Source organism: Aptenodytes patagonicus, chromosome 11 (genome assembly GCF_965638725.1).
Source record: "Aptenodytes patagonicus chromosome 11, bAptPat1.pri.cur, whole genome shotgun sequence".
Lineage (NCBI taxonomy): Eukaryota > Metazoa > Chordata > Aves > Sphenisciformes > Spheniscidae > Aptenodytes > Aptenodytes patagonicus.
In genome coordinates this window covers 14,503,367-14,791,724 of record NC_134959.1, presented here as the reverse complement: position 1 = coordinate 14,791,724, position 288,358 = coordinate 14,503,367, and positions in this window count along the sequence as shown.

The following is a 288,358-nucleotide window of genomic DNA, read 5'->3' as shown; positions in this document are numbered from 1 at the left end:
GTTGAAAAGCTAAAACATCATGTTCCAAAGGTATCCCCCAGTGCTCATGGGCAGCTGACTTTCTGGGGACTACATCTGAACGGGTTGTAGATCTTGAACATAATGAGTAACAGGCTTATAACCACCATAGTATTTGAGATGGGAATGCCTTTTATGAGACAACTTCAAAATGAGGGCGACAAATGAACAAGGAAATTAGTTTTACTTTTCATCTCTTGACGTGAAATCTTACCAAGAGCAGATCTGACTTTTGTTTGGTCGAAGTAAACTGCTAACATTTTACATCTATGTAAAAGGCTTTTCACTTCAATCTTCCCACCTGATTTACTATGAAAGTTATAGTGCTGCAGAGAGTTAAAATTGTAAAACTCTACCCTGCAGAAGTCCAGACAGGAAATTCTTGTTTCAGTAACATTTGTTTCAATATAATAGCTTACTTTTTTGAGACAGAACATTCTGGCTTGTTGCTGATCATCCTTTTCTGGTAATGATTTAGCAAAGGGCTTAATGGAATGAGAGAGCTGGTAGGACACAACTGGCATTTGAAATAAAGTACACTTCAGTTTGGAGCAATTTCAGTTTCCCAGATAGGCAAAGGGCAAAAAGCTAGTCTTGTTTCCATATATTGTGTATGCTTGAATGCTTGCAACAGGAGGCAGAATAAGCTGAAACAGTAGAGAAAGCTGTTTGTATTTTTGTGTTGGTTTAGCTGGAATAAGAAGATGTTGGAGATGTATCTCGGTGACAGAGCCCATATATGCTGGAATAGGAATTCTGGCAACTAGGAGAGAAATCCCCAAGTGAACTCTGACAATTTAAACTATGCTAACCACCCCGAGGGGGTGTTATTTTTTCACAGTTAGCAGACTGTGCCTTTAAGCAAGCTCAAAAAAAAAAGGCACCCAGTCAATGTAGTGCTCCCTTCCTTGTCTTTTCTTGGCTTAGAACTTGCCATAGAACTATTTACTAATATGCTGTTAATGGCTGCCAAAGTAGTAGAGGTATTATAACCTGATGGGTATAAGGTTTGCAAGAAGACATGATATCTTTTATTAGGTATGCTGAGAACTGGGAAAAACTGACACCCAATCGTCTTGATCTGTGGTTGCTTCCAAGGATGACAGCACCACAGGATTCTGTGAAGGGAACAAAATGTCTCATAAAATCAGAACACTTCAGTAAAGGAATGGTAGTGACAGTGAAGAAGTCTGATTACAGTCCTTCTAGTCTTCGACAAAAATAGTGGGAACAATTAAGGGCGCCATTTAAAAATGGAGAGGGAGTAAAAATTGCTCAGGAAATCCAGTGGGGCGGAACTTAGGTATTTCTTCCAATTTATGTAGGAACAATCATTATTGCTTAACCTCAGTGTACAGGTTTATAAGAATAATCATTGATGGTCATATGATCAAACTATTTCTAGGCTGTTAGGTGTCTTTTACCATGTCTCAGTGGGTTTCTCTTTTAAACAATAGACTTTGGTATAGCTCTGGTAGTGCACAGAAGTATAGTACAGCTGGTTGGTAAGCAGAATGTGCATCTCAGTTCTATAAGAACGTGCAAGAAAAAGACCTTTGAGATTTAACCTCCTCCCCAAATCTATTAAATAAAACCCCTAAGAATTAAAATAGAATTAAGCAATTCTGGAATAAAATCCTTTCTGTTGTCCTGATGCCTAGTTCCTTACTTTGTGGTCTCTAAAAGTTTATGTATTTTTCCCCCTGAAGTGCTACAGTGGGAGCTTTTGCTTAAGATAACAAACATTGGTATTGTGTAAAATGCCACTGAATGCAGCTGTTAGCATGCCAATCATTTGCTGTATTATTTTCTCTTTCTGCAATAATTCATACACCTTTCTTCTAAGGTTTTGATTATTTCCATTACAGCTTGATCCCTAACTTGTGTATTTTAAATAGACAAGATTGACAAAGGGGAATAGAGAGGGTAAACGACAAGTCATAAACAGAGAGGTAAAATGCCTTTCCCAAGGTCACACAAAAGGATTGTAGAAGAATTGGGAGCAGATGCAATCACCCTTGATTAAGTTCCCACTTGCTGGACAAGAGCGTTTTGGTAAGATGACATGAGTGTTTTTTTCTGTGAACATTTGATTATCCATAAAGAATTAACACCTTAATGAAAGAATTTTGGTAAATTTAGTGGTACATTTACTTGTCTCTTTAAGCTGAATACAGATTTGTCAGCAAAAGTGTATGGATTTCTCAGTACTGGTTTAAATGGATGAATTTAATGTGAATGTGAAGCTCAAGAGCAGCCTGGGCTGCAGTGACCATGAAATGGTGGAGTTCAAGATCCTTAGGGCACCGAGGAGGGCGCACAGCAAGCTCACTACCCTGGACTTCAGGAGAGCAGACTTTGGCCTCTTCAGGGTACCTACCTCTGCTTGGTGGAGTGCCATGGGACAAAGCCCTGGAGGGAAGAGGGGCCCAAGAAAACCGGGTAATATTCAAGGATCACCTCCTCCAAGCTCAGGAGCGATGCATCCCAACAAAGAGGAAGTCAGGCAAAAACGCCAGGAGGCCTGCATGGATGGACAAGGAGCTCCTGGACAAACTCAAACACAAAAAGGAAGCCTACAGAGGGTGGAAGCAAGGACAGGTAGCCTGGGAGGAATACAGAGAAATTGTCTGAGCAGCCAGGGATCAGGTTAGGAAAGCTAAAGCCCTGATAGAATTAAATCTGGCCAGGGACGTCAAGGGCAACAAGAAAAGATTCTATAGGTACATTGGGGATAAAAGGAAGATGAGGGAAAATGTGGGCCCTCTCCGGAACGAAACGGGAGACCTGGTTACTCAGGACACAGAGAAGGTGGAGGTACTCAATGACTTTTTTGCCTCGGTCTTCACTGGCAAGTGCTCGAGCCTCACCGCCCAAGCCGCAGAAGGCAAAGGCGGGGACTGGGAGAATGACGAGCCGCCCACTGTGGGAGAACATCAGGATCAAGACCATCTAAGGCACCTGAAGGTGCACAAGTCCATGGGACCTGATGAGATCCATCTGCGGGTCCTGAGGGAACTGGTGGATGAAGTTGCTAAGCCGCTATCCATTGTATTTGAGAAGTTGTGGCAGTCCGGTGAAGTTCCCACTGACTGGAAAAGGGGAAACATAACCCCCATTTTTAAAAAGGGAAATAAAGGAAGACCCCGGGAACTACAGGCCGGTCAGTCTCATGTCTGTGCCTGGGCAGATCATGGAACAGATCCTCCTGGAAGCTATGCTAAGGCACATGGAGGACAGGGAGGTGATTCGAGACAGCCAGCATGGCTTCACCAAGGGCAAGTCCTGCCTGACCAACCTAGTGGCCTTCATTGATGGAGTGACTACAGCAGTGGACATGGGAAGAGCTACAGATGTGGTCTGTCTGGACCTCTGTAAGGCCTTTGACACGGTCCCCCACAACACCCTTCTCTCTAAACTGGAGAGCTATGGATTTGATGGGTGGACTGTCCGGTGGGTGAGGAATTGGTTGGATGGTCGCATCCAGAGGGTAGTGGTCAACGGCTCGATGTCCAGATGGAGGTTGGTGATGAGTGGCGTCCCGCAGGGGTCCGTATTGGGACCAATACTGTTTAATGTCTTCATCAATGACATAGTGGGATCGAGTGCACCCTCAGCCAGTTTGCAGATGACACCAAGCTGAGTGGTGCGGTCGACACGCCAGAGGGACAGGATGCCATCCAGAGGGACCTGGACAAGGTCGAGAAGTGGGCCTGTGTGAACCTCATGAGGTTCAACAAGGCCAAGTGCAAGGTCCTGCACCTGGGTTGGGGCAACCCCCAGTATCAATACAGGCTGGGGGATGAAGGGATTGAGAGCAGCCCTGCCGAGAAGGACTTGGGGGTACTGGTGGATGAGAAGCTGGACATGGGCCAGCAATGTGCGCTCGCAGCCCAGAAGGCCAACCGTATCCTGGGCTGCATCAAAAGAAGCGTGGCCAGCAGGGCGAGGGAGGTGATTCTGCCCCTCTGCTCCGCTCTGGTGAGACCCCACCTGGAGAGTATTGCGTCCAGCTCTGGAGCCCTCAGCATAGGAAAGACATGGACCTGTTGGAGTGGGTCCAGAGGAGGGCCACAAAAATGATGAGGGGGATGGAACACCTCTCCTATGAAGAAAGGCTGAGAGAGTTGGGGTTGTTCAGCCTGGAGAAGAGAAGGCTTCAGGGAGACCTTATTGCAGCCTGTCAGTACTTAAAGGGGGCTTACAAGAAAGATGGGGGCAAACTTTTTAGCAGGGCCTGTTGCGACAGGACAAGGGGGAATGGCTTTAAACTAAAGGGGGGTAGATGTAGACTAGATATAAGGAAGAAATTTTTTACGCTGAGGGTGGTGGAGCACTGGCACAGGTTGCCTCGAGAGGTGGTGGATGCCCCATCCCTGGAAACATTCGAGGTCAGGTTGGACGGGGCTCTGAGCAACCTGATCTAGTTGAAGATGTCCCTGCCCACAGCAGGGGGGTTGGACTAGATGGCCTTTAAAGGTCCCTTCCAACCCAAACTATTCTATGATTCTATAATTATCTGAAGCATTTGCCTGTATCAAATCCACAATGTCTACCAATTACACTACCTTAAATAACCTGTTCTTTCAGTGCTCTAAATTTTGGCTTCAGGCCTCTTAATCCCATTCTAGCATATGAAGATAACTTGTAAACTGGCCCTTTGTTTATTTCCCAAATGGAAGTTTTAAGCCTTCATCCAGAAAACAGAAACAAAAAAGTCATACATGCATTTTCAGTGGTGTTGAAAACTTCTCTTTTCCAAATAACATTACTATCAAGCTTCTGCTTTAATGCCTGTTAAACTTGCTTCAACTGGAATATATTGGATAGATTTTGAACTTCTATCACATGCTTACTGCTTTGTCAGTAAAAATACTGCAATATCTCATGCCATCTGTCACAATCCCTTCTCTCAGCAGGGACTCTTTGCCAGTTATAATGTTATAAAGTCTAAACCGTTAGCATGAAGAGTATTATTGCTGGGCATTTTGTTGCTCAACCAGAAGATTATGTTAAGGAAAAAGGAATATGATGTAAGATTTTTTTTGGGGGGGGCGAGGGGGTTATGATTTTAGATTTAAATAAAAATATTTCTAAAAATACCAGATGGTATAATAATCTCTGATGTATTCTTGGTTTCTCAACTGCTGTTGTGGTTTGCCATAATAAAATTTGTATGTTCTGAAGAACAGTTGCTGGCTTGCTTGTTCTTGCTTCTCAGAACTCTTTGCCACATGCAAACACTTTTTGAAAATGATACTCGTGCAATGCGTGGGAGCTAAATTACAATACCAAGTGTACAGTGTGTGGCATGTGTGCTGCACAGTAATAGATACAGTGTAGTGACTGCTAGAAAGACTGGCATCCTTACAAGTCACTGGGTACTGCAGTTGCATTTCAGTGTGCTACAGTACTTTCTTGTAGGAGGCAGGCTGCTGTCAAAATGCTTTGACAAATAACTTAGGAGGATGTCTAAGTCTTCACCCAAAAATCTTTACAACTGGTGTAATATAATTTCTACTGGCACAGGATAGTTAACCTAATACTCCTGGCCAAATTCCAGCTGAGATAAAACGTCATCAGACCTAAATCTTCCATGTACAACCAGTGTGAAAAAGTGTTTCCTTCCAGTTCAACATGAGCATGTACTGTATTGCTGATGTAATGGCTGTCATGGTTGCTTTCTTATATTGTTATGAGTCCAACTAAGTTTAGCCATGGCATTTATTTCAATGCATTCTTAACATCCCTCTGTCCCTAAAAGGCAGTGGAGTTTCAAGTATATATCAGTCAAATTAAATACCTATGTTTCTGCAGAATTATTCATCAAAGATACTTTTTCTTAAGAAAATAGTGGTTGCAAAACATTTTTTTTTAAGACATAATTTTGTGTAGTTTTAAAAGCTAATAGACTTCTTTACATACTGAAATATATAAAGAATGAAATTATTTGGGAGTGAGCATCTTTCCCAAAACTGGGCCAAATCTTCATCTAGAAGTTGGATTACAGTTAAGCAAGTGCATTTCTTACGGAAGCATTGACAAACATTCCGCGCGTAATTTCACTTGAATAACCCTTCTGTGATGTTTCAGTAATTCTCGAGTATTCATGTCTTAGGAACATTAAGAATCAAAACAAGCTCGTTTTCCCCTACCATTGGCTTCATTCATGCCTTTCATGCTTGTATCCAGGAATATCTTTGGAGGGCTTAAATACCTGTAGTCTAAGCTCTGTGAGTCACTGGAGGAGAAATGGGGGCGAGTAAATGAATATTTAAAAAAACTTGTAGCGGTGTGTATTTGTAAATTGTGTAAATTCCACAGGCATTTATTGTTGTGCCTTCAACAGCTAGTGAGATACTCATCGATCTATTCTGTAAGGACTAATCACAATGAAGCAGGAGTTACTGTTTATTTCACTCAAAGTATCCTATGAATCAGTCCTTTATATCCATCTGCTTCTTATGTAAACAGTTTGTCTTGTACAAACGTTGGTGTTTTTTATATAGTAAGTTGTACAAATTCTATTCATTTGCTTACTTATGCTGGAAGTGATTTCCTTGACCATAAGTTTTTCATCAAAGCAGAATAAACACCTTGTTCAAAATTAAGAAATGTATTTTTGAAAGTCCTGTGGTTTAATAATTAATTTATGCATGCTCATGCTTTGGGGTTTTTTAATGTCTTGGAATGTAGTTGTGAAAAATGTCATGCTCTACTATGAGAGTTTGTCATGTCTCAATAGTCATTCTAATATTCCGCATCTCTTTCATTTTATGTATTTGGATATGTTTAGAAAAAAATTAAGATTGAAAAGGAGTTAAATTTCATATTTATGGCTCTGTGGACAGCCTAATTTTTCAGTATATACAACTGTGTTCATTCTCAGACAGAAGGACACCCAAGGACTACTTCTTGTTGCAGTTTGAACTGCCATTCAATGAGACAGCACATATGAAATGCAAGTGAGAGAGTTAAAACTTAGGTCATTTTGCACAGAAGTATATTTTTAGTTGCTCATTTTTATGATATTGTCAAACAGCACAACACATTAAACGATGATGGTGACACATGGTGATACCACTGCTAACGTTTAAGATGAGATTCCTCTTGCGCTGGATACTTCAAGCCTCTTTCTATGGATAGTTAATCTGCATTAGTTCTACTTAAGAAAAGAGGATCAGTCAAAGAACCGTCTATTTTAATTGTAATCAATTTAGTAAAGCTTAGAGCACCATATGGGGGCAGGGCTCCACCATAATCTGTGCTGCACACATACAAAGGAAAGACAAGCTAACACCAAAAAATCAGAGAGAAATGACCTTTTCTGCAGAAGAATATAATGTAAACATGATTTAGAAAGAACAATCTTGGGTTAAACCTCTGATACCCAGCCAGGCTTAGTGCATGACCGACAGATTTATTGGAGGACTAACACTGCCCAGTGTCTTTTGCATATTTTGGTCATTTGGTACAGTGACAGTGGCAAACATTCCCACCTCTTACCCTGGAACTCTTGCAGTGTTGCTGCAGTCATTGAGACTACCTGCATACCTTTCTGAATTGGCACCGTAATGTGCCAAAGATGGTACAGGAGGAATTTATACCATTACCACCGTAACGTACCAAAGAGAGTACATTACGGTGGTAATGGTACAAATTCCTTCTCAGTCTCCTACTGCCTTGGATTCTTGGAAGATCTTTTCCCTTTCCTTGACAGAGAAACACGTATGCATCACTATCATCCTAATTTATGCCAAGAAGTGGATCTGTGTTCCTTCAAGACGTGGTGTGTGAAAGAAAGAAAAGATTAGTTCCTCTCTCCTCTGTGACAAAGTGCTGATTCCTAGGTTCCATTGCACCACCAGTTCCTGGCTCAGCATCAGCAACTCTCACAGTTACAAACATTTTGGTAGCTGCCACTTCCAGCTGAGAGCTGTAAGAAAGTTGGCTAAGCTAGCAAACCAGCGCCAGGAATGTCTGGGCTGAAATGACTCTGCACACATTCTTTTTTGTTCTTTGTAAAACAACTCCAATCCTGGCAAACTGGACATATTAATCTGGTTGAATTAATGCAGTCTCATCTTATTTTTCCAGCGTATTCTACATATTCAGTTACGCTGAGACCATGAAAAAGAAGTGAAGTATAATTGCATCATACGTGTTGTTGGGTGTAGAAGAAATCTGGGATGTTAAATAGCTGTGTTCACAGTCTGCTGAAGCTTTACATGGTTTGGAAGGCAGCATTGTTGCTGAGAGATTATTTTGCAGATGCCAAAGTAGTAAAATCATAAAATATCTAATGCGGATCTTAAACTGGTTAGTTCTAGGCTAAGGAAATTAAGGGATAACTTCTACTCCTATGTACAAGGGTTTTAAATTTCTCATAGGCACAAGCAGTGAAAAACTGCAGTGGCTTAAGATTAATTTTCAAAGGCAAACGTGGACATTTAAGGCACATTTCTAAGGGAGTGAAGATACTGTGGAAAATTCTTCAGGTCTAGGCTTAGTATAGTTGGTAATCCTGGATTTGTTTATTTTAAGCTAAGGTTGGATCTAGATTAAAGGAATACTGGAAAACTTGTCTAATGGAAACTCACCTCAAACTAACAAGGTGAGTTTTTCAGTTGAGACGGATTTCACTGTAGAAAGTGCTCTTGCTGGCTATGGCTATAAGGGGTAGGTTCTGTAAGGTTATTAATACGCCTTACATGATTATGCTGACAAAAACTTTTAACTGTAGATCAGGCCTCTGTGTGCAATAGAAGGACTTCTAAAGAAGTTAGAATACTTTTTAATCAATTCACTATTGTAAGTAGTTATGAAAAATATTTGCACAGGCATTGAGCCATGCTGATTGTTTATTTTTATATGGTTAATATGTTTAGGCTCTGTGCTGGTTTTGGCTGGGGTAGAGTTAATTTTCTCCACAGTAGCTAGCATGGGGCTCTGTTTTGGATTTGTGCTGGAAACAGTGTTGGTAATAGAGGGATGTTTCAGTTACTGCTGAGCAGTGCTTACACAGAGTCGAGGCCTTTTCTGCCTCTCACCCCACCAGCGAGGAGGCTGAGGGTGCACAAGAAGGTGGGAGGGCGCACAGCCGGGACAGCCGACCCCAACTGACCAAAGGGATATCCCACACCATATGACGTCATGCTCAGCATATAAAGCTGGGGGAAGAAGGAGGAAGGGGGGGATGTTCGGAGTGATGGCGTTTGTCTTCCCAAGTCACCGTTATGTGTGATGGAGCCCTGCTTTCCTGGAGATGGCTGAACACCCGCCTGCCCATGGGAAGGAGTGAATGGATTCCTTGTTTTGCTTTGCTTGTGTGTGCGGCTTTTGCTTTCCCTGTTAAACTGTCTTGATCTCAACCCACGAGTTTTCTCACTTTCACCTTCCAATTCTCTCCCCCATCCCGCTGTGGGGGAAGTGAGTGGCTGTGTGGGGCTTAGTCGCCAGCTGGGGTTAAACCATGACAGGCTCCCTGCCCAGTTTAGGAAAAGGATAAGGAATCCTGAAGCTTGCAAATGCAGACTGCCTGTTCTCTGGTTGTGGGATTTTGCCTTTTGCTCAGTTTCAGGTTCAAATAAACTTGAAGTAGTAAAATAATTGCTAAGATAAACTTCCTGAAATCTGTGGAATTACATCAGGAATACTTCTGAGATCTTTTAAAATATGGTTCATTATACTTATCAAAATCATACTCAGGTTTCTCTTGCAGGAAATTGGTGGTCCTTAGGTTGCTAAGTAGCTAGGGACAGTAAGAGTTGTTCAGATTTCATGCAGAGAATTTTGATGCTGAGTCTCTAGTTCTATTTTAAAACATCTATACATTTAAGGCAACTTAAAATATCAGTTTAAGGTTTTGTGGCCATCACAAAGGTGATACCATCTGAGTCTTAAAGTGCTTACAGTTGTGTAGTGGCTGTCCAATGTAGCTCTACCGCATACTTTCAGTGAATTGTTCCTGGAGATGTACTAAAGAGGAAGCAATAAGCAAGCCAGGTAGATTTAATTCCAGAAAAACTCCTAAGTGAAACTATATGGGATGACCTTGTTACTTGGCTTCTGGAAGGTGCACATAAGCATGCCTCAAGTGAAGATTTCAATTGCTTGGATTTCATTACCTTTGTTTTATATTTAACATTTTGGGTTGTAGAGGGAATAATGTCTTAAGATCACTGGACGAAACATCTAAGGGTAACATCTGGTGTCTGCCAATTGTTTTATGGCCTTTTTGATACAGTGATTATTGATCCTCAGAGTCTTCCTGCTCTGGAAGAAACGTGTGAAGTCTTGTAAAATATCCTGTTCACTTTATATGGTATCAATACTTATTTCATCTTGATTTTAAAAACAAACAGAACAAGATTTTTACCTCAAGTTCTAGATGCCCTGCAAGTTAAAAACGTAACTCTGTCATGCATGCCTGATCTCACAGCTTGAACACTTAATAAAAGGCAAGTTAGTATCAATGCAACTGCAAAGTTTTGATGCAGAGCACTAGGACTTAAAATTTTAGCTTGTATACTGTATGCCTTTTGAGTGCTCATGTGCCAGAGAAAAAGAGATGAGGCTCAACAAGGCAGACCTAGAAATCAACACATTTTCGGAACCAGCCGGTGTTGGAGTGTATTGTGAAGTCACTGATGGAGAGAGCCCTATTTAGTAGTATTCACTTTGAACAGATTCTAAGACCTCAAAAGCTCTATGACTCCCCTGAGGTTTGTCTCATTTGTAAGTGAACAGTAGGGTTAAGGAATCCTATGTATTCCTCTGCCTTAGAGAACCCATGCCTTGTTCCTAGTTATCAGCTGTATTTGGCCAATATTAATTTATAAATGCTGAGACAGTGCCCTGCAGAGCAAGAGCTATTGAACACTTAGTTATACCAGATTGTAACAGCGTTTGTGTTCTGCATGCATGGAGTTTATCCACTGTGGTTCTGTCCAGGGTGTGTAAGGACACAGGAAGGTTGATTTCCACTCAATATTCTTGTGCATTAGTTGAGGGAAGTCCCTTTTAAAGACCCTTTCTGCTTTGGAAGGGTTTTCTTGGGGAAGCACTGGTGCTTTCTTTTAGAAAGAAAACCCCACGCAGTTGACCATCTTTCACAATAGTCTGTTCATTCTCAGTATAGGTTTTCAACATACGTAGTAAAATGTGCACAATCACAGCATATTTGCAGCACGGTCTGTTTAAGAGAGAAATACCCATTATTCCCATATTAGAACAGTGGGTGTTTTTTATTGAACCTGGAGATGGAGATAAATATAACGTATTCCTAACTAAATAACCTTGCCAGCTTAAAATCTGGAACTGTGTGTCTACCATTTGAGAGAGCAAAAATAAATCAGTGAACCATATTTCCTCTGTGGAAATAGGAATATCTCTGATGTACTCTGCATTGCTTACCTCAGGGACAACCCAAGTAGAGAAGGCTGCCGGACATCTTGTTTGGCAAGGCTCCCTGTTTTTATGCATCATCATCACGGCTGGGTCTTTGTTATGTGACTAAGTTTGTGGAATAATGTGTAATGTGTAAGGTGGGAGTCAGTTGCACTCTGCTGAGAAACTGCTTTCCCCTTTGGTAATGTGACGTTAATTACTGAAGACATAGATGAATGCTTTGTATGTGCAGAGGACTGTGAAAGCATGAATAAATAACATCTCTAGTGACCAACTGACAGAATGGCAAATACGTTGGTGTTACACTGAACAGATGAATTCTCTGCCAGTTGTGATGACTTCTGCAGTAAAAGGGTCAGATGTGTTTTATACTATTTTCTTATCCAGGAATGTCTTCCTGCTTCCCTCAAATAGTGAACAAAGAGCAAAGCGATTCTGACAGTGTCTTTTCTTTCTTCATTCCTGGGCTTTGGGAGCTGAACATTTTATTACTTTTAGGGGTTGCTGAAAGGTTAAAGATTGTGAAATCTCATCAAGAAAAAAAAAATCCCCCCACTTCCCAAAGAAAAACAGAAAAGCTCTATGCATAGAGATCTCATAACCTGAAAATCTATTTGAAGGGCAATTATTTGCTTTACATGAAATGTGCCAAGCCATAGTGTCCTTAGGAGTTCTGTGTTCCTTCTGAAAACAGCAATAACTGAAAACTTGAAGGGATTAGAAAAATCTTTCTGTGCCAGTTGTTTGTTTTGGAGTTTGTTTGCCTTGTTTTTTACTTCTGTTATGTTTGATAAATAGCTGCAGTGATAAAATTCAAAGAGGCTTTTCTGGAACAGTCTAGCTGCAGGAGTGCCCGATGATGTGGAATTCTATACAGCTTGTTGCTGGTTTTCACTTTCTCTTTTCAAGGGGCATGAACAGCTGACTGTATCTAATTGTATTTGTTTCCTGTCACTACAAAATTTTCCCACGTGAGCTAGGGCTGTGGTAAGCTCTCTGACGTATGGGTCAGTGGAGATAAACTGCAATCAGGAATTCATAATTAAAGATACCGTACTTCAGCTCTGTTGCTGATTATCCTGCGTTCCTCTATGTCAATCTGTCACACAGTGTCCAGCATTCTCTAGGGACCCACTCCACACAGCCTTGAATAAGGAAACTTTGAGCTATGTTTGTTATGGAAAGAAGAGGAAACCATACTGTAGAATAATGGATGCCAAATAGGTCTAGCAGAAATGTGGCCTCTTGTGCTCCCACAGATAAATGGTTTAGACCTATTGTGGGAAAGGACTGTTTGCATGATTCAGTCATGGAAAATGGACATAGAATGAGCTCTGCGGAGTAACAGGGTTTCCAAGATGATGTGAGGGTGTTAGAACATTCTCTGGGCCCATATCATCAACTATAGATTATTCATAAGAGGATGGACCAAGTAATGGGCTCAAGCATAACATACTCCCCGATCTCTAATCCACACACCTAAATGACACTCAGAAGCCACCTGTATTTTAATTGTGTGAAGTCTTAACAAAGAATTATGGGAGACGAGAATTTGGACTTATCCAGGGCTTTCCCTGGCTTGTTCACACTGCTGAAAGGGGTTGCATGGGACTTTGTCCTACAATACCCCACAGTTTGCCCCTGTTTGAATATTAGGTGAGTTTGGGGAGTGTAGGGTTGAGCCACTACTTGCACAACACAGATGCACTCTAAAGCCATCCAGGTTACAGCAGTTGTGGTACTTGGCCACTTATGTGTAAAGCTATTTTTCCCCCCTTTCCCACTTTCTCCAGTATAGGACAGACATTCATGGATCTCTGACTCCATTTGGATATTTTTGTTAAAAGCCAGTACTGACAACATTCATTCTTGCCCGTGAGGGCATCTCTCTCCAAGGTCAAAAGCAAATATGAGCAAACAATAAGGAACATTAACAAAATAGGAATTTGCTTCCCAGCTAATTTCCTTCAATGTTTAAGTGCGTATGTTCTTGTGGTTTGGATGTGTGATAAGTATCTGTAGAAAGAAAGATATTTTCTGATTTTTAAACCTTTGGAAAATGAGGCTTTGCAAGTCCTGCCCAACATCTGCTCCAGATGCAAATCTAAACATTTAGGCCATTAATATGTAGGCAGAATTATAAAACTGTTACATAATGTATGTTCCCAAACCAAGGATATATATATTTCTCTTTGTAAGTAGAATTTCCTCCTGCCTTGCCTCACATCACAATTTTGCACTCTGCCTCACGGCTACTTATCTGCTGATAATGTTGATTTTGGTTTTTTTGAGTAGGATAATGTATACTATTACTTAAAATAAAAACTTGAATATTCACGAGAGAGTTTTTTTATGGATATTGTATCTGCTTTCATTTTCTGTGTCACTAGTGCTCTGTAATATAAATTAGTGTATCACTTCCCATAGGCCAAATTCTAATCTTACATATGCCAAAACCCTGCTGAAGCAAGACTGTGAGTCTGTTCCTACAAAATCTCCTACTTACGTGAGTAGTAATTTGCAGATGATAGACTTATATGAACTTCTATTTTAATATCTGAAGGAAAGGAGAGTATCTTAAAAGTTTTCGTAATGTTGACTATGTTACTCCGTAAAATCTTTGCTAAGGCTGAAAACTTCTATTCCTGACAATTATATATGATTGCATATTCTGGCATTGTCAAATACTGTTCACAAAATAATGGTGCAAAAGCTTGTGTGAATGCATTAGGAAAAATTCTGCAGGAGTGAAATGCTTTGGGTTTTGTTTTACTTTCCAATTGTGTTTGGCTTTTAAAGTAGAATGAGACTTTCTTGTAGCTGGTTGCTTTCAGATTTCACCATAAATAACAGAATTTTGAAGGGATAAGAGAATCATGAAGGGTATCTGACACTACAGAAAGAATTCCATTGCCTTTACATCTCCCTTTCGAGTACATGTAATTTTTTAAAAAAGAGAAGAAAATAGACATTTGAGGGAAAACTATGCAGAGGTTATTTATCCTTTTGTTTTCGAAAAGAAGTTTCAGAGTCTTCTCTCCACCTGTACTGGAAAAACAAACAGATAAAAAAAATCCGTTGTATTGGAGGGCAATTTCCAGTTTTCAGTGGTGGAAATCACAGCTGCAGAAACTCCACTGTAAACTTCTTAACCTAGACCTCTGTGAGCATGTTAGCCAACATATATACCGCAGCACTAATTCAGGCTTGTTTTAGATCGGGTGCTCATTTGATTCACATGCCCCTGGGCTTTTCTCATAGAACCAGGGAAAAAATTGGCAGTAAAAGATTAGGTGACTATATTTGGATCCCTGTCTTGTTCCGTTATCAGTGGCCTCTATCCAAACTTAACTGGGGCATGCATTTTGAAGGGGTACGGGAAGCCATTCTGAAAGGCTTTTGGAAGAGGTTGTGTTACAGAAAGCTACTACACTGGCAAAAGGACATTATGGAGCCAAATAATCAATGAATATCCAAAGACAAGAAAACACATCAGGCTAAATTAAATTCTAGTTTAAATCCATCAAGTGCCAGAAATTCATGGTAGCAAATTTGGCCTACTATCACAAAATGTTTTTGAAGGTGCCTTGTCATGAATTATACTTAGTGGTTTGTGAAGTACCTTTTTAAAATAAACATACACTTAGAGTAATTGGATATTAACAGAGATCAAGACATTAATATGAATATGTCCCAGTAAAATGAAACCTCTTGGTGTATGCAATTAGTGTGAAACTAGCATCACTACTTTGAAAAACATGAACTTCTTTTCTCTATAGTTCCATACTACATACATAAATCTGTACGGCATTTAATTGTTTCCTTATTTGCTGATAGCATCTCAGTTTGTGTGATTTTTCAACCAATATTCTTAATAATTTGACAGTGAAATACTGTATATTTTTTGAAACTAAAACCCTACCCTTACTCCACAATTGCAGGTATAATTGGTCAGACATTTGTGGCTTCTTTAAAGCCTTTCTAATCCAGAATATGACTAAAACCAACTCATTTCAACAGTAAGGTCCAAGACCTTTGTAAAACGCAAGAATTGAAGACATTTAAATTGCTTTCTGTTTAAATTTTCAGAGATTTCAGAGGTGGATATTACAGGTGGTAGAAACTCAGGGGAAAAAAAAGTAAACAGTTTTCTGAGCCCTCTTAATAGATTTTGTTGGGAACTTCCCAACAAAAGTTTTCATTGGGATATTTTGAGTCCTAAAAAATCTTACTGACACTCGAGTGGCAAAACTGTCACTTAACATGCAGACAGCACATGAATCAAATTAGAAAGATGCCTACAAATCCCATCTGATCTGGTTAAAGAAGCACAGAGGCATAACAGTATCACAAAGTACAAGATGAAACATCCTGTGAGACTGGGATCCTATTATGTAGCATTGTATGTTATAGCCTTGATGCCTGTTGAGAATCTGGCCTTTACTAATGTCATGTTTCTCTATGGGCTGATATGTCATAAAAGCTTAGATTGGCTTAACCCTCTTTCAGTTTGAAAAATGAACTGAAATTTAATTCTAAATAACACTAATTTTGCCCTGGACCTAGTGTTTGTTGGAAATCCTCTCTGTTATAAAAAGAATGATGAAAATTAAAGTGAGAATACAGAAACCAACATTATTATGGCTACTATGTAGCAAAGGGTACTTTTAAGATGTTACTCCTTCCTGAAACATTCAGTCTGACCCACTGTTTCAAGTTTGAGCTAGAGGAACAATTTTTTTTTTTTTTTTTTAATATAACACACTCCCATTCAGTAGGTAATTTGTATTTGTCTTATTTATTTTTGTGTCCAGGCTACTCTGTTATTATCTTTTACTAATACTATTTATCTTACTGCTGAACATAACCATGAACATGTTAAAGGTACTACAATAATTTTCTTCAGTTTAAATTTAACAAAGGATGTAATTGTCTCCAGTAAGATTTAAGCTTGCTCTTTAAAGCTTAAGTGTTCTACTAAACTGCTGTCTACCTGATAGCAATCAGAAATGGATATTCATTTCATCAATTCACTAGCTGCAGTAGTATGAGCTTTTGCTCATTTCAGAGGCAGTAAGACTATTTATGAAGCAATTCAATAAAAGATGTTGATAAAGAGCAAAACCATAAAGCTAGGATTTCATCAGTTACTTTAGTAAAGCAGGCCAACATCACATTCTTTCCATTTTAACTGACCTAAAACATTTCCTTCTGTATTGATGTAAGAAATGGACATACCGCCCAGTCCAGAATCTTTGGAGAGTTCATTCAGCTGTAGCAGTGCTGTTCCTCTTCACTGAAGCTCTGAAAAGACAGAATTTATTTGTGCTAGCAAAGTGTTTGTCAAATCCATGCACTGTCTAGTTGAAACTTTCCCACCTGGTTAAATACTGTTTATATTTCCATAATTATAGATAGTTCTGCATTTTTTATGAGTTTTTTTTTTTTAGTGTGGTATACTGTTTGATTACTTCCTTCAGTAAAAACAAACTCAGTCTCTTCTTGTCTTTGACGGGAGTTGTCTCATTAATCACAACATGCAGCTAGAAGTACTATCCAAACATGCGGGGCATACGAAAAACTTTGTTAGAATTTGTCAGTAATTTTTTTACAGAACCACTGTCAGGAAATTCTGTTAAATTAGAAACATTTTGCATGAATGTACTAATCTCAAAAAACACTTATGAATACAAGCTATCTGGAAATTAGAAGAAAATTAAAACACTTGGGTAAAATGGAATGAAAATAGCATTTTGGCAATGATTTCCCCTTGCTTGCTGTGTTCTTGTAGTATGGACCCTTTCCATCCTTAGTTAACACCTTTTTTCTCATTTAAAAAAAAAAAAAAATTGATGCATATTTTGGGTGGCTAAGAAAGGGCTTTTTTTCCCCTGCCACTTCAATGCTCTGCCTGTGTACCCATGCCCTGCGTTTACCAGGATTCTCCCAGCCTACCCTTGTGCTGCAGGCTCCCTCCTTGCTGCCCTGCTGTTTCCTGCTCACCTACGTGTGGACTGTTGAAGACTCTTCCAGCCAACTGTACTTGTTGTTCTTAGGGAGGGTGTGTTCCTTCCTTCTCCTTCCTGGCAATTTCTCATCACTCCCAGGACAGCAAGGCAAACTATCAATCTGCATGACCTCTTTTTTAGAATATAACATAATTTGCATTGACTGTGAGCAAGCAACAGGAAAGGATGCTGTCGTTCACATCTCTAAAGTATCAGAACCAAGAAACCAAAAGAACCATAATGCACCATTTTAAAAAGCATTGATGTCTGAAAGTCAATCTCTTGATTTCCAAGTGCTTAAGATTTCAGTTGCCTGTGGCTGCATTGTCTCTGTACTAACAGATACCGATTAGCTCTGAACAGCTGCTTTTACTAGTTGTTTTCTGCCCTTTTGGCATTTGAACCCTCCAGCAGCAGTACAGAGTATAATGATGATGCAGCAAAAGTTCTGTATGGGTTTGAAACAAATCAGAAAACAAACATGTTCATCAAACATGTTTGGATTTGAAATGAAATGTTCCCAAAATACTACTACACTCTTCAAGCTCTCTAATTGCTGCTAGAGTGCCATCTGTCACAATACTGCCTTGTTCTTGCACGTTTTACCATTACACTTACCTGCTGTAAGTATGAAATATAAAAACAAGGTGACAAATAGAAGTGAATCTCAAGAATATGCTGTCGGCATATCTATTAAAATTAACAACTCCCACCCTCAGGACTTGATATCAGTAAAAAGGTGTCTTTATTGATATGAAATGCATCAATGAAAAAGACTGAATTTATGAAAGGGGGCAAAAATGTCTCTTGATGATCCATGTACAGCATATATTATCAAGGAATTAGCATTTCTACAAAATAGCTGATCCACATGCAGTTTGTAGAATGGAGTGGATACACTACAATTGTTTCTAGATTAAAGAGTAGGAGCTCACAAGAGGATTAGAAAGGTTATAGAAGACAAACTTCTGAATCTAGCAAAGAACCTCCCGGAAAAGCTAAAAGTCATAACCAGCACATAGAAGGAGAAATTTCTAGTAAAGCTGAAGGCAGGGAAAGGAGAAAAAAAATTTAATAACCCTGTTTTAACTTTAAAATATTTTGAAAACATCAATAATCTGTTCTCCTCACTAATCTGCTAAATGTGGTAAATTCTGTCTTACAAATGGGAACTCGGTACAAACAGCTCATGTGTCTCGTTGAACTATATGGCACCAGCAAAGAGGTGGGAATACAGGAGTTCCTAACTGCCAGTTTTATGAAGGGCACCTCCTGCCCATCCCTCTTTCACCAGGAAGCTTTAAGAAATCTGTCTTAGAAATTGTGTTCTATACAACCATTCAAGCTCACTGATTAAGAACTGCTTTTACATCTGTGACTAAGCTTGACTACTGTTCCTTGACATAAGACATACATGTTACAATATATATTACAAATATATTGAGAGAAAGAGGAGAAACTGAAACAGGATTAGAGAATTGTTCTGTTACTCAAGTGTTGGCTCAAGTGTTGGTATGGAAAACTCATCTTGGTATGATTCCTCTACCTAGAAGGAATATATAACCACCAGTACATAGATCACTGTGGGGGACTTAAAAGGTAATTCTCCTGATGAACAGAGTGGACTGGAGAGAATGGAATTGCAGGTGTCATCATATATTAGAAATTTCCCCTGGCTTTGTATACTAATCAAAGCTAACCTGAAATTATTAAGTATTTTCATATACACAGAACTACATATGTCAGGAAGGGATGCAGGAACGTTTGTGCACTGAAGACCTCTTGCATTTATGAATTCACTAGAAAGTGCTTTTTGAGGAGAGAGGACTAGTTGTGGAGAAGGAACGAAGTGATAAAAACAGTCCAGCTCCTGTAAGAAGATGTTGCTGAGGTCCAGGCCTATCCACACAGCTATTGCCGAAGTAGAAGACGGTAGAAGACCTGACCTGGCCGAGCTAGTCTGCAACTGTGATAATTTCTTTAAAGAAGAAGACTGCACTTGGTTTCTGATGCTTCATTTGGGATATTGCATTCTGTCATCTTTGTAGTCCTGAAAAGTAGACTATAGGCAGGTCCCACAAGGCTTATTTTGCCGTGGGGTAGGCTACCTGTTCCATTACTGATGCTGAGCTGATGGGAGAGCATTTATCTTTGGCACTTTAAGTTGCCTGACAGCTATTATGAAGCTATGTATGCAGTTAACTAGTTTATGTGACTTCTTTGGTTGAAAGTCTTCATTCTCAGTGAAATTAGTAAGATGCTAAGCATATTGTTTACATAAGATTCCACTTTCCATAGTGTTTAATTTTCTATGTATGAATTAGCCTCATTGGTGTAAATTGAATTATTCTTCTGTGACTATGCAGGTGACTGAAGGCAGCGACTCCTTACAGAGGGAGCCTGTACAAAGGCTGCATTGTGCTGTTTGAATGTTGTGCAACAAAGCACGCAAGTGATTTATTACAGCTTTACGGGCTGCGGTGGGGTGATGTGGCCTCTCCACTGTCAGGCTACAAGCACAGTTTCGTATACATGGGGAGCTGGAGGTAAATCCCACAGCCACCCTCGCTGTCTGTGGTTCATCAGCTACCGAGTCCTGCTGACAACAGAGATTTGAACAGCGTCAGCAACCCCACAGAGAATAAACAGAGTTAGCAGAGCTCCCGTATCCCAAACGTCAGGGCACACCCAGTGCGGTTTCAACAGCAATCCAGGGCAGTGGAGCTGCGTACCACAAACGCTGCCAGCTGCCCCCGAGCCTTTAAGAGGCCCGGGCTGGGGGGCGGCGGTCGCCGCGGCGGCGGCGGCGGCGACTGCCGCCTCACGCCGGGCTCAGCGGCGGGTGCCCGGGGAAGAGCTGCAATGCCAGGAGCAGTGCCGGTACGAGCCCCGGCTCGGGCTGAGGGAGGCTCACCGAGCGCCACGCCGGGGAGCCGGCAGGCAGTCGTGTGGCGGCCCGTTAGTCGCGAGCAGCGAGGCATTCGAAGCGGCGGCGGGGGCGCGGGCGCGTGCCGGGGCCAACCGCCGACCAACGGCTCCCCGGCTCCCGCCCTGGGAACCGTGAGGGCAGCCGCGCGGAGCCCACCGCTTCCAGAGGGTTCCCGGCCGCCGGCTGGAGCGGGCTCCGTGGCTGGGAACTCGTCCTCCAGCTTGGGGCTGCGTGCTGCGGCCGTGGGATGCCGTGAGATAACCGTCTGAAGGCACCTTTCTGTTCTGAGGGGTGATCGGCCCTCGTCAGGCGTCCTCGTGAGGGGAAGTGCTGAGGCGCAGTCCGTAGCGGAGGCCCCAGGAGAAAAAGAAAAAACTAATTTTCTGTCTACTAGGTGGTTTGCTTACAGATCATCCGAGAGCACTCTAGTAGGACTAATACTTCAGTTGATGTTTATAATTATCAGTTTTTATCTACATGCACAATTCTCTAAATTACCAGAGGTTTTTGTCATGGCTTTCAACAAATGTAAATAAGTTAATCAGAATTAATGTGAGAGAAATAAATTCTCTGGTATAAAGCTGTCCTAATTGAGAAGTTTTCACTGGGGATTATGGGAGCAGCAGCATTTACTTTTGGACTTAAATAAGCTAATTATCAGTAATGTGTGTATGATAACTTGGTTGCTAGTCACAGAAGTGATTTTGGAAAGTATGGATTGTTAATCTGTTGGCTATAGAAATTAATTTGCAGTTGGCTTTGAGTCTTTCTTAACTTTAAATAATGTAACCTGAATTTGAATGAAGCCCCATCCCTACATTTTCTGTAACCATTAAGTATCTCTTCTGAAGTGCATATGAAGCTTTCAAATAAATTTAGCATCAGTTTGGTGTATAACCTCTTTTGATTTTCCTTGGATATGGCACAGTTTCCCAGTAGCTTCTGTACACTGGTCTGTTACGCTTCCAGAAAAGAAAAAGGTATTTGGAGAAGTGACTTCAATGCAGTATAGTGCTGGTGAGCTAGCCCAGAGGCTAGGTGAAGATGCACAAATCTCTTTGAACAGACCGTTCCCTTCCCTCCCTCATCCTTTCCCTCACCAGTAGCTTGCATTTCTTCCTGTAACATTTCAAGGTGGAGGGTTGTTCTAAAGCCTGCTGCTATTAGTGAAAGCATATTAAACACAGCAGGCAGGGATCTACACCTGCAGTTTATACAAACTTAATGCAAAGTCTCTGCAAAACACTTTACAGATAAGGTTGATAGGCTGAGAAAAATGCAATGATCCCTGAACAATCTGACCATTTCTTTTCCACCTGTTCAGACAGTTTTATATTTCAGGGAATTTGCAGTTGTGACTGGGTTGTTTGTTTGTAATACTTACTTTTGTAAACTCCTAAGGACTGATTATGAGGTTAATAGTGCTTGATAAGCCTGAGGAAGTTGTTACAAAAGTACTTTTTGGGCCTTTTTTCCTGTTCTGGTCTGACTCTCAATCTTGTTCTGTAGTCTGATCAAAGTATTACAGCCTGGACTTGGTTACAAACCACAGCATCAGACGCTGGTCTATGGTTATTCCCTTTCCAGTGATCAGCTCCCCTACACTGGGTTTCTGAATAGGCGCCAACAGTATCCATTTACTACTTCATGCTTCCTTTTCCTAGGAAAGACCTAAACAAACAGGAGTTTAGATGGATATTTAGATAATATGAACGGGCTATTATTATATGTGTAACTCACCACTGAGATTTTATTTCCTGATCTAAAAAAGAAAATTGTGTGGTTGGGCTCAATGCAGTGTTGGTCTATTAGATGTTGAGCTACTGTAGTGACAGGTGGCTGGCTGAAAGCTGTTAAGCAGATCCAAGTATAAACTTCTGTGTCGTCTTTTTTTTTTTAATGGTTCAATATTACATAAACTTTTGACGTGTGACTGGTACGGTTAAAAAATCATTCTGATAATACTGCCAATAGAATTATTCAATGAAATTAACTCATGATATTGCTAATTTTTACCAGCTGGCATAAACCTGCAATCCAGGTCAAGTATATTCCCAAAGCTGAACAGTGTATTTATTATCTGTTGTTTTCTCACTTATTTGTTTGGTAAATAATATCTTTTCATTCCTAAATTATGTTTCTATTTTTATAAAACAGCATTACCATAGAAAACTGTGGTTCTGCCATGCAACAAATATTTCCAATAAGACATCTATAAATATATTTTTTTTGTGTTGATTCATTTACTGAATAATTATTTGGTAAATGTTAGGATTTCTATTTCAAGCTGAGGATTGTAGTTCCTTAACCACTAGAAGGCACTCTGGTATAAAATTTCCTCTTTAACAGCTTATAAAACCTGCATCTAAGTAAGGACAAAACAGAAACAAACAAACATGACTAGCTTTAAGCAATTTCCTTCTAAAGATAGCTATGTTCACTCTTATGTGAGATGATAACCTTCAAATTACTGTTTGTCCAGCTACACCAGAACGTATGCTCAAATGCACACATACCCAAGCATGTGTATGCATAGTAATCAGTGTGCTGATTATTATTGCTGTTTCATCAGGTAGCACTTAGAAACCAGAAAGAGGTTAAGTTGTCTCGTGTTCTGTGGTCTGTACATGTCTATACCAGATACGTTGCTGATGTGCTAGCAGGTGGAATTTTTCACCCGCCAAACTCTGCTTTCAGTACTGAATCACTCTGTTGGCTTCTGTGAGAGTGATGTTACTCCACTGCTGTGTATTTGTGTGAATAAACATAGAAGTCTAGAAATGTGACTATGTTGCTATAGTAACACTAAATTGTTTTGTATGCTGAGTGGTTGCACTTGGAAATTGCTTCTGTTTTGTGAGGTTATGAGATGTTTCCAGTTTAGTGAGTAGTTTGGAAAACAATAGGTTTCAAGTTAAAACACTACTAAAAATAACTAATATAATATATAACGTGTTCTTTTTTCTTTTCTTCATATGTAGTTGACTAATTTTCTGTTTCTATACATAGCAGTGTTGTATATTGGGTTAAAAAACCCCAGACCTCTGGAATTCAATATAGGATCACTTTGAGTCTCAACATTTTTGAAAGGTGTTCTGTGAAATTATTTATAGTGCATTTGGTACTTGCCAATATTTACTGAAAAGATATGCAGGACTATATATCCTGATCAGAAAAGGCAGTCATATTGGAAGAAATCACCTGACTAGTGAAATTCAGTATATGTCAGCATTAAACTTGATAATCAAGTGTCGAATGTCAAAATCTGAAACTTCAGAAATGTTTTTCTTCTTACTTAAATATTATATGATTTTGAATAAGAATGTACTTGTTCCCCCTTCTTGTTTTAGTAAAAAGTTTGCATTTTGGCAAAGAAAATACATAATTAGGAAAATTTAAAGAATTTACTAGATTATAGCAAAAAAGTCAGGAGATCTTGAACGTGAGCCATTTGTGACTTTCATTAATCCTGACTTTCTTCTTTTTCCTCATACTTGATGTTTTATGAAGATTATCTTTTTCCTTGTTTTCCTTCCTGAGACTCACTAAAACAAGATATATCTTGTATAATAGAAGTCTGAAAGAAATGGCTCAAACTCTGTCTGGGAGGACAGAGGGAAAAATCTCTTCCAAGAGACTTACTACTTATTCTTATATTACTTATTCTTACAACTTCTAATAAGCATCTGAATCCTGATTAGTTGTTGGGACTGGAACATCAGTCCCTCTGAGGTTCTCCATCACTAGTACCATGTCAAGAGACAAACCTGACTGCTGTCAATTTCAGTAAAATAATTTTGCATATTAGGAGTCCTTAAAAAATGTTAATCCTATGCTCATTTTTTTTACTTCATGCCGTTTAGTTTCAGAGAAAGTTAATATCTCTGCTCTGGAGGAATATGTCATATTTCATTGCTTTTAGGCATAAATTTTTCCCAGTTGTAGGAAAACAGATTTGCAAAGATGTGCCATAAGGCGCTCTTTCTGTAACTGAATCTAGAAAGGCAGATATCTCTGGATGTCTATTAATTACACATAATACTAGTTTATGTAATCTGGTTCCAAATACATTATCTACAACCAATTCTGATGCTGTCACTTCCATTTAAGTCCTAGGGAATACTTAGTGAGATAGGATAAAGTTGAAATCGATGCTTTTGTGGAAGTCCAGGACTGTTTAGAATGTACTGACATTTAAAATTAAAATCTCACAGAATCTGCTTTTTTGCAAAAATCTCAAGTGCAAAGGAAACCAAGGAATCCAAAATCCAAGGAATAAAATAGTATACTATATGACAAGAAATAAAAAAACCCGCTTTTATGCCACCTTGAAGAACCAAAGTGATGAAATGCTTGTAAAACTCCTTACTAGCTTTTATTTATATTCAAGGATTCAAGGCTTGATCCTGCAGGATACTGATCACTCTTGTTGCAGTCTGGCACTTGGGCATCTGATTGTTCTCAAGCATAAGAACAGTTAGACATACACAAGTTAATCTTGCCACGTCAGCTTGCTGAAATAGAGGGCCTTGTCTTTGCAAGATTGAACTTTGTTAAAGCAGTTACGTTGTTATCTTAAGAACAAGTGAATTCTCCCTGGGAGGGGTAAAGACAAAATAAACCCATACAACTTTCCTCCCTTTTCCAAAGGAAATGTTCAATGTAAGTGGGTAAAAAAAAAAACCTGCAGAAAGCAAGGGTAACCTAACTTTGTAGAATAGAACTGTTTTTTCCATGGAATAGCTGCACAACAAGGAAGGTTCCTCATAGCTTTACGCTTGAACACAAGTAAGAAGTTAATGAGGCAATCCGTCCCCATCCAGAGCATTGCAGAGAAGAAGGTTCAATCCACCTGCCGACCAGTGAGTGTGTGAAGGCTGGCACATGGGAGGCATCTGTTTGTGTAACACAAATGCTTGTGCCTGTTTACATCAAGTAGAAAGTTTGTGAGAATCCCCCGCCCCTTTTTTTTTTTGTTCACAGATGAAAGTTTTTATGCAGAAAGAATATGCTTGAAACTGCAGCAGAGATGAATTTGATTTCCTTCGCTGAGCCAATCCTGAAGCATAAAGTAAATCTCCCAGAAAAAAATGTGGGTTAAGTAGTAGCAGTACCAATAATGTATGTTTTGATGAGACAGTTTGGCTATAAGAGTTTCTACTGAATTAGAGGCCGGTGGAAAGTAGTGGTATAGTTTAAACTGCATGTCATGAAAACAGAAGCAGAAGGGTTCCTATCGCGTCTTAGTTCCGTGCATCCCAGTTTATAATTGATGTTAGTGTCCTGCGTCAAACCATCTCCAGCTAAGTAGTCATTCGCATAAGCAGCTTATAAAAGTCCTGTGGTGTGTCCATGGGAGAGACTGTATTTGCTTTAGTTTTCTGGAAAAAACCAGTCTCACTGGAATTGTAATCAATCAGGAGAATAAAAAAGTCAAGACAGACATTGTTGTGTGTCTTAGAGAAGTAGGGAAGCATGTGGGCATCTTTTCAGTTTTTAGCAATGAAGTTCCCCAAATATCTTTGGTCAGGAATGGCCCTTGCAAGAGTTAGTGTTAGAATAAAAATAGGTTATATCTATATTGCTTATTTTACTGATCTGTGAAACAGTTTCTGGAGAGAGGGAAAACAGACAACTTTATCATGCATTGTTAGAGCTGTCCTTGTATGCTTGTGCTTCCCTCAAAAAAATCCTTCCACTTCTCTGTAATCACTATTCCCAAAAGATAAGTCTCATAACACTCACTGAGGAGCTAACTCTCCTCCAGAAGAATTAAAGCATCCGTTACTGTAACTGCTGTTTCTGAGCACTTCTTAAGGGCCAGTGGTTGTTCTGTTGGATAGCTGCTCCCTCTTTCACCAGGTGTGTATTTGTCAGAATGAAGTGAGGCGGTCCCACTGAGGATAATCGTTCTGCTATTTAGTGCAGAGAGGTCAGAATTTCATTGTAAATCTTCATGATAACATGATCATTTGTGACTAAATCATTATCTGGATGTACGCTACCATAACACACAGTGCTTTTTTATCACAAAAGCCTATTGGTTCCCAGGAATTTGCACATCAGCTGAGACCGTCATCAGCTGAAGACTGTTCATGTTTTTGCAAAACGATCAGGATTCTAGCAGTACTTCAGGAGTGTTCAGCCAAGCAGAAGTGAAGATGTTTTGCTTGCCCCAAACCTCTGGAAAAGGTTTTATATAAACTTTTGTATATGCTTATTTATATAAACTTTTTATATACAGCAAAACTAACAATTGCTGAAAATTGTCAAAGCTTCCTTGACATTCATTCTTTTGTTTTGGGTAAACTACTAAATATTATATCATTAAAACTGTTAAATGTGGCTTAATTTGGTCATGATAAAACCCCTAATTATTGTGGATTTGCCAAAGATGACAAGAATGCAAGTCCTTCCCCTGAAATGCTGTAATTCTGGACCCAGGTTTGTAAGCCTAAGAAGCCATAAAAACTCTAGGGGTTGTGACTTTCAAAGTCATGACCACCCAGTGTTAGATTTCACTCATAACTCAGGTTTCTAATTAAGTTTGTTCAAACCTGTATGTTTAGCAACACTTAGGCATTGTATTCAGGGCACTCTGTAGGAAAAAAATGTTGTGCAGCAGCCCAGGAGGTAAAGCGAGAACATGTTTGCATAGTAGGACCCAGACAAAGTCTCATAACTTCTCAATTCTGAACTGCAGAGATTTTCTCCAGCTGAATATGCTCATGTGTGTACGTGTGCCCACGCCTTTGTTGGAAATTGTATATGTATTGAGAGTATAAATGTGCTTGATTTAAGAAAAAAATCTGAGTTAGGCATTGCATGGCTCAGTGCTCTTTTTGATGGGTATTGTGGTTTAACCTCAGTCGGCAACCGAGTACCACACAGCCACTCACTCACTCCTCCCCCCCGCCCCCAGTGTGATGGGGGAGAGAATTGGAAGAGTAGAAGTGAGAAAAACTCATGGGTTGAGATAAAAACAGTTTAATAATTGAAATAAAATAATAATAACAATAATAATAATAATAATGTACTACTACTACTACTACACAAAGCAAGTGATGCACAGTGCAATTGCTCACCACCTGCCGACCGATGCCCAGCCAGTCCCCGGAGCAGTGGCCCCCCCGCCAGCTTTCCCCCAGTTTCTGTACTGAGCATGACGTCCCATGGTATGGAATGTCCCTTTGGCCAGTTGGGGTCAGCTGTCCTGGCTGTGCCCCCTCCCAGCTCCTTGTGCACCTCCAGCCTTCTCAGTCCGTAGAGCATGGGAAGCTGAAAAGTCCTTGACTAGTGTAAGCACTACTTACCAAAAACTAAAACATCGGTGTGTTATCAACGTTGTTCTCATACTAAATCCAATACACAGCACTGTGCCAGCTACTAGGAAGGAAATTAACTCTATCCCTGCTGAAACCAGGACAATGGGATAGATGGATGGAAGAAGAACTACCAATAGTTCTTCCCATATGGAGAACAACCTTTTAGGTGAAATTTGCAGCTGGATTTGCCTTAACTCCTGCTCTAATATTTTTGCACTGGAGTATGGCACAGACAAGAAAAAGCAGTGAAATACAGGCTACAGAAGACTGGGCCTCTCCCTCACTATGAAAGACAGAAATGCTGACTTTATTAGGTTAAATTATTTTTAAACCGGAAAAAAAAAAAAGAATTCTTATTTTGAATATGTGTGGTGTTTGTTTACATTTAATGGCTACTAGCAACTAAGACTTTTCAAGTAGTGCGCACTTATTTTAAAATAGTACATATGAAATAGTACATAGATATAATCACAAAACTGTTTTGTGAACCTTAAGAAATTTTCTTCTGAAATTGTTTTAAGACAATTTCTTCACTTCAATAGTTTAGACCAAGTTTATTTTTAAAATAACAGATAAAAAGAGCTGCTTCTCTTGCTTTCTAAATATTAATACATAAAAAAATAATAAATAATAAAATGTTCCTTTGCTTCCAGATTCAGTTTTGCACTGCCACTGATGTCTTGCAAAATTATCTCCCTTTTCTCTACAATGCACATCAATATAAGAACGAAACTTGCTTGACAGAAGTCAATGTTGAAGGAGCAAGGAATTCTATTGAGGTAATACTGTGCAAACCTCTCTGAAACCAGCCCTAATCTAGCACAGTAGAAAGTTACCATATTTCTGTGTTGGTTGAAGATTACTGTGTGTTGTGGTTTAACCCCAGTCAGCAACCGAGCACCACACAGCCGCTCGCTCACTCCTCCCCCCACCCCTGCCCCGGTGGGATGGGGGAGAGAATCGGAAAAGCAGAAGTGAGAATGCAGGATGAATGCAGAAATTGCTTTTGCAAATGTGTTCAAGTAGTAGCTGTGTTTATAACTAAAAGGAACATAAGGGTCTGTATAGCTCCATGGTGTGTTATTACTTTTACTGAACAAATGTGGTTGAGGTACATCTCATCCTTCCTTAGGTAGCACTATCACCCTATGGATGTAATGACAGCTATAAATATATTTGTATACCGGCTCTCGGCATTCTTCTCTATTTCCACTGGTGCTAGATTGTGAAGATAACTTTGTATCAAGGCTTGAGGTTTTTCTTATTCTCATTTATATATGAGTTACAGTGGAGTAAAATCTATGTATAGACCAGGCTTTATCTTGTATGAAGGAATTTCCTTTCTGTCCAATAGTAAGGTATTGTTTATTAATCATAAGGGTGACAGTACTGCCTTGTGGTGAAGAAGAGAGGAGGAGGTCAACTGACCAGTTTTTGTAAGAGAGCTGTTGGCTGGGGGCTGTGGGAGAGAAAGTTTACCTGTTGCCATAACTGCTCTATTTTCATGCTCTGACAGCTTTTAAAGGGCATCAAAGAAAATACACAGGGAGAAGTAGTGACTCCTAAACAGAGAATAGTCAACCTTTAAGGATGCAAGTGACAGAGACATTAGTTTACAGGAAAGCACTACTGTTAGTATGAGGAGCAAGATTAATGTGGAAGAGAAATACTGTAATGCAAACGAATAATCATAGTAAAATTTTGTGAAGAGTCTAACTAGCAATAATGATAGAGCTTCATTAGGTTTTTAAATGATACAGAGTGCTCTGGCATATTGCTATAGCAATGAATAAATATCAGAAGGGGTGCTGTTACAGTCTTGAATGCTACATGGATGAAGTCAAATGGGAAAAAAAAATCAGAATTAAGGCAGAATGTCATGCAACTACTGATCATTGTTCACTTTCATGTACAGCCTCTGGAAGACTGAACTTACTGAAGTAAAAGTTGAACAATTTTATTTAGCTTTTGTAGTTTTAAATGCTGTTAAGCTAAATTGACATATTTTGATTTGCAAGCCAGTTGGCCTCTTGGCCAACGTGGGTTTGGTGTGTGTGTGTGCACGCGCACTTGTAGGACTGTAACAGACTCCTGCTCTCAGTGGACTAAACACAGAATGGGTTTCTGTATCACATGACAGCTGGTCAGGGACCGTGGAAAATAAGCGCAGCAAACCTAGCAGAAATGTGGGCTGATGAGAATCAAAACTTTTCAGTAGCATATAGTGATTTCTTTAATGTAACTTGCATCAGTAAATGGCTTTAGAAGAGAATTTCCTGTATACAAATGCCCCCACTCCCCCAAATAAACACAAAGGCAGAAGAATTGTCACCTTCTGCTACCAGTAGCAAATGACGGTGATATCCCCAGATTAAAGGGAAACAGTTTGAGGCCCATACATTGCATTTTCTTTTTTTCTTTTTCATTTCTGCCCCCCCTCCCCTTTTTCTTTCATGTATTCCACATAGACAGCAAGTTCTAAGTTACCTTAGGAACATGATATTCTTTTTTTGTTTAGTATTTTTTCCCCCAGATTTAAGCAAACAAAACATTCTTTTCTTCCAATTGTTTTAATTCCTGAATTACTTCTTTCTATAGAGAACTTTGTCAGCCATTCAAAATAATGCATGATTTTGAGACTGAATCATTTTGAGCGATGCTTATTTCTGATCAATAACTTGAAACAGCAAAGAATCTTTCTACTGCCTCCCACGTGTTGTATTTGTGTGCTCTACCAACTAAGAAAGCAAATTAAGAAAAATAAATTCTATTGATGTAAACTGTGATAAATCTAGAATGTTGCTTGCTAGCCAGAGAACTTAAATGTTGAATGGAAATCTTCATTAACTGGTTAGAAAATGAAGCGGTAGCTTGAACATCAGGTTATGTTCTTATTAATCAACATGATGAATGAACAGCATACAAATGATGTCTATCTGCTGCCTCGTAAACGTACAGTGTTCCATGCCATTCGCCTCCTCGGGGAGCCACAGGGAGTGTGTTACTCTTGCGTTTGTCAGTATCAGGAAAGAGCTTCTATCATGTTTGCTGCAGGTAATGCCAGCCAAAATCTACTTATTTTAAGTCAAGGTGCTTTCAACTAAGTGCTCAAAACTGGACCATGTCATAGTTCAATCAGTGGGCGAGTTTGTGAATCTCCACGTGTTTTTAAACTCTCAGAGGTTCCAGTCAGACTCTGGTCTCTTTAAGCACTGTCCTAGGAACAGATTATTTGTTAAGACTTTCTGGGCAGTAAGAGCTGCAGTTCCGTTAAGCCTCAAAGCCAAACCATACAATCTACTTGCATGTGCAATTATTCAAGCATGCCATTCTGCTGCTCTGTCCAGTTTATACTCCAGCTCTTGAGAGATGCATAATGGCTGATACCTCAAAATCCATGTAACAGATTTCTCAGAATCTGTACTGTAAGTGCAGCTGGCATTAGTGAAAATGCCTGGGCTTTCAACTTTCAGAAAACTGGATCCTTTTTATATATATATGAATATTTTTTAAAATTGTGCCTGAATTCCTTCACCTCTCTGGCCTGTAGTTACAGGGATGCTGAAGACTGGATTTAAGTGATGGTTTTTATGGAATGTTCATAGTCTGTAAATTTAGTAATGTTTTGACTTTAAGGAACAAGGTCTGCTCCCTGCTGTAACTATATGAAATAATTTATAAAGGACCATCATTGTCATGTAATAATTTGCCTAAGTATCCTTTGCATCTTCCTGTATCTAATTTTGTGTGGAAAGTTCCAGCTAAAGGTTCTGGTACAACACTTGGGCTTATCCTGAGTACAAAATTAACCCAAATCCTGGCTTTTACTATGGTTTTGCACAATTCTCTGATATCTTTAGGAAAACCTCATCTTTCCCATCTCCTGTAAGTACTATACAACAGGTATTTGTGTATTTGCTGTTGTTTGTAACTGTTTTTCAGACCCCAGGAAAAAAACTTACAAAATCAAATTTTTGTTGGAATTATAATCTTGGGAAGGAGTATAAGAATCCTTCAATTTTGAAGACAAACCTTGAGCTAATATGATTAAGCTTAAAGACACAATCTATGTATAAATCAGCGTGGTTTTTTTAAATTGTGTAATAGATGTTGATGTATTGTGAGTCACTGGAGGTAGGAATGCACACTTGCTTCTATTCATTGTTTCTGTGAATTAATGATCATACAGTTTTTTCTACTTTTCATTCGTTTAGGCCAGAGATTTTTTTTCAAAACCTTTTGTCTTTACAGGGGTGTTTCATGATCTTCAGCATAACACAGTGATAACAGGGACTTATTTTTTATATATCTAGTAATTCTTATTCAGACCTACTGACAAAGTGAAGTATAACTATTGGCTCTTGACAAGTGTATCTGAATTCAAATTTTTCACTCAAAAAGGGGAAGGATTTTATATATATGCGTGTGTAATAATACATGCATAAAATTGTAAATGAAAATTTGAATATATGCATAAACACACACACATATACTCTGATGTCACAGTAACTGAGTGTGAATATATGAAATTGCCTTTTGTTTCAAGGCTTGGCAATAATGTAGTAAAAGCTTTTATGAGACAATTTACTAGAAGTAATTTGTCCTCTTTCTTCACTAAGAAATATACTGTATGGTGGTATTGCTATAGCTGTCTGGACCTTTCGGACAATCTGAAATATGAATGCATAGTAAAAAAGTGATAGTTGGTTCTGTCACAGTAGAGCAGCTATTCTATACCCACTTGGGCACCGTTCTCTGTATACTTCAAATGATCGTTAGTAGTTAGTATGCAGGGTTGCATTGCTCTTTCTCTTGAATCAGTTAATCTTTATGTACATGTTTTTATTTAGAAATATATTTAATGTACTCATACTACAGTAAACATATTAGAATTGCTTAGGGAGACATTTAAAACTATTAGCATACTGGTAATCACAAAGACTTTTCCTTGACTAAGTGGTAACTATAATGAGTACTTAGGAACTGTAGCATGTGTTAGACTACAGAGAACAGACACATTAAATGTCAGCTTGCACATGTAAAGCTGCCAGTATAGCTCACTCTTGAATTGTAGCATATTGCCATGGTCTTTAGTTTTTGGCCTTTTCTAAGCACAGACTACCAATTGTGCCAGACTTCATGGTGACTAAACAATCATGGTGACTAAGGGCAAGCATGTCTAAGTGACCATGTTCAGATAATATCAGAATTATTTGCCTATTTAAACTACATCTAAGTTCTGCTTTCCTAAGAAAGAAAGAATCCGTCTAACTCAAGTCTGTTGACTACATGTGTGAAAATAGCTAGCTAGGTACATGTGAGCCCTGTTTCTTTTTCTTGTCATGGCTCTTATTTTTTAACTTAATGATTGTTTTATTTTTAAAAGCTGCCTTAACAGCAGGATAACCACATTCTCTTCTTCTTTGTCCACACTTTTTTTTCCTGCTAAGAGGTCAAGCCTTGCAGAAGAAAAATTGCCATGTGAAGCATCCCATTGACCTCTACACCAAACTGAACTCCCTCGTACAGTTAATCTGTTATTTTGATGGACAGTCATGGTTGCAAGTAGAAGATGCCCATCATCTCGTGTTTCCTGGCAGAGAGAATGAATCATATTATTGGGATAATGAACCATTTAATGACTTGTGTGTTGATTTATCAGATCATGCTGGAGAGGCCAATTTAAAAATATAAAGCCATAAGTCACAGTGTTGCTGCGTATAGCCCATTGAAGCTGCTTGGCTCCCTTACCATCAATGCTGTGTTAATCAAGGTGTCATTAGGGTTTGCAAGCAGTGAAGTGCTTATATGCAACACCTTTTCATTCTGCTGTGACATTTATTCAAAATAAGAATGCATTATTTTTTTCAGGTTTAAAAATAATTTAACCTAATAAAGTCAGCATTTCTGTCTTTCATAGTGAGGGAGTTTCATCCTGAGCTAAAGAAATGTATTAATAGTGGGCACAGGGGTAGACTGTACAACATAATAATTGGTCTGGTAAACTGGCACTATGTTGAGTTGGCTCCTCACTGCAAGAACAGTAATGCTTTCTGCCCTGGCTTCTGTACTTTATTAATACATACATACATTTTAGCTAGTAAAAACGATAGCAATGCCCACTATAAGTAAGAAATGATTGCAGGAAATTCTTCACTAAGATGTGCTTTTCGATCATTTTTCTCTTAACAGAGGTATATATTTTATTTCTTCATTTTAAAAATAGTTTTGAACTGACCTCCGGCAGAAGCTGAGAGAAACGTAGCCTGGAGTAATGCTTTTGCTTATTAACTGTTGCAATGTGGGATAAACTGCCTTAACCTCTTTCAATAGAATGGAGACCAGTTTCTTGAATCTTTCCAGTTAGTCCACGTTTCTTTAAGTGTGGCACCTAAATGTCATGCTAGAGTTCTCCAGTTGAGACTTCATTAGTCTGTATAGAATGGAAAGGTTCTCCTGGCTTCTCTTCACACATTGTGGTATGATACTTGCTTTTCATGCAACAGCATTACTCTGTAAACTATGTTCAGCTTGTGATAGACTTACAGTCTAAGTCTTACAGCAAGACTTACAGTCTTGCTGCTTAGACTTGCTGCTTAACCACTTTCTCCTCTTTCTGTATTAGTGGCTGTTGGTTATTCCTGTCTTTACATCATTCCTTGAGCTTAGCAATATTTATATCCTATAGAGACCGCTTTTAACATTTCATACTCTCATTCTGAATTCTAAACCTGTTTTACAGCACAACTGTAGTCCCTAGCTTCGTATCAGGTGCTTTTACTTTGGTAAAAGTAGTCCTTATTCCCTCATCCAGGTGATTCACAAAATTACTGAACAGACCTTGGTGAAACCTTCCTGATGTGTTCTTGGCAGGTAATCATTAATAACTGTTCTCTGAGTGGGATTGTTTAACCATTTTCTCTCTTACTGTGCAATAGTTTTATCTTAATCTGATTTCCAAGCTTGCTTAGGTCTGTCACATGAAATGCTATTAAAAAACCTCCTATAGACAAGTTACAGGAAACCTGATATTTACCCAATATCTAGAAGCTCTTGTGCCCTGTGATAAAGGAAAATTAAGTTAGCTTGACTTGGTCTGTTTTTGAAAAAATCAGTGTTGCCTGCTATATAATTGCTTTTTATCTTCAGTAGTTTGTTGATTGTGGTGGGTTTTTTTGTTTGTTTTGCTGTTGTTGTTGGTGGTGATTTTTTGGTTTGGTTTGAGTTTTTATAGAGCTGAAATTAAGCTGTTTAATGACTTCCCCAAGTTCCCTTTTGGAAGATCAGCTCATTTCCCATTTTTTCAGTTTTCTGGCACTTCCTTTGTCTTCAAGGGTTCTCAGAGCTTACAACAACTAGATTTCTTGGCAGCTGAAGTATTTTAGGATGAAATCCATTGGGCCTAGCCAATTTAAAAATATGAAATCTGTCTATGTACTCTAACCTTGTCTTTTCTTGCCATCTAACCTTTTTCTCTGAAGAAGGCTTCCATTAAATAAATGCTAAAACTGAGTTCTTGAAAATGCTGATCAGATTCTCTTCAGACTTAGAATTTCTGTATCACAGCTGCTTCACTCTGAAAAACATTTGCCAAAACAGGTTAACTCTTGGCCTCCCTGTAAAACTCTTTAGCACTTCTGAATAAACTCTTTTCCTTGCCGGGGGAAGTAATTCCATGTATTTGCTTTTGTCCTAGCACTGTTTGCCTGTTTGTCAGTGTGCCATGGGGTTCAAAGCCCCTCTACTGTCCTAAGGCATTTTCCTGAGTTTTGTCAGCTGGCAGGCCATATCTTTCCCAGACTTTTGTCCAAGTCTCTCACTGATTTGAAAACATGATGCTTAGGAAGTGGTATTAGTCATGACCAGACCCCTTTATCTAAAAAGCAAGGAGAGCTACAGGCTCCAAAGTGAGGTGCAGTTTGCTATCAGGCTATATTACTTACGCTCTTCGTGTGGTGTTAACATATGCTTCATGGGCATACTGTACCTTAAGTACAGGTTTTTTGAGATCTGAGCTGCCCTGTATCTGTCTCTCCTACCACTTAAAAGGAAATTATTTTTTTCTTTTGGTTTAAATTGAGTGACTTTTTTTTTTTTTGAGCTAAAAGAATTTGAATAGTCATTGCTGTGGTCCAGTTAGTTTACTGGCATACATTCAGTATTTCTCAGAAGGTATTTCTATATTACAGATCACAGTGAACTTGGGGAAAACCAAGTAACCTCAGAGGGCCTAAACATAGAATATGTTCATGCTTTGATAGTCACTAGTCTTTTGCTAAATATTAGCTTTGGTGATCAAAAAATTTTCCATAAGTGCATACAGCTCCATTTCAGCAATTCTGTACATTTGAACTGACTTAAAAATACACCAGAAAATGATACAAGTTCCATAATACGAAAAATTCTGAAGGTGAGGATGCTCTTTCATAAGTGAAAACCTGCTGTTAGCTGACAAGAAGTTAAACACCAATGTGCTAAGTTTGCAAGGAAAGTTTTAATTGAAACAATATTCAGTAAAAATGAGTCGTATGGACATTTTTCACTGGTTTGCTTTTACTTTAATAGAAATTTACAGATTTGCTGACTGAATTTTTGTCAAGTAATCCTTCCAGCATGTTTCATGAATTGTTGTCTATTTTTCATCTTTATGAAATACAATTTGTCCTGAAATACATGATAAATTTGATTCGTATGGGTTCATGCTGTAGAAGTGATCATAAGCCTGGTAGTTCAGAAACTGATGAAAGAAATTCAGTCTTATATGCAACATTAAAAAAAAAAAGGTTCCTGATTTTTCATAATGAGCACCTTTGTTCTGTACAGATCAAGTAAAAGTAGTAGGGTAGATGCAGGAATTAACTGCAGGATCTATGGTCTGAAGCATGCATGCAGTTGAATTAAATTATCATGAATCAGATCTGGAAATCTATTACTTTTCTGCTGTGCAGTGTGTAATTATTGGTTCCATTAGCATGGTGTACACAGTATTCACAGCTGTATGTATTTTTAAGACTTATTTACATGCATATTAGATTATTAGTTTTCTTCCTCTCTCCCAACATGTTCTGTTCTTTCTAGTGCTAGCTTTTAATGCCTTTTTCTCCTTGCAAAATGCTGTAATAGCCACTAGAGTTAGATAAAACAGCAAGAAGAACCACATAAAAGCCTGTTGTTAAATAAATGGAAATGGCAAGAGTAAAAGAGCAATTCTTTTTCCATCCTGACTTGGTGGCCTCTAGAGATCAGTATAAGTGAACATTTCAGATGCAGCTAAACACACAGACCCATGCTTAAGTGGTAGAACAAAATCAATAGACAGCAGATGAAAATTATTGTGTTTGTTTCCAAAAAAATAACTAATAGACGTTTCAGAGTGTCAGTGATGACAGTTATTATCTGGCAGGTAAAACTGCTTCAGAAAAGGGGCTTTCAAAGACATTTTGCAAGAGTGAGACGTTTACTTGCATTAATCTCAGGGTGTGGATATGTTCATTATCAATAATAATTTCCTGCACCCTACCAACGTGATTGACCCATTCCAGTCTGTTCTGCGACTGATTAAATCTAGTTACTCACTCACCAAATGCAGTCAGGGTAATACACAATACTGCCAGATCTGTGCAGTGAAATTCCTCAGCCTGATGTTGATCTTTGGTACTCAAGCTAGTCCTGCACTGTGTAATCTCATGCTTTGTTTAATAACTGATGGTTTATTTGTTTTCTTTGTGCTACTTCATTGATTCATTTTTCTTTCCCTATCCGGTTCTTTCAACTAAGAGTTCTGATTAGAGGGTGGGCACGGCTAGTCTCCTAAGTCAGCAACCTTTATTCACATATTATGTAGCTATAAATTAAATTTCTTAGTCTCTAGCAAGAGTTTCTCCAAGTAGAAGCTGAAAAATAATTTGGCAAAAATAACAAGTAATAGTGATTCAGAGTAAGCCAAAACTGGTAAGGTCTAATCGCATGAAGTTACTGCTTTGTAAACATCTGTGGCTGTTCAGTTGACTCCTAGTTTTCACTCATCACCAATATTTCCTGGATTTTGAGGAAGTAGTCTAAGTAATCTAAGGTGTGTTTGTTCAAAGTGAATCTCAGGTGGTTTTTTGTTACTCTTGTCAACATTTCAGTTCAATGTGCTGTATTATTTTCAGCAGATTGACATTGTTTGAAAAGTCCATGCTGTGAAATTTCATTTAACTTCTACTGACAAAGTTTGTTGGTTTTGAGGTTTTTTTTCCTGTGTGTGTGTGTGTGTGGGGTGTATGTGCTAAATTTGTGCTGTTTACCAGAGCAGATGAGTTCTTTGAACTACCAGAACCTCAGTGATGTGCTTCTTTGCGCACAAAGGAAAGGCATTTTGTAGACGCTGTGGGCCCAAGAGACTAGACTAGAGTGTATACATAGAAGATTGCCTTTGCCTATACATTAAAAGACAGAAAAGGGAGGAACAGCTGTCAATGAATTCCATGGAAGGAAAATTCACTTAAATCAGTAGTACAGTACTGGCTTCTAGTTACACAGGTCTCAGAATTACAACTGTAATGGCAGCTTAAATTGAAGGGATCTTAACTTGAAGGGATGAACAGCAGTGAAGTGATGAGTGACATTTTCCAGAAGGAGAATAGAAATTGTTACTCGTTTTTCATAAGATCTAGGAAGCCCCTGGACTTTCAGTTAAATACACAAAAGAAAACAATATATATAACAGTGCTCAGAATTACTATTTACTGCATAGTATATGCAAATTGTAGCATGTTTTATGTTTAACTGATGAAAGCTGTATTTCATTTCATTAGAGGGGCAGTATGTCCCTTTTCCCCAAAATGCTATTTCTTTTCAACCGATCTTGATGCAAAGAACATAATGGTGAGAATACAAATGGACTCAACTCCAGTGCCTGCATGCACAGTAACACACAGGCATGAGCATATGCATGTTTTTGTGTTCCTTGCTCACCATAAATATTGTACGAAGAACATAATCCATCAGATATGGTTGCTGATTACTGTTCAGTCTGGCAAAATCACACTGCACTAGATTTCCTGTCTGAGGTCAGATTAAAGGTATTAATAACAAGCACAACCTGATTGCAGAGGATTTGTAGCAAGCAGCTTTGAAATCAAATGATATCAAGGGTACTGCCTATGACAAACTGTAGATGTGCTGTGAATCCTAACATGCAGCTCTGACAAAAATTGTTGAAATTCTAAAGTGGGCACACTCCCACACAGGCTCAGGCTTGCAGCATCCAATCAATTTAAGAGGTAGTGCACAAATATACTATTCTTCAGCTTGAAAGGTTTGCTATATTACAAACAGTAAAGGTTTTCAGATGCAGTGTTTTATGAGTTTTCAGTTACAAAATAGCTCATTTTAATCTTAATTGTAGTACAGCCTTTATAACAATGTAGTATTAAAGTGTTCTTTAAAAGTGCTTGATAATCTAATGAGAATAGCTGCTATTTGGGCAGTGCTGATATTGATATGCTAACGTTCCAAGGAATATTCATAATGTCTTGATTATAAAACTCAAACTTTCAAAGCTACAAGTGATAAATGTGACTCAGTTGCCTCTCTTACATTCTATAATTACATCTGATTCTGTAGCAGGTTAAACATTTTGAGGATTAAATGGTTATGGAGAATCACTGGTATGGGCTAAAAGGTTTTTGGAAACATGTCAGTTAGCTGTTTGAAATAAATGTGATACATGGTTTATCAGAAAGAATGACAACAGGTTTTGATTTGAGCACAGTAACGTAAGATGGCTGCTACTTTGAGACTTGTTTTATTTCAACGTGGTACCTCAGAACTTAAAATATTTTGGGGGAATTAGATCAAGTTTAGTATTTCAATCAGGTCAAAATCTTAGCCCTTTTAACCTTATTCTGTGCACGTCACTTTCATAAATTAAACTCAAACTTAAGATGTACCTATGAAGATGCTTGTTATAACTGCTATAAATACAAGGAAAACACCCTATTATTTAACTGAACCTTGTTCTGTCCTGTGTTTGTCTAAGTAGTGAGTACTGCTTTTTTTCAGGTCATCAAAATATATTGCTTCTGTCAGTGTTGGGACGTATGCTCTGCATAGCTACTGTGGGTTTTTTGGCTTTTCTTTTTTTTTTTTTTTCTTTTTTCTCCCCTCCTACCTCAGTTCATCTCAGGATGATAGAGCACACAATTCACTAAATCAGCATGATTGTTTGAAAAGAGCATGTTTACAAAGGCATCAGCAGGCCTGCGAGACTCAGGAGTTGAACAAAAGCTCAATTCAATAGCCTGTTGGCACCAGTGTAATCCCAGTCTCAAAAAGGATAATGATGGATGAAGAATTATTTGTTTGTGTCAAATTTTAGCAATAGATGCCATCATTTTATTTCTTCTGATCTTTAGTTTTCTGTGGCATATCCAATATGTAGAACTTTCACTAAAGCCAATGGGACTTGTGCATATGGAGTAAATATTCATTATTTAAGTGACATATCATATGTCAGATAATTTCACCTCATTAATGTTATAAATTTGTAAGGGAGCCTTCACAAAAACCAAAATAACCTCCCCAAAACAGTGCATCAGAAAATCCCCTCAAAGTGTTATTTGTTCACGGATACCATAATTAGCTTGTTGAAAGCTGAGACATCAATGACACAGATTTCTGATTAGAAATCCTTACGTGAATTCAGCCCTCATGTAACACATGGGTGATGAAAGAATCTTGGGTCGTACACAAGGCCAGAGCTTGGCCCATTGTGAATTATGTGGAAATCAATTGTCAATGATTGTAGAAAGTACCCTGGTTATGGATCACTGAACTGACTCTTAATTAATTTAGGAGACTGACAGGTTCTGCCTCACTCAGCTAGCAGCAGAAAGTAAAATGCAATTCTGTAGCTGATGTTTGGAAATTTAGAAGACAGTTTTAGGTGTTTAAGGAATACCTGTTGTTATTTTTGTTCATCTACATTGTCTTTGGTCTGCACAAATTTCAAATCGTTTTCAATTTCAAACTATTTCCGGCATTAAAGGCTGTGCAATTATAGCTAGGAAGATGTGAAATGGGTTACTCTACCCTTGACTTAGTTCCAAGCAGGAAGGCCAATATCAGATTAAATACTTTGCTGTAAGTCAAGTGAAAGAATAGCCCAAATGTACTTTGCTGTCTATAAATTAGTGCATATGCAGAAAATAGGACTGTGGAGTGGGTCCATGTGATCTGGGCCTGTGGCATGCCTAGCCACTCAGCATCTTGCCATAAGGATAGTCAGGACTTTTCGAGTGTTTCTGGAAATTTGCATGAGTAATACTGGTTTGTTGACATCAGTAGACTGCAAGTTCCCTCAGGATTTATTGAAATCTAGTATGCTTGAGCCAAAAGTCATGTATAAGATTTAGAAAAACTTTAATAACTATATCCTGTTTCTACAAAATGGCAAACCTCACATTGATTTTTAAGTGTGATCAGAAGTCTGATGCTTCGTATACTCAGCATCATCTTCCATTTTTAAGTTTTGGAAGTTAGGAATAGTCGTTCCCTTCAGGCAATTGCTTCTTTTTTTATGCAGCCAGCTGACCTGAAGTTCCAGGGGTTTGTGTTTTCTGTGTCATAAAAAAAAAATTCAGTTCCTTCCATTTCTACCTCCGCCTGTAGGAGGAGCATTGTATCCAGTAGTTTGCATCCATTCTCCTTCCCTCTTACCACCAGTCCTCTAAATTATGATGAGTCCCAAGCGGCATTCTGCAAAATGAAAATTATGCATTTCCAGTGTTGTTACATAAAGCAAATAGTGAGAGTTCTCCTGGTGGTGTCCAAAGATGGCAGCTGCAGTGAAAAAAAGTGAGAAACAGGAACCTCATAGCAGGATTAAACCTCTTAAATCACAAACCTGTAAATTCTGTAAGAAAAATGATTCCCTGATTGTGTGTTACAACTTGGAGTTTCAAACTGTTCTTGCAGAAATTGGTTTCTGCTCAGGAAAAGATAATGTCAGTGAAGATGCTAGTTGTTCTGATGAGTTCTGTGCTCCCTCCGAAGGGAAAAACCATTCTGTTTGGAAAACAATGCTTGCTGGAAAGCTGAATGTTAAAATACAATTCCACTTCCTTGTTTGAAATTTTATAAGTACTTCAAAAGGAAGAACCTGCAAAATGAAAATATATTTTCAAATAATTTTCCAGTTTTGCTGCAATCTAGATATAGCATTATTCTGTTCACAGGAAAAGATTGGTCGATTCTGATCAAATACAGTAGTATAAAAAGTGCCAAAATCGAAATCTTTAGCAGAATTATCTGTTATGATGACAAATTCATGAAATAAACATTTTACTTTGAAGGTAGAAAGATTTGTGAAAGAAGTTGCCTCACTGGAATGTTAGGAAATGCTTTAATTTCAAAATTAAAACTTCCAAAATGTTCCTAACAAATCATGACATACAGACTTCTTTTGGAATTAAAAGTGCTGACCTAGTATAAGAGGACCAAACTGGTTTATGTTTTGCTTTTTAATGCAGAGGTGTTAACCTTGGTCTTTCATTCTTTCATGTCCTGTGGATCTCTGAACCATTAGAATACAGGTGGCTTCTCCGTATCCCTCAAAATGGTGTTGTGGGAACTGTTTTGACTTGAATAAACAAGTATAATATTCATTGGATGAGAGGGAGAGGGGCTGACTTCATAACCTGATTCTCCTCCCTCCCCCCCTTTTTAATTTTAATTTTAATGAATTATTTTTGTACCAGGGCTCACTAAGTTGACTCTACTCACTGGGTGATGATGATCAGTAGTTTAAACATGGGCCAGGCATCTGAAAAACAGAGGACTTTTGTGATATTCCTTTGTGTTAGTTACCTGTTAACTATTTAACTATTGGTAGTTGATAAAGTGCAGATCAGCAGTAGATACCAGATTTAATGTAAGTATATAATCCCGATTCAGCAGAACTCTAAGAAATGTGGAAAGCTTTAAAAAAAAAAAAAGGCATTGCAAGGTTTAGCATATGCTGCCTGTGACACTTGTGAGAGAGAAATTCTACTTGCTGTGAAGTTTCAGAAGCAATTGCTTTGATTTGGATCCTACCTGACTGTATCAATGCAGGCTTGGGCTGGGAAGGAATGACTGTATTCCATCAAATTATACTTAGATGTGTCGGGCCTGAAAGCAAATTAAAAAGTGTTGAAGTGGTGATGAATAAAATCACAATCTTAATGTATTTGGCCTTGTGAACAAGTACGATCTAAAGTACTGTTTGAAATACATAATGAAATATTGGTTATGTGCACAGTTTAGAAGTACTTACAAATATTTTAAAAAAATGGAAATAAATATTTCAAACCCAAAAACCAAATGAGAACAGATATTAAAAAAAAAGCATCAAACTGGATTTTTGGTGGCAAATAAACATTATTCAGTTTACCGTTCTTAAACAGACAAAGCTTTCTTAATTGTTCATCTACCTTTTGAACACTTAGTTGATGGGTATATGGGAATGTAACTTTCATGTCCTTCAATTCTTTAAATGACTGTTACTTGAAAATGCCCAACGTAACTGTAGCTTAAGGTGAAGCTTATAAATCTTTTAACCTTTCCAGATGTCAAAGGATTTTTAAATCTTCTGAAACATTAACATCGCCACTGGATAAATGGGCTAGGTGTTCCTTTTTTGTTAAGTAAAAAGAACAGCACTATAATGGACAGACAAATGGTGGAAAATGTGCTTAATCCTCATTTCAGTATGTTTAATTGGTATTGTTGCCTCAGCACAAATACTGGCACTAAATTAAATGCATGCGGGAATATTATGCTATTCAGCAGTCTGATGTGACATGGTAATTGAGCTATATTTTTGGTAAATGTGAATTAGTGATGGCTGTATGCTTCATTTTATACTAGTGAGCAAATAACTTCCTTTTTTATAATTGGTCCGCTTCTGCCCTTGAAAATATTTGAGCCTTAAGGACTGAAAACTAACAACAGAGAGGGATGAATACCCAGGGAGCTAAGGGTAACATAGCAATCTGATATAAAAATTTAATGAGCTTTCTTTTGACACTGTAATTTGTCTTAGCAAATTTTTCTAGTGAACAAGGCCAGAAGCCGTATGTAAATGAGCTTTTCTTGTGACTTGTGCTTGCCAGACTGCTGCAGCTGCAGGGTGTGTTGGGGTGATGAAATGATACTGCACATAATGGGGTTAATGAAGATCACAAGTTACTTCCTTCAGGGAAGTGTACTCTGTTCATTTTTTTGTTTTGTTTTAAGCAAGCTTATACTGAAAGTCAGAAGTTCAAGCCTGTGTTTAAAATATTGTAAAATCTAAGTGGGGTTTGAGGCAACATATCAGAAATTGCAGGTGGCTAATTAGCTATTGTGATCTTTTGTGATTGCTTGTACTCCTTTGCATGTGTAGTTTTCACTTCAGAAACTAACACCTTCTGTGCAGGCCGGCAGTCTCCTTTATAAATGTTTCTGGTAACTGGCAGCTGATGAAAATGATTGAAGAAGAAACTATTGGGCTTGTCCCTAGGCCTATGCATACCTTTACAGTACAATATTTAGAAAAGACAATACCAAAAATCTGAGAGCTGATATGCAGAAAAAATTCTGAAAATACTGTGATTTGAGTCTTTAGATTAATGAGTGGCTGTAGAAAAACCTGTGATGTGCTTATTTACTCAGGAAAGGAGTAAACAGACTTGAGAAAAGCCTGTTTTTGTCTAAATGTAAGTTGCTAGGAGACAGTACGCTTCATGTACTGTCTATGAGAGAAGACTTAAAAATCTAAGTTGTTACCTCATGAAAATTAAATATTCTAGATACCTCTCTGTCATTCAATACAGTTAGATTTTGAGAAAAACCAAAGGAAAAATAGGAGGCAGTGGTGTATGTTTTTTTTGTCATCCTGGGAGAATTGTGTTCTGGATTTTCAGTTATCCAAGTGCCCGAGTCCAGATTGTTTTTCATTTTATTTAATGTATCAGGGAAGGGAAAGAGTTGCTTGTTTACTTTGCAGAAAAATGTATCCCTGTTGTCATTGAGTCCTGTGCTTCACTGGCTTCAGAGATACACTATAAAGAACTGTTCCTGTTTTCCTTTTCACTTGTATTAAATCACTTTGATTTTAAACTATCCTTAGTCCCACCTTTTCTTGTTTTATTTACTTGTTAGGCAAAAAAAGTTTTTTAATGCTGATAACTCATATTTTAGTTCCTATATTAGGAGATTTTTAAGAAGATACTTGTTCTATTTTTTGTGAGTTTTTCAGTGTTTACATTTTTCTTCACAAATCAGTTTTGAATCAAGTTTGGTAAGTGATAAAAACTCTTTGATAAAAATTCCCCATGTTAAAAAAATCCTTGTGTGTATGTGGAGATTTGTAACTTTTGGTAAGGTAGTTTAAGATTTCTTATCTTTCACACTGCTGCAACCAGGGTGAGGAGAGAGGTTCAATGCAGCGGTTTGCACAAGTCAGTGCCTATTTTAACCCATTTTTAGAAGCCTGGCTAATCAGTGGTTTAAACTGCTTCAGATAAAGTAGATGATGTACTGCAATTTAAGAAATGTCATCAATGAAGTCTACATAATATATAAATGTTGGAACAGGTGCTCTACTTTTCATGATTACTTAGGGCCCTTTTCTGAGCAAAGTAACTGGCCTAAAATACATACATTTGAAGTATTTTCAGTAGAAATGTTTTCAGAGCTATGGGACTTCCATATAAATGCATACAAGATATAAAATCTTACAAAAGTTGACTTACTGAACTGATTTGCTGTTGTCATGTTACTTTTAATCTCTTTAATGTTGTATTTACCTAATACTGAGGTAAAGAGGAGAAGCAGAGGTACTCTGTCTCAAAGTGCTAGTGTAAATCAAAATTGAAAAGTTGATAAAGATGATGTATAGTGCCATTTACTTATTCATTGGATCCAAAAAGATATAAAGAGAATGTAAATTACTTTACTATTAGGATATATACTCTCAAAATATAAGCAATGTAGCTGTCGTGAAATAAGATGTCATAGTGTAAAATTGGTTAATCTGCAAGGGGTAAGTTAGTAAGAAAAAATATATAATTTACCTTTCAGAAATACATAGTGTGTCCATAAATCTAAATTTATATTTTAGTTTAAAGCTATTCAAGGAGTTAGTATTCTCCTCTTGTATAACATCTGTCCAGGCCTACAAAACTGTGATCAAACATGTTGAATGTGGAGTGTTGTGTCTTAATGATTATAAGAAATGGAGCACATGAGAGAGTAAAAAAGCAAATGTGTCAAACACATCCCTTTTGCAAATAGATATTTTTGTAACTGGCTGTGTGTCTGAAAATATTTCATACCAGAGAAAAAAGTGAATGACTCTTGACGTGATTTTTTAATCTTTTCAGTGGCTAGTGCAATGTTTTCTTCCTGAGTACCATAATTAGAAATGTTGCCCTGGTAAGTGGGTGTGCCAGATAACAGTTAGCTTAGGCAACCAGAGCTTAGCTGGTGATCAGACCAACTGAATTCAACTCTTAAAAACATGCAGGTGCTTAAATAGGGAGTCCCATACGTGTATTCATAAAGACTCTCAAAAAGCAGTGTACCTCTTGATTATAAATAATTCCACTGCTATTTTTTAACATGCCCAGAAGTATTTAGATCTTCAGCTCCAAAACGCTTTTGGAAAAACTTTGCCCTGTATCTTCTGCTGGCTGGCTTTTCCTGGGAAAGCAGCAGCACTACAGCACTGATGCTTTCTCAATGATCTGTTTGATTTGGTTAAAAAAATTAAAATCTCCTAATGGTCTTCCTTTCCATTTAGGAAGATTACAGGAATTTACAGGATCAACATAATTAATATAGATTATTCAAAACATAGTTTTGAATGTTTAAAAATATCTAGAAATGTTTAAGCAGTAAGTATCCAGATGAATTATTATTGATGTGTGTTTATGTAGGGCCATTTTTCCTAATGGGTTCTAAAAAGAGTTTTGCAAACAAGCACAGCTCTAGTTTTCAGTTTGGTAACTGAGGCAAAAAAATAAACCACCCCAAAAAATTGGTTTAATGTAAACTCAAGATAAATTAATTTTGTTCATTTTGCATTTTCTTTTGCAGGTGGTTATGGTCAGGTTTTTAATAACTTCAATTTACATGAAATTCATTTTTCCCTTAAAAATATTTTGGATTTGTTAGTTTTAGTATTTTTTTTTAAGGACAGCATTGGAAATTTTCACTTAGACTTTCAAAGGTTTCAGTGTTGCTTAGGGAATAAGGTAGCAGAAAATGGTGCAGCTTTCTATCCCAGTGCTTGTGGTGCTCTAATTAGTTATGATAATCCTGGTTCAGATCCCATTTCTGCTCTAAATCAAAGCAAACATCACGTGGAGCGTCCTGTCTCCTGCAAGTTCTCCTTTAGCCATTTACTTCTTGTCTATGCGGGGTTGATTTCTTTAAATTTCTTCTTTCTAATTCACGTGCTACTGTTCTATTTTAGCATATTTCAGTTAATAGGAATGGGGCTAGAACTCTACTTCCCTGTTCCCCTGCCACCACCCATGGCAAGTGCTCTAAGCAACGTGTTACAGTCATTTTCTTTCCCTTTTGTGGACTGTGCCAATGAGTTTTCCATTCTGTTTAGTGAAGATATGGGGCAGTATTATTGGGGGTGTGTCAGCATCATCGAAGAAGCTCTGTGGCTGCCTTACCATTTAGGCTGTACTGTGAACCACAACAGGGGAAAAACCCTGCTGAAACCAACTTTTTGAGCAGGATTTTATTTAAGCTGAGCCCATTCCCTGATCTAGGTCACAGCAGAGCCCCACAGATAATTGTTAGCACAACTTAATGGGGCAGCAGGGGACCCTCCCATGCAGATTAACAGCTGGGGTGTGATCTTCAGGAACGCCTCCACTGACATCCCTGTATGTCAAACTGAGCAGTAGAGGAGTGGGAATCTCTACCAGGTTTCTGGGTTTATTTCATCTTTGCCTGAACCAAAAGGATTTGGTGTATTCAAGTTTCACAGATACTTCCTGTGATGTACAGAATGTGTGTTGAATATGGGTTTTACTGGAAAAACAAGCAAACAGCTATGTCCAGTTTGAATGCAATTCCAGTTCCAATGTGGTATAATTCAACGGTTATGCCATTGACTTCAGTGAAATTGAATTGGATGAAGAGTATTATATCCTGAACATACACATAAAACTCATCTGCAACTGAATGATATTAAGCATTTTGGGATTCTGTATTTTCATGTGCAGGCACACAAGTGAGTTTTAAACCCCCACATATGCTGTAGTTCATTTTCTTCACTGCAAAAATGGAAATATTTTTGCTCCTGCATTAAGTAGGCTACCTCCTATACTTTTCTGTATTTTTATGCTGAGGCAGAAAGAATCAAGACTATTTTGTGAAAATGTCTGAGTCTTCTCTTGATAAACAAACACATTTGAAGCCAATTATCTAAGTTGTAATGTTGGTGACCTTGTCTGCTCCAGGTTAAAGAAGGAAGGTTAGAACAACACTTGGAATAATAATCTTTAAGTTAACAAACTCATTTTTGTCTCTGGTAAGCACTTTAACAAAATGGGTTTATCTTTATTAAGCAACAATTCCAGCAGATGCTCCAAAGAGGAGGCAGCTTCTACCAACTGTGTAGGACAGCTTTGAGGCTTTTGTTCATTTGGGTTTTTTTATGCTTCATGTACTGCAGTATTTGAAAAGATGGTGCCTACAGGAGCAAGTTTTTTTTTTTAATGTTATTTTTTAATGTTATTTATAGACATGTTTATTGGGTGGAAAAGATTGTACTAAAATGTCTACTTAAAGCAAATCAAACATGACTGCATATGTGTGCCAATTGCTGCTTGTTTTTCATTTTCTTAAATTACTAATCCCATAGTGCTGTGCTCATGTAGGTTGTTTAGGGAAACAGATGACATATGTTATAGTACTTAAAAAGCTGAAGTAGAGCCAGGATAAAGACAGAAGGTGTTTGTTTAGTTTTAAATGAAGCACAGTCTATGAAATGACTTACAACAGTGATAACGGATAGACAAACATGACATGCTTCGTAGTCAGTGGCCTAAGAACTAAAGCCATTCATTTAGCAATGCCCAAATGAAACAAAAGAATTATTTGACTCAACCTTTGTTGTTCAAGATAAAGAATACTTCTAATCACTCCTGACAAAGGCTAGCAAAATGGTTTACTTCTAAAACAAAGACATGTTGTGAGGCACTCAGTGCATAATCTTGCAAGCTATATCACAAAAGAAAGGAGAAAAACTTCAAGGACATAAACAATGGCTTTCAGCTGTTGCCCAAGCTGTGTTTACTGGAAGGGTACATTCCCCTCTGGATAAAGTCTTGAGATCAAGTCTCAGATACAATCAAAAGACAGAAGAAGTAAGAGGTGAATAACCAATTAATTCCAGGAACAAAGTAAGTTACTTCAGGAATGCAAAGGTATTTTCCTCCTACTCTTAAGTAGCCAACAAAAACCTCATTCTCTTGTTGTGGCTCTCTGCTGAGGTCTTGCTGGTAAAAGTTTATCCAATCTACTTTGCAGTGGATTTACACTGGGCTTTACCATAGTCTTTGGTGTGGTCACTCACAGTAAATGTATTCACAGTGTTACTACAGTGTTGTAACTGACCTCAAAAGATTGCGGGAAAGGACTGACAGTAACCTCATGAAGTTCAACAAAGGGAAGTGCAAAGTCCTGCGTATGGGGAGGAATAATGCCATTTATTGGTATAGCCTGGGGGCTGACTAGCTGGAAAGCAGCTCTGCCACAAAAACCCTGGAAGTCCTGGTGGACAAAATGTTGAACGTGAGCCAGCAATGCACCCTTGCAGCAAAAAAAGGCCAACAGTATCCTGGGCTGCATTTGGAAGATGGTTGTCAGCAGGTCGAGGGAGATAATAATTTGGATGGCTGAACAAGGTTTTATTCTTAAGATTCCTTAGTTTCAATCTATCTTTTATTATGGCATATTTCATTTGCAAATCTGTGCTTTTCTGCTGCCTTGAGCCACATTTTCTTGTTCTGCCCTCTCAGCCTATGTTTTTAATGGCATTCTTCCCTTACTGATCTGCTTTTCTGCTCCATTTCATAATTTACCTTGTTTATCCTTATCATAACTTCAATTTAGTTACTGCCAGTAAAAACATTCTGACCCTTTCTTTCAACTGGGTTGCCCGATGGATTGTTGTTACTGTTTCTGTTAAAGGAAGAAAGAGTATTTCTAATACAGTTCAGTTTATTTACAAAGACTGTACAAGAGCAGGTTTCTTGGAGCACAGGAGGAATCAAACATGATGTTCATTATAACACCAAGTCCTCACTCGGGGAAAAAATGTGCCTTTTTCTTGGGTGATAACAGTGCTTGTTCAAGTTGCTCCTTTTTCTTCTTTGCAACTTCTTTGTCTGCCTTACTGGACTTCTCTTATGCAGAAAGGCACACTTTTACAAATATTATCCAGTGAAACCCCACTATTAGCTGTGCAGATATCTTTGTGTGGTAATCTATGCCTGTGTTGCTAGTGTAGTGTTACTGTTCCATTAAAAAAAAAAGTATATTTTAAATTATAATTTCTAGAAGTTGGAATAATTGTAGGGAATAGTCTATGATGTTTTCATTAAATATCTAGCCATTCTCAAAGCCATGCTTGATATCTTCCTGTGAGTGTGAGGGGGGGAAATTTCTAACTTGCACATACAACTTTTTCACAATGTCAGTTGACTATTATTACCCCAGTATAGGCAGAAAAGATAGGAAATATAGTTTACTGGGACCATTACCTCTTAGTATATTTGTACAAAGATGATATGTTTTGTATTATGAAATGTAAGATTTAGGCACATGAAATATTCTTGTTTTATCAAATTGAAGTTTATCGCTGTCTTCTAGTTTGACAGAATGTGATAATCTGTTTTATTATATGTACCTGTAATCCTTTTATTGAAATAAACCTTTATTCCAAATTTACAATTTTTTTTACTGTTGTGTGAAGATGATTTGGTTAGAGTACGTTAGTGTTTTGAGCTGTTGGCATTTCTGTCTATTCATAGAATCATATCGTCATAGAATGGTTTGGATTGGAAGGGACCTCTAAAGGCCATCTAGTCCAACCCCCCTGCCATGGGCAGGGACATCTTCAACTAGAGCAGGTTGCTCAGAGCCCCGTCCAACCTGACCTGGAATGTTTCCAGGGATGGGGCATCCACCACCTCTCGGGGCAACCTGTGCCAGGGCTTCACCACCCTCAGCGTAAAAAATTTCTTCCTTATAGCTAGTCTGTATTGTTTTCCTATTGCATTGAAGACTGTTTTGTGATAATTATCCTTGACGGTTACCATGATTGTTTGAGAGGGCGGTTCAAATGAGGGACCTAAGGCATTTTTGAAGACATACAGAATAATAACAAATTCAACACTCATGCTTTTTATCTAATCTAGCTGCATTATTCAAATGAGTGAATTTGGAAAGGATTCTGTGGTAGTAATCGGAGAATATTACCTTATCAGAGAATATTACCTTACAGCATTACCTTATCTTCCACAAGGGTTATGCTAGTGCATTTAACATTGCGTTTGCCAAAGAATAATATCACACATAAACCTGTTAAATACTGTGAGGACCAGCTTTGTAATTTGTGATGAATTTGTTGTGCTTCTGAATCTTCTTTCTAGCAGTAACGTACACTTCCACTTTTGTGTGGAAAAGATTAATCTTTTTTTATAAATGAGAAACTGAGGAATGTGGATGTGGTGCTGTGCACTGTTTATAGTCATATAGAAAGTCTACTGCAGATGGAATTTGAAACGTTAATCACAGCCCTGTGCCTTGGTGGCTGTATTATCCTTTCTCTGACTTTGCTGGCGGGGGAAGTTTACTTAACTGCTTCTAGTATGTCTGTCTTGGACTCTATTTCTTGATATAATTTTAGAGTTGTGCATAATTTAATGTGCTTCCCTTTGCACTTATGTAATGTGTGCTATCGTAGAATTTATGCCATCAGTAAATACTAAGTTTTCACTTAGATAATCTGTTTCTGCACTTTACAAAAGTGAGACAGGTAATTGTAGATGAGTCCAGACAATCTGATTAGGTGTTTGAGATCATATATACCTTGTGGGGCTGTCTTCTGTTCCTAAACATTGTGACTGGCAAGAGTTGTAAGTCAATAAATGTCGCACTGTAAGACACACCTCTCCCCCTGCCTGTCCTAAAGAACTGCAGTTGCACTCTATGTGGGCTTTATTCAGTTTTCATTCCTACCAGTTGATCCTAGAAACTATAAAGATTAACTAGTAAAGGTTAACTATTTTGTCTTGTATAGAAATTTTGTTTTTAGACTGTACACTGTGTAATGTTAAGGAAGAAAACCATAGATTCTTTGATAAATAAGAGGAAGAGACTATAAATATTATCATACATAGTTTAATTTAAAATTACACGATAAATGTAATACGTCTTTAATTTTGTTTCTAATTCACTTAACCATTCATTCCATATTTACAAAAAACCACTTCTCATTTAGGTTACCATTTAAAAATTACAATATTCTGTAGAGCATATCTAGGAAGTGACCTTTCCTCACTTGAAATGCTCTAAAATTAGCTTTTCATAGACTGTAAGCAGCACTTCAGGGACAGGTTCTTTAATGTACTGGATATTACTTTCAAAGTATTCTTAATTGCCTAAATTAATAATGGCTTTTTTTTTTCCTTTGGTTCTTATAAGGGACAAATGAATTTGAATCACTCTCTAAAGAACTGAATCACTGGCCATCTTTTTCTGATTACTTTTTGCATTCATTACGAAATTAAAAAAAAAATAAAGAACAGCAAGGTCACCTTCAGTGTGTTTTTTGTTTGTGAGAAAAGCAAAGTGACACTAACTCCACTTACCGGTTCTTAGGAAAGAACAGAGACTGCAAAAACTGGGGGGACTTGTGTCAGCTCTAGATGGCATATGTATATATAAAGACAATGTGATAACTTCTGGATTGTATAATGAAAGATATTTTTTTAGTCACCTTAAAATATTGACGTAATAGTACTGTTGTGTAAACAAAGGCCAATACAAACAGATTTCTGACCTAATCTGAAAACTAGAGGAAAGGATAAGTCTTATTTATATTTTTTAGGAATGTGAAAGTAAAGCAGATGTAAAATCTTCTCTAGCTAGCAGCTGTAAGCGTTATTCATTAATGTGAAAATCTGCATTATGGGATGTAGATGAGTTTTCTGTACTCCATCTGGCAGCTCAGAAGAGACAGAAAATTAGTCAGGAACTTTATTAATCACTTGGGGATCAGCTGAGTATGTAATTAGCCCAGAAGAGCTTTTTAAAACCTTGCATATAAGGTATGGTAAATCAATTCCAGCTCAATAAATCAGGCTTGTTTGCAAGCTTGAACTTCCAAAAGTAGTACATTCTGAATGCTGATCTACCAGCAATTTGATAGAAAGCTCTTTACTGCTGGGTGTCAGTGTCTTGGGTCCTTAGTGGTAGCACTCAAATTAAATAGGGAAATGTGGGAAATAAAAAAACTGAGAAATTGCAGTTTAGATAGCCTCAAGTGCTAGTGACAGACTTTGAGGAAAGAAGTGTATGGGCATTCAGGTTTGTGCTTATGACTTGGGCTCTCATGGTACAGTGATGTGCCTTTTCAGGCTGTATCTGCTAATGATAGAAAAAGTATGAAAATATCTCATGTCCTGTGTTAATTGTGACTACTGGAGTATTAACATAGTGAAATGGAGCAGGTGGAAGCAAAATAAATACCTATGGTAATTTAATGTAATGGTATCTTTAAGAATTTTTTTTTCCTCTACTGTATTATGGCTGCTATTTTAATATTAAAGTTAAATATTATTCTTAAACAAACCAGATGCATCCTTTAATTATTAATTCAAGGAAAATTAACTAAGGGGGCAGGAAGACTGTGAGTAGAATTTGGTGGCCTGTTTCAGTTCTTAAAATTTCCTGTGTAAAGAAGCTTAAAATGGGTGTAAGTTCTTTTTAATATAAATGTATAATATATTGTAAAGGTGACAGCTGCAGTCTGAATCCTTTGTTTAGAGGGGAATTCAACTTCATTTTATGTGGAGTTTTCCCTAGAAGAAGGCAAGACTTGACATTTTAATGCTAACATTCTTTGAATGATATCTTCTCTATTTTTTTGAAAGCCTGGCTGGCAGTTTCAGTAGTCCCAACGCAGTGTATTTTCATGAGACAGGGATGCAGTGGTTTGTTCTGTAGACTCATATTTTGCTGTTAGAGGCCATTTACTAGCTCTGCTTTCAACTGAACCATAGCAGGAGGTACTACAAACAATTATGGCAAACACCTGCTGTGGGAATGCTCAAGGTAGTCCAGCTTTGCAGCTAAGAGAAGCTTACATTATGCAAAGGCTTACTGAATTTATTAGTCAGCAAAAGTAATATTACAAAATTGTTTTGTATAAAGTAGAGAGATACTTTTTAGTTGCTTAAATTTTAACGTGATGGATTTCAGGCTATTTTGAAACGCCTATATAACTGGAAGTGAAAATTCTCCCCTAGCATGGCAGGGTATGTATCACATATCCCCATACTCCTTCTCTTAATGTTTTCGATTTCTACAAGTAGAAGACAAATCTTATTCTTAACGATGATACAAATGTTTAGATATGGGTGGGTCTTCAGTGGGCTTTCGGTAGCATATATGATTTTGCATGCTTTTAATCTGTATGTGTATGCTGATGCATTAACAAAGGTGTATGCTTTGCACTAACACCTTAGTGTACATTGTAATACACTAATATCTGCATACATACAGGTGAAACTGTTAGGTCCGGCATGTAAAGCTGTCATCACCTGCACATACAGTTAACATTCATCAGCCCTTCATAGTGGTTATTAGTACATCTGACTATATGTATCCAGAATTGTGTGTGCAGTCCTGGACATGTGCGAGTGAAAATCGGGCTCTTTCTATGCAAGTGATGAGCTGATGAAAGAGAAGAAAAAAAAAAGGTGTATAAGAACAATTCTAGAGAATAACAACTGAATTTTCTTGTGTCACTGTCATATAAAACCGAGGAGATTCACAAATACTGCATATTGCAATACTGGGCACAACACTAGGTCAAAGATAATTTTAGTTCTGTGCCTCTTGTTTTTTCTATTATTTGGTCTCATTGGGTCATAGTTTAAGTGGCTGGCTGCAATTGGAAAATGTAGAGCCTAAAGTGGCACTTTGTTTCTACAATCATTACCAAAACCAGAATTCATTTTAATAAGAGGGGAGAAATTTCCCAAAGATTTTTGATATGCTTTAGAAGATTAATCTCACTTTCATATATAGAAAATATATCTGTTATCTTAAAGTAAGAAACATGCTGCCACAGCTGGGACTCTTAATAATCCCTCAGTTTGCTTAATTGCTTAGTGTTGCTTTTATAATTAAGACCCATTAACTTGTCACATATTGACAGTGGGGATGGACCCTGAAAAAGGCTGGTAGTCTCCTATAGTTCTGAATGTTCATAGGAGTGCATTCATCTTCTATTGTTACTGCAAAAGCAATAGAGAGAAGTAGAAAACGGATTCTTATGAAGTGCTGGAGTCTTGACGAGTAGAACACGTGTAGTTCTATATTGTTCAGTAGGCAGCTGATAGTTAAGATAGCTTTATTCCTTTTGATGGCACTTGTTAATCTTTCATAAAGAAGATCAGATATTCACCAGCAATTATAACATGGTGTGTTAGAAATCCCTTTATATAAAAGTTAGCTTATTCAACAATTAAACTGGGAACCTTTGGGTCCAAAAGGTATTCACAGTCTGAAGAACACACCAAAGAGATCTCCAGATGTTGTGATCATGTACTTCTGGGTTAACTTTTTAATTTCCTGAATGTCTGTCAAAAGGTACCACCAGCTGAAATGAGCAAGATCATCTCAGGAAGGAAAAAACAATACTATGTAAAATAGCTTTTGAAGATCTGTAAAGGCTGTTCTCTGTACTGCTGTAGTCTGTATAAAGATAGTACAGTTTACAGTAACTGTTTTAATGTACTTTCTGTGCATCTCATGTACATAAATGACAATTTACCAGGAGCTCTGGAACTGATTTCAGTCAATAACAGTTTGGGATCAAGACCTGAACTGGAACATATTGCATCTTTTCTTTTTTTTACGCAATAAAAGTGATAGAAGGAAAAAATGCCATCTTTTCTTTTTTTGTATTACATTTAAAAAACGTCAGCATACAGGTAACATCAGCAAAGCCACTACTTGGGGATTTTTCCTTTTTAACAAGCTTTCTTCAAAAATACAGTAATTGACGCAGCCACTGATTTTACTAGTCTTCTCAGCATTCTACAATATTGCACAGATATCAAAAGCATACTGAAAAGATTCATCTAGGAACATTGTTTTAACCAACTGTATGTTTGAAAGAACTGGTTTCCCGCATACACATTTCTCCCTGTTTTGCTGCAGTTACTCTGGACAATGTGAACTTGTGGCATAGCTGAAAAGGAGATTACAGCTGAATGTGAAGAAACCCTTCTGGCACAGCATCTGTGGCACACTATATCCTTTACTCATATATGCAACTTTGAGGAATTTAGCAAGCAGCTGATCTGCCCCAAGGTTTTTCCCACAGGTTAGTGGGTCAAAACTGGAAAAAATTTATGTAGGACAATAATTTTCTGATATGTGTGGGTTTTTTTTACATGCCACCATCTTTTTGGTTGTTTGTGTGTTTTTTTTTTTTCTTATGACATTGTCCTATGATGTGTGTTTAGTCTTGGACATATTGTTATAAATCTAGTAAAATTAGCTTTCATTATTATCTTGTAAGACATAAAAACAAAGCACCGTATCAGAAGGAAACATTGGGCTTGCTGGAAAAGGACCCTTCTAGGTCTATTGAGCACATAGCAGAGCTTAGCAAATGGCATCCGTACAATAGTTGCTGCTTGTGGAAGGTACACAATAATCATAAGCCATTTTTGTGGTTCATTAGCATTAGAGACTATTTTTGAAGTGATGCGTGCAATATAAAATATTTTCTCAGAAGCGTATCAAACAAAAAGAAAGAAATCTGATTAAAACAGTATCAGAGAAAGCATTGGGATGTGCTGTTATAACTTGAAATCTCATTAGACTATAACGAGTTAAAGGCAGGGCAAATTTTATGCTTCAGCAAGTTATGAGGGTCTCTGACATTTTCAGCCAGAAATAATTAGTTTGTGGTGATGATACTTCAGTTAGTTCCTTCTCTTGCAGCACAGTATATTGAAGCAGAGCAATCTGTTGGATGCAGATAAGCATTTACTGAAAGTCATTATAAGGTAATAGCAAATTGTTCAGAGACCTCCACTAAAGCTGAAGCTGAATAACCACAGGAGCAAAAACTACATACTAATGGTCCAATTACACTCACAACAACTTACACTTAATTATTATTTAATAATTTTTAACTAAGAAAGATTATATGATGGCATGTTTCACTGCTGGATTACAGATTTGGAGTAAACTCTGTATAAATTGAGTATATTCTTTTTCCTAGTGTAGTCTCAAACAGGCATGGCAAATGGTGTTATCTTCTGCTCAGTTTGGAAGCATGTTTATTTAGGTTTATTTACGTTAGTGATGAATACAGTAAATGTTACTAATATTTTTATTTCTGTTGACACAAGACAAGAAATTACCTTGCTTCCTTGAAATGTTGATAAGGTTATTTGTGCAGGTATTGGGTTGTTTGCTAGTTAAACACCAGTATTGTTTTTCTTATTTTAAAACTGAAATGGAATGAAATAGTTGTGGTCATAGATTGGGGCAGAGCCTGGAACAGATCTGTTCTGCGTATTTTGAACTGGAGTGCAGAGTTGTTAACTCCAATAAGCTGTTTTCTTCTGGGTTTACTAACAGGGAATTTGGAATATTTTTGCAAGTGCGTTAAAGGTAAGCAGTGTGAGCATATTTTAAAGTGTACATATATGTCTTGGGTTTGGTTTTATTTTTTTTTGAAGAAAAGCATTAACAAATCTCTGCAGAGGCAAAATACAAACATTTGTTGAAACCTACCCAATATTAAGTTGCTTCTTTTACACAGCAATCTAGTGCTGAGAAAGGTTCATTAGGTTTTTGCACCTTACTAGGTACTGTATATTACACTCCTCAAAAATAAATGAAATAGTTTTAACAGAATTTCAGAGTTACTTACTGGCAGAAAACTTGGAAGAAATTAACCTCTGAGGTCACAGAAGGCTACCATATGCACGTGAAGGTGAGTGCACTAATGTAGTCTGTCCTCCCTTTAAAATGAAGGAACCAGGATGTTTTCCACAAAAGACCGTCTCCTTGGTGGCAGCCTTTTCACTAGCTGTCTGTTCTGATTTCTATATTGAGTCTGCTCGTTGGTCAAAAGTCAAGATGAGACAAGGCCGGGAAAGAGGCTTAATGAAACAGCGTGATGTTTAAGGGAGGTGCTGATTCCTAAGGGGTTATGATAGCTAGAGGGAATAGTTTAGATGGGAACATTTGTCTCACTACTGTTCTCTGGAAGAAAATCTCCTTCTCTGCTGGGTCTAGACTGTCTTCAACAACTTAATGACATTGAATATTTAAAAAAAACCCCAAAATAAATGAATAAAAAAACCCTAAACTGGGGCAAAACAGTGATAATTTATGAAGTCTGAGTACAAAGACTTTTCTTTCTGTTTTTATAGATCTTTTTCAATACAAAGATACTGTAAGTGACTTGCGCTTTGCTGGTATCAGTCAGTGGAATGTTAGAAACAAACATACTTTTCAGATAATCCTTTTCACATTGTATTAGCCATATGCAGAGCTGTACTTCTGCAGGTTTACACAGCAACTGAATGTTGTCCTTGTATGGCACCTCCATTTTAGCTGAGCAAGATGAGAGACTATTTATTTGTTTATTTTTAAATTGCTGTTCAAACTTACTATTTGCTTATTTTATATTTTGGAGAATTTTCAAACCTAAGATTGATTCAGTATCAGTAAAGCTCATGAAGGAAATTTAGAAGCTTTCTGATGCTGTACCAAGATTTTCAGTAATGCTAAACTCCTTAATTCCCCCTTCTCCTTCTTTCCTGGAAAGCATTCTATGATTATTTTTCTTTTTTCTCTGTGGACTCTTCAGTGATATACACATTTCCCTTTTTCTGTGTAGAAGAATAAGTCCTTCAAGCTGAAAGTATATAGTCTAGTCCTATCTTTCATTGTCTCTTCAAAACCATAAAATAAAAGCAATTAAAAAAAAAAAAAAGGATTTCTAAGCAGCTGTATGTCTTTAAACAGCATTGTTTTGCCAATATGACTGGGTCCCCGGTAGACATTAGAACTAGACTGGAAGAAACTAGTTACCTGTTGCTTTGGAGTCTTTGAGAATAAACAATTATATAAGACTGGTGAGCTGAATGAGAATACACTATATGCTGTACAAATAGGCTTAAAATCTGACTCTCATGCTGGACCTGTCTTATATTACTGAAGGCTTGTAGAGGCCAGGTTATTGTCACACAATAGAGGATGGGTGGGTTCAGAAAGCTGCAGGGCCTGCTCTGACCGTAGTACAATAGTTATAAATAAGCTCTGCACATAACATTATCTGCTGAACAGCATGGATTCATTTGCACTGCAGTGAGTGACACAAAAGGAAAAGAACTTCCCAAGAACTGATAAGTGATGTTAAATCAGAAAGCTTTTCTGGTAAAGAGTGGGTGATATGACAAGAAAAAAAGATAAAAAGCTTTATCTGTTGCTTAGGAGAAAATGGTGCCTTCTGAAAGGAGGGGAGACATGAAATGAAGTTAATACTAGACATAAAAATACATAGAAAATAAGTGAGATCTGGAAAAATATTCAGAAACACAAATCTGAAGAAAAAGGCATTATTACATCTGTGTGCGTAATGTAAAATGCACGTTTTACTATAAATAGTTGACAGAGCTAAAGTTCAAATTAAAAAAATCTTATGTTAAAAAATACAGAAGAAAATCCTTAGAGAAATGTCTGTTTTTCCCCCCATGTAGAATTATGGCTGATTTAAAAGAAATACTTGTAAAATAGGAAAATGACTGTATGTTGAAGACAAGTATTTCTAATATTTCAGTTTAGAAATTCTGCTTATTTGCTAATATCATATACTCTCTTTCAGTCTGTCCATACCCAGTAGAAGTTAGTGGGCATTTATAGGATGATTCGGATAATCCAAACAACATTGAAGAATTTGGCTTTATGTTGAAATAGGTCAAGTGATGCTTTTAAAAATGTTAACAGCTAAGGATCTGTTATGAGCGTAATTTGTTATGAGCAATAGGTTTGATACCAGCATTTAATTAATGTGAGCTGAATTCTAAGATTTTCCTTACGGCTGTATTTGACAATTATCAGGTAAAAATTTATTATAAGATTAATGTTATTTTTAAGATGATACATTTACAGGCATTATTACAAAACATGAAGGTCAGCTGAGATATAAGTTTGTAGGATTCATTTGAAGAGAAATTATTTGTTATCATTCCTGAATTGATTAGTCATAATTTTTCTTTCCTCCCCATAGCTTTTCTTATTAAAAAGCCAAGGTTAAATTTTAATGACCAGTTTTGTTTGACCTAACAATGTATAAATGCAAAAGACAACATAATAATACTCAATATTACTCCATTAACCTTCAAGAGTTTGTATTCACAACTAGACCCAAGATTATATTAGCAAACAAAGTTCATTACAAGCTAATGCCATTGTACGTAATACCCCCTCTAACATATCCTTAAATTATGGCATTAATCATCAATGACAAAATTTTAACCTTTTATGGTCTCCTTTAAATTAATGAAAATTAAGCCTCACAGGATGTCAAATTACTTAGATTACTGCTATTGATGGCCAGTCTGCCAAACAAATGAATGTGACTTTCTGTTATGGTTCCTTTTGTGAGATAAGTTCTGTGAGAATTGGGAAACTAATATATTTCCTACCTTAATCTAGAGTAAATTCTTCAAATGGAATTTTCCATGGGAACTAAATGCTGGAATTTTCAATCAGATTTCTGAAATAAAACCTTGTTCATCATCTTTTGCTCTCCAAAGAGGTGCTGTTAAATAGTGTGTTCTCAAAATTTAATTACTTAATTTACTTAAATTACTTACATTACTTTAAAGGACAAAAGGAAATAGATATAGCAAAATCAAGAAATAGTTTTCATTTTTGTTTTCCACTAGATTTATTAGTAGGCTTTTTGGATGTGAGTATGAGTATAATTATTCCAACATGAAGGATGGTAGAGTAGACCTTTCTCTCAAAATTGTTAAATGGGCAATCTAAAAATGACTTAAAATTTTAAATTGCCCCAATCCCATAGAGATAATATTAGAAAGCTTCTTGGTAAGAAAAGCCCCGTGCTGTATAATTGTTTTTTCACTTCATTTTTTACTAAGTACACCTGCAGCATGCAACACTGGCTTTTTATATTGTAAGAGTTAGTCCACTCCTGCTGTTTTTTTCCCTGAAGTTATTATCTTCTCTTCATGAAGAAATAATGTAATTGGTTGTGGTAGAAGTCATTTAGGGGTCAAAAATAAAGGATTAGGATGACTCCAGGTAGGGAATAGGCATTAGGAACTAATATAATCTCTTAAGAAACAGAAGTCCTGTAAGTCTAATGAGCCTTTGGCTCACAAAGGGAAAATAACATATAAGCTATTTGAACTGCTTCTCTTCCTAAGCAAAGTATACCTTCCCCTCCCTACCTCCTCCCAACAATTCCTTTTGATACAAATATGCTTCTAATTGTATAATGAGATTTTTGTGTCTTATATGAAGGCAGAGGAATGCTGCTCAGGCTTAGGCTGCCTGCAACAATGGGCAGAATTAGGTTTTATAATAAACATTGTAAAACAAGAAAGAATGATCAAAAAGTGATAGAAGGATTATAGATAACAGTTTATAGATAACTACATACATATTTTGTATGTAGTCGGCAAATACTGATCATTATTGGAGTGAGTTAGAAAACAGAAATGTGGTTTCTATAAAAAAAGTAGAATTTTGATTTTTTTTTTGTTTCAGACTGTTAATGGCTGCTTTTTGGATGAAATACCAATGTCGTAAATATTTTGTTGCAGTTTCTGTAATGCTTTTATTAAAAACCTTACCAAAAAAAGTTCACTCCTTTTAAATAAAAGTGGTGTATCTTTCACTGAGTGAGAAATTTCAGAAACCATTTGAATATTTACAATAAGAAAAATCGAGAGAAGTGTGTGTGTGTAGGGGGTGGATGAGATGATCCAGTATATACTAGAAATAAACAGCTAAAAATATGAGTGCTCCTAGAGGGGCACTGTGAAAGCGAGGGGCAAAACTATTTAAAAGACAGGTGTGATGGAAAAACTCTTTGTTTGTGACACTTTTGAGCAGCCATAATTAGTATGTTTGCAACTGCCTAGTTTTTCATTTTGCTGCTTTGTTTGGTAATTAAAATAGTTTAATTCTGCGCTCTCTGGAGAGCAGAATGAACAATGAATTTGTGACATTCTGACGAGTCAATTCTTTTTACGTGTCTCTCTGCCTTTTATTTACTTACTTATTTACGTGTACTTTGACAGTATTTTTGGCAGAATTTGCATGCTACATGTCTGGCTGAAAAGTGGTGGCCTCCTAACTCTTGCTGCCTGATTATTTGTAAAGAAATGTCCTATTGCTGCCTTCATTCTACTTACAATAAAAACATGGGCCAGGATAAAGCAGGAGTCTATAGATACGGTGTTCCTATGGCTTGAGTGAGTAACCAGAGCATGCACCTAACATCTCAAGAGGGGAAGACTGGTTGCTAGCAGACGTTAAAGCCCATGCCACTGCTTCTTTGTTCACAGGTTAAACTGACACTGGAATGTGCTGTAATCAGATGTAGCTTTCCCAGGTAGGCGTACTGAGAGCCAATGTAGGTGTACTGAGAAAAGGCTGTCAGTTTTATTCTGATTTTAATATCTTGAGAAGAGTATCGAGACTGAAGGCTGTGTTGGGTAATAGCCTAACTAAAAATAGTTGGCTTGCAGGAGAAAACTTTCTTTCACTGATGGTTTGTGAGACTTCCTGTGGAGCATTTCACTGTCCCCTAATTTGAAACGAGATACTGGAATAGAATTCGCAATCCAGTCTGTGTGAACAGGGCAGGATTAGCAGGAACCTGGGTCATACCCAAGAGACTTTATGCTAGAGGTTTCACAAATGATGAATGTGCTTGTCTTGAAAATTACTTAGTTGATGCTCCCTGGTTCAGTCATTGTTTGTGGGTGTTGGGCCTTTCTGACTAGCATGTGGAAATAGTCTGTGTCCTGTAAGTTAAAAGATTAGCATGTCTGCTTTTCTGTGAATTCAGATGAAATAGATGAATATGGGACTTGAAACTGATACTGCCTCACTTTGAAAGTTATATGTAGATTTAGCTTCGGTTGACAGCTCTAATGAAAGTACTTTTTAGAATGTTATTTTCTGACGAAAGCATGTAATGTGTACTCATGTAGTTCGGTATATAAGCCTTGCACTAATCATAATTTCAGTATGTGTCCCTTTTTGGAGTTGCTAGCTGTAAACTTGTGGGGGATCCTGAGAAGGACCGATATCTTGGTAGCTAACACAGCGTACTGAGCATATTCCATGGGGCAAGTCTCTGTGGGATTACCTGGAAATGACTGAACAATTGTCCTTAGGTCTGTGAGTGAAATTTAGTCTCTGTGAAATTCACTTCTGTGATTCAACAGCATTAAACCTTTATACACTAAAATTGTGTGTAGATTGAGTGGGAAAGGCTTGAAGGAAGCTTTAATGCTGAATGTGTCTGCCACGAGTGGACACATGGAAAAGAATTTAGCCTGTTGAAACAAGTAGAACTATTTGCAGTGGAAAGGACTATGGAATCTAGCACTTGAAAGGAGAGAAGACAGACAACGAATACCATACTTAGTTGATTTTTTTTTTTCATCAAATGTTGGTCTACCTATCCTTGCTTTAGCACAATTTAGCTTTGTCATAGAATCATAGAATCATTAAGGTTAGAAAAGACCTCTAAGATCATTGAGTCCAACCGTCGACCCAACACCACCATGCCCACTAAACCATGTCCCTAAGTGCCTCATCTACACGTCTTTTAAATACCTCCAGGGATGGTGACTCAACCACTTCCCTGGGCAGCCTGTTCCAGTGTTTAACCACTCTTTCAGTAAAGACATTTTTCCTTACATCCAATCTAAACCTCCCCTGGCACAACTTGAGGCTGTTTCCTCTCGTCCTATCGCTTGTTACTTGGGAGAAGAGACCGACCCCCACCTCGCTACAACCTCCTTTCAGGGAGTTGTAGAGAGCGATGAGGTCTCCCCTCAGCCTCCTTTTCTGCAGGCTAAACAGCCCCAGTTCCCTCAGCCGCTCCTCATAAGACTTGTTCTCCAGACCCCTCACCGGCCTCGTTGCCCTTCTCTGGACACGCTCCAGCACCTCAACGTCCTTCTTGGAGTGAGGGGCCCAAAACTGAACACAGTATTCGAGGTGCGGCCTCACCAGTGCCGAGTACAGGGGCACGATCACTTCCCGTGTCATTGCATTTGCACTATTCATCTTGCTTACAAATGTGGTGATGGGGATCTGTTTAACTAACGTGTTTATAGTGCTTCAGGATTAATGCTTTGGGACCCAACTCATGTCATCCTTTGTAACAAAGCAGTGCATGGCTGTATCTAACCTTTTATACCTAAGTAGTAAGCCAAAACTTTTGGGTTTCTCTATTTAGGAGGGAGAAGACCATCCGCTCTGGATTATGTAAGAGATGGCAGTTGTCTTTGAGGTGGAGCAGACTGTTGACTCAAAATCAGCAAAAAATGTGGAGTGCATGCTACTTTTTCTCCAGCACGACTTGGCTATACTTCTTCCTCTTCCTGTCCCTTATGGGGCTTATAGCCTCTCTCACTTGGAAGTACTGTTTGACTGGAGAAGCAGGTAAGGAAACTCCATGTGCTCCTCAGAAAAACTGTAGGTTTTGTCTGATGCATGTATGAAAGGAGTGCAATTGAGCTCTACACCTGTTCGTGAAGTTTTGTTGTCCCTCAGCTGCGGAGGACAATAATCACTGAATAATTTAAATACAATATGCAACAAATATTTTGTAAGTCTGAAATAGGTGGTGCTATATGGTTTTGGGCTTCAGTTCATCAGAAGCCTAAGGGGGAGTTACATTCCCCACTCTCACGTGAGAGGATGAGCTCCATGGTCCCTTTCCTGAAATGGGAACTGTTAGAGGAGGGGACTAGGGACCCCTCTCCTGAAAGCACCTAGCAGTATGAGTGAATCCTATTAGAAAAAGCAGTTATCTCCTGACTGTATTTAAGGAGTGCTTTCAGGATAGGGGTTTGTGGTCATCTGTCTTACAGCACAACAGAAGCCTGTTCAGGGCACATAGGCAGTCTTTTAACTCTTTTAACTTCTGTAAGTCATTAACTGACTGGAAATAGTTTGAATCTGTAAAAATAAAAAAGTTGATTCATGTTTGTGTGTGATGTACTTCCCACTTTCTGCATATTTATATCCTTATGCACCACTGTGTTGAAAGAAAATCCTATAACGCTGTTAAGCTCCATATAGACCATGTAGTTATATTATCAGAGGCCTAATGGTACAAAACCTTCATGATGTCCAGAATCTTCAAATACATGAAGATTCAAATATAAATATGAATTTAATGCTTTAGGATTTACAACTGTGGCATTGTTATCCCATACTTCTGAAATGGGGAAAAAAATGCTTCTGCTTTTGCTGCTAATATTATGAGTTCCTATAGTGGTTTTGGAAGATGTGCTATTTAGTTAAATTCAGATTCAAAGGATTCTTTTCATGTGTGAAACAGGTAGATACTTTCTATCATAAGAATGAGAATAAGGAAAGGAGATGGATATGGTAGATTTTTGTGAGCTTACAGTATATACAACATTTCATAAAAGACAATCTGGAAATACGGTTTTACCTTTTAAGCCTATGCTTTTAAGCATAGCTAGCTAGGGATCAGAAAACTGCAACAGGTAGGCTTACTAGTCTAAATGTAGTCATCATAAAAATTGATTTGCTACTGGGAATCTTTGGATTTTAGTGATTACAATAGAATAGGGCAACGTGATCTGAATCTGGTTAAATTTCCAGGAAATAAACTGGTTTATCACTGTGTCTGATTTGGAATTTTTTGGTATGCTGTTATCTTCTAGGGAGCGAAGGCTGAGGTAATGAAAAAGAAAAATATTTGAATTGTGATTTCTGAAGAGCTATATCATGGGGATTTAGTAAAAGATACTTTCTCTCTAGAAACCTTGGTTTGCCCACATTTTTCACCTGAGGTGTGTATTACAAGATTTCTAGCATCCAGACCTTTCAGTAGACCGCATGCTGTTTGCTTAGATTTATAGATGTTAATCCTTAAAGAAACCGGTTTTGTTATCAAATTATAGTCTCTGCAGAACACGTGCCAGAACAATAGTCACTGTTGCATCAAGAGTCTAGTACTAACCAAGTAAGTGGGGAAAAATCCCATAAAGAGAACAGAATGAAGTGCCTGGAGGGGCGTGTTTTGTGCCAACCTTCCCTGCACAGTACATCATAAGCATTTAGCTGAGGCTGAGAGATATTTGCTTAACTGCTTTCTGTACAGGAATGCGTGCAGCTCACAGAGCTTGGTATGCAGAAGTCAGTTACCTTAAAAAGAATTATCCAAGATGAGTCATAGAAAGATTAAAACCTTGACATGTAGTGAAGGTGATGAGCTGTTAGGAATACATGACAGCAGTGAAATGAAACACTTCCATGCAATGATTTAAGGGAATCCACAAATTGTAACATGACAAAGCAGATACCTATATTTATCTGTGTAGCTAATGACAAATGATGATAATAGTTTCTGAAATACTGAAGAAACAAACCCTTAGGAGAAAGAGGAAATTATTTTCTTTGAAAAAATGAAAGCTATCTTTAGCTAAATGTTAGCTATACCACAACAGAAGAACCATAGTGACACTTGAAACATCCCAGAAAATACTTGATTTCAGACTAAAAGTTAAATAGAAACCTACCGTGGTCTTAAATATTTCAACAGCTTCTGTGATTATTTTTATTAGAGAATTCTCGGTTCCATTACTGTAGTTCCAGAAGACTTAATCAGAAATTTATTTCTTTTTCCTCTTTCACATGCTGTGAGGGAAGTACTCTGTTTCTGAAGTAATAGATGAAGCACGGTGAGGTGTCAGAGAAAATGCAGAAAGTTTTAGTGGAGATAACTGCAGACAGTATTTAATGTTTGCATTGCTGTAGCCCCGGTGAGTATCAGGTTGTCAGTGATTGATTAGGCTCTGTCCAAACCTGAAGACTTAGTCTTTGCTGTAATGCAGCCACTCAAGTTTGTTGTGTGGGAGACAGCTAACTTCTAGGGACTGAGGGAGGGTGGCTAATGCCAACCCTTCCTTTTCCACAGCCCTTTCACCCGTAGCGAACCAGTGAGAGAAGAGAGATGACTGGCCCCCTGCACTCTCACTCTGATTTACACCTTCGTTCAGAACTCTCAGTCTTTTGCTCTGTTCACTACCTTATGCATTTTGAGCACCTGCGTTGTTGCAATTTGAAAGATGAATGTTTTTTTTTCCCTGAATTTAGCAAATCTGCCCAACGCTATGTTTCATAGGCTAGGAAAGAGTCTGAAATGAAGCTGAGTAGAAGGATATGAAAAGAATAACTACTAAGACTAGGACTTTGCAGCCAGAGAAAGTAGTAATGCCACCTTCACAGTCCCTTTCAACATAAGGGCTGGAGGACATCAGACAGAATTATGTTCAAAAGAAAAAGAGATTTTTTCAGAAAACCTGGTAGCAGCTGAAGAACTAGAAGTGCCTAGAAGCTGTGGATAAATGGCTTCAGAAAATGATTGGATAAACTGACGGGAAAGTTTGTTCTCAAAATTAAGTATAAGGACATCAACTCTTGCTCAGGAATCCTCTGAGCTGCAGTTAGTTAGAAGAATATTTGGGGGAAGCATGGGGGAAGCATCATTATATGCCAACCCTGTTCTTGCTACTGAGAAGGGATCCTGGACTGTAGATGTGCCTTTTTTCTGACCTGGTAACCCTTCCTATATTCTTATTCAGAGGAAAGTCTGTCTTAACTTATGGTTGTAACCCTGTAAGCAAGCCCTGCTTTGAGTGTGTTCAAATCCTTGATATATTGAGTTAAAGTTGTGGCCTGCTGTTTAAATCTTCCTGTGCTGTCTTTCCTTCACTTGTATGTCCCGACTGATATTTTTACTTCAAAACAGGTATCTTCATTTACTTTGTATAACAAAATATGGCTGTATATATCACCTGAAATTTCATCCACATTTAAATCTGTTTCATGTTAAGCTGCTCTTTTTGTTCAGCAAAGAGAGGAGGTAAAGCTTGTTTATTCTTAGCTTCTTAAGCGGTTACAGTGCAAGCCCATGTGCTAATGGACACAAAAAAGTCACTATTTAGGTTTTCTTTAGTAACAGTTGCAGTCAGGGTTATAGAGAATCTATAGAGAATCCATTCATGTGGCAAAATTACTGCAGAAGTCTTCATTTTCATCTAATTTTTTTTGTCAGTGTATGAGACCGGGGGCGAATGGTTTGACCTGTAACCCATGTGAATATTTCTCAGCAGGCTCTGATGAAAACCTTCAGCAGTTTGTTCTTTATTTAAAAAATAATGTTTTTTATGAAATACAAATCTCTTAAAAGTAAGAGCTGAGGAAAAAATTCTGTGCTGCCTGTAACAAAAGAAAATGCTCAGGGTCCATTTTATGTGATCATGAGTTAAACATTGGTTTCACAGCACAGTGACCCATGCTTGCTTCTCTGACTTTTCACTGTTTCACACTGAGATGTTGATTAATCTAGAAACGAGTTTTCAGCTGCTTCAAGTTGCAAAAGAAAAGCAAGGAAATAACTTAGATTTTCCAGTTAAAGCAGGAAATAAAAAGGTAAGTAACTGAATAATGAACATAATAACTGAAATGAATTAATGGTAGATAGCTAAAATATTCTGACTTAGTGGTGTCAAACTACTGCAGGTCTGATGTTCTCATTAGACAGTGCAAATGCAGCTCCTTAATTGCCATGATCTTCCTTCATTTTCCCTTTCCTTTTCTTTTTTTTTGGTCCAAGTGAGCCATTGAAACAATATCGCATTATAGTATTCTAACAAGACAAAGCATAAAACCAGTGCAATGATCAGAAGTCCAGTATGTCTGACCCTTGCAGGCAACATTTTAGTTGAAGTATCAAAGTTAGCAGTATGCCATTTTCCTTTATATGCTGGTAAAGATGACAGAAGAGTGCTGAGAATCCTTGCAGCCTGTTGATCTTCAACAGGTTATCTTTTGGTGGCATAAGAAGCCACATGTGAATTGGAGTTGCATTATAAAGTTAAAGTGAACCAAGAAAAACAAACAGAAACCTTCTTTAACTCAGTCAGGAAGTCAACTCAGATTGGCCCTGAGGTCTCTCCATAGTGTGGAGCTGGCTGTTCTCCCTAGTTGTCTTTGCCTTACACACATTAGTTGCAACAGTGAAGTGTGTTGCCTTATTCAAAGAAACAGATGTCAATCAGAAGATAAAAGGCACTCAGACAAGGTAGCTAGAGAAAGGCAACCTTTTAGGTGGCAAGAAAACTATAAAGCTTTCCTAAATATTAATGTATTTCTCCTTCTTCCATCAACTTGCAGGCCTCTAACACCGGGAATTAACAATTCATTGAACTCAGCTGTGATTGCTCTGGATTCAAGTAAAATTTAATAACCCATAAACCAAAGGAAGTTTTATTTTTAACCAGATGAAGTGCATAATTTTCCTCTCTCAAGCATTGAATTCTATTGATAGTAATGAGATTAAAAATTATTCACAGTTAATCTAAAATAAAATATTTACCGTTAAAAATCAATTTGAATGCAAATTGGAGTGACCATTAAAATGAAAATGCATACAAGCCTACAAATTTCACTTGCACTTATTGACTATGGAAAACAGGTATTGAAACAAAACTTTTCATCATAGAAACAATAATGGTGGGTAAAAAGGCTTTTAACAGTAACAGCACTAGCCATACCATCCTTTGGGGCGTCACTGGGAATGTCTCTTTCTGTAAGGACATCTGCAGCTTTGAAAGCTTTGCTTGTGACACTTCGGAGGTTTTGTGCAAAGCCTGTGAGAAGGGTCATTCCTTTTTCCTCTTCCCTCCAAATATGCACCTCAATGAAAAGGTATGAACCCTGTATGAAGGAGCATCAGAGAAACTGCTTACATTTCATTTTATGACTATGCTGTTCTAAGACTGTCTTCTTGATGTGGCACATCTATATGTTACCAAGACCTGTCACAAGAGCAGGGAGAATTTACAGTCACAAGTGCAAAGCAGGAAGGAAATAAAATTAGTGAACCAGATCATGGGTTGAAACTTCCATTGTGTTGTCAGCTCCAGTACAAATTCGGGAAACACAATGCTAATAATGTATTTATGTTACGAAGAGGTGGGCTTATTATCTTCATAGAGACAAACTAAAAGTCTGTGTTTCTGGGAAGTACTAGTTTTGTAGTTGAATATCTGTTGAACAGATACTAAGTAGTCTTTATGAATGTGTAGCAAATAAATGTTGAGCTTCTGTAGACAGAATTGAGTTACGTAGCTGAGGGAGAGACAGTCTTTTACTTTAAACTCCTCATAGATTATTGAAGGAAATCCTTTGCTGCTAAACTCACAGAGCATCTTGAGCGGTCTTTGAACTGAGGAATTGGGCATTTTGAGTTTCAGGTGAGGCATGATACAACTAATGGGATTTCTGTGATATGCACAAAGTAATTAAGAAATGGTTGAACAAGAAGTGGAAGTGCATTTTATCTTTTTCTTTTGGTGATTGGATGGTGCCCCAGATCAACAGGTCTGAGTGTGAAAAATCAGTGTTCTATTTTTGTACCACTCTGATTTGTTCATGGCATTTGAGGTTCTGTAAAATAGCAACAGCAATATTCTTTTTAAAGAGGATTAATGTCCTTGAAATTTAGTGCTGTACTAATTACAATGTAATCTTTATTTTTTAGGTTTTTAATATATAATATAAATTCTGTTGCTTTGTAAACATGTGGGTGTTTTTTTGGGGGGTAGGTGGGGGTTCCCCCCCCCCCCCCCCCCCCTTGGACTGATGAGGGGCAAAAGGAGAGCAGGTAAAAATAATCTCTTTATTCTGAAGTTGGAATTGGCAGATTTTCTGGTAGGAAATATCTCAGAGCAGAAGGGATTTCTGATCAAGGACTTGCATTATCCTACCCAAGAAGTAAGAAAAGAATCAGAGAAAGTGATCAATAAAGCAAACAGAATAATTCAGAAATAAAAACAATGAAAGGGAACTGCTGTGGTCATCCTGTATAAGGTAAGTCATGGGACTTCACACTCTAGTTGAACTCTAAAGAGCTGAAAACTCCATGTAGTCGGGGAACCTTGGTCTGACAAGTTGGTCATAGGATGTTTTAGGAGTTGAACATGGCACATGGGCACATGGGCATCTCCAACTCCCAAATGTAATGTAGCTTTTTGTGCAAAAGATGGAGATGGCAGGAATATGCTATTTCCTGTGTTCCTGCCTAACTTCTCTCTCCCTTGGAAGACAGGAAAACAAAGTGTGGGAACTTTTTTTTCCGTAATAAATTTACCATCAGTGGAAATGTTCTCTCTTTCACTGTAGTTGAGTCAGCCAATTAACTGTGTATAAAGGTCATTCCTACCAAATGCTGAATGTACTAAGTACGTTCTTTGACAGAAGCAAGGTCACCTGCTCCATATGTTTGCTTTCATTGTTAATAACGTGCACATTTTTCCTGAATGTTAAGCTAAATTAATGTAATTATGTGTGACAGCTAATTTTCTGAGTGATAGGGAAGTGTTTAGGGAGTAGATTTTTAATATTGTGAAGGATCATCTATAAGTTGAAAATTGCAGCCTGGTAGATAAATTTGTACTGGTGAGGAGAGCTCACCGAACAGATCAGCTGAGGGAACAAATTAATAATTAAGGTATTGAGATGTGAGGATATATAAAAAAATTAGTTTAGGGCCCTGGAGGAAGTAAGAACTTCTATTTTGGGTTTGTCTTGTTTTTCTAAAGAGAGAATAATTTACAAGCAGAGGTCAACTACTATTAGAGAAAATGCACAACAAACCTGGTTAGCTTTTTAACTTTTCAGTGTCAGCCCCTAAGGACATGGGATGGGATTTTAGTGTTTCTTTAATGCATCTCTTACTGAAATTATTGGAGTTATATCACTGAAAGTGTCTGAAAAAGCATCTTATTCTAGGACATGTTAACAAGCAGTGGTGTCAGATCTGACTGTAAAGAATGTTTATGCATCTCAAGTAACAAAATTGAAAACTTAAATACAGTTCTTTTCCAAAGGCTGGTAATTCATCCAGATATATTAGTTTTGAAATAATTATTGTTCAACTATTTATAGTCACTTCTTTTCATGTTGTATGGCTTTCTTAAGAATTTCTGCTTGGCATATGAATTTTAACTGCTGATTTGACCTTTCAGCTGCTATAATCCAAATCCCTCCATCAAATGGAATACAACATGGCAGTAATCACACCATGCCTTATCTTAAATAGCTTCAGTGATGGTGCCATAAGTTGGCAATATATTCTTGTGTTTTTAATCCTCATGGGAAAAAGAAAATATTTTCTAATTCTCACATTTGTTGTAGCTCCCGATAAGAGGATAGGAGGTCTCATGGTTTTTTGTTCATCTCCCATAAACTTTTGCAAGGGAAGGCATGATTGCTATATGTTTATTCATCAGAAATCAGTTCATATTTGTAGTATTAATCAACAATTTCCCATTTAGGATTTTACAGTGTTTAGTGAAGGTGACCTCATTGTTGGCTCAAAAAAACCCCATAAAATATGCTGGATTTCTCACTACCTACCCATATGACCAAAAATTGCCAAGTTGGAATTTATGGAACAAACAGATACTGTATCACTGAAGACCAAAGGACACAACACCATCCTGAAAGAGTATTCTTTAAATGTTGATTCATAATCACTGTTAACCACCTTTGGTTAATGTTTATTAAATAGAAAAAACACTTTTTTCTTTTTTATTTTTCTTTATACAAATAGTATGCAAATAAGATTGAATATCAAATAATAATATTTTATCTTTTTCCATGGACAACTTTATGTGTGATGCCAAAAATTAGGAGAGAACTCTAATATTAATTTCTGTTTACAAGAGTATTTATTAGGAGTGTATGGAATTTGTTGTGTTGTGCAGGTGACATGACTTGTTCTCTGATGTATTCTGGAATCCTTTATAAAGTTATTGAGTATTCAGTTGTTGCCATACTGTTGGGAGGTCATAAGAGGTGCTCATTGGACATTAAGTTGCTGCTTCTTTGTGTGCATGTGATACCTTGTTGACATACCTACTGCTATGGTAGGAAGGGTCATATGAAGTCTAAAAGTGTCATGAGGTCCAATTCCAGTAAATGGGAATTATAAAGTAAGCCAAAATAATATTGAATGTGTAAAATGTGGATGAAATAATAAAAAAGTCTGTGATGAGAATTGGACCAAATTTTAAAGAATTGGAAACTGGATTAACATTCTGGCATTCAAGATGATGAATGATAAATCAGAAGCTATTTTTTGTATAAAATCAGGTTGTGAATCCTTGAGTCTCGGGTACCTTAGTGTGAAGTTCAGCTTTTCACCTATGTGTTTGGGATATTAACAGCATAACTACAGACAAAATTCGGGGCTTTTTATCCTGAGTCAGATAGTTGGGTGTGCATGTTTGCTGCTTGTATGCTACGTGAATGCCTGCTTGGGAGAATTCCATGGGGTATGGCCCTGAAGAGGGGTCCAGGAAAACTGGTTGATTTTCAAGGATCACCTCCTCCAAGTGAAAGAATAGTCCATCATGATGAGCAGGATGTCAAGCAAAGGTGTTAGGATGCCCTGTTCATATTGGATGAACAGGGAGCTCCTGACAAAACTAAAACATATAAAGGATGCGTACCAGAGGTGGAAGCAGGACCAGGTGATCCAGGAGGAATACAGAGACATGATTTGAGCTATGTGGTGACAGGCATAGAAAAGTCAAAGCCTACTTGGAGTCTGGAGATGTTAAGGGAAACCAGAAAGGCTTCTACAGGCATATCAGCAGAAAGGAAGACTAGGGAAAATGTGAGTCTGCTGCTGAAAGGGGCAGGGGATCTGATGACAAAGGACATGGAGAAGGCAGAGATGCTGAATGCCTTCTTTGTCTTAGTCTGTACCGGTAAGACTGGCCTTCAGGAAACCCAAGTCCTTTAGACGATTGGAAAAATCCAGAGCAAGGAAGTCATACCCTTAGTGTAAGGGGATCACGTTAGGAGACTTTTAAATAATAAACTGGACATGGGACCTGATGGGTTGTATCCGTGAATGCTGAGGGAGCTGGCCAAGGTCATTGCAAGTCAGTTAGGAGAAGTTTCCGAGAACTGGAAGAAAGGAAGTGTCCCTCATACCTTCAAGAACAACAAGAAGGAAGATCGAGGGAACTACAGGCCAGTCAGCCTTACCTCAGTCCCTCAGAAGGTGGTGGAGCAAATTTTCCAGAAACCACTTCCTAACATGTGGAGGACAAAAGGTTTGATCAGGAGCAGTCAGCCTGGATTTCTGAAGGGGAAATCATGCTTAGCCAACCTGACTGCCTTCTATGATGAGATGTCTAGCTTGGTGGATGAAGGGAGAGCGTTTGTGGTTTTTATCTTTACAAGGCTTTTGACACTGTCTCCCGTATCATCCTTATAGATGAACTTATGACTTATAGATTAGTTAAGAAGACAGTGAGGTGTATTGAAAACTGGCTGAACAGGGCTCAAATGATTGTGATCAGTGTCACAAAGTCCAGCTGGAGGGCACTCACTGGATGTTAATATCCGTCAGTATCCATGTATTACAGTGTGGAATAAATTAGAAAATGACCAAGTAAATCCAAATTCAGTATTTTAAAGTAATGCATGTTAACTGCAAAAATGAGTAGTATTTTTATTAGGGAAGAAAAGCCTCAGCATGAAAAATGGAAGCAACCACTTTGTATATCTTAGAGAAGCCCTTAGAAAGATGTAAGAACACATTAAAATAGGTTTGCGCCAAATCAAATTACAAATACCACTTTAAAGAACTTGTTCTGGAATACTAGTGAAGGAAGGTGAGTGATGTGGAAAAAATTGTATTTGCTGAAATCCCCAAAGTACATCACTGGGAAGAAAAAAATTACTGACTGTTCTATACGTTTAAGGATGTGTCTTGTCAATGCCTGCCTGAAGGAGTGATTGTGTTACATGGTCATTGAGATGTTTGCTGTATTGCATGTAAATGAGCATGACATCTTTCGTAAATATTTCAACATATTTGACAAAGAAATCCTAGTTAAATGTAACAATTACACAGAAAGGCTGGTACTTTTCATTTGACAATTTGGAGGCTACTTCATGATAATTCAGGAATAAAAAAAATTCATGCATAGATTACATCAGCTCAGGTATGAAGGAGAAAACTGCTGGTTTCTTTCAAATATCTCTCTAATTTAGATGTTGGCCACTTCTTTTCTGAGAGAGAGGAGGCTTACAGTGATAATTTAATTTTGTTTTCAATCTACCGTTCTGATTTAGCGGTATAACCTAGAGTTTGAGGGAAAAAGAAAATTGCTGGCTCTGGTTTAGCTGCGGGAATGGAGAAGTTTCAGCATCTGATACAAGTCAGGCTGTCTTCAGTTTTGTTTAAAGTTTCAGTGACTTGAAAGGGCTCTTTACAAGAATGTTGATTTTTATGGGTTCTACATCATAGAACAACCCCTGATGTGTCCCACTCTACCTCTGTCCTGCTTCTTCGCCAGCCTTCACCTCGTTTTGCATCTCCATCTCACCTCTCACTGCTGATCAGCAATCCTTCACGCAAAATTCCTGTAGATGGAAATACGACAACATGCACATTTGAAGGGAGAAGTTCAGCAGATTTAAGGGAGTTGTTCATTCTACTTTGTTTTTCCAAGTAAAATACATTTCAGAAGTGATGCACTCTCTTAATAAATACGGAGTAAGGTTGCTATTGTGCTTTTAAGTGTTTTAATTAAACGCTTGTTTTTCTAAGGCTTGGAATATCAATGGTATATCTCATAGTCATGCAGTGATGACAGCACATTTTGTTTTTATAGCATGGGCAGATATTTTATTTATGTTTTATGCAAAATAATGTAGCCAACATAATTAGACAGTAATTTGTGACTTCCAATGTAAACATTTTAGGAGCTGTGTAGTCAGAAGCAAGTGCTAATTAGAGAGCTGTTAGCTAAACATGTATAATTGGGAACAGACTGACAGGCTATTCCGAACAGCAGGCTATTTATAACTCCATGCTGTTTTTAAATTATATTTTGTTTAATAGGCTTTGGACAATGCATAAGAGGAGAGTTTCGTGACTTGATCTGCACTTTAATTTCTTTAAATAAAATGAAACCTTGCAAATGGGAATGCCACACAGGCTAGCTGTGATAATTAAAAAGTATTATTAACTAGATGGCTTTCTGGCTGTGCCATTTTCTAATTTCTTTAGGAGTGTGGACTCCCTGAAGAGAGTTATAAATTCAAGTATTACTTAATTACGCTTTTAACAATAAAGGGCACTTTAATCAGCAACCTCTCAAAAGCCCTTGTCTTGTAGTCATTTATTCAAACAGTGAAAAAGTCAAGAGATACTTACAAAGTCTTCTGAAAGTACAATGTACCTATTCACAGCCCCTGATTTATGTTGTAGCTGTTCCTATGGACACTTACCCTTCAATATAAATATAAAAGTATTATTTTAACTGTTTTCAGCTAACTGAGGTGTGATTTACTACAAGGATTTTTTCCTTTTTAAAGGAAAACTTAGAAGATATCTGGGCATTGTGATCATGCTTATGGATAGGGGTGAATATGTGAGTTCTGATAATTGTCCATTAAAGAATGTGTTATGTTTCAGAAGGTAGGAAAACTAAATGTACCCTGGAGACAATTTTAAAGTTGAATGGGAGTTTTTATCTGGATTTTTGAGGGAGAAGCATGTTAGTTTCTTTTTAGGATAGCTTCTCTTTGGAAGCTGAGAGAGGAGTTGATTAGGGTGCTGGAAGGGGTCCTGTGAGACTGGTAGAATGCTGGTGAGTGTTGGGAAGTTCATGCTACATGAGCAGGCTCAGCTCAGGCCCCAGCAGGGGCTACTGAGGATGAGGTAGCCTGTTACGGTTTTTAAAATTTGCATGAAACTCTCCGTGTATAGAGAAGACCCGTTTGTACAGCGAAGAGTACTTTCCAAGACCCAAAGGAAGAGAGCATTCCTACATCGTGGCATATACAGGAGTAAAACCAAAGTATTGTTGACAGAATATTCCAGATGTATTTTAGGGTATACTTTAAACAAAATATTGTCTTAAGGGGTTGATACAATGCCTGTTTTTGAAAACTCGTATTTTACCTTCTCTGGTTTATTACAACTTGTAACAGCCTGTGCTACTGTCTTGTGCTGCACTTAATGTCTTCATTTTCAATCAGCTGCTTGATGTCTATCAGATTAGTCAATCCATATTTAAAACATGCTTTGGATATAGAAAAATTAATAATAAATATATATATATCCTTGAATGGAGCTGTGACTGTGGGGAGGGGTAGATTTGGTGAAGTTCTGTGCTTTGTGTAAATAGTGCTATCAAGTAATTTATTCATGACTATTTGCAGAATTAAGCAGGTTAAAATGTTGAAGATCAAGTCTGCTTTTATTTCTACTCTTTAGACACATTGACTCATCTTTAAACTCATTTTAACACTAACTGGGTATGATAAGGACTGTTTTTGTGATAGCATTTGCCTCCTGTTCTAAAAAGAAATCAAATGAGATGGAGGGACAAGAATATTATCTTCAGTTTGCACGTTTTTCACTTTAATGAATAAATGTACTCTGCAAACATAGAAAATAAAAATAATATAAAATTAAGACTTAATGATGAAACAGGACAGGTTCTGTTGCAATTAAAATTGCTTTCTATTTGAGTTAGTTTCTTTCAAAATTCAAATAAATAATGGTAAAAGCTTCTTTTTTCTTATATTCATCATAATTGTTGCTTACATTGCATATAAAATACAGCTGTGTTAGTGTGCACAGGAAGAAATGAACCATCCTGACGTAGAAGCCAAAGGCAGAAACAGCAGATTTAAACCAAAGTGTTCTCAGATTTCTCACACTGTTGCTGTGAAGTGATCACACGTCAAGAAGATTGTGCAGGTACAATGTGAAGAGCATGACACAGTTCTTGTGGCAATGTCACCTCTGCTAGGAGCTGCCAAGACTATTTATATGTGAACTGGAATTGTAGTTGAACAGCAGCACTCCCTTAGTTTTAGCTTTTCTGATGAGAGCTAGTTCCAATAAAATCTAAACCCCAGAGAGTTTTGTTTGCATTTAAGTGTGGTTTGACTAAACTTGAAGACTGAAGCTATCGAATAATTTTTGTTTTAAGCATTCTAAAACTAAAGATAAACTTCTATCACATACTCAGAAAACGTGTACAAATAGATGTAAAGCCTTATTCAATTCCCGCTAAAGCTAGTGGGAAGTTGATCAAACTATAGGATGACATGAGAGACCTCACAAAACACAGTAGCATTTCAGAAGGAGGTAACTCTTTAAAGCCCCTATGTGGTGAGATGTCTGACTCTAAAACTGCACATAGCATAAACATGATTCATTGAAAACATGTAATTTGAGTGGTATATTGAGAGATGTCACGCAAGAATGGTTTGGTAGTTCTGGGTCCTACATCATTGGACAGCACTGTGCAGTCTTGCCACTGTAACTGTACAGTATAAAAAACTGTAGATGGTGTACAAAGAGTTTCTCTTAATCTGAAAGATTCTTTTAATTCATGATTGCTGAAAAACAAAATTAATGGTAAATTAATGAGACTGCTTATATCAAACTGCATACTGATGGTCATTTTCAATCTATGGTGCACAAGTTGGAAATGGGAGAAGGCTGAGATTTCAAAAAAATTTATTTTAAAAATTTTTGTTGCATTCGTAAGTCACTTTCTGCCCCTTGGATATCTTAAATGGTTTTGACTGGACTGTAGCTTTCCTCATTGAAATTACACATACTTTTGAAAGTAATGTTTGAATACAGAACATTCAATATTGAAAAGTGGCTTCCAATTAGAAATTCAGAAAATTAGAGGGAAAGTTGACTATCTTTCTTGGCTGTTTTGACTGTTTATTTTTTCCTTGATGCTCTCAATTTTCTCATTAAGGGCCTCTGGATTATCTGAGTTTTGCTTATTTCTATTACTTATCCAAAGGTTTAGTGATTAATTTTAAACTATGTTGGTTTTTTTAATGATTAAAAGCCACCTTGGACATGAATAGTTTCTAATTTACCATTTCTAGTAAAGGACACTTAAATGTGCTAACAATAAACACTATGGCTAAATCATCAGCAGAATTGTTTGTAAAAGGCAATTTCCATTTCTTAGACTATGTTAGTGTTCTGACATTTCTGTGCTACATTAAAAAAGTAAACCTTATTAACTTTTTCACAAGCAATTAGTTATGAAAGCAGCGGGATTAATAAAACTTGTTTTCCAATTCACGGTTGGATTCTATTATCTAAAAAGGCAAATCAGCAGATGCTGATTAAAGTTTTTCCTATAGTTGGGATGTTCATAATCCTTTCTCTGGTGTATAATATGAGTGGGGTTCATATTGCAGCCTTTAATAAAACTTCTAAGAATGTAACTACCTTTGAGATGCTGATCCAGTTATCTTTGATTGAAATTGGCAGGTACGTTCAGAGATGTCAGGAGCACAGGTGAACATATGTGCATACATGCAGAAATGCACATGCTCTCAGAATATGCTGATTTGCCTAGTTAATCTCAGGCTAAAAACAGAGACAGACACAAGGCAACAAGCAATAATCTCACTGGGCAGTTGTCTGACGTATGAAATACTGAAATTCATATTCTAAATGAGGCAATACACAAGTTTTAAAGTGGGCTTCTCCCATAAGTTCCTGAAAGAGGGCTCTTCTGGGGTCAGCGCGTATGTCTACTACTCTGAGAAACTTTCCACAGAACTTCCTGCAAAAGCTTCAGTTTCAATAACTTGGGTTTGTGATGAAAAAAATGTTCTCCATAGTCTTTAAAAATGGATCCACATGGATCCATTTGGACTAGGCAGGCACTTTTGACCATCTGAATGATGACTGGGTTATTTAAAAAAAAAAAAAAAAAAAACCCCACAAATCCAGTTCTTCATCTGAATAAGCATATGATAAAGGAAAGGGCTGTAATTACTAATGAAAGGGCAGCTTTGCCATATGAGTCAGGGGTCAGTTGGCAACATCTGTTCTCTCTTCAGATACTTATTTCTTTTTTTGAATCACCTGTCTTCATTCTTGATTTTTGACACATGGTTTGTCTTCATCTCTCCATTAACATTTCCCTCTTCACACGTTACACATAATTTTGTGGATGTATTCTTGGAATTCTACTGGAGATTAAGCATTGTAATTAGTCATGACATCATTAATAAGTTTGAACAAGCCAATTATGATGCATCTGTGAACAGTAATTCGTTCTAGAAATGCAGATATTATAAACAAAATATATTAAACGTTTTACAGAGTCATTCCTTTCTATGGGGGACAAGGGAAGGAAGATTTTGTTTTACAGTTTGGAATTTGGTTTACTCTGGATTTCTTCTTCCCCAACAGACTCTGAGAAGATTCTGATGAATTCCATGGCCAAGTGTTGAGAAAAATCAAGGAACTTAAATCTAAAGATTCTTCATCTCTTTTAAAGAGGAATTCTCTAAATGAAATTTGTAATAACTAATACTAATTAAGATGTAATGCAAATAGGACTCTCTATTGTGTTAGTTCTTCAAGAGTGTATATTCTTTTTTTTTTTCTATGCAGTTATTTCTATTATTGGAAAAGTTTATAGCTTATTTTAAGTTGCTGTCTGCTTATTATTTTGATCCAGCTGGACTCATGAGAATTTCTCTCAAATATCTTTATTGCTTATTATTATATTTCTACATGCTACATGCTAGTAAGAGCACACTGAAGTGACCAGTTGGTACTGAAGTCTTAGCTGATGACAGCTATTACGAAATTCAGATCACTTTTTCTTATTCTGAAAGCTTTTTTAAAATAGAGCATATTTATTTTCAACTAATAGAAATTACTCAATTATTGTCAGTCCCGTTTTGTAGATAGCTACAAGGTAGCTTTTTTGAGTGTGATTTTTCAGATATGGTTGTGGTAGGTTTTTGGTTACACAAATTGGAAACACAATATAGAGATCTGATTTCTGCGAGAGAAGCACTTGGCTGGGCTGAGCGACTGCGCAAAGATGCAGTGTTATGTCAATGAGAAGTATTCATGAATTCAGTTGGAACTAGGTGAAGATTTACTGTTAGGAAAAGTAAAACCAGAAATAGTCCACTCCCCTATCCTCCTCAAAGAATAACTTTCTGTTAGGGCTGCACCTTTTGATTCAAACTTCTCAAAATAAAATAAAATGTTTGGCTGCTTATTGGAAGACACTATTTTAATTAGAAATTGAGCTGAATTCAGTTACAGATAATAGGTGGCTCAAATATGAAAAGTAAGGTGACCTGAATGAAAGCTTTTCACCTCACTGAAAATAGACTTTTTTTCAGGTCAGTTAGCTTGAAATGAATTTTTCATAGTCTTTGTTTCATTTTTTACTTTAAGCTGAAAAATAAATGATTTGTACAGTTCTTGCACCTGTTTCTGCTAAACTCCATGTCTCAGTAAGGTGTGTAAAGCTGGGTAGTCTTAAACATAATCGTAACCCTCCCACTCCCCACCCTATTCCGTTTTTAAGGTATTAACTTAAATATCCATGAACCTAGAACCTAATGCAAGCTTTAGCATTTGGAGTGAGAGATTTGGTACGTAATATATTAACAGAACTGGCTGTTAGAACTTGTGCTAACAATTTTTCTAATGGTCCTCAGATTTCACCATAAAACTTCAACTGAAGAAAAAAAAGACTGCCTGTCCATATCAAACTTTTTTCCAGCTGTTGGGGAAAGTGAAGTGTTTGCAGGTGCTTCAAATTAGATTTTGGCACATATTGCAAACAAGTATGTGTAAATATATATTCTGGTAAACAGGAATTTGCTTCAACACATTTCTAATCCCTGTGTGCTATTTCATCAAATTTCATTCAAGAATCGTTTTTAGTCAAGAAACTATCCTCTCTATTTGCAATGGGATTAATGTGTGTTAAGATTTCCTAGATTTGGCTTTAGAACCATTAGAAATAAGCAAAAAAATCTAGGATAATTTTATTCTCCTCAAACATCAAGCAATCAAAGGCTCATCTAAGGAGCTTCTTGAGTTATTAAGGGACCTGTGTTTATAGTTAAGGGATCTGTGTGTGTAGTTTGATGCCAGAAGTGCTTGATGTTGATAGACCTTAAATTAGTTCCATACTTTATGATCTTCTGTTACTTTCATGAATTGTAGTCTGGAGAGAGATGTATATTTTCTTTTGGGAAGATGATGCGATTGATTCCTGTACAGGGTAGATAAACTTTTAGAGAGGCAGAAGTCACAGACTCACCATAGCTCTTAGAGTACAAAATACCAGTAGGTGCCCCCAAAAATCTACACAGTAAAATTTTTCAATATGGAAATCTCCAAATCGTTGAATAGCCTGGTATTCAAGAGCTGGGTTTTTATACTTTTACTATTATTAATACTTTCAAATTGCTATTGAGATTTGACCGTCTATGCTAAATAATGATTCTAGGTTGTTGCATGTGAGATTTCTACCAGATTACTGGAGCTGGAAATGGAAAGGGTGGTGGTGGTGGTGATTACTGAAATCAAATCTAAAGACAGCTGAATAAAAAAGGCAATTATGCAAAATAAGATGATATCCAATATAATTTATATTTATATTTATAATAGATGAGGTACTGTTCAGTCAGGGATGCAAGGAAATTCTGGAACAACAATTCACTTAAAATATGTTGTTAGACCCTTACACTATTTCATTCTGTCTAGTATAAAACATGCTGTAGGGACATTGCAAGATGACTGTATTTCCTAATAATTGTAGTAATTAAGTTTAGAAGCTGGGTATTACGTGTTTTTTGCAAGGAAAAAGTGCTTTTTAATTTTTTTTTAAAAAAAGAAAAAAAAAGGATCAGAGGTGAAAATGGGCAATGAGAGGCACTTAAAACCACCCTTTCTATTTTTTTTTTTTTTTTAAACTCCTCTGCATCTCATAGTTTTTTTGGTATGTGGGAGAGAAGAAATCAAACTAAAAAATAACATTAATTGTAATAGTATTAAATGACTTTAATTTAACATAATTAAAACATTTTGATTGACCAGAATGGAAATTTCACAGAGAAGGTAAAGATTATAGGTTTTTAAAATGTTTTTTAATCCTCAAAATATTCATTGAACATGAAAACAATTTCCACTGACTTCAATAACCAAGTAATTAATTTTAAAAGAATCATGTCTCTCTTCTTCCTCAGTCTAGAAAGGTTTATATGCCTAGCTATTTCTCTTTATTAGAAGATACATATAGTTTTGGACTTTGTTCAGTTTTTAATGGAAGCTATTTGTAAAGGTGGGGATATAACTCTAATGTGACCTACTGTAAACTGTAGTTTGATTCAAGCAAGTAGATCCGTGGTGTAATTGCTTTCATAATTAACTTATGATTTCAATTCAAATAATACAGCAGAGTAACTCATGGGATTTTGCTGTCTCTTGTGGCCCCTCTTTTATAGCTTCAGCTGAATTTGCTCCTGGAGTTTGTCTTGCTACATGTTTTCAAGTTTGGCATTAAATAGTGCCTTAGAAACTTTTTGGAGCAACCTGCCGTGCCTTTCATTTTAACAGGCCTAACTAATTGGAATGTTTATACAAAAGGGCACAGTTAGCCCATACTTAAAAATTCTTGACATTAAGCTGTGCCTCCTTGAAAATGAAGCGTGCTTTGGATTCTTTTACCACCTGCTGGTGTGAGGATTTATTTGAATAACTAAGCTGTCCAGATTTTTAGTAGGATTTTTGGTGTCCTAAATTTTGCAATATACATCAAGAATAATTTACTAAATCCACAAAAATCTTTTGGATGCCTTCACATAACTCAAGCTTCATTTAGAATTTCTAGTTTCTCTCTTGAATCTTAATATACTTGCAGTCCAGTATACAGTGCTGAATATTCTGTGAAACCGAATGTTACTCCTTTACTTTACTTTAAAGGAATGATGACCTTGCTTTAAGGCGCACTCAGATGGGGTGAATCACATTGATTGTGTGATTGCCTAGTGCAGTGGTCTCCAAACCTTTTGATCGTGCACACCATCAGCAAAAACGTTTGTGAGCATGCACCCCCAATATATATAGTTTTATTTATAAATTATATATTTGTGTCACTGGACTATTACGCACATTATAAAACATACACAAAAATAGAAATTAAAAAAGGATGAGATAAAGATGAAATAAACAATATTTTAAAATAACTTTATTGTTTTATTATATTTTAATACAATTATTTTTATTAAGTAATATTTTTAATGGGAGTGAAAAAAGTAAATGCCATTAATAAAAATTATTATGAACAAAGTAAAATTGTTATAAATAACATTTTTAGCAAAAGCAATGTGATTGAATATGCTTCATTATTTTTGAAAATCTTGATTTAACACTTTGTGATGCAGTTATTCAAAGGTCTGGTTCTAAGTTCAGTTTATTTTGATACTTGGTTTTAATGGCTGTGGTAGCTGAGAAAGATACCTCACAAAGATGCATAGAGCTAAATGGAAGAAGTGCATCTTCGGCCACGCTTACTAAATCATAATACTAATTTTTTGAATCCCATCCACTGATTATGCAAAGGTTTTTGTTGAAGTTTGGCTAGTAAATTTCCAGCTTCCCTGATGTGACTCAGTTGTTCTCACAAACCAATTGGAAGGTGTTGCATTTTTATATTTTTAACCAATGGGTTAAAAACCCACTGAAACTTTTCACTTGGAAGATTTTGAGCGGGCTAGAAAATTCTGTTTCCAAGTTTTAAGTGTACAGATAAGAGAGTTTTTATAGGTGACACACTTTATGTGATTTTGTTGTCGAAAATGATGTAATGATTGAAACACTTCCAAACATCCATTTTCAAAGTGCTCTCTCCGTAGCACGAGTTTCTTTTGAAAAACAGTTACTTTCTCACTAATTCTTAAAATGTCACCTTTACCTTGAAAGGACAGATTGTGTTTATTTTTTCAAAAATATCTTCTAGGTAGCATACCACTGACAGCCACTTCTCGTCACAGAAAAGGTCAGCAAATTTGGAACACTTGTCTTTCTGTAAAAGAAAAATGTGTAACTCCTTTGAGTTTGACAACTCTCTTAAGCACTTTGCCACAAGATAACCAGCAAACATCCGTGTGGTACAAAAGATTTTCATGGCCACTCTCCATCACATTACACTGTGTAATTGTATTGTTAAGATTGTACTATTTAAAGGTCTTGTTTTTATACAATTAACCATGACATACTGTAGCACTTTCTGCACTTCTGGCCCCAATTTCTTTACTGCAGTATCTTTCCTATGAAGAATGCAGTGAATAAATTTCACGTGTGATGCTATCTCTGTAACCTTACCACAAAATCCATTTTTTATTCCAGTCAAAGCAGCCGCTCCATCAGTGGTTACACGTGCACAATATTTCCATAAAACATTGTTTTTATTGAAGTCATTTCTTGTTGAGAATATATCTTCTCTGGTACATTTTTCCTTTAGTGGCTCAAAAAAAGGTAGTTCTTCATGTATTTCATTATTGAAACAGAATCTAGCAGATACCGTAAGCTGAGACATGTTTATATCATCTGTACTTTCATCCAGTTGTATAACAAATGTCCCACATTGTGTAACTTGTTCTAATTCTTTTTTCTTCAAATCTTCAGCAATGTTTTCTCTGTGTCTTACAACAGTATTTCCTGGCAAAAGATTGCATTTTAGTTTGTCACCATATTGTTTGTGTGTATTACTTCAGTCATTTTTACTGTGGCAGGAAAAACAGGTTGTTTCACCAGTGGTATGTGGCTTTCTGGTTTTTTTTGCTATTGGGTAACGAACCTCGAAAGAGGCTTCTAAACATTTATCGTTAAGTTTAGTGAAATTCTGAAAGTACTGGGTGAAGTATCGCATGACTTTAAACATCACAAAAAATTATAGAGGCTTGTCTTCATGTTCTGGATGCCTAAATGTCTTGCTAATTGTGATGGCTTCATACTATCATTGGCTAATATCTCAAGTCATGATATAAATTTAGAGCAAGGTTCATTGTTAATGACAGTGGAAGTAAATCTGTATTTCAAACAGTCGTCTTGACAATTTTGAATTTTTTCGGCCAACTTCTTGTCAGATCTGATTAGCTCATCATTGGTTTTTACCTCATAACATGGCTGATGAAGAGCTCATACAGGAGTAAGAGAACTGTTAGCTCTGCCATTTTCTTGTTCTTGGCTTGTACTTGCACATTAGCATTATCTTCTATCCACGGTTTCTTCGCAGGAATCTTTTTAAGCCACTTGTCCATCTTGTGAGGATTCGTTTAGTTAAAACTAGATAATATAAACTCTAAATCCATACATAAACTGCAATACATTGCAATACGCTGAAAGCGAGTGAACAAGTGTGGATACCACTGTCAAGCCCTCCATGTTGTGGAATACCCACTCTTCCCTCAGGACACCTCGCGTACTGTAAGTGACATGTGACTGTCTGACATACGGATTGAGTGAGGGTGCCAGTGTTAAGCCGTATATTAAGTATTAGTAAAACTTAATTTCATTCTCATTTTTTGAGGTAAAATATAAATAGAACTTCTAATATTTTCTTCTCCCACCTCAGTGGATCCTCTTGCACAGCCTCTGGGGTGTGTGCACCCCACTTTGGAGACCACTGGCTTAGTGAAAGCTGTTTCAGAACAGCTTAAACTCTGATAATACAAGATGCAGCATTATAGTCTGGATATGTGTGTCTGTCATGAATTAAGAAAGCTTTTTTGAGGAACCAGTAAAAATGTTTGAGCTATTGCTCAAAATGTCAACTTTTGTCTTATCCTGTTAGCCAAGGAGGTATAAATTTCACTTTTCTATTAGTCTTTTTGGAGTTGTAATAGAAAATACAGTTTGGAAGGGACTGTCATCTGTTTGGAAGGATGTCATCTGGTCCAACCCCCTGCTCAGAGCAGGGACAGCTTTGTTGCATCAAGTTGCTCAGGAACTTTTTAAACTGAATTTTGAGTGTCTCCAGGAATGGAGATTCCACAACCCCTCTGGGCCTCTGTTGCAGGGTTTGATTGCTCTTACGGTGAAGAATTTTTTCCGCCTATCTAATCAGAATTTTGTTTGTTTGAAAATTGTGACTGTTGCCTCTTGCTGTGTACCACTGAGACTGACTGTGACTTCTTTATAAACCCTCATGCCTTTAGGTAATTGAAGACTGTATTTAGATACCCTTAGCCTTCCCTTCTTCAGTCTGTACAAACCTGGGTCCTTCAGCCTCTCCAGTACCTCAATCGCTCCAGGCCCCGAACAGTCTTGGTGGCCCTCTGCTAGATTCACCCCAGTTTGTCAGTGTCTTTCCTCCAATGGGGAACCCCAAAATAGACCCACTACTCAAGATATGGTCTTAGAGGTGCTGAATATGGGGGAATAATTAGTGTCGCAACCTGCTGGCTGCGCTCATGTGAGTGTGAAGTTAGTTTCTACTTTGTTTCTGTTGTGTTTGAAGGTGCTCCAAGTAGGGAAGGACTGCATTGTTGGAGCACTTCCCGTTCATATAAAACCTGTGCTTGACTGAGCGCTTAAATAAGCTGCTAACTGTAAACCTCTGAGCTCTTAAATATTTTCACACCTCTACAGATTAATCCACTGCTTGTTAACGTGAAGCTTGTCAATGCCTTATTCATGCAAACTGCAGTTCTTCCTTTTTTAGTGTGATAGCAATTTAATTGAGCAACAGGTTTAATATTTTAAAATCCTATGATCTGTATTGATTTGTATTACACATTTTACACTAGGAGTACACTGATTAAAAATATGAACTAGATAAAACACTTAGCACTTTGACTTTTACGATATTTCATTTGGCCTCTTGGTAGGAAAGCAAACGAATGTTGATCTGGCATATTCAATATCAACATCATTGTACAAAAAAAAAGTAAAAATCCCATGTCAGACCAAAAGGGTAAAGGCTTTTTGTATTTGACGTGAACATTAGATGGTATAAGATGCTGGGTGAATAAAATAGGAAGACAGCATGTTCTGAAGAACAAATGGGTGGAAAGAGAAAATATGATTCCAGGGAAGCAATTCCATACTGCTTCAGTATGATCATGCAGAAATAAAGTATTAGTCTTCCTTGTTTCCATAGAAGTGAGGTTGGAGCATGTTAAAATAAGGACAGATGATTACCGTCCTTGAATTTAATATAGTCAATTTAATTTAGTATAGCCAATCAGCATAGACTCACTCTTACATATACTCTTAGTTTTTCAGGGTATTTATAGGAAATAATAAAACTATGATTGCAGTAAGAAAACAGCTTCCAGTCAGGTAAAAATGAAAAGTTTTGAGCAATCATTGTTAATACTTATTGTGCAAATAAGTACGAGAAGATTCGTGATACGCACATGAAATAAATATTTCCTTCGCTGCTCTTCTGCCAGCAGTTCATTGCGCATATCTTTGTCAAATAATGTCCTGCTTCCTGTTACTGTATTACAGTTAGTGGAAATTGCAGCTGAAGGAATTAGAGAGGTCCTGGCATAATTCACTGAGAAACCTGAGATTAGTAAATTAAATGTTTTTGGTTGAAATTAAGATACCACATGTGAGGAGGAGGAAGGAATAAGCATGCTAGTCCATTTTTCTAATTATAGCAACCCTGACCAAGTGATTGATATATGAATTCTGCAGTGTGAATATTCTTCCACATTCAGATGACACATAGCTCTCGGTGAACCTTGCCACTTGCCCATCCACTGCTATCCTTTTGTGTTAGGTATCATGTTCAGATTTCTTGCGCTTATTGCTGGCACTAATATGGCACTATTTTCAGTGTGCTCTAAAATTCTGCTTTAATTTTCATTGGCAGTTCTCACCAGGAACAACAATCCCTTTATCCACCTGTTCAGTTCTTACCTTCCCTTCTTTTAGTGCTGGTCCCTGGCATTCCATAGTCCGCTGTCCCCATGTGCGGCTCTGAAGTCATTCAGGTCTTACGTGCAGATCAAAATCCCTTTAAAATTGTTGCATTTTGCTAAAAAATGAGGGAATAGGGAAAAAGCTGAGGCATTTCTAACTAGGCTTTAATAAATGGCAGGTTTATACTGTAACATACTATGGCTGAGAAATTAGAAAACAGAGGAAGGTAACTGATAAAATCAAACAAGATAGCAACAGAAATTGTAGCTAGGAAGAATATTTTAATTATACTTTCGTACTGCTCTAACTTTATTTTTAAATATTACATTTTAACTTCTATTTCTTGCATGATTAATCCTATTCCTGATTAATTTGAAACACTATGTCTGTGCTACTCCCATGTATTACTCCTGGAGGGATAATGTGCTTCAGGGACAAACGTTAACTGAATGTGCTGCATTATCTTTTCTTGGCACAGCAAACAAAGAGGAAAAATCATTTATTTCCAGCTTCAGAAAGCAGTCTTAGGGGATCACATTGGCAGTGCTTTGAATTCAACTAAATGATTGTGGTAGCTTTTCCGTATTTTTACCAGCAGACGGGAGTGATGACACTCTTACTCCATTTCCATGACTTGGAAACTTCTTTGGAATCCATTCAAGCTGAAACAGCAATCCTCTTTATCATCTTTGCAACACAAAGTCTCGTTCTCCCCCCTTTCTACTTCTCATTCCAGAAAATGAATATATTGATGGACCAACTGAATAATTATAGATAGTTCTAGACTTTGATGGCCTAAGTCTAATCTGACATTAGAGATGCAATGATATATTTGAATGAGATTTTTAGTGAGCTGAGCACTGCTACAGGAACACCATATAGATCAAAGGCATTAAATTATTCTGCTGCTTTATGTTCCTGGGAGTGTGTCTGATGAGTGATAGCAGAGATGGGTATAACGGTCCTGTGCGAGAGAAGAGGAAAAATGTGCAAGGCAGTTGGCTTTTTAAAAAGATCAGGAGACAAGTGAAATGCTATTAGAATCCAATTATTACTGCATGTTAATATGTGCTTCGCTGTGTGCATTATATATATATCTAAAAATATGATCACTGTGAGTTGACATGGGTGTATTTTTCAGTAACATTTTACAGAGGAGTGCCTTAAAAAGGTCTACATGCAGCAGAACAGATACAACAATGGTTTCTATCTAGATGGGATATCTTGTTATAAAAAAGATTAATTCTTTTTTTGTAATTGCTGTGTGAATAACTGGGTTTTTTTGCTGCCTGGTCTTTCTGTGTTTCCATGCAAACCTGTAGATAAAGTGTTTATTTGAATATTTAAAGACAAGAAATGAATCTGTTGTATCATATATACTGTATAGTAGCTACTGTCTATAGTCAAGTTGGTCTTGGGCTTAAGTACAATTCTGATAAATGCTTTATAACTGCTTAGCGCTGTATCTTGCTGGGCTATCTAATTTGTATGCTACATGGTTATCTTACTTGGAATGCCTATTAATGACAAAACAGAATTATCTTTCCCTCCTATCCTCTTTAAATTTACCATTTAATTCAGAGAAATAATGTCTGGTTCTAGTTTAGGGAAAAAATCTTCTTTATCCTTACCTGAGAGTATTTCCCCCTGTATACATATACAAGTACATGTCCTTGATTATTGGCTGTGTACCCAGCTGACTTTCAGTTGTATGAATGCTGTCACAATTAAGATGAGTTGTTAGGTCCTTTTCATGAGAGGTATATTTTGAATGAATGAAACTAGTCTGGAAACAGAGTTTGGAAACTTTAGGCAAATAAAGATTACAGTTGTGCAAACAAATTGGGTTATGTGCACAAATGAAATTAACATATGCGCAACTGGCCAGTGCGCACATGGAGCTGTGGTCATCATAATTGTAAATCAGACACTCAATTGAACACATAATAATATAATATGTAGGTACAGTATATAATTTTTATCTGTGGATTTTAAAGATACTAAAAGGGAAGGTGAAGAGGTTTTAAAAAAATGGTAGAATCCCCCCTTTTACATAAATGAAACTCTGAAACTTCAAAAATTAAAATTCCTGTTGAAAATCGCATTGCGGCTAAGAGAATGTCTTGGTCTTGGGTAGATCCTTTGTCTTGGATGGTATATAAGTGCATTCATTCATTATGCCAGTTCCTACACAAATATAAAGTAAACTCTTTTTGCTGTACTGCATCTCATACTGTGAGCCTTCTGTTGCTGTAAATTTGCTTTCTGATCTTTATGACACAATTTTATTGTTGACATTTTGAAACTGTGCAGTCTTTCTGGACTTCGCCAGACTCATCCATCATTTGCATTCTTTGAAGAAAGAATTTTCTTTGGCACTGGTAATTCCTGGTGCCGTTTACTGAAATTGTATGTGGTAGTGTCAGGGAGCTTTGGTTCTGTAAGCATGTAAGAACTGATATCGCTCTTGTAATTACATTCTGAGTATTATAGACTGAGCCCCCCTTTTGCTTCGCTACAGTTCCCTCTTGTAGGCAGAAGCTAAGAAAAGCTCTATGTCTTCCCAAACTTTCTACATCTACTTCCTCCTGTGACCCTCAAGTACCTTCTCTGATCAAGTGTGCTTTATGTTTTTGTATAATTTTGTGTGATGTAGACATGGGCATGATTGAAGGCAGACACAGGACACGTTTTGAGGGTTAGAAAAGTTAATGTACTCTTGGAATAAAGAAGATTTACTTTTGTCATCATTAGATGTAAGGTACAAGAAATTAAACATTCTGAAGAACTACGGAATATTTAAAACATTTACATCTCCATACTGTTGGAGGCAGAAAGGTACAATGGGGCCATTTTTTTTTCCAGTGGTGTCATTAGCAATTTTGATTTGTTAGGAGCAGGCTGGACTTCTGATGTGTATAAGAGTACCTGCCTTAGAATCTTCTCCTTGATATGCCAACACAGCCTTCCCTTCATTTGCTACTGAACTATGCATAATGCACAACAGAATTAATTTGAAATGATGCATGAAAGGAACCTGTGCATGAAAATCATACATGCATTAAAAGAACAGATTCAAGACAGCTAATAATTTCTAATGTGAAAAAATCCAGATCAGTAAGCTCTTGTTGTGCCACAAACCTGGGACTAAATCACAATCTTTTTCAAGAGGCATTATAAATTATGTCCATATGAATTAAACAAATGGATAAGACCACACTGGTTTAATGGTCAGCAATTCCGAGTCATACTACTACCGACAATTTTTAGTCTTTCAGTTGCTGTTCACATACAGCCATGAAAACTAGGATGGTTTAAAAGATGCTGGCTTACTGATTTAACTAAATGCAACAACCCAGGTTATAATTTCCACAAGCCCATTAAAGAACTCCAAAAAAGAAGATATTTGCAAGATTTTACAAAATGGAAGAGCTGGAGTAGAATGAATTTTGCCAGGGAGATGAATTTGCCAAAGTAACACATTTTGAGTCTTTTTCCATCATCCATTGGTCATTCAATATTAGAGTGAAAGGTTCATATGATTTTTCACTATAGTTGAAGATTTTAAGCATTGCCAGCCTGCCTTGAAGAGAGGTGGCTCTTGCCCATTTTAACTGAACAGCAGATGGCATTTTTAGGGGTGTAACTAATACACAATAAGACAATTTGTTTTGCCTGTTTTTACCTTGTTGGTAGCCATGCTTTCTTTTGCGGTGTTTCAGATCAGTACAAACTATGTTCTGTCCTGTCCATATTCCTTTTTACTAAGAGATTTGTTTCCACTCTGGGTATGTACTCATTTTTTATTATCAGTGCATGTTGGGGCTTTTAATAGTGCAAACTAAAACTAAGATGTTTGCCCTGCATCAGTAGTGAACATTTGGTACACAGCAATACATTATGTCCATGAAGACAGCTAATTTCACTTCATTATATCACTGCTGTGAGGTTACTTCAGTGTTATGTTGGTTAACTAAGCAAAAAAATTAAGTTTCAGCTGGCTTAAATATAAAGGTATATTACTGTGCAAATAAGACATTTGCTGTCTGAAAAAGAGTTCGTTCTTATTGATCTTGTCTTAAAATATAGAAGCAATGTGTAAGGGATGTGACCTGTGAATTCATTCATATACAAAAGCTATTGTTTGTTATTGGTTGTGGTTAGTAGTTGATGCTTCTGTTATTTGCTTTATTATTTTTCTTTGCATTTGTTTCTTTTTTCCCTCAAATGCTATATTTAACATTCAAATGTAAATGCCGTTCAAATTGGAGAGACGCTTCTGATGGTTGCATCCTATTTTGTTCAGTTAAGTTTACAAGTTTACACCCTTGGACTGTTGACTGTTGCTATGAGAGAGAATTCACACAGGGTAGGTGTGAGTTTTTTCTTTGTGCCTCAGTTTAGAATGAGATATCTTATTTATTTTCCTAGAAGAGAAATCTGCAGCTTCTTCAGGTATATAGTCAAATTGATCACATCCAGTAATCGAAGAGAGCTATTGACTTACGCTGCAGTCCTTGTTCCAGTCTAAATAACAGATGGCACATTTTCTAGCTGAATTCTGATCTTATTAAAAAAAAAAAAAGATTAAGAACACTTGTGCTCAGAGCCCTTTCAGTTAGCTTTGACAAATGGTTCAATTGGTCATTTTCAATGACAGTATGCATGAAAAAGTAAAGTATTTTAAGATCAATTATGGTGAATTATATAAGTAATGGCTATTGAGCTATTAATCAAGTTGGAATTGTTAGAAGTCACTGAAGCAGCATCTCCAGGATGGTCTTCTGTCTCCTACTATTTTTCTGTGTTGTGAAAAATGGGATTTTTGCAACAATGATTGATTGAACTAGCTCAATTTTGGTTATGAGAGTCATGTTTTTTCCCCCCCTTACATTCAGGTAAGAAATCTAAGTCAGTTTCCCCAGCAGAGGACACTGTGCTTCTGCAGTTGGCTTTGTAGTTTTTTATTTTGCCAAAGACCCATGGAAATAAATCAAGTAAGATATGATTTTGTACTTGGTATTCTGTATGGACACCATGACTGACATTGCAATTATAGGTTTTTGCATTGTTTATGCTTCTCCAAAAGCGTATCTGAGTGCTCTGAACCACAGGCTGAAAAGATCTGTGCTAGGTTTTATTACACTATACACTATATAATTGTATTTATCCGTTAAGGCCTCCAAGGGTATTTGTGCTTTTCATAGCTCTAACACTGTTTGTTTTATTTGTAATTAAATAACTGATTAAATGAAAAAGCTCCAAATAATTTTTGTAAAGAATGTGATTTAGCATAGTTTTTGAGCATCTACATGAAAGTATCCCATGCTTTACTTCTTTATATTTCTTTACTTGGTGTTCAAGGGCATGGCTTGATATCCCCCTTCCCTCATTATTTAAATAAAACACATTTCTTCCAAGGCAAAAATGGTACCAGTGATGTAATAATATGTACCTACCTATTATTACTAGCTTCCTTGATACTGGCCTCCTTGATCTATAAAATCATATAGAGATGCATATATTCCACCAGTATATTTTATCGGAGGACACTTGGATTACAGAGTACCAGGAGCAGGAGACTGTTTTGAAACAACGTAGGCTATATCTTTTCAGTGATGTGAATTAATCTTGCTCCGTTGATTTCATGGGAGATTAGATATTTTACATCAGCTGAGTATCTCTATATTAACTTAAAGCTTTCATAAAGGAAGTGCTAGTAGTATTATTTTAAGAACATACTAGTAAGGCATAGGAGGGTCTATTGAGTTGAATTGTTAAAACATAACAGATGGGATGGGGAGAAATAATTCATCTAAAAATGCTGCTTGTCAATTTTGTCTTTCTTTGCAATGTTTCTGTAACATTTACAAAGAGGCAATCACAAATGTTTGGAACTGCTTGTTGCAGTCACAGGACAATTTAAAATAACCAATTAGAAGTATAACAAAGGAATGTATGGTAAGCTGTTCATCTGCAAGACAAATATAAAACTGCAAATTGTGTCCATGGAGTATCTTGAAATATTTCCACAAATTAGATCCATATAACTGTAGATTTCTAAGAAAAAAATGATCACAAGAAAAACCTTAGGCATTCATTTATGTAGTTTGTGGCTGGCTATTATTTATAAATCCTGTTTGGTCATTCAGTGTATACTTCGTGGATTTCAAAATGATTTAGTAGTGAAGACAAACGTCATTTATGCCCCCCACTAAATACATGGAGAAACAGAGTTCTGAAATGAATTGTCCAAGGAAGTTTCTACAGCAGGCTGATAGCAGAATGAGAGAACTTCAGATTCCACTATTTAAAATAAAGGGAGAATTGAAGTATTCTTCCTTTAAGTTTTCAAAGGTTTTTTATTTTTATTTGTTATTTTTCCCCCCAAATAAAGCCAGACTATCAAACTCTGTATAAAAACTTTAGGTAGCCTTGTTCAAATGAGCCAGCTATGAACATACAATTCTGAAAAAAATGGAATCATCAATAAGGACATCAAAACAGCAGGCCAGTTGTGGGATCAGATATTAAAAGTTATCTAAAGGCAAACTTAATTTTATGCCCCAAAATTGTCATGTGATTTCTTTTTGTTAAGAGAAAGAAATGCTCAGATGAAAAAACAGGATCTTCAAAAATCTGTCCCAAATCCAAATACAGGTGCACATTTTATTAAGTTTTACTTCAAATCGTAGAGCTTTATCTATTAGCCTCTTAGGCTGTATTATGTAATCCTGATTACAAGTATAATTCTGGGCGGTTTAAAACCTTAAATTTAACTTTAACATAGGGGGAGAAAAAAGCCTAAACATGCATGTTTGGAAAATAACAGTTGGGATTTGTGAAAGTTTTAATTATGTATAAATCTCTATATCCCTGCCTGGATTCTGCACCCCTCAAATCACTGGATTCCATATTCTTTCAGGACTTGTGATACACTGTCTGGGTGCCCAGACTAGTGAAAGGATCAGTTTTTCCATGCTCATAATACAGTATTTTTCAAAACAAAACTTTTATTACCTGTTGACTGAACAACCTTATGTACAAGAGACAGAAGTTTTCCCAGCCCAGCAATCTCATAGGCTTTCATGGATGATTTACTAAGAGAAGATGATTCAGGTGACAGAATGGAGAGTCTTGATACATTACGTAGTTTATTCTTATCATAGAATCATAGAATAGTTTGGGTTGGAAGGGACCTCTAAAGGCCATCTAGTCCAACCCCCCTGCCGTGGGCAGGGACATCTTCAACTAGATCAGGTTGCTCAGAGCCCCGTCCAACCTGACCTTGAATGTTTCCAGGGATGGGGCATCCACCACCTCTCTGGGCAACCTGTGCCAGTGCTTCACCATCCTCAGCGTAAAAAATTTCTTCCTTATAGCTAGTCTACATCTACCCCCCTTTAGTTTAAAGTCATTCCCCCTTTTGACTGGACAGGTAACCATTAAATGCTGTGAAGCAGAGGGTCAAGGTCTGATACTCCCAGTGAACTATGGTACTTAATTAGTCTCCAGGGTTGACTATCCAGAATTTGGGAGACAATGCCATATTTTTTTTCTTTTTTCAGACACTAGAATTACTTGTGGCTAAATAGTTCCTTTTGTTACCCTTTCTGTGGCTGGATTTTGAGCTTCCAGGTACTGTGCATTGAAAAGAAATAAAAAACCAAAATGGTCTGCTTAGATACTGAATTGGCTCTCATCACAGTGAGTGATGTGTTTTAAACAGCTTAGAGTGCTTTAAAGAAACTTTATAAGAAGCTTCTGTTTGCAATGCCTAGATATGGTGGTTTTATTAGAATTTTGGATAGTTCTCGTATGGGAAAAACAAAGATAGAAACCTTTCATGGAGTACACTTTCTAAATTGTTTGCTCTTCAAATGGCCACCTAGGAGTAGGTATCTTATTAAAAGCCAGTGCAACACAGAAAATTTTTCCAAGGTATTTAGAGATGACTGAAGGTGCTAATAAAAACTTTTACAATAGTGTCTAGGCACTTTGGTGGAATGATATAAATAAGTGGTTTTAAAAATCTACATGCCTTTGTGACCCTTAGGCACCTGTGTTAATTTCTTTCCTTTCCTTTTCCTTTCCCTAGTTCTTAGACAGTCTGGTACTGTTTTTCTGATGTCCTAACTTTCAATTTCTGAATGTTGTCATAATTTTAGTCTCCTTGGACAGCTAGAGGGTTTGCTAAGTAGTGCACTGCTAGGGTTCAGACTAGGAACTGAGAACAAGGGAACTAGAAGAATCTTTGTACATGCTGCAGACAAGCCAAATGTGTTCTGCTTATTTAAAAGCAAAACAACAACAAAACCCCCCACCACTTCTCCCCCACCCCCAAATTGTGGTTCATATTTAGATCCCCAGTAGACTGTAAGACAATTAATTTTCTCAAGTTATGTGGCTTTGTACTTGTGTACAAAGGAATGCACAACTATACTAACTTTCAGCTGGTTTACCAGTTTAACTTACTGGAAAAATGTCAGGGGGCAGAAGGACACACTTTATAATGGAAAGAAACAGTCAATGGGGAGTATTAGGGAGGGTGGCAGTTAAGATTGCTTTAATTTATCCCTTCTGATAAATGATCCTGCATGCTAAGGAGACAGTAAGGGAAGGATGGACGTTGTCTTTTCTTCCAGGGACCAGGACCTTTTGTGTCAAAGCTATACAACATCACTCTTGTCACTGCTTGTGCTGTCTCTGAATTTGCCGTGTAGCCTGCAAATATCAGCCAAGCAAAGGGAATTCTTGCGTATGAGCTACTTGTTTTAAGCCGGAGGTTTGCTGGAACTTATGAGTGGGTATGATTTATGCACATTTTAGTGCACATGCTAGGTAGATGTATTATATTGGATCTAAGGAAGGAACAGTTCAAATAGGTACCAAGGAATAGAGCAAGTAGATATAATACTTAAAATAATGATTGTCTGGTCAAATTTGGTGTGTAAGATAATGTACGTGTTTTGTGTTCAACCAGTTTCTAAGGATTACTATACCATTTATTTGCAGATATGTACTATACTAGGAATTAGGTAAACATAAAATTTGTCTTCAGACAATATCCCCCAAAGTAGAAATAGTTTTCATTATTCAATATTGACATTTATTTTTAACTGTCTATTTATTCTAGTATTGTTAGAAATTTGTTAAATGCCTATAGATTGTTGCTTACATAATATTGTTGTTGAAATTCCTAAGTATATTAATCATTTACCTGGGTAATTGATTGTAATAATCTGATGCTACTAAGGAAAATACTTGATTTTTCCAGCTATTATTATTTGTAGTAAATTATTGTTGAAGGGTGGTCCCTCATATCTGAGATATAACTGTGATTTACTTTAATTTGAGTTTCACTTTGGGAGTAAAACATTTGTATTCTGTGCAGTTATTCTATGTGTTTTGGTTGATTGGTTTTAGATTAGTCATTTAATGAGAATGGAGTGTGTTTGGAGAGCTGTAATGCTGCTGTCAGTTTATAAAGGCTGTGCAGTTGTAGAATGAAACCGGTTTGTGAGTTCTTTTAACAGGAATTGTATTGCTACAAGCACAATTTCTTCAGATTAAAAAAAAAAAGGAGAGTTGAACATCAAATAAAAATATGCTATTATGCCCACCTAGCTATTGGTGCATGGTTCTTCATCTAAACGTATTAGTTGCTTTAAAAAAAAAAAAACCCAGCCAAACAACAAAACCCTTAAAGAACCCCTAGATAACTTGAAAAAATTTGACTGGTGCTTGTGAGGAAGTTACCAGGCTGATGTAACAAACCTGTGGTGAAGCGAAAGTACTTTTGTTTCTTTTTTCCTCGAGTCAAGAGCTGACTTATGGTCTAAGACTGTCATGAAAGGGTGTATGTGTGGAGATCTTTTCCATGCTTTTTTGTTTGTTTCTTTTTGTTAAATGTAAGTTATATTTAATCATGGTAGAAGGAAAGTTGTATGAATGCTGTGGCTGTCTAAATTAGCACACATAGATATTTAAATAATCAGGTTTTGACACTTCGTTTTCTGGAGAAATAATTGCTGTTTTAAGTTTTCTGTCTGTAACTAGTGGCATTATTTATGTGAGGATTTAAGATCATAATGACAGCTACTTGGACACGTTATGTATAAAACCGGATTCGTGGCCTACATGTGGCTCAGCTGTTGGTCTGAATGCTTTACTCCCCCATCAGAAGGGGCAGATAGAATGGTGGTTGCCAGTCGATCATAGAATCTGCTCAGCCATGGCATTTCATTAGCCAAGGCAGACATGCATAGTCAAGGGAAGTCAGAAAGACAGAAAACATACGAAGATAATTTAGCAACATCCTTTGTTACAGGTGTGGAAAGTTTGGCTGAATAATGGAAAGGTTCCCACATAAGAGCGACCTTTTTTTTGTGGAATCTCCATTGTCACCGGTATGGCTCTCCTTCACTGAAATGAAGTATTTAGAGATGGATTCTTTTGCACTTGTATTTCTCCATTGGGAAGCAATATGTATGCTTTTTCCATATGTTATCTGCAATGTAACTACCAAACAGGTGCAATTTTACAATAAAGGGAGTGGGTTTAGAATTGTCGATATGACCACGAAGTTTTCATGTAAAATAAAAAATAGTGAACTTTCCTATTTTCAGAGGACTTAAGCATTTTAAATACTACAGGATAAATATTGGAGAAGGAAATGGATTTACAATAGCTTTATAATGGAGCGAGACACAATTCAGGCATGTTTCTTTTCTGCACGCTAATAGTGGTGCACTTTAGTTTGCCTCTGGAGAGGAAATTTCTGTAGTGGAAAGAATGATTCAGCTTCTGTGTCTATTCAGTTTTGGTATTTGTGTCAGCTGTGAACTTAACTGGTCCCTGAGAGTTGGTATTCTGTTTAAAACTTGCAACTTTTCTATGAAGAAGAAGAAGAGAAAAAATAACAATAAGGCCTGTGCCTCTTCACGACCCTGACCAATGATACCACTTAAATAGCTAGGTCTTTGAAGTTATCAATGTGTGGACATTATGTTGGCAATAATGGGAAAATTCACTATTAGCTTAACCACCTGCTGAAATCTAATCATGTCAGAAAGTCTTTGTTAAGTGAAAGAGAAGTTAAACATACAGATCACAGAGGATTGTGTATTTAAGTCTTGTGGTAGGTTGAACTCAGTGGGACAACTTATGCATGGAAGAGCTTGTGTAATGATTGCAGGACCAGGTCATTATTTTGTGAGAGCTATGAATCATACAATCTTGTATTCTTTATTTCCCTTAAATTTCATTTTCCATTTGTAGCTCTATTTGCACCCAAAATTCAAAGGCAAAGGCAGAATTTTGAATAAGAAAAATGCCCCAGGTAATAACATGCAAGACTAAAATGTGAAATATTTGTGGATACGAAATGCTCACTTAACACTTTCAGTATATGGTAGTAAAGCTGCTTAAAATGTCTGAATTAAACTTAACCATGATAACTTGTGTTGAAGAATTGTATTTTTTTCTTACATTTTTCCAAGAAACTATACCTGAGGAAATGATATTCTTCTGATTTACTTTGCCCTCACAATTATACAGTTGAAGAATCTGTTATTTTAGAAATCAAATGAATGAGTTGCAAACCTGTGAACTAGATCAACTATACAGAATGTATTTCATACACAGAATTAGGCAAATTGTAAATGAAATCTTAGACTACTATTAATATGTGTGGCAGACTAATAGTTAATATCTGTAAAGAATGAAATGTTTTCTTGTAATATTGAAACAATCAGAATGTTACAGCAGTTTAAATACCTCCATAAGCTTTAGTTTTTCATGCTTCTTTTAATTATTAAGAAGGACGTGCAAAATTACTTGAGAGCTATGTATATGTTTACTAAGTTATTTGTGACTGATCAAGCAGTAAAATAAAATCTGGTAAGGAGGCAGCATAAATAACTTTGTCTTGAAAAAATATTCATAGGGATTGTTTGCCATTGCCTGGTTGTGATTTCATTCTTCTTGGCAGTAACACTTTAAAATATATTTGTCAACAAATACATGGTGTGGCCTTCATTTGCATCCATAATACAAACTCTGGGTGTAGTTTTGAGGAGATTTGAATGTTTTTTCACCTCCTTTTAAGTAGTTATATTTATTCAATGATGTGTCCATGCTGATTTTGGATTTTCAAATATAAAAAAGCAGGGGTACATTTCCTTTGCAAAATGTAATTGTCAGATCTATAGACTTATTTAGTAGTGTTCTTTTTTGAGCTGAAAACTTCAATAGAATTGTGAATCTTAGAATTAGTTGGCTTTCCAGTAAATAAGTTTTTTCTGACTATTTCTTTAAAAGTTTGGCATTCTTAGCGTATTTAGAAATCTGAACCAGCCATTTCACTGTTGTTACCTTGGAACTACAGAAGATGGGAGAGATGGATCTTTTGGATGGTTTCAGGCTTCATAGTGTCTCTTGCTCCTGTTATTTTTACACCAGTAGAATTCCTGCAAATGGACTTGAAATCCTCACTAGCTGAGGAACTCAGATTTAAGTGTCCAGGCTTACATATTTGCATGTATTTTCCAATGCAGACAACATAATTAGTTTACCTACAGTAGGTTCAACAATTCAGGTTCAACTGAATCCAACAGTCATAGAGATCATTTTAGTTGCAGGACAGTGGGGTGATGTTACAGAAACGTAAAATTACCAGTGTTGTTTATTAATTATTATAGCTGTTATCTATATGTTTGTCTGTACATTGTCAAGTGGGCATGCATATACCGATGATCAAATACCAAGAGCTGGATACTGATCACAGTCCAGAATTTGGGAGTGGGAACAAGCTGTATAGTGTTGCTGAAGTAATAGGTGAAACTACAGCAGGATTTTATGTGAGTAAGTGTCCACTGGTTGTTTTGGTATTCTCTGCACTGGGAAAAAATAGCTTTCAGCCAAACTTTTGTGGGTTGCGACGCACTGATGCATGGCTTACTGCTTGTTAGGGAGCGACATACGTGTTCAATATTGGTCACCACAGTGAGCAAGCCAACTACCAAGCTTTCATTCAGATTGTGTTTTATGATATACTGAAACACCATGGCTGTTACCCTCAGTCTTGAGTTGTCATTTCCATTTTCTAACTCATTAGTAAGAACGATTTAGTCCCAAAGAGAAGACTGTTGCATCATGTCATACTGTGTAGATTTTCCCTGATCTAAACATATAAGTTCTGTGTAGCTCATACTTTATTTTCACTTTTTCTTAAAACTCACAAATTCTGATCATTACTTATACACAAGATTATATTTGTTCTACAGGAATGCTAAATAAATAGATAAAGCTATCCTGATGACAAAACTAAGTTTAAAAGTATTTTGTGAATTAAATGAATTGCATCAAGTAAATAAAATGCATTCTGCCCATTTAGTATAGATGTTCTGTCACCAAGATAAATGGACTAGCTGTTATAAGTATCTGTGTGGCTGAAATGCATAACAACATAATTACTTTGCCAGCAAAATGCTAACCTGCGTTAATCACTCTGTTCACAGAATAATGTAAAGTGATTTAGCGGGTAAACGGAATGCACTTACAAATTGTTTTATGGTCATAATGCAGTCCCTTTGTAGAATGTAAATTGATGATGATAATTTTATGGGCAAATGATTTTTCAATTAAAATGTCTTTTCACAGACAAAATGGGAATGTTACAAACTGTTCCAAATAACAGTATGTCAGGGTGAAGGCGTACAGGGCTGTCAAATGTATCAACCAGAGCCTCAGCTTGAAAGAACTGCTATGTTAAAAATGTGATTTATTTTAGTCAAGTTTGTAATTTCCTTCCATTACACGTGCAAAGTGCCTTTATTTGGTCCCATTGACACAATAACCAGAATTTACAATATAAACAGTAGTAATTAACATTTCTCTTGTCCCGTTTAACTAGCTCTTTTATCTATTAATAACTTACATTTTAGTCATTATTTTCAGCTAACTATACCCTGTTACCTTTATTACAATAATTACAATGTCTATGAGGATCAGAATAAATCACTGCAGTACAGTCATCTTTAATTTTAAAATTGTGATATGGAAAGAAACTATATTGCCCAGCCTAACTAGAGTAACAACTTCTCAGCATAGGAGGGTACTCTGATTATTGCTATATTGTTATTATATTCTAAGCTCTTTATATAGCACCTGTGTCATTTTACAAAGTAAAAATTACTTCAGCCTTTGATAGCTTCTGCTACTGCACATAAATGCTTTTTTCCTTCTTAGTGGTAGGTCAGCCTAAGAAATACTTATGTGGTAACTCTTTTAAAGAGCTATTAAGTGGAAGATCATTAAAACATTATCAAACGGCTCTAAATGCCGTAGATAATATCTTATTTGTAAGACTGACTGTTACCTGGAGATCAATTTTTTTTCCCCTTTTATGTATCCAAAAATGTTATCTCATCCCTGATGAGAATAAATTTTATTCTTTTTTATTTACAAAACTGGAATAAGTGGAGTGGCTTCCTCATTGCACGAAGGAAGATGACATTTATAACTTTATTGAAGTCATACTAAAGACCCCCCCACCCCAAAGTATTTGTCTACTTCAGCTTGCTACTGCTACTCTAGTTTCAGTCTATTTTTCCTGTTCTTTTATTATTCATTTTTGCATTCATAAAACATGTATTTTGAGGAAGATACACTTTTTAACAAGCTGTATAAGACCTGTATCTTGTTCTCCTTTATGAAAGTGTAATCATAATTCATACAGAAATTTACCTGAAATGCAGAACTTTACTTTCAGTTTTCTTGCATTGGGCTAAGAATTCTGTATGCACAGTAAACATTTTTTACTCATTTGTTCTAACACAATGACATCTTTGGGGACACATTAGGAAAAATGTTTACAAAATGGCCCATTGTAAACTAAATGTGTTTTTAGTACTGATTTTACTCTGGTTCAGAGTTGTGCAGAAAGAGAAAACTGATTTTGAAGTTGCCATTTTGAAGTTATTTTTATGAAGGTTTACTAGTTCCTCCCTGCCCAAGGTTTTATGGATTAAAATAAAGGTTAAGATTATTATTGTGTCACTTCTGAGCGTGTCTTAAGACACACCTCTTTTCACATGGTTGTCGTATTTTAATAAAAAATTCCGTAAGAAGGAATGTCCATTAAAAATGGAAATGTTTTGTCAGCTCTTATTTCCAATGTGTACTAAAAGTAATTTCAGAATTTTTCTCCAAAGTTTTTCCATTCAGCATGGCAGCGTAATTAGACATTCCACATTTTTTTAGAGGTGATACTGAATCTCCTGCATGAAAGCTCCAAGAATGTAAAGAACAGATCTTATAAATTGCTACTCTGAGAAGTAAAGCTGAAGAATGACAAAGAAAATGTCCACTGAAATCACTGGCGTATTAAAAAAGATTCAGAAGTTTAGGTTTTCTTGACCTGCCCTGATGTATTATTCACATGGCAGCTTCAAGGAAAAACACGGAGCATCTGTTTTCTTTATTATCATCCCCTTTTATTTTTTTACATTCCAGATGATAGAATCTTAAAGGTCTCCCATTTGCTGTCTGAATATTGAGGTTAGACAAAATGTAATTGGGTGATACAGCAGTGAATAATGATGGTCATTTGATGGTTTGAGAGATTTTTGGCCAAAATTAAGGCCTGGGCTTAAACTGACTTGTGTACATGCTTCAAATCAAGAAGCTAACCAACCTTACAAAATTAATTAAAAAAGATATCCACACTAAAATAGAATTAGAAAACTGATCCATGGGAAGTGATCCCCTGTGACCTCATGACCCTGGTGGGTTGGAATGATTGCGTGATTGACATCGGTATTTTGCAGTCACAAATAAACAGGGAGTGTCATCTGCATTAGAAAGAGTGATAGCTGCAAGGTGCTAGAAAGCAGAGTATAGTTCAGTTGTTTAAACTCTCACAGTTCAAAAGGGTCTAAGATTCTTGTATTAGAAGATCAGTACTGAGCATTGCATTCACAGTGTTGTTTGTTCTCACTGAAGGACTCCTGAGATTTGAGACTGAAAAGTCTTGTTTCTAGCTTGTTTGTTTTTTTCCCTTTTGTTTATGACTACAGATTGCTTTTTATGTTAAAGGTATTTTTCTAGTCTCTTGCCTTTGAATTAGTATTTTACAGTTGTTTCTTCATTTTAGCTTTCAAACCTTTCATAAAGTTTAATGAGATAACTGTTACAGTGGGATTAGGCAATGATGCAACTACGCTTGCCATACGTGTACATTAATGTTTCTGCTTTTATCAGGTCTCTCTTGATAGTCCCCCTTTACTGAATTTTAGATTGCACCATGAAGTGGTCTTAGGGAACACAAACTGAACTCTTTTTCTTTTTAGATAAATCTAAGCCAGAATATTTGTTCTGAGAGCATACCTAATATACTCTCTCCACTAAGGGAATTTCAATCCAAAGCATCAGACAATAGCTGGTTTGAAGGAAGATCCTACACTTAAGTGGTTGTGTGCTACACCTATAGTGTGGAAATATCAGTTGCTTCACTCTACAGCCCACTCATTTAAAAGATATTATATGCTAGTGTACGCATAGCCATATACCTGCTCTGTGGGTTTTACTCTAAGATGGAAGCAGGAATTATTTGCATTAGTAACTACTGCTTTTATGGGAAAAAGCGATAATATTGGATAAGCCTGAAATCATGGTTCTGTTCATCTCAGTTGGAGTTAATTTTCTTGACCTTTAAATCTCTGATTGCATTTAACTTTTTCCATCTGCACTGTTTTCCACCTCTTACAAATACCCATCTCATACATCCACTTGATAGAACAGAGCTTCAAAACTTGAAATTTGGTATCATGCTACCTCTTTAAACGGCTCAGAAGAGCTTTATATAGAGACATTATTAGGTCATTTAGAGAAAAGAGTAGGAAATTAAATGATCTGAACTAGAAATTATTCCAACCCCAAATCTCCTGGCTACCCCTACATAATTTTTACATTTTTATGTGGCAAGTTATTTCTAAATATGGTCAGAGATCATATCCTGACTCCTTCACTTGTCTTTGTTTTAAAGTCAAGTAAAGTAAATTAAAATAAGGCAAACTGAAAAGAAAATTAGTAGGAGAGGAGAAATAATTAAAGCAGTTTTGTTTTAAGTTGTTTAAAGAATTCCAGTAGACCTTATTTACCCCTCATGCCCAATTTAGTTGTACATTTTTGTACAGCCTTAAATGTTATCGATCAGGTTCGTCTTATCCCTATCCCATTAATTTCTGTTAAATGGCTAGATTTGGTTTCATGTTGTCCTACCTCAAAAGACTTGGCTCAGACTTTGAATGCTGGTGGGAAAATTGAAACTGAAGTTATATGGGTTTGTCCTGTTTCATAGCAGAGTGTTTTGTGGAAAATGTTTTGCAGTCTTCTAAGAATTATATGAGTTCAAAGTAATTTTTTACTAGGCTGCTCTGAAGCATTCACTACACCCTGTTAATGACTATAAATTTTGCAGTTTCCTGAGCAAACTAATACAGTAGGTTGCCCTTGATACTAATGTCAAGCAGGGAAGCTCAAATATCACTGTAAGAGGCAATGCACAGTAGTGCTACATATATAAATAGCACCAAACAGTTCTGTTGATTGCAGTTCAGAAATTTTTGATGAGAAGCATAAATATTTAGTGGTCGCAGAGACAAATATCTGTTACCAGAATTCTACCTTGCAAGTTCAGTATAATGAAGGATAAAAATACAGATAGATGTGTGATGTTGTGTTCAGTCTAAAATGGCGTCTTTGAATGAAGGTTTTAAATTTTGAAAGCTATGGTAAAGGAGGTACCAGAAAAAGGGAGCGGGTGAAGTGATGTGGGTGTGTGTAATGGACCAGATCTATATAGTAAAATCTGCCCAAGGTTTACCAGTCTCTTCATTTGTATTTTCTGCTTGGACTTTTCTTTTTTCTTGCAGGCTTTTCTCACCCCATTTCTCCTCTGCATGAGCTTTGAGGTAGCTGTAACCACCCTTTCTGCATCTCAGTTCAGCCTTCTGTTTCAGGCTCCAGCTGTAGTGTTTAAGCTTTCCAAACTCTCATCTATAACCTGATTGTTTCTACACTTAACAACAGTAATCTCCTCTCAGACCATTTTTTTTCCTGTCCTTTTTCTGTCTTCAGTTCCTTATAAAACACTGCTGTTAACAGTATCTTCCTGACTCACTGCTCTGATTGTCACATTCTCATTTAAGTCCCTTATTAAAAACAAACTTCTTGCCCTTGCTTTTCATGATTGCTGCTGCTCTTTTTCTAATCTGATCTGTAATGCAAGATTCTCTCTTCCATTTTCATTTTAAAGGTATTAGGATAGATTGCTTAATTCCTTAATTCTGTCACTAGTCCTTTCACACTCTACAATATTCCTTCCAAGAAAAGGCGGCTGCCATCTACAGAGCCAGCATGTGCTTTCCATGCATTCTGGCTACAATGAAGCATGTGACAAGCTACATTTTTATTACTGATGGGCTAAAAACTATACTTATTTATTACCTGATCTCTGCCACCCATTATCTTGGCGAGCTTTTGATTCATATGCCTGTTCTATCCTCATATTGAAATATTACACTTCTGTGGCAGTGATCAATCTTATTCTGTACGTGATGGAGGCCTGAACTGTGGTTGGATATGCTTACAGTAAGAAATGTAGAAGCAAATAACATAAATTCTTTTAACAGTAAACTTACTAATGATTCTTTCCCCTCTAGTTTCTTTTTGCTTTTCCTCACAGAATTCTAGAAGGTGAGGATGATTTAAAAATGATAGATTAATTCTACAGACAAATCCTTGTGCTGGACTTCATGCCATAGTGGAGTCTCTCGCTGAGTTCCAGTAGGGTAATTAGTAGGACAGGTTCTGTTTGCTGTGGAAACAAGTTATGGTATAAACCAGTGTGGGGGCTGATATGCAACAAATACAGTCTCTGATGAGCATCTTCTGGTGAGGAAACAAATATTTTTTCAAGGATTTTGTCTGGCTAACAAATTGTTCATTTTCATGTTGAGAAAATAGCATGGGGAGAAAAACTGATTCAGGGAAAAAAAGAAAAATCTGTTCAATTGAATAGCAGAGTTGGATAGACGTAGAGGTAAAGACACAGAAAAGTAATTGGAGAAATGATGAGGTCAGAGGCAGGGAACCCCTTGTAAGTGTCCAGCAGTCTTGGTTTTGCGTAGTGCCTCTCTTAAATCCTTCAGAAATTCATCTGACTGATGACTACAACCCTGCTGCTCTCGGTTTTAAATGAGAAAAGAGAATAAGGCTATTGAACTCTTAAATTTCACTTTGTTAATTGTGAAAGGAGTTAGAGGAAGGAAATGATTTCCTCGTGATTCTGGAGGCCAGCTTTACTAGGCTGAAAGTATCAGATTTCACAGCATATGTCTGTTGTAACTGGCACACCAGCAATGGATATATTTTGTTCTTTTTGACCTTAAGTGTTGAGCCTTATTGTCGACTCCAAAGACATAAAAACTGGTGAACTCTACAGAGAGAATGCGTTGGGGTTTCTTGTTGTTGTTGTTGTATTTCATCATCAGAAGCTCTGATTGGGGCCAGTGAGTCTCAGTTAACTCAACTGAGTCTCACTAAACAGATCTTTTGGTATCTTGCACAAAGGGAAAACCCCCAAACCTCTGTTACTCACACCAATTATTCATCAGATGCCAAAAATTTGAAAATTCTGAGCATGTCCATGTCAGAGCAGATTTTCAGGCTTTTCACACTTTACTGATCTCTTGATTTTAGCAAACAGCATCTCCTATTGTTAAAACCAGACGTCACTTTTATATGATTTGTAAGAGTGAAAAAAGAATTTGGTTGTTTTTCAGTGAAAACATTAAAAAAAAAAAAATTTGACAAAGGGAAAACAATCCTCTCTTTTTCTTAATATTTCACAGACAGAAGTAAGTTATTAATTTCCTAACTGGCAGAAATTTCTGTTGTCCTTCGTTAGAGCATCTAAATGTGGACTGTATGGCTGTGTCCTGGTCATGTATCTTCCTGATATATGGAGGTTCATCGATGCTTCTGGCTTATAAAGAACTTAATAGTACAGTCTGTTATATTAAAAACAAAAAAGAGAGCAAGCTTGGGATGCTAAATCATCTTAGTTTATAAAGTTTATCTTATGATTCCATGTGACCTGATTTCTGGAGAAAAAAGCTGAATATTGCTTACGAGGTGATCCCAGATGTGTATTTTTAATGAATAAGTAGTGATTCTTAACCGCAGTATTAAACTAAGGATTTACAGACCTTCAAAACCTTTAAACGCTGTTATGTGTTTGTAATTAATTTTCTTTCTTTCTTTCTGATAAATGACTGTAACTTAATAAATTCCCTCACTCTACTACTATTTCTGCCCTTTTTGATTTTAACTAAAAATGACTTGTCTTCGTTTCTGCATCAGCAGCCAGGGATCACTTTAATAGTATCTCTCTCATAACATTTTTCCAATGGGGACTGTAGCTGGAACCCTAACAAGAATAGCAATTTGTTACAGTTTGAGAAATGTCTATAAAACCTTAAGGCCTTGTCGTATTAGAAGGAATTTAGCTGTATGATACGGGCAGGAAAGATGCAGAATCAATGATAAAAAATAAATAAGAACCAGTGGGTGGTCTAAATTGATATTGATAAGCCAACAATAAAAGCTATTTCTACCTGATTACATTGACTATAACTCTGTGAAGACTTTGATGCAAACTAACGGTTTTGTCATGTTCTGATAGTTTTGAAGTGTATCATCTCTGGATATCTTGTGTATTAGTTTCTTTTGTGAATGTCGGGTGGGGACTTTATGTCCCAGGAGCTATAATTCATGTTTTACCTGCAGATCTTTTCAAGATACAGAGATTCTTTTGTCCAAAAACCAGAAGCAAAGACTGTAGATAAAATCATGCTATAATTTTAATGTACTTAATGTCAATCATAAAAAAACCCAAACCAAAAAACAGCAACATGTGATTCGAAACATAACAAGTAGATTTTTTTTCTTCTTCTTTTTTTTTTTTTTTTTTTTTTTTTTTCCAAGAGAAAAGGCTACAAAGGAGGGAGTCCAAGGGAGGAACACAGAAGGAAAAATAGTATAATGACATTGTAATACAATGGGAATATATGTATAAACCTATTAAAATAAATTGTTAGGTACCTCTATGATTTCATTAAAGCTGGTTAATACTAGCATAACTTTGTGAGCTTTGGCTTGTTACTTCCATGGTGGTAGGCACAGGACTAATCCAGTGGGAACTAGATTTTGTTAATAAGCAAGTTCTTACAGCTTTGCATACTTAATTTGGAATACATCTGCCACAGAAGCGATGGGATATACATTATTCATTGAGAATTTGGAAATTATATTCTTTATTCTTATCAGTGCTCTTTGCTGATGCTATTTGATCCTAATGGACAAAATCTCCATAGGTAACTTCTCAGGGCCTTAGATAACTTCAAGTCCTAGCTGTAGTTGTTTAAATTTTTTCAGAAAAATGAAGGAGGTTGGGTTTTATAGCATTCTTAAACCACTTGAAAAATTTGCTCTGAATTTAAATTAGAATTAAATGATCATGGAAAATGCTATCAAGCTTGTCTAAATTGAATTTTTGTGCAAAGCAATACAGTCACATAAACTTCCAGTGGGATTTCAGGGAATAGGCAGTGAATACGCATCTGCAGCCTTCTTTATGACATCATGGTGGAAGGGTGATTTCATATTTCTGACACATTTTGTTCTTGCAAGCATTTCTCTCAGGGCTGTTTCTACTGAATCACATATCTCGTAGTTCTTAGTAAAGATAAGCAGAAAAGTAAAACAGAACTCATCTCTGTAACAACTGTGCAATAACCATAGTAAATCATGGCTTTATACAAATGTGGTGACAGTCCTTTTGACATTTACTTGTAGTAAAAGATTCTCTGTTGTTCTTTGTTTTGCAATAAAAAATAGAAAAGTCATTTTGTGAGCTAAGAACAACATAAATCACACCATCTTTAAGGAAGCAGTGTCACTATAGGTCCTCTGTTAACATCTCACATTGGGGGATTCAATAATGGTATGAAGTCTTTTCTTGGTAGAAGAGATGCTCTCCTCCTCACATTCTCTTGTACCTTATCACCAAGACAAGATACTCAATAGAAGCAAGATATTCCCGCATTTACCTGCTGTCTTTATTCAGATTGTTGGCCATTTGCTTATAGAATTTAGATTTGTTTATTCTGTACAGAGTCAGGACAATTGCTTTTTCCCTTTCTGTGGTCAGTACACGTTCATCAGATCAGGACTGTCTTGATTACCTCCAGACAGATGACAACCCCAATTTACAGCTCAGTATGTAACTGAGAAGGTGATGTTTCTCCTCTATTCCAGTAAATAGAGTAAACTGATTGCATGTGGTGATAATGCTATTGTTTCTGGCATTAAATACCTTATACTGATTAAAAAGCTGTATCATAACACAGTTTTTATGAATTACTACTGGTTTTTTTGCAAGATAGATGTTTCCAAGTAGGTGTTTCCATCTAAAAAGATCAGATTCACAAAGAACTTACTGGAAGAAGTGGTAGAAAAGAGTTGCCTGACCTAAAGCAGCTTCTCTGCATCTCATTTAGATGCACCAAAGATGTCCAGCTAGGCTAAGACCTGTTAAAAGGTGTAGCTATGGCAGCACAAAATGTAGTCAGCATGAGCTCTTACAGTCTTCTCAAGTGAGCTAGATTTGGGTGTAATGCTGTCCATGCATGAGCCTGTACTTATTCTTCAATGTCCCTTAACTCCCTTAAGCCTGAGTCTTGGCTTGAACAAAAGAACATTCCTGTCAAAAGAGAAAGATTCTGCAATGAGCAGCTACTTGAAGTAGTGTGGACGAGGGAAGGGGAAAAAAAGGTAAGTGGTCTTAGAATGTATCTGGCTGAGTTCAGTTCAGGAAAAAAGTTACATGATGTGGTTGTCTGTGATAGGGAACTAGAATTAGTGACTTGTTCCTTTCCTTCTCAGTGTTCATTAAGGAAATTGAATATTCTCCACTAAGCATAAGAAATTACAGTGTCAAAAAGATCTGGGACTATTAGAGTAGTATGATGGGCTCAGCTTTGTGGACAGCTACCTAGAAATTAATTACCGGCACTTACTTTCATGCAGAACATCTGTTGTGTGTCCCTTAAGCAGTCTGTATTTTAAATAATTCCTCCAAACATACTGAGATTGCTTTAATAGAATATCTTCGTTCCTCCAGGTGAAGTATGTGTGATGATTAAATTCTTGGTCCTTTGTGTGGCATGAGAAAAAGATATGTTAAAGGATGTGTTTTTACAAGTATAGTATAAATGTTGATCCATGTATTAGTCAATAGTGTTGCCCAAAGGGATTGATGGTTTTAAAGACGGTAGAACCAGACTCTTCTTAGAGGAGCACAGCGAAAGGATGTGGGGCAACAGACACACGATGCAACAGTGGAAGTTCGGATTGGATAGAATGAAAAATGTGTTCACACAGAGACTAGGTAAGCACTGGAAAGGGATATTATTGTACTCCAAGAAGTGTGCTTTGTACTCCAGGTACCTCCATAATTTCCTTTCAGCTGTGCCAGAGTAATTTCCATGGGGGCAATACAAGCAGGTAAATAGTTGGCTATTTGGGCCCAAAGGCTGTATCACGGGCTTTACACAACAGCATTCATGCAAGCTCTGAAATGGCTCTCAGTCACATTCTTCACTGTTGTAGCTCAGAGCTGGAACAGCTCAGTGATGGTTTTCATTACGATTCTGTTCAGATGGCTCACCTCAAAGAGCTTTACTGGCTAAAATAGTGCCCTAGTCCACCACTGATGTATCCATGCCATTGGTGGAAGTAAGTTAACTGGCAGCTAATTGACATAGATGAAATTCAGAGTTGAAGAATATGAAATAATTCATGGGGAAAAATAATTCTAAATTTACAAACTCAATAACAAGCTTTAGACAAGCTGTTACCATTCAGAAAAGAGATCTTGGAGCTTATAATACAAGTTTGGGGTTTTTTTAATATGTCTGGTCAGTACTAAGTAGTGGCCTGAACTCAAATATAACATTAGGAACTATTAGGAAAGGAGTAGAGAACAAAACAGAAAATGTTTTTGTGATGTTATAAATCCATGTTGAGCTTTCTTTTTTAATTGTGTGCTTCTTGTCCTCGTTTGAAAAATATTTAATAAAATTAGCAACGTATAGAGGAAAGCAACAAGAATGCGCAAGGGAATAGAATGGCTTGCATATGAGAAACAGTTAAATAGACTAGAACTGTTCATTTTGGAAAAGAAATGGCAGAGAGGGATATGAAAAAGGTCAGTGATATCATGAGTAATATAGGGAAGGTGGAAAGAGAATGGTTGTTCCCCATCTCTTATGACAACTGATGGCACCAAAATGAAATTATCAGGAGTGCATTCACAACAAATAAAAGGGGTACTTCACACAGCATGTAACTAAGTTTTAGAACTAACTGCAACAGGATATTATGGCTCCATGAAGGACAGTTAAACACAAAGATATACTTTCTGGCTCAGCCTGGAAGCTTTTGAACTATGAATTGTTGGAGAATGGCAAGAGTGTGTATAAGACAGATGGTACAGAGTAGAAGGGATGAAGGAAGATCATGGGGTCATCATATATTAGGATGTGGCAGAATAGCTGTAAACACAACTGTGGATGTTCTTTGATATTAAGCCAGACTCACTGACCAGAATCTCTGGCTGATTTTCTTCTGTACAATTTCTTTTCCCAAATGGTGGGAAGTGCTGAAAAATGGAGAAGAAAGTATCGTCTAATTGATGGCCTCTTTATGTGCTATTTAGGGTGTGGTCAGTCCAGAACAGGTCAGGGAAAGGGTGAGATCCAGTTGGTTTCCATTGTAGTTTATCCCACCCAAATGCAGTAGTGCATATTTTGGGATCTTGCATATGCTGCAGTAACTAGAATGTCTAGATAATTCCACATAGTTTTTCCCTAACAAGTGCCAATGTAGCAAGCACTGGCTGTGAGTGTTACTTGATTTTACAGTATTTGCTTATAATTTAAAACATGAATATCTTTTCCTGTGGTTTCACAATTACCCATTTCAGTGCATTCTATGTTTCTGCCTTAATTTTTTGGGAAAAAAAAAAAAGATGAGGAAGTATCATTGTCGTGGAATCTTTTATTAGTTATTTTCAAGAATGACTTTAGTGCATTTGTTACGTTGTACATACAAAAATTTGCTGTAAAAGCAGTAATAATAATAATAATTTTTGAAAATTTCCCTGTAATAATATCAGCATTCAATCCAAATACAAGTATGTATCTTGGCCTAAGACAAGATAAAGCAACAGGCAGTGCATGTGTGGCCAGAGGGTTTAATTCTCTTGCATTGCGAAGGGTGTCTCAGTTCATGCGTCTGTGTCAGTGTGTGGGTTCTGATCAGGAACTCTCAGTCATCTCCAGGTACTGTATGCTTTGGTTCACACCATGGAGCAAGCAGTCTTGGAGCACGTGAACTGGATTCCTTTTTGGACTGAAAATGGCAAAATTAGATGTGCTTCAAGAGCACGTGGATGGGATCAGTGTTTCATAAATGGGGGGAACCAGTGACGAACGGGACCAGACTAGAAATAGTCCAAAATAAAACAAACAAATGCAGACAGCGTGTATTTAGGTCCACTATACAGATCTGCTCTTACTGATCCTCGCTGCTTGCTTATACAGGCGTAGCTTATGTCTCTCTGTAAAACAGAAGCAGAAAAGAAAGAGGGAAGAAAACAAGCACAACCTGAAAAAAATAATGGGCTTGTAGCTGTAAGAAAAAGTTGAAAACACTTTTGTGAGAAGTGCTGACCTGAGAGAATTGGAATTTCTGGGGAAATGCACCATCTCTTTGTTTGACACCCCCCCTTTTTGGGAAAAATGGTGGTTTGGTTCTTCCAGTAAATAAGCCGATCTTTATTGAACAAACATCTGATAAAACACCATGATAAAATGATGGTGTTCCTGGCAACAATTAAATAAAAATAATGCTTTCTGTGTTAGAACACATTTCCACAGATATTCATAAAAATCTGTGTTTGGAGATGTATTGAATAATTTATTATGTAATTTGATAAATCCTAAAGTTTCACTATGGCAAATGCTATTTTTATTTCAAGTGTAGATAAAGATAGCTGGACTGATCTTTTGATATTTCAATTTATAAGGCTCAGCTGAGATGATGTAGTTTTGCATCTTATAAATGATTATGGAGTGTATGCAGTGATTGTTTAATTTCTTCCCAAATGGTGTTAAAAACTTCTTAGGGGAAGGTTTTACTAAGATGTCTGCTTCAGTTTAGGTGTGGAAATTAGAGTGCAGAACACCCAGTGTTTAAAAAAATAAAAAGTAACAAAAATAGAAAAAAATTGAACTGACAAGGTAAAGACTATGTTTCACTATCTTAACAAAAAACCATAACCATTGTGATTTCAATTTTAGCTTTTTCATATAAAATCAAACAGACTTCTGGGGGAGAATCTTTGCAAGGAATTAATTTATGTACATTAATGTAAACATCAGATTATTTGTTCATAAGAAAAGTGCTGTCCATTTTAATGTCATTGTCCAAAATGCCATTATGTGTATTAACTTCTTAAGTATTTAGCTGAAATAACATTTCTGATGAAACCTAAGGGTTACTTAGATAATCTTATTTGAGGATAATCTTGCAGGTAGCTGTACTGCTGAAGAATGGGTGAAATCTAAGAGTTGCTGATATTAATGAAAGAAAAGATGGGTAATTGCTGTTGTTTTAATACATGGGAGTTTTTGTTTGTTTGTTTGTTTACATATGTTTTAGATGTATTAAATGATTTTTCCCAGGGCAGCAGTCAATAATGTATCTTAAAAAGAAAGGTATTTAAGCCCTGTAAATGAATTAGTTTGCATTTCAGAACAGTATCTGCTACCTCATTCAGTTTTGTATTCTGATTATTCTGTTGCATAGTGGTTGTCCTCAGTACTGAATTTTTTGAAATTATTTCCTCACTATTTATTATTATTTTATAGCCTCAGATAAAAAAATCTCCATGAAGTGCCAGGATCCATTTCTGGCATAGCAACACACTATGAATTTGGGTTAGGATTCGAAATAGAATGACTGGCTTTCAACTCAACAGGAGGAAGATTATAGTGTCTAGTAAGCTAACAGCTTTTAATGGAGAGGATTTTTGCTGAGTTCCTATTCTGAAAGGATTCCCAAGACCTTGCTGGCTTTTATATACCCTTTTTTCTGAGTAAATTGTTTATATGTTTTTAGATTAGTAATAGAGCATTTTTAATTGTAATAGAAAATGAATTAGAAATGTTTTGAGATGGAGAGCATTTGATGTGTTTAATAACCTGAAGGAAAAAAAAAGGCATCTTGTGTAATAAGCTATGTAGTGTTCCCTTAAAAACTGTCGTTGGCTTTGCAAGTGGAAGAGCAAGCTAGTGAATCAGTGCCGGGGGAATCATTGGAGGGGATCAGGATAACCTTTCCTTGTAATGACACCTTTCAGTGTGCCAGATAGCGTATCTGGTTCAATCTGAACGGTATGTGGACCTTCAAAACACTAAGAGTGTGTTCTTTGTGTACGTTTCCTTCCTTACACTGCTTCCAGGAGGGTGCACTGTTTGTTACTACATGTGCAGGTCATTTGAGAAAGCAACAATCTAGCCCAAAAGTGTGGGGCTTATCTACACTGAAACAAAAGCAGGATGGTGCTAGTTTAAGAATTACTGTATAGACATTAGAAAGACACACGTGTCACTGATATTAATTCTGGTTATGGTTTTTACAGATTCTGCCGGTGCTTAATAACATCACACATCTTGTTAGTGTCAGGTTTTCTAATCCTCTATTTTTGGTGCACTGAAAGTTACAGATAAAACTGAGCAGTAGCAAGCGGGACAGAAACAGCAGCAACTCAAATAGAAAGAATGAAGGGATTAGTCAGTGTCTGACTAGTCCATGCTTGTAGAGGGAGAGTAATCAACTCAAATGTCAACATTTATTAACGCTGTTCACATCAAAGGCTGTCAGATGAGCACTACATAAGAAACCCTGGCTTCAAAAAAGAAATATTGATTGAAATAAACTGCAGTTTGAGTTTCAGCATCCTCGCTCAATACATATATAGCTTCATATTCTGTAACAAAGCCACTAAAAGCTGGCAAACTCGGTAAAGTACTTACAGAGATGTCAAATCATGATCTTCACTTGGTGAACGCTCGTCTGTCTGATTCCTTCTATTTAGTGTTAGACTTAAGGGAATAATAACTGCAAATGGAAAAGCTACTAAAATCCCAAGCTCACACTCATGCACATGTACAAACTACTTCACATGCTGCTGCGAATCTATGTGTGCCTACAATGCATGTATTATCATATATAAGTTTTAGTGAAACTATATGATATGGTAGAAATATGAAATTGCTATAAACCAGTGTGATAATAAAAAGCAAATTTTTAAAATCTGGAAAAAGCTTAAATGTGTAGTTTCTAAAATAAAGTGATAAAAGACATTTTAAAATAGAATAGTAGACTGCAGGTTGATTACGTGATTGCATCTTTGGCAGGGCTTTAGTGATCACGTTATATGGTCAACTGAGAGAGACCAGTGCCTTAGGAAACACATATTTGGGTGTGAGTGTATAGAAGTTCCATAAAAGCAGAAGGCTTTTAGACCTGTGGCCAGAACACTTGCATTGCTTACGTTGCATCAGCCAGTACATCACTCGGCCCTTCCTCTTTTCTTTCTCTATCATTTCTTGTTTACCCCTTCTGGTCAGGCTGTCTTAACATGTCTGCTTTGCCAACCAGAAGGGGCCTTTGATCTTTACAAGAGCCTCAAATGTAGTGAAGATAAATTTAAGTATTACCATTGCAAAGAGTGGTAACTGCTTGAAGAACATTATTGCCAGCATCAAAACATTACGAAATTCAATCCTCGTTCATTTTCTTCACGCCAAGTTAAACTTATTAGACAGTTTTATCCCTTTTTCTCTGGCTCCATTACTGTAAAAACTAAGCATCTCACATCTTTCCTGTGTGATTAAGAAAAGCAGTTCTCTCCAATATACAGATGCGACAGTGGATCAGTTACTTGCCAGAGGCAAAGGTCTGTGTGGCAGAACAAGAACTTGGATTTATGTATCTGGCATTTGTTCCTCTTTGCAGTAGGTTGGTTAAGGTTCCTTAATTTCTCTGACAGCTTGCACAAGGTAGGATACCTTGAGCAATCTTTGGGAGAGAATTGTCAGCAGCCATTCTTAACGTGCTTTACAAAGCCAAGCCAGCTACTTCCAAGCAGTGACAGGATGGCACAGGACAAATGGGTTGCATAACTATTCCTTGAGTGAACCAAAGCATCCGCCTTTCTCTTTTGCAGCTGGGAAGTACTGTAAAGCAAATTACTCAAGGGTATAATTTAACATGTAGTGGAGGTCTTCAGCACTATTTTTTCTCAGCCTCCTAGTGAGTACATGGGGGGATTGTCTGCCCTCCTCTTCTGTCTTTAGTATCCCATAGTACAGTCTCACAATACAAGACAGAATTTAGTTGCTAAAATTGAAAGTCTCATGTTACTATTTACATTTAACTTTTCATTCTTTTGCTGTAACATACACAACTTTGTAATGAAGTGTTGAGGTTTGTGGTTTTAATTAATATCTCCAGCTGCTTAGCTATTTGCCTATTTCCATAGCAGGAAGGCATCTGTGTAAGTTTTATTATGACCAGAAATATCTGAAGCACCAGTTTTATACCTTGCAGTTGAAAAGATGAAAGGAAAAGCTCCGAAGAGTTGCCATTAAACCATTGCTGAATTTTATTGCCAGCATTTCCCAATAAGTATTGATTAGAACTAAGTGACTATGTTGTTTTGTTTTGTTTTGTTTGTTTGTTCTTACCGCTGCCGATCCTGTCCAATATTGTAGAAACCATATAGCATCTACACTGGAAAATAAGGCAAATGGTAAAAAGAATTTTTTGCTTTTTTGACAAACATTGCAGAAATTGTTAGCCTTAAGTTTAGGCCTCGTCTGGTGAGGGATGAGGGTTCGTAATGGCTTTTGGAAAGCTTTTCTAAATGAAAAATTTCTTAAGTTTAAGTCAGTTGCCATTTATAAGTTACTGTCTGTTTGAGATTCTGCCACAAATTATGTCTGAATTGAGAAAATGGTAGTGGCTGCCAGACTACTCTATCATTCATGTTTCAGCTTGAGCAGAATTATGGTCTGGGTCAGTGGCATATACAACTCACTTTTAACATTAGGCCTAGTCCTGAGTAAGTTGGGCAAGTGAATTGCCTCAGATGATGTCATGATTCAGGCATCCTTTTCAATTCTAAAAGTTTCTCTACTATTTTCTTGTTCTGGTAAAGTGGGACAGGATAGTGCAGCAGCTGAAATAGCGGACAGGGAAATTGCACCATCTATTAAAAACATCAATTTATCTGTGTCTGCCAAGCTTCATGTAGCACCACTGGGACATTTAAGGCAAATTAGGTAGTTACTAATTTACATACTTACGATGTTTTGCATAGTGTTTTAAACATCTCTTTTAAGACATTGTGTAGAGTTAGTGCCTGTGAATTTTCCTTTAAAAGGTTCCTTTGGTGGAAGAAACAGAGGTAGGAGATGCAGAGTCATTGTCCCACCCAGCAGAGTTGAGGGGGCAATGCCCTGGTGAGCCAGAGCAAGTTGATTGCATCTAAAGGTAGATGGCAGATTGTATGGGGGACGCAATTTCTGGAGGGGAGAATGCTACAGCATTGGCTTTTGTCCTTTCTGCTAGTGTCTCCTGTGTAAATTTGGTTTTGTATTTTCCCATGCTTCACGAAACCAAGTTAGCCTTTAGCCATAATTTCCTTTCTCACAAACTCTTTTCTTTACTTTTCTTGTGTTCAGTAGCTCTTGTCTTTGTTTCATCTCCAAACAATTCCTTTTAGATTTTTTTTTTTTAGCTGCAATTAAATTTCAGTCTTATCTGAAGCTGTCTTCTGAAGGAACATTTTAACTCTTCACAAAAAGGTATGGCAGGGAAATCTGGCCCCCCAAAATTGCAGCAGGAGACTGCTTTGTCATGGTTTGTGAAGAGTTTCCTTATTTGTTGACTTGGAGAATATGGAGTTCTTGGATATGAATATATATTGATCTATCTGTATATGAATCTATCTGTACCTCCCCTCCTCTTTGTGGTTTTTTTTTTTTTATCTAGAGCCTCCATGGCTGTTAGGCTAGGGCCTGTGTCACTTCATAAAAAGAATAGCATCCTTCTATGAAGATAGTTCTTTTGATAAGCAACTAAACATAATGGAAAATTAAAGTTTCACTGAAAATCTGGCTGAAATTGTTTTGTTGCTTTAGGCTGTCATGGTAACTGATGCATCAGATACAGTAAATAAGCAGAAATTTTGGGCTGAGGTAACTAGGAGTTGTTCTTGTGAGAATCAAAAAGAAGAAAACAGCAGGTAAACTTTTGAAAATGATACTGTTTCAAGAAGTATTAATATAGCAGACAGGTATTACAGGTCTTTCTCTCACTAGCTTCTTTACTTCAGTTCTGTCTGATAGTTCTTGTCCTCATTATTCCCCAAATAATAGATTTTAGAGTAGCTGTATTACAGATAAATAGTGTTAAAGCACTTGTGTAGTAATGATGTTTCTTATAGTGACCTTTTCAGAGTAGGGCTGGTTAGAGATACCTGTAGTTTAGATAGAGTTTTAGGAGTGGACAGCAAAAACTTTTGAAACTATGATCATGAATCAAAAGCATGCGATATTAGTTTAGTAGGTAAGTCATGGCTATTTAGGGCAGACTTACAGGGGATGCATCAAGGTTAAACTCTGAAGTTTGATTTAACAAAGTTGTGATTTTACATTTTAACACAGAAATGTGGTAGAGGTTAGAATTGAATTTCTGTTTGCCTGGAACTGCCTTCAGAGGAACGAGGGAACCCAGGGCAGTTGCGGGAGCATTTATCGCACGTTAGTTTCCAGGGCAGAATCCTTAGGGCTTTGTTTGACTTTTCCTTTTTTACATAAAAGCTATGCTAGGAAATGAAGTAATGACAAGGGTATGATGGGTGTGTATCCATAAAACTGTATATCAAACAGGAGGTATCTACATAATGAAGCCATTAGCCCACTGAATTCTTCTCTTACCTGTGGGGGGTTTCTTGTTTGTTTGGTTTTTTAACTCTTTGAGGAACCTTAGCAACCAGGATAACATTATAATTCAGCAAATTGAGCAATCTATGTGCTACATAGCTGGGAAAATTCTTAGGTAATAAGCCTTTACAAATTGGCAAATAAAGTGTAAAATATGCAGACATTAAATTCTGATGTGTTCATCTAATTACAGCTCAGATGGTTGTCTCTAAAACAGCTGCGCTCGAGGCAAGATCTGGAGGCATCAGATATGTAATATGAAACTGCCACCTAGAAAAATCTGAGGCCAGATTCTCATTACCTTATTTTGTAGTACTAAAATTTTGATTGTGAAAGGCTAAATATCTTTCTAATCTTGTTGAAGTTATGTCATCCATTACTTAGTGGTTGATTTACAATTGTACATTTTGGCAATGGAGCTATACAGATTTGTAATCTAACGGACTGACCAGGCTGTGGTATTTTCTGGTGTCTTGCATTTTTATAATCATGCTCATGGATCTTCTCAATGTTTAACCTGCTGCATGTGTCTGAGGAGTGTTACTGTGGAATTTTCAGTAACTTCTGGTTACAAGTCTGTATTTTACCTTTCTCTACTGTATTTCTGAAAGCGGGACAGAAGTTACCGTGTTGCTATATGCTTTTAAAATCTGTTGCTAGCTGTGGATTTTGAGGATTTCATGGGGTCGGGGAGAATATTTGGGAACATACTTTTCCAGAAATAGGTCAAAAGCCACGTCATCTGTATTTCAAATCTTTTATTTCTTTGTGACTGAGAGTACAAGAAAGACAAAGATTGTGTCGTGTTGCCTCAGACAGAGGAAGTTGGTGCTGGGGTCTCACCAATATATTTGTGCAAGTAAAATTTCTGTTGCAACAAGAACTGAAGTAATTGGATTTTGTGGTACAAACTTCTGGGTGGCTCTGTGTGTGTATATCTATCTATCTATCTATCTATCTATCTATCTATCTATCTATCTACCTACCTGCCTATAAAAGGAGCTATGCCTGATATATCCTTTCACAAGGGTTACCTTGGGGTTGGGTTGCAGCTTTATATTCTGCCCAGAGAAGCAGAAATGCAGTGGGATATGTATTTAATTCCACTCCGTCTTACTGGCTTTCTCCCAGAAGATTTTGCGTAACAGAAATTTAATAAAAGCAAGTACGTTTTGTAACAGTATATGCATAAAAAATTCAGAGAAAAAAAGTAATTAAAATGGATGTTCTTCACCACAAAAGACATTGAATAAGTTCTGATGCAAATGCCTCCTTCTGTTCTGAATGATTAAGCAAAAAAGAACTTGCTAGCGTCTTTCTTATTACAAACTTTACATGTGAAAAAGATTCTTAAAGCAAAAATGCAAAATATTCAGGTTATTTCCAAATTTCTCTTTGTTAACAAGTATGATAGAAGATTAATTTCAAGGTTTATTTTTCAGGGAAAAATGTCCAAGTAATAAATATCACTGCTGTCTCTTTTAATATATATTCATAACAATCAAGTCTTTCAGGTCTGATTTTTTTTGTTTATGTCACTGATAGCTAATACTTGCTGTGGCATCTTATCATTCCTTCTGTCTCTCACTGTTGCTGTACCCAAGCAGAAGAGTGTTGGGGGACAGTGAGTATGTTTGGGATAGCTAGGTCCATCTCCAAGGTCAAATGGTTCATTTTCTACGATAAAAATATTTTATTTAGCATCTAAATGTAAATAAGATTTGGAACAAAAATGTATTAATTATCTTCAGTCTGGGTTATGCCATATTTAAAATGGACATAATAAAATAATTTAAATAGTGTACATTTCAGAGTTTTGGTCTGTCAAGAAGTCAGGGAAAAGCGATGGCTAGAGCAATGAAAGGTGAGAGAATCCTTTTTGAAGAGTGTGCAGTAAATTTGAAAACCATTGAATTACTATTAGTATAATCTTCATTGTGCAATCTTAAATATATCTGTACCACTCACTCCTGACATTTTCTAATCCTAGAACTATATTATAGAATATATCCAACTCATACAGAACTGAACTGGAAGCTCACATACTTCTGTGTAAGAGCATGAACCAAGCCCAACTGGACAGTTTACTGTTAGGCAGTCACCGAAATGGAGATTGTGTTCCTGATCCTGGGACAGCAAATCTAATGTACAGGCAATACATTCAAATCCAGTAATGCCTTCAGTAGTTACTGTATGCACCAAAAGTGCTAGTGCAGTGACTCTTGGAAAACTGATATAATATTTTAGAGATGAACTGCACTATCAGAAAGCAATTTGGATTCTAGTGGCAAAGAATATTCACTTAATTGTGAATAAGAGCCAAAGTGCATACTGTGTGAACAGGCATGCAGTTTTAGTACATATGGATGAACGTGTACATGTGAGAGCTGCGTACTGGCTGTAAACATAGGGGCATCACTGCATTCATGCATCATCTTGTTCCCTTCATCTTAACTTTTTGCTAAAGGTGTAGATCTGCTTCCTCTCCCCGATAGGAATTTTAGCTTGAGCAAGAAAAGCAGAATCCTATATTTTGAAACAGACCGTCTCCTGGTTTCCATTTACTTATGTTGATTTGCTTCAGTGAAGCCACGTCAATTCATGCTAGCTAAGGGTGGAAGAATTGATTTTTGTATTACATGATCACTATACCTCATTGGAAACTCATGTTTAAGTAAAATACAATCTCCCACAACAGGGTCAGATATGACTAAAAACCAGTCATGTGAAATCCATGATAGTGACCACCAATAAGGTTTCTGCTTTAAGCTTAAACACTATCTTAGAGCCATATTTTTAGATCTGTCTTAAAATGCCAATTGCCCAAGAGAGATTGAAAGTATTTTTTGCAGTGATAGTCCTCGCTTTGTGTAAATTCAGGAAATACATTTGGTGGAATAAAGGCAGCCATCTCAGTGGGTCTTCTGGGTTTATGAACTAAGAAAGCAAATCTGGAATTGTTTTTCACCAGGACTTTATATTCTAGTATTGTTACAGAATTGTTGGGATTTTCTCCTTTTTGCATCAATATGCAAGAATTATGACGCTATCAAACTGGTTATATTCTTGGATGTGGCATCACATCCAATAGTAAAGAACATTTTTTGAGTGACAGAAAAGATTAGCTTATATGTGGATTTGACATCACATCCACTTGTTACAAAGTTTCCTTCTGACAAGCTGTAAATGAGATAGTTTTCTCACTAATTTATGTTAGGAAATAAGATTACTTGTATGTATTTGTCATATTTTTTTCGCATTTTATTGGCTTGTGAAAGAAGGGACTGTTTTGTTAATAAAGATATAGTATGAGTTACTGAGTTTCTGGTTTAGTACCATGCCAAGCTGGACCTCTATTGCAATTGGTTACATTCATATAAAAAGTAAGTAATAACAATACCTGCACTAATCACGGTCCTCTGTAGTGTCAGAGAAAGCAGCAAGTGCAAACTGTGTTAAACTATCAATGGTTTCAGAGTTTGAACAGAGTAATTTTAACCCTGATGATAGTTTGGGTTTTTGTGTATAATTCACAAATAGTAAAGTTTGAATAGTGTCAAAAGTTAAAGGACGTGGACTTTGGTTTTCATCTTTATCCCATTAGGTAGGTAGATTACATAGTTTACTGCTTTTTTTTATTAGTACGTAAGGACATTAATTCCAGTATCTTAGTGAAGTTAGGAAAGAGCATGGCATACACAATGCAACCCAGCCTCAGTGGTGCCACACTAAGCACTTCTTTAGCATTGATAAGGCATTTAAAGACGGCACAGTCATTTCCGTCCCCTGCTGTTTGTATACTTTGCGACTGATTCTGGCAGAGGCCAAGCATATATTTATTATTATCTGAGTTGTTTGAATACATTACTTCCTTGTCCTGGAGCAGGGTAACAATTTGAAACAACAAACAATGGATGTAACAATGCACTGTTGATTTCTGTACATGATCGCAAGCTTTAAATTCAGAAGAGTGGAATTAGTTTTGAAACTGCACTCTTGAAACTATACCTGTTAGTAAGTAATAATGCATCCTGTAACTTGTTCTTTGATCAAGACCCAGATTGCTTTAGCAAAGCCATGTTATTTTATACATTCTGGACCAAAATAGATCTGCCTGAGCAATATGGGAGCATAGGCAAACTGAAAAGTGTGGAAGTATGAAAGAGAGACTTTTGATGGAGCAGCTAGCAGTAAAAAGAAAATCTGAACCAGGTTGCTGGATTCTGAAATGGAGCTTGATCATAGGCATTTCAGAGATGGTTAGATCCTGTCAGTGGTTTCCTGTACTTTTCTTCACTAGCTGGACATAAAATATCTATTTGTATGTAAATAGTAAAAATCTGACAACTTATACTTTTTCCATTGAATGGTTGAAACATGTATGTAATGCAATAGCTAGCTACGTGGAAAAGGCAAGCTGTGTATGTTTCTCATAATCTCTTGGAAAGGGGCAAGGAGTTTTTTATCATTCTGAAAACAAACCTGATACCTATTGTAGGAAAAGAAATAATATTTATTTCTCTCTCACCGCAATTTTCAGTTGACAGTAGCAGTTGCATTCCCAGATTCTGCCAAATGTATTTATTTGGTCTTTTTATCAGGCAAAACTCCATTGATTTCAGGAGGATTTTTTATCTGGAATAAAACTGCAGGACCAAGTACCGTATCTGTGATTCAGGTTTTAGAACTGCAGCTGAAGGCAGGGGTTAGGTACATTCTGTTAGAGGTATAATGCAGCTCACTGCCAAATATTTACAATGATAAACTGTATGGGCTAAATTACATGTTTGTGATTGTGGTCCAGATTGTGGTTGTTGGGTGATAGTAACATAATTTGGTTTTAGTATTTCAGTGCACTTTACCCCACTGATCTCAAAACTTAATGGAAGTGCAGATGTATTTGATATTTACTATTTGGGAGAGGATATGTTGTTCAAATTGGAGGTGTTAGGAAAAAACACTTTATTAAAACCGTAAGTCCTGTGGCTGTGAGGGGCCAACATAACAACTGCAGGGCACTGGGTCTCTATCTGACGCTGATCATACCAGACTGGGGAGTAAGCATAGAGTTTTAAGGTACCTTCGCACAGAGCTTTCCAGAACTTTATATTCTCTATTTTGGTGATTCAGAGATTATAGTAACATCCTTCATTATTAAAACTGTGGTACTTGTGATACATTTTTTAAAAGCCAAGTTAATAACTTTAAAGAGGCCTTTTTATCTCCTGCCAATTCTCCACGTCTGCAAATGCAAGATTGTTCCCAAATAGTCGTGTATTTTCTAGTTATTTTTCCAGTGTAGTTCTTATTCTATCATGGTTTTGAGCACCTACTTTTGAATCTATTAATATGGCTGAATGGGGGGTTAATTTGAGACATGTTTAAGATTCAAGCTCTGATAGGTGGTGATAATGATGATGGGGGAGTAGAGAAAATATTGACTTTTCCCTGTGATTACAGTTTCTGAATGAAAGTCAAATGAATCAATTTATATTAAATTAATCACAGGGAAGAAATTACTGCCTGACCTGTTTGTAATAGTGCTGCTATAAGGTCCTCACTATGGAGCTTGGTGATTTCAAAGATTATAAAGCAATCATTCATCCCATTAGAATGGAGGGACCTATTGTAGCACAGTGAAATTAGAGGGAAGGATATTGGTGGTTCAGGTAGACAAATATACCTTGAGGGGAAGTAGTGATCAAGTAACCTGTCCTAGTACTGCAATTATTTATCATTTTTCCTTGTGCAGAACAGATGCAGATCAACGGTCTTCTCGGTGATTCCATGGTAGGAAGATGAGATGGTGGATAGACTTCTTCGCAGGATCAGAATGCAAGAATTGAAATTACTAGTAGTCTTGACCAAGGATCAGACTTAACGATTTTATTCAGAAAAATCCTAACTGATAGTAGGGGTTTGTCTTTTTTGTTTAAGAATTACTCCAAGATTTCATAATATGCTCCTGACCAAAAAACTCAGTGGCTAAAAAATGCTAGAGGCTGAAGCTTCCCCCACAGGTTCTAAAACTGTGAGCAACTCCTTCTGGTAAACAAAGAGAGATGACTGTGGCCATTTCTCAGTGGCAGAGATATTTTACAAGGTTTGAAGTTCATAGGCTGAGGCACTGCTTTAAAACCTACAGACTTAAGAGCTGTTTAAACTGACCTAGAAGGGAAGCAAATTTCATGCCGTCATCTTATGCGATTTTACTTCAAGGTGTGGTTCACCTGTTGAAATACATGTGCCTAGCTTGAAATTAAATATATCAACTAAAATGTTCTAACTGCTGCCACCAGCAGCACGTCCTTTGCATCCAACCACAGGCAAACAGAACAAAGCCTCCTGTTGTCCACGTCGGGTCCACCTCTTCTCAGTGGACTAAGGCATAATGTGCATTATGTCTGTGTCCAGACATAATGAGCAGGGGTCACTCAAGCCTTTCCAGACTGTCGCTCCATTTCTTTGTAACTTGTTGCCACATCTCATTTTTTTATAAAAAATTTCAGACAGGAGTAGCATTCTGGTATTACCAGACTCATTTGAGCATCATTCCCTTAACTACAGTTCACAGCTTTTCTCTGAAGATACATTAGTCTTCCGCACTATGATGTAAGTATTTTAATGAGGTGCGTCACAGCCATCCTTAGTAATTACTTTACTGAATACTCAAGTGCTCTCTGTTAACTTTTATAAGGAATTAAATTTTGTCTCTTCTTTGAACACATTGATTCTTAATTATGCCAAAGGAAGTGATGCAAGATCATATTCTTCAGTCATAGAAGTTGATTTTTTCTTACAGATACGCGAAGTGCTTTTGTCAGTGAGAGGTTCCTGAAATCCTGACCTCACTACGGCAGTACAAAGCAACTATAAAGTCAGCTTAATTCACCAGTGGAAGGTTTTTCTATTATTAGGAAGGTCTAAAGACGTAGCAGTACTACAGTCAAGGGCAGGGGAAATATAACACATTAAAACAAACAGAAAAATTGCAGAGTGTAATGGGTTTACCATCACACTCTGTACTTCTTTTTTGTTTCTTTTAAATATAACCTCATACCATCACTGCATGTCTTAATAATCAATTTAATCTAAAAAAATGCCCCAAACCCCAAACACATATTTCTCTATATAAATATTATGGGAGCTTATTTTCTTTCTTCTATTCATGTTTATCTTCTCAGAAAATATAGAAAGGAGATTTTTGTTCAAGCAACAATTTTTTAATAGTGTTGGAAAGTTAGTGAAATATAATTCAACTTCCAGGAGCCATTTTTAATGCATGACTTGGCAAACCAAGCTAGAGCAAATGCTAATGCAAACACTAATTTCAGTAAGGGATGGATAAAAATTAAAGACTGTGGCAAGACTGATCTGCTTTCACATTGTGACTGACTATGAGTGTCAGCAAATTATCTGCTTCTTCTGGGTAAATCTACTTCATTTATCATCTGCACAAAAATGAGAATGCGCATTCACCACACAAGTTACAGTGGTTTAATACTTGACAAATAATGGTGTTTGTTGTCAGCAAGAAAACAGGAATGAAGGGGAGGGGAAAACTGATGTTCTTTAAGAGAACAACTATCAAGAATGTTACTATTCAAAGTAGAAGCAAGTTCTTAAGTCATCAAATTAAATTTGAAAAGAAAGCATATAAAAAGTCTGTTAGTGTAGCTTAACAAGCTCTCAAATGAAGAGCATGTCTACAGGTGAATTACAGGTTCCATGGTTAGAAAAAAATTATTGAACTCCACTTAGCTTTTTCCATGGGAGAGCAGGGAGACCAAAAGTATGGGGAAGAGTGACAAGGATCAAAATAGAATGGAAGGTCCTCAGCCCCAGAAGAAACTGCTTTCAAAATAAAAGATTCAGTATGTTCAGACAGGACTGCCCTTATCATATTTTCTTTCTAGTGAAATTCTTTCAGAAAGTTCTCTTTAACTGACCGTGTAAAATCTTTGTTGCTATGGCACTTTGCATGGTTATGAAATTTTATGAATTTCCTTATTTTTAATTCTAAAATTTTTAAACCCTCTAGTTCCACTATTTCTTTAGCAAGATCTTTTAATGTGTATAACTATGCTGATTATGGCTGTAGGGTAGGTCAGGATGGAGGCGGAAATATTTGTCCCCCAAATATTCCCTACATTTGTCTCACTGAATTGTTAGGCTGGTGTGGATAATATATCACTTTCTCTGTTTATATTCTGTTTTGCCTTGAGCAAATGATACTGCTTCAAAGACAGCAGCACAGCGGTGTCTTTAGCAGGAAGACTAGCAATCACAACTGATTACAAGTGTGATTTTCGGGAGTGGTTCTCTGAGATATTGATGTACAGTGCTGGAGGCCCTGCTCTTACGAAAATCTTATGAACAATTATAGCAAACTGTTTTCTGTAATAACACATTTGGTAGTAGTGTCTACTCATCGTTTAATACTTAGATCCAAATATCATATAATCTGTTGAACTGGGCAAAAATCAGAGTGTCTGTTTTATGGAAAACTTTGGTATTTTTTTTCAGTAGGAGTAGGGATGTAAAATGGAAATGCTGAGGTTTTTTTTACAGGAACTTGAAAATGGCTTCAATTAGCAAATGTCAAAACATTTGTTTCAGATTTGTCATTGTGCGCAGCTGTTAAATTGCCACAGTGGAGATGTTATCAAAGTGCCTCTGCTCCTATTTTTCATTTCAAACAGAATTGGAGAGAAAGATACCTGTTTGTAACACACAGTTCTGTCAGAGGCAACAGAACTCACTCTTCTCCCTGTAAGGCTGTATATGGGCTTCTATTCTTCTGTGTGATGGTGTGGTCTGATTACTGGGAATGCCAAACATGGCACAAAACACAGCTGGGACCTTGCACGCTGTCTTCCATGCAGGATGAGTGAATGCTTTACTCCTTGCCAGGAAAAGTGGTGAAGCACAGGACTGGCGGTGTCAGTCAGACTCAAGAGGAGAGGAGAGAACTGGTAAGGCAGGGAGAATGCCTGTCAAGCATTGTCTGAAAGATAATAGAGGTTTGATTTGCAGTGTCTCTTCTACACAGTGTCCCTGGTAGGTGTTGAAAGGCTATCTTTTTTGGGTTCAGGGGAGTAGCTTATGTGTTGATGAATTCGGCTTCACCTGATTAATAAGCTGCTGAATACATATAGCAGTGAGTTCAAAAGATATGGAACACTGCAACTTCAGAGTACCTTGCAGTTAGAATTCATCACAACGTTAAATATACCAGTTCCTTCAAGGGTAGGTGGGTTTAGGCCATGCCTATTTCAGCACTAAAGAGATGTTATCACCTGCAGTATTTTAATGTTATGTTGATTTTGTTGGTGGTTTTTTTTTTTTAATTGATACTGTTCATATCACAATTACATGAACTGTTATCTAAACTACTGCTCTTATGATAATTCTTTTTCCATTCCATGTTTTAAAGTTTGCCATGTTTTTAGAAAACAGTGTTCCTAAAGTATTTATTTTTTTACCTGTTAAATAGCTATGAGGAGTCTCACAAAATGTTATTGATGTTGTTTGCTTTCCCTAATCAAAACCAATCTGGTTTTAATTTTTCATTGTGTCTTGGTTCTTGATTAAATTACCATCGTACCTTTTTGTAGAACTAACTGGTATCTTAATGCATGGGTAACAAATACATTTTCTAAGTCTTTTTTCCCCCAAGTTAAAAGTGGTGGAAGAGATAGGCAAAATCCTATGTTAAAAGTAAAATGCATAATTCCTTCTTGAAATTCTTGAAAATCATAGAATCGTTTAGGTTGGAAAAGACCTTTAAGGTCATCGAGTCCAACCGTTAACCTAGCACTGCCAAGTCCACCATTCAACCATGTCCCTAAGTGCCACATCTACCTGTCTTTTAAATACCTCCAGGGATGGGGACTCCACCACTTCCCTGGGCAGCCTGTTCCAGTGCTTGACAACCCTTTCGGTGAAGAAATTTTTCCTAATATCCAATCCTGAAAATCTTCAACTCAACTTCCAGATCTAGAATCATTCTGAGAAGTCATACACCTACCAATCTCTCTTGATTTTGGAGTACAGCATTTTTTGAGAATATTTTTTTTTTTAAAAAGATCAGGGTTTTTTTCGTGTTCACTAATTTTGTAATTATATTCTCTATAGTATTATTTTAATATTCACAAACCTATAGTCAGATTAACAAGAAACTTTTTACATCAATTTAATGTATGGTTATGGTGATTTTTTAATTTTTTTGTCAGTCTTGTTTTGGAAGGGACAAAGTCATTGGAAAACTGCATAACTGGAATTATTTTGGATTTGGGTTGAATTACACTTGGGTTTTTTTCCAAGGAAAGAAGTTGTTCTTCAGCAACAGAGGGTTAATGGAAATTATACTTTCAGATTAAGTTTGGCTACTTTTTATTGAAAATGATTGAAAGAAACATTTAGGTTTTGGTTGAAACGTCTTTTCTGCCTGAACAAAAACCTATTGTGTTTAGATTTTTAAACTTTTTTTTTTTTCATTTCAAACTTATCTAAATATTTTCCTGATTTTACTTGGCAACCCAAACTGATTTTTCATACAAGCCAAATTCAATGTAGCTGTTACTTACCACCATTCTATTTTGTTAGCATCTCCACCTCTTTGTGCTGATTCAAAAGCCTGATAACTGTTCAAGACAAACCATTATCTGGTTCATAGTAATTCTTTTGCCATGTGCCTGATTTATTTCAGTTAAATGAAGACATATCTTTAAGTTGGTTTTTTTCTGCCAAACACATTGTTTTTGAGCACTGATGCAGTGGTGTTGTGTTTTGTAATCCACTAGGGAGGGGCTATTTTCCATACATTGCCTATTTTCCCACTCTGTATTTAGTACTGTTATGTCTTTTCAGTTTTTTTTCTGAAGCTTTGATTTACATTTTCTTATTCACTTTTAATGCAGTGGGAGCATAGCACTTGATGCAGTTGTAATGCATTGATTAGTTCTGATACATGAGACAAGGCTATATGTATATTGTGTTAAAACATAGTATGTTGTATTGCTACAGCAAGTCCCAGTTATGTCTAGGAAACATTTACTAATGAGCTTTTGCCTGATTTACTGTTGAAGGTACGCTGATCTTGAGTGTGTGCATGGTAACTGCTCCTTCCTGAAGAACATTCCTCTTGAAAGGATGCTGATAGCCTCCATTGACCTACTTGATAACATTGGTGAGTCTGAATATTTACTTTCTGTATTAGTTATGCATACTCTGAGCATAATGGTCTTAAGCTCTTTACCACTCATTTTCTTCTGCTCTGTGACACAAGTAGTTCAAGATCACACACAGACTCTGCCTTTAGAACCAACTCTTTAATTCAGCACAGATAGCAACTGGCAAAATCACATAAAGGACTCCCAAGTCCTGTTGAGATTCATCATTGCAACTCTTCTTCGCTGGGCTGCACTGATACCTTTGTCAAAGGAAATGCACACGTTATTTTCAGATCTTACCGAATGAAATGTCAATTCAAAACTTTCAGCTTTAATCCTGTCCCATGAGACAGTTCGGTGTCATATCTGTGTGCCCCAGATGTTTCAGGAAAGCAGTTGAGTAAATCAATAGGTCATCAAAGCAAGCTAGCAAAATAGAAAAAGTATTATTCTTACTGTGTTGTAAAAATCAGTCCAGTGTGGTGGAACGTTTTTCAGATCAGAAGATGTGCTCAAATAATAAATCATGCAGAATTTTGTCAACGTTCTTCTGCAGCAGTCTTCTGATGGTTATCTATCCAGATAGATTTCTCAGTGCTGAACACTAACTTTTTTTGTGGGGAAAAGACGAAGAGAGCTTTCTCTGTGTGTTTCTATATGATGAGATATTAAAGTCATGCTGGGGCCTCTTCTGAGCCAGGAGATTTTGGGACTGTGAGCCGTGAATTGATGTTCTCAGGTGTGAATTGGTGTTCTCAGCTGTATCTATTTCTTCATGTTCACATACTGGGTTTAAGTTAACAAAATTATGTGTCCATTTTTGTTGTAATAAGAGGAACAGGAAGAATCACCAAACAGGAAGCAAAGACTGAGCATAAATTAAGGCAGGTGGAGTGAGAGACTTCCCTGAGAGGAGACTCCAAAGGCAAGGGTTGGAGCATTTGCTGATTATGGTAACACAGGTCAAAGGCAGATGATGAGCTGGAAGCCAGGGAGAGCAGGGAGAAATATAGCTGTCAACAGAGCAAATGAGGTGTGTAGTTGATTCAGCCAAAAAGAAAATAAAATTATAGTAACCAAAAAAGTATGTCTGAAGGAAGGCCAAATGTAATAAATACTTTTGACTCAGAAAGTAGGAATAAAGGCTTCCTGACTTCCAGATAGGAACTGGAAAGGAAGATGTTGAGAGGAAATAGTCCTAAAGAATGGGAGAATCTGGGGTGTTAAAAATCATGTCGAAAAAGATGGTACTTAGCCTTTATCCTGAGTGAGCTGATGAATTCCAACCCTTATCTCTTCAAAATAATTATTTTGGGTCAAATGAATTAATCAGTTTGATCAAAAATTTAATTCTCAAGTTTTTTGTTTGTGGGAGAAGTGACACTTTTTATTATCGTTAGCTACTTTTATACTTCAGTTTGGCCATCATAAAAAATTACTAACCAGTTTTTGAAAAACTTCAACTGGTAATTCCACCTGTGAGACAGAAGGAGACAGGCAAATTTGAAAAATGCCAGTAAGGGAAATAGATTCTGCTACTTTTCCCTCAGGGAAATAGGATGTCTTTTCATCTCTTTTCTGGAATGAGTAAAACTGGACAAAAGAAATGTCAGACTCATTGACAAATCCTCCTCTCTCCCCAGGGAAATTATGCAGCATGGCTCTAAGCATCAGGTAACTTTTCAGGCCAAAAGACAAGTACAACAATCCAGTAATGAACAGCATTAGCTTTTTTTTTCTGTTTTGCTCTGTTGTCCTATGTCTAGCTATAACTTCACCAAAATACTTTTGTAACTGGCAACTTATTTGCAGTCCAAAAGCCATATCGTGAGGCTATTTCTCTAAGTCTCCCTAGGTAGGTCAGCATACAGGTAATGCTACTTCAGTGTGTCACCTGCTGCCATGGTGAAGACAACACCTGGATGTCATAATGTCAGAGCAATATTCCCTTCAGTTGATAACTCTTCCTGTTTCAAATTTATTAGTATGGAAATATACTCCATTTAAGAATTTGTTATCAAAAATAAAGCTAAACTGTCAGAACTGATTTGATTGCATCTGTTTATTTCTGACGGGAAGCTCTTTGAACAATTAGAGTAGTCATATTCTTTCATATTAGAAGTGATTAGACAAAACCTAAAGAGCTGAGAATAGGGAAGTCTTAATTATTGTCTGTGATTACAAGGACAGACTTTGGGAGCATGTAGTTCTCCTGTTTCCTGTCCTTTGGAAAGGAGGAACGTTCAAGAAAGAAAGAAAATATTGCCATTAAAATAGTGTATTTTGCTGTGTAGCTTTTCCAAATACCTGTGTAAAGTTTGTTTCCTTGTAAAAAACAATCAGCAGCACCAATAGTTGCACTGCCACCACTGATTAAGTATCTGGTTATTCGTGTTCCTTGCTTAGAAAAAAATGTCTAAATCAGATATTTTAGCAATTAGCAATAATTGCTAACAGTGTGGACACTTCATATACCTACTGCTGTTATTAAGGAAAAAAGCCATAATCTCAATGTCAGACTAACGATACTAAAGATATTTATAGAATAAGGCTTCGCTTTTGTTTGTTATGCTATTACTTTTTATTTTAAGCTAACCACAATACTAATCCTTGTTACTGTTATTCCTGGCAGTTGGTGGGAGTGGCAGTTCATCTGATGCAGAGAATAATTCATACGATGGCATGCAGGGAGTACGAAATATCCAGTTCTCTAGCAACAAAAATTCCACTTTGGTATGCAGCATTGTAGTTAGGCTCCTAATAATGGTAATGGAATACCAGCAAATTCAACTTTATTACCTTATACAGAAGTGACCAAGAAACTTTTTTACCCCTTTCAAGCAAAAAAATCCTAAAATTTGAACTGAAATTTTGATTCAGAAGTCAGGTGAAACATTGTAATCTTCTTCTGAACAAAGAGAATTAATTCATGTAGGATTAAGACTTATTTTCAGCTTTAATACAGCAACTGAGATTGAATTGGCCACAAATGAAAAGGTGTTTTCCATTTTTGCAGATTTAATGGATGCCTAAGAGTTTATATAGTCCGACTGAAAGTTTCCTGACTTTTTTAGTAGATTAACAGTGTTCCTCTGCATTTCATTTAGTCTTTAAGTAAATGCCATAATAGATTGAATTTATAACCAATATTCTTTATTTTCTTGATGCTATGCAGAAATTATAACAAATGAAATTGAGTTGCATATTGGAAATGGGAAAAATTTGTCTAGGTAAATTGCATGAATGAGATTGGAGCCTGTTTTATTATGTATCACCTAAATCTATACTGTTTCTGACCTTGTCATGGTTTAAAAGAAGTGCAAAGGGGTGCCTTCTTGTTCATCTCCTTGTTCATCTCTGCAGCTGTCAGTACTAATTAATCAAAATAAAGTTTTAAAAAGGATCCTTCATGTAATAAATGTAAAATATGTTGATGTATAAGCTTGTTAAGAGTATCTTGCTCCTCCTCTTAAAACCTCATTTTTCTGTTTGTGTAGTCTGACATGTAAATTAATCACAGAGATTCAGCAGCATTTTTTCCATTAAAATAGAACCATGTCACCAAACCATCCAGATTCCATTTTTATTTTGTGAACTGCTGAAAGCATGAATAGTAAGGTTCAAATTATGATCTGTTCCTTCCTTCCTATATCCTTCTTTTCCTACTTTCTGTCTTTGCCTTTGAAATCCTCCTATCTGGATTTACAACTAAGAATGGCAGATGACAGATATTTTCAGCACACTGCGATGCCCTGTCTCTGACAGAGGCATGCATCCCACTTTCAGTGATACAGTCTTATTTACATAGTCTTGTCTTCAATGTTTTTTATAATTATTTGACTCAAAATTGAGATCCTGCTTCAAGACAGGACAGCCTCTATTGATAAATGCAGGTGAAATTTTGGAGGAATTCTAAAAAGATGAAGTTTTTTTTATAGTCACTATCAAAATGCAGAAGGATTTTAAGAATAAACAGTAATTGCTTTTCTGTAAGAGTATTATATATTCCCAAGGCTTCCTTATCTTCATCAGAGCTGCAATTTGAAAATGGATCTGTTCTATAAAATTAAATGAAATTTACAACCCTGAGGAGATTGAAAATAGTCTGGTTTTTAGGATACTGTTTTTATTGTTTGTCACTGTACTATGGAACGCACCAAATTAAAGACCTCAGTATCTTAAGATGTATTGGAAGTTCAGTGTACTCAATCTGTTTGAGTACAAGCTCATACCTGCTCGGGGATGAGTTATCTTGCGTGTCTCGGCAGTGCAGATAAATAGCGTATCAAAAATCAGCCACTGTGCATTAAATAAGTAATATAAGGCCTATGGTTTGGAGGGGGGGGGCATGGGGAAGAAATTTATGAAAATAAAATGACATCTATAGAAAATAATGAAAACGTTTAACTACATAAATACTGGTTTTCAATCATGGGATGTTTTGTTTTTAAATATTGAACTTAATAATCAGACATTGCTAATGTACAAACTAATGGGAAGTTAAAAAGTATTTAGGTAATTTTAAAAGGCTATGCGCTGCTTATACAAGTGACTTCAGTCTTTAGTGATAAAATTCTGCATGTCCACATTATTTTTTTGAAAATTTTGCACAAAGTGGGTAACATATATGTGTATTTAGAAAATATATCCATATGCGTTTCACAGTTGTGTATCTTAGTCCCATATTAAAAACTAGAATATATGGAACGTACAAAGAAAATTAAGGAAACGGATTACTCTGTCATAAGGATCAGTTGCATTAGTGATTATCACCTTTTAACTGTAACTTCATATCTTACTACACTGTATTCTCCTGTCCTTAGCAAACAGAAAATCTTCGAAAAAAATAAAGAATGTGTATCTTTGTATTATTTACATACTCTATAGCAGCTTGCTTTATTACAATAGTGTTGTATAGGGAAAAAGTGATTTTTTCTTCAAACTAGCTTATAAATGAGCACTGAAGGATATGCGCTTAGTGTCCCAAATGGTTAAAGTTAGACCCTGTTATTACAATCCTATGTGTTTCGGTAGATGTCCATGTTGCCTTAAAGGATAAGAAGACTATGGATGGATGCTCACTTCTGTGTATCATTTGGATTCCTTCAGCTTTCTGTTCTGAGGAAAATGCTTCTTTAGCATTATTGTAAATCTTTTGTAAAGTTATTCTGGGCTGTATGGAAAGAAAAATTGTGGACTCTAAGTCAGTTGAATGATAGGGGAAAAAAAAAGGTCAGTAAGGTGTTTTCTTTGAAAACTAGTCAAGGTAGTCTTTGTGGCCTGAGTTACAAAACTTTTAACTGAAGTAGGTAATGCTGGGAAAAATTCACCTCTGCGGCTTCCTATATGATTGTGTGCTGATTTTATTGATTTTGCTTAATAAGATTATTTGTGTTATTAAAGTAGAGTTTCTAATTTACTTAAAATCATTGGTTTTATTTATCCTAATTTCTCCAAATTAAAAAAAGTGCCAGTTGAGGGCTTTTTTCCCTGATAGTATTAACTTCAAGACTTGATCTTTTACATATTATGAATTAGAAAATAAACAAACTACAAAGTTGTCCAAAACTGAGTTATTTTACATTTTATATATTCATTTTCAGTAAATCTTGTTTGTCCCGTGTCAATTGGATTTTGGAAGTAGATAAATAATAATTTAAAAAATTATGATAGAGTGTACAGTTTTATAATTTTCTAATTGTTTAATATTCTGTAGTAGTCCATTTTTAATAAGATTTGTTAAAAACAACCTTCTCACCAGAGCACAACATCTAAGTAAAAAAACAAGCTAAGGCTAGTTTAAGAAAAGATACTATTAATATTTGCAGCATTGCTAAAAGTAACAGAATCTGACAATAGAAATAGCCAGTGTTTGTGATGAGCTGGGCAGTTAAATCCCTCCCATGACTGGATGGTTGCCATGACATGAAACTAAAAACCAAACCAGGTCTGGGCTTGTAATTCATTTCAGGTGGTTGCAATGTGCAGTCACGATTCTCCTGTTGTTCCATCAGATGTAGTTACAGTCAGGTATGTCTTTGCTAGTCTTGCAACTCTCTACTTGTGAAAGGGTTTCTATGTAGTAACAGGAAAATAAGAAATTGCTGCTAGTGATGCTGGCTAAAATGATCATGATTTTCATTTTTTATTATTTGGACTATTTCATTGTGTTGAAGAAATTAATTATAAAGATTCTATTTTTCCAGCTCTTCTGATGATTGACAATAGGCCTATATGGAGGGGTAGCTAATATTTTGTGGTTGTCCCACAATGACTACACAGTGTTTATACCTCAGAAACAAACAACTGTACGCAGATACAAATAATGGTATTGTATACACATTCATGAAGCAACCAAAAGGTGAATATTGCCATTCTAATGGGGATAGCTAGATAAAAATTACTGATTTTTTTTTCAATTATTGGAGTGATAAATATATCTACAATGTTTAGAATCTTGTTTGTATTAAAATTTGTCTACACTATATATTGCTTTAAAGAATTTTAAAATGTCCCTTACACTATTGTTCATTCTCCTGTCTCTCACACACTCTGCTGCTCATACCACTTTGTCTGATGTTCCGTTTCCACTTCAGTGATATAGTAGATCAAAATTGAAGTCCCTAAATACCTGAAATCCCTTCCTTTTCTGGCACTTGCTTGACGTAGAGTTCAGCAGCTTAGAAGTTATTTTAGGGTCAATATGAAATAAGAAAATTGATTCATTGTGATACTGCTTTTGCTGAGTTACTGGCCTTCCATACCAATAATTTCCTAGGCCTACTTGACAGTCCTTAAGAGTATACTTTTATCCTAAGGTCCTTTGTAGACTTTTGAATGCCCCTTACCTATGGGTACAGCTTTTTCTTTGATAAACACAACCCCTGGGGATTTGTTGCTCCTGGATGTGAATGTTTACATTCAGAAGAAATGAATTTAGGTATGATGTTAGTGATCAGATCATAAGGTGGTATAAAAGGCATAGTTAGATAAAAAATAATAGCAAATGCACTGAGCTAAATTAGTTACGGATCTCGTTTGTCAAATGTACCTTCTGCATAAAACACAGTTCTCACTTGCAATTTATTTTACAGTCCAGGCACAGAGAGTGTCAATGGTAGGGCTTTTTTCTGTGGTGACTTAACAAAATCTGATAGGATTGGAGCTGGGACTCGTGAAGTAACCAACACTGCTGATCCAATCTGGGTTTACATCCAAGCCTTTTAAAATGAAATATAACAAGGAAATTCTCAGAGCGTACTTGCAATGTAACAAAATAGAATCAGGCCCTTTGCATATTCCCTGCTTGTGTGTTCAACAAAATGCTTTCAACTAAGTTTTTCTCACTGAAAAATTCAGATTCATTATTCATCTTTTTAATTTAAAAAAAAACCCCTTTTAATATGTAATTCTAAAAGAATTAATTTCTTTCTTACCTTTTTCTTCATTTTTCCCCATTTCTTTCATCTTTTCTTCTGTCTTTTGGCTGGAAGAAGTTGTTGGGAAAGGTAGAAATTGAAAAAAAAACTTGAGGAAATGTCATTTTCCTCCCACTGTAAAAAAGTGAAAATAGTTTTTTAAATCAGGGAAAGATGTAGTTTTTATTTTTAATTTTCCTTTGTTTTAGTTTGCTCAGACAATTCTTTGTCTTTATAGGGAGTAAAATCTCTTCTAATGAAGATGAAGAAAGGTAGTTCCTGGGTTGTTTTGCGCATGGAAATTGTTCGGCGTCAGAGAGTGTGAGATACTGTGCTTTAAAATTTAAGAACTAGAAAGTAATTGTGAAGAAAATGATAGTTATAGGTGAAAATAATGTTTTCATGTATTCAGCAATTTATTGTATTCTGTGTAAAGTTTGAAAACAAACTGAAAATGTTAAGCTCAGCACTGTTTGGATAGGTAATACTTTTTCTTACAGAACTTCAGTACAGTCAATAGACTTATGACAAGGATGATTTTGGCCTGCTTGTGCTTCTATTGATGCATTAGTGACTATGCTAATGGCAAGTCTGGAAAAGATTTCAGTTCTCCTAAATGGATTGCAGATATTAAATAATTAATGTCTTTTCTACCTGCTTCAATCTACTGGTGAAAGCTATTAAAAGTTAAAATTTATTCTTGGCATAAAACATAGCTACAGTCTTCTTCCACAGTAAGGAAACATATGCTTGTTTTAAAAGCTTGCAGTTTACCACCTTAACTTTAGGGCACTACCTGTAGTAAAAAACAAAAATTAAAGTAATGAAGCATAAACATCAATGCATACAAAAGTCAGTAAAAAAGCTGTAATAGGCCTTTTAAATTTTTATTGCAAAAATATGTCCCATTTTCCCTTGTACTGTAGTAAGCATTTATTTAAGTAAAGTTGTGTAAGAACATGTGTAAGAGCTGACTGAATAGCAGGTATGCTTAGTTCCAAACACTTGCCATTGGCTCCAAGGTCATCTGTTTTGAGTAGGTCTGTTGATGTTGGCTGTTTTTGTATTCTACTGTAGGATTCTACTTTTCAAAAGAGACATAACTAGAATGACTTCAATACAATAATTTTGTGTGCTGTTTTTCCTTATCTTAGTCTCCGGTATTTTTACTTATGATTGTCTTTTCCTTCAGAATTCACTCTCATATCTGTTATTTATTTCCTGCTTTAGACACATTGTACAAAATACTCTGAAGCCAACAGAGCGTAATCAGCTACCTCTGTTTCTTACCATTTTGTGTCTTTGGTTGCAAAATGGTACAACTGTGAAGAAACTTGCTCGTTTGCTTTATTGTCTGTCTGGAGATTCAGAGAAAAAATTCTAGCAAAAAACTGCTGGTAATCCTTTTTATTTATTAATTTTTTTAGCATTATCTTAGGAGGTTTCTACTTTATTGAAAAATGAAATGGTTTGGAAAAAAATTTTTAAAAATAAACCAGATTTATCTGAAAATAGTCTTAGAGTCCTAGAACAACTTAGGTTGAAATGAACCTCTTGAGGTCTTCTAATCCAAACCCCTTTTCAAAGATGGGTTAACTAGGTCAAGTTGCTCAGGGCCTTGTCCAGTCAGGTTTGAGTTTCTTCAAGGACAGATATTCCACAGCATCGCTGGGTCCCTGTTTCAATGTTTAACTACCTTCAGATCCCCAACCAGACCTTCTTTCTTTGTAAATATCAGGTCCAGCAGAGCACCTGCGCTTGCTGGCTCCTCAGTCGTCTGTGTTAGGAAGTTATCATCAATGCATCCCACAAACCAGGGCACCTCCTGGCTCGCTGGTGCCCTGCTGTGTTGCCCTTCCAGCAGATACAAGGATGGATTAAGTACCTCGTGAGGACCAGAGGCTGCAAATGTGAGGCTTTTTCCAGTTGTCTGAAGAGGGCTTCATCTATTACGTCTTCCTGACGAGGCAGTGCATAGCAGACAACCACGACAATGTCACCGATATTGGTCTGCCCCATAACCCTGACCCATAAGCTCTCAGCTGGCTCATCACCTTCCTCAGACAGGGCTCCATGCACTCCAGCTGCTCTCCCACATATAGGACAATTCCTCTCCTCACCTTCCTGGACTGTCCTTCCTAAATAAGCTGTATCCATCCATCACAACGCTCCAGTCGTGTGAGCTGCCCCACCATATCTCTGTGGACACTTCTTGTGTTTTTTTTTTTAAGCAGATAAATAACAATAAACAGAATTTCCTTGGAGGATGTAGATTTCTTGACTTCAGAGTATCTGCCAGGAACTAAAGGTGCTCCTAATCTCAGAAATCAACAGATCAAAATGCTCGCCAGTTCATATTATTCTTATTACAAGGGCAGACAAAATCCAACCCATTTATGCAAAACAGTAATAGAACTCTTGTAAAGGGATCCATGTGGATTTGTCTGTCTCTGTAGGACCAATTAATTAACTTTTTTCTTCTAGATTCCTCTGTATTTTCCACTGTCTGTTTCTGTCTAAAGCACCTGTCATTCTGTTTTTTAGTTTTCCCACTTTTGCTGTTATTTAATACTGCTGTGAAGATTAACAATATGTATGCTAATGAGGTCCTGCATTAGATCATTTGTTTTCACTTTTGATAGTGGAGCAGATGGTTTGGACTAACAGTTTTACTCTTGGGCTTGCAGTACAGTAAAGGGGAAATGTGTATTGAAGTTATGCATCTTCAAAGTTGAAGTAACGTTTTAGATTATTAACCTTTGCCTTTTAGATTATTCACCTTTTAGAGAATGAGAGAGGGGAAAAAAACCTATTGAGCTAAAATAAAAAGAGAAGGGTCATATCTGGGATGTGTTCAGATCTGGTAGAAGCAAATGGCTTCTGGTGAAGGAGGCTGCCCACACATGGCAGAAAGTAGAAAAAATGAGGGATTTGGCTTACTTCTCAGTATGTAGGAAGGTATTTAAGGATTAGGTAATTAATCTGGCAATAAAGAAACAATCTAAACTGCATGCACTCGAGGTTGCCAAAAGGAAGGCCTATTCTTTGTGAATTTATTTTTCCTGGATGAGTTTAGATGAGGAGCCCTTGAGTTTAAGGGCCAGCCGATACAGCAAAGCATAGTAAATTCTGTTTATGAATCATGAGGTGAGGGGTGAAGCAAAGATACTCTTGTGACTGTGTCTTTGGTGTCATAGATTTTTCATTTTATTAGCATAAAACTACACAAACAGGTCTCACATTGTCCGAGACCCGAGCTGCAGTGGGAGGGAATCTTTTATCTACTCCATATACAGTAGCAGTAACACTAATGAAAACAGTGGTATCATAGCTATTGCTTTTGATTCTAGCCAGATTTTGTAAGTTCTTCACACAATGAAGACACAAGCAAAACCACTGTCTCAAGCATCTTTTACTTGGGAGGCTAGGAAAGTAGAAAAATCAAAGGTTTTGTTATATTTTAAAACAATTATTAAGTTCTAATATTTGTCATCTATTCTATATATGGAGAAGATTCATCTACTGAGTGAGTGGGTATATATATAACGTACAAAATATATCAAGGTGATGGTTTCCACAAAGCGCAAATCTCTTTTACAGTCTGTGCCTGTCTTTATGGAAATTAATGTTGCAACAACCGCTAAACTTCGTAGTGTAAACCATAAAGTGTAGGCCCATTACTATTCTTTATTGGAAGTGATTGCTGTTGATTGATTTATATTGTAAGCTACTTAAGGTGTATCTAGCAGGATTCGATTTGAGAGAGTGTGGCCACTTGGCTCTCAAGAATCAGAATGCTTAGTTTTTTCTATGTTTTGAACTTTACATTGAGAGGAATCAACCTGTGGAGTTGGTTAGTCAACAAAGTGTTTTTCAAGCATGCATCATACATGTTGTGTAACTACTTATATTCATGTAATTTAGTTGTGGCATACCATCCTTGTGATTATATACTTGGTATGTTTTGCATGCAGCTCTCTGATCCCCATAGTTTTCTCCACCTTTCTGATGCCTGTGTTCTTCTCTTACACCATTCCGATATTCAGTGACTCCTGTGTTAAAAAAATATTTTACTTGGTATCCTTTAAGGGAGCAGAAACATTTAATTCTTCACATATTTTAGTCCATACCTGGAACCTGAGTGCCTACGAGCAATAAAGACTTGACTTCGATACCAGATGTGCCTAAATCTATTATCCAGTCTTATATAAAGAGGTGTCTGGAAAGCGTACTGACCAGAAACCGTTTTTCTTCCTTTTGGCTTAGCCTCACAATGGATTTGCTTCCTACTAAATCAAAACTTTTATTGACTTAAAATGTCAAAACCTACATTAAGTTTTTTTAGCAGATCACCACTATTCTGTATACTTACATTTGCAGTTTATTACACAAATTAAGGAAATGTATTAAAACATTTTCAAATTAATGAATTTCTAGCACACTTTGAATCTTTTCCGTAGTATTGTGATGATCCTCCATCAGATGGTGCTATTAGGATTTAAGATGAATGCTTAGTCTGGTTTGCGCTTATGAAAACTGTCAGCTCTTCATCCTGTGTGTCATTTTCTATTTTAATTTAATTAGTGGAGCTTTATGGGAAGTTTTTATACTGTTCATACAGTGAAGAAAGCTGTGTGTGAACATATGGTAAATGTCAAATTCACTACTGGTTTGAAAATCTGCCTCTAAACAACTTTTATTAAATATTGTGGAAGATGCAATAAGTTTTTATCTTAAGTCTCATCAGTTCTATGAAATCACACACTGTCCTCCTCCAAGTCAAGGAGTCACACAAGCACTCTGGAAAGCTACTTCTGCTATTCACAGCTGCATGACATTCAGGTAACAGTTCAAATAAGAGGGCATTGTTTAGAATCCAACAGGTACAAAATGATACTATTTGCCTTCCCCATTCGGCAGTGGTTTCCAGTTTGCTTCCAGGTGTACTATGAGCACATAAATGATTTGATCTCTGACCATAGTACCTCACAAGGAACTTCTTCCCCATGTACCCTTATGATAACTGGAAGAGTAAGAATGGTTGGTGGGTTTCCCTAGCAAGCCCCTGTATTTGTATCTGGATGCTGAGACTTCAAAAATGAAAGTATGTTTCTGAAATGTGCTTTTAAAACTTGCAAAGTTTGGGGGTTTTGTGACTTTCGTAGTACAGTGCAAGACCTGCTTGTTTGGGGTTTTTTTGACAGTGATGCTAGAACAACACTAAATGATCTTGTCTTGTTTGCATTGGTAAAATTGTTGTTATATTCTGTGTGTCTTGTATTCTAACAATGACATAAATCTTGATGGGAATTTTTTTATAAATTGTGACCAAAAAGAGTTACCAATGTGCAAAATAGTATCCTGCTTCCAGTGGAGTTAATGTGAAGCTTCTCTCTAATCCTAGTAGGAAAAAGATCACACCTTAAGAAAAGCTGAGCTATAAGATCTTCCATCTCAATAACTTTTTAAGAACAACTTTTTTAGAAAGTTTTGCAGTTGTCTAGTTTATTTTCTAGGCATAAGAGCTGAACAAATTGTATTACACCAAAAGCAAACTGCATTTGCCATTTACTGCGTTCGGACTGGTTTTCATCAGAGTAATGTAAAATGATGTTTATCATGATCAATAACATTAGTAATTTTACAGCATTTTCTGAGAGTAGTGGTCTCGTGAATATTCTACAGTGAGGTTTTGGACTGAAATATAACATTGTTCCTGCTGGACAATTTTAGTATATTTTTTAATTCCAGTGTTTGTTCTTCAGTAAGCAGAACATTATTCATATAAAAATGATTTCATTTCATTAGTGTAGAAAGTTATCTTGAAGTGATCTTTACCTAGTTCACAAAGTCGTCATATAATTTAACTTGCTAATGCTTTTAAATACTTTGGGATTCTATGGTATAATATAAAAATGTTATTATTACCTTGTGGCATATAGTAAATGAGGTACCCACGTGAATGTCTATAACCGCTATGTATGTTTTGATTATAATGTATGATGCAAACATTTTTAAGGATGTAATAAAAACACTGCTGTGCATTAGGGCCCTAAAACAATACACACAATCAAAAAGTCATCCCAGTGCTTATGCGGACAGAAATGAGTGGAATAAAGTAGTTCATTTTCTCTTTTGAGAAATACATCTTTAGCAGACTCAAATAGATTTTACCTGTTCTTATTCAAAATAATAAGATGCACAGAGCACTAGAAAGAAGTTTTCTTTTAAGAATGCTGGAATTAGAAAAGTCTAAGTAATTTATTGTAATTCAGTAGAAAACTTACCTTGAATGCCACAGCAGTCTTAAAAGATGCACTACGATAAATTTTTGTGTGTGCGTGTATGGATATTTCAAGTATTTCATTACCTTGGATGAGAAATAAAAGGTCATTTCTAAGCACAAAATATTATGAATAGAGAAGTAGTGCTTCAATTGTTTCCATCAAATAACTTCAAAGAACGGGAATAGTTTGCACTGCAACTGTCAGCAGCTGCATCTCTTTTTTATCATGGAATTGTTCAGTCATTTGAAAGCCCTGTATAACATGGGGGTTTTGCACTCTAAAAAACAAATAGAACATTTTTCCTTCTTCCATAATAGAGAAAAATGAGTGAGGTATCCCACTGTGCAGTCATATGGAATGAATTTAAATACTGTTCTGGAGACACATTCAGATGAAATGCTGAATTTTAGTTAACTAAAGGCTTGTGCCTCTGTGATTTTCTCTCTAATAGGTACCTACCAAAATATAATGGGGTATTATGCGTCAAAGCTTTGGTACTGGGCAATATGGGAAAACGTTAACAGAACAGTCTGTTACTTCTAAGGTGCTGATTCAAATCAATCCCTGATACAGGTGAGAAAATGCATGTGGAGGTAAGTCTATTTTCTAGTGATCTGCCTAGCACAATTTCATATCATACATGATTTCTCTGACCAAGTTCACTGTCTTTGTGTGACCACATACTGATGACTGACATTTGCTACTTTGAGCTTTATCTGATGTTCCCATCCAGAGGGCAGAAACTTGATATTTTTGGCTGCCCACTGGGGAAACATAGAAGACAGAGTGATTCTTAAGTCATATAGAAATCAGACCTATTGACAGATCTGATGAAGAAGTTTAGTTCTCTGATTTGGATCCTTATCACCTCTAAATCCTTTTTTTTATTGGCCTGTCAGCTGCTTTTTGGGATGGCTTTTTTCCCCCAAAGAACCAAATTTTAAGGGCACTGTAGTATTTCTAAAAATATGGTCCTAAAATTTTTAATAGTGTAATCAAATTTATATAGTTCCTTCTTTTATTTTCTTCAAGGTGATATATGATAAAAGTTTGGCTGGGATGTGAACGTAAGCCCTCACCCTGGAAAGGCAGTGAGAAATAACTCTGTTTGAAAGAGATTTCCCAAATGTCTGTAAATAAATATTGGTAGGAGTAGGGATGCTGTTGACAAATTTGGCTTCTTACTCTGGGTAAATTCTAAATATTTTTACTTTTAACAATCCATTGCTCAAATTTATCCAGTGTAAACAGATAAATCTCAAGTAAACATAATTCAGTCTGTGACTTATTTATGCAGTTCCACCACAGCTATCGCTCTGAATATTGCTGCTGTTGTGCGACTCGTAATCCTGGAAAGCTAGTAGTATTTCTTTTTCCTTTCTTATTAAATGGCTTTTAACGCCAGCAAATGCTTTTATATTAATTGTAATTAGGGGTCTTGATGCACATATCTGTTCAAACAAGGCCATGCAATACTTCCATTTCAGCCATCTCTGATATTAAAAAAGAGCAGGGAGTGGTTACTGTAAGGTACTTTGAAATGCTGATAGTGATTCTTTAAACTAGTTCTAGCTAGCTTTGCATTGCATGTAAGTGATACATATCTAACATATAGTACGTTGCTAAACAAAAAACAATTTGGGCTAGCTATTGGTAACTAGACCTTGCTCAAAAAAGTTAATCTTGAAATGATAAAAGGCAAGGAAAAAGGGATTAATCTTGCATATTTCAAAGTTTCTGATTTATACAGCTTTGTAATTATTTGCTTTTACTCTGGTACTTTTTGTCACAGAAGTATTTTTCTTCTTTCCTACTCTAGCATAAAGACGCAAAAGAAATGACTTTACATGATGTGAATGTTTATAAGCACATTTTTATTGCATTTGGTATTGCTTGAGATACTAATCACTGTTACAGCCAGATATCAAATAGCGTTGCAGCTTTTGACTGATTTTGCAGTGTTTAAAGGGAAAAATTCAAAACGTTTCTCATGGTTTAATCTTGTTTTGGGAAAGAAATTTTGCAGAATAGTTCAAAAATATATAATTTCAATAGTTCTTCTTAAAAGGCTGAAAATTTCACATATGGAGAACAGAAGAAGGTAGCTCTAGTATAGGTGTTAAGTTGCATTTCTTTCTTGGATCTCCAGTTGAGAAATATTGATGGAGTAATCATCAAAATCTAAAAACAGTAAGGCCAGAAAAATTATACTACATTTTATTTTTTATTATTTTCTTTCTGTTGTTTTTTTTTTAAAGTTTAAGGGTCATGCTTCCACTTAAACCCATGTTTTGTTTTTCCTGATCTATGTTTTTTTGAGTGCTTGGGCAATATTGCAACTGATACAAAAAGTGCTAACCTGCGTGGTTAATGCAAAGGAGAACTGTGTAAAGCTTGGCTTAATCTTGTCAAGGATGAGTCAAACCCTGAAGTTTCTTTCATGGGATTTTGAATGTTGATGCATATGTAAAATATCTTGCATTAAAATATTTCACTTTGCAGCTAAATATACAGAAAACAGATAGTATTTTCAATATATGGTTCAATTTAATTACATTCCTAAAAGATGTAGGGGTGACCTGAGCCTCATTTCCAGAAATTATTGTGGAAATCAAGAGAGCCTGTGTATTGCTAAATCATGAATTATCATGTCTGTACAGAGGAGCTGTGGAAGAAGTGAAAGTGAAACATCCTTCCCAAAGTCATGCTTCAAATAGGCCAATACTGTGTGTTTCCTCCATTGTATTGGGGGTGTTTGTCATCATTTCCTTGCAGAGGGTGTTAAAATAAGTTATTTCAAGAACAACAGTACAGGAAAAAGGGAAAACAAGCTGAAACCCAGCAATTTATTTATCACATCAATTTGGTCAAGTGATGTGAGTCACGAAAAGTATGGTGATGCTAATAAGCAGCTTTCAGGTATCAGTGTCAGACATAGTTGTGTGGAGGTGATTTTTGGTAGCATCCGCTTTTATGGCATATTATGGTGTAGTGAATATCTTTAGACCCTGGTTACGCTGCATGGGCACACTAATCTGCTGTAAACAGTAAGATTTAAATGGTTCATTAAAAGGCTTTCTGTGATTTTGTACCACTATCAAAAGAAAATATTTTGATGGTGTTCAATGTTATCCTTGCTGGGCAAATTAAAGTTCTTGTGTAGGGATCAAGAGGTGTAGCTTAGATTAATATCTTAGAGAAGGAAGAACATATTATCATCTTCCACAGTCTAATGCCTTTATCTGAGCCAGCAGTTCATGATGCTGTGAACTGCTGGATTCAAGTGACCTTTCCCAGTGATATTCACAGCAAGTGGTAAGAATAACAAGTACACACACAAAGCTGCTCTGAAACTGCCCCCCCTCCCGCCCCTTTATATTATTACTTCATTATATTTAAAGACTTCTTGCAACAATGGCTGCCACCAATATTCCCGCAGTAACAGTCTGATGACTGGTATCTCACCACTGGATGCAATTTCACTGTAGCTAAAAAGACAGGAAAAAGGCTGTCTCTGCCCTATTATAGGAAGATGCTGCTTTTTATATTCTTCTGGGATAAATTCATATTGTATTGCCACAGTGGGCATACTCCATTAATACTTTATAAAGTCATTCTCTGGGAGGATACTGTGTCAGAATTTCATTCTGTAACTGCTGCTTCAGTTTCACTCGGATTAGTTCATTTCTCTGAGTTCTGGTCCACGTGCTTCTTGTTGGATCCATAATAATCAGAGATAATCCTGAAAACAAGTGCCACTGAATCAGCAGGTCTGCTCTTAGATAAAATCATATAGATTCTCAAAACCCCTTGTCCTGGGCTGAAATGGATTTATATGAATTAGGGGTATAACATGCATGTTTTATGTACAGTGAATCTTACTTTATATATAGCTTTGCTGCTTATTTAGATGTAAAGGTGAATTACCAGTGTGATTTTTTTTTTTTTAAATGGGATTAGGTATTCCAGTTTGGTGAATGCTGATTATGTGTTTCATCCACCCTCCAATTATGTTCTTTACAGGATGAAGCAACTCAGAAATGCTTTATTAATATGGCACTGCTTCTGTGCAAGCGTTTGACAATATCATCAGTGATTACTTGGTCTGTCTGGTTTTTATAGGAATTTACATAAACCAGAAAACTTTATTGTTACACTACCCTGAGTAAAGTCAATTATCTTGATATTTGTAATGTTGTTTGTGTGCAGGCTTTCTGAACAAAAAGAAGTCTGATATGCTAATGGTTTTAGAGCTAACATATCTAGTGAAAATTAAAACCTTGCTAGATGACTTCTATAATAAATTTATAAAGACTGTTACTAAAACAATTTCTGCAAGTGATAAACCAGCAGTAATACAGAACAATTGCCAATTGTTAAAGTCAAGCCTTATGAATTGCATAGTTACTCTAGTGGTGTCTGAAGGAAGAGTGTTTACCACAATAATGTGTTTTCTTTGAAGCATTCTGCCACGTTGTCTGTGGGTTTGATTATTGCATCTCATTAGTGTTCTTTCCATGGGAAATCCTGACAGTTGGACACAGTAACCTGATGTAATCTATGGAGTCACAAATCTGTGATCTGATAAGGCACCAAGAAGTGTGTGAAATAAACCCCAAAGACAAGTTCTGCCCTTGGCGCATGACTGACTGTGTCTTTTTAAAAGCCCTAAGTAGCTAATACATAATTTTCCCACTGGGCCTAAGAGATGGTTTTATAATCCAAGTTTTGAATTGGCAGTCTGGCATTCAGGCCCAGAGGGAAAAGTCATCTTCATTGGTTTCTCCTCCTGGTTTGCTAACACCTGTATTAAAGTAAGAGTATGCTCCTAAAGCCCTGTTGATACTACTGCAGTAATCTGTTATTGTGGGATGTTATAATAAAGTGATCTTTACTCAAAGACATAAAGTAGTGGTAAAGACTGAAAGAACCTGTTTTCCGTTCTAGGGCCCAGTCTCATCTCCGTCTGACCTTCCGACCATTGGTGACCTCTAAGAATCAAAAATTTGGAATACCTTCCCAGTTCTCATTCTGTTTTTCATTCCTATAACTATACTGGAAAAAATGCTGGCATTTCGAAGTCTGAACCTGGGGAGAAAGATTGCCACAAGAAGATAGTGTTTTCTTTTAGGAATACAAAAAAAGCCCGTTGAGCTTCAATAGAATTTTACCTCTTTCAATGGATCGTCGATTAGGGTGTATTCTTACCTCCTCTCTCCATTTCTGAACTAAAATATAGGGGTAAGTGAACTAAAAGAGGGGGTCAGTGCTAACTCTGAATTTAGACTTTTAAAATTCCATAACGTTGTATGTGTTGGATTTAATATAATTTTCATATTGAGTATTGTAATCTTTTGGAAAAAAAAATGTACAGACTAATATTTGTTTCACTAAGCTGTATTTTCAGTCCTTTAAAAAAAGAAATTACCTGCAATTATTGAAAAATTGAATGTTGCCCATCTACAGTAAGCTACAAACTACTTCAGAAAATGCAACAAACCCTTATAAAAAACATTTTCTTGTGCTTAACCAAGGGGTTAAAATAATGGCTACAACTGAAAGCACAGTTCACATATTTATATGATACTTTGGTATAATCCTGAGGTATGTACCAGACTGTATAACCACATAAAATGTAACGCTCTTAATTTTTTTTCTCCTGAAATGCCCATGAAACTTTTCAGTATTGTTAATGAAGAAGATATCTTATACTTCAGTATGTCCCAGACAGAAAGTATTCTCTAGGGTTGCTTAATTTGAAAGAAATCTTCTCTACTCGCTGCTGACCGACTTTTCTATTTATGAACACAGTCTGACAGGGGTGACCTGTAAGGACAAGAACTGGTCACATTCACTTTTTGCTGTGTATCTCAAAGAGTGTCATTTCAGTCAAGCTGTGACAATTCCCTTAAGAAATAAAAACAGCTATTGTAAAAATCTGCATGGAAACAAATTTTTATTTTGATACCTATGTGGTTCTGAGATCATCTGACCGTTTTGTTTCAGAATTTGTCACTCGTTTAAGAAGTGTCATATTGTTAATCCTCTTGTGCTGAAGCGGTGGCAACACTGGAAGTCCAAGAGTCCTGCTCAGCCAGCCTTTTGGCAATATTTTAAACTGCAGATAGTAGTATTGGTAGTGACTGGAGAGTGTGTTGGGGTGGTCAATATAAGTAGTGTCCCAGCTTGGTCAAAGAGCTCTGGGCAGGCTGAATTCAGAATTCATTGAGGAGAAGGAAACGTGGAATTTTAAAACGGGGGTGATTTTTAGAGAAACTGTTTGATAATGTTGAGGTTTCAAATAGCGAAATACGATGATTCTCAAGTGTATATTGCTTTTCGGTTTGCTTCCTCCATTCTGGTACCAGCTGTTTCTTTTAATTTTCGTTTTTTCTTTGGTCTGTTGACCTTGTTAAAACTAAATAAAGTCTTTCTAACTTTTTTGAAATTTCTGAAAGAATATTCAAAGGAAATGAGACTGGAGCCAAAGAACCTTTGTTTTTCCCCTTAAAAAGACAAACACCTTTGTATGCTGTCATTGATCTAGTAAGAAGTCATTAAGCTTTCAAGTATTCCTTATCTGCATAACGAGTTTTAGAAATAAAAGCCTTGTTGGCAAATTGCTATTAGACTTTGTAGCTATTTTTAAATTGACTGACAGAAACTTGCTCTGTATTAAAGGTGAAGATAAACGAAAGCAAATAGACTGGATTAATGGCAGTCCAGGGTTCTGCGTGAGGTGTTTTTTCTGTGAAAAAAATCCATCGGGCTATGAGCAAGATCCACAGATGTTGTCAGTGGCACTCGACTGTGGTGGGGTTTTGTTAACTTAATCCACCTGACGTGGCTGTGTCTGGCCCTAGGGTGGAATACAGGACACTGGATAAGAAGCCAAGCCTGTCCAGAGTTGCTGCCGTCTGTGTCCTGCTGAGCGCTAATGTGGCGTGGGGTTGTCCAATGCAAATTTGAAGCAGCTGGGGAAGTACATCAAACGCAGCAGTTGTTCTGCACTGGCTGAAGGGGCATGGGGTGAGGAGAGGGAGAGACACGGTGCAGGGTTCTGTCTGGATGTCGGAAAGAGAGACCCGACAACAAATGGCTTAATAAGACAGCTGCTTTAATAAGACTGAATAAAAAGGGGAAAACGGTTAGCGAGTAAATCTTAACATCCCTTTAGATGTTGGGCACCCTGCGTTCATGCAGCATTGGGTGGAGGCCGGGTGAATTTTCCTGCAGTTGCATGAGGCTGTCTTACTGCGTTCCTAGGTAAAGGCAAGGCCAGGGAGGTAGCGTAGTCGCGGTACCAAATGGCGCTGCCTGCAGGCTCCTCCGTTACCGTGAGCCAGCTGAGGTGACCCTGCAGCCGAGCTATGTGCGTGGCCCAGCGCAGGGCTGAGGGCCACGCTGGATGGGCAGCATGGCACAGTCCGGCGCCTGCTCAGCTGAACTGTTAGGTGAATCACTGACTCCTAAACGTGCAACGGTTTCTCAGTCGGGGTCAATGCAGCTGTTTTATACAGAAGTGCAGCAGCTCCATCTAAAATATATTTGCTTCATTTATTTATAAATCCAGTAATTTTTATGTCTGAATTCATTTCTGTGTCAAAACCATGGGTGTACATCAACAAAATTTGTAGATGTTTGCAACTAGGATACTTCAGTTGATATATCACACCAGCATTATTTTTGTACAGATTTTTTAATAATGTATATAGATGGCGTATGTTCAAATCATAGTGAAATACATCAGGGTGTTTTCTTCTAGGAAATGTTCCTGCTTCTCAGACTAATAGTGCAACCATGATACGTGGTTATAATTTACTTTTGGAAAGAAAAGGTTTTTAGAACCGTCCATTCATGTTCTGACAGGGGGATATTGCTCCAAATGATATTTAAAGTAGAAACATTCTGAAAAAACAGCAGCACTCCAGGTTATCTGTAGCCAAAATAATTGGAGAGGGATGAAGGCAGAGAAGGTCTAGCACAATGATAAAACTGATATTGAAAGTGTCCATCTACCTCAATAAAGACACAAAACAGCAAGTGTATCTTTTCTGGACGGATCAGATATTATAAAGAATTTAATAAAAGTTCATAGCATAAGCAGAAATTTGAGCTGAATCTAATATAAGATGAATGATCAGTTGAAATTGTTTTCATGTTGAATGATAGGGAAATGCTAACTGCATGATTTAGCTTTATGTTCACACAGAGTGCCTAGCTGTACCCCAGAGAGGTACAAACCTGGCATGAATTTCAAGGTAATAGACCACTGAATGGTGGTAAGTAAGCCTGCAAGATGTGAGTTGGAAAGAAGGTGGCCCATGTGGTGGTTTTTTAAATAACTACATGAATATTTAGTTTAGTTTGAATCTCTTTCTTGATTTGAAACTCGCAGGACACGTACTCAGAAACTTAGTGTCATGATTAGGATAGCAACTTTCTCCTGGAAATAGTTATATTAGCACAGTTGTTCCCAGGCTATGGTAGGGTATTTATCCTCACAGAGTTTCAGTTTGGTTTGGGAATTTTAATATGAACTGAGAGTAAGGTGGCAAATGCAGGAAGCATTTCTGGGAGTCTGTTAAAATGTAGCTAACAGATTAAGAAAAGGTTTGGTGAGTTTTGCTATGGTGGAATCAACCTTTTTGCTCTGGTGCCTAGTTGGGTAGTTAAAGGACAAATGGGAGTCCGCATGCTGCATGCTTTTGAGAATCTAACACTATGAAATCACGTGAAATGAAATCATGCCATAGTACATCACCCTAACTAGTCTGTTAAGGTCTCAGAGACCTGTACAGTTCTGAAATGGAAACCAATCGGGTTGGGGGGAGAGGGAACGAGAGAGAGAGAAACAATTAAGTAATACAAATTCAATTACATTGACTTTTCCTCATAAGCTGAGATCAAAAGTAGACCACACCTCTGAATCTCCTTCAAACAGTATGCTTACTGGTCTCCAGTTATCCTTAATTAGCAAATACTCTAATTCTTTTTATTGCCAAGAAATTCTATACTGTCAGAATAATTTTTTCTGTGTGAAAATAACATTGAGAAGTACGCTTTGGAAGTGGGGAACTTTCTGCACTTTCATACCAATTAAATGTCCTGTTTCATCCCACATATCCTAAATTATTTAGATAGTTTACATATTAAGGTATCTTTAGTTTTAGATATTTAGTACTCATGTACTAATTTGTGAGGAACTTCCTTTTTCATAAATTGCTTGTAAATTGCAGTATATGTATATATGTGTGAATATATATATATTTAAATAAGGCTGGCACAGTTATCTTCATGTAGCAATAAGAGCTATTGCATTCCATATTCTGTTCTGTACCATGGGATTGATTCATTCATACCATTTTCTATGCTCACTAATATCTCTGCCACAAAATGAGTTATCAGATTAATTATCTGTAATATTGTGTGAGTTACGAAAGATGCTTCTCAGCATATAGAACCATTTCAATGCTCAATAATCTGGTGATTTCTATCCTATTCTTCTCATCATGGGAAGGTGCATAGTGATCTGCTAAACAAAGACTGAACAGTGTCTCGCAAAGGCATGTGACCATACTTTATTGAATACTGTGCAGGTTAAAATTCTAATAATTCATTAGCCTGACAAACTATATAATGAGAGCAGAATATTGTATACAGAATATCCCTTTGTATTATAAATTATGCTGAAAATGGGATACGGTGATGCATTAAGACGTGCTTTCTAGAATTTCACAATTATGACAACTTTCAAGCACTATAATATAGAATTTTCGTTCCACTTGCCCATATATAACCTCTCAAATTTCTCATTCATATGCTTGAGATAAATTTAAGATTATGTAAGTGCAGTTATGCCTGACTGTTTACCACAGTTGTGCTTGAAATGAGTAACCTAAGTGAACAAATACTTACACGTGATTTGTAAGTTGCTTGTACATTTTTACTAACAGTTGCTTTAGATTCTGGTGGCCATTGACTTTTTTTTTAATGTGATCAAGATTAAAAGAACAACAAAAGCACATGCGAAAAATTCAGTTGCTTATTATTCAGTTCAAAGAGTGAGGATAGTAGATTAGACCAACTTGACAGGTTTAGTGTAGGTTAAATTTGTCTAGGATTGACAGTGAAAACACTATTATATGTCAACATGTGTCCCTAAAAATCCTGTGAGCCTTGTTTGGGAGTAACAGGGAAGGGCAAATACTGTCTCTTCATTCACGGGGCCTCTTTGAGCTATAAAGCCAGTATACTTCAAAACAAGAAAAATATCAGGATTTGTCAGAGCTCCCTTGAGCTGAAGCGTTAGGTCTGTGGAGGACCTGTTTTTTCCAGTATACAAGGATTGCACTGAAGAGAAGTAAGGAGCATAGTGAAAGTAAATAAATTATCTCATAGGATGGCTAAATACTAGCCTGATAAATTTAAGATATGTCAGCTTCACACAGATATAGTAATAATACAATAATTTGCAATAAGCTGCTGATCAGGTGGTTACATTCTTTAATAGTATATGATGTTTGTCTGACAAAAAGGTGATCTGTTTCTGTATAACTTATATGAGCTATTATGTGGATACTGGTCTCGTGAGCAAACCTGAATTTGCAGAACTGTTGTGTTGGGTTGTTTTATGACTTCCTTTTCTTGTTCAGAAACTTCTGACTTGGTTGTTGAATGCAAGAATCTAGCCCAAAACCATCAGCCTGTAAGGCCAAGCTCTGTGGTTTCAATTTCACATTCTGTAATTTCCCACATGCAGTTAGTTTTTTAACGCTATTAGAATGACTACAAGATTAATTGTGTAGAGATTCTTTACTAGCTAGACAAATAGGAAAATCCTAGTGGAATTCAAATAACTTGAAGACCAAATGTTTCATCTCTCATTCTTGGTAAATAGTATTCAGAATGATGTTAAAAATGACAGCAATCACGAGGTGATGGTCTTTTGTTTAGGTGGAATGGTCCAGAAAAATTAGAATGAGAATAAGAATGAATCTTTAATTTTCTAATTCAGTTTTTATGTGAGAGATGCAATAGTGTAACCAATTGCTGTGTTTAGCACATAAAAGCAGGTTTTATGTTTACAAGAGAAAGCCAGGTAGTGTGAAAATAAAACAATAAAGTGAAACAAGGGTTTGTATTCAGGCTTGTTATTCAGCAAATGATCTAAGTTGCATTAATGCTCATTCTGGACATGATACAAATTCTGGATTGTTCTGAGAGCAATCTTTGGACTAAATGTTTTTTTTCCTAAATCACAATTATTTATTCTCTCCACACAGCACACACTTTGCATCTGTGATACAATCTTAAGCAAACTTTCCAAGCAGACTCAAATATAAAAGAAAGTCTGCCTTGTGCTCTACTACACGTAGTTTCCTGCCTTCTTCTAGGCATGTCCTCTGTCAGGAAAAACTTGACATCTTTGTTTTCCATTTTATAGTTAATAGAATAGTTATATAATATGCCTGTGTGTTGTGTGTGAATATATTTGTATACATGGCCTACTATTTCTAGGGGGGCTAGTCATGGAACTTTAGGGTCTCATCAGCCATCAGTTAGACCCCTTAACTGGAAATGGAGGAGATGTAGTATTTTGCGACTAAGCTTAATTTTTTTTATGCAGTGAGGTGAGATAGCATTGGACTTATTTGAATATATCTCTTTTGTTTTTCTTTAACACTTCAGACACCGAGCAGAGTTGCACTGAGCTAGGACATGTAAGAATACTTAACTGTCAAATTGCTTAACTGTTTGACTTGACTGTAAAATTGTTTATCATGTATCTGTCCTCACAGTTGTGCTTAGCTCCACCACTAAATTCACAAATGTTTGTAATTGAACTTATTTCTCTCCATGTGATCCATTAGCATGTGATGAAAAACAGTAACAAGACCAGCTTTTCTGTTAGGCGTAGTGTTCCTATAAAGTGATGAAACTGAAACCTCTACTGAATTAGCGGTAAGTAGATACCAACAGCCTTGTACGGACTCATTAATACATTCTTTTACTTAATAATATCTTTATCTGCATGATAGCCTACTAAAGTCAGTGTAAGTTATTATGTTGAAATATGGACCAAGGGAAGGGGAGAGAGCTGGTTATTTGCAAGGCCATATCACTGCATCAGATAATGCAGTAAAAAGTTCTTCTAAGTACTTCCAACAAAGTCAGTTTTATTGGATTGAAAATGTCATAGATCTCAACAGACTGGCATGATTACTTGAAAAGAGGGAGACTTAGTTATTTTAATCAGTGGTTAACCATCAATACTTGTAAATATTCCTGCAAGAGATATGATAGAGTATATTTATGACCCCTAATATGCTTTGGAGTTGAAAAAGACAAATTTGGTGTCTGTATTCTCCTCAGTAGTGATGCCCGTGAATGCAAGTGCTTTACTATGTTGGCCTATCCTTGGAGCTCCTTAAGAACAACGTTTCTTTGCAATGCATCTTCTGAAATCTCTTACCTTCTGCTGAGTGAAAGCTGGACATGGAATACTATCAAATTTAAAGTGTTTCACTCAATGAATATGTATGAAAACAACACTAGAAGGACCAGAACAATGAGGTGTTCTGTGGAAAAAACCCAAACATCCAACTTTAATCCAGCCTTTCCGCAAGTCTTTCTCATACAATTGTAAGATCAACCGTGTCTAAAAATATGTGCAAAATTTCACCAACTTAAATCACTTCCAAAGAAGGAAGAGGCTCTATCAATCAATAAGTCATTCCTAATATGAAAAGTGGAATAATTTCTTTTCTGTGGAGAGTTAAAATGCTGTTTCTGCTGTTTAATTTACTATACATTTGACTAAATTTTTTTCTTCAAAATTTGAGCTTCTGATTTAAGTTTCTTAAGTGCACCACCCCAGTTTTCCTTCAGAATATGTCTGAAGTATGATCAATCTCATGTATATATGCTTATAAAAGTTCTGTGCAGGTAAATCAAATTTAAAGTCTGGGTTTGCAAAGAAGAACATTATTCCATTATCAAATAAATCACACAGTTTATGAGTCTTTTTACTGCACTGCCAGGAGTTATTTACTGAATGATCATGAAATACAGATGATATTTCACTTGTAGTCATAGCTACCTGAACAGGTTGAATATTTTAGTACATAACTACAGCACAAAACAAGAAAATTTGAATGCCAAATTTAATGGTTCTTCGGTATTTCACACATAAACAGAGCTTTTTAGATTCACTTCAGGATGAATAGTTCTTGGTATCTATATCCTTTATAAATGAATATGTTATTGCACTTCCATTCAGAAGAATTCAAAAATTTTTTTGTAAAGTATGAATCCAGTCAGGGTCAGTGTTGATGGTGCAGGTTTGGTGCTGACTGTCATGAATAGTTCTGTTCACTTTAATGGGTTAGTACAAGTAAGCACGAGCAAGGCAGTGAACAGTCGGATAAAGCTCAACCCCATTCATTAAAAAACTCCAAAATGTTAGGCATCACTGATGTTGCTGAGGTGAAGTCTGATGATTCAGAAAAAAACCCTCAGTGCTCAGTACAAAAAAATTAAGTACAAAAATAAACACCTTAGGTGATTACGTGAAGTTCCAATATTTCTGTTAAGGTACTATGGAATTTAGATAACATTGGAGTTTCATATTCGTGACTTCAGTTACCGTAGCTGTGATGAATTTTAGTAATTTAGTGGCTATACACGGTTTCATTCCTTGCCATACTGCGCACTCAGTTGTCACCCTGCTTGGTTTATTTTCACTCTAGTAAGATGATATAAATTCATTTCTATTTGAGTATAAGAGAGTTTTCTTTGGAGTTTGTTTAACATTTGTAGGTCATGTAGTACAGTATGGTTCTAAATTTTTGGCATCTGAGCTTTAATAATATCTCAAAAAGGCCATGAGTAGGGTAGCTACTCGTATTTGTGAGTCCTATGCATAAAGCCTGGAACTTTAAACAGATGTCTTCAGAAAGATCAGTGTGTTTTCCTTTGGTGATGGAGCAGACAGGCTTATTACAGCAGACTGACAAAGGCAGAAATTAAAATAGTCTAGTTCAGCAGTGGTGGTACTTACGACACTTGTCACTTATGGCCTGGGACATTTTCAGCTGCGTGCTGGATGTTAGATCAAGAGAGGAGTAGTAGGTCCATCATCCTGTCATTCTGGGGAAACGTTGTGACAGGCCAAAAAACCATTAAAAATATGCCACTCTGCTTTGACTTTCTTTATACTTTTATTTGAGGCCACAAACTAGTATGTTTTATAAACATTTTTCCATGTGCACTTAAAATAATCTTTTAAAGACTTGCATGAACCCTGCAGAATTATACCATGACTTGCTAGCTGCAATGTATCTTTATGCCCATTTATATAAAGAAATATTTCAGTTTGCACCAGTTTGCCATAAATAGATGAAACAAAAGGATGATGCCTAGTAATAAAGCAGGATAAAATGGATTTATGAAACTTTGCTAGTCATTTTTAGGATGACTCCTCTGAGTTTCTCATGAATTGCACTCAGTGAAATATATGCAAATAGGCAAATATTTCTGGTGAAGTAGGCAGGTTTACTGATCTAGATCTTTGTAGATTTTGACAAACTGTCCTTATAAAAATTTAAGAAGCCTCCACCAAACCCTTCAAATTTTTAATTATGAATTGCTTAGCTTTCACATTTCAAAGCAACTTTTCATTTGAAAATGTTGTTTTATTATGCACCATATTGAAATACTAAAAATTGGTCACATTCAAAGGGAACATTTGTTTGACACTGGCAATTTTGAGAAGTTTGAAAAAGTAATGAACTGGGAAATGATTTTATGTTCAAAGATATTTGTGAGTACCATGTCATGTAAAAACAACTTTTAAGTTCATATTGCCTCCACTGCTTCCCAAAGAAGCAAAAAAATTCTTACACCGTCATTGCTCAGAATGTTTAACATACTAGGAAACAGATCATGTTACTACTGGGGAAAAAAAGCAGTAGGTTTTCTTCTAGTATTTATAGAGTATTTAATTTAATGCAAATAGTGATCACTGCTTTAAAAGAGCCAGTTTATCAGGTTCTTAATATTTAGCACATTCATATGTATTAGGAAAACGTGATTTTTTTAACATAAATACGTTCATAAATATATATACATATATTTGTAGTTTAACTTTCATTAAATATGCAATAAGACAGAGAAAGAAATACTTACAGATGTGACTGTCCATGCAGAAATGTACATGCCACTATTTCAGCCTCAAAACTGAGACTGGAGTATTTCCCTAATACTTGGTCCTCTGAATTCCCAGAGGATGTGAACATGGATTTGTAATGGCGAATTGATACCACAGTGGAGTATGTCTTAAAGGGTTGCATCACTTTAGCTTTGAAATTTATGCTTACAGACTAATGCTATTCCATTTTATCTATTACTGAGAATACTATTCATGTAATTATAAATCCAGTTCCAAGTAACAACCGAAAGTTTTTATATTTTTACCTTTTTCAGCATTATTTCAATCACATAATGCAGTATAGACTAGACTAGACGCTAATTGCAAGCTCACACTTGACTTTCCAAAGAGCTCTTTATCATTTGATCATCGACTAAGACTTTTTCTACCTAGGCATCTGGACCCGAGAGTGGTACAACCTTTGGCTTTTTTTCTGACTCAAAATATGGACAACTCATTTCTAGGCTGTCTGTTCTGTTAATAAACCACCAAGATAGACATTATTTCATTCTTCATGGATGAAGGAGCATATTGTATCTGTGAGGCAATAGATTAATGAGGAATGGAGAACAGAACTAGAACAGACAATCCTGGCAGTATTCAGCAGAAAATAGTGATCTGTTGGAAAAGAAGTTACTAATGTGGACTCTTAGTGGAAAAGTTCTTTAAAAATGTTCTTCTTTTCAGAGAAATCGAATGACATCCAAAAATGTTGCTTGAAACTACGGCAAGTGGTCTTTGCAAGCTGCTTCTGTGTCTGAGCTGCAGAGGCTATGAATCAGCAGTACCCCTGGGTAAGGAGCATTCATAGTTTCATTTTCTTGGAGTCTTGCCTTTACTTCCCATCTTCCCCACCTTACTTAATGTATCTGATTTTCTCTACATATTTTTCCTTTTTTATTTGTACTGAATACAAGCATTTTCTTTTGTGCACGTAGCAGCAATTTTATCTGTCCATTTTTAAGAAAAAATACTAATTGCAAAGATGAAAACCAAGCACGCTACCTAATGCGGGTGATTTTCTAGCAAATTTATTGGAATATTTAAACTTAGCGTATCAGGAAATCATGGCAGCTAACAATATCTTAAAATGAAGCACCAGAGAATATTAAACCTTTGGACTTTCAGTCCAGCTCCTGAAAGTCATAGTGTGGGTGTGCCAGAGAATGTCTGAGACAGTCTGGAACTCATGAATGAATATCTGAAATAACACAGTAAATTTGTTTGCAACTTTGTTGTGGACTGCAGAACATATTTGCTAAACTCGCATAGTCCTTGCATAGCCCACATCTTTCTTCCACAAACCCAGCAACAAAATTAGTAGTCGAATAGAGAGACTACTAAACAATTTCTGAATTGGATAGCTGACATTAGTAATTCTGAATAATTATTAGCTTGTTGTAAATATGACAGGCTCAAATGACAGAGCAGAATTTATATCCCAGAATCTGAACATGGTTACATGTTCTGTGTATCCAAAACCGTAAGGATAAATATTGACTAGGCGCTCTAAAACTGAGCTAGGAAATTATAATCCATTTTGATCATACTGAGCTTTGAAATGCAATCATACCCACCATAGACAATGTTCACTGAGGCTGAATAACAATGTTGCAAAATCATCAGTAGGAAAAACATAGAAATGAAAATTTTTAGCTGATGCAACCAGATTTGACACAACAAATTTGGAAGTGAAAATTACCTATGGGAATGAAAACATTTTGGAATGGGAGAAGGTAGCAGGAGAGAAAAAAAACCAGTAAATGTTTTAGGATTCGCCCCTTACGAGAAGTGTGAAAAACAAAATAATGTTTGCGTCAGAAAAGTGAAGAGGTCTGCGTATTCAAACACTGCTCTATCACCTACCAGAACAGTGAAAGAAAAGAATCAAATTGAAATAGATCAACAAGTGTATCTCAAAAATATCCAAGCACATTCAGAACACAGTAGAAAATTTAATGAAATGTTACATGCATTATAGTGTAGTACAAGTCATAATTCTAGTGAATAAGATGCCTGTTTTCACTTGCCTGGGAGTTCTGAAACTGTCTGGAGAAGTATTTCGGTTTAAAAATTATGCACAGTTGTTTAAAAACTCGGAATGTAACAGCGTTACAGAAAGTATGCCCCCCACGCAGTTACTAGAAAATTGGGCTTCTGGTTTGTCTAGTGAATAGATTATTAATATGAATGAATTAATATGCACCTACACTGGGATTCTGCCAGTTCATCTGATGCTTGTCTGATCACTTGGACCTTCACACACACTGCTCTTTCTTGAAAGAGATGGTTGCAAAGGCACATGGCTGTGTTTAGAACGCCTTGCTATATTCACCCACCTACTTGCCTAATCATCCAGACCATGCTGATACTCCAATTTTTTACTTCAGTTAAATGAAACTCCCAAATGGTGCTCTGATATTTCAGGGAGGTCTGACTGGGCAACTCAGCCGACATGGGAGCTCAAAAGACACCATGTTCATTTTCTGTTAATTGAGAAACAGGAAGAAAAGTAATTCAATTTACAGCTATAGAGACATCCACCTTCTGTGTTAAGATGAGTCTCTAAGCAGAAGGCGTGTTGTTTCTGTTCATTGAACTGGAAAATATAACAACTGAATAGAAAATTATCAATGCTGACATGCTTAAAACGGTTTCTATTTGACTCATGCTTCTTTGCTGAGTGGCAGTCTGTGATGGCTAACCCCATCGAGTATGCCTTTAGCAGTTGAGAGCAAATCGTAGGAAGGATTCTCTCTGTCACAAAGTTTCTGTAGCCTGTCAGCAAGTACTGCATTCAGGCAAGGTGGTAAAAATTCATGGTTTTAAATGCTACACAATTTAGAGAATATACAAAACTGTATTTTTTTTTTTAATTAAATTAGGTAAGAATAAAGACAGCATGAAAAGACACAACTGTGATGAAAGGCTCACTGGTGGCTCTTCTCACTCTGAAGTTACATCTGTCCATGAGAAGGTGTATTTCTGTCAATAGGAATGCGGTAATGTTACTAGCTGGATCTCTAGTGTCAAGTTAGCTGGACGCTCATAACTGAGTATAGCGAAATGTGTGTTCACATCATCCACTTTGTCATCAGCTCTGTGGATAAAGAGCAAACATTTCAGTCCTCTGAGGCTCCCTATAATGCACCTTAATTCATAGGGTAAACTGCTGAATGAGGTTTCTAGGGACCTTTATATGAAGTTGGCTGTGTACATTTCACTGTCCTTGGGCCATAAGGCACCCAGAAAGGGAATATACAGACTATATATGTAAGTATTTGACGATATACATAAATACTTGACAACTGTCAATATATGTAAATATTTGCAGGTGTTTGAGGAGAATAAGGGAAAAAATTGACAAGAGAGTTTTAGCTGTGTATCATATATTAATGTATAACTATTACCTAATGGGCAACTTGTGGGTCAAATTCAGTTCACAGGAAGCTTCCATCTGGCCCGATATTGGCAGTAAGCCTTTGGGCAGCAAGCAAGCAAGAACCAAAGAAAAACAGCGCGGAAATGTTTCGAACTACTCCACAGAAATTGTTATGCAATGTCAGAGGTGGTTTATGGGTGAAATTGATTTACTTGTTTATAATTTGGAAAAGCTACTATGTAGCAATCAGCTATTAGTACTTACCTAAAGCATTCTGTGTCTCTTACATGATGGTTGGGGAAGTTCTCAAGTTTAGTAGTGTCCCAGTGTGTAGAATGAAAAGCAAAGTAGCTGCTTTCAAGGTCTAGCCAAGAATCAAATGAGCAGAGTATAAATAAGTAGCTGAATTCTCCACTTTGATGCAGAGAGTTAAAATGTTGTAATAGCTGAATCTCAAGTAAACAACTATGCTTGCTAGTTTTATTTTGGTGTTTATAAAGCTTCGAGTATGTAGATGAACATGTGTCAGTCAGAAGAGTAGCTGCATTATTAAGGAACCAGCTAGTATGTTCTCAAAGACAGGAGCTGTCAGCCGGGGGTTTGTCTTTAATGCAGTTCTTTTCCTATGTGCTGTCTTCACAAGTTTCTTGAGGAAATAAACATATGTATATGCTCTGTTTACTTTGTTTAGGTTTCAGTCTCCACAGGGATCTCTGATTGATATACATTTTCTTGAACAAATTTCTACATGCAGAATTTACGTGCAGAACTCTTGTCACTGGGGAAGATATTTGTTCTACTCTCACAAGCCCCCAAGGCATGTAAAAATAGAGTCTGGTTATGATAAGGCACCAAATAAGCCACTGAACCAGCATCTGTATGTTGCGGTATGTGTGTGTGGATATATGTATATAATACATGTGGTGTTTTTCACTTCTTAGCGATGTAAATACTGTTTCGTTTCATACATATTTTGTTTGTCCTCCTTGCATGCTTATAGTAGCTGAAAATAGCATCAGAATATTCCTGCCAGTTCTCTATTCTCAGGTATGTCTGCTAACTTCAACATTCTTCTGGCAATACAGACAGTAGTTTAGACTATTTAGTTAATTTAGACTATTTTGGATTAAATGCTTTTCTGTTGAAAAAGCAGAGATTCTCAAAATGCATATGGTCAGTGTGGTATGGTTGGCAGTTGATAAGGATCCATTAAAAATCTCAGGTTCTTCTTCAGCAGCTTCAATAATTAGGCTCATTAACTGCATGGTTTCCATAGGTCTGGCCATGATGTAGTGTGGCATACAGGGCTGTTGAAGGGAAGAGAATGCCTTTTTTTTTTTTTAAAGTAAAATTTATCTTGAGTTTATCAATTTTTTTCAAAGTTCGTAATGTTGGGGGGAATGAAAAAGTCATGTTTGATTCCATTTTGGAATAAAACTGCTTTGTCAGGGTCTTGAAGAATTGGATTCCAGTTTTTGACCAACTTTATTGTCAGCGTAAGAGATTATAATTTATTGGTACATGCAGTAATATAAAAATTGATCCAGTTAGTAGTTATGATAAAACGGCTGTGAATTGTTAATGTATTTCTGAATTTTGTCTATAACAGGAGAAATTTGGGTGCTTAGCAGATAATAGTATGCTTTTGTTTTCAAGCTGAAGTTTGACTACTACTGTTTGGAAATTTACATTCTTGCTCTGGATTTACAAGCTGCCTGGTTGATTTGTCTGAAGCGTGTTCAACTCCAGGATTATTTTCTTCAGCTGTTTTGGTTTTGCAGGTTTGGCAAAGTCATTTATTATTGGATACAATGTGTTGCTCAGATTTTAGTAAAAATTAAACCATCTGCAATCTAACCAGTCAGCAGTTACTTAATTTCTTCTATCTATGCAACAAAGCCACAGAGAGAGAGTTTGTGCTTAAAAATGTTGTAGCTTTATAAAATCATAATCCCTGATTGACTCACTGGACAACCAGTTCAGCATCTCTAGTGTACTTCAGACTTCTCAAATTTTAGCACAGATCTTCTTCCTAAAATCTTTCTGTTAAAGAGCTGAAGCCGAAGACGTAGGAATATTAAAGAATAATGTAATTTTCTATTAAACATGAATTTTAGTTTGACAAAAGAGTGCTATTCTTGAGAGGTGGAATCTGAATTGCATTTCCACGTTAGAAAAATTGATCCCCTAGGGCTCGGTGATGAAGCAGCCTCTAAGCACTTAGCAGAGCTTACTTTAATCCATTCACTGTGCCCTTAGAATATTCAGCATAGAAGGGAACTAACAGCCAGGCATACAGTCTGACTTAGGGTTTGTGGGGATTATCTCACATGATTTTAGTACATTAGGAATATTCCTAATGTTCCATCATCTTCTATTAGAATATCTTTATTTTGATTTTATGGTATAAAAATATTTTTGGGCTGCTTGCTGATTATCTTCAACCTAAAAAACCAGTAACTAGACCTTAAGTTCTTTCTGCTGCATTTCTTCATCTGCAAATTTACCCTACCTAATGTCTTTTTGGCCTCAGCTCTTGTGTAGCAAGGCAGCAGGCAGCAGTATCATCTTACTATGGTTTTACAGGTCTTGGCAATACACTACTGCATTACAAATAATTGTGGTGGCTTTTTTGGTTTCTTCTGCTGTTCATCCGCAGTGGGCAGTGCTTATGTTTCAGCCCTTTTTGTCTTAGCCACTATAGAAATCTTAATATCCTTCAGTTAAAATTGAAGGTCTGAACAGGAATGAATGACAATATAACAGAAACATGTTCCTAAACATACTTCTTTGGGCTGAAGAAATAGGCCAAATGCTGTACGAGAAAATGCCCAGCTGTTGAGGTGAGGCCAAGTTAAGTAAAAAAATTATACAAAAAATCAAGGTAATATTGATGGTACATAATCACTCCCTTTTCTTTCCTCCTTAAGTACAGTTGACCTAGGATGAGTATGAGGTTGGTATGATGTGCCTTTGGCCATACACTTGATTCTGGCAAACTTAATTAAACTTTCTGCAATAACAGATCCGAGTATTTGGAGTGTTGGTGTTTATATTATAAAATAGACCTTGCAACTATTTTACAACCAGTAACTTAGAGTAGTAGTGTTTATAATACTAGATGTACGTTGCAAGTATGCAATTATGGAATATATATATTCCATATATATCATCTGTTGATGTGTTTCGAAGTGGTGGAGAAAGATGATAATGAAATTTTAGTTTGTACATGCTTCCTCTTAATAAGAGCAAAGGCTCCTTTTAAAGATAGTATGTGTAATGGAACAAAATAATCCTCTGCTTTGCAGCTGATTTTAAAGAACGGTAGCTATTACTCACCATACTGTTAGAAATTCTTATATGCATATAGATGCTGGATTAAGATCCTTGCTATAGAGCAAAAAGACAAGTTTATTCTAAAGTCTGGCTACCTGCCTAGGTTCCCTACCCCTCAGTGTCTGCTATACTTCAGCTGTTTCCGCAAAAATGTAATTGAAAGGAAGGCAGATAATGGGATTTACAGAAGTAAAGCTTTTGAGAATGTGCATTCTACTGGGCAAACTACTAATGTTTTTAAAACAGTCTATGAAGTGGAAAGAATTTCTCAGAGGCACTCCCTGTAACTGCAGTTGACTGACCTCCTTGCTAATTCTTCTTTTTCCACGTTTGGAACATAGATTTTTAACAATATGTTCTCCCACATATGCCTTAAAATGTTTAATGATATTTTCAACAGGCATATGTGTGCAAATACGTAGTTACATGCATGTAAGAAAGTGCAAATGTTTTCATTATGTTAAAAGAAAGTAAAGTTTGCAAAGTCAAGCTCACAAAGAAGGGAAAAATACTCAGAGAATCAAGGTTGCCTGATGTTATGGTTCCAATACATACATTTAATATTTCTATATGCAATTTGCTTTGGAATATATTGTCTTTAAAAACTTGTACATTTTTATCATTGGGCCCACAATGAAACATTTTAAATAATGTTTTTCAATAGAATATATAGAAAACAAATGACATTTCTGAAAGGTTGATCTGTGAAAGTCACAAAGTCCTGGTATGATGCACTACTGTACCTTTTAATTGCATAACACTTTTGTAATAATTGTAATAATTTGACAGATATGGAATAACTAAATTTTTTCAGTCAAGCAGTTTTGTGTTTCTTTTGATGTCTACATGTGATTCTTCCAAGGTCAAAGAAGCTCTTGATTTCTAACAATACACAGCAGGGTCTGTATTCCAGTGTTGATAAATCCAGAGTAGTTACGAACAAGTGAATGGAGTTAAGAGTATATCTTTGCACAAGATTTTGAAATTACTAGGCAAGTGATGATTGGGAAATATGACAGACTACATAATGAATTCTAAAAAAAAAAAAGGTGTTGAATCTTGAGAGGTAATACAGTGATGCTCAAATGTCATACATGTCATAAAACTTTGCTGAAAAACAAGAAGGTCTTGTGTCTACAGCTTTCATTAAAAGCTATAATTTTGAGTTGAAGCTCTAGGCAGAAAAATCTTATCTATAAGACAATTGTTTAAGTTAGTTTGCTGCCTCTTCATTCACTGAAAGAGGAGAAGACTGTTAAATAAGAAATTACATTTGTCATAAGAAATGTAAACATAAGCCTGCAGTTTTCTTAAAAAAAAAAAAAAAAAAGGGGGGGGGGTGAATTACCTAGACAGGCTCTGTATTTCATTTATACAGTAATTACAACTGACAGGTCCCTTTTCTCATTTACTTTGCAGATGATTCTCCTCTGTGCCTCCCTGTCTGCCTGTCTTTTTCCAGTAAGTTTCAAATTTCTAGGTAGATGGAGACAATAAGCAAGAATCCTGTTGCAGAATTAAGCAATGTTAGGCATGATTGTTGTGGCAGCTTCATGCAGAAGATTCTATTTAGTATTGTATAAATATCAAATGATGATCAAGGTCAGGTATAAACTGTCAGGACTACAGCTGTAATAAATGCAGAGGGTCAGAAAATTGCTTCATAAAGAAAAGATATATGGCCTTGTTCCAAACCCAAATTCATACCACCAGCAAATTAGAAGAGGGTATTTCAAGAACACTTGCAATAGGCTACAGTAACTGAACGTAAAGTGACATGTCTGAAATTATCTCATTATTTTTCTGTTTATTTTAATTTGATATTATACTCACTTGTCTCTAAACATCTATAATTAAAAAGAATTCTTCTAGACTTTTCTGGGGTTATTTTTCCAAAATGTTTGCAGTTTTCTCTCTCCACGTTGGAGAATTTTTATTACTTACACAGTGAAAAATTGTTTGTGGAAACAGAGAATGCTGAGCCACAAAGGCCATCAAAGATGGCTCTTTCTTCAAGAAAAGCAAATTCTGACATGGTGGAGATAATTTTGCATGGCTGGTATGAAGATGAACCCTGCCTGCATCTGAAGAAATTAATTTACCAGGCACTGTGAGCTTAGTTGATAGAATTAGTCTGAAGTGAGGGAAAACAAGGATACATTGCAAATAATTGTAAGTCCAGGCATCAGTAATGCAATGACTGGAATGTATCTTAAGTGGAAATATAAAAACGACAGTGAAGACCGAAGTTGCTTTTTCAAGTTGATTGAGAATTGAATTCTCAACTGTTGGTGTAAGTGTAATTTCTGATGGTGTAAGTCTCAAAGACATCAAACCAGTTTCTGCTTCTGGGCAATGTCAGTTACAGAGGAACATACGGCAGGCAGCAAGATAAATAAATTCCACCTAATTAAAAATTTACTGTGGTAAAAGAGGAAGATGTACTGCAACAAATGCAGTACAACAAATGAAATGCAACTATTTTTGTAGGTTCTTTGTAAATTTTCCTCTTGATATTCTCTATAAAATTAATTTTAATTTGCATGTCTGATGACCATATGTATCTAGAATAGTCATTCACAGACTACAAATAGAAAATAAAGGTAAGGTAACCTCAGCTTACTGGCAAGAACAAGTGCTGTGCAAAAATGCTTTAACTTCCTCTGCTGACTTGTGCATTAGAAGCAAAATGACTGACATTGTTGAATGAACTGACTCTTCCTGTAAAGAATCATGAGCCAGCATTCAAGTTATGCTCAAGGTCAATTCATTTACATTCGGTAATTAAAAAAAGGCGTATTGAAATGCAGTGAATCCTGAGTAGGATGCATGAAAGCTCATTTATCAGGTTATTATGACGAACATTTTATGCTATTAATGACTTTCTTTCAGATGTGCTTATGCACTCATGTTGTGGTTTAACCTGGCAGGCAGCTAAACACCACACAGCCGCTCGCTCACTCCCCCCGCAGCGGGATGGGGGAGAGAATCGGAAGGGTAAAAGTGAGAAAACTCGTGGGTTGAGATCAAGACAGTTTAACAGGGAAAGCAAAAGCTGCACACGCAAGCAAAGCAAAACAAGGAATCCATTCACTCCTTCCCATCGGCAGGCAGGTGTTCAGCCATCTCCAGGAAAGCAGGGCTCCATCACGCGTAACGGTGACTTGGGAAGACAAACGCCATCACTCTGAACATTCCTCCCTTCTTCCTTCTTCCCCCAGCTTTATATGGTGAGCACGACGTCATATGGTGTGGGATATCCCTTGGGTCAGTTGGGGTCGGCTGTCCCGGCTGTGTCCCCTCCCAGCTCCTTGTGCACCCCCAGCCTGCTCGGTGGTGGGGTGGGGTGAGAGGCAGAAAAGGCCTCGACTCTGTGTAAGCACTGCTCAGCAGTAACTGAAACATCCCTCTATTACCAACACTGTTTCCAGCACAAATCCAAAACAGAGCCCCATACTAGCTACTGTGGAGAAAATTAACTCTACCCCAGCCAAAACCAGCACAACTCGCCCTTCATAGCCTCTTAAATTTCTCTACCTTGTAAGTTTGACTATCTTATGACAAACTGCTTAAAATTCCACTGTCAACAACACACAGATATTCAGTGCTCTGGCCTTCCCATAGGAAACTTTACATGTAATGCATCATTATTTAATCTCTTGCATAAGCTTAGGTTAGATGATCCAGGTGTCTATTTTTAGTATTTTATTCAGTTAAGCATATTCTTTAAAGATTTAGCCACAAAAAGAATAATAGCTCTTTTTTCCCTTTCCTTTTTACAGGACATCATTTAGGATATAAGCTAGAAAAATTTGTAAAAGCTCTGGGTCGTGTCATGTTCCTTATCTAACAGTCAGACAAGGATACATAAGAGGACGTGGTTCTGAAGTTCTCACAATCAGAATTTTCTGCAAGATTTTTCTTTTAAAATCTTCTCCCACTACTGAGACATAGGAACTATGTTGGGAAAGGAATCACAATTTACACTTATAGCAAACTTAAAGTCCTCTGAGAGTGTGAGAATGGTGCAATGGATATTAGCTCTTTCCCTAAACTTTGAAATCTCAGTGGTTATATTGCTCATCATTACCATGTTCTTTTAAAAGTAGGTTATTAGAATACATTAATATTTTGTGAGTTCCCAGACAACAAAGGAATATCTTAGCTGGAGTCCAGAGCATCCATTTTTATTGCAGCAATCTATATGACAGTGCCTTGACTTCAGGGGGGCTCTTACATCACTTAAGGCATCAAACAGTTTCCTGTGCCAAGAACTTCCCTGCATCATGGTAAGAAAAATTTCATTCTCATCTTTACAAAAATTGTTTCTAAAAACCATTTGCTCAGATGCTGGGAGGAAACTGAGTTTTGAGTTTAGAGCACTGGGGCCTTACTGTGGAGACAAAGTGATGTTAAAATTTAAGGAGGGAATGCCCATTCATGATGGTAGTTATATTTTCACAGGAACAGAAGTCATCATATTTCGTAAGCTCTGGCCATCAATGCTGGAATGCCACAGGCCAGCAGTCTCTTTTAGCTGACTCTGGAACCCTGACTCTGTAAACCCCAGTTTACTGGGGAAATGTTTTCTACAGAAGACTGGCTAATTCACTCCACCTGTGCAACCTGCTCTTACTGTTCTCAGACGTGTCAGAACTGGGGAGAGAGCAGCGGTAAGAGATGAGCAGGTCACTGCACTACTTCTGTCCCCTTCTCACATTGCATCCCAAATCCAGCTTTGATTCACTTTCTTCTTATGTGTGAATAAACAGAGGGAGAGCACTGGCTCAGGCTGAGGGGTGTCTTTCCCCTTAACTGAGAACTATCTCTGGCTACATTTAGTTTTAGCTGTACTGATGATTTTAAAGAGATATTTACAGTTGTCCTTTAAAATGCCTGGTCAAATTACTTGGCTATTCGACTGAAGCTTGTCCCAGGCACAGCTTGCTTTCTTCACGACAAATTCCACAAACATTAAAATGTTATATTTTTCAGTAAGGAATCAATTTGCTGCAGAGCATGCATTATGCAAACACGCTGGCAGCCAATACAACACTGTATGCAGCCAAGGGAAGATCAGAAAGGCTATTTCAGAAAAAGCAATGAATCTCAGGACATTCCATCTAGCATTTAGATTTGCAATATAAGTTGACTTACCTTGAAAAGACAGGGGTGAACTCTAGGAAAGCTAAAGCGAATTAGTAAAAGGCCAATCTGTACCTAATCCGTTTTTTGATGAAATGGCTTATCAGTGTCTCAGCAACAACTGTAGTGGTGTTTAGGGTTTTTTCCCCTCTCTAAATCATGTAGCAGTGATCTCTCTCTCTTAATGATCTAAAAATGGCTTGCCCTTAATGATTATGACTGTTGCCTGTGGAATTCTGCAGTGGTCCTGTTTCAGTCTCCACACAAGGGGAGATGTACCCCAAATTGATTCTGCACCAGTTCAGTACTGCTAAATAGATGGTTAATAAAGAGTTTCAGAGAACCTGAAAGTATTTTGAATACCACAGATGGATTTTGAGTTAGCAATACCCCACTGAAAGTGTTATTAATGTATGAATTTCAGTTAGTTTTAAAAACATGTATGTGATCAGATGTCTACATCTTTGTTCACATTGTGCATATATATGCTAAATTGTTTAAAAAAATAAACTGTGCAGTTCAAGATTTATGTGGAAGTGTAGTCTTTATTACTTTTACAGTAAATCTAGAAATATTTCTGCCTGAACATAATTAAACAATGCTGTCTGTGTCCTTCCTTTTTTTCCTCCATGGATAGCTCTTCTTGCAGACCGGTTTCAGCTGTGTTTGATGAAGTATGGAAGTCTCAAAAATACTGAGCAGCACAGTTATGTCCCAGCAGCACCATGGGGTGCTAGAAGGTATTTACTTGGTATGGCAGCAACCAAAAGACAGCAGGTGACTGATGTGAATTTTGTCTGGCCTGGCAACTTGGAAGTACGATTAGCAGCAGCTAATTCCTATAGACTTCAGAAAATGCACATTGGTAAAAGATTAGTTGAATTTCCCATTGTCATGGTTTAACCCCAGCCGGCAACTATGCCCCACACAGCCGCTCGCTCACTCCCCCTGCAGCGGGATGGGGGAGAGAATCGGAAGGGTAAAAGTGAGAAAACTCGTGGGTTGAGATCAAGACAGTTTAACAGGGAAAGCAAAAGCTGCACACACAAGCAAAGCAAAACAAGGAATCCATTCACTCCTTCCCATCGGCAGGCAGGTGTTCAGCCATCTCCAGGAAAGCAGGGCTCCATCACACGTAACGGTGACTTGGGAAGACAAACACCATCACTCCGAACGTCCCCTGCTTCCTCCTTCTTCCTCCAGCTTTATATGCTGAGCATGACATCATATGGTGTGGGATATCCCTTTGGTCAGTTGGGGTCGGCTGTCCCAGCTGTGTCCCCTCCCAGCTCCTTGTGCACCCCCAGCCTGCTCGCTGGTGGGGTGGTGTGAGAGGCAGAAAAGGCCTCGACTCTGTGTAAGCACTGCTCAGCAGTAACTGAAACATCCCTCTATTACCAACACTGTTTCCAGCACAAATCCAAAACAGAGCCCCATGCTAGCTACTGTGGAGAAAATTAACTCTACCCCAGCCAAAACCAGCACACCCATCCATGGAGATAAGCTCAGCTGGTGTTCATGCATAACCAGAGAAGCTGTGCCTCAGTCTAGGTTTGGATTCTACACAAACTGAGAAAACATGAGTTCAGGATACAACTTAACCATAACCCAGTTAATATGCCATCAGCCCCAGGACACCCCATGTTTTGTTTTGGAATGGCAGTTTCATTTTATTTTTCTGGATTTCATCTCTCATGTTCTCCTTTTGATTCCTTTTTCTACCTGTGCTCTCGTTCGCTGGTATCACCTTTTACAGCTTCTCTCATCCTATTTAATTATCCTATTTGCTGTTTTGAAAATACTCTGAGTCCAACAAAAGGAAAAGCAGGAAGTGAAATGGAATAAATATGTCAGGCTTGTTTTCATCTCAGCTGTTTGTCCTGCATACTGCATTTACGTCAGCCCTAGAATCACAGAAAGCTATGCAAGCCCAGATTATGGCAATTTTCATCTTTTCTATATTTTAGGCTTAGACGATGACCATAGCTGATTAATATGTGTACAGAAAAACAGACCAGGTGTAAACCTCACACAGAGAAAATCCCATTTGATCATTAAGAATGGTGGCTTAATCATGCCTGACCATTGTTAGTGCTTAGATACTGAAAGAATTGAAGGAGTTCTTGGATAGGCAGGCTTGCATAACTTACTCTAAATCTTTGACAGGGATGGAACCATACAGGGAATGTTTGTGTAATACAAAATCTATTTTTTTTTAAAAAAAAGGCAATTTAATTATTTGTTTAACATAAATCTAAAAGCTTTGTCACTACAGTATGGACAAATAGTTTTGTGCCTGGAAGTACAGTTGTATTTTAAAGTTTAAGTGAAATGTTTACCACAGAGGATCAGGAAAAAAAGCATCTGCTCTGGAAAAGGGTAGAAATTTGTAGTAGGTCGTGTTTACTTGGAAAATGACTGTTCTCTTAGGAGGCTGGCTTTTGATGGTATGTGTACTGAAATTAATTACTCTTGTGATATTAAAAGATTTTCAGTAAATTTTCATTTATCGTTATAAGGAATGAGTATCTTCCTTCCTCTACACACCAACCAAGAAAAAATTGCGAGAATCCATTTATCTTGCAATATAACAAAAGTTCTAAATGTATCACTTAGTGGCAGGTGTTACAGCATCCTTTAGGACCTTAATTACTCCTGCTGTTCTTAGATGCTACTCCTGTGAAATGTACCCTGGGAAAAAGATAGAAAAGGAACCTCTTATTGAAGGTGAGTTTGTTTTGCTTGACCAATGCCCAGATACTGTATCTGAACTCATAATGTGGACCTAAAATGTCTTGCTTTGTGGTTTCATTTCACAAAACCAAACTCATCTCTGGCGATACCCTGCTTTTGTGTAAACATTGTATGTAAATGCCGAACTAAAAGTAACTTTCATGAGTATTCCGTATGCTGTTGCTTCATCATTCTTCTTATCTAGCTTCATGGGAGAATGTAACAGATGTTCTTGTTTCAGATGCCATTGTACCTTTTCAGCCTCCAAAAAACCATTCACCTGACAAAAATCCATAGTTGTCCAGGTTTTACTTTTTCTATTGCTCGCTCGGTATGTGATGAGTGAGAATTCAATATCTTACTCCAAAAGTGAAAAGTAACTTTTTACAACGTGTGCACTTGGAAACATAATTCAAGTAAGAAAGTTTGGAAGTACAGCAGTTCTTATGAAAGAAAAGAAAGAAGATTGAATCACCAGAAGAAGAAATGGAATTTCACTGAACTTGCCGGATCCAAACAATGTGTTGGTGTTGCTCTTCCTGGGCTTTGTTGTATTTGTATTATTGGATAGCTTGAGCAGGCATCAAGGAATGAAGTGCCACAAAACTCTATAACTCAATCAGGACTTCAGCTGAGATAAATTTTACCTATTCTTTCTTTGCAGTTAGGAGAATAATTTAACTCATTTGGAAATCTGTAATTAGAAAATGATACACAAATGCTTTCAAAAGCATTCCTATAGAGGAACTGAATTTCATACTGTAACATCTTCAGCAATTTCTTGTGTAGATCACAGTACATACTGATTTTGCAATTTATGGTTTAATAGGACTTGCAAAATGTTTCAATTCTTAGTCTAGTGCATTTTATATTCAAGGGGAATTGCTTTTTTGTTGTTCTGTATCGGATCAGCATTGTTTTATAACTGTATTTTCCACATACTTTCCTACAGCTACTTAGACAATACTAAAGGTTTCCTTATTGCAGTGATTATCCAGTGCTTTATGGCGAGGCTTTTGAAGTCACGAAGGGACAGGCTGGCACTCAACTCCCATTGACAACATAATGTCATTCGGGTTTTTGAAATCTCCTCATTAATGTTTTATCTCCATGTCACAGAAACCCTGTTGTAATATTTTATTTATCTAACTATATGGGGTTTGTGACTCTTTCTGTTAATTTTTCTTTCAGAAGTGTGATTTCTTCTGTTTTGCGTGTGTACAGAGTATGCATTTGTTTTATCTTCATGATATTAATGAAAGACTGGAAGATACTTGTAATTGTTTCCAGTCATTTGAAGTGAACAACACTCTTTAAATAAATGTGAAATAATATTTTTGGCAGTATTTTAGACTGGTTTACTCAAGCCTAGAGATGTATGTTACCATTTAATAGGGTATCCGAGCTTTATAGCTCTACATAGTGTGTGTATTACAGAATTCCACTGATGATACTGCATTTCGGTCAGAAAAGCATCCTTTCTCAATGGCACATATAAAGGTGAATTTCTAAGATGAATGTCTTTTTCATGTTTCTAGCATGGCAACAAACATGTTCTAATATTTTATAGTTAACATGCTCAGAATCATTCAAATATTTTACATGGATATATTTCTATCTTTGGGCTTTTGCTGATTTGCTGTTCCTTATTAGAGCTTGTAATTGCTATCTGAATAGACTGCCTTGGTTTATGATCTTACAGTGCATCATTGCCACTCGTGTAAGAGGGAGATAGAAATAGATATCCAGAGCCATTGTTTTGCCAGATTACCAATGTTCAATGTCCATTTTCTTGATTTTACTATAAAGTGTAGACTGAAAAGATCTTTTAATGTTGTATAATCATCATTGTAATTGTTACAGGGTTTTGTGCCATTCATTTATCCTATTCAATGCACTTCGTGTTTTCCTTAAAAAATAAGGAAATGAAAAAAAGAAAAACTATAATGTGTATGTATGTTTCCATAATGTAATGTTACGTGGTATCTTTCTATGTCAGCAGAATATCGTAGTGCATTCTCATTTGGCTACCAGTGTGGGGTGTTTAAGTATACCCAAATGACTGTCTTCATTTTAAGCTCTGTTGGAGTAGCATTTCCTATATAATCTTTTTGACCAGCTTTGATCCTAGAGAGCTTTGATGAAGCTACTAATTAGTTTTTTGATTCATCTGTGTTTAGGAAAGAGAGATTTATTATAGTAGCACCTGCTTGTGCCACTGATAATTAAAAGACTGTCAGCATTTTCATTATATAGCTCTAGTCTTGCAGGAGAGAATCCCTCCCCATCTGACACTTCGGATTATTTGTGAATGACTAAGGCACCCTGAAGAACTTGCCACTTAGGTTAAAATTGACTGGAAACAGCATTCTCATGAACCACTCCAGCCATCACTGCTGTGAGGTAAGCATGGGCTGTCATGCTTTTCTCTTCAGAAAAACAGAAGAAATTGAAACATTAGGAACAGACCCCCCATGTGTTTTTTTGGGGGAAGCTAAGCTGTGCTGCAGATAAAGAAATTAAAAAACCCCAGCAAAATAAGAAATAGATTCACCATTTTTAGAAGTTCAGCCTTGTGTGACTTCTTCGTAAACTTATAGAAATAATCTGTTGTTGCCTTGAAAAGAATTTTTATATCCTGATAGTTTCGTCAGTAGCTGGACTCTGTGTTCCTCATTTTTGGCATGTGATCCGTTAACAGTATGTTACATATCTGCTTTTAAAAATCTGATTTTCCAAAATACACGTGCCCTTTGCTCAGCCTAAGATGTAAGTGCAGTTAATCTTTATTCAGTTTAGGATTGCAGCTGGCTATTAGCATATATGAAAAAACTCAGTTCACATAGTGTAGGTGATTCTTCATGTCGTTCAAATCCCATGCATTTACCACATCATATTCTAAAGCAAAACATTTACAGGATATCTAAAATAATCAGCAATTCTGATTTTGCAAGAATCTGCAAAATTGAACTGTGGCCTACCAGAATGAAACTCTTTCTTTCTATAGTGAGATATTTTGGTGGCTTTCTGTGCCTTCCTGAAAGCCCAAGGTGAATCCATGGCTGCTTATGGCTGCTTATGTGACTTACTCCAGAAACAGCTGCTCACTGTGGCAGGCAGGGCTCTAATATGCTTCTTTCTTTGAAGATTTATGTATGTTTTACAAAAAGGAGATATAGCCCACTGGCAGACGATATAAATATTACTGCATAACAATAATTCAGTTTCTTTTCTTTTAAAGACTCTTGAAGTAATGCATTATTTTTACTTGTCTGTCAGTGTTTTTTACATTTATAAAAGTGAGATGGCAGGGAAGGAAATAAGATTGTATTAGACCTCTACTTGCATTTATGTGTTTGTGAAAGACCATATGTATGGTTTATAAATTCTGTTAAATCACATTCCTACCACTTACCACAACATAAATTTATTTTTTTCTATCTAGTCTCTTTGACTTGCTTAAATAGACTTCTTCCCCCTCTTCATTTATTTTATCATTTTCTCTGTTGATAAATCTGCTGTCAGAAATAGTATCTTCTCATCAACTTCCTCCAGCTGTAAATTATTTTTTTAAATAAGCAGCTTGTAATTGGCATCTTTAAGGGAAACGAAATAGCCGTGTTTTATAATGGGGGGAAAAAATGAAGCACTGTGTGTTCTGTCACACTGCTCCAGTTCTGGAGGTCTTGGCCTTTGGAGGGCAAAGGCAGATCTACTGTTGTGAGTCCTAGAAAAAACAAGCATAACACACTTTTGTGTCAGAAGGGAGGGAAGGAGAGGCCCTTGCCTTTGGACAAGTAAACTGGAGTTGTGAACTATGTAATTTTCTTAGTTGTCTTTGATCTGGAACTTGTGTTGTCTGCTGAACCACATCAGCTCTTTGGTAAACCTCTGGATTTTCAGCATAAGACAGCAAATTTTCTTTTAAAAACCTTCCCCATCCTCCCATCTCCCAGCAAGCATGCAGGTTGTAGTGGATTGTTAAGGGCATGTTTAGCCATACAGACTTTTAAATCAAAGTATGATATTACTTGTGTTCTGAAATAATTGTTTTCTTGCATTGTAATACAATGTACTAACAGAAGACAAAGAGTATTTTCACATTTTTAAAAAAATCAAAATGCAATTAAAACCATATGCACATTTGGAGTTGCCCAGTACAAAGAAAAATTACCATTTTAATGCAATCTGGTACTTGTGACCATTAAATTCAGAGGAGACAGGAGATGACATGCAGACAAGTCAGTTGAGAGAAGTAACATATTACAGACTTGGTGGAATTTAATGTTGTTACTTCTCTTGTTAAAATCCCCTGCTACCAGTTGGCTGGGCTTAATTACTGTTTTTGAATTTTGCTGAACTTCAAAGACCGGGAGGTGCTTTCAGATTATGTAAAAATGAGAAATGATGTTGGAAGTTATTCTCAGCCAGATAGAACACACAGTTACTGTCTTATTATTGCAGTGTAATATATCATCAAAGAACAGATAAACAAACCTCTTCTGATTAGTTTCCACCTCATTTATCTACTTTGTACAAATTAACTATTGTCCTTGACTTCTAGAAGTGAAACAGTCAAATTCTAGTACATACAGGCAATAGTAATGATATTCTACGTGTATAAAACCTTTCCTGGTTTTGCACATCACAAATACTTTTTTACATATGTGGTTTTGTTATGTGTGAAATATTTCATGATCACACTCTCTTTTCTCCTCACCTCTCGTAGTTTATTGTTTTAGGGTAGAAATATACACGACTTAAGTTACAAAATTGCTTTTATACAGTAATAAGCTACCTCTGGCCAGAATAAAACATCTGCTAATCAGGCGAGGCCATATTACACACTAACGGGGTGGAATGAGGGGCATATTCTATCCAATTTAATCTACTGGTGGGTATTCTCAGTCGGTAAGATGTAATTACTCCAAAGGGTACAGTTAGCCGTGCCTGTGGGATATATGATAATTATGCATTGGTGGCTCTGACCTGATGTTTGCATTTTGTCCACCACGGTGGTGCCACTGGCTCTGTGTCGGTATTGATGCTGACTCAAGGGCAGAGTGCCCAGCACTGAACCACCTCATACTTCACACTGTCTCACTCTCCTCCTCCCAACAGTGCTCTTTCTCTAGTACCTTTCCAAAGTGCTTTAATATATGGAGAAAGTTTTGTGGGCGGCCTGTCTTATGGCCATTAAAGATTGAATTTCCATCAGGTGTTAAAAATTATTTGAACAAATGCTTATATTGAAATTCAGTAAGTTTATCCACCCTTCTGCTTAATGAATTTAAATGTATATTTTTATGCCAAAATAGTTTAGAATGCACATAATTTCATAACTTATACGGTGCATTGGGAAGCTTTTTGGAAATATGACCCAGCTTGTCATAGCATCCCTGACTTGTAAGACAGTATTGTGAAAACAGCAAAGCAGTCATTGCTTTGTATTACCCAGTAGTTTCAAGCAAAATATAATGTATCAGAATGCAGTCCAGAAGAATAATGCTGTTGCTTTTGCCCTAAGTGGGAAGTGGCAAATGTGGATTTCAAAGAAATGCTGCCAGCACTGATCCAGAATAGCCAAAACTGATCCTTGAAATACAGTGGCCTGAAGGGGCTGTGCTATGAGTGGGAGATTTCAGCATGATCAGATATATTTTGGCTACTACACATTTAGCAAGGGCATTCACTTTAACTAGCATGTGAATCAGAAGATTTAGAAAATCTAAGATTAGTTTCTTGTGTCAAAACTTGAAGGCTATTGCAAAAATCATTTTGGCAATAAAATTTAATGAACAGCTAGAGATAGAATGTATGTTTTGCATATTCTGTACAACTTCAGAGTTTAATTTATGTTTCATTTTATTGTAGGCTGGAGTATGTGTATATGTGTATGCCTATATCACGCAGGAAAACTAAGGAATTTTTTAGTGGTGAAGAAACTTCTATGAAAGAAGTGTATTTTAGAGATCTAATCCTCCTTCAAATTTATTCAGCCTCTTGAAGTAATTAAACGTAAGTTAGATAGAAGACGATACTTATCATAATTTCATTGACTGTATTTGCCTGTAAAGGGAGGTGTGGTTTTACAGGAATTGATGATTTGTATGACCTGTTATCTAGACTTCGTTTGTAGGCTCAGTTTTTTTACTGTGAGAATTGTCTACTTCTTTCTCTGAAAGCAATGGATATGGGAAATGACAACAGAATGTACAGACGATACCTGGGGTGATTCTCTACCCCCAGCCCCAGCCAGGGCAGGGGATGGGGAATGGCGGGTTGTGGTCAGTCAATAACAGTTCCTCTCTGCTGCTCCCCCGTCCTCACACTTTTTCCCCGCTTCAGTGTGGGTACTCTCCACAGGCCACAGTTCCTTCGGGAAAAGTCCATCTCCTCCAACGTGGGGCCCTCCATGGGCTGCAGCGTGGGTATCTGCTCCCCCCGTGGTCTCCCCACAGGCTGCAGGGGAATCCCTGCTCCAGCGCCTGGTGCACCTCCTCCACACCCTTCTCCCCTGACCTCGGTGCTCGCAGGGCTGTTCCTCACACTTTTCCTCACACTTCCCCCTCGCTGCCGGGCAGCGTTTTGCCCTTTCTCAAAGACGCCTCCACAGAGGCACCACCAGCGTCGCTGACGGGCTCAGCCGTGCCCTGCGCTGGGGCGGCTGCAGAACCGGCTGGAACCGGCCCTGTCCAGCCCGGGGCAGCCCCGGCCTCTCCCCACAGAGCCCCCCGCAGCCCCCGCTGCCAGCGCCTGGGCACGGGCACCCAATACAAGTTGCTTCAGGATAAGCAGGCACATACACTGTGTACATCTGTACACATTTGCCCATCTATACATACACCTTAAGCTTGCTACAGAAAACCAACATAGAGTTCAGGATGGGCTGCAAAATTCAACCAGGAATCAAGTGTTCAGACAGCTGGTTGCTGCTGAGGGCTTGGCCGCTGCGGCTCATTTAAAGATCGCTCAGGTATGTGCACCATTAAATGACACTTGGTATAGATGGGCCATCAGAGCTCTGCTGTCCCTCTTAGTTAGTGTATAGTATTTAAGCATACATTAGGGAAGATTGAGCACAGACTGACTTCCTGGACATTCAACCAAGTGATCGATACTTGCTATAAATTGCATTGCGGTTTGTTTCCTCTCACAGATTCTTGCCAGTAGTTTAGGACTCACTTGCCTTTCTCTTGAGTGGAAAAAAAAAAAAAAAAGAACAAGGAAAAAGAAAAGACTTACATGGAAAGTCCAGCTGCAGCCACATTTCTTATCTGTACTATGTAGTTCCAGAGAATGGGACTTAGAGGGCTGGACCTGTGCAGATAACTGTTTGGGAGTCATTCTGGGATAAGCCTCTGGAATGCCACAATGCCCTGTATGTGACTGGCTTTCCTAAATGTTAGTTTTTCCCTCCGCTGTTGCATGGAAAGCTTTTCACTATAAGGGGACACTGGTGGTGGTGATTTGCTAACAAAACTAGTGTTCTGCAAGACTGAAGGCATCTGTCCCCGGGAGCTTCATTCCTAATGCAGCCTTCCAGGGCTGCACAGAAGAGGAGAGTGCTAGATGGCATTTCTTATTATCATATTTTTCCTCTCCTGTTAAACTAGGTTTTATTTTTATTGATGTTTATTCTGTTCTCAAGTTGCTCTCAGAAAGAGGAGGTGAAAGTATAGCCAGAAGTTGACTGTAGCGAGCAGTACTGTAGGACAGCGGTGAATGTCAGCTGAATGCTGGTACAAACTCATAGCAGCTTCTTCTAGTGGTCCATTTGTGTATGTTGAATTACTGATCATTCACCTATAAAATAGTTTATATATTAATAAACATTTTGTCATAACAATCTGATCTCAGAAAATTCTTCTAATTGCAACAGATGATAAAGGATCTAGGGTTTGTTTAATGGTTTTTAGCATATTTCTGGTGAGCATTACTAGGAAAAGCCTGGATAGGAAAGTCAAATGAGCAGTGACATACCTGACATAGCAAATTGGCAAAATTCCTATGGCCATTAGCTGAAACAGTAAATGGAAACATAACAGCTCCTACATATTTATAAGGAAAAACAAACGCCTGTTTGGCTGGTTATAATTTTTCATAGCCAGTTGCTTTATGTTGTAAATACAGAGTGTCCTTACCTTATGGTAACCTATAGGACAGCCAGCCCTTGACAGCCCCCCAGTCCAGCCCTGCTGACTGCCCTAGGAATGGACTCCTGGAACAGGGGTTTCTTTGTGTCACTTCGGCAAAGAAAGTTACCAGCAAATGCCAGGAGCTGTTTGGAAGGAACTTTGTTCATCTCCCCCAGGTAGGGTAATTCTGATCCTAACACTCAGTAACTTAACAGGAGGAGGCTTCAAATGAAGAAAACAGATCACTAATACAAATTTTTAAAAAGCTAGGTATGCCTTGGTTTCTGTTTCTTCTGAAATAGCTATCATCTGTGACAAAAAGGTACAGAACCCCAGTCATGGTGATACATTTATCTCAAGAAATGTTTTTTACAGCCTATTAGAGATTATCAAATAAACACATGACCTTGACATTGATTCAGTGATTTAGCAATGCGGTAGCTCTGCTCTTCCACTACATGGAAGGACTCTTAAGAGAAATGAAAAATTGAACTGTATCTTCAAACCACTTGGGTTCAGGTGCAGAAAATAGTAAACCCCGTAGGAGAGGCTTTTGAACACAGCGTTTTTATACTTCAGAATCTGTTGGTGTCAAGGTCGAGTTTAAAGTCTTGATTTTGCTCTGAGGCCTGACTTGTCATCCTGCTACAACTTTTCTAAGTAAAAGCAGTGGTTCTGCAGCCTTCTGAAGAAAAAGGAACATTCTGGGATGCTGTGGGCCATGATGATTCCTTCCCTCACCATTTCTAAAGAGTTTGAAATATGTTGACCTTGACAACTGAAGTATTAGAGACTGAGGTCTGACACGGTAACAGATACTCCTATAGGCTCTTGGGCAGAAGCTGTGCATGGGTTTCTCTCACTAACATACTGGATGACTTGGCCGACTCTACCTTAGCTGCAGGTAAGTAGTTACACTGATCATGTGCCCCCTGAAATTTTTATGGGTGGATAAAAGGTATATTTTGTGATCTTATATCGCAGATTAGGTAAAATAATTTGCTTTGTTGGGTCTCAGTTTTGTGCTTCTGAATGGTCAAATCTCTGTGAATGCACTTCTGATTTATCAGGCTGTGAAAAATACTACTGGCTTCCATTCATTTGTGTCTAAATCTAAACAAATAATGTGATATAGAGGAAGTGATTTAATATAGCCACTCTGTTTTTCACTGGAAAATATGTTTGTACTGTCACTAATTGGATACAACTGTGGCATCACCTGCTGTAAATATATTAGTTGTGGTAAGCAGGATACAATTTTTATTTGCTCTCTTATCACTTCAGATAAGAGCTGTGGGGAGCTGTGCAAATGACTTTGCTAAGGATGACTCAAAATCAAGGACTGTGATGCCTAGTGCAAGTGATTCCACAGAATGTGAATAAACTGATGGCAATGGCTCAGTTTGTAGGTGTCACCTGAGCACCAGATGTAGCTGCTGAAGACAGCAACAGAAGTTGCAATTACTAGCAGTGTATATGAACTTGAAACGCATAGATGCTTTCCATCTTAAGCTCCTTATTTTTGTTTGCCCATATGCTGACATCATTTTAACATAGTTTGTGGCACAAACTGGCATTTGGAGTCTTAGCGTGATCTGTGTCATACATACAGCAGGGGTGCGCTGGTGGGCAGCTAAGCTGCGTTCCACAGGTGTCACTAATGTGTCTCTAATCTCTTCTCTGTGCGGCTCTTTGAATTGCAAATAGATAGTTTAGAGCTCAGAATCAATAATGTGATACCAAGGTAACTCATTAACTGCATAACACATGAGTTTAAACAACCAGATTTAAGAGTCTTGGGCAATAGCAGTCCCCTTGGTGAGTCGTTCTGTGCTAGGCTTTGTCTCTGAGCTCTGCTCTGGCTTCAGTTCCTTATCAACCTAGATTTACTAGATGTCACAGTAGCTGCCTGAGCAGTCTCCTAAGAAAACCTGACTGCTGGAAATATGGTTGTTTATTCTGAGCGTCTGTGCTTTTTTACCTCTTTCACTTTTTTTTTTTTGGGGGGGGGATGTCACTCTAAGGTAAATACTTGCAGTTTTGCTACTATGGTGGAGAATTTTTCTGAGCAGTAGCAATGTAAATTGACAGCCAATTCTCAGCCCATGAGCTATAGTAGAATTCCTGAAGAGGTCTAGTAGAAGTTTTGGTATTTCACAGGTTATTTGCATATATGGTTTATGTTTCTCCATAAGCATAATGGATGACAAACCAGACTCTAAACTCACTTTAAAAACCGCTGTGATTTTGATTGCCTGAAAACCTTATTAGACATGGAAAGCAAGGATTTTCAATTTTTGGTCTTATGAACAGCTTTTATGGAAATAGAAACAAATAAGTCAGGGTAATTCAGGTCTTTTTCCCCACTCCCCCCACCTCCCCATTCTAATTTTGAAATGAACCTGATCATTTTGCTAGCTATTTCTATGTCTGCATTTCCCCTCTCTCTTCCCCTTTATATGTAGTAGTAAAACTGGAATATTGGTATAGTTTAAGCAACCTAATTGTTAATTGTGTATTTTTTGTTTTTTTTATTATGATCATATCAAATCTTGTGAAAAGGTAAGGGTTTTATATCCACTACTGTTTTTCTTTCTGAAAAGCTGTTCTAAATTCAAACGCAATGTTCTTTTTGTCGTGTTGCTTCCTATTTGGCTGCATTATGTGTGGGAGGGTCAAAATATGTGCCTTTGATTTATGTGGCAATGTAAAGAACAGCTACAAATGCTGTGAGGCAGACAGTTTGAGTCTGTCCAATTGCTAAGTGTTTCACTGTGAAAAATGACTCCTTGTTCTTTGGATCACAGAGATTGTACAATTACAATTTTAATCAATCCAACACAAGATTCATTGGTTATTACTGTGCAGAGCACATAGTCGCAGTCCAATAAATCTGCTTCTGATGAGCAGATCCAGACTCCTGGAGCCTCTAGAGACTGTATATAAATGATAGGCATGTCTGCATTGCCTATGTATTTGCATGGTGTCGGGCGTACGGGGTGGGGGGTGCTGATACTGTTCTGACTTCTAATGTGGTATTTTATGGCTTGCATTTGAACGATTAGAAAGACGTGCTTGAACTGGTGGATGCAGGAGACGATGCTTACTCCTTTTTCTAGTTTCTGTATTTCTCAAAGTGAGATTTTGGTGCGCTTAGATTCTTCTTTTGAGGTTTAGCTCTGGGTGAATAAGATCTTCATACTCCCAGGGCTGATAAGGCATTGCAACATCAATAAGAGCCTGTCTGACCTGATCCCTTTTGAAAAAGCACAGAACTGTCAAGTCATGTGAAGTGAAGCATGTGGTGGATGGGCAAAAATACATCCAGTTGAAAGCAACTGATGTAGAATGGTGAGAGTGAAGCTTACCCAGCAGTCTCCATGATACATAGACATGTTTGTAAGTTTACCAAAATTGTAAGTATTGGTCTGAAATAGACCTGACTTTTATCCATACATCCCAAAAAAAGAACTCCTGAAGACAGCAAACCATTTTTCCTGAAAAGCAATTTTGAGTCAGAGGAAAGTAAAGTCTACAAGGAGGGATATGTCCTTTGAAGTCTCTCTGAAGAATTTAGACAAGCTGTAAGCTTCTGACATATTCTATACATGATCCATACAAGTTTGTTAACAACTGTCACCTAGATTCTCTGAAGATTTTGTCTTAACTGAATATGATTAGCACCAGTCCTGCTGATGGGTTTGCATCTATACCATCCCAGGACTGGGAGACAATAAACATGCTCCAACATGTAGGAGGAAGTTAACAGAAAAGCAGCTCTTTGTTGCTGTATCCAAATTTATTGCCTGGCACAGCACCTGAGAGTAGACAGAGTGTCTGTCCTGTGCTGACAGTCTGGAGAAAACAGGAGAGAACTGCCTGAGTGTAATGTGAAGGAATGGCAAGAGAAGATAAACAGACAGTAAGCTGTTGGTGAAGGAAAGGGCAGGTAAGAACAGAAACCTGAAGTGCTTGATGGGCAACAAGACAGATGACAGTGCTGAATGGGTAACCCAAGTATCTTGTGGAAGGAAATACTAGCAGGACATGAAGGAGGTGAGAAGAGAAATAGTGCTGAAAAGGAGCGGGCTTGGACTGGGTTGCAGGGCTCATAGAAGCAGTGGAGGGTACGGAGAGAAGCCAGGCCATAGGAAAGAGAAGAAGAATGGGACATAAAGAAGTAGGTTATGCCATTCCTGGCATTTCCTTAGTTGCAGCTACGGGGTTTTAAACCACGATATTCTTCTGATACAGCACGGGTCCTTTTGGATTCGATGTCCAAATCTCTTCTAGTTGAGGAAAGAAGAAATAACTTCAGAAAAGTTAGTGCAAAAAATACGGACTGAAAAAGGCATCTAGAAAATTCATAAAGTATCAAACATTTCAATTAATTATATTTATCTGTCTTTTAAAATGTTTGTTAATTTAAAACAAGAAAGCAAGAAGACGTAATTTATGATTGACAACATATGAACATTGATAACATAGCATCTTTTTGATAGCCTGAGAGAAGTTACAGGAAAACTGACTGAAAAAGAAGTTATTTTGAAGATATTTTTCAGTAGGTTATTTTCTGTCCATTTTAGACCTTTCTAAAGGTAGTACTATACAATGTTATATAATGAAGGCTTTGCTCTGTAACAACAGATGACACAATAATGAGAAGGAACATTAAAAAAATGGATTTTGGTTTAAGTAAATGTTTTGGCATCTAATGGGTAAATAGTGTCCATTTAAAGGGATTGTGTACAAAACATTTCAGATGAAGAATCTCTGTCTTTTCTATAAGGAAATGTATAGAACTTCTTTTTGGGAAATAGTATTGCACTTACATCCAAACATTTCCTTTCACAGTTTGTGCAGAGATTTCTGCATTCTGCTTAGGAGCAGCTGCTTTCTTTGGTGCTGGTCTATAGGTGCAGTGTTTCAAAAATATTTTTGCTCATTCAAAATGAATGCAAAATATTTTCACAACTCTGGTCTTGTCATGCTCAAAACCATGTTTACGTTCGTGAATTTATTTTCTTCAAATCTGGTGGTGGTGGTAGATGGTACGCATATATGTTGTCAGTGGTGTTCGAGAAAATAAAGAACCATTTAGACCCTAAAGGAACAGACCCAACATTAATACAAAGTCACATTTCACTTTGCAGTTTGCTTTTCAGGCTACATTCACTGTTGTTCCTGTGCAGTACTGATATTCTGCCTGCTGGCTTGGTCTTCTGGAAGTAGTCCAGGGAAACAAAGTCTTCAAACAAGAAAGCAAGGTTTTAGCATCAGGTTGTTTTATTTTGGGGAACCTTTCAGCCACTCTATCAAAAAGGAGGTAGGATTAGTTACTAAATAAATTGTTTATGTTCTCCTACTTAATAAATTTCTTTCTCCTCTTACTTTTCTTACTTACTCTTCGAAGTAACCTGTTCATGTTATCACCAAGAAATATTTTCCAAAGATCTAAGTCTTGTTAAACAGCCAAGTTCAACCAGGAGAGAAGCATGTTCTTGCCAGTGGGAAGGTGGCACTGAGACCCAGGGATTACAGTCTCATAACTGACTCTGAGTCAGACCTCTGAGTGAGCCAACTCAATTTCATTGGGACATGGAGATAACGGTACTTCACTGTGATGCTGTAAGGATTGGGTAGTTCTTATAAGTTGTTTTGAAGATGGAAGGTACCACAAGAGCTGAGAAGTCAAGCTTTTGATTATACACCAAGAGCTCAGTGCAGGAGAGTTTCCAATGCACTTTAGTGTTTCTGGAATGCAATTCTTCCCTGAAGCCCAGTACCTATCCATTTGCTTTTTCCCAGACAAATGTTATCATTAATGGACTCTGCCTTTTAGAAGCTTTAGAACACTAATAGCTTTTTCAGGCCTGAAGAACAATTTCATGATTTATTTCATATCCAAATGCAAAACGGCATGGGAGACTAGCATTGTTGTCTGACAGATTGTCAAGCCTGAGGCTAGTGTGCATGTCTGGCCTCACAGAATTCAACAACGGTAATTTTTAGAGGAGGATGGCTGACTGAATTTCTGCTAGATTGGTTTCTTTTTAGCATTTTTCTGTTCTCCTGTGTTGTGATTCAGTTTGCCTTTTCCTTCGTAACAGGCAGTGACAAGTCCTTGGGGTGGCCTTAGCTTAGAATTCCAGCAAAGTCATGTAGGTAACATGACACATAAAAATTCACTGAAGCATGTTCAGCTTTTTTCTACTGCTCATGTTTCCACAAGTGCTGTCCTCAAATTTCAGATACCCCTTTCTCTTTGTAAACCTTCAAGAAAGACAAGGGAAAGTAGAGTAACCTGTTCTGAGCAAATTCACTGCACAAGCTGTGTACCTGGGAAGTCTGAGATCATATACGTTGTTTGCAGAAGGGAATGCTTTAGGATTTTGAAGGTTCTGAAAAAAGGGGCTCTTGTACCTCTGTGCAGATAAATCATGTATTGTCCGAGTGATTCTGCCACACTGTATGAATCTGAGTAGACTCATAGCACAAGCAGTACAGAACTGGGCATTGCAGAACAAGAAGATGCACATTTTAACTGCACTTGTGCAGCAGTTCTTTTACCAGATGTAAGGTAGCATGGGCTGCTCCGCACCTGGAAAGGAAGCAAGACCTTGGGAAAAGCCATGTCCGTATGCATGCCATTTAAGGCATGGAATTGTGTTTTTATACAAGAACTGCTTCTTTATGCAGTATGTCTCTGAAGACCAGCACTGGGCAATGATTCTCTGCATCCTTCACAAATTGTGTTCATTGTCCAGCCCCTGGGCCCTGAACCTTCAACTGGCACTTCTCTGCAATCTTCTGCAAATACCTGCCCAAGTTAGAGGAAAACTGGAAAAAGGAAATTACTGTTCCAACCATGCTTCCTAGGGCATTGTCAAAGCCATATGTTGCCAGATGAAACTCCTCTAATGAATACTTTTAACAGAGATGCATCTGTTAGATGCACCCAGCCTCTCCAAATGGTGGAGGTTTTAGTGTGAGGACATTGTAGCTGTCAAAGAGAATTCCATTATGCCAAAGTAGGTGCAGATTTCTGTCAATAAGGACAGAGCAAAGTTTTCTCCCAAATAGTATATATGTTTTCTGTTATACCATGTTTTGTCGCCTTCATTAAACTTTGCATCATGTGATTGAAGTAACTTGTTTTCTCTCCCCTCCTTTCCTCAACATGATGGCATAGTTTTTTGGTTTTCCAGCTCTTATTAGAGCAGTAGGGATACCATTCATGACTTTTCTTTCACTTTACCTTTTCTCTTTTCCTTTTCTCTTAATGCAATTGGTAATAGTCCGAAGGGTGTACTGGGCTCTGGCTCAGTAGGCACTGGGCAGGGAGATTGCTAAAAATGAGAAAGACATTAGTTTAGGTGGGTTGTTGTACTACTTTTAGCATAAGGATGCAGATGCTACCAGCAAATAGAACAAGAATTTCCTCTGCAGACTTCAGCATCTAAAGGCACACAGCTGTATCTTGGCAACTGGTCCATTAGTCTTTAGCCAATTTGGTCATGCCTGATTTACAGTGCCAGTCCAGCGGATAACAGTGGAGAGGAACCGAAGCAGTATGGGTGATATTACTATATTGAACACAATCATCTGTGATGACTTCTGCTAGTTGAAAAGGCTCTAAGAGGCAGACCAGGCTAAAACACAGCTTCAGGAGCTAAAATACTATGTATGTGAAGCATTTGGGGCATGAATCCATGCTGTCTTGATTTCAGTTATTAGCTGAATCAATCATTTTACGTTCCCTTGCTTCTTATGTAACTGTCCCTAGCTGCTCAATAGGTGACATATTGCCTTATTTTTCCCTTATTTAGTTTGCATTTAAAAATGCAGTACATAGGACATGACAACACATGCTTTTGACCTTGCAGTGCTGACCTTATAACTAGTATGTTTCCTAGTATCTCCCATTGAAGAAGATAAGGTTGACTAAACTAGATCTGTTTCGAGCCATCAGGCATTCATCCACAATGCTAAAGCCAATTTCAGTGAGGTCACTTTTTCACACAGCAAATCTATAATAGTTTTTGTCTCCTACTGCCTGATTTATTCTTCTGGCAAGGACTGCTGGTTTCCCTGAAACTGAAGAGGCAGTTTGTTCTTTTTTTTTTTTTCTTTTCCTAGACAGGAAAGTGATATTTATTTTTAAGTGCACAAGATTTTATATATAACACTTTACCACATCTGTTGTATTACTTCACAGTTTTCTTTTTGATCTGCCTGTATTTTAGGCTCCTGCCGGATTTGCATTGTGAACCATACCCTGTTGCTATACAAAGAATGCAAAGTGTTTAAATACTTTCCTGCTTTACGGAGATAATTATAAGCTCTATTTCCTGAACAATGAAAGCAAGACCAATGCTTAAGTCTTCACATTTCATTTGTAATAAAGCTGATGTAAAATGAGTTCCAAGGGATTAAATACCCTGGATGTACTTTGAATTGTCCCATTAAACACCTTGTCCCAGAGAGCATTGTAATTACCACATCTATTTGATAGTTTCTCATTAATTACACCACCACTAATCCTTAGTATCCTATGCATTTTCTTATTTTCTTGGAGTTCTCTGAATGAACTAAAAAGTAAAGAATATAAATATATAAATAAGATGTACACTAGGGAGTTATTGGGGTCAAATACACACTCAGGTCAAAATGGAAGTGTAGCTCCATACTGGCCTGGATGGGTTTGCCTACATGAGGATGGTCTAAGGTAATTGTCTGGGAAGTGTTTCTGCTGTGTCAGACAATGAATGACTTGGCATTATGTCTGTGTTGCATAAATTAGCCATGGATATTTAGCAATGGACTGGAGGAGGAGGAGGAGGAATCAAAGTAGTGATTAGTAATATAGTTCCACATTTCATATATATACAAACTTTCTAATTTTTGTGAGATCATGTGGATGCAGTTCAAGTAACTACATACAAACTGATGAAGATTCAGACACCCAGAGGTGCAATTATTGCCCTTGAAGGTACAATTGCAAATGCAGAGCTGAGCAAGAATGATCCATTATTGCATGTAAGATTAAAAAAAAATTATAGTTTTTGTTTATCAAATGATAACTATATTTCTTAAAATGTTAGAATTTGGATATCTACTTAGACTTGGGACAGCCTGTTGGATTGAAAACTGTCTGAATTGACTTTCCAATCTCAACTATTCTGTGACTCTGTGGATGTCTGCTGTTTAAAACACACACCAGAAAGATGGAACATATATTACAATTAAACTTTCGAGCAGAAAACTGGAAGAGAATGCTGAGAACATCTGGAACACTGAGTTATTTCCTTATTGATCAGTGGCAACCACATCATAATTACCCGATATGAAGGAATCTACACAAAGTACTTCTCTATGCTTTATAATTAACTTAAAACATGCTATAAACACTAAATCAATAATTCTTAAGGTGGCATAAAAAACCCCACACAAACAAAACCAAATGAGAAATAGGAGCGTTCATTAGCACTGTCAGTGGCCTGTGTCTCTCCAGTGGACACGCCAGTCAGGTCTCTGTATTGTAACACCCCAAAGAGCACCAGTGTGGCCATCCTACCTCCTGATCTTTTGTCTCTGCTATATTTCTGTCATTCGTCACTCAGCATTTACTCTAGGAGATACCACAGTGCTCACGTCTACCCCTGTGTTTTTATTTAGGTAGCTTAAACAAAGCCAAGCTCTTCCAGTCTCTCTCCAGAAGACAAATACTTAAAACAGTAACCCTTCTTCATAGTTTTGTTTCACTTATGTTCATGGATAAGGATCAAAGATACTCAGCACTATACCAGATAGCAATATGCCAAATTAGGTCTTTCCCATGTCCTTATTTCCTAGCGTTAATATTCCCTTGTGCCTAATAAAAATGCTTCATTTCATCCAATTTAGAATTGCATTCACCTTCTTCACAGCTGTCTCAAGGTAGTAATACATAACCATCCTTTGTCTCAGCAATAATCTAGATTTCTTTCTGTCTTTGTATTTTTCAATTTAAGAATGTACAATCAATAGGAAAAGAAGCTACAAAAACCTGCACCTTATAGTGTTAAATTTCATGTCACTGTCCTTGGTATTGGCAATGCCTTCTAATTTTGTGTCAGATCCCAAGATCAGTCTCTGGGGAATACCACTAGTAGCCTCTTTATTCTGGTAATTCTCCTTTCAGTATAACCTCTTGCATCTTTTCATTAGAGTCATCCACAGTAATGCATATGGAGTCATCCCAAGCAATCTTCCAATGTCAGGAGAACTACACTTCACAAGTCTGTGGACCTTGGGTCATATATCACCATAGTGTTAATATAAAATTAAAATATAATTCTGTTTTATTCATAGAATTGATGTGACAGGATAAGGTTGGGAAAAGAGATAATATTTATTTTTTCTTGACCAACTGATACTGATAGGACAAGTTTTCAGACGCACCATCAAGGTACACAAGGATGCTATCAATTTTATTCCTATTACATGATTACTATACTTTTGTAATATATTTTTCTAATACAGAGTCACTTAATTGGAGTCTGTTAAAAGGCTAACTTCTGTCCTACAATAATCTTTTCAATTTTGTGAACCCATTGATGGTCGATAAAGGAGTGTGACTTACTGATGTGATGTGGTAAAATGATGAAGTTCTTGCTTACGGTCAAGCCTTTCTGCAGATACTATCTCAATTTAGAAAAGGAATGATACCATTAGTTCTGATATCAAGGTAGCTTCCTCAGCTGACTTCTAGTGTAAATCATCCTGACCTGTGCATTCATCATTTCTAGAGGAGAGCCTTCTCCTAGTAGAGGAGTCTCAAATGCAACTAGTAGCAAGTTAGCCTTTCATATTGTCCTTCAGGATGAATGGTTTTCTAAAGTTGCCGCAAAGAAGGGATAACACATCTTACTAAACTGTCTCAAAGTTCACCCTTCACTGCACAATAAAGTGGTAGGTGTTGAAATGCCTCAGTTACTAAGCATACTGTGAAACAGAGCAACCTTCAAAACATCGATGATGAGGGTTGCAGTGATCGTTGTTAAATGGCACAGATCTTCATTAGCTTTCAGTGGAGGAAATCCTCCTTTTCAGGATATTATATTTCTACTGTCATGTCCAGATTTCCACAGTTGTAGTGTTAGTATGTGGTGCTGTAGTAGGATCTGTCTTTAGGGCACAAATGTTCCTAGATTTATAATGGCATTGGTTTAGAGCCATGGTAGAATTTTTCTTATGTTGCAGAAATGAATCTCAGTCTTTCATCATTGTATTATAACTTCCTCTAGGGCAGTGTTTCTAGCATTGCAATTTTAGACTATAGCTCTTTCTTGGTAAGAGATACCTCCAAGGAGGGATTCTCATTATTTTAAGCACTGTGTTATGCCTCCAGAGGTGAATTCCTGAACCAAAACCATGAATTTATTCCTTTTTTTTTTTCTTTTTTTTCAAAATAAGAGCTACTTCCTGAGTCACTCTATCTGACAGTACGCTCACGTAATACAACTACCAGCACAAGATTCCCAGCACTCTCTTTAGAAGCATACTTCTATCAAAGAACACTTACACAACTAATGTGACCAGCAGCAATATACGGCAAATGTGTATAAAAATTAATGCATCTGTCTGGTTTTCCCCTCTCAGACATTTAATATCCACAATGAATTTCTCTCTCTTCCCTTTCAGAGAGGCTTCATTGCCATATATTCTTATTCCATTAATTACTTTGATCCACTTGATAACTGGGGGAGACTATGCAAATAAATAGCCAGTCAAGATAGAAGAGAGTTAGTACATTAAACAGATAAACAAGTAGCAAAGATTTCTTCAGTCATAGCAAGTAGTAGTTTTGGACTAGCAGATCTTGGCCATTTTTTCTTGCAGTGCTTGGTGTTCCAGCACTTGAACAGGCCTGAAATACATGACAGCAAAGAAAGATTCGTGAATGGGATAACAAGTAATTACACAACATAAGTTCAGCTACAACAGGGCATTCATTGTTTCAATGTATGAAATGCTGTCTGGGATCTAGATGGATCTAGGAACACAACCATCAAGACAGATGTTAATACAGAACAAACGCTGTTAACTGCAGGGTAGAAATCTGGCATTGGCACTGCGATTTACTGTGTGTGTTTTTTTAATGTTAGCGGAAAAATGGCTTTCAACTCAGAAAGAATCTGTTTCTGAATTTTAGCAAAAGTCTCTGTAGACTAGATTTTTCTGTGCATGTGAACATGATATATTTCCAGGCTTAATGACTTCTGAGCCCCAGAAAGCCCTAATGTTCTGCATTTATCAGGATGAACCGAATTCTGCCCTGTTTTTATTCCTATTTAATTGCTATTGTCAATTTGCTATTTTAAGGCCTAAACAGAGTTGGGCCTTAAAATAAGGTTGGCTGAAAAAAATCATGGGGTGTTTAAAATAGTAATAATATACAATTTTTGTAGTCTTCTGGGTTCAGTTAGTTCAGTTCTTTCTCTTTCAGAGGAGATTTTTTAGGACAGCTTGGTTTGAACCATACCTTCACTCCCCTAAACAGCTCTCTTCCTGAAGTAAGTCAGGGTGCGCTTGGAGAAGGGTCTTTCAGTACTGCCTGCAGGTTGTGGATGCTGCAGCCATCTTTGTGAATTTTTTTATAACCCAGGTTAAGGTGAGTCAGAAGAAGAAATTTATTACAACCTTCATATGTCACTGCTGACATCCAGAACACTGACGTCACAATGCAGCATTTTGGAGAGGTCTGATATAACAGGTTATATCACACCTGCTCTGCAGAGATACCTGAGAGAGCGTGGGGTGAAGAAGTTGATGAGCTGCAGAAGTATGAATCAGCCTGTGCAGAACTCTGCTGCCTTGGTGAGATTGTTTATGGCACTTATTTATAGTTAGCTAAGATACTCCTGGCTAATTGAGAAGTCGTGGCAGTCTGGTGAAGTTCCCACTGACTGTAAAAGGGAAAACACAACCCCCATTTTTAAAAAGAGAAAAAAGGAAGACCCGGGGAACTACAGGCCAGTCAGTCTCACCTCTGTGCCTGGGAAGATCATGGAACAGATCCTCCTGGAAGCTATGCTAAGGCACGTGGAGGACAGGGAGGTGATTCGAGACAGCCAGCATGGCTTCACCAAGGGCAAGTCCTGCCTGACCAAACTAGTGGCCTTCATTGATGGAGTGACTACAGCAGTGGACATGGGAAGGGCTACAGATATCATCTATCTGGACCTCTGTAAGGCCTTTGACACGGTCCCCCACAACATCCTTCTCTCTAAACTGGAGAGCTATGGATTTGATGGGTGGACTGTCCGGTGGGTGAGGAATTGGTTGGATGGTCGCATCCAGAGGGTAGTGGTCAACGGCTCGATGTCCAGATGGAGGTTGGTGATGAGTGGCATCCCGCAGGGGTCTGTATTGGGACCAATACTGTTTAATGTCTTCATCAATGCCATAGACAGTGGGATGGAGTGCACCCTCAGCCAGTTTGCAGATGACACCAAGCTGAGTGGTGTGGTTGACATGCCAGAGGGACGGGATGCCATCCAGAGGGACCTGGACAAGGTCGAGAAGCGGGCCTGTGTGAACCTCATGAGGTTCAACAAGGCCAAGTGCAAGGTCCTGCACCTGGGTCAGGGCAACCCCCAGTATCAATACAGGCTGGGGGATGATCAGCCCTGCCGAGAAGGACTTGGGGGTACTGGTGGATGAAAAGCTGGACATGGGCCAGCAATGTGTGCTCGCAGCCCAGAAGGCCAATCGTATCCTGGGCTGCATCAAAAGAAGCGTGGCCAGCAGGTCGAGGGAGGTGATTCTGCCCCTCTGCTCTGCTCTGGTGAGACCCCACCTGGAGTACTGCGTCCAGCTCTGAAGCCCTCAGCACAGGAAAGACACAGACCTGTTGGAGTGGGTCCAGAAGAGGGCCACGAAAATGATGAGGGGGATGGAACACCTCTCCTATGAAGAAAGGCTGAGAGAGTTGGGGTTGTTCAGCCTGGAGAGGAGAAGGCTTCGGGGACACCTTATTGCAGCCTATCAGTACTTAAAGTGGACTTATAAAAAAGATGGCAGCAAACTTTTTAGCAGGGCCTGTTGTGACAGGACAAGGGGGAATGGCTTTAAACTAAAGGGGGGTAGATGTAGACTAGCTATAAGGAAGAAATTTTTTACGCTGAGGGTGGTGGAGCACTGGCACAGGTTGCCCCGAGAGGTGGTGGATGCCCCAATCCCTGAAAACATTCAAGGTCAGGTTGGACGGGGCTCTGAGCAACCTGATCTAGTTGAAGATGTCCCTGCCCATGGCAGGGGGGTTGGACTAGATGGCCTTTAAAGGTCCCTTCCAACCCAAACTATTCTATGATTCTATAATAGTGTGTTACAGGGTATTCGTCTTCTCAGTTTCAGGGTAAACAGTAATTTAGGTCTCTGTCAGTCTTTCCTTAATGCATCCTTAAGACAACAGACCTGGTTGCCTTTGATGTTTTGCAAAAGCAGGTTTACATGCTTGTGCAGTGAGAAACTCTGGATTCTAAGTTGTAGACTCTTTTTTTCTGTAGCCCTCAGCCTCTTAGCCCAACTAAGGTTTGTTCAAGCAAGTTGTTTTGACCCCAGGAAGGTGTGACTCATAAACTGATTAGAGTGATACAGTAACAGCTCCTTCACAAACAAGTACCTTTTATTCTTTTACCCAGCACAATGAGCATACAGAGCAGAAGTTTGAAGCCAAAATGGTCTGTATTTTTACCTATGCTTCAGTCTTTCACAGACCAGTTTTTGAGCTCCCTTTAATCCAGTGAACTCCATCTTTGATGGGATAGACAATGTGTTTTTGCAGCATAAGAAAAAAAAAAATTAAAATTCAGACTGTCCTAAGAATTTGCCTTAGTAGGCATGGAGAAGCATCTTCCACTTAGTAAATTCCCCATTGTTTTTTTCAGAAACTCTTACATTGCATATGTCAGCGCCTTATCTTTGCTGTGGTTTTGTTTCCTCTTAAATCCATTCTTATTTTATTTCAGACAGTCTGATATATTGGGATCTATTTGATTTTAAAAAAAAATCAGTGTAATGTACTCATTTTTCATGCTTTTGCTGAAAATATTTCCAGCTATCCTCAAAGAGTCTATGGTTCTGCTCACATGGAAAGGAAAGCACACTGTCTCTCTCTCTCCAGATGTGATACCTGGACAACTTCAACCTCTCTAGCCAGTGAAAAAGAGGCTTGTTCTCAGCCATGGTTTACAGTTACAGTTTGATGCTGTTGATGCTAAATTAGGGAGAAAATACAATTTGGGGATTGGAACAGAATGCAAAGAAATATATTTTTTAAGAGGAAAAGGCTTGTCAGCTTCCCACTTCTCTCGGAATGCTCAGAATTTAGAGAGATAAAGGTTAATAGTGGTGTGTACTGAGGCATTTTAAGACTAGTTTTTTTGGGAAGGTTAACTGATGAGACATACAGCAAAATCTCTATACCAAAGTATTATAGGAACTATTTAGTATATATTACTCTATAATCAATGAATCATTATAATCATAAAAACTGTAAATGCTTTTGAGCAGATTATATATAGTCATATATAAATGGAACCATAATAAAATCATAGATTTTTTAAAGTTTAATACAACGCAGTGTAAAAAGCATGACTTTTTCTTTTCTGTCTCTTTGAAACAGCATCACAGTATGTAATAGTCCCATTGGGTTATCGAATGCCCTTGTTTTATAAAAAACAAGGACATGCCTTTTAGTCTCCATGCTGCTCCCTCCTTTATTTGACTGACTGACATTTGAGGGATTCTTCTGTGTGTGCTCTGGCAAAGAAGGGGTTTCCAACTTTATGAGACATCATTCATGCAGTCAAGGAGAGCAGCCTGACACTGCTGAATTCTTCATGGGGAATTTCTTATTTAGCAACAGACATTCCCTGAATTTGCCTTTATTTCATAGCTTCTGCAATCTCATCATCCCTTTGTTGCTAATCTGAGGGTAGGTGAAAGTGCTCGGGATCAGTCCTTGATGGTGCTCTGAGCTCAGCTGAAGGAACCGTATTCACTTCTGAAAGACAAAATGAGAGAATTAACTACTATTTTGACCCCAAGTTTCACTTAGATCAAAAGTGAAAATCACATCTGTGGTCTGGTAGCACATAATGTTGTGTATGAGGTTTTAGGCTGAGAAGATGGAGATTAATTGAAAAAACTGTAAGGAATAAGAAACTTAATATTTTGCTATCAACATGCATAGCACTTTCCAGGATTTTAGTTGTAAATGTTTGATGTAAAAGTCCAGATTATGGGTTGATATATTGCTCTTTCTTTATCATGTTTCATGGTCTTTCTGCTTTACAGCTTGCATTAGGCCTGCAGCTATCAGTTCATTTCCAAAGAAGGTTCCTTTTCTAAATAATTCTCTGCTTGAACTAGATGGGTTAAATTATCAGAATGGTGTACAGAAAATCAGGCATCTGACTTCTGTTAAAAAACGATAGGAGCAGCATGCTTAATTTGCAGTGGAAGTTTACCATCTGCTTTAAAAGAGTTCAGTTTTTGAAACTGAAAGTAATATAAAGTGAAGTGTTTTAGCAGATGTGGGGAAGTGAGAAAGCTGCCTAGAAATTTGGTGTTAGCATTGTTTGCCTTATAGTTGCTTGCTTTAAAGAATAACAAATTGTTCCAGATGTATGTTAGAGTACAGCTGGTCAGAAAGCCCAGGACTACCATATTTCAGATTAGAAAAAAAGGACACAGCAGGAGAGATGGTAAGGCATGTGTCTGAGGAGTATGCTTTGAAGCATTTTTGATCACAGGCAGGATAAGAACGAAAGTGGCCCATGTAGCTGCACAGATAGACCAAAGGCAGGATACAGTTTTTATCCATCTAATTCATGCTATAGCTGGTGCTACACCAGAGCTGTAAAATGATATCATTTCCACTAACATTAACTAGAAACCTTTATATTACTGTCTTAAGAGCTTCACTTTGCCTCCTATGAAAGGTTCCTGCCCCTTCCATTCGAACGTGGCCACAAAAACAGTCAGTGAGCCATTTGGGGTGGTCAGCAGGGATGAAGGTCGAGGTTAGAGTTAGAGTTTCAGTCCCACCTCTATGGAGTTTCACAAGTCAGCTTATGCACTTCCTCCTAAGCAGCATGAATTATCAGGTAACCCCACTGTCAGTAGTAGTATACTCAGAGTTGGTTTTAATTTATTCTGTATATAGAGGAACCCTCAAAATTTTTGTATAGAGTATACTACAGATGTAAATTTTAAAAAATTGGAGAAGAACCAACTTTTTTTTTTTCATTTTCTGAGCAGCTATTTTTTCACAAGAGAATAGACCATCTGCTAGAAAAAAAAATATTCCTGGATTCTAAAAGAATCTCAATGCTCAGTAAAATCTGAACCTTTTCAACTGAGTATATCTTATGCATATCTAAACCCAAGCAGCTAAAAAAGCTAGACAGCTACTCCCAAGGAAAAAATTACACTCCTCATAAAATAAAAATTACGTTGGTAAATATGATCAGTATAAGCAAACACTATAGAAACATAGAGACATTAGGTTAATAAAACATAGATATTATCTGAATTAATTTTTCAGTTTTTATTCATTTAGTTCTGGTCTTCAGTTTGAGGGTATTGGTTGCCGGAAATGCATAGATTTTTCTATTTCCTTTAAACGTCATCAATTTTCCTTGATTTTTTGGTCTAATTATCTACTACTTCATAGCCATATTGATACTGAGTATTTAAAAAGATGAGTTTATCTACTTTGATCTGTAAATTTGGATTGGTTTCTATGGGCCATGTACTGACCACCACCCATTAGTTAAAGAATATTCATGTCTTTGCTAGTTACAATACAAATAGGATGAGCAGCAATCTGCCAGCCTTTTCCCCACTATACTTTATATCAGATCAAATGCTTGCCTGCAGCAGCAGCAATTCGATACTGGTCTTCATGAAGCTACTACAGAACTCATTACTCTGGGCAAATTGCTTTCTATAGTATAATGTACTGGGTTGGAGTCTAAAGGGACATGAACCCCAAACAGTGCTTAATACAGACCATAAAATATTTAGAGCCTGATACATTAGTTTTAAAATGCTTACAAAGGTTAAACTTTATCCAAAAAGAGAAAAAAAAACATCATTCTGCTCCCATTAAGTTAGTGATTTAATACAGTTTTCAGTACAATGCATTTACTCCATGATAATCAATTACCTCCAGCAAATTAAAATATAGATTAGGTTGTCTTGGAGAAAAGGAAGCTCTAAATCAGTTTGTTCTGGCTGCACATAAATACAAATTTTATAGTTATGGTTTCCTAATGTCAGAACCAAAACATCATGACAGAAAGATATTTTTAGCCACTGTAATTCTTAACCCATCAACTGTATTGATTTCATTTTTTTCAAAGTTGGGAGTATCAAAATATATAACCTTTCTTTAAAAAGTTCCTGCATTTCTTCATTATATCTATGAGGTATGCATGAACCTCATTAGGAATTGTTTGAGCAGCAAGCAATGTGTTTATTTCTACTCAGCAGAATACTCACAAAAACTCAGGGTTTTTTTGGCTTTCCTTTACCTAGTGGACAAACATACATTGAATTGGAAATCTCACTTCTATTCAAAAGTAGAGATGATAATTATGTTCAGACTAAATACAACAACTGATAAATGGACCACTAATATCATTGCACAGTGTCCTAATACTGCATCATACTGTGTAATATCAAAATACATGGGGGAGAAACAGGGTGATTTATTCTGAAAGCTGTGTGGGGAATGCTGTATATACCAATGTCTCCGTTGTACTTTTGTATAGTTTTTCTGCCAATGACAATTCACTGCATAACAGAAACCTATCTACAAATTATCAGATTTCAATTTCAAAACTGTGTGATAAGTTGGTTTAGATTTTTCTTAGATCAATTATTGAAATAAGAAAAAGGTTTACAATTATGTAGCTGTATTTGTGAAAACAGAAGAAATACTGTTATTAATTTCCAGTTTCATAGAAGCAGTTTGAAAGGTATAATCAGACCTCAACAGATAAAGATAAGGTTTTCTTTCAATTGAAATATGTAGAGCTTAGTTTTAGGTATTTGCCTTCTGATGCCTAGTGATTTGAGGTGACTTAAAAGGAAACTCATGTTGGAAATACTTCAAGGAAGCGTAATTACATGTCAGTATTGTGGTTGGTAGCATTATCCCCCTTCTCTCATTGATTTGTCTATAGGGTCGGAACTAAAACCTGTGTATATGGAGGAGTGGTTTTTGGGGTAATATGGCTTTACGTAACCTGTTAGTTCTATGTGAGATTACGAACCCTATGTACTTTCGCTGCACTTGTAGCTTTTTAGCCATCTTTCATCTCTTTTTATCTGCAAAAAGGCTAGAAATTCATGCGAGGTATGATAAAGGGCTAAGAACAGGGAGGTCATTAAATCCATGATGATTTTCTATTCAAAGAAAAGCACTTACAGAACCGGCTGCTGCGTAGGTGAACCAACTTGTTGAGGAAAGATCATCTGATACCCTCCAATGGGAAGTACGTGGTTCAGCTGCAGTTACTGTGTTATGTGCTGTCACTTCTCCTTCTTTTAAGTAAAGAACAATGATATTTGGAAACTCTGGGGGTATATTGTGCATTTTCATTACCACACGTGCCTGAAAAGATTAACGGAAAACTTCAGACTACTGATGGCTGGAGCTCTTGGGGAAACGTGCTCAAGTTCAGGAATACCTTGGGGACAGCCTAGTCCTTGTAGTCGAAGCCCTGGCCTGCGCACCTCCCATTCTGAAGGTGCCAAAATAAAGCACAGTGCTGCAGAATGCCAAAATCCAGATCACCTTTGGGCTTACAGATGGGGTTGGGAGCAGCAGCGCGTGCCCTGCTTTGGGTCCAGGAACAGCAGTGTTATTCTTCTTGCATTGCATTACAGCAAAGCAGGACAGTAAGTTTTCTCTCCTGGCTCTACTTTGGTGTGTGTATGAGCCTCAGACCATGTTCTGGGCCTTGTGTGGCAATTTTGACCCTATATCCGCATAACAATTTAATTACTTTTACAATAGATTTTGGAGGATGGTTATCCTCCCATCTTGTGCTTGGCTACAATAGGGAGAACATATATTTGAAAATACCTTTTTGAAATGTATTACCATTTTTTAAAAGGACTTTTTCTACTGTGCTGTGTGGCTTCATGTTTCTGGAGATGCTGAATTGTGGCAAGGAATGAAAAAAATCAATTTTCCAGATTTGTCAATGTAACAAAGATCCCTTGTATTCCAGAGGAAGAATAATTGATTCTTGAAATCGGAGTTACACATTTTAAGCTTGCACTCCTGAGGCTGGTAAACTCTTGTATTATTTAATTTTTATGCATGAATGTTTTGTTGGGATTTTTTTAGATCATAAATACAATCAAGATAATCAGCTTCCCCGCAGGCAAATGTTTTTCTTTACTTCTGAAAAATACTTTGTTTCTGACATCCGATACAGCACAGCTGAGTGACTCTTGAAAAGAAATTCAAACATAAACACCCCACCATGAACCAGGGCTGCTCTGTGAGTAATTCTGTGATAGGTGGATTCCATATCAGATGAACTAGAGATCGTGTCAGTGTAGTTCAAAAAGAATTATGAGCTTGGTTTTATGAGGTGTAGTTCCATGGTCTCCATTCTAGTTTTTCTGCAGTATTTACCATTTGATACAGAATATGTTTTTAGATCTTTATTCTACCTGTCTTTAAAATACTATTTTCAGATTTAAATTAAAGATCTCAGCAGCATTACGTCAAGGCCATATTGTTAATATAGTAATAATTGACATTGACATCAATATAGACACAGAATTATTGTGAATATTTCTTTAGAGTTTACAAATTATGACAACCCTCCATAAACTTTCCCCCAAAAAGTAAAAAAGAAATGTTTCCCAGTGCAAAAAATTAAAAAAAATGTTTCTAGTGAATTGTGGGAACTAGAATGCTCTAAACAGATGTTCTCAGAGGAAACTAGGCAAAGTTTGTCCCCAAATGCCTGAGAAATTCCACTTGAGGATTCATGAAGCAGTGAATGAAGGGGATGTACTTCTGGACTTCAGTCCTGATCAGATCTGAATTTCATTAATTTTCTGTATGTGAGTCTTTGCAGATCAGAATCTGAGAGATGAGACTTGGGAATGAAGGCAATAGGACAAAATATATATAAGGCACTGACAGATACATTTCCTTTTTAAAATCAAAGTTAGTTATTTGATCGTCTTGAGTAAAAGCATCTCATCCATATATATTAAATGCAGTATTTTGACACATAAATTTGACTTATAGTGAAGAAATTTGTAAAAATACAATTAACTTTTCCCCTCCAGTTCCCTTGTACCTCTGGTGATTTCTGTCTGTGGTGAAGGGCAATATTCCCGTTTCTACATTTCTGCTCAAGAAATACAGAAAAAGTTTAAAGAGGAGGGGCAACTCTTCAGTGATGTCACATCAGAAATGGGAAAAAGGTAGGGGTTACCTTTTAGAACTCTTTTAGCATCACTGTATCAGTTATGAGAACTACAGCCAAGGCAGCGGTTTGGAAGGTTAAAAGAAACTAACAGAGGTTTTAAAATGGCTGTGATGGAGATGCATCTGCTTTGAAGCCACACTGCTTCAGCACCGCAGTACAAAGCGACCAGGATGTGCAGGAGGCTCATGGCACTTGCCGGTCCCCGCGGGAGGAGGCACGCATATCACCAGTGGGAATTTGGGAGTGAGAAATGTCAAAGTGAAGTCAAGTTTGTGCTCTGTCTGTGCCTAAATACATTGTGCTCCTGCAAGAGCTGCCATAGGCTCTCATCACAGCCTTTGAAAGTTCTGGTAGAGTTGTGAGCAGCTGCTGCCATACCCCACTGTGCCCCCCAGGGTGGGGATGAAGCAGGTCCCTATCACAGGGGGCTGGAAGGCTTGGGCTGTCTGGAGGAGCAGCTGGACCCAATTCCCCAATCACCAGAGACTGGCAGCACCTGTGGGACTGGAGGGTTTGAAGGGAAGGGGGTGAGTGAGTCAGCAAAGTTGGGAGCGTGTGCTGCGTGAGCAGGCTCTGCTGGGAGGCGTTCAGGAGAAGCTGTAAGTATTTTTAAGAGTTGTGAGTTGACCACCTGCTAAAGTAAAGCTCTGCTCTTAGAAGGGTCATGTGTTTGTGGGAGGGGGGATGGCATGGTCCTCTTTCTTAAAGAGGAGCTGAATTTGAACCTGCTGGGGCTATTGATTTGCTTGCTCCTGTCAGGGGACTCACTGGGTCCCTTCTGGTGTCATTTCGTGGCACATGCTTGTTGAATCTCTCCAGATATAGTGCATACAGTCAGAGGAAGGGAGCTCTCACTGTTGGTGCAGTGCTGTGTACCCACAGGAAAAAGAAAGTAATGATTTCTGTTTTAAAAAACTGGTGTCCTCTTGAGACAGTAACTGAAAGGTGAACTTCATATGGACAGAAATATTTCTGTTGTAAAAGATGTTTTTATAACTTGTGTGCTGGCGAGCCACAAGGCGAGCAGTGCTGTTGGAAAGCAGCATGGACAGCACAGACAGACACAACCGATCAGTGTTCCTGTTTGGTGAAAGAACTGTGGAGAGATAAACATTTGTGATAGAGGCAAGCCTTCCAAGCACAGCCACAGTTGTCTTGAGGATGGGTACTATGGAGTGCATCCTCCTGTCTGCAACTTTAAAACTTAATCTGCCCCTATGTTCCTTGAATTAATTAGGAACCACTGGTAACAGAAAGAGATACAGTGTGAGGCCCAATGTGGCTGGGCAGTCTGGACACTGAAATCCAAGTGCCAAGTGAGGCATGTGGCTGCATGGGGAGTAGCAAGAGCTACAGAAAACTGTGCTGTGAAATACGAAGCTGCCTGGTTATTTACCTAAAACAGCACTGACTAACATTAGTGTTGCCTAATGTTATAGAATCATAGAACAGTTTGGGTTGGAAGGGACCTTTAAAGGCCATCTAGTCCAACCCCCCTGCCATGGGCAGGGACATCTTCAACTAGATCAGGTTGCTCAGAGCCCCCTCCAACCTGACCTTGAATGTTTCCAGGGATGGGGCACCCACCACCTCTCGGGGCAACCTGTGCCAGGGCTTCACCATCCTCACTGTAAAACATTTCTTCCTTATATCTAGTCTACATCTACCCCCCTTTAGTTTAAAGCCATTCCCCCTTGTCCTGTCGCAGCAGGCCCTGCTAAACAGTTTGCCCCCATCTTTTTTATAAGCCCCCTTTAAGTACTGACAGGCTGCAATAAGGTCTCCCCGAAGCCTTCTCTTCTCCAGGCTGAACAACCCCAACTCTCTCAGCCTTTCTTCGCAGGAGAGGTGTTCCATCCCCCTGATCATGTAGGCTTATGTTGAATGAAGTTTGGTGGTGGTGATAATGTTAATCAGTAAATGGTAGCACATGATTAGGTTAGTGTGAGCAGTGCTGCTTTTTGTTATGACTATACTTAGCTTGGATTTGCATCTCTAAATGCCAAATCCAGTAGATAACTTTTCTGTAAACTGAATAACAATGCTCTCAGCTACGCTAATAAATTCCTGTCCCTACCTGTAAGGTTAGGCTGTGTTGAATACATTTGGCTTATGGTGGGTATCTTTGGCACTTTTGCCTCAGATTTAAGCTGATAACTGATTCTTCCTTTCTCCTTCTAATATAATTTGAGGCTACACTTTCCTTCCTGTTCAGCAAGACCCCTGAAGATGTGTGTGTGGTTAATTTTTTTTTTTTTTTTTTTTCTTTCTGGCCCTTCTGAGGATACTGAGTGGGTGCTGCTGGTCTGGGATGGGGGAAAGGGGAATTCTGGATGGAGATGAGTGAGGGAAGACCCTCCAATTCTGTGGTGCTGTGGTAGCATCTCACAAATATTTTATATTCTGGTGCGAAAAGATACTTTAGTATATCAATAAGAAAAATTCTATTGGATCCTGCTCCTCCATGGCTATGTACTTAACTGTACAGAAAATAATGCTGTAGTGATCAATTCTTCCCCAGAGCAGTTGAATGGTGTAAAGCGTGTTCCTTCCTGTGCCCAGAAAACCAGCTGTACTACTGGAAAATGTCCATTCTCAAGGGGCTGCAAACTGGAGACTTGTCTGCTACTTGTTCTTAAAGGTATTATTTTGAAGCAATAACCCTCAACTTCATGTGACAGAAAAGAGCATACTTGGTTTTGAGGGAATAGGTAAATAAATAAGCATGTCCTCACTGCAGAGTTGATCAGGATACTTTTCCTAGCTTGGGTCTTAACTGTATAGAATAATAGTGAATAGTGGCATTTCTAGTTCTTTGCTGACTAAAGCAGGAGTTAACAGAGCTCTTCCATTGTGAACACGTGAACACAAGAGCTCTGCACAGGCTTGCTCCCAAGTGTGCTTTTCTCATTTGAGCAAGTCTCCAGAGGAATTATTTTCACTGGAGGAAACTTTAACGACAAAAAGTACACAGTTTTGAAGCCCCAGACTTTTAAGATGTGTACTTGTGATCCCTTGAAAATGAGCCATGTGTTCAGAACATGTGAACCATGTAATCGCATCATAAGGACTTGTGTGATTTAGTTGCTCTGCCCATGCACAGCCTGGTATGCTTATCAGGCACTTTCTATACATCGTTTGGAAATGCATGCACATATTTTTAACAAGTTTCTTGTTTTCTGTGTATGGGTTTTGGGTTTTTTTAAGAGCTTGGTCAGGTATTATGTTTCTTGTTCATAAATTTAAGCTGTGTGACAGGCAGGAATCACTTGCAAGTATATGAAGCAAATTGTTGTTCATACAGATTTTTGGAGCCCTTCAAAAAAAGTTCTGAGCATTGATTTGGGTTTTTCATTTATATACAATGATATAACACCTATTTAGCTGTATTAGTCTTCTGCTTGTCAAATACATCTTTCATTTGCATCAGTGAGTGTGAGAGTATATATCTGTAGGACAAGAAGAAGAAATGACTTCGATACAAATACTAAACTTCGATAAGCACCCCTTTTTTTTTCTTAAAAAAAAAAGGTATTTCATTGCCTTTTTTACTCCAGTCACTTAATGCTTCTGTGATTTCTTTTGAAAAGTAGCTTTGAAGCATGAACTATGCATTATGAACTATGTGTGGGGACTTCTAGTCAAGTACTTCCATTTGACAGGAGATCTAGTATTGCAGCTGCTAGCCATGGTAGCTGAAAGATTATTTAGTGGGGAAGGATCCAGATGCATCATGAGTGGAATGCTTGAAGTCTGTAGTGGAATGCTTTGTCGAAGCTGTTTAAGAGGAGGAAAGCTGATAGAGAGCTGTCTGACAACAACGCTGTCCTGGCTAGAAGGAAAAATGTTTATAAAATAGCAAAAGTGGTTATTTTCTGCAGATAAAAAGCCTGACTCAGTTTTCTTGCAACAAATCTCTGTGGTCCTTTGGAGCTACATAGACAGTTTATTAATGGGAAACACAAGCATCTTACTCTATGTTATCTAGCACCTTGTGATAATCTGCATAATTAGAAAATGAGCAGAAAACACCCCATTCTCACCTGGTTTACAAGCATGTGGCACTTCTTTGCCATAGTCCAAGCAGGACTGCAACCTCTAGGCATTTTGTGTGATCCTGCTATTACTGCAGGGCCAATTTCTGTAGTGTTTTCCCAGTTAAATTGCATACCTGCTTGGGCTCTCATTCTGCTAATATGGAAATAGAAACAAAGACAACCCATTGCTCCTTCCTTTGTGCGATGGGAAGCAGGGAAACCTGACACATGATGACAATATCAAACTAAACACCAGCCCTGATTTTAAACTTGCTGCCAGAATGTCTTTTAGTCTGGCTTTGTGTGCATGGGTAACTACTCATTCTTTACCTTAATAGGACTAATTAAACTCTGAGAGGCAGGACAGTTGCCCTAAGGAAAGTCAGTACTATCAAGACTTTTGTGGGTGTATAATACTGTAACTAATCACCCTTAGCAGATGGTGGTGATGCTGCTGTTTTCTGTAGTTTGCACTGTTTCCTTTTTGTTCAAATTGCCAAATGTCTTTGTTCTCTAAAGAAAAATATATGCCACTCAACAGAAGATATTAGTGACTTAGTCAAGTATCTTCTCCTATATATTACTCCCACCTAAACAACTATAAGAAGTAAACAGCAGAATAAATTGCCTGTCTGCTAGTATAAATCAAAAATACAATCTTAGTCTAGTGTAACGCAGGGCAAATACAATAATGGCAAAATCTATAGCTGTAGCGTTGATAAAGTATCAAGAGGATCTGCCCTCTACTGAGGCCAGAGTATAGGATACATTATTTAAATGTACAGTAGACAGTCGGTGGAAGTGATCAATACTTCACAAGTCTTGACTTCTAAAAAGTGGTGAATTGATTTGATCTTAACAGTAGATAGTTGAGGGTGCAGTAATAGGGATTGCTAAGATGCATGCTATGGTCTTTATTGTTGCAGTCTTTGCATAGCTGTTTAAACCTGGGGGAATTGAATATGTTATGTCACTAAACTTAGATTAATAGTGTTTTAATCAGTAATAACTAACTAAGCACAAAGTAGCGGAGAATCTGGCTAGCATTTTGCATTCTCATGAGATTGCAGGGTAGCATTAAGCACTCAATAATGGTAACTTGCCACTAATTCTACTGTTGCCATTGCTAGAGTTCCAGTAATGCAGCTGTGGTTTTCGGCAACGTGTCCTCCTCCCTCCCCTGCTTTCACCTATCCATTTCACTTGCTAAATGTTCTGGATGAAATCTTAGCCCTTCTAGATGGGCCCATGGTTTAGTGGAACTCGGTGATTCTCGGCTTCTCAAAGTCAAAAGCTAGATTTGTTTGTTTAAAAATGGGAGAGGGAAAAGGTCCAGGGGAGAAGGATGTACACAGAGAGGGGGGGCTTGCTTCCAACAGTGCAACTGCCACGGTTGATGAGCCAGGCTTTATGGTGCTGCAAGTTGGTGTTCTTCCATTTCTGAGGTTTTACTGGTTGTGATGTAGTTAGTAGTCTGGCAAGTGTGAGGATGAGAAAGTTGTTTGTGTTATAAACAGCACCTTATGACTTGTAGTATAACCTGTTACAACATTAACTAGTCAAATTAAGTCTAAGCTGTGCAAGGCTTACAAAGGTTTAATTAGCAGCATGATGTCAGTTTACATATCTCTAACTGGTGCTAAAAACTTTCCATGAAAACTTCTAACCTTTCTTAATATGCACACTAAGGGAGGATATCCTTCCTTCACTCCCTCTGAAACACACACAGTTCTGTTTGGGCCATGGGATAACTAACTAAAACTTGCATATGGTTAGGGGAAGTCTGCCTTTTCATGGGAAAGTAGGTATTTCTAATAATTTTGCAGGTTAGGGAAAAACTTGGGCAACTTGACAAAGGCATCAGAGAAAGATATGATTCCAGTAGGATGAAAGGTGGTAAAGCTTAGTTTTTTGAAAACTTTCAGACATCTTTGCTGCTGCTTTTACTTCAAAGTTAGTTAGTAATTGACCCTTCTTCCTTGTCCCTTCCCCAGTGGCAAGAAATTGAATTAAAATAGCTAACATCTATTGGAGGTGAGCGAGCAGTGGTCACTGTTGTGCCTTTCCCTGCATGTAGGACACTACCAAAGACAATTTTGTGCTTGTAAAAACAAAATGGAAAAACAGTCTGAGAATAATTTCAAAAAAATTAAGCCCTCAGAACTGCAGTTAGTCTATGGAAAGACCTGTAGGTGGAAAGGAATCCAGCACTGGGTGTTCACCTTGATAGTGTGCTTGCCTGAGAGTTTAGTGTTCAGGGTCAACGCCTAGGGTTGTTTGAGAAGGAAGCTACTGACATAATTTTTGCCTTGAAATAGCTACGGTTACTAGGTGTAGTCACATACTAATGCGCATTAAGTGGATGAGCCACTGTGGCTGAGAACTGGGAGATAAGGGGCACTTTTTGTTCCTGTATGTTCTGATGTGGAATGCTTCATGTTTATCACATAAGTTGAAAGTTGGATGATGCTTCTTTTTTCCCCCTGAAACGGCACTGATAACAGGAAGAGGCAGACTGTAATCATGACACTTGCTCATAAACAGAATTATTCTAAGGAAAATATTACAGAAATTAGTTCAAGGAAAATATGGCAGTAATGCCAAAAGAGGCCCTTTAAAACTATTATTTTTCTTGGATAATACAAGAATTGGGATTTCTTGAAATACTATAGTTGTACCTGTTGTTCAGGCTTGGGGAAACTTTACTGATAAAATAGATACGCAATTTGATACATTGAGAACTGAGATCATAGAATAGTTTGGGTTGGAAGGGACCTTTAAAGGCCATCTAGTCCAACCCCCCTGCCGTGGGCAGGGACATCTTCAACTACATCAGGTTGCTCAGAGCCCCGTCCAACCTGACCTTGAATGTTTCCAGGGATTGGGGCATTTACGACCTCTTGGGGCAACCTATTCCAGTGCTTCACCACCCTCAGCGTAAAAAATTTCTTTCTAATATCTAGCCTAAATCTACCCTCGTAGTTCAAAACCATTCCCCCTTGCCCTGTCGCAGCAGGCCCTGCTAAAAAGTTTGCCCCCATCTTTTTTATAAGCCCCCTTTAAGTACTGATAGGCTGCAATAAGGTGACCCCGAAGCCTTCTCCTCTCCAGGCTGAACAACCCCAACTCTCTCAGCCTTTCTTCATAGGAGAGGTGTTCCATCCCCCTGATCATTTTCATGGCCCTCCTCTGGACCCGCTCCAACAGGTCCGTGTCTTTCCTGTGCTGAGGGCTCCAGAGCTGGACGCAGTACTCCAGGTGGGGCCTCACCAGAGCAGAGCAGAGGGGCAGAATCACCTCCCTCGCCCTGCTGGCCACGCTTCTTTTGATGCAGCCCAGGATACGATTGGCCTTCTGGGCTGCGAGCGCACATTGCTGGCCCATGTCCAGCTTTTCATCCACCAGTACCCCCAGGTCCTTCTCGGCAGGGCTGCTCTCAATCCCTTCAGCCCCCAGCCTGTACTGATACCAGGGGTTGCCCTGACCCAGGTGCAGGACCTTGCACTTGGCCTTGTTGAACCTCATGAGGTTCACACAGGCCCACTTCTCGACCTTGTCCAGGTCCCTCTGGATGGCATCCCATGCCTCTGGCATGTCGACCGCACCACTCAGCTTGGTGTCATCTGCAAACTGGCTGAGGGTGCACTCCATCCCACTGTCTATGGCATTGATGAAGACATTAAACAGTATTGGTCCCAATACGGACCCCTGCGGGACGCCACTCATCACCAACCTCCATCTGGACATTGAGCCGTTGACCACTACCCTCTGGATGCGACCATCCAACCAATTCCTTACCCACCAGACAGTCCACCCATCAAATCCATACCTCTGCAGTTTAGAGAGAAGGGTGTTGTGGGGGACCGTGTCAAAGGCCTTACAGAGGTCCAGATAGATGATATCTGTAGCCCTTCCCATGTCCACTGCTGTAGTCACTCCATCAATGAAGGCCACTAGGTTGGTCAGGCAGGACTTGCCCTTGATAAGTTGTTTTAGTAGTGATTTTTCTGACTATAGCTTTACTGTCAGAGGCACTTTAATTACTGATGTGATGTAGTGGTCTTTGAGTTTAATAATAAAATTTACAACCCAAAGGCAACTTTTACACAGGTTACTTCAATACTTCATTTCTGGAAATACTTAATAGTTAAAGGAAAATGTAACTTGAACATCATCCATGAACGTACTGAAAAATAGCGTCACAGAAGAGCACGTAGATGGATGCTATTTGAAACTCTGCAGAAAATTTTCAAATCCCTCATTTATCCGTAGTGTGTGCTTCATCCACAATGAACTTAACTGGGGAAATAGCACACAGAGCTACTTTGTCCAGATGACAGAAGTATGCAGCATAAAGTCCACTGTAAAAGATTGTCCTTGGAAGGTAACGTTGGCCTCAATGGGAGAAGTGCGGTCTGCACTTGTGAGCTTGAATATGTGGAACAACGTTGCAGTTGAAATAAGATGCCTTATCTAATACTGTCCTTTGATGGGGGCTGATACCCTGAATGTCTAAAATGGAAATGTTAGTCAAATCAAGGTGGTAATAACTGTACGTTGGTTTGTTGGGTTTTTTCTTTCAGCTTGCAGAAGTCTGCTCTCTGCCACGTATTTAGAGTGCCAAAACTCAGTTTCTCTTGAGTACATGGGCCATGCCTGCCCATGTCAAAGGGTGCGGGCAGCAAATGTTAGCCTTGAGTCATCTAGAGCTGCTGCCAATAAGGCATTTTGCTTTAAAATAACTTTCAAGGGCCGGTTTCTGTCACTCCTCTTGAAAACTGTTGACCTGTTTGCAGCGAGGGAAGACCATCCTAAGACGCAAATCTTTCTGAAACTTACGGTTTGTTGTCCAAAGGTTTTGTAAAGGGATGAGAAAGGGTTGGAGGTGCTTGTTTAGAGCAGTAAGAGCTTGGGGAGGGCATGTCTAAGCATGCTGAATACAGCAGAGTATGGGACTCTGCCAAAAATACCCCAAACAAACCATCTTCTTGTCTCATCACCATGTAGCTTCACCCCCCACCCCACCCCACCCCCCTTCACTTACTAGAGTAATAAATAGAAAATCCTACTAGCAAAGGCACTTTGGGTAATAAAGGGTGACACTTGTAATGGCAGTACAGCTGCAATCAGAGTGACAGTGATCTGTTACACTCAATAAAGGACACTTGTTATGCATATTTCTGTGGCTTTACACTACTTTTGCATCACGAAGAGAAAGGTACAAAGTGCAGTAAGCAACAATCACAAAGGAAGCCTATTACCTTTAAGTGAAGGGAGGGCTGGAATGAGAAACGTTAACAGGTTTCACATTTTCTTAAGGTATTTTGTAGTTTAATAATTGCTGTCTCATAGGAGGACAGTTAGGGGCTGACCTGGAAGAAATTGTTCCATTTATACTAACAGGTGAAATAAAGTAATTGTTCTGCTTGGTTTTTTTAAATTGTTGTTTGAAAGACAAGCTTGTACAATGAAAAACTGGAGTACCCAAATTGTTTGAGGGCTTCAAAGTGTGGATATTTGAAAGCTGTGAGTTTAGAAAACTGTTTATTACAAATTGTTTTTCTTTTGTCTGACATAACCTGTACTTTAGTGGTTGTGATCTTAGCCTCTTTTATCCAATTAGAGCATCTTGGAAAGGTGCTGGTGATGTTGCCTTAGGAAATGAAGGATAAAACAAAGCTGCAAGTCAAATTTATTTTCAAAAATGCAGTAGTTTTGTTGCCAAAATAGCTAGGATAGCAATGAAGGAGGATGCAGTATCAATCTTAAAGTATTTTGATTATTTTATGTGCCATGTTTGAAGGATATGACTTAAAGTTTTAATAACAAGGGTGGGAGAGAGAGAGTGAAGCCAGAGCAAATTAAAAGCATTTACTGTGATCTGAACCTCTGTAAGCTTGTGTGACAAAATGAAGCTTGTAGTGTTTTGGTTTCAATAACCCGGAGAACATAATTCAATTTTATATGGGGAACCTATTCCACTGAATTGGCAGCCCCAAAGTAAAAATTTCAACAGTAAGAGATCTGGAAAATATATAGGAGTCCGTTTTAATCCATTTGTAGGTAGAATTTATGTGAAAATCATAGGCAGAGGACAGGAATGAACTGACTTTCTAGACTAAGTATTTTATTTGGCTAGAGAAACTCCAGGCTAATGATTCCCAGTCTTCAGTGGCTTTTGATTAACAGTCTTGAGGAAGCATGTGCTAGCATGTTGCAGATTAATGTGCTTGTGCTCTTTATTGCAGTTGGCCTTCAGTTTTTTTGAAACTTCCTTCTCCGAGTGGCTTCTTTGGAAGATCTCTTATGTACAGTAAAACCAAACAGATTGCGTGTTTGAGAACAATGCTTCTTGTTTTTTGCTAAAGGGCTGCCCTGTGACTGCATTAGAGCTGTTTTGCAGTACTGGGACTGACTGGTTTGAACTAGAGTATCATTCCTGTTTTACATCAGTTTCTGAATAGTATTTATTCAAATGTTTCATTGAGAGCAAGATAAGATTCTTCTAGCTCTGCACAACAGATAACTGAAGCAGCGCACACAAGACATTACTTCTAAAGGTACACAATTTGAAAGCATAAAAGAAAAACAACAAAGGAGGTGAGGTTATCCAACAGAGGCTAAGCCTTAGTCTGAAAATTAAGCTGAATTCTGTTCTCCAGTGTGTCTTTTTGTATTTTTGGTTGCCATCGCTTCGCTTTTCACTTTATCACCCTCCTCCTTTCTCCCATATTTGAAGTAGACATGGTAGGGAGTTCTCCAAAATTTATATTCATGGAATGAGAGGTGAAATGCAATGTCATATTGAAAGCTATCATACTAGATGTGGAAAAGCAGTACTTTGAATTGGGGGTGCATAAGACTGCTTAAGTCCACCTAATGTTCTGAAACACACCTACTTATGGTCTTACTGTAGTGTCATTTAACCATAAGCCAATTTGGGAAGGTGTAAAGGAAATATCATAGATGGCTAGCAGTTTCCTGGCTCTGTGGGCAGGATAGTAAATAACTTGAGCAGCAATTGAGAAAATGGATAAAAAGTGGGATAAAGCAGAGGCAGTGGTAATGGATGGAGGCTCCCCAGAGAACTGGTTGTGAAGAACATAGATTGCATGGTAAGTCAGGGTTGATATGGCTTCCTTGATGACTCGGAGAGCAGGTGTGGAGGTAGCTGCTAGATGGTGAGCTGGTAAGCAGCTTGACCCCACTTGGGCAGCACGTGAGTACCACTACTTCCCAGAGTGTATTAGCTGGGAGGTGGAAGAGGAGGCAGGAGTGCTTTTCCAGCTGAGTGCTGGTAGTGTTTGCAGGCTGGACATGTCAACAGCAAGGGGTCATGTGAATAAATAAAAATGGCAACACTTTTCTTGATGATGCTTTTGCCTATAGAGTTTATCTGCATTGATTCTACCCAATTTCTTCCCACCGAGAAGAGTGATGTACTGGAGTAAAGGCAAAAGAAATTGTAAAGAAAATCAGAAGTAAAGCTGCTTTGTTTTGAGGGTGTATGTAGCCATAGTGATTTTCTGAAGTACTGCCAACCTATGAATCATGGCTGTAAAGGTCTAATGTTCCTGATGTGTATTTCAGATAACTGACACCATTTTATTTTGACAAGGATAAAATCACAGATCTGATTTTGGAGTTCCTGTTAGTCGTTAGTGATTACAAAATGAGTCACGTGGGTGCTGATGGGGGTTCCTTAAGACTTTATATATAGACAGAAAGGTTTTGTCTAGTGCATTAGCTAAAATGACACTGTCATTATTCATCTCACTAACTTGATTTTAATCATCTTTGTCCCTAACAGGCTAGGAAGTGCTTTCTAATGCACTAGACTGTGACTTTATCATGACACCTGTATTTATATAGATTAAATTTATCAGTAGCTTAAAAAGACAATGCAACTGTCTTAAAACCATAAACTATTTAGCCCATCCTTTTCAGATTTAATATGGCCATCTTCCTATTAATCTCTGCGGTAAATCTGTGAGGATAGGAAAGAAATATAGTTTGCTAAGAGGAAAAATAGGTGGCATGCACTGCGGAGACTACTGACACTGTAAAAGGAAGCTGTTCTAATTCAGGCCACTGCTTGGTCACATCCAGCCATACTTGAATTTATCTCAAGCTAACACAACCCCTAAACATATTGCGTGGCTGCTGGAAAGGGTTTTGAAGATTGTGAAAAGCATGATGAAGAGTCAAATGTTGCATGGTAAGTTAGGGTACATATCACTGAGTCACCACCAGGAACTAGCTTGTGGTTGCATACACGTTTTGAACCTACAGGATCAGTGCAGAGTTGTGCATGTCTAATAATCTCTACCAGCTGTAGCTTTGAAACCATACCAAATTCCACCAAGCCAAAATGTGTGCTGCTGTCCTTTCCCATTCTCAGTTGTGTTGTCTAATATTTCAAGAGAGGGAATATGTTGAACTCGGAAGAAATGAATGCTGGACCTGGGTGGCAGGAAAGATGCCTCTTAGCTGATGAAACTAGCATGTGGCATTTGCAGCCATTATGTTGCACAAAGCTAGGCCCACAACTAACTCCCAGTACCCCAAATTTTAAGTCCTGAGTATTTTTCTCTCTTCATGGTTGTAATGTAGATATCTAAATATGCCAGTTCTGCTTCAGCTGTGAAACTTGTGTAGTTTTACTGCTTAGAATTTTGAAGTGAGACTTGGCAGCTGATCTTCTAATTTTAAATGCACAAAAGCTCACCAGCTGTCTGTTGGCTATTCACAATAGATTAGGGAGCAAACACTTTGTTGAAAATTCCCTGAAACATGGCTTATTTGCCTTTCATAAATATAATTACAACAATATCCAAAAAACATTTGTCAAATATGTGCCAGTTGATTGCTTAGATAAAAAAGCTACTTGCCAATTGACCTTCAAGTGTCCCTGTAAGAGAAGGAAAGTTTTTATTATCAGAAAAGACCTAATTTTCTCCAGTAACTCTTTCTTACGACATTATTATGCCAGGCAGTGTGAAAATATGCTAACTTCTCTTTCAAGAGGAAAATGGCCTTCTGATGCCAGCTGATTTTCAGTTTAAATGCATGATGCTCAGCTGGCTGTTGTTCTGATATTTGTCAGATAGTAATAGAAACAATTTTATTTCTGGGAATACTCTGACTTAGGTCATCCAGACTTCACATTGCCTAAACTTAGTGTGATGGTACAGTACCAGTCTTAAATATTTTGGTTGACTTTCCAAAGGTGATTTTTTGAATTGCTTATATTTATGTGATTTTTTTTTTTTTTTTTTTTTTTTTTTTTTTTAGTCTGAATAGTCATCAGTCAACTCAGAGATACAGATAATTGACTGATATATTTGAAGGTCTTCCCTTTTGCATGGTATGATTTGCAGTTTGTAAAGCCACAAGGTTCTGCATAGTCCCTCCAACCTCAATGTTGAGGACTTGCTGCTTAAAGCAACATGCATGTTTTCATGTAGCCACCAAAATGCGCATATAAGTGTGCATGAATCAGCAGTCAGGTCATTGTGCAGTAGTTGTCTGAAATGCTGTAGTCCATTGATCTGATCCAAGGCTACGTTCTGAGAACTCCTAAGCTATAATCCTGGTCTTGGTAGCATGTAGGTGCATTCTTTTTGTGCAAACGTTATACCTATCTCGTGGGCTAAATAGCCCACTGCTAAAGGCTATACACGTGTACAGTGTAGGGATAATTAAAGCCTTTAAATGCTTTAGAGTGGCAATTGCTCTGTAAACTTGAAGAGTTAGCCAGTGAATTGCCTGGATGACTTTATTTTAAGACATTTTTCTATTTATAACTGCCAAATGAGAGTTTGGTGTGTCTGGTGCATTTAAGTGGTAATAGAACAACAGTCTACCTGCCTGCAAACTTTGTTGCATATGCTTATCAACTTATGAGTAGTCTTATGAATTTCAAAGAAACTGTTCTGAGGTACAAACATACAGTGGGTTTCCTGAAACAGCTTACAGTATTAATGTTGTATTACTGTTAATGCAGTTGCATGAAAGTGAAGGTAACTTCTAGCGTAACAAGCATGGTGAAAGCAAAGTTAAAATTGCTTTCTCTTGGCAGCTATCTAGAAACTCTTGCTTTCCAAAAGTGATAGCATTTTGATTGTAAATGGTAGCTATGACACATGCATTATTGAGGAGAGGCATGCACCAAACTATTTAAAAGGAAAAAAAATTAAAACATAAGCTTGACCTGTACAAGGTTATATATAAGTGAAATATCAGTTGACTGCTGAATTTCAGACCTCCGCTGTCTCCTCTGTTTCCCCTTTCCCTTCCCATGTAACTTTTTATTTTTATCCCCAGGTAGGAATATCTCTTCTCTTCACACCATCACTTTGAACAGTAGAGTTACTGTTACAGGGAACTTGGTATTCAGTAATGCTGAGGTAGCATTTACCCAGTTCAGTTGCTCACATGCTTACTACTTACCCAGCTTAACAGCAGGAGATACAGGGGAGATGATAATTGGGCAGAAAAATAGCATGACTGACTACATTAAAGATACAACTGGACTTAAATGTTTACTCTACTTGGAGCTGATAATGTCTTCTTTTAGTTCTGGCAAAGCTATTGCTGATTCATCATTGGGAGTAGACATATTCCTGCCCTCATTACAGTTTAAATAAGATTCCTGAATAGGGTAGAGGATAATTTAATTGTGTCAGTTTGACATAGTTGTTTGTTTATGCAATGGAGATGGACTCTGATTAGGACCATATAAGAGTGAGAGGTTAGGTGGATATATATAGGAGCATTTGGGTGAATACATGGGTCTTCTCAGCTCTGAGCCTCTAACCTGCTGCAACTTGTTGGATTCTGAAAAAAACCTTCTTTTGAAAAGTGAACTCTTGGGGAAAAATTACCTGCTTTTATACTTAATCTATTGTGAATGTACATTTCTGTCTCATCTATGGCTGGCTGCGTAGGTTAAGTTTAGAAAGATTCATCCCGACTTCATTACATTTTAAATAAGCTTTCAGGTGAATGAAGTCAGATCCTGAGCAACAGGAACCCATCCAAATTGTTCTTATGCTTTTGTTAATATCCTGAGTATTTAAAAGCAGTGTGGATGCCAGCATATGATTGGCTTCTCCTTGCACCTGTAGCATTCAGGTAACTCCAGTTTTACTTACTGTCTTTACCTACCTGGACTCTGGATAGTGTAGGGGAAATGAAGCTGGGTCTGGAGCCAGGAAAGGGTGTCTTTTTTTTTTTTTTTTTTTTTTTTTTAAAATTTTAGCTGTTCCTTAAAATAAAAGAATTAGGATATTGCCTAAAAACTAACTGTAATTCTCACCTTGCTTTACTATTTTTATTAAAAGGTCACAATGCCTTTTAATCCGTTAAAATGAAAGTGTATTTCCTTAACTCTTTCTATCATATATTGTGTGTGTGTGTTGAGGTTTTTTTCCAAACAATTATTAGAAATAATGCTATTGTGAAATGAGGGGGGCTTTGGCAGAGATGATATCTAGTGACATCTGTTTAACACTATTTATGATGTAAGGATAGAAACAAAAAATTGCTTTCTTAACTATATCTGTAAACGTTCAATGTAAGCCAATCACTTGTCTAAAGATAAGATATAATCATTGGTTCTCAATATAAACTTTTAATGAGGAAGATGGGAGAGCACAACTGTTCGAGGTTTGAGTTGCTTTCTCCGCAAATGTCTCTTAATTTTATTCACTGGGAAATTGTTGCATTTAGGCTTAGCGTGCTTGTGTGCTAGCAAATAACACACATTTATCTTCACTATATATTTAACTTTGTTTTAAATAATTTAATCTTCCCACTGCCTAGTGAAATCATATTGTCCCTCAAGTAGGATTAAAAATTGATCTCATTTGTTTGTGTGCAAGCAACTGCATCAGAGTCTGTTCCTGTATCTGTTTATAATAAAGGCAAGATATTAATTTCTATTACAGATAAATGCAATGACAATCTTCATTTCATTACTAGGAAGAAAAAAATTTCATAGAGCCTCTGCAGCATTTGTAAAATTGCAGGATGCTTTCTATAGAAATCCAGAAAGTCACCAAAGAAAACTAGAGGCTGAATTGATTTAAATGGGGTGAGGGGGGGTGGAGAGGTGGGGAATTCCAAGGTACTTCAGCATCAGGAAGGGGAAATCCTTGGATCTAAAACTGTTCTTTTGGAACAGAACACTTCTCTTGGTCAGATCCTTTAGCAATCTTTTTCAGTCCCTGCTAATCTTCTGAATGTTTGCTCTTTTTTCCCTCATCATTTGCCTATTTATGCTATCATAAGCTTTAGGGAATGGATATTTCATATGTTTGTAGAACTTCTCATATGGTTTTAATCTGATGATTGCAGCTATGTCTTCATTTTGACTAGGGGTCCTAAAGCATTGTGCCCCCTCTTCCTATATGCTGTAGGGACACACTACAGGAGACTAGAGAACCATTAAAATCAGTTTTTGAGACACTAATAGAATACAAGTAAATGACTGAGGTCTGATTTTAAAAAAAAAAAAAATATATATATATATAAATCAGGGAAAATTATTTTAAAACAGAGACATGTCTTCAAGAAGAGGCATTGCATTACTTATCTTCATTTGGATTGTAATGTGTATAGCCGCAGAGTTATATGATCTCTTTTTGATAAAAACAGCTTATTCCTTTCAGTGGAAACAGGGAACCCCCTATTGTGCAAACCTTTGGAAGTCACAGACCATGATGGGACTGCCATAGCCGGACAGAACTCGCCCTTGCTAGGCAGTCAGGAATACCTTTTGGTGAGCCTTTTTCTTTTCCCTGCTCTTCCTTCTCTCTATTCAGATGGCTTTTATTAGCATTAAAAAATTGCCTATGTATTACTAATCTGCTCTATAATCTTTCCTCTGCTCTATGGGCTTCAGGAAAACTGTCTGGAAGTATCTTGCATAGTATTTTAGGTGACTGATTTGCAGTGCAACTGCTCTCAGCTTCCCGAGATGCTAGAAATGCTGAAGACTTATCTTAAAACAAAGAAAAATACTTCCTTGTAATTGCTGAACTGCTTCAGCAATTTTGGGTTATGACAGCTTAATTAGTAAGTGTTCTCAAGGAATTAGTGATTAGTAAGATGCAGTTAAAAGTCCACTTGTAGTTGATGGGAGTTTTGATATCCAAGACCTTAATCTTTCATTTTATTTACCTTCTAATTTTTAGGATGCTTTTTATTTCTTCATTATAAAGTGCTAATTGATGCTAACTATCTCTTTACATTATCCAAGGATAATACCATTGTGTCTGTGTTTATGGCCGTTGTCCTCCCCCCCCCCCCCAACCAATTTTATTGGTGATTAGTAGGTTTTTCACTCAAATTCTGTAAGTGGTCTTATGCAGAAATGAATATGTGGCTCTAAATAGAAACTAGCAGAGCACAAAAAATAGATTAAAATATTTGGAAAACGTGAAATTGTCACGTGTGGCTTTTTCAGTGAGCTATAATTGAAAGCTAAATTTTTCTACTTGTTACTCTTTGGTGTATATCTATATTCTTTACTGCTAATGCTCTGCTAAGCTTTCCCATGTTACAAGCTGCAATTTTAGTCTCTTCATGTGACAGAATGAGGATTTCGGGTTGGATGCTGAGAGGCCAGGCCAGTACTCAACCTCCAGACACTTACAGCAACTCCTGTTTTCTGTTGCTGCCACTATCAGTGGAAGGAACACCACCCCACCCACCCACCTCACCTCCAAAAAAAAAACCCAAAACCAACCAACCAAACCAAAACAGGATAGTTTGGATTTCTGCCACCTTACCCTTAAAGTTGGGTGAATCACGTGGGAGACTGATTACAGCAGGCTGGACTTTCTAGCTGTACCATACTTGAGATTTCAAAAGGCTTAGAAACTCAGTGGGTGTTATGCTTAAGGATCCTATCCTTGAGATATAAATGAAGGCATTAGATTAACTTTAAAGTATTGGTGATCTTCTAGAAAATTATATGCTAATATGACAAAGATGTTAATTCACAAATGTGGTGAAACTGAAATGAGATGAAATAGGCTACAGGAGGAGAAAAAGATATAAGGAAATGAAAAAGGATGTTAGATGGACAGCAGGGAAGAAAACTTGAGGCCCTAGTATGGCAGGGCTGGGAAAGGGCCTTCAGGACCCTCTGATACTGCACTCTTCTCTGAAGCAGGATCAAACAGGCCTGTGCTATTCCTGGCAAGAGGTTCCCTGTACTCACCATTAAGCTTCTATGTTGTTTTTTTACATTGTTCATTATTTATTCTGAATACTTTTTGCCACAGTTTAGGAATGCTGCTATTGTCCATATTCAACATGGACACAAAGGCAAAGTGTTCTCTGCAGCAGATTTTTAGATACCTCAGTGCAATTGTGGACTCTTGCCTCAGTCTTCACTTCTTTATACTAAACTGTTTTTGTGATACATTGCCATACAACATCCAGAACAATGTCAGTTTTGCTGCAGTAGCTGATTGTTTCTGCTGAAGTCTTGTACCTTTTGGTCGTCTGTCTTTTCGTAGAGCACATCTCCAATTTGAGATCACTGAGTTCTGTCCAGGCTCCCACTGTATTTCCTGGCCCTTCCAGCTTTGGTAAAGTTTGCAAATTGAATAATAAAAATCCTTAGTTCATCAACCATGTCATTGTGGTACCTGATAGGACTGACTCAAAGGATTCATTGCTGTGTACTCCCCTTCAGTGCAACCTTTCTCTTTGGAAGGAAATTGCTGGTATCTTCATTGAAAGGCTGGTTGTGTACATAGACTATTGTATACTGCATTTCTTCAGAAGATGTTCTGATGCCATAATTCTATTATGGTTTAGTGCTTTTTTTTGTCAAGATCTAGATAAAACATTATTGCTATTTTATTTTTATAAAGTGTGTTACCTGTCTACAGGAGGAGATTAGATTAACTTGATATGTCTTTATGATAAATCCTGCTTGCTGTTCTTTGTTGTCTTCCGTGCAGTGAAACCCAGTCATTATTTGTTCTGCTATTTCTCTGTAACTATCCAGTTCTTCCTCTTCCATAGGTATGCCACACCTGCCATTCTTCGAGTTTAATCTTTTGTACTGTAGCCATCTTTCCTGAGTTCTCAAAAATAAACTGCTGATGACTCTAAGGATTTCATCAGCCAGTTCTTTAAATATCCTAGGAGAAAATTCACCTTGCCATGAGGATTTCGGTGTTTGAGAAAACAAACGAACCTCTCTCCCTCCCTACATCTTTCTTCCTAATAATGGTTTCTTTATACCTCTCTTGCACAAAAACAAGTTAGTAATCCTCAGTGCACACAGTCAACCTGTCCTGAAGTAGAAAAGTTTGATTCCAAGTATAAGCAATAGCTACCACTATGCCCAAAGTGAATTTTTCTCCACATAAGAATAAATCCATTTTTGTGGGGATTGCTGTTGGTACAAACAAGGTAGGTGAAAATAATAATGTACAAAGGCAGTAAAAACTTAATTCATTTTTTTGGAGAACTTTCTTTATTCAGATCATTTAAAAATGAAAATAAGGCCAGTTAGATGATTGTATATACAATGCAGTGTCAGTGCTTCTTATTTCTAAACATTAAACTTTTTTTTCTCATATGACTTGCTTAAGATCAAGATAAGTATGAAATAATCTGGCATAAATTTAAGGTGGATGGTGACACCAGCTGGTGGTGAAATATATGTATATAAGAGTGTGAGTTCATATCCTTCCACTGACTTGGATGGAGAAACTTGGAATGGTATTAGTACCATGTCACTGCAGCAGCGAAATGTAGATGTTTGTCTCAGTTTTTGAAGTTGCCTGTCTTCTCCTATGGTTATGCAGAAAATAAATTCCTAGATAGAGATCTGAGTTTGCACCTTCGTATTTGCTCTGTGGGAGGGGAATGTTTCATCCTCAAGTGTCTTGGCTGTTGCTTGTGACAATGAACTTGGGTATTTTCTTTACCTGCTCTCTTCTGTTTCTATGGAGTTGTTATCCTAAAAAATTGGATGAACTGACATAATGGTGATATGATCCTGCTGAGGATGTTTGATCTTAATTCCCTCTTTGGAATGAATGCTATGCTAGCAGAGTATAGGAATATTTTTTTTGCTTTAAAAAGAAAGTAAATAATAGTTGAAATTCTACATTAGTTATGCTAAAAAAATGTTTTCTTATCAAGAAAACAGAAGAATATTGAATGGAAATCAAATGGATTATAATTTTATTGAGGCAGGAAGAATGGAGAGGAAACCCTGCTCAGCCTGTGGTAGAATCGGACTTTGAAAATGTACAGAGAAGTCGGTCTGACTCCATAATGGGTTGTGGAGTACAGGCTGACTTCACTGTAGCTTTTTTCCTTCCTGGTAAGAGAGCAGGCAGTATTACTGCTTTGGAGAGGATAAGGTTCTCAAAAAATGGACATGCCAAGAAATAAGCATAGAAAGTGGCAGTTTTGTAGAAAATGCAGAAATTGAAAAATGAGAGTAGAATTATGCCTAGAGGCAGAAGCCAAAGGAGTCAGATGTCAACAGGCCGATCTTTTGAAAAATATACGTAGGGCCTATTCAGCATTTCCCGAGTTAAATAGTATGTTGACTTGCAGAAGATCCAACTGCAGTCCATGTCTTTAAAAAGGGAGGGGGGGGTGGGGGCGGGAAAGCAGTGTTTGAGTGTTACAGGTGGAAGAAATATGTAACCATACCAAATACTATTTATTTCTATGCTGTTTCTTGTTCTGAAGCTCTTTACAATTGTAATTATTTGCTGCTATAAAGTCAAGTCATCTCTTGGGCAAGAAAGTGTTGGCTGTCTGGCAAAGAGCACATTGCAAAAATGGAAAAGTGAGATGTTAGGCCAAGGAGAGCAGGGCAACCTGCTGGCCTTCTGCAAAGATCTCATCCAGAATTGCCTGGTCTGTGAGCTGCAGAGTCTGTGCTGAGGATTGCCTGCAGAGGAAAGATGAAGTGCCACCTGGGTTCTGGAATTCCCAAATGTCCCAAAGTCTCTAAAGCAGGTCCCTGTGTGCCTGCACACTTTGCACTGTTTATCAGTGTTTTCAGATGTATTACAAGCTTAAATGGTAACTTGTATGTACAGACACAGCACAGTAAGTAGATTAAACATGCCCTGGATAGGAGCCTATGTTCTTCCTCTGCCTTGCCTAAATTACAGCTAAGTAGCCAAAGGATAGTAGGAATGCTCTTGGTCTCCTTGCAATGTAAACAAAGAAGCAGCCATTCTTTTGTCACACACAATTTTGAAATTAGAAGGTGCCTGACAGTGTTCTTATGAACAAAGGTTTCTAGAGACATCTTAAACTGTGAAGGAGATGACCATAGATGACAATACTGCCAACTCAACTATGGAACGTTGCGAGCTTCAGAAGAGCACTACTCTGAATCTTCCTTGTGATTTTGGTGCTGTAGAGTTCATGCACGCTGAAATCTCTCTGTGGTTGTGATAGGTGAGAAGTTTTCTGTTTACTGAAAGGTTCTGCTGAAGTCAAGTTACACCTGCAGGCAGTGCCAGGAAAAAAAAGCTTCCATGAATTCTGGATCCTGTCATCAGTTTGGCTATGTTTAGTGATCTTTAGACTGCCCATGTACATCTGGGCTTGATCTTAGGAAAACAAGGGAACCTGGAGTAGTGAGCAAGAATTACTGGGTGGTGAGCTATTTTCCTTTCCAGAAACTGAGTTGTGTGGTTAACTTCATTAGAGCTATTAAGCCTACTCACGTGACCAGGAGCTCCAGAGATCTTTTACAGATTCACAAACCTGACAAAAAAGGAAAACCTTCAGCTTCACTCTTTAAACTCTTGTACATATTGGAAATCTCGAATTGCATCTTTCTTCCAGCATAAAAGAACAATACTGTCTTCAATTAAAATGACAATGTAAGGTCATACACTCTTGGGGGTTTCAGTATTGTGGACTGAGTAATCTCTTGAGGTAGTTGAATAAATCTGGTTTTAGTGGCTTAAAAGGAATATTAAAGGCTTGAACCCACATATTCCCTCATGTAAAGACCTTCTTAGTTGTTGTGGGTGGGAAGGAATGAACACTGACCGATAGTTGTTTTGGGAGTGGAGTTTATTTAGGAATCAGTGAAATTAAAGCTGCTATTGCTTGATCTGGAATAACATTCACCTATGCACAGACAAGAGAGTGTAAAGAAGAGACAAATACTTGTAAAAGAACAAGGTGTTTTAAAGAAAAAACAAAAGCTCTTCTTCACAAAGTATCAAGGTTCTGTTAGAAATGTGTTATTAATGATATATCATCACTTAATTTGCATTATTCTCTGGAATTGTATAGTACTTTGGGGTTTTTCTTTTTAAAAAAAGAAAAGAACATGGCTTTGAAATGTCTTGGAGACTGTCAGCACTCTTCATCTCTGTGTGTTTCTAATGGAATAATTCAGAAACATGCATTATCAAAAAGTGTATTAACACCTAAAAAGCAGTGTAAACAATGTCCCTGACGTGCCTTGGTATGCTTCTGTTTTCATTACTGCAGGCTTGAAATACACTAAACAATTTAATTCTTCCAAGCTGCATTGTTTAGATAGGATGGCAGTACCAGATATTTTCCTGACTTTAATGGCCATTGGGATTGTCATTGCTGAAGAGAGCAGCTGAGCTGCCTGTTAAACAGTTTTCTCAGAGCATGTAACTATACTAAAATGGAAAGCATTGCATGGGTGTATGTACATATGGCAAGTGCATGATCTTTCAACCTAATATTGGATCTTCTTTGTCTTAAAGCCTCAGGACACAAAAATGAAATGTTTAATAAAAATGCTTCACTTCCCGTTCAGCAAGTACTTGTGTTCAACCTTTTTTCCCTGCACCACCTCCCCCCCCCCCCCCCCCCCCCCCGCTTTTTTTCCCTTTGCATTAGTGAAAAGGTGGGGAGATTTGGAATGTGCAGCCCAGCAAATCAGGTTATTTTTCTGTTTATAAAAGAGGATAAATAAATTTACTGCAGTAGTATGCACTTCTTTCTTACACTTTTTTTGTAAAGTTTGTAAACCTGTAACAATAGCTCTTCCTGCAGGCATTACGTACGTACTAGTGAAGAACCACTGGGTTTAAAAACAAAACAAAAAACAACTAAACAAACAAAAAGCAAAAACAAAACCCCTGCAATTTTAAGAACTAATTTAAGTGGGAGCTTGACAGTGACTGACTGACCTTCAGTGAAGGTTGCTGTTGGGAACAGAACAAAATAGCCTAAACTGACCTATAGACTTCCCCCCGCCGCTCTGAGAGATTCCAGGACAGGCCTGGCATTTGTTGTAAAGCAACAGCTTCGCAGCTTAGAGTAGCCTGAATATTGGAAGAGTTATTTGGACCACAGAAAAAGAGTCAGACTGTAAGTGGAAGTAACACTATTCCTAAGCTTTTCTTGATTTAAAAAAAAACAACTCCCTAAGTAATGTGTCCAAATAATACAAATTACAAGTTCTGCAATAAATGGACTCTTTAGGGACTACTCTAGATAAGTAAATAAATAAATAAGGAAAATATTGGAGAATATTCAGCTACTGGAAAATATCTACAGTATGTATTAGAGGAAAATAAGAAAACCCCCTTCAATTCCTACTTTTTGTTTTGATGGCAATTGTATTAAATTAGTTTCTTGTATGGTAAGATGGGCATATGGCAGTATGAGTGTTGTAAGAGCTGTGTATACCTGCAAACTAACCTATTATTAGATGACTTATTGTGGTCTAAATAGTGTTTGTCTGTACAACTCTTCTGCCACGTAGAATAATTTCAAGCTGTAGCTGAACTACTCGATTGTAAGAGAATAGTTACTGCCTTAACCACAGATGTGGACTGTCGCTGTCCAGATTCGGCCATGCCAATGCCATAGACTACTATTCTCTCCAACCTGCAGTGAAGCAGCTTGCGTGATCAAGCCCTGATTTTGATTCAAGGAAAATCAGCTAGGATAACTTAAACAGTTCTGTCTGGTCGTCTTGTCTTTTTGGGGTGGGGTGGAGTGTTTTGGGTTTTTTTTTGTGTTGGGTTTTTTGTTGTTGTTGGTTTTTTTTAAGCCTGAGATGAGGGTAGCTGTGCTTGCACAAATTGCTATGCCAGTGATGTGCTAGTCATGCACCAGTTTACTGTGCTCTGAATTCTCAATTTGAATGTTCCTAACTACTACAGAGTGGGTTCGTGGGAGGTTGGGAGAACAATCTGCTGTTCAAGTCATCCTGTCAGTTAAGGTTGGTGGTAGTTAAGCCACATGCAGTTGATGAGACCTAAGAACACTCTAGGACTCCCTCTATATCCCCTTTTAACTGCTGTGCTGCAGTTGGTATGGGGCAGGGGGAAGAGGCCACAAAAAGGGAGGAGATGGGTCCAAACGTGTGAAAAGTTACGAACAGGGTGCTGGGGAAAGGTAAACATTAAAAGAAAGAAAGCTAAGGGGGATGAGAGGGCTAAGAAAAAGAGGTCTGAAACTTTATTTTATTCCCGTGGATTTAAACAAACGTTGGGTCAGACTGAAAATAAGTAGAAATAAATAATCCTAATAGCAAATAGTCCCCTTGCTGTCTCTTTCACCTTATTAATGGAACCAGGGAAAAAGTTCAACTTTGTAACGTTGCCTGTGTAAAAGGAGTCTTGAGAAACTGAGGTGATGGGGGAATCCAGCATGCTTGCACAGACAGAGGAATATTCTGCTTTGTTTTTTAATGACTTAAAAAAAGTTGAATTAATTCTTGTAATAATGTGACTGTTAGTTTCTGGTTTGCTTGTTTAAGAACAAACTATTCTAAATTATGTGTTTACTCCCAGAAATTGTTGGCATGACCACAGTCCATTCTCTGATGTCTCTCTCTTACTGTTTCACCAGTTGTTTCAGCTTTTTGAAACTTAAGCTGTGACCCTGAAATGGCTTGGTCTGACACCACCAAGATGGAAAGTTGTTTCTCGCTAATCTCCAGGTGCAAGAGTGTTTTTTGCTTTTTTAAAATAGGTTTCAAGGCCAAAAATTAAAAAAAAAAAAAAAAAACAAAAACCCAAAAAACCACAACAAACAAAAAACCAAACAACAAAAAACCCTTCATGAAACAACCCTCCTTTCTTGTACCTACACCTGAACTAAAGCACCATACGGACACTGTCTGAAGAGTGGAAAATGACTGGGATAATGATGGTTGTCATGCCATTATGACAAAGCTCTTGAAACTGCAGCATCTAACATCTGAGAATTGTTTAAAACTGTAGGCTCTGCTGTTGCTATAATCAATGGAGCTATCCTAGAGTACATGACTCCAGTGTGAATGTAGCTGGTGAAGCAGCGTTTCATCAGCTATGACCAAGACCTCCAAAAAGCAGCTGGTGGATAAAATTCTTTCTGATACTTATCTGAAGGTTATTTGGTTTTCTGTGCTTGGAGCTGTTCTTCCTTTCTTTTTTTTCTTGCTGAATATCCAAGAGGAAGCTTGTAACTGCCAGGAAATTCCTATCAAGCACTTTCATCGACTGTCCCCTTTGGAGGTGTTTTGTGCGTCAGCATTGTTAGCACTGCAGCTCTGTTCAGTGTGTTATGGCTATAAATAAGATTTGCCAATGAGTCAAACTGCAGAACACTAGGAAGGTCAAAGTAGAGCACTCTGCTCTCTCTTAGAGAATATACAGGGCATTAAAATTCTGACACCTCATTCTCATAAAATAAGCCTGAGCAAGGATGGGAAGCTGCTCATGAAACAACCAATGTGTTATCTGTGCTGAGTATGGGCACCTGAGCTCTCTTTGTACAACCTCACAACGCAGCCAGTTTGTACCAACACAGGTGCAACCAAGTTGTGCTGGTGCCTGGCCCCTTGGCTTGGTTCAGCATCCTTAACCCAGTGTAGGTATGGGACTTTACAAAGCTTGAGAAAACTGTGCAACGTTAGTTCCATGGGTGATTCTTCAGTTCAAAAAACTACCTGGAAATTCGGAGGGGAGCCATGTACCTAGTGTTATTCCTGTTTATGCCTTGCAAACTGAAATTTGCAGGAGGATTTCCAAAGCAAAAGTGGTTCAAACCTGTGGAATGGTAATTTTCCATAAATTCCCCTCATCCTCCCAGGTGGCTGTCTGATGTAGTACAATGTTGTATTCCTCAGTGTGAAATAAAACCCTAAATATGAAATGAAAGTGCAGCAGCAGCTTTACTGAATATCATTAGCATTCTTGCTTGCAAACAACTGATGACAAGAGAAGACAAATTGAGTCATTTATAACATGAGATTATCAGTGTGCTTAATACAATGAAATGGTAATGTGCAATGGAAAAGCACTATCAAAAGAAAATACTTGGTGTGCAAATTTATAAAAGATAAAATAGCCATTCAAATAAATCTGTTAAAATTACTGAGGTTATAATAATATCTCGGGAGGATATAAGGTTCTGTGTAGCTGATGCAGTTGGTATTCTGTTCTGTGGCAGGGTGAGACTGTTACCAGCCATAGCAATATGCTGGTTTTGAGCATTTGTTCTGAAACAGTTAGGAATTATACAGGTCTTTGTACCTAGTTGTGCTACAAGCTTGCACCGACAGTGATCCACAGGCTACCTACTTCTTCCCCGATACACTAATTCATTATGGTGGCCTGCATTTCCTGTCATAATTTGCAATGATATGGAAATATCTGCCTCATTAAAAAAAATTAAAAAGAAAAATAATAATCTTGAGATAGTGGCAATCCCAAAGGCGCTTGTACAATGAATTAATTTCATGTAGTGGATTAAAGTGTATGGATTCTAATTAATTCTGGCATTACCTTTTTTCATAAAAAGAACCATCATATCATAAATTCATAATTAAGAAGGATTGTGTGTGGTGAGATTGACCTTTGTACCTTTACTCCTTTTTACTTTAATGCAACTGTCTTCAAAAAAAGATTTGGGCCTTGAGCAATTTTAGGATGAAAATAAAGTGGAATGGAAAATGTCATGAATATTTACAAGTACGCTGCCTTTTTGTTGCCATAGTTTGTTTATGGTTTGCTTATAAGCTCTCTTATAGGAGAGTATAAACATGCTTTCTAGTGCTAATATTTTATTCATTAAAGATGTTGTTCAGATCTCAACTGAACAGTTGGGTGGTGTCATCTCCCTGTTAAATTCATTATTCCACAGATTTTTTCCCTGGAGAAAAGGAACCTTTGTGGCTATTCTTCAGTCTTTTCACCCACTCCCATCTTCTCCAGGCTTAAAGCATTGTCTACACCATTCAGTCACTCCAGGAAACCTAACAGAGAAGAGAAATGTCTTGGCTTAAATAAGCTGTTATCTGCCCCTTTTGTATCACTCTCTGCCTGTGGCTGAACTCGGGAGTAATACTGTCCTTTTGACTGGCAGTGGGGGTGAGAGAACAAGCGGTGGAGAGTACAGTGGATTTGAGCTCCTTAGTGCCTTGTATTGGCTCATGTTCAGCTGACTGCATCTGGTAACTGCAAATCGCCATGGCACAAGGAGCCAGATCTGGCGTGGGAGGTCAGTGCAGTGCAGGTGGCATGCTGCCACCGGCCCCTTGCCTGGGGGTAGCTGCTGGGGCTATAATGCTGTGGGAGTGCTGGCGGGGAGGGGGGGGGGAGGCGAGAAAAGCTCAAGCTTGTCACACATGGCAATTACTTATATCTGGGGTCTTTGCAGGTGGGGTGGGAAAGAGATTTAGTGATGGAAAATTTGTTCTAGCTATGAAACATCTACGTACAAAACAACTGCTCTCAGTACAGTCTTCAGATTCCAACAGACAGAGAATGTTCCTCTCCTGGAGCCTGGTTTGCTGAAGAGCTCTGGGGGGGGTGGAAATCTGGCTTTGAGCCAGCAGGAAACTGGGAATTTTTTTTTTTTTTTCTGCTCTTGGGAGTGATTTTTGTCCCTTCATCTTCTCTCCAAGTTGTCCTGCAGTTTGGTTTTATTAATATATTATTTTAACTTGATGCTGGAACTTTGTCTGCAAATGACTGTTGAAATGCAGATCTGTTATTCTGATGAATAAATTGGATGACAGCTACTAGGGAAGTGTGAATACATGCTTCATTGGAAGAATAAAACCTCCACTAAATAAATGGTATCAGGAATAGAAAAAAATATACACAGGGACTTTTTTCTTGTGGCCAAACAAAGGCAAAACCTTTGTAGTATAAAACAATATTCATAAAGATAAGTGAAAATCCCCTTTTTAGCCAGTTTTTACAGCCTGTGTTCTAAAACAGTCAGGATTTCTAAAAATTCAGAAGTTTTATGTTTTGGAGTTCATCACATTTTTGCTGTAGCATTGCTAATGATCTATTTTTTTTAGACCATTATGGTTATTTCTACCTGTTTCTTGTATTCCTGGAGACACCGATATTCCTTGCGGTTGAGTATTGGACAGAAGGGGCTGTAAGACTTGTTTTGGTGCTTGTGGAGGTCCTTGTCACCGATCCCACTGATGGACGAGGGAACTGGTCCTGAGGGCAGATGTAGGATCTGGTTCTTCAGATGGACTGACAAAGCTTAGCCAAACCCCAGCAAAAGCTAGGATGAGTGTGGATATCCCCTCCCAGGTTCTAGAGGCTGAAGGCAGTGGAAATAGCACAAAGCTACTTCTGGCTGTAAAAAACCTTGTGTTGTGGTGATATGGTCCTTCTGCACCAACCCAAATGCTGAGAAGGAAAATAATGGTTTTAAATGACCTTATCACTCTATGTTGACAGTGGTGGTGTTTTTTTTTCCCAGTTTGATTTTTGACTCTTCAAAATTTTTGTTGAATATTACTACTATTTGGTGTTTACCCGAAAACCTGAAGCACTGACTGTGGTGGGGGAGTGCAGGAGAAGGGGGCTTATTAACCATGGCCTGAGGAAGAGATACTCTTCAGCTAGGATATTTTTTTGTATTGTTTGTATTTATTGAGCTTCTTTTTTAGTCTTACTGCTTGCTTCGTTCCTCCTCCGCTGCTGCTTGTAACTTTTGGAGCTGTCACTGCTCCTTCCTTCCTAGCTCTTCCCAATGTACCTTTGTCACATGATGAGCACTTGCCTGTTTTGCTGCCTGTGGAACAGGCAGGTAGGGCTGGCGTGGGAGGCACTGTATTTCCCAGTGCCTGAGGGCCCGGTGAGGGCTTGTGGGGCTGTCGATGGTAGCCCGTGTCTGTTGCTGTAGAGATTCAAAGCTGCCTGTGGTTGAATTGAGCAGTTTTGAAAGAGGGACTTAACTACTATATTTGTTTTTAATTAACCTTGTTCTGAAAGGGCTACACACTGCAGTGTTTTAATGTGTTGCCAATTTACTTCAAGTTAGTTTGAGAGCCAGAAGGCAGAAAACCCTCTGAGAAGAACCATAGTCAGGGTCTCTGAGCTTTGTGTGTCTGCATAGTCATGTTTAGCATTGGTAGAAACTGCATTAGGTAACTTGCACGATGAAATGAAATAAAATATACATAGTTTATTTGATTATTTCCTTTTTTGTGTGATTGGCATATAAAGGATTTTATTGAATGGGTGAGATGTTGGGCTATACTACATTAATACCTGAACTATTCAGTCATATAATCAACCAACGTTAATTGAGTTTTTCCTTTGCTTTCCTGCCTCTCTCCTCAGTCCGTTCAGCTGATTGTAACACAAAAAGAGATGGTTCTTAGAAACTCAGTGGCACAAAGCAGAAACCAAGTATCTCTTTTGGTCCCATGTTGATGGTTTTGCCAGCCTTTTCTGGGAGGGGGCAGACTGTACAAAGGAAGGAGAGTGCCTTTTCTCTCTAGCTAATTTGATCTGATTTCCTTTTTTTAGAATAATTTCTGAAGATTCATTAGTGATCATGTTGTTCCCACTCTGCGTTTATGCTAAAACATCTAATTTAGAGGCACTAGGCTGTTGTTTCTCTAATCTACACTAGGATACAATATGGCAGTACATAATTAAAAAGTACTTTGAATAGACATCATTCTATATTTGTTATTTTTCACTTGGGGTGAAAATTAACAGAGCCTAGTAGTGTGGCTGCGTTGGTGTGTGGTCAGCATTTCCAGTAATTTTAGTCCTTATATCAGGAGTTTAAATGTAATTAAGTTTATCTAATTCCTCCTGCAACGTGTTTAAAGCCTGCCATGAGTTCTTTGTTTCCAGAGTTTATAAGATGTACTAAGACATTCCTAAAAGATAAAAGTAGAACAACAAAAGTATAGTGTGGGGTTTTCTGGTAAGTTTACTTTGAGCTATCCTCTGTATGCTTGACTTGTTCAGTTTGTGCAGCAGGTCTTGTGAGCAGGAGCATCAGAATTATGTGCTGTGCCCTATTGTTTGAGTCTGATTATTTATTTACACAAAACTCAACTCTTTTGAACCTTGTGTTGTTGTCACTTCACCAGTTGTTCCTATACAGTCTTAGCGGAGCTCTCAAAAGTTATGTCTTTATAACAGGGAAGTTATTTGCTTGTTGGTCTGTTCCACTCTAGTGTATTCTAAACATGGTTTCAAATGGATTTGAGGATGGGCGGGGAGGGGGAATCCCCCAAATAACATCTTTTCCACTTTTGGCAGCTGGATACAGGAGCAAGGTTGGGATTGGCACTCCCCAGGGAAGGGCAGGCAAGAATGCAGGTGCAGAGGCTGTACCTGTGTGGGTAATCAGTAACTCTGTAAATCTGGAAGAGCTGTAGTGTGTGACTGACTTTCTGGAGATATCATAAGAAGCCGTGAGAGGGATGGTGGGGGAATTTTCTGCTAACCATCTCTTGTACTGTGCCTAAATAACATTACATCCCACCTATTTTTTGCATCTCTCTTAGTTGCACAGGAAAAATAAGTGGCACGAAGAAAGCACCATCTCTTGATGTAATAGCACATATAGATAAATGTTTTTATCTGAAAATGTATAGCAACTTAGAGGCAAGGGAAGAATGAAGCCTGTTTGCTTCAAAACACAGAAAATGTGAATAATTTTAGCCTTTCCTTTTAATAAAGACCTATTTAAATACAAAAGTAAAGTTTATTTGTATTAACACTTCCACTGCTAAGACAACGATGATTAGAAAACATTTGATGCAAATGTAAGATCAGGGATAAAAGTGACTGTATCTATTATTGAGTCAACTTCAATAGTAGTAAGTAAGGTAAGGGGAGACAGCAATGCTATTAGACCTTGGTCCATTCAAAGATTTTTTTTTTTCTTTTTTATTTTGTGTGTGGTATGATAATTTCTTCTGAATCTCCAGACTTTCCTGGAAAGTCAAGAAGACATCAGAACTGTATGGTTTGAGACATTCTGCAGGCTTCTAACATAACACGAATTGTGCGTTACAGCTCCATGTATTCCTTAGCTTTCTCTCTCAAAATTCTGGGAGGTAAAGGGTATGCAGGGGAAAACTAATACTATTTTTGTCAGCTGGAGAAAACGTTAGGTGATGTAGCTCTCAGAATTTTTTCCACTTAGCACTGTAAATGGTTTGCTTTGCTTTTTCTGGGTTTTTTTTGGGGGGGTCGTTCTCAAAATCCATCAGAAGACTTTGTATCAGTGCAAAGAATAGTTCTGAGGACTCTGCAAGGTGCTATCCACCATCTGAAGCAGGTTGTGTGATTATCTAGCAAACTGAAGTGCTTCAACTTAAACCAACTTGCTTTTAACCAGATTCTTGATCCTTTTTGAGGTCCCAAATCAGTAGAAACAGTATAGCATCCAACAGGAAGAAAACAGAGCTATTAGATTAAAAATATGTAGTAGATAAACAGTTAATGAATAAGGAAGAAAATGTAATACTTTAGATAATGAATTAAAACTTCCTAAGAGTGGTTCAGTGCTGCCAGAACTCGCTGATTCATGATGGTTCTTCAGAAGTTAATGTGTAATGCAGCTGGGTTTGCGGTCCAAAGCTTAAGTCTCATTTAGTCAGGCAATAGGCATTGCTATCTTCTCTTCCTCCTCTTGAAGGAGAGTCACTTTAACTCCTATTGTGTGACTTCTAAGTATGTCTCCTGCAACAGCAGCAGTCACTGAAGAAAGTGAGAATTCTATTTAAGCAGTCTGCCACTTCTCTTTATTCTTAATTGCTAGAAATGTGTCACTGGAGTAGTGTAATCATGTCAGTAGAAGGCTATTCTGAGGCAGGGCCGAGTGATTTTAATACAGCAGTAACAAGTGCTCGTGTATATATGTATGTGTGTGTGTAATATATATATATATATATATATATAAAAATAAAAACTCATTGTGGAAAAAGGCTTTTTTTTTTTTTCTTCCCCCAGCACCCAAATTAAAACATCAGTTTTGAGCCTTCCTTGAACGAGGAAGTTGCAAAAGTCTTGAGAGTGGGATCTTTTTCTGTGTTCCTAGAATTGCTGATGCAATGATAAGTTACCCAGGATCTGAAACTTTTTACATTAAGACTATTCTCAAATTTTTGACATAAATTTGAATTAAATATTGCAACAAAACAATTTTCTCTTGCTCTGGTGAATCCACACCTTAACTATATGACTTCAGAATTTCTGTTTTCAGTTAATGTTGCCAACACTGTTTTTGGCTTAACAACCCATAGAAGGATTATGAAGTAAGTTTTTTCTCTAGATTTCTTTCTAATGGTGGTCTGGAGGTATTGGGTTTTGTTTTACATATAGCTAAACTTGTTGGCTAAAATTCTTCTCAAGTGATTGGTGTGAGGTGCATGCAATGCACTAATACACACAAATTGTACAATTAAAACTTGTTTTGCAATATTGGTTTTTTGTGAAACCCGTTTACCATCACTAGATGGTGCTGCAGAGTAGGTTTGTTTTGGGTTGTTGACATTTAAATTCATGGAGCCCATTAGTCAACCAGACCACAGTGCCTGTGCTTGTAGGGTTTTCAAAAGCTTTTAATTTCACTTTCCTCCATTTCTTTGCTCCTGTTGAAGACAATGGCAGGCCCTCTATTGAATGCAATGACCACAAAATTAAGCGGTACCAAGAATTTCTGACAGTGCTGTAGTTTTGTACCTGATTTAACATCAGAATTGTGGACATGCGTTTACTGAAACTTCTTATTCAGGGCCCAATCCTTTATTAGCTAATTCTGATGCAAGTTTTATACCATATCCCTTTAGAAAGTGGTGTGTTTTCAAAAAGCATGGAGATGAAAGCCTAGAATACTGATGTGTCATTGCTTTATAACGAGATATGCGGCACCAAGTCTTGTCCATGCTGCAGTGTTTTGATGTCATCTGCTCACAGCCATGCAGAGGGCAGCTGCCCTGAAACTCCTGAAACAGTCAGACAAAGTCACTAGTTGCACAAGGGTTGTTTTTTCTTGTTGCCTTATACTGGCACAGATAATGGTTTTACCTGTCTCTTTTGATGAAAGTCCAGATAGTGGTTGTCCAGCACTGGCTATGATCACAGTTTATTTCAAAAACTTCCTTTATCTGCCCAGATAATAGATGATTTGAATATTTGTTAAGCAAATTAAAAAAAAAAAAAAGGCACAATTGCTGGTAACTCTGGCTTGCTGCTGATCAGCTGTCCTTCAAGTATTCCTTTGTATGTCTTTAAGCTAGGTATTGCACATAAATTCTGCCTCTGCATTAGGCATAAATTACAACTTTTAATGCATGAATCATTATAGTGTAAAATAAGTCTTTAAGTTACACAGTCTGTATCCTGAACAAATAAATCGGATCCAAAACCTGTTCAAGGATAGTTTTTGTGTGCTTTTTAAAGTTGTCGTATTTGGTATTGTAATTAGGAATAGGTATTGAACATTCTGGTTGAGAATGTGAGCTTTTGTTTTGTAAGCTGAGTTAGGAATAATGGCTTTGGAAAAAAAAAAACCACTTATTAAATCCAGATTGATGGGTTTTTGTGCAAAACGGTGTTAAAACTTTTCGTAACAAAGGATTTTATTTTATAGTTTAAGGTTTTGTTTACCTTTTGTGATGTTGTAAAAACCTCATTATCTTTGTCTCTCTCAATCTCCCCAGTAAAGCTGAGATAAGGCAGCCTGCAAATGAAGTATTTATTTTGCTCTGTAGGAAAAATATCTACAGTATATTTTAACAAATACAGTCTTTTAACTCTCAGTAATAATCACTATTTTAACTCTTTAATAAGAACATTTGTATTCAATACACAAGAGAAAACTGGGATGTGCTTAGAAATATTTTTTTCCCTGTCTAGATTTCCCAAGAATGCCTCTGAGGGCAGGTTCAGCTATGATCTTCTGGGAACCAGCTACCTTCATCAGTGACACAGTTTATTAGATTCCCCCCACCCCAGTTAAGATACTGTTACAGAGTTACTGATAGGTAGTGACAGTAGATTAACGTGAATGCCTTACTAATCGCTGAATTTTATTTTGAAGCTGGTTTCATAAAGGATGTGTTTCACACCTGTAGATTCATTGAAATCCTCTCTTCTCCAGTCATGCAGAAAGTGCTTTGTGTCTGGGCTCGTGAATGTTTTTATTTCTTCTAGGCTGTATCTTCTATCATATGTGTTCTTCTATGGGGCTCATAACAAGCCAGGAAAGAAATGGTTAAAGTGGGAGTTGCAAGATTTGGTCCAATAGTTGCAGCACCAAAAAGTAGCACTGCAGTGAAGCTCAATTCCCATTCATTGCAATGTCACTAGATGGTACTGCAGAATAGGAAAACACCCGAAGTGCAAATTTTGTCCAAATACAGGATGTATAGAGAGGACTTTAACCAACAGCGAATATATTTCCTTGAGCAAAAAGAAAGCTTGGTTGGCACTTCTATGCTGCTCTGTTTCTTTTCAACTGATACACATGTACAGCAATGTCCCAAAACATTAAGTCATTAGATCTGTAACTTGATATTTTTTTTTTTTTTTTTTATTTCAGCAGTTCAAATAAAAGCTTTGCTTTGTTTCGATTAACCTGTCATTTCTAGCTGTATTCCCTAAAACTATGATGTCTTTGCGGCCCTGATGGTGTAATGCAGTTTAAAACTTTGCCTAGACAGCCCAGAGGTGCTTCTTAGCACAAGGCTTGGTTCTGATGTGGTGTGTAGTGTGTGTCATGTTTTTTCATTGGCAAGATAATCGAAGAGCAAAACCAGAGTTATTCAACAGCTGGTATATGTGGTTTAAAGTTACATCATAGAAGTTGACATGGTTGGTGAGCTTTTCTCTGGGACAGGTGGGTTCAAAATCACGCCAAGAGTGCTGTGACATTTCCCGTCGGCTTTGCTGCCCAGGAGAAGGCCATGCAATGCAGCCAAGACAGTGGCACTCTGCTCACTACTGCACATCTCTGGCAAGCTGGTGGCCGCTGTCACTGGGGTGCTGTTGTGCTGCTGGGCAAACCTCCACACTGAAGGAAGCCTCCACTACCTAAGCTGGTGGAGGGCCCTACAAACCTGATGGTGAATTTGAGCCATATGCTTTTACTTCATAGATAATTGAAAAAAGATTATGATATTTTAATTATCTACACTGCAATATTTTGGTGAAAGTGTAGTTGTTTTGTTTTGGCTTTTCTAAAAATTTTTTAAAAAGAGTAGAATTTTTGCTTTTACCCGTTTCAGCTACAACTGTCAGTGTAAACCCAAGGCTTTAATACCTTCCTCACTGTTGCTGTGGCTCATTCTGCTGAGGGCTTTTAGGGGTTTTTCTGCAATAACTCCTGAATCCTTTTCCTGGTCATTATATTGCAGCTGCATTTCATGTTGCAGAGAGTGTGGCTGTTAAGAGAAATGGGGGAGAAAAAGAGTAGGAGGTTGTAAACAAGACAAGAACTTCCCAACACAGGTCAAGACACAATTATAAACATTACCATGCTCCTTAACAGTTAGATGTGAGAGAATAATTCAAAATTAGTTACTTAGTCAACAAAATCAGCTACCTTTTCTGTATTTAGAAGTGTGGGAGCAGCTGTTAATTCAGTTGTATTCACCAGTTTAATTTACATCAGAAGGATCTGAAATAGCATCTTACTTCATAAGTCACTCATTGATAGAGTGCACCATGTGATAAACCTGAACATAGCAATATCAATTTAAAACATGGGTAACTCTTGCATTTTCTCCTATGGTGTGACTTGTTGAATGTAATGCTGCCTAGACCAAAACAGAATTTGAGCAAGGAGAAGTTTATGCTCTTTCCTTTCTGCAAGATCTCTGACCCTGTGTAGTCCTAGATAGTCTCCTGCTCTCCCACCCACATTCTGCTACAATGAAAAAGAAATTAAAGTGGCTAACCTGATTGGGATTTTTACCTGTCTTGTTATGACTAACCAGTGGATACAGTTCTGTTTGGTTTTTGACATCTTGCCCACTATCTTTCATGTATGCCAAAGCTATTGCCTACTACTGTGTAGGTAATATAGAAAAGAGAATAATAAAAATAAAGGCCTTAGTTCATTATGCAGCAAAATGGGTCTAAATTCCACAGCAAAAGATTGTACTTTCTGTCTCGCTTTACTAGAAAGTGAGGATTTGATTTGTGACCATCACAGCTTTCAAAGAAGGATATTTTTATAGACATGGAAGTGATCAGTCAGTGTAGTGTGGAGAACTCTGGAGTAAGTATCTGCAGTAGGTGCATGCATGTACCAGCTGGTGCATGTGTTGTCTTCTATAGATTCATTTTTCTACAGAAAAAATGTGAATTATTTATTGACTGAATTAAGTCAGACAAATTATGCTATTTCTGAATGCTCACATTTAAATGTTTGGACATTTGTTTTGGGATTTTGGTGTGTAGTGCCGTGTGTTTATGAGCCTTTCTTTTTGTTTCTTATGACGGACTCATGCCATCAAGAAGTGTTTGCTTTAGCGATTTTAAACAAACCAGTGATGAAGTTCTCTTGTTCTGTGGTATTTTCATAGAATCATAGAATCATTAAGGTTGGAAAAGACCTCTGAGATCATTGAGTCCAGCCGTTGACCCAACACCACCATGCCCACTAAACCATGTCCCTAAGTGCTGCATCTACACGTCTTTTAAATACTTCCAGGGATGGTGACTCAATCACTTCCCTGGGCAGCCTGTTCCAATGTTTAACCACTCTTTCAGTAAAGAAATTTTTCCTCATGTCCATTTTGGTTTTGCTCTACTTGTTTGTATGACACTAAACTTCACAGGTAGCATAGTTATGAAATCAAACTCATCTCAGAAAACAAAGATGTTTTTAGCTCTATTTCACATATAACAATTTCATTAAAAAGTATCCCTGCACCTAGATTGTGTTTTAAAGAATACTTGACTATAGGAGTCTTATTCAATGTATAAGGATCTTGTGCCTGTCACTGGAGCACAACCTTTTGACTTTCAACTGCTGGGGTCTAAAGATGCACAAGAAGAAGGATTCAGAACTGCTGATAATATAGAAGCTGTTGGCCTGTTAGGGCTATTGGAGAAAAGAACTGAGAACTTCGAACAACAGTTTGGAGATTTTCAAACTAATTAAAACCGAAGTTTTAGTCCTTTCAGTAGTATCCAATCAGAAGTTCATTTCTTTCCCTAGGTAGATCTGCACCAGAGAAATAAATGTGTGGCTCCAGAACCAATAATACAGACCATGAGTTCAGAAGTATTTTTATCACTTAGTAATTGAAACTACAGGTTATCTCCTTAAGAAATGTTTTTTTTTAATACCTTGATGAACACAGATTTGAATTTTGCATACACTGAAGTAATTTCATAGTAGGTAAAGAAAATTATATTGATTTTAAAATCAACAAACAAACAAACCCAAAAAACCCACCCCTTTTTTCCAAGCCGCTTGTGTGAACTGTTTTCTGCACTTTCAGTCACTAAGCCAGTTAAAAGTTCTCAACATCCACTAATGCAGATGTCTTAATTTGTGTTCTAATTTATTGCTCTTAGGTTTGTCTCACAAAGAATTTTGCCTTTTAACTTTCATTTGAAGGCAGATTATTATATGAACTTTGCTCTGGATTCTTTTCTGTTTAACTGGCAACTTTTCACATTGATTTGTGCCTTTATTTGCTCAGCTATGGTCAGAGTTAGCCAGTTTTTTTCTTAGGTCTATTAAAAGACCATTATCACAGCATTTCCTCTTGACATCTTTTTACCCTTATCACATTTGCTATAAATTAATGAACTCCTGTTTCACTTGAAGATATTTATGCCATATGGGCCATTTTCTTTTATAATCAAAATGTAAAGGTAAGTTCCAACGTTAAGTGCCCATTCCAAACTTCTACTGTAGATGAATGATTTCTGCATTTTTTGCAATTACTACCTTAGAAGAAATGACATCATGATAAAGACATTGCTTAGTAAGATGGAAAATGGCTGTAAAAGCAAAAAGCTTGAAGGGGAGTTTTGCATTTCTGATCCTTCAATTACTTTTTAAGTGTAAAGTTATATTAAAATGTGTATCAAATGTATAATAGCACAGTGAATAGCAGGGCAAGTTCTACAGGCAGCACAGACTGCTCTTTAATTTGAAATCTGCCCTTTTACTCCAAAGGGTTGCATTCTTGTAATATCCCAAAGTGAACTGGGGTAGAAGACCTTCAAAAAAACCAAACACCAAAACACAAAAATGAAAGAACCCAGGCAATGTTGTCCTGTCTTGTCCTATTAGGTATCAGATGGCATTTTACAGCCAAAGAGGGTATTTCCTATGTGAGCTGTAGAACAAAGTGATTTACTAGTAACATCAACAAACATTGCATGAGGCATTTTGAAATAAAAATCTTCAACCTCTAGGAACATTTTTCAAAAGGGAAAGTACATAGAAAATACTTTTTGAACACATTTACAGAAGGTTGCCAAAAATGTGTTTGACTCATCTGATCATTGAAGAGGAGCCATATTGTGTTATCTAACCCCAGATTTGCTGGGAAAGACAGTACAATGGCTGTATGACTGAAGTTCACATCGTTAGCTTGGTCTTGGACTAAGAACTAGATTGATCAAGGCTGGAAAGCAGTGGGACAAAAGACTAAATTACTATTTTGTTTTCCTCTTTTTTGGAAGACCATAAAACAGGAATACTTTGACTATTGTTGAAAAAAGACAGTTGGTATCTTTATGTATATGAACTATTAGGAAAAAAAAAAACTATTTAGAAAAAAAAGTCTCCAAATAATGGTGGCCAATATGCAAAGTTCAATGCAGTAACAATTCAGTTGTGTGAAAATAAAAGGATTGCTAGAAAACCATGAATTTTAAGATGCAACAAATGCCTTTATTGCTGAAGCAGGAAATATTGTCTTTGGATTTAGAAGTGGGTGGTGAGTTCTCAAGTGTAGAAAATTTGGTCTGTGATACTGTAGTATTATGCTTGCTGGGAAGAAAGAAAAGCCAATAAAGGAAAGAATAATAGTACATTGATCAACCCTTTATCACAGCAGGGTAACTAAATCTGCTGTCACCAAATATATCACACAGCCACTTGATTAAACTCATGTAATTTGCTGGGATGGATGCAAGAGCAACTGTGGACAAAGTCAGATAAGGAACGCATTGAAACTATAAGAGCTTCCAGCTGAAAACTCTCAATTTGCTTCTCAAAGGAGGAGGGTGTTCCACTGTTGTTCTCCATATTAATAGCACAAATTGCTATCTCCTTGTGTTTTGTAAGTCACTAATACAACACAGTAGAGACATTATCAGGTTCAATCAGCCCTATTCAGTTATCAAATCAGCTGGGAGAAAGGAGGGGTGATTTCTATTTAAAAATAAAGGAGAGGGTGGAGAGTTGAAGGCAGGGGAGAGCTCCAGGAGAGTGACAGGGTTGTGCAATGCAATCTGAAGTGAGGAGAGTGATGGGAGAAGTGTCCTCTTTCAGTAGGCTTTCATGCAGTATAGCCCACATGGAGTGAGCACTTATTCTATTTTTTTTTTTTTTTCCTGTTGAATGTTGAAGAATGAAAGTGTGCATTGACGGGGAGCCTCGGGATGTGATAGTGAGTCCCTCCTACCTTAGGAAAAATGCAGCTCACCTCATAAGCGGGCAAACAGTTCCTTAGAATACGGCCAAGTGAGTGGTTCTTGGAGCTGAAAGGCAAACTGAGGCATGGCTGGCCTGAGACCACCTGTGCTAGCTGGAGCTGCTACTGTCACCCACTGCAGGTCAGCCTTTATGGCATGGAAACTGAGAAATTAAAGGAGAGTGCCTTTCCCATGGGTCTACAGGTGGGTGTTTAAAGTTCACCTGTGGCTCAGTAGATGAGGATGGGATGTTTTTCAGAGCTTTTGATTGTGTCCGGGTGTAATGGTCTAGCAGAGAAGCCGCCAGATCTCCATTTGCAACTAATTATAATGAAGCTTTGTCCTCATACCACCTTTCAGTTCTGACCTGATGAAATGTGAAATCTTGTAACACTTCTATGAGAAGAAGTTAGAAGGTTATCTCTCTCTCTTTTTTTTTTTTAAAGTATTTATTGTGACTATACTAAAATACTAATTTGAAGACATATAAAACCTCTCAAAATACACTCGGTCCAGAAGCTTTTCTTATGTAGCCTGAACTAAAACTGTTCAAGTGCTTTTCTTTCTCCCCCTGCCCTTTGAAGAAATACTTGAGCTCTTTTGCACGGTGCCTCAAGGTTAAATTGTTTGGGCTAATTTGGCCCACAGTAGAGGACAATTTCAAACTTGATCTTGAACAGGGAATGTGCTACAGAAATTTCATATCCATCATGCAAGAGAGCAGTTAAGAGAGAGCATTACTGCTTTTTCATCAAAGTGATAGTTTGCTAGGAAATTACTTTATCAGCTTTGTTCTCTTCATCCTATGTGAGCTTTTTTGTATGTGTTGTACAAAAGAATTGCATAGCTCAACCAGAAAAGTACTTTAAATGTTTTGCTTCTGGATCAATGCCTACAAGGTAATGTGCCCCCAGATCTTTTAATTTTACTCTTATAAATTCAGTTTTAATGAACAGGATTTCCCTTACCAGAGCAATAGTGGGCACTGCCTAAGGTGCCTATATGTCATCAGATCAATTCTTTAAACTGACAAAACTCTGTATACTGTTATGTTAATTATCTAAATGTCTAGCATAGTTGAGTAGAATTGAAACATATATTGGGGGTTTTTTATTCTTTCATATCTTCAAGACTTTACTACATGTCAGAATACACAACACAGGTACATTTTTGCTTTGGCCTCTCTGTTAGACCCGTGTATGCTCATCAAGTAGCTATTAAGCCAAATTTGCTTTGCTTTATTTGAACAGCTGCTGTGTGATAAAATTCATTACACTTGGTTGAATTTTCCTATAGCTGAATGTATTGTTTAGACTTTCTCTGCATAGAGAAAAGGGCTTGATTGTAACTATTCTTTTCAGGATGGCAATACTGTTTCTGTCTGTGACAGGTCACAGTCTCTGAAAACGTGAATGAAAACATAAGCATGTAATTCTTCATATGTCTGTTTCTGTGGAAATAAACTCTCCTAGCAATAAGTGTTTATATTAAAAAGCCTTGACTTCCTACCAATAGGTTTGATTCAATGGCTGCTGTAACCAACAGTAAGAGTTCAATGAACTTACATTGCGTTCTTTGGGGCCAGAAATACCAGTAGATCAGGATATGGTGAGGGTAGGTAGAAGCCACAGTCTACTTGTTCATCAAGTTTTGGTTCCTTTTAAATGTAATGAGATATATTGCTTGAGAAATATATTAAATTCTCAGATTAATTATGATGGTCCTTTTTCCTTAAAGTATGAAAAGTCAAATCTACGTTGGGTTTGAATGGAAATGCCTAATACTTTGAAATGTTGAATTTATTAACTTTTCTGTAAAGGACTACCTTTCCATAAGGATGGGGTGTGTGTGTGGGGTGTCTGTCTAACAACTAATCCACAGCAGTTAGCAGCATCAGCATCTCCTAATGTTTGTTACCACTGGCACTGAATTCAATTAAACAAGGTTTATAAATGATGGCAAATCACAAAAGGAAATATGAAACAGACAAAAGTGTATTTTGAAATAGATTCTTAAGCTTATGGCTGTAAGAGATATTACACCCACCCACGCCCCCCCAACTAGTTAATTTGCTACAAAATGTGGTTTCAGTTGACTCAAACCATTCATGAATTTGACTAGTTTAGACTGAAACATTTTTAAGCTAGACTCTCAAGTCAGAGGAACTAAAGATGTAGGCCCTAGTTTTTTCTTAAACCACTGAAGAATCTTTCCAGAGTAAGAACTAGCTGGATCAATCCAAAAGGACTGCTGCCCATTTTTTTTTTTTTATTTTATTTTTTTATTCTGCTGCCCAGGCAACTGTCCAAATAATGTGGAAGGGTATGAAGTATTCTGAGGTGGGCAGCTCTGTTTTGCTCTAGAAACTGCTGCTCCTTGCATGAAATCATTGTTTCATGGAGGCTGAATGAGGGAACAGGAAACTGAGCAAAGTCTTCAGTTCTGAACATGCGTGATTTTGGGGCTATTAGATGAAAAGGGACAGGGATGATCCATCTCCTCTTTACTTCATTTTTGGGACTGGTACTATGAAGGTTTGTTTCAGGTGAACTGTTTTGGTTCTCTCTGATATTTTTCATCAATAAGAACAAAAACTGGTGGGGTAGGGGGGAAGAGGGCAGGAACAGTTAAAAATCATTAGCTGCATTTTTAAAGAAGCATAAGACCTTTTAAAATGTTTCATTTCGGAGACTGAGCATACTTCGTGCTGTGCAAATAAGGTATTTTTAGGTCTCGACAAGTAAGGCTTCTCTTGGTGGCAAGCAGATGGAATCATGGCTTTTGTATGGTTTAGGTATAAGAATAACCACACATTTGCCACTTTTTATCTATGCATCAAAAGGAAATTTGCATGGGCACCTTCTGTACGTGCAGACCACCTTATAGATCTGGAAATGACAGGATTCGGCTGGCTGTTGTCCTTGAAGTGCATGCTGTTGAACTGTATCAAAAAGCATCAACTCTGAGTTTGCTTTGTTCAAAATGACTGGCCTTGCTGTGAGCACCCTGATTTGAGATAGTCACTCACATGTTTCCTTGCAGTTTCTGTTTAGGAAAAAGAAAAATGTTGGTTAAAAATACCTTTCTGTGGGTTATGAAACTTTACTCATTCTGGTCTGCTTTGCTAAATCTCATCTCCGATCATCCTTTTGTCTTTTTCTCAGCGAGTTTGCATGGTGCCTGCACGCTAGATACCACAGTGACCCCAGACTAATACTAACAATGCTAATTGGCTTAATTTTTACATCTCTTCCTTCTAAGTCAGACTTGATTGTTTTTCTTTGCTCTCTGGTGCATATCAGAGCAGCCACTGCAGTTGTACTGACGAGCATACAATTACCTCCAGATTAGGTAAATCAGTGTTGTTGGTATGAAGTGCTACCTGTTACATATATATAGGTAATTAGGTATACATATATACCTACATATATAGGTATGTGAGGTAAATGTGGCACTTAGTTTTGTTAAAGATTCGTACAGCACTGAAGGTCACTGTTCTCATCTACTATAGACATAGTAGGCTTTGGGGGTGGGGGGGGAACACAAAAACCAAAACTCCAGACTATTAGTAAGACTACCAAGGTTAAAAAAAAAAATAAAATCTACCTTAATCTGTTATGAAATATAATGGACAGTTTCATAGAATTGTGGAATAATTCAGGTTGGAAGGAATATCTGGTGGTCATCTGGTACAAACCCCTGCTTAAAACAGGTCTGGTTAGGTGAGGTTGCTCGGGAGCTGGTCCCGTTGGGTCTTGAACACCTCCAAAGGTGGACATTTCACAACCTCTTCAAGATTTATCATCTTCCAGCCTGCATTTCTTGCTTGTCACCTTACTATTCTGCAGCTCTGAGAAAAGTCTGGCACTCTTTCCTGTATCGTCCAGTCAGCCATTTGCCCGCTTCTCTGGACCTGCTGGCCACACTAGCTAATACAGCCCATGTGCTTGGCTGCCTTTACTTATAAGGACACACAATTTCACTGTTACGGGAATGTGCCATCAAGGTGAAGGAACTGTCTATTGATGTTACTTTTAAAGAAATTAAACTAGGGACAATTAACCTATACATAATTATTCTAATCTTATACTATTTGTAAAGCTGACAGATACTGTAGCATTGTGTATGCTAGACCTGTACTGATGTCATCTATTGAATGCAAATGTGATTTTTGACCTTCCAGCAAAATTCACTTAAATATTGAACAGACTGTCACGATCTGTGGATAAGTGGTCACTTTCTAGGCAAGATACTTGTTAGGTTTCTTTGCTTGTGTTCTCCATTCTGTTCATGCAGAATGTACAAATATACCTTGCAAAAAAGGGTTGCCCTCTGTCTGGAATGAGGGCTATCAGTGAAAAATATTCCAGCTAAAATATGTCAGATTTTTAAATCATGAGTTGATAAGGAGGGGTGAACAGGTAAGACACTTTGAAATTAGTATTTGAAAACAATTTTTTATCTACTTGTTTCTTTTGTAATCAGGTGAGTGCTGAATCAGGACACTTGCAAGCCATTAAGATGTGAGGAGTGAACAGTCTCATCAGCTCTTGCCTTAGACAAAACTGAATGCAGGACTGTTAATGGGGATAATGTTATCTTTTAGGTTTATTTAAAAGTTAGGGAGAGTGGTGTGTTGGTTTGTTGGCTTGATGTTTTGGTTTTTTGTTTATTTGGGTGGTTGTTTTTTTTTTCCTCCCCCCAAAGGCACAAAATGTAACTAAGTACCTTGGTTATCTAATTGTTCTTTCTAAATCTCTTTAACTGTAACTTTCTGCACGTGCAGTTTTGGGGTACTTACTTTTCTGTCATGTGAACTACATAGCTTTTCCTTTCTTAAATGCCCAATGGTTGCATCCATAGGCTTCTACATCTCTTGTTTGGCTAAAAAGAGCTGGCCTCTTTAAAACTTTCCGGTTCACCTTTCATGCAACACATCCAATTCCTGATTTATGATCTCTGCTTTGATAATAAATCCTTACTGGTCTTTATTCTAAGAGTCCAAATTCCTTCACATGTTAATAAATTAATGAATATCAGAGGATCAAGCTTTAAACTAAGTGATTACTCTGCCATACATGTTTTATTTTGAGAAAATTTAAGGCAGATTTGTACTTTAATGTTTCACAATTCTTCCACTGAGATAATACCATTTCTAATTTGTCAGTGTTGACTGGCTTCTGAATACCTTGGCAAATACATTTACTTGAAGTCTCGGAGGATATGCAAAAAACCCCAAACTAGATTCTGTATAAGCTTCAGCTTGCCCGCTAGGAAAAAACAATGCATAAACATGATCGTTTATGTACTGTATTAAGTATAAAAACTGAGTCACGGTACTGTAATTCTGGCACAGAATTTAAGGAGAAAATGCAAATATTCTGGCATAGGATTGTACATTACTTCAAAAGATAATGAAAGTGAGTTAAGCAGTTTTTGGTTACAAATTTGGGTAGCTTAATGTTTTATAGGATATTACATTGGATCATATTCAAGAAAGATTTATAGGACGGGAGTCACCCTAACAATTGCTAGAAGAGAAATCAGCTCAGCCTTAGTCAAAGACTTTCTCATTAGATTACAAGAAAGAAATAGGTCCAAAGCATTGTGCCTGGTATAAGGAAAGGGAGAAAAAGTTCTGAGGGTATGAAAGAAACAACATTCAAATTTTATCTTTGTGGATATGAGAACTATAAGCTAAAGCATCTAACTGTTCTCTGTTCTCTCTCATTACTGTTTTGGAAGACTATTCCACTTTACTAATAAGAAGGTATTTCTGCAGTACCTTTCATCTGAAGATTTCATTGTACATCGCCCAATGTTAAGCTTCAGTTGCAGCTGGGTTTGTGTTTTCTAGGCACGTTACACTTTCTGACTAGCAGCACATCTACAACTTCTTTGCTATTGAAGTTATTGCATGGGATAGAAAAAGGCTAAAGTGCTGGAAGGATGTATCTGGATTTAGGGAATATTTTAGGTAATGCAGAAATTAGTGGCTGTTATATGTTCTTGAAACACTTTAGAATTCTGAAAATATGTACTAAATAGAACCAGATTTCTGCACTCTTTAAATGGGATAATCAATAACACTTGTTCTAGTCTTTTACAGTTGCAGTAATAATTAAAAGGGCTCACAGCTTCAGTGATCTGCTTAAGCTGTTTGCAGTGATTGCAAATGAAGGCACACGGAAGTCCTAAAAAACAATTTATCCCTAATGAAAACATATTATTTTTCCTTACAGAACTCAGGAAGGTGCCTTAAAGGATGTGGAAGTCGGTGTCAGTTTTGACACTTCAATTTCAGTAAATTGTTTTTCACACCTTTTAAAGGTGATCTGCAAAGGTAGGGTGTGAGTAGCATTGCCAACATATGGTGCAGGTTGCCTGCAGCCAGGTCAAAGTGGTAATTTGGTATTTCACTACCAGGGAGAATGTGATGGAGGGGGGGAAGCAGCTGTGAATGAAACCCAAGAGTTGGGAAGTTTGGTTCAGAGGAACAGCCAGAGTTTTCTCTCTGATAATCTAGTTTCTTTCTCTGACAATACGTCCTGCTTGCAACCAGTCTTTTTCCCCACACAGACAGCCCTAGGCTTGTACTCTCAGTCATGGAGCAATGGATTTAAAATTAGTCTGGTATTGAAATCATAGGCTTTTCTGTGTTGCAATGTGATCGCTGACTCTGGTATTCCAGGCCCTAAATGACAACAAATAGGCTGAGGAATAGATATGAAGATAGAAGACCTTCATAGAATGATTTGTAGTTTTAGAAACAGAGTGAAGCTTCAGGTCAAGAAAGATTTCTCAGTGGTGAGGCCCTAGCCTGGGGCTTTTAGGGGACCTGGGTTCAACATACTGCTTCCTGGTAGACTTTCTGTGTCACCTTGGGCCGCTTATGCTCATCTCTCAAAAGGTGTTTAGATACCCAGATCTGATACCAGAGTGAAGAAGGTGCCTCAGTGCTGCATGAGGTCTGTGCTTCACTACCCCATCAATAGGATAATATTCCTTTGATCTCTGAAGGTGTTGTGGGATTAAATACAGTGAAGATTGAGAGAGATGCTGTGGGCACTGCAAGTGTCTCTAAGATTGCAAAGAAGGAAAAAGGCTCTACTTGCAGCCTCCTATTACACATATTGGTTAAGTTAGTCTCTTCAAATGCTAATAGATGAATCCATAGAGAGACAGACAAAGAGGAAGAATTTCACTGGGTCATGAAAAAACTGGATACCCCTAATGAAAGATCATGATTCTTTAAGTACAAACTGTCTTTAATATGTGAGAGCCTTTAATATATGACAACACTTATCCTCCTGTGATGCAAAATGATCAAAATGAATTTTTTGTCTCACTTGGGGACACCAGTACTGTCATTATATGATTACAACTTTTAGTTCCAGAGAAACCTTTGGCTGCTGCATGTTTTAATAAAATGCATCTGCTAAAGTGAGTTTTATCCTAAGACCTGAAAATAAGGATTTATAATAATCACCGTGTCCATAATGAGAGCACATTTTAATGTCTTTTCATGATATGATGGTCCTCAGATGGATAATAGTCTACACATGACAAAATGATTCATTAATAGCTTGCAAAATGCAAGGAAAGATGGCTAAAAAAGATCTGTAGCTTTCTAGCTGAACAAAAACACTGATGTTCGTAACAGTAATGGTATACTTGACCTCTCTCAACATAGTCTAAAATTTAATTAAGAATTAATTTTGAACTTCACTGCCTCTTGATGGAAAATACAAGGATTTTATCTGAAAACATGCTTGGTATTTTCCCTATTTCTCTCATGATCTCTGTAGCAAGGACATGTAAAAAAGGTGAAAGAAATAGAAAACTCAAGAGTTCAGATATACCAAAGAGCAGCCTGTTCTTTTCCACTATTCTTTTTCTGTAGGCAAAATAGGAACTGGAAAGAAAAAATAATAATAGTAAAAAATTCTCTGATTTAGTGTTTAAGAGATTTTTTTTGTTGTTGTTGTTGTCCTGGTTTTCCTGAAGCTGTCTCAGTAACAATGGTAAGATCTGTTCTTAAGTATATATGTTGGGTTTTGGGGTTGGTTTGTTTGGTGTGGTTTTTTTTTTTTTGTTTGTTTGGGTTTTTTTTTGTAAATGAAAGCATTTTTTTAAGGTAGATGCCTAGATTCAAGTTTATATTTTACTGTTATAAGGACGTCATTCTGCACTCCTTTTTTTTGTTTGTTTGTTCTTTTGATTCAGGGTTTTTTTTTTTTTTTTTAGGGGTAAGACTGCAGAAAATAGTAGCCTTTCTCATGAAAATATTTTCCTTGGAGACAAGAAAATGTTTACCCCTCAAAAAACCCAAACAAACTCCATAAACTAAAATGAAAGGCCATGTAGAATTATGGAAACTCTTTTTTGTGGAAAGGACAGAATAATTAATTCTGCCAACACTACCATTTGTCATCTTTCACTTTATCACTGGAGGTGATATTTTTGGTTCTAGTTAAAATAAGAGAGGAAAACGTCCTTCTCACTTAAAGTAAGAATGGGTGAAGAAAGATATGGCTGAATCCTTCAGATCCAGATCTGTAAACGCAATTGAACTGAAGAACAACTCCTCCATCTCTTCTTTTTAAGTTCTAATATCTTTGCTCTCCCTTTCACAAGTTATTTTTCATGTTCACGTATCTTTTCTTAGCTGGGGCTTTGCTCTTCACAGCCAAATAGAATAGCATCAGTCCCTCAGGACTACTTTTCCTCTGACACTCCTGTGCCAGGTATGCAGATGCTGGAGATTATGCAAAAGGACTAAGATTAATTTGGGCACTTTTGCTTTCTGTGTTGGAAGTGAGCCTTTGCGAGAACAACCTCTAATGAGCAGCGTAGGGAAAACTGGAACCTTCAGATCACTGTAGGAGAGCAAAAGGAAAAAGGTGCTTAATCAAGTTTCCTGTGTTCAAGAAATAGATAGGGGACCTCTTTATCTGACTTATCTTAATTGCCTTGTATTCAAGCATTTCTACCAAATATGAGTATTAGAATTAAACCTCTCAGAAGAACTCTTAACTGTGTTCATTTTTGCTGTTGGTCCTACTTTAGAACTTTCTGGTACATAATGGTCTCTTTATTTTTCTGGTACATAATGGTCTCTTTATTTTTCTGCTGCCTATCTTGCCAAATAGAGGCTGCCTGCAAATGATACAAATATTAGGTGGGACAATCTAAGTCAATTTGTTATGGAGCCCAAAGAGCATCAGCCAATATAAACTTTGTTTTCTAAATAGGTACAGTACAGTCAATGAAATTGGTACCACAGCTCTTCTAGAAAGGAGAATTATAATACTGGCTGCTAGAGACAGGATTAAGGCAGTGCTTTAAAAGGCAGAAGGTTTTTCTGTATTTGCTTCGCTTTTCTGCCAGAAATCAGTTTACTAATTGCAAATCAGTGTCACTGGAGTTGTTTTGGAGGTGGAAGAAATGAACATAGAACAAGGATTGTCTAACTAGGGGAGAAAGTAATTTAAAAGAATTTGGGTAGTATGGTAACAACTTTAACTTAAATTGGGGCACAGTTCTAGTATACCTGTGGCTACTGGGGGGGTGACTTTCTGATTTCATTCCACAATATTCCAACATTTCTGCTAATTTTTGAAGTTCATGGCAGTGAGTAGCATCAGAGAGATGATCTCACTGTTGATGGGTACAACCAGCCTCAAATGTTGGAGGTAGTGAATGCAGAAGTGTAGCACCTGTTCTGCAAAAGAGCAGTTTGATACTAATCCACTGGGAACTGCTTGAATTATTCAGATTAAGAATCAAAAGTAGAAATTCCTGTGCTGCAGAATGAGAAATCATCCAGTGTTTTGCTGGCATGATTGTTGCTGCTGGGCAAGCAAAAAGAGAAGGTCCCAGATCAGGACTGTTGAATTTTGCACAACCATGGTTTTATATATACAAGCTGAATTCTTGGAATGAGAGAATTTTGTGGTGCTTTTCATCAGGATTTTGGTCTTGGCCTATAATGCTAGGCCTTAAATTGGAATGAATGGTCTCCAGCAGTTTGCTATGGTTTTGCCAGTTGGTGGTTTAAGGCATCTTATTTCCTAAGATGGCATTTCCAACCGGCCACAAACTATTAGATTATGTCAACCTAGTGGGTGTTATAAACATCAATATTATTTTCACTTGAAACAAAACAGGATGACAGCTTACAAGAGTGGGTTTTGCCCAGGGATGAATTGATTTTTCTATCACTTCAAGTATGTCTAGCTGGCAACAGTATTTGAATTTATTTCTTCTGCTATTAAACGTGCTGAATTTGGACCTCAGCTGCAGCAAAACAGACTATTCCACCACTGCACTGAAACAATGTAAACCCACACTAGCTGAGAATGTGTAATCCACTGTGTATCGGAGGCCTTGCTCGACTTGAATTAGCCGCTTGATTGTTTTGACAAGATTAAGATGTCCTGAAAAAAATAATGTTCATGCATTTGAAACAGAGAAGCTGGCTGAATTCCCTCTTGTTATACTGCCATTATTCTTGACCAGCCATACTGGGGGGAAAAAACTGTTCATTTATCTGTCCTATACCCTCCAAAACTTTATTTTAAAAATAGATAAGACTAGGAAAGATTTTGAATAAGTAAGATCTGGGTTTTATTTCTTCCACTACCAGTCTTAGTGAACTTTAGCACATGGAAGATGGGCCTTTATTAAGCCCTTTTTAATTTTTATAACTAAAAGTATAAATTATAATTTATACTTTTTGTGAACGATATGCAGTTAATTTACCTGTCCTCCTATCGTGATAATTTGGAACAAATCAAAGAAACATCCTCACAACTCAAATATTAATGAATCAATTTCCTCCAGTTTCTACCTCTGCTTCTCCAGTTTCTTGCCTTCAATAAATAGAAGTTGATCTCTTTCCTTGCCTAATTTGACAGTTTTCATATTAAGTGCAGCAAGATCTGAGCAGCTTGCTAGCTGTCAGCTGACATTTAATGTCCTTTTTTGGGGGGTTTTGGTGGTTTTTTTTTTTAGAGCTTCCCTTCAGCCAATTTACAGAATGCTGCATGTGATGCTGCAAGCAGGAGAGGTGTGCCTCCGGCCAGTCAGGAGTCTGTTCTAGATGACTTGGATTAATAGAATGTTCTTCCATCTATTTTATTTTATTCCTGTGCCCTTACAGCTGGAAGCCAGCATCTTCAAACAGTTCCATCTATAATATCAGGGGACATAAATAATGGGAGTATATCTTTAATCTTATTAGACAATAACATGGAGGAGAGTTTTACTTTGTCTTTGTATAGCCTGCATAAGTAGTGAAGTACAGCTCTGTAAACAAAATTAAAAAAAAAAAAAATTTGGTCTGTGAATCTGAGCTAGAATGAGTGATTAAAATAGAGCAGCTATAAATTACAGTAACGCACAACACATTGCATTTGAAGGGTACAGAATACTTGGAGAGGTAATTTTTCAGGGAAGTTTGAAATTCTAGCATTATCATAGAATTCTGTGGCTGACATAACAACTAAGACTGAAACAAGTGACTTAGGCTTTGTAGCATAATCATGTGTTTGGAAATATCCCACATTCATTTCTGCTTAATATGTTGGTATAAGTAAAATTTCTTATTTTGAATACCAATACACATTTATAACAAGTTTTTGCTCTTTTTTGAGGTGTCACAGGTGTGTATTTGAAAACATGAATTGATGAAAATAACCTATGCACAATCATACCTGCATGAAGCTAATGCATGTATTTGAGTTGCTGAGAAACCCAGGAACACCATGGTAAAAGCGTATTTATTTGATTATAAAATGACCTAATACTTACCATACTTTAAAGCTCAGGCACTGAGTTTTAATAGCAGTTCCTGAATGAATGAGGGGAGGCTCCAACAAAGCTTCTCACAGCTGCTTCTTACGCAGCTCTTTTCCCAGCAGCCTGATCCAAGGCTGCACATCAGAGCTGCTCAAGGTGCTCAGGGCCTGACAGTTCTAATTCCTGCAGTTCAGCACCGAGAGTAGGACTTTGAACTTTTACTACATGTATTGCGAGGTACAGCTGAACTTTTGGCTTATAGGCAATCAGCTTGCTCTAGTCTTTAAACATTTTTTTTTTTTTCTGGTTCAGTTTCAAGCCACTCTTCTAAGTGTAAGTCTAGATTGCAGTTGCCATATTCAGTCGTGTTCATTACGAAGTTGCAAATCTTTGATAAATAAAGTTTCAAAATTTATCAGGTGGGAAGAATGGAGCCTGCTTAATCAATGCTATAAGCTGTCCAATGCTTTGCAATCTTGCACCCTACCATTTGAATTGTAGCCAAAATGGAAACTATAACATCTGGTTTTGTGTTGACATTCTTCTGATTTTTGGAAATATACAACAAATATATTCCTGTCTCATGTGCTTCATAGCTGAAGAATACCTCATACCATTTGTACAAATGCAGAGCACGGTGGTTTTTTGTTATGGCGGGGTAGTCTAAACTGCTGTGCAACTCACACCATCTTTCTTTACCGATGGACAATGCCAAGGCAACTTACTGAATAAAAGGCCATCCTCCACTGTTCCCGCACATATTATAAGCATATAAAGAAAATGACCTAATGATATGATCTTATGCAATAACTAGATAAAGTAAAGCAATGAAATACTTATGAAGGTTTCTTTAGTTCCCTTTGTATGTAGAAGAAATTCATAGTAGGTCAAGGGTACTTTTCTAATCAATTCACATAAAATTAAAATGTGTTAAGGTTTAGGAGTTATGCAGCTTTGCTGTAGAAATTAGATATTTAATTACTTTTATTAAATCCTGTTGTTACATACATATTGTGTGGTAGCATTTTCCACAACTAGTAAACATGGTGGTATTGAAACAGATGTTTAAAATTATTTAATCTCCCTTGTTATTAATTTGTTCAGCACTATCTTGCATTTTTGAGGGGAAGCACAAAGGATCTATGGCTTTGAGTAGTATGCTTATGATTCTCCCCAGCCTAAAAAGGGCTTACGAAATTAAACATGAACAGATGATAAAAGCTGGGTGTTAGTAACCTTCCTTTTTATGCTGGAACTTTACCGAAATCTTTTCCAGAGCTTTTCCAAAGCTGTACTGTCACCCTGATTGGTTTATGGCATTGCATGACATAACTGGACAACACTGTTTAATGAATAACTCGGTGACAGAGAATTCAGCCAGGATGGAGGTTCAGCCCAAAGGAACTACCAGGCTGTTCAGTAGTCTCTGACCCTTCTTGGGTCAAGGAGAGCGAGCAGGTATAAGGATAGTGTTATGCTTTACAGTGTGGGCATTCACTTGACAGGAAAAGGGAGAGTTTCAGTCCTTCTGCAGTAAGCATTATTGAAATAAAGGCTAGAGGTTTCAGTATAACTATGCTAGAGGTGCCTAACTAAAGAGAGGATTTAAGGTTGTGAATCACTAATGGCAGTAAGTAACAAATCTGCAGAGAGAGGTAGGACTCAGGACATGTTTTTAACAGTCTTTTCTTGGACAGCTTATGTAGGCTATTCTGTAGCATCCAGTTCTTGTCCTGTGTTGAATAGAGTCAGGGTGCATTGCTCAGACAAGGCACTGGAGGCAATGTGTTTTGCAGCATGTTAACTTAGTGCTGCTATTCTATCACAGTTCTCTGTTTATGGGTGTATTGGTGAAGACTTGAGGACAGGATGCCATGTACAACTGCCCCCTTATTACTGCTTTCTGTCTGGAAAGCCAATTGTGATTTTTTTTTTTTTTTTTAATTATTTTTTTTAAGAAGGGCAAAATGGGCCATGCAATCACTCTTGCAGGCTTTGGTGCTTTCCAGCTATTTTTGGTTCTCTGCCCTTCTCTGCAGGAGAACATGGCAGGAGTGGAGGAAATGTCTGTCCAAGACTTTCAACCATGAGCTGGTAGAAGTGAAGATATTCCTGGGAGAGAATAAGCCAGTAACCTTCAAGAAAGGAGGAGCCTCTAACAAATCTGGGAAAGACAAGAGGGTGTTTTGGAATATTTATTTGTAGAAGCTCAGGGGAAGGTAGGAATAAGAACTACCAGTAGTAATCTTCACAGATATAATGTATTGAGTGCTTATCCCTGTCCTGGTTTTGGCTGGGATAGAGTTAATTTCCTTCCTAGTAGCTGGTACGGTGCTGTGTTTTGGATTTAGTATGAGAACAATGTTGATAACGCACCGATGGTTTAGTTGTTGCTAAGCAGTGTTTACACTAGTCAAGGACTTTTCAGCTTCCCATGCTCTACCGACTGAGAAGGCTGGAGGTGCACAAGGAGCTGGGAGGGGGCACAGCCAGGAGAGCTGACCCCAACTGGCCAAAGGGACATTCCATACCATGGGACGTCATGCTCAGTACATAAACTGGGGAAAGCTGGCTGGGGGGGCCGCTGCTCGGGGACTGGCTGGGCATCAGTTGGTGGGTGGTGAGCAATTGCATCGTGTATTACTTGCTTTGTATATTCTTTTATTATTATTATTGTTGTTATTATTATTACTATTTTATTTTATTTCAATTATTAAACTGTTTTTATCTCAACCCACGAGTTTTCCCACTTTTACTCTTCCGATTCTCTCCCCCATCCCACTGGGGGTGAGGGGAGGGAGTGAGTGGCTGTGTGGTGCTCAGTTGCCAGCTGAGATTAAACCATGACAATCCCTCAGCACTTTGAGTGCTTAGAACCTCATAAGATTCCCAGGTTCAGCAAAATAGAGCTATGGCTCCATTTGGAGAACCAAAGGGTATTTTGGGGAAACATATTTTGTAGGCAGTTCCTAGAATTACAATTAATTAGTGGGAAAGACATAGCTATGGTATGTGGACCATTCATTGCCATATCAATGAAAAACTACTGGCTCCAATGTGTACTCTGCAAAACCCTGGTGTAATTAGAACTTAATGATTTTTCTCATTTGAATTATTCGTTTCCAACTTTCTTGATCTCCTAACTAATCCAGCCATTTATTATAGGCAAGGTCTAAGGCAGGACTGAGGTGATGGGTTTGCTGCATAAATGTGTATCTGCCTACCTGCAGGAAGATGGCTATATTGTGAATGCAGTTGGTTTTCTTTGTGTGTCAGCAGAAGCTTTACCATCAAATCACTTGCCAAACTAGAGACTACAGAAGCTCAAATGACATTCCGAGCCAAAAGAAAAAGGTGTAAGAAGGGGTAGGAAATGTGCTTATTTCAAGCAACATCAGGTTTTGATTTAAGGACCCCAAAATTTCTCATCCTTGTGATTCTGTTTAGCGGCTCTTAGGTTTAGGCTTTTCTTCTGGAGCACTGTCTTGATGGACTGTAATAATCTTTGTAGTGTTTGAATATTTAGTGCAGCTGTATGAAATGAACTAAATTGCCTGGGAAACAAACAGCTTCAAGAAGATATTCCTAACAGAAGTCACACTTTTTGTCTGAGATTTGATGGTTTTTAATGCCTTGTTTATACTTGGGGGGAGGAGGTCTTACTGTTGTGTTTTGGGTTTTTTTTTTTTTCCCTTTCCATACATAAAAGAAAAAAATATACTAAAACTGACAGTGTGGTGCGGTCCTGAAGGATGCTTGTCAGTGGGTAGGGTGTGAAAGCAGCAGCGCACTAAGCTGTATTTGGGGAACGTAGTGTGCTGTGTAGAGCAATGCCCTGCATTGCTGGGAACTAGTCCTTGCCTGCCTGTCACTCTGCAGTTAAGAGTCATCTATTTTGTTCTGCAGTTTTCAAGTCCTGAAAGGATGATGTTTATGTTTACTTGCCCCGCTTTACTCTGCAGCAGTGCCTTAACAACTCAGTGAAAAACTAGGACCCCTCCATCCTAAGTAGAGAACAGACAGATGGTCCCTGCCCTGAAGAGCTTACAGTCTGTTTTCTAAGCCTGGACTTGTATTTCCAAAACACTTAAATGAAATACTTCGTCATGCTATTTAGCAAGCAGTGTCTCCTGCCAGCAGTTCTGCCAGTTCCCCCTATCCAGGGGGCAGGCAGCTGTGGTGGGCTTGCTCAGCCTGCCCAAATCTGCCTGGCTTGCTGGAGCTGTGCCACGAGGAGCAGCTGCTCCCAGCTCTTCCTTGTGCTTTCAGCTGTGCTTCCCTGAACACCAGTGCTCCAAGCACCTGGGGATGTCTCATCTCCCTAGTGTCCCTCAGGCCAGAGTAGGGAGGAGGGCAGGTTTGGCCTCAATTCCTGATTTCAGCAGAAATCAGTTTCTGTGGGCCCTGAAGTTATTCAGCTCGAGGGTATCTAGGCTTTCCTATTCTAATTAACCCATAATACCAAAACAACAAAGTGACTTCTTTCCTTTATGCAATAAATACTATATCTATTTGAAGTCATAGGGAATTAAACTTCTTTTGGTGCTACGAACCGAAGTATCCACATGCCAAAAACAATAGGAAAGGGCAGTAGGGATTGCATTTTACCTCCTCTGTACAAAACATTTTGCTCACCTTTCTGTCTATTAGCAGAACGTGGTGAGCATTTCAAAACTACTAGTGTTTTGTTGTCATACCATGAGTAACTCATGTTTTGTTGTTTGTTTGTGGAAAAGAAAAATACTGCCTGGGCTTGGGCTATATGTTGACATCCTGTATTGTGTTTTCACCCCCAATGACAGATGTTTCAGATGCTGCTAGACTCTAATTGCCCTGCTTTGCTTGTACTTGCTAAAAGTCTGCTATAGAAAGTTAACTAAAATGTAAAACACCAGAAGCCTGAGAAGCAATGCATTGCTGATGGATGGAGTAGTCTGTTACTTGCTTAATTAGTTATGTTAAACAACTTGAACTTTGGCGTTATTAACAAATTCATTTAATCATAGTAAATAATGAGGATTATAATTGAAATGATGACCTTTGTCTCCTGCAGAGATACTAAGTTGTGCCAAGTTTGCTTCATACCTGCTAAATCAGTGCTGATCAATGACTGGCAATGGCCAGACATAATAATGTATTTGCACTTCTTAAAAACTCTAGGGGAAGGGAAGCCAGTTCAAACATGCTTTGAGGATCTGAGGAAGAAAGTGAATGTTCTCTGCTACAGAAAAAAGTGTGAAGTGATTGCAACTAAAAGTAGAAAAGTGCCAGTATGCGTTGCTCATGCGAATGTACAGTGGCCAATAAAGATAACTGCTGACCCCGAACTGGTTAGTTATAGCATGCATTCAGGAGCTCTTCTTGAGTGGGGAGCATGTGGAGCTTGAATCCATTGCCACCATTTTCTGAAACTTGATTAGAAAGGCAAGACTGAAAAAGTCGTAAAGACTATGGAAAGTCTTGGAAGAAGCCAGAATCTTCATCATACAGTGGTACAAATGCCTGTCTATAGGGCATCAGGTACCAAAAATTGATGTGTTTAAAACGCTACTGTCCAGTGTCCAAGTTGTTCTAGGGCTGTACAGTACTGGCTTCACATCTTGTACCTTTTCTGCTGTAATGTCCAAGATTGCCTCCTGGAGGAAAGATGCCTGATCAAGTAGTGTATTTCCTGTTTAAAGATCTAGTTGTATTAAATACATGTGATCACCCACAGCATAGCTAATATATAGCCAAAATGTGGAAATACTGGCTTACAGGGGACCAGAATGTATTTGTAAGTAGTTTGCATGAAAAGACATGCTGTTCAGATACAGATATTCTGATGAGATAACTGATGAGAAAACTTTGCCCTTAATTTCTCTTCCTATCTTCCTCTCTTTTTTTTTTTCCTTACAGCTGTAGCACACATACCAGCCCCCATTCAGTATGTGACTGTTTGCACTTGTCCACCTTCCCTGTAAAATGTTGCTATGATTTCTATCTAAATAAAAGCCAAGTGTGCCCATCTGTGGAGGAGGAAAAAGTAGAGGGGAAAAAAAAAAATTTAGTTTCCTTAGGCAGCTGCTAATTGCAAGCTTCCCAAGTACTGTTTTTGTGGAATGGAATAGGATGATGCAAGTTCCCCTTGTCTGAGATCTCTATGCTGAAGGACTATTTCCAGCCCAGTGGGGAATGCCGAAAGGAAGTGTGGGAAGATGTCACTGCTTACACCCCGCTGCGCCCAGGAGTGATGGGCTGCTTAGAGCAGAGAGTCGCCTCTGGTGTTTCTTCCTGACCTCCAAATGAAGAACCTAAACTGGGAGCTAACCCTGCCGTTGGAGGAGTAGCACTACCTCTGTGAAAAATACTAGCTATTCTGCATCCATTGCTATAGTAACAAGCTGTATGAATCTTCTCTGCTATAATTAATTGGGAAAAATTATCTTCCTGTAATAAAAGCCAGACCATCAAGCACATACCTAAATAGGCTTGTACACTGTTTTCCTTCTACTAAAACCACTGAGATTTGCAGCAGTAGACATCAGTGGATAAAGAGCTATGCTACTGGGAGACTTAAGCAAAGGAACAGCTACAGTGTCACAGCAGCTCAGAGTCACAACTGCTTGGTTTAATTCAGACCTCCACAAGCTTCCCATGTTCCCCAATTATTAATAAAACTTAAAGCATAAAAAAAAAAAAAACCAACCAAAAAACCTGTTGACCTTGGATAGCTTTGGCAGAATCTGCATAATATATGCTGGATCTGGGGTAGTTATTTTTGGGAAGCAGCAGAGAAAGCCAAGCAAGAACTGATAATTCTTTCTATGAAAAAGACTTTGAGAAAGATGTTATGAAACATTTCATGGCAGTTACAGATTGGGGGCATGCTGGAGCTTCTTCTAGTTTAGTTAAGTGCCTAAGGCAGAAATTTGTTTGCCTGCAGAAACTGAACATTAGGGAAAGAAGCTATAAGCTATCCACTAGCGATATAGGGTACACTAGAAATGAATATGTCAAACCTGACTTGTAGTGAATCTGCTGTGGTGCCTACAATAACTCTTTTAGATATGCTTGGTCTTGTCTGTGGTAAGAATAAACCTTTTGATGAGTATAATGAAAGCCTGTGAGTAAGGAAAGGCTTCATGTTGCACAGGAAATGTAGCGACAAGAAATAAATAGCTATTTCTGCCCGGTGAGATTTAACAGCTTAAGATGCAATTGGCAATCATATGTCATTTGAACTGGTATCTGTGCACATTAAAGCAGGATCCTAGAAGCAATCCGGAACAGTGCCAGAAGTCAGTGGAAATGATTATACATTTTAAGCCTGAGCATAGGAGCCCCGATTTTATCCCAGACCCTACTGTGGAGGGTTCTATATAAACACAAAACCTAAAGGCATTTTCTGCTGAAAAGATCACTATGTTCGTATTGTGAAATAATAGACACATCCAGTTTGTAATGTAGTATGACTGCTTTTATGATTTATTTAGCATTTACACTGTGATCGCAAACAGGTAGAGCCCCACTTTTTCATGCAGTTGGAAAATACAGAATGAGTGATAATTCTGTCCGAAGGAGCTTATGGTCTAAAAGGTGTAGTGAGAAGGCAAGAAAAGCAAGCAAGATGGAGTAGACTGCAGAAAGAAACAGTGCAACCAGTTGAAAAGGATGTCATGTTAGTGTGTTTTTAAGAAAGGTTTGGACTGGGTTCTGCACCCTTAATTCATGTGAGCAGTTTGTACAGACCAGCTGGTGAAAGCTGGTGTGAAACTGTAGTTTCTTGTTGTTCACAAATTGTTGTGACCTTTATATTGCACCTAATGAAGGTTGTTGACATAAACATGAGCAGAATCAGGTATAAAACTTGGACTAGTTCTTGTCAGTAGAAGCTGTAAGTGAATTATTAGAAAATTACTTAAAAGGAAAGCAAGAAGTCTAAAACCCGTATTATTGCTATTCCTATAAAATCTCTTAGTTTCCTCCAGACAAGATACCAAGTTAGAGAACCACAGTATTATAATTTCTATAAGCAATTAGAATAAATCAAATATTCTCCTTTTGGTTTGTTTTAGATTGCTTTATAATTAACTAATGTGCTTTCCTGAAACCAGTTTTATGTTGCCCTAATGGCTTTGGCTACAGAATGAGGTCACTGACTAAATGATTGCCTAACCACAAGGACCTTTAATGATCTTTTAGGAAGTGCTGTGTTACCTTAGACTGGAAAATTTTGCTGCTGTACTATCTGGTGCACAGTAACATTTACATATAGTACTGAGTGTTCATATTGCATAAAAATCATTATAATGAAATTCCACATACAAATATTCATTTCTGTTGACAGTTTCTGCGTGACAGTTTCAGGAACTTTTTTTTTTTTTTTAAATTCTTTTTAATAAGCCAGTTCAGCAATCTACTGAGAAGGCATTTAAGTCCTGCTGAGGTGGATGCTGAAGCTCCATAAATGTGATATATATCAGTTGAGGATCTGTCCCAGTGGGACTTAAGATATAGTTATATGCTTTCCAGAATTGAGACCACAGAGGATTACATTCATCTCATTAAGGTGGTTAAGAGCGCATAAAATATTTCAAGGGGGTTCAAGTGGGGGTGGGGTTGGTGATGGCCGTTCTTAATAATTTAGGAAAAAAAATTAGAAGTACACATAAATACAGAAACAGACTTAGCCTTCAGAGATAAAACCTTTTAATAATTAAACTTTTACTAATGATCTCAAACGTCTCCTGTGACAAATCTTTTCTCCCCACTTTCTAATTCAGTGGTCTATAAAGCAATTACAGTTCAGAATCATCATTTCATCTAATAGACTGTAGCATGTTGTTGGTTTTTGTTCACTCTGGACAGTGTATTTTTAATTAATCATGTAGTACATTATTGGTGGTTTTTTTTATGGCATAGAAGCTAGAGGTCACCCAATGTAGTCCATTCTACTGTAATGTGTGTGTTTGTTTAAATATACCTATCCTGCCTTGCTTTCTGCACTAAAACTGGATCCTGACAGCAGTGCATTTACAATATTTCCATAGCTGACTGAGTGGTTTTATATGGTAGATGATAACACAGGAACCGTTTGAGAAAAAACACTTTTACAGCTTACAACAACAAAAATGTTTCCTTTCATTCAGTTTTGGGAGTGTATTTTATTAGATCTTAATATTTCTGTGAAATGTGAGAAGTGAAAACCTGTTTATTGAGTTGTCAGCAAAAGGATGTTGCCTGTTAGGCAGTGCGCACCTGAAATCCAATCTGCTCTATCCCTCAGAAGAATAACATAAGATGGTAAGGACCACCAGTCTTTCCTGTACACCATCCCCACGCTCATGAAGCTAGCGATGCTTATTTGAGCTTGGCTCGTTTGGAATTCCTGGAAACTTTTGGCTAGCTTAGCAGACCCTGAGAAAAGCTGAATTTCAGTTTGACCTGTTGTCTTTAGGAAGCAAATAGTATCCTATATGCAAGAGACTTTCTGGCTGGTGTAAATTTACATAAGGAGGTTACTTCGGAAGTGACTTACAAGTAGAGCTTCCTTTCAAGGAACCCTCCACGTTCTGAGGGTGTTTGGTTGCTGAAGGTAGCAGGAATATTCAGCAGATGTGTCTGTGATCCTGCTGACAAACCTTTTCATCCTCTGAATATTTTGATAAGAATTGAGATTAATTATTTCAGTCTAAAATAATTTAACTTTTATTATAAAAATCATGAAACTGTGAGAGAGAATCTGGCAGTGAAAATAATGCCTTTAGTCTTACAGTCCTGTAAGACTCTGCTAACTATTCTTTGAGCAATATATTACTTTTCATGTCTGTTGAACAGATGCGGCAAGATGTCTGCATGATTTATAGGCTACTTGCCTGACAATCCTGGGATAGTTAGTTGGTTTTATACATTGTTGTTGTACCATTTTGTGAATATATTATCAGTTGCTGAAGTGTCTGTTCTCTCCTTGGATTTTAATGTTATGAAGTTTCTGAAAGGACGAAGAGGAATAAGGTGCTGAAGGGAGTCAGAGAGTAGCATTGTCAAAAATGTCAAGCTGACATAGTTCTAATTTCAAAAACAGCTTAGCTTGCTAGGTGCGGGGAGACAAATATGTTTCCAAAATCAGGTTCCTGAACACCTAAATCATTCTTGACAGAGTTTAAAACTGCATTTTGAATTTTAAGTCCCCCCCTTCTTGCTTTTAGAGTAAGCCTAGTTCATTGAACAACTAATTCATATAAAAACTCATTGACTTCAGTAGAACTTACTGTCTTGTGTAATTAGATATGTAAGTAAATGTTATGAAGAGCAAAGTCTAATATGCCATGTGCAGCACAGAAAGACTTTCTTTGGCTGTGCGGTTACCTCATGAATTTTCATACAGGTAACATTTAATGTAGTTAATATAAATGTAATAATAATTTCTGAAGCACACAGTGTTTGCTGAGTTGGCTACTATTGAGTATAATAGGAGGTTTGATAATCCAGCCCTATCCTTTTTAAGGACAAGAGGAGGACCATTATTTTATAGGGTGCTCAGTTACCTCGGAATAGTTGTGAATTGCGGCTTACCCGTACCACAGACACCCTCCCCAAACTTTCAGCAGTTTATTAGACCACTTACAGCACCTTCCAAACATAGCAGCAGTATTGCTTAGACCAGCTCGGAGAATCGTACAGCTACTTTTGCTCTGAAAACAGCCCTAACCATGTTGGTACTGTGGCAGTTTTGTGCAGAGCCACTTGGGTGGCTCTCCTGCACCTTTCCTAACCTGATGGAGTACAGGAGTGTTTGATATATATGCATAGAGAACAAAATTAATCATATCTGAGACATAAGATAAGTGTTCTTAAATTTGAAAGTGGTTATTAGAATGGAGATTATTTCTTGCTGATATAGTCAATAAAATTCTTTATAGAAGTGTCTGAAGGAGGAGTAAGAAATTATGGCAAGCACAAAGCTGCAGTGTTATGGCTCAACGTTTAAAATAAGGGTCAACAAATGCATAAATTACCCTTGCAGTGCTTTCTGCAGCATGAAAATATTTATTTGAAAGACTTGTTTATACTCAGGTTGACTGAGTTAATGTATTTGCATAATATGAGTAATATAATTTTTAACAGTTTGTATTTAATATTCAACAATAGGCTTTTAGTTGCATATATTCTAATAGCATAAGGAAGTGTATAGGCTTATTAGGTAATGTAGCTGGGCACCCACCGCTAAGGATTTTTGAAGTCCTTAGTGTTTTCCACTGTCCAGTTCTGGTAGCCCCAAGGTTACCTGTGAATCTGAACACAGCCCTGTGCTTTGCAGCGTGCTTTGCAGAGGCCTAGGGCTGCTTCCACCCTGAGACAAATCACCCTGTGCACCGGCTTGTGCTGGGTGCAGGAGGCAGCTTGGCTACACAGCTCCGTCAGGCAAGACTGGAGGACTTGGCACCACGCGGGCAGAGTCCTCTGCTCAGGCAGCCAGGCCAGCACTGTCCTCTGGCTCTGCTCTGCCCTGCGAGTATATGGGGGAAGCACGTGCATGCTGCTGGCATCTCCTGAGTTTTGCTTGGTAAATGTCCTAATGGAAAAGAGTGTGTGCTGGGGAGAGGAAAGAGGCAAAGCAGAGGAAGGAAGAGCCCATTTGCTTATTTTGTTACGCATATATTTCGTATTGAATATCTTGAGCTCTTCTTGCTGCTGTCAATGTGTCCGTACTGGGCGGCAATAAGGAAAGCAGTTCAGTGATTGTATGGATAGTACTTACAATTTTATCACTGAAAAGATAAAACTGGGTTACGCACCTGCTGTTAAACCTCAATCTCACCTTTAAACCTCCCAGCTGATATCAAACCTCAGGATGATTCTATATAATTTAAAAATAAAATGTTACACAAGTTTTTTCTAAAAATAAAATAAATCTTTCCTCCATTGAGGATGAAGATGGGAGCATCCTTTCCATACTGCAGTCTGCTGTAACTATGCAAATTGCTAAAAGAAGCATTTCACCCTTGGACAATGCAAGGGGGCACACTTGTACAGGTAAGAATTCACGTCTGTATTTAAGACAAAGCCAGTCAGCTTATGATCATATAAAACTATACAGAACAGGACCTGCATTTTGACTTAATGGTGGTCTTGTTCAAGGAAATAAAATGGGTGATATCCTAAATTCTATCCTGGCTTACACCTAATTGGAAAACATGTACACTACATTTTCTGAGAGTGTTTTCCTGCTGTCTTGGGAAGGAATTGGGGTATTGAGTTAACCTTATTTCATATCTCTCTCTCTCTATTTTTATATATATATATACACACACACACCTCAATGTTATTACAGTTTATTCCAATTTAAAAGACAAGTCTACAATTTTTTGAGCCACACAAAAAAAAATCACTTTTCATCTTCAACATCTAGAAGGTGTCAGATCAAAATGCTGTCAGATGCAGGAAAAAGTGGAATGTATCTAAAATTATGTATAACTTTATTCCAGAAATAACGTTATTCTCACTTCACTGTCATTCCTCAAAGCATTATAACTCACTGCGTAGCAAGCACAAGTCACATGATACCATATTTGTACCTTCTTTGTATTTCTCATGCAGTTGTTTACCCCTAATGAATTATAATCGAAGCAGTTGTTAGAAGTTGACATTTAAGAGTATACTTTAAACTAAAGTTTGTTTTTTCAGATTATTTTGCTCAAGGTCTCAAATGGTCGCAGGGAGGAAGAAGTAAAGGTCATGAATACATCTTAAAAAAAACCCCAAACTTGCTTTTGAATCTTTGTCAATGCTTGTGGTAAAGGCTTTTCTCTTTTTGTAAAGTTCTGCCTGTGGGTATGGCAGTGGGAGCGGTGCCCCGCACCCCAGCCACTCGCCTGTGTTCCCTGGATGTCACAGCGGTTCCCGTCAGGGCTGCGTGTGTGGTGGAGCACCCTTAATGGGACTGGATTGCTGCCACGCGTGCTGGTCTGGCTCTGTCAAGATCAAATGAGGGGATCTGAAGAAAGGCTGTCAGGGTATGATATGCCTGCCAAGGGAGCGGCACCAAGGTTGACTCTAAAGGACTATTTTCTAAAGGAATTTGCTAATATGAGGGCTGTGATTTTTGGAGAAAGATTACGTTTATGAAAGAAAGAAGGAGGTAAAGACCTATTTTACCCTTGGTGAACCATCCTATCTGGCAGAGCATGGAAGTTTTTTTACATCTGTGATGTAAAATCACACTTGTATGCTGAGGTGCAAAAGAGAGTAATAAAAGCCCCCTCCATCTGGGAGGGCAATGGGAGCCTCCAGGAAACCCCGGCTTCCTGAGTGGAGACTGCTGGAACAAAGCACGTGGGCACAAGCTATGTCCGTTATTTTATTGTAACGTGACTGGCATTTCGCTCCAGCACTGCCAGCCCTGATCTGATGGCTTAGGAGGGATCTCCAGGCAAGACAGGAGACTGCTTTGACTTTGTACTTGATCTTTCTCTAAACTGAAAGTGAACTACTCAGATTTGATTGAAGCGTAAAATGTTCTGGCCAGCCTTTATCTTGTTTCAAGCATTTATTTCATGTATTCCCAGCCCTAGTTTAGGTGTCTAGAAAGGATCGACTGATGAGCTCAGGGACTCTTCAGACCTAATAGGACTAAGATTAATCATCTATAACTAACTGTTAGAAGAGAATGAGTTGTTAAATTGCTCTATCATATCATATTAAGTAAAAGTTGTTATTTTGAGCAGAATGGAAGTAGTTTGAGACCATGGAAAACTTTTCCAAAGCTATAAAATTATCATAGACTGGAGGACTGACTTAAAATGAAAACATATTCTAGAAAAAAAAAAAAAAGACCAAAGACACGAGTTGAGTGTGAAAATAGAATGGCTGTTTGAGCTGAAGTAAATTTAATGTTTCTGAACAATGAACCTACAGTCACCTGAATGCTGTTGTGGTCAAGTACAGATTTGTAGCTATGTAAGAGTGTTGCAGCGTCTGCTATTTTAATAGGTATAGAAAATCAGTAGGCAAAAGTAGTAGGAAAGCATGACTGGACTTTGAAAGTAATATTTTTGAACATGCTATTTGTAAGAATGAAATGTGGATTTAGTCATATGAAAGCCCAGTAAGTATGCTTAGCAGCTCCAATGCACGTTCAATGTCATGGCAGAATCATATGCCGAGTGATGGATCTTCTCAAACGTTGTAGATATCGCCTTCCTTCTCAGACAATATACCAAATACATCCTCGCCAAAACCTCCTGGCCCAGCTCCTTGGTTTCAGCTGCTCTTTCCTTCTGTTTAAAAAAAATCCCCAGGCCTCCTAAAATAGGTTTTATTGAGGTGAGTGGGATTTACTCAGTGCAAGAAATCTTTACCTTGTGAAATGCTGTCTGAATCATGCCTATGTTTACTCTTGCCCTGGGTGTATTGAGCAGTATGTAATTGTGTCCTTGAGGCTATCCATGAGGGTGCTGACTGTGAAGAGTGGAAGTAGCAAAGTGTGCATAATGGGAAGATGTGACTGAGGTTGCCTTGGAAGTGAACTGGTCTTGCTGTCAGGTACAGGAGCCATGCAAAGTCTATCCCAATGGCGGCATTCCTGTATATGATATTGAATTCAGTACTGCAAATCTAGTGAGATGCAGTTGTCTGGAACTTTTGAAAGTTTAAGTCAGCCAGGTTCTACTTCCCAAGATACAGGTGACAATCTCTATGGTGTTGGGTCTTAGCCTGTACTAAAATATACCACAAAAGATTTAACTTTTTTGTGAATACTGACCACTAGATGTCCTCTGTCAGAATATTACTACCATATCAATTTTTTTTTTCCTTTGAACTTTTGTCACTCTAGTTTTAGACATTGCTCACCTAAAATATCCTGAATGATAAAAGCAAGGTGTTTGGTTTGTATTCTCTCCTTGTTCATCATCACCTACAGTTGCTTCAGTTTGGAAAAACATATTAAACTTATTGACAGTATTCCTTTTTACTGTGCTTAATGTGTCTAATGATAAATGCTGCTTCACTCTCACTAGATTAAATAGATTCATGGTCTTTGTTCCTTCTCATATATCCTAAAAGAAGAAATAAGTAGGTGATAAACAATAAAGGCCAGCAAATGAGGAGGCTGAGATGGTTTGCCAGAGTATTCTAAGTTGTAACCTTTCAGGTATTGTGAACTTAAGGAAAGGATAATAGAAAGAGGATGTCCTGTTTCTTCTATTTTGAAATCTTTTCAGACCTAGGATGAGAGGTTATTTTCAAAACTGAATATGATTTGTGCTGTGTGATTCCAGAGATCAGAGTTCAGCATTCTTTAATAGCCAATTTTTCCACTGACCTCAAAGAGAGCTTTGTAGGAGAAAGGACTGTGGGATTCAGCTCACAGTGATTTCTGTTCTTTTTTTAATAAGGAAAAGTCTTGGCTGGCTAACACTGTGCATTCTGCTGAAATACTGGTTCATCATTTGCAGAGTAAATGTACTGTTTAATATTAAAGAAATGATTCAGTCTTTTAGTAAAAAAGTTCTTTCGGGTTATTAAACTAGCATTATAATTTCTGTTCTACTGGTGTCACAAATGAAGTTCTGCATGGATGGTCGTGACCAATTAGTAATAAGTTGAGCCTTAAAAAGGCTCATTTTAATCACTTCTTACTATCCAGTTTTCAATTTTTCAGTGCTGAAGGAAGGTTTGACACTCAGCAGATTATGAAATCACTGAGCATTTTTCAGCTTTTTTAAAATACTGCTAAGCAGTGTTCTTAGTAATAAGGTCTCCAAGATTGTCTATTCCTTATGCCTTAATTTAGTGTTCATATCTTACATATAATATCTTTTTTCATCAGTGTGTGATGCATAGTGATACATGTAGGTGACTCCAGCTGAAAGGGGACCCAGTAGCATTTGGGAAAGATGCTCTTTTAGAACCAGTTTGTAATCTAGGTAGACAAGACAGGCCTAAAAATACGTCTCTGCACACTGGAAGGTGAATCAACTAAAAAGGAGAAGGGGGGGGGGGGGGGGGGGGGGGCTAATCAAGTTAAATTGATAGTTGACAAACATTTATTATTAGGTTATATTAACATATTTAACAATCTAACTATGTACTGCTGTGTTTTAGTATTTTTTCTACATACTTCAATACTTTACAATACTTGTTAAATTAAGTTGCTTTTCTACAAATTTACATCATAATTAGTAGCAAATGCAGTGGCACAGATCATCCTAAGTATCAGAATATGAAGAGAAAAACAAGGTGGAGATACCTGTCGGATTTCAAAATACTATTTTAATTCAGAAGAAAGGACTTGACTGATGTTAAGGGGTGTTTGCAGGGTGAGAAAGGCTATTCATCTTGGTTTCTGAATCCAGAAATTAGCCAGGCTCCCTCCTGTTACAGCTGTGACAAATATTTCTCACAGCAATGCTAGTGGGAATAACCTATTTACAGATAATGTGAAAAATGAAAGAAGATAAATAATTTTTGATAGTAGAGCTAGAGAAATTTTAAGCCAAAAGTGAAAATGGCTATTTATGATGGTTCCAAGGAAGCTTTTAATAGCTGTCTGTTCCATTTTCCCCCTGCTGTCTAGTATACATGATGCTGTAAAAACATGCACTTCTTTTGGTGATAGAAGTGTCATTCAGAATTAAGAGATTTCTGGATTTGTTAGCAAAAGCACATGCATGGTTATATGGTTGGCCAGCGGCTGGAGCCTTAATTTCCTAACGCCTTCATCCTTTGGGTCATATGCTTGATTGTTTTACATGCCACGTGTCCGTTCTGTATCTAGTCAAGCGATACCTTTTTTCCCCTGTTGATATCATATTGGTCTCTCCTTTATCAGTTTGCTAAAAATGTTATAAATATGATATTAAGAATTATTTTGCATATTAAATTAACATAATTTACATAAACATAAAAGTATTAACATAAACATAATCCCAGAGCAGAATCTTTTTTTAAGGAGGGTAGTAAAATTTTACTTTGCTTCAGTCTGTAACCTTGGCTGTCTCCCTCCCGGAGGTGTGATAACAGCCTCCTGTTTCTGTTCTGCCCTAGGATAGCTGCATCTGAAACTTCCATGGAAGTATGAAATAGCTTGTGCGTACAACTGCTTGGGCTGCTACTTCCACTAAACACTTTTCCTATTTTCCTGTTGCTTTTGCTATGGTAGATTGCCTGCAAGGCTTCATTCCGAATCTGGGCCTTTAGCCAAAACCCAAAGACACATCAAAGCACTTGCTCAGAGGATCACCAAATATTACATTTAACTAGAACAGAGAGGAATATTTCTTCTGAAACCATAGTCTGGGTATGGAAAATATTGTATAGAGAAGGAGAGATTTGGAAATCCTGAGAAAAGGTATTTGTATTGGACCGGTACACGTGGTTGCCAAGCTCTAAAAAAGGGCATCTTGGCAGCAGTATGCTGCAGAAAGACCTTCAGCTATTAAAACTAGATTATTAGAAAAGATAAGTGCAAAAGGAAGTGGAATTTATATTGTGAATAATCCAAAAACCATGGCATTGACAATAAAGTGTGAGAAGTGCAAGCAAGTGATGATTTTTTAGAGCTTGACTGAGAACAAATTTGAACTTGGAACTGTGAGCTCCCAAAGGAGTTCATGTAACAGAAATTAAAAGGAAAATGAAATGCACAAATGGTCTGTTGGTCTGTTAAACTTGGTGCTTCAGTTGCACATGTGCATTCTCCACTGTTGAACCTGGGCGGTACTGGAAGCTTGCAGGGGTGTGACGAGAGCGGGGCAGGGTGTACCTGCCCCAGCCCAGGAGAGGCTTTGAAGCAGTGGTTGTAGCCTGCTGAGAATGCAGCTGTATCAAGGGAAAGCGCCATAAACAATAGGAACACGGTGCTGTATATTTCCTAGAAATAATTGCAGCAATTTAATCGGGAAGCAAAAATGGATGTAACCTGTCCAGGAGAACTGAGAAGGGGAATCTTAAGAGTTTAAAAACAGAAATAGAAATATAATTTTTCTTGGGAATTTTCTGTTGTGTGGCATTCTCATTGACTCTGTGACACTCAACACTGTCTTAATTCTCCGAATATTGAAGAGCCTTTTTTGGGGGGAGAGGGGATGTAATATAATATATCTGCAATCACTTGGCTCTGTCATTACAAAAATAAATTTCCAGTACACTGTCAAAGAAGCCTGGCTGGTTATAGGGTAATATTATTCAGGGTAGATAAAGGAGGTGATAAGTTTCAGAGGCTCTGGTGTAAGCCAACATTTGAGCTATACACTGGCTTTTGTTTTGTTCAGTGTTGATAAATTGGTGTCAGGCAGCAAACTGGGATCTGTCAGACTTCTTGGCTCTGGGAGATTACTGAACAGCATGGGAGCCTGGAAAAAAAATATGGGTCACAATGCTGAACAATAGGCAAATCTCACTGATGCATTTCTGCTTATGTAATTGGAGTTTTAAGAAGCTTAGGATCTGCTCCTTCAAGAGTAGGTATGAATTACATCCTCAAAAATGTTACAAAATGAATCTGCCCACCGATGAGATTGTCTCCTCTTGATTAGTGTCTTTATTGAACCGTCCTGTCACTTACTCTTGTAATCTGTCTCCTTCTGTGTACAAAATACTACACCAGATCGAACTGTTGACTGCAAACAAATTATCAGGCAAATGTGTATGAAAAGCAAATACAAAAGGCTGTGAACATCAGTCTTGATTCTTAACTTGCCTAAATATTTGTGAAACACTTTTTCTAATTATATTCCCAGTGCTGGTAGAAATATAAAAAGCTCCTGAAGTTACTCGGCAGATAGTCTTAGATATCTACAGACTCTGCTTATACCTTTTCTTTTGTTCGTCCATCTGTTCATAAAAATTGCTGTTCTCTGTCCAGATTTTTTTCAGATTTTAATGTTTACTTTTCTCTCTCCTCTGGAGAGTACAGAGCCCCTGATATCTTAACAAACTGGCACACTTTGATATGTGAAGTTGTAACACTTTTCTGCAGTATTAACAGCAGTGTATTTATTAACATGGCTGAGGGGGATTTAGCACTACATAGCACTACAATACAGAGAAATAACCTTCCCAAAGATACAGAGACTTGTTCTTGCATAGAGTGCTGTCTTTCATATTGAACTGTTGCTAGTGAACCCCAGAATAAGCAGCTCTTACCCGTTAATGTATGTATTCAGACAGTCTACTTATGAGATTAAATTGAAATGAAACTATACTTAATTTATACAATTCATATTTATTTATAATATTTCTTTGGAGGCAGTTTTTAAACATGGTAATACAAAAATATTTGTGTTAATTTGCTATTCAACATGTGCTATGAATTAAATTCTGTGCTCTAGCCACAGAGCATATGGGTTTGCTACAATCCTTAAGACTGCAGGTTTAGGTTTGATACTTTAAACTATAGACCTGCATTTTGCTGTTTGTCAAGATGGAGGCTGTTGCTTTAAAGCACTGTCTTTGTTTGGAGAAATGATCCAGGCTCCTCGCTCAGCTTCAGACTTCCTGAAAAAAATACTTATATTCCATATAGAGAACATATTTAGGCATCTTATCAGTGTCCATCCATATTATGCGATTCTTAGAAGTATCTATCACTCTAAAGGACTGTCTGAAATTTTTTATTTGTTTATTTTTGGACCTGCATTCCCACTTGTGAAATGGGCAGGTGACTGTCATGCCTCACAGGAATGTTATAGGGGAAAATACAGTGTAAGGCCTGTATATTAAATTATTCCTCCACAGAAGATTAGCAGTTTTTCAAGTTGAAATTTCTCCCTGGGAAAATATTGCTGACATCACTATCACTCACAGGGAGGAATATTTTTGATATACAAGGTTAGGAGAAAATTTCTTTTTAAGTGAGTATGTAGATTACTAAAGCCTTGTTGTAATTCAAGTCTAGAAAGTTATTACAGAACATTCTAGATTAAGAAGAAAATATTAAACCTTAAATTACTTGTGAGAACAGCTCTTTCCCAGGAGAACACGGCAGTGCTGCACAGTGCAAAGGGCCTATTCTGTTCAGTTCATGGTGAACATGAGCATTTATGTCCATGTCAGTTTGCTGAGTGCAGTTCCCCTTTGTTTATAAAATTCTAATGCGAGACCTTGATTTTTCAGATTTAAATGTACAGCTAAGCAGCCTGCTGTGATTAAATAATTATTTTTCCTGAGGGTATTTATCTTTGGTACTTTAAGAAGGATTTAAATGTCTCTAACCTGCTAGTAATGCACATGTGGTATCATCATGCTTAAAAACCCATGTTAACAAATCTATGTTGGCTGGAGGTTAGGCTTTTTCAGTCAGCTGTCAAGTGTTTTGGGATCTCTTTCATGACTCACTTGTGGGTTTGCAACTCAGATTACGCAGTATCTCAAATGTGTGCTGTGAATTTTAATTCTATCTAATGTTCTTTCTGTTACGGGTGTGGAAGGAGGAGCAGAGGAGGGAAACAGCAATAAGATGGACCATTGTATGAAAACATGCTTTTGAGTAATTTGGATGTAAAATTGGCACAGATTTTGCAAGCTAAATTTTTGTGAATGTGTTTTCAAAAGCTATAGAGATTTGTATTTTTCTTTTCACATTTGTATTTCACTACTTTGTCATGTTCTTATATGTATCTGTACCCATTCATGCATATTGATCAGTTGTCATTATCATAGGCCTTCAACAGGACGATCACTACAATGAATTTCTATCCTCTTGTTAAACTTTATAGAGCATTGAATTTTAGATTTTGATCTTCAGTATTTCAGTTAGTTTACCCCCAAAGTCTTCCTCGCTGGATTTTAACAAGTTAAGCGACCTTTTCAGCTGGTCTGCTCGTAGCCATGTTTACCCACGCAGTAAAGGACTTCTGCCTTCTAGTAGTACAACTCCTTGCAAATGGAGATGTGAAAGTTTTCATGTGAACACGGTACCCCAGGGGATACTCTGGAATGTTGCTCCGATACAGGTGAGGACACGGAATGCCTGAGAATCTGTTGCCAGCACACGGAGCACGCGCACGAATAAAACTTGGTGGGGGCCTAGAAAGTGTTGCTGAAAGCAGAGAAAACGTGTACGGCAGTGGTGGAGGGGCTCTGTTTGCACAAGAACATAATACATTATGGTTTCTTCACTGCTCTGGGTTTCTTTTCTGAGTGTTTTTTCTTCAGTTTCTTCTTTCAACATCAACTTGTGGTGGCTTTCCTGTTCCTCTTTCATGGCTGTGCTTGATCTTGTGTTAAGTAGCTTTCATTTCCCCATGTTAGACGTAACATTTCTCTCTCTCCTTTATAGCACAGGAGAGTATAAGAAATGGCAGGAGTTAAAGGAGCTGTCTCAGTGGCCTGTCTCTGCCACTGTTGTGAATGCATTGGACAAGATAATAGGAGATGGGGAATATAAGCAATATTTACTTTCCTGGTTTAGAGACTGCCCCAAGGAGGTTACATCCATACTTCGGAGGCTTTGTGGCAATGGCCTCAAGTACGCTCAGCACTTCACAGGAAAAGCCATCTCCTTCCCAGTGGGGAGCAAGCGGAGAGGAGCTGTATCTCATAGGCTGCAAGAGAGGAAACAAAGCTATTATCAAGTTTATCACCGCGCTCTTCTGTGAAGTTAGTATATCCTGCCCTCTGGTGTGGATGTGTTGGTGTGAGAGAGTCTACAGATGTCTGCCTTGAACCTCCCTCCCCCATTCCCATTGCTGCTGGGTGCAGCCTCTGCCCATTACCTCCTGGTCTGAGCTCCTCCACACTGAGCAGCAGTTCTAGCAGCACTGGCACTTTCAGCCTCTGCAAGGGAGGGAAAAGCTGTGCCACAAACCAGGCATCTGAAGGAAAAAATTGAAAAGGGCAATTTTACTGAACAATTATTGTATCATAGTCTTGCCCTTTTTACTTAAAACCACATGGAAACAAATGATAATGTAGAATTATTGCAGCCCTAATTGAGCACACTTGGCAAACATTTGCTATCTTTTGTTCTTTTTAATCTAAATTGAATCTGTGAATAATAATGATTTCACTATGTGAGTGGGGAAAAAAGTAACCGTTCTGAGCAAAAGTGTGACTATATGAAGTCTTACTGATTAGAGCAGTACTTAAGTGAGCTAAATGCTGCCTATAAGTGCTACTAACTATCAGAGGATAATACTTTACCAGTGCTCCTTGTTCCTGAGGCTGGCTGCACTGAGTCTGTGTAACAGGAATTCCTAAATTATGGGGAACTTACTCTGGCCAAGCCTGCTTCCACCCAGCCAAGCCTGTGTCCAGCTGTATCCTCAGTCAGTGCAAGAGGTGCAGTGTCACTTTTTGCTTGCAATTGCTTTGATCAATTTTATCCTGTTGCTTTCTTTTCACCATCATGCTTTTGTTTGGTTAAGAAAACTGTAGAGAATGTTGAAGTAAATGGAGATCTTAACCTGTGGTGAGGAGTCACCATTAACAAAGAAAGTGAAACGTTTTATGCGTTAGTATGTCTTAGCCAGCTGATCCAAAGGGTTCTGCAGACCTATACCTTCCACAAACCGAGCCCAGAAAAGGGACCCATGCTATTCCACAAAAATTAATTATTAATCACATTTGTCTAGCATAAAATTACATCGTATTCCATAAATTAGAAATTACTGTGTGGTATGTATTCCCTCCCCTCAAAATGTGTTATATGCATAATCTTTTCTGGCTAGTCCTGAATGAATAATTGTTACGGATGTTGTCTCAAAAATCTGACTAATTCTTAGTACTTCTCATTTTCCTAATCTTAATTAAATCTGTGACTGAAGAGGACACCTGATGAGAATGGAAAAAATCACCTTATATAAATCAAAAGCAGAGATATGAAATCGAACTGATCAGCATAAAAGTCTGTTTTGTATATAAGCTATTAAGGGCCTTTTCTTTACACACACCACACACCCCCCCCTTTTTTGTTTAATAAATTGAAGGGACAGAATCGCCATTCAGCTCCTGAGGCAAACAGAGAGATGGATTCTACAGCTCGTACAGAGGCCTCTTGTGCAGCAAGAGCTGCACTGCATCTGGTTTTCTGAGAAATGAACTGTGCTTCCAAAAAGCTTAGTCGTTTTTCTTTCCATCCGTCCTAGTTGAACCACTCTGCTTCCCTCAGTGACTGTCCAATACAAAAGACCTCCTTTCTTGCTAAGGTTATTTTTAGCCGTAACCCGTTACCTGATGTGGCTTACAACCTCCCAAATGATTGTCAGACCAAATGACAAGGCAACACAGTAGGTGTAGAGGTTGGGGGGGGAAATAGTCACAGATGAGGGAAGAGCAAAACCACCTCAAATCAGCCCTGCTGTCAGCCTTTTTCCATGGTGCACAGCAACAGTGCAAAATTGGTGCAGTACCGAGTAGAGATGCTCAGGACCTGGAAGCACTGCAGCACTTCACCCAGTTAAATAAAGCTCTCTTAATTAGCTCAAGTGCAGTATCTGACAAAGTTATGTTTATTTATGGCAGTAGCTATGAATTTGTTACATGGTGCTGTATTGTTTATGTAACATAAATTGCTAATTCCAGTGGATGAGGCTCATGTAAACCAGACTTGAATAAAAGCATGCGTAAGAGTTTGCAGAAGCTGCTTTTCTTAATTTGACAATGTCTATAGATAAACTGATGCAACTTTTCTGCATGCTCAGAGCTGTCTGTTGCTACAAATCAGGCACGACTTCATTAGTCTAGCTTGAAACCAATGCAAGAAGGAGAGTTTTACCCAGTTCTGGGTTTTTGACAGGTTTTGGGAATTAGGGTAGGAAGTGGTTTATTGTAAATCAATTTGGCTATATGCTGTTACAATAGATAAAAAGTAAAGTTCACTTGATACACATTTAAGTATCAGAACAGCAAGCTAATAAAATGAGATGGGATGTTTTAGAATTTTATATAAACCCTCATATTCAGTCATAATACTGAATTAACCTGTTTTCCTGTCCAGACCCTTTAAAATAGAAAGAGATTCAGACCTTGGGGCAATTTGAGTAATAAGAAGTTGATTTAATTTCAGCTTTTGACTTAAAAAAAAAAAAAAAAAAAAAAAGATGTTCAGATCTGCTGATTTTTAGCTTATTCACTGTTCGAAGCTTGTTTGGCAGATTTACTGTAGGCTGCTTTTGGCATAATTGGATTGATAAACAACACATACTGGATTGCCCTGTGAAATGAGAAAAACAAAACACACCTTCCAGTAACATCCGGTGCTGTGAAAATGCTGTTTTTCTTAGGTGTCTGACTGAAGGTAAATTTTCCCTTAGAGAACTTCAAATGGGCTGTGTGGTACCTGGCAAATATTTTGATCAATGTTAAAATTCCAGGTGCAGCTTTCATGCATCTAGGGGAAGACTAATCCTTTTTTATTTTAAACTACCATAGCTATGTTAATGGTATCTCCTTGCAGATCCCCTCTCTGTAGCCATATAAGATATGGAAGCAACAGCTGCAATCTCCGTCACTCAGTAAATGTATTACAAATGAAAGGAATTAATGTCTTCAGCATTTTGTTCTTGTGCTATTTTGGTGCAGAACATCATACATTTAGTAAATATGTGAAGATATGAACACAACAAAGTCACTTAAGTTTGAGATCTCTGAATTTTTGTTTACCCACATTCAAAGTCAAGTATTGCCCGCGAGTATATGTCTTTTTGAATAAAGCGGGGATTCTCATTTCCCAACCCAGGAGCCCAGGAAACATTAACAGAGCAGGGCTTGGGCTCAGGATCAGGAATAAGGAGCAAACAGGCTCCTTGCTCCCAGCCTCTCCCAGTCCTAGGGAGCAGGCAAGTGTGGCTTCTAATAAATGTTTTTAAATGTGAATTGCATAATTTTTCATAGCAATACCAGATCCAAAAGTAGTCCAAGGAGAAAGATCTTAAAGTAATTTAGTTTCTAGGGGAAAATGTAATTTTAAACACAGACTGTAAGAAGAAATAATATGACCATCAGATATGTATCATTTTATAAGCAGTGTCAGCTTTGCTACTGCAGATTAACTGCTATTACCTACCTGCTGAAATTCAAGGTTGAAAAGGCTCATTGTTGCTCAGCTGATTTCCAAAAAGCATTGTTCTAGTAAGAATATACAGTATATTTGTACTGTACATGCTATATTTTCAGTGCTGCTGTATATCTATGAGTATATAAATGCCTGAAGGCTATCATAATGCATTTGGACAATGCCCTTAATAACATGCTTTAACTTGGTCAGCCCTGAATTGGTCAGGCAGTTGGACTAGATGATCTTTGTAGGTCCCTTCCAGCTGAAATAGTCTATTTTATTCTAAATGCATGTCAGAGTAATGCCATTTCTTAATTGCTCTTTAGTTTGGGAATAATGAGTTAATAAAAATGTTTAACCTGAACTTGATAAGAAAAGTTTAAGGTAGGCTTTTTGGGAAGATTCATTTTGAGCTAGGTTTTCTTCTCTAAGTCACTTTAGATTTTATGGAAATTTGATAATACTGATGAATGAAGATCTATATTTATAGTGGGAATGGTACAGTGTATGTTGTAATGCCATGTTTATCTTTTCGGCCTGTTCAGTTTCTGTCCTGCAAAAGGGTTACTTTTTAATGGTGAGAAAATGGTTTATTCATTAGGATCATGCACTTTCCATCTTTCTGGACTATTTCAGTGACTCTCCTCACTAGTGAGCAGAGTAAGAGTCTACAAAGGGGCTTAAAAGAATTTTGTGGCAGTTCAAATCATTCCAGCATGAAACTATCAAAGAGCTGTAACCAAGCACTAACCAAAGATGGATTTGAACCCAGTGGCTTTATATTTGATAATGTTTCTTTTGAACAGTTTTCTGATGGATTTATTTTTAACCTTATGTTTCATCTACTTTGTAATGTAGACAGATAATGAAAGACAAAAACCGGTTTTTAAACTGTGAATGAGATGATAAATTCAAACATTATGTTCCATTTCCACTGTGGTAGTATCTATGCTTGAGTGATTTTTTTTTTTATTTTTTTTTCCCCTTCTCAAAACTTTTGAACAACTCAGTCTTGTAAAAATCATCCCCAATGCTGTCTGCAAAGGAGAAGTTTTGTTGAAATCAAGGTGGGTTATCTTGAGACTGAGAGTTGGTCCCAAGAGTAAGATCTTTTGGAAAACAACCAAAAAAAAGGCAATGATTCAAGAAAGCTTGAATATAATCCTGAAGTGGACAGAGAAGTATATTTTTCCACTTGAGCTGTTTTTATAAAAAATAACTTTCTACCTTTGTACTTCAAAAACATCAGCTGACATATGTATCATTCTGTGTTGCAGTTTCTTTATTGATTTTTCTGGACTTGTGAAATTGTAGGCTTTGTATTCCACACTTTCCCTCACCTCAGTTACACAGCATATATACTTTGCTTCGGCAGAACTGTGGCTTTCTTTGTTATGATCCAGTGATAGCAGAAATGTGAAAATTTTCTACAGTTTTCTTGTATTTCTTATTCTGCCATAAAACTCAAGATATTTGATGAGAACTTGAAAAGCTTTCCTTGAAGTAAGATGTATTTTAAAAGGTATACAAGGTTGCTAAAGTTGTGCATGCTTTCTTTGATACTATAAATGCAGAACTTCTTAGGAGTCAATGTATTATTTGTATGTAAGTTAATGTAGCTGTTGGAGAAATTTCACATTATGAGCAGAAACTCTGGAAAGGGCTGTTAAAGAATTATTGAATTGATGGCAACACAATGTTACTAGAAGATTTTTGCCATTGAAAGTCCTCTTCTGGGTTAATTGATATTGTTTTTTTATTGAAGGAAAATGTTTTTCTCCAGGATTATGTTCATTAAGAGCATATTTACTCACTTTATAGACTCTAAATACTGTAAGGAAAAGAGCAGTAGCCGAAGAAATACTGAAGGGAAGAGACCTGTTTGCTTCTTTTGTGGACTGCAGTTACATATGTATAATAATTTCTGGTTTTAAACAAAATGCATCAGAAACTCTGTGAGCCCAGGTCCAGCCAACAGTGTGCAAAGTGTGATGCAGCAGAACAATCCTACCCAAATACTTGTCCAGCATACTCTTGTCTGTGCACAAACAGGCGAATGTCTGTGCACATGCAACACCTGATAGTAAATTCAATGTGGTGATCAGTCCACACCTGGACAGTATTTTGAGGGGGTTTGGGATCACCAGTTGTTTCTTTAGTAACTTCACTTTCCGAACTAGACACTGTTTCATAGTGAACTTCATGTAAGGCTGTGCCCTGAGGGCCTGTGGAGCTGAAGTTCCAGAAGTCCTGGATAAATATAGAAAAATCATCGCTTTCCCCAGACACTTACCTAGTAAGAAACAGAGATAGGGTAACTGGGGCCACAGGATTTGGTACTGAAAATGTCTGAATTGAACACACTCCTTGGCTAAGAACCAGTGCTGTGTGTCATATCATCATCTTTCAGCAGCTGAGGAATCTAAGAAACATTGTGTTTTGAAAACTCCAACTTTTGGCCTCCTTATAGCATACAACATGCAGAATTTCCTTTAAGAAATAAGCTTCAAAAAAAATTAGTTCTAAGTTGGACTGAAGCCAAATTTCAAACTGTTGAGATTTGCTATGAATGAAGAGTTCTGGCCAGTTCCATCTCCAGGCAAACTCATTCACAGCTGAGATTGCATACCTCTGCCATGTTTCCATTACCGTCTAGAGTGATTAACATGTATAGATGCTTCGGCTAAAGAATAAAAAGCCCAAACCTTTTAAACTTTTAATTTTGTAAGAACAGAGAATTACATTCAGTAGAAAAAAGTTCATCTGTATTGTATGGTGTGTATGTACTAGTAAACAATATGGAAAATTATAGCTCTTATTTTACAAACAGTTGAACTTTTAGTGAAGAGAAGTATACTTAAGTTCTGCAGATGAATGACTTAATGAAGAAAACACAGTTGATTCATCTCTGGGAGCAGATAACTCCTGCAGATGAGGCCATCACTCAGCTAAGCCAACTGCTAAACAAAATACATCATTCAAATCTTTGGGAAAACTGTCAGTTTTCAGGGGTAAAATAATAATGGACTTGTGTTATGCATGAAAACTGAACTTAGTCTCAAATGTTCAAATTGAAATTGAATACAGATAGAAGCAGGATGCTAACAGTTAGAGCTGTATGCTTCAGTAATGATAAGCATTCCTTATGAAACCAGTCACTGATGGCATTTCATCAACAAAGCCAGACTGTAGCCAGGATCTGTTTTTTAAAGATTCCTGGTTTTCCAGGGCTGGATTTTGTTCTTCATCATTTAAACAAAGACGTAAGTGGCTGGATAGGTATACCTGACAATAACTGCTGTTCTGCAGTGAATCACCCCGCAGGTTTAGGTAACAGCCATCGGGAACACTGTTTCCAGTATGAAGGGTTAGATCCAAGAGTTAGTGAACTGGTGAAATTGTGTTTGATAGACCTGGGAAAATGCAAAGGTGTGTTAAACTAATGTCAGAGCCTGATCACTTGGACAGGTTCTGAAAGACTGCAAACTTCCAGTAATAAAGAATGAAAAAAAGGAACTTTAAAAAGTAAACAGGCATATATTTCTAGTCTTGCAAGTAACATTTTTTAACTTTATATGCTACCAAGGTAGGTGGGTAGCAGCGGGGGGAAGGGAGAGCCACTTGAGTTTTCCTTCTGCACTGGAGATCTTTCAGGTATTCTGTTAGGGCAATAGAGAAGCTCTGAGAAGGTAGGGAATAATGCATGGTTCTTCCTACTGTAGGTGAATTTATAAAGAAAACAAAATTCCAAAATTAAATGTTTTTATTAAAATAAGATAATTTTGCAAAAAAAAAATTAGCTCTAATCTTTTCAACCTTCTGAATGTGAATAAAATGTTTACAAAAAAAAAAAGCCGACAAAAAACCCCAAAACACCTGGATTTGAGGCATTATCTCCTCTAGACAGAGAATCCCAAAGGCTTTTTCTAATTTCATAGTTCTTGTGAGGTAGCAAACAAAAGTGCATGAGCATAAATAAATGTTAAAGAACCTGAGGAAGCAAGACTTGTGAATGCATAACACCATATTGAGCTATAAGTTACTTTAGGGTGCTATTTGAAGAGGAATATTCAGATAAAGGAACTTATTATAGTTTAATAATTTGTGAATTTGTACTAATTAATATATTAAAACCAAATTACTTTGGTGACATTTTGGGGACCAAATTAAATAAAATGTCTATGGTATGTTAATTTGAGCTCATAAAAGGCTAATTTCAATATGTAATTTGGATCAATTAGAATTCTCTTCTCAACTTTAAATAGTGATAATAGAAATGTAAAAAAGCTGGGTAGCTGTTAGGATTAATTAAGAGTGATACATCTGGGAAAAGCAAATTACAGTGTCATTTTTAAATGCAAATGAGGTTTAAAATTTAAAGATAATATGCATATATATAAATACGTGCAATATCTGCCAAAAAAAGTCATAATTCTTTTTTTTTTTAAAAAAAAAGCTCTATAGATAGTGAATTTTTCATCATTAGTCCTTAGTTTTGCCTGCGAAATAGGCAGACAATAGTAATATTTTTACTTCCAAAGAAAACTTAAGTGTGGGAACTCTCACAGGAACCAAAGTGGCATTCATTTTCTTCCAAAAACTTAAGAGTAAAAACTGCAGGCTAATTTTGGTCCTTTTGAATTGCCACAGTGAAGTTAAACTGGATTTAAGTCAGGGTAAATGAGATTAAAATCTGTCCTTGAAATTTTAATAATATATACAAAATATGTAAGCGTTCCTTAGGAACAGCAACATACTTATCCTGAGCAAAAAAAATGTGGGTGAAGATTGGTTGGTTGTGGATTTTGAGAGTGCTCATTTTGTTTATGGGATGGGCAAGTCTTACGGTGAGTTTTAGGAGAGGCTTTTTTTACAAATAAATCTTTGAATTATTTTCTGTGTAACTGGTGCATGGTTGTTATTGTACCAGGTGATTGTCATTACCTCTGCAGTGAGAAAATTCACACATCAGGCAAGATTTAAAATGTGATCGTCCCTTTAGTATGCCCATGGTAGTCAGTGTGGTGTCAGTCTGATGTTTTACAGCTGTGTTTCAGTGTGAGCCAATTTTCTAGCCAAGTCAGGAGCGAACAGAGCCAATATGGGGCAAAAGCAGGAGTGACCAAAATGCTTAAAATCTTAGGTTTAACAATCCCTTTAGATGTCTGGTGTCTTCAGGGTCTCTTTATAAAACTGTTTATATCAAACCAAGAAATATCTTTGCATGGCAGCTGGAGATGCGATTGCAGCATGGTCCAGCATAGACTTGCTGGCTTCTCATCTCCCTTCCCCAGGTCCCTGTAAACACCTGTTTTGGAGGGGCCAGGAAAACCAGCTGGCAGGCAGCTTTCTAGGTACTGCTCAAGTCCACAACAAAGTGACTTACCTCACTGTTGTTGCTACTCATAGCAGTTGTAGGTTGGTTGAGTTTAGCTGAGGTATGCTTACATAGTCCTGAAGCATGTTTTCAGTTTTGGTGCACGTGCATGCCCTACTGAGACGCTTTTCCTTAAATGATGTATTCTAACAATGTCTTGCCAGGGTGCTTGTTGCCTATACTTTTATTTGTGGAAGTAGCTGAATTTTCCTGCCAGCAGCCCAGAATATTGAGGCTTCAGGCTGCTAAAGGAGCAGTTATCTATTACATATGTGGCAAAGTCAGAGTTCTGGAATGTATCTTTTAAAGATTATTAAAAAAAAAAAAGTGGAGAGAAGATATTTTCTTATCCTCCATCAAATGTAAAATCTCAAGTTGTAGATGCCATTAATGAAAACCCAAGGGTATATTTGGAACTACAGCATTTTGCATGGCAGCTTTATGCACTGCTGCTATGCCACTAGGCTTATTAAATTATAATTATAATTTTAAGAACATTATTACAATAGGGTGGAAAACCTACAGAGTTCGTTTGAGAAGAGACAAGCATAATTAAATCCACAGATTATCATCAATGGAATTCAGCTCCAGTTAATTTAAATCCTCATTGGGTCATTCTTACATACTGCTTTTCA